At 46.0% G+C, this 243,793-nt stretch overlaps 1 protein-coding gene across 5 annotated transcripts; it reads right to left on the bottom strand.

Annotated features, from left to right (window-relative positions):
- Positions 1 to 930: 930 nt before the first annotated feature.
- LOC140427708 (dual specificity tyrosine-phosphorylation-regulated kinase 1A) lies at positions 931 to 169,751 on the bottom strand. 5 transcript variants are annotated; one of them, XM_072513232.1, is made up of 12 exons: positions 169,698 to 169,751; positions 97,232 to 97,305; positions 56,033 to 56,232; positions 53,264 to 53,383; positions 48,978 to 49,166; positions 34,029 to 34,176; positions 20,475 to 20,761; positions 15,616 to 15,762; positions 14,189 to 14,368; positions 8,138 to 8,444; positions 5,772 to 5,896; positions 931 to 4,865 (listed from the first exon to the last, which is right to left on the bottom strand). In XM_072513232.1, the coding sequence occupies exons 2-12, from the start codon at positions 97,239 to 97,241 to the stop codon at positions 4,254 to 4,256; spliced, it is 2,325 nt and encodes a 774-aa protein (XP_072369333.1). In that variant the 5' UTR covers positions 97,242 to 97,305; positions 169,698 to 169,751; the 3' UTR covers positions 931 to 4,253. The 5 variants fall into 5 exon arrangements, with proteins under 5 accessions (XP_072369333.1, XP_072369336.1, XP_072369332.1 ...); XM_072513235.1 differs by lacking the exon at positions 169,698 to 169,751 and adding an exon at positions 145,537 to 145,853 and having other exon boundaries at positions 14,228 to 14,368; XM_072513231.1 differs by lacking the exon at positions 169,698 to 169,751 and adding an exon at positions 145,537 to 145,852.
- Between the last annotated feature and the right edge of the window lie 74,042 nt (positions 169,752 to 243,793).

Below are 243,793 nucleotides of genomic sequence, written 5' to 3'. Positions count from 1 at the left end.
AAAACTAGCCACTTGAGAACCAAATGAAGACACTCCAAAATGTATTGATCCTCAAGGAAAAGCTCTGCAGTGGTCAGAAAGCTTTAGAAATAAGATTCAACCATACAAGAGTATTAACAACCCATCTTTTTATGGTGGAACAGTGACAAATAAATTAGAGTTGCACTATTTTTAAACAATAACTGAAACATTGTGAATAACTTGCAATTTTGTTGTGATTTTCTGAAGGGGAGCCAGTAAGCCTTTGCTTCTAGTGCTTACTAGTGTGAAATAAACACTTTCTTTGATTTTATTACTTGAGAAAATGAGTGGTGTTTCAGAATTATTTCCAAATTCAAAACATGTGATTGACCACTGGTGAAAATCAACTAATTTGTTTTGCAAATATATTGCTGTTAATCTGTATAATGTATTTGTTATGATGCACCACTTTTACAATAAATGACTTTCTTGTTGGGGATGCGGGGGGGGGGGGGGGGGGGGGGGGGGGGGGGGGGGGGAGGAGAGCAAGTGGGAATGTAAAGCCAGATGCTTCATTATACATTCTCAAAATTTGGGTAATCTGATAGACATAATGGCAATAAGAAGACATATAAACCAGAGGGCTCCATCCATACCACTGTTAACAGCTATCTATTACTTGGGAACAAGAGGAGAAAATGGCTGCTAACCAAAGAAGATAAAGGGAGTAAAATCAAGAAAATATAAGATTTCATGTCACGGATGAATCATTCAAGCATATAGTATTCGGTTTCCGTGAATTTAATGACATATTGTCCCAATATCTTTAATGATCCTTACTATGTTTTGTTTGGTACATTTGTGTTTTTGATAGTGTTTTAATCAAAGAAGTTGAGATGAGACATTTGTTTTGTGGGCTCTTCAGACTTTTGAACACTTAGAAATAAAACACACACAAAAAGGACAGTATGAGGACCAATTGTTCAATTATTTATCATACATAAGACTGCATGACTATAATACAAAGGGCTTGTCTTTTGTCATTTAACATATTACAATATACACAGCAAGTCTTGACTAGGTCTTACAATCTCTGGACACAGGTACTTAACCTTTTTCCATGCTGTTTATGGTTTACAATGCACAGTCAGAAGTCCTGTAACCAAACTGTGTAGTCAAGCAAACAAAACTGGACTGTAAATTGAGGCGAAACAGGAGAGAAAAGGAGAGACGCAAGCAAGAGCACATGCTGAGATGAGAGTGCCTAGAGCAAGGCAGTGCCAAGATACGAATGAAACATACGCAGACACAAGACAAGAGGCACACACACAAGGAAAAAAAGTGTGCACATTAAGTGACTGGTTGTAATACAGATGTTAACTGATAAGATTCAGAAACGAATCTGACTAGTTTTTCATTTAGAAACAGATCTCTCATAATAGCTATTTGTATTTGGCATTTATTAGATTAATAGCTGATGATACTGCATTAAGCACTCCTCCTAACTTAGGTACAGAGTGTGTCAGTATTGATCATTGCTATTTAATATCCAGGATCCTAGCTAAGATCCAACATTGCACCCATGACAGTACACTGTACTTCTCTGGCCTTGAGGTTCAAAATCAGTAGGATTTTGATCTCTGGGGCTTGTGCCGATGGAGATGCAAGCATCTTAACAGGCCAGCAGCAAGTATTAGTCATCAACTCCCTCAAAAAATTAAATAGCAGCCCTATTGAGGGCAGAATTCAATGTCCCTTCACTCTGGACTCCACTTCCCAACATTCAAGGACAGATCTACAACCACAGCAGTGAGTGAATAAGAGCTGTGCTACATCACTTAGATTCTTACTGCTTGCTGCAGTTTTATAATATTTGGAGTAAAATGCTGTACCATTAAAGTTGATTTGAGTGAAATCATACCATATATAATTGTCCAGAAAAACATCTACAGTCAATGATCAACTGACACTGAAGTCAAAGCCACTGACTGGACTCTTCTGAACGATGATCACTGGGCACAGGCCAGGTATTAGTGCTTGGCGATCGGTGAAAATGGATTCAAATTTCATAGCCTACCAACACTAGCGCAGACTGAAAGTGGACTATTTTTTACCCACCTGGTACTGATCCAGTTGAATCAGATAGTATGGCCATTGATCCATTTATTAATTATAGAGATCAATTTCAGATTACAGACCAACAGGAGAATTATCAGCTTATGAGGACCAGTTGCAGAGACCAATAATCAATCTATTAATAAATTCTGATGGCAGGTCTTATAATCACTGCTTATATACATTAAAACAAACCCCAAGTTAGGCTAGCCTTGTTAATAACATTGTGTCTTCAAGTTTTATTAAGAGGTTGCATTTATCACACAGTTGCAGTTACACTGCAATTTCTGTCCACAGATTTATGTGCCCTTTTAAATTAAAAAAATGGCTTATTTTGGCTCAGGTGAGTTTGTACCATCAACACGTTTTTACAGATGAGTCTCTTATTTAGCATGCGCAATACACAGAATGGTCCATTAAAATATATGGGTATTAGCACAAAACTAGATTGATCGTTCTACACCAACTGCATTGTGAAGGGTTGGTCCTTCCCACCTATGTACGTGAACTAGACCTCACCTAATTAGCTGGTCTGTATCGATGGATACTTGAGGTCCCGAGACCTGCCAAACAAACATCTAATAACTGGACTTGCATAAAATCAGAAACTATTCCTCAGGTTTTAAAAGAATCCCTTTTGGGGTGAAAAAGACAGTAAAATGAGATTACAACATATTTAGGTTGTGAAAGTACTGCATAAAGCTATCAGTTCCAGTTTTGTTAAGCAATAGGTATAGCCATAATTATAATTAACATTTAAAAAGGAAAAAATGATCTAAATATACCTTGTCAAAAGTGCAGAACTGCTACATTATTGGTTACAGACATCTATGTGCTATAAAAACAGCTTTGGTACAATAAATTATCAAAAAAGGAAAATAAATTCTTGTAAAATTCACAGCATAATCGTGAGGCGAGAGCAGTCACATAAAATTCTGCATTTTAAAAATGTTCACAATGAACAGGAGTTGTCTTTGCGCAGAAGTAGTTGTCGTGCTGAAGGGAAAGCAATTTTAGGGTGGGGTGGGGGAGGGAGAGAAAAGAGTCCAAGAAAGGACAGTTATAGTTATTCCAGCAAATTGAGATTGCTACTTCTGTGACCTATAACAGAGGAAGTAACTTTTATGACACACATGACCTCTTCAATCCCTGCAACTGGTGGGGGTGGGGAGGGGAAGAAGGGCAAAGAGAGAAAAGGTGGGACAGGGTCAGTTTTATTCTCCAACAAAGGCCTCATTAATTACCCATGCTTGCTTTTTCAAAAATTAAGGACTATCTGAAAGTTCAATGACCTCTGCACAATGGCATGTTAAATGATAAGCCTCTTTTAAAACGATTTTTCAGTCAATGTCCAAAATCGAAAGGCCAAGGATATCTGACTGCCGCTCAGAAAAATGAAAGCAGTAGGTCAAAAATGACCAGATGATTGCCACTCACTGCATCTCAATGACCGGATCAAAATTAACATTCAATCGCTACTCTGAGCCTTCGAATGATTCAACCGATGAGGGCCAAAAAAAAACCTCCAAAGTTCCTGTATGATTAGAACAAGGTTGTTTTACTAACCACCACTCACTCAGCATGCCAGATGTGCTTTTGAAATTTAATTTACAGTGTCCTCTCAGTTCATACACTGCTCTGATGGCAGCAAGCTCCACTTCATCAAGCACTCCTGTTCTGCAGCACATCACAGGACCGTGTTAGGATGTTCTGGTATTTGGGGACTTTTTTTTTTTTTTTAAAGAAAGCTGACACAAAATAGGTCAGGAAAGACTGAAGAGTGTTGATCATTCATAAAAACAATCTGCAGTTCCATTTCTCCTTTTTTCCAGGTGGCTTTAAAACTAATGCTGCTACTTCACCCATGCCGACGTATGCTAACACAAGTGGCAGGATGCTGTGAAAGAGAATTGTAGCGTAAGGTGAGGCTACACTTCAGAGTGACCCATAACATGAAGTGTAAGGTGGTTTCTGGGCATGAATCCAGTCTTAAGCACTTTCACTCCACAGTCCATTAGCAAATTCCTTTTCAATTAAAAAATATAATTAGCTCTGCGCTCTTGACCTGTCCATCCTGTTTCCTTTGTTCCAAAGCAGCACTGTTTTCAATGCACTTTTTTTTGTTAAAACCCCACCTTGAAGACACACAAACAAAAACAAACTCCGTCTCAACGTAGTCATGAGCTTGCGACGGGACTCTGCTGAACGCAAACACCTACCATCGGAGACTCCTCTCTATCCATTCCTTGCCGCGTTGACAAATGCCCTTCTGTCATGTAATGGGGAGGACCTGCTGTTGCTGAGAATTGGTACACTTGCGGGCCGGACACTCCCGTCTCTTGGCGGGGATTGGTGTACGTACCCAAATTAATGTCCACAGTGCCATTCTGAGTAAAGTCCAAAGTATTGGCAACAACAGGCCGGTTGTGATAAGCTTGAGAGCCAGAAACGGATGAAGAAGAGGTGGATGAAGAGGAGTTTGAGGAAGACAAGGACGTCATGGAGTGGTGGCTATGTCCCACTTCCATCGAGTCCTGGGCAGCAGAGCCATTTGTTGGCGAGTTATAAGCTCGTGGCCTGTTCCGGGTGCTCATGGCTTGTCCATGGTGATGGTGGTGATGATGGTGGAGGTGGTGATGGGAGCTGTTAGAGTGATGGTGGTGTAATGCACTCTGCTGTTGGGGAACAATGTGGAACGTTGTCTCTTGAACTGGATGAGTTTCAACTGAGATCTGTGTCGTGGCATCACCAGGTGTCCATCCCAATGCCACAGGATACTGCTGTCGAACCTATTTTGAAAATATATGGTAAAAAGTTAATTATTTCACATTATATCAAAACTTATAAGCTAACTTTGAAACAAAATATCAATTTTACTTTAAAATCATAGTTCAAAAATATCAGAGGAACTAATAGTAGGTACTCGAGCATAAACAAGTTTTAAATAAATTAGCATTTCATTCTGAAAGTAATGCTATTATTAATACCCATGTGATAGTAGTATAATACATACCTGTAAAACCATAAACCACAACATGGTTTGACTAGATCAGATTTTAAAAACAAAGTATTTACCAGCCACAAAAATACAAACAACATGGACAGGTTGCTGTTAATAGCAAAATTGAATAGTGTTTCATGTAGTGATGGATCACAGAATGGCTTAAGAGAACTTTGGGACAAGAATATATAGTTGTTAAAAATAAAATCATGCATGAATGGGCAAAATGTCTTTGAAACAGGAAGGGCAAAATAAAAATCTTAGAATCGCATTCCTTTACACACTAGAAATAATTAAATGAGATTGCAGACAATTTGTCCCAAAGTGTTTCCATCCCTGAACAATGTCACCACACTCCACCCACCTCACTTAAAGTCTGCTTGCTTCTACAAATACTTCTTTGGCTTAGGAATATTGGCTGCAAACTTTTCCATGGCCACTTTTGCTAATGACAATGTGCCAGAAGGCATGTTTACTATGGATGATGCAGATGTTAATTTTATTTCTCATTGAAATACAGAATACAATATGTTGCTAGTCTGGAAAATTCCCATCCAACAACAAAGGACTGATGAATCCAATCACATATGTGGCTGACAGAATTGAGTGTCAGACTTTGTTGAACTCAAACCTGCAACCACAGAGATGTGAAGGGAGCACTGGAGGCTTTTTTTTTTCCAAACACAGAGCTCACCTGTGGGCTGTGTGTCTCGCAGTCCATGGCCTGGACAGCTCCGCTGTAATGCCCACCACTATGTCGATGCTGATGCGTTGGGTCTGACCTTGCCCTTCCACTATTACTTGTCCCAGAAGAGCCACCTGTTAAATATGAGCATTAGTATGTGTTTCATAAAAATTGAACACAAAAACAAAGTATTACTTGTGTGGTGTGTGGGAGGGGGTTGAAGAGCAAGATTGGTGAAGAGGGTGGGGAAGAAGAAGGTGGGGAGAAGGCAGGAAATAAAAGGGAAATCATGACAGTGTTTTGGAATTACGTCAAATCAACTGAAATTGTGTATATCCTTGAAACGTACAGCAACATTTGGCAAAACACTGCAAACTCTCCATTAAAAACTGTTAATATTATTAGCTTTAGAATTGTATCAAAAAGTGTCTAGTACTAGACAAAATACTCTACAGTTAGCAAAGCATTTACTGTTTTAGCATGTCACGTGTTCAGATTAAACACAGGACAATGCACGATTTGCAATGAGTTACAAAGCAGTAACACAGAAAGAGACAGACTTCACGTCATTAACCAAACAAATGATGCTCAGTTTGTTTATTCTCATCTCTGCACCAAAATATGTCACTGGTTTGGAATAAATTCAAAAACGTGCATGTGCACATTTAATATGCAAAACAAGTTTAAAGGAGGATGCAAGTCCATGCGGAAGTTAAACTATTCCAAATATGCTCTCATTTTATATGGAGAGCTTATGGCCCAGTATCCTAGCAGAGTTGGAGACCAGGTCTATAAGATTGCTGGTGATCAGAAAATTGATGTTTACAGAACAAAAATTAGAATTAAAAACTTATCTGTATGCATTTGAATCATACAAAGGAGCATCAAAGGAAGCAGTACCCAGCCTTTCCAGATTTGCATTCTTTTGAGAGTGTTTTTTTGCCTCCTTCCATCTGGGTATGGTAGGATTCAGTAACAGAGATAGAATAAAGTAATAATACTGGAATTCATAGAACCCTACAGTGAAGGAGGATATTTGGCCCATCAAGTCTGCAGCGACCCTCCAAAAGAGCATTCCTGTACTGCGCTGTATCGTTCTATGTTCTATAGTGTAGGTTAGATGGCTTTTGTCTCGGTGCAAAATCGTGGGCCGAAGGGCCTGTACTGCGCTGTATCGTTCTATGTTCTACAAAGGCCCACTCCTCGGCCCTACCCTTGTGCACTGATCACGGCCAATCCACCTAATCTGAATATCTTTGGACTGTGGGGAGGGAAACTGGAGCACCCGGAGGTAACCCATAACTACATTTGGAGAACGTATAAACTCCACACAGTCACCAAGGCCGGAATCAAATCCCGGTCCCTGGTGCTGTGAGGCAGCGGTGCTAACCATTGTGTCACCCCAACTTCCAACTTAATACTGCTAATAAAAATATTTTAGCTTGGACTTCTTGGAATATTCCCATTCGAGGAAGAGGCCCTGTCACTTCAACTTTAAACATACACAAACAACGTCCGAACAGCATGAGCAAATTATATAACTGAGCAAATCTTTCTTTTATACCCAACATGTATATTTTTGCTCTTGGGAAATATAATATGCTCTGCTGAAATTCATATCATGACAGAGCCTGCATGCATCTGAAATTTTCCCTTTTATATTGAAGAAAAAGGTAATTCTGAAATTTGAGAATTCTGCTAATCAGATGAGCTCGACAATTCGCCCTCATTTGTTGAAATGTGGTATTGTATTTACCATGACCTGCATGTGTGGAAATAGAAATTTCATATATGTACTGTAACAATTTACCAATTAGGTTAGAATTAGATTTAATCTTGAATTTCTCAGCTGTGCAGTTGTGTGCATTTGTTCTCATCATCTTTTATAAAATGTTAAATAACCAATACAAACCCCATTTCTAGAGTTAGAAAAATAGTCCACATTCATTTTGGAAACAGGGTACAATTTCCTCTTTCCTTATTAGGATTATCAGGTCAAAACACAAAGGAGGTTTGCGCAAACTGTGCAAACTGTCTCCATCTGGCAAACCAACAATTTCACTCAAACAATGGTTTGGAATTGCGCCTAAGACTTAATCTCAAAAAAAATTACACTGTTTAAAGGTAATATTTTTTAAAGCATCAATTGTCATATGGATGCTCTTCTGAACTGAGCAATCTACATTTTGTATCTGGCTGCTTCCACATTCAACAATGGACCTCCAAAAGTGAGACAAAATATCCATTCTCCAGTGCTAGTAGTCCTCACCTTAAACATTCATCCATGAATGATCATTCTTTCAAGCAATTTAGATTGCCTGCAATGGAAACACTGAAGTATTTTGCAACGTGTAATTTTTTTTGTAGATGCGTACCTGAGCTCGAAGATGTGCTAGAAGAGGTGCCTGTAGACTGTGACTGTTCCATGGCAGGACTTGTAGATACACTATTACTTGTGTTTGTCCCTTCATCTGCTGTCTTTTTGAAAAAGCTGTGTTGCAGTGCATAATAGGGTGCTATCCTTGTCTTAGGATCATAGTCCAGCATCCTCAAAATCAGATCCTTAAACTTCAGATAATCCGCTACAGTGTGGCCTGATTCTCCAGCTCGGCGTCCACCAGGACCACCGGTTTCTACTCCGAGGATATTGTGAAGTTTCCGGCTTCCAGGTGGCTTATATTCCTACAATAAAAGGTATAAATTGAGATAAATACTTCTTCACTAATGAAACATTGCATTCAGACAGATACTTTATACACACACCTGTATAAATCAATGGAAGCTGAATTCTGGAGGGCTTCTGCAAGTCATCAGCACCTCAATCAGGATTAAACTTCATTATGGACCATGCAACAAACTTGATGCTCCAAATTTGGAAGGATGGATTTATAATTGTAACTGTGCATGTGACAAGTTGCAGATTTGTGCCATGTTGTTCGTAGGAAGGCAATAAACATTAAATTATTGCCAAGAGGAAGAATGGTTTCAGGGGAAAAAAAGGTTAAAATCCAAAAAGCTTAGAATCTGCTTGGCACACTGACATCTTGCACTTAACAGCTGACTATGCAGCAGTGCTGGCAGAAACCTAAAAGCAGATCACAAACTAAGATTGCAGCCATTTGGTGTACAGACAATTGACCCAATTTATAAATCAGAATAACGTCAAAAATCCTATCAATTAAAGAACGGTAATAAATTTTCACCTTCTCAAGGGGAATTGGCGATGGGCAATAAATGCTGGCCTAGCCAATGACCAAATTCATCAGTAATGTTCACTTTCCACCTATCCATACATAAATAAAAGCATCTTGAAAACAAACTCAGGGGTTAAAACAACTTGAAGAGGAATCTCTAAATGGAAGGGAAATATAGATGTATACAGCTCAACGAGAATAACAAATGGCAAAGTCAATTCTGGACCAACTGAACTCCACTAAAACATCGGTCTTTACACTGTTGATTTTTTAAAAAATTATTTGTTCACAGGATGTGGGAGTCGCTGGTTAGGCCAGCATTTATTGTCCATCCCTAATTGCACTCGAGAAACAATGACAGTGCATGAACAAAAAGATAGTTCCAGGTCAGGATGGTGTGGGGCTTGGAAGTCAACTTAAAGATGGTGATGCTCCCAGGTGGTCACAGTTATGGCTTTGGAAGGTGTTCTTGAAGAAGCATTGGTGAGTTTTTGCAGTGCACCTTGTAGATGGTACACACTGTTGCCACTGTGCTTTGGTTGTGGAGGGAGTGAATGTTCAAAGTAAGTAGTGGATGGGTTGCCAATCAAGCAGGCTGTTTTTGGCTGGATGGTGTGGCGTCTCGGAGTGTTGTTGGAGCTGCACTCTTTTAGGCAAGTGGGGAGAATCCCTTCACACTCCTGACTTGTAGATGGTGGAAAGACTTTGGGGAATCAGGTGGTGAGTTACTCTCTGCAGAATTTCCTGTTTTTGATGTGGCTGGTCCAGTTCAGTTTTTGGTCAATGGTACCTCTCAGGATGTCAGCTGCGGGGGGGATTCAGCAATGGTAATGTCATTGAATGCCAAGGCACTTGCCTGGCACTTGTGTGGTGCGGATGTTATGTCTGAATATTGTTCAGGTCTTGCTGCATATGGACACGGTGGTGCTGCCTCTAAAATATCAGCGAAGCCATGATAACTACAATGAGTTATTCATCGCTAGACTGCATAAGTAAACACAGTACGTGTTCCTAGTTGTAGTCAATCAGGCAGAATTTCCACTAGACTACCCAGTCAATAAGGTAAAATCTTTAGTAGGCTTACAGCAAGGGATAACCAGATCTTTCCCAATCAGCAATAGTCATTGCTTTAATCATTATTTCCCCCTTTCTCTTAGAAAAAACACATATCGGAACAAAAATTTCTTCCAGTAATGTTCTCTTTGAAGAATTTACAAATCACATCATTAACATTTATGAAAAGTATAAAATGCAGCTGAACTAGAATTACTGTGAAGATCTCGCTGCAACCATAGCTACATTCAGTTGTCAGTTTTACTTACAAGATCACTGGCATTAAGTTGGCCTGCTGCTGATTACAATGAAATTCTTGAGAACTGCCTCATTTTGATATTTTCAGCATGTTGCTTGTAATATTCTTGCCAGCATCCAAGTGCTCACCATAGGATGGCGAACAGCAGAAAATTGCCATTGTCGCTGTACTTCAGTAGCCCCAAAGAATAAAATTTTCAAACTAGAGTTTCAGCTTTTGTTTTCATGCCGTCAGCTGCAAATGCATTCCCTTTTGACACCAATCTCATCATTTACATTTTGTGCATGCATTCCATTCTCTACTATACCATGATCTCCACATCATGGCTACCATCGACACCGCAAACTGCCGGCTCAAAGTGGAGAGGGTCTCCAGGAAGATCACGCATATAGACACTGACATTAAGATTCTACAAAGATACAAGAAAGTAGACAAGATCCCGAAAGGGCTACAGATCACAAACCCACTCAAGTCGACCTACAACACAGACTACGCTGAGAGACTCTGCCGTCGCACCTCTCTCACACTCCTCAACCACCTCGTACGCCAGCTCTACAGCAGACGACGCAACCTGGAAACCAAGATAGAGGCCATATTCTCAACTTGCTCTCAGGACGCAGCAGACCAGCTGCGGAACATCGCCAAACAGATGAGACAACGATACTATGCCACCTATATGCACACCAAGAACAGGAAGCTTGAGAAACTCGGCATCACCACCAGCAGCAACCAAGCCTCCCCGGTACCACAGTAGAAAACAATACAGGGAAATCTATTGTCAACTTGCCGGAACTACACCCTTCAACCGGACGAAATCAAAGTCCTCAGCAGAGGGCTCAATTTCTGCAACACCACCAAAATGGACCCCATCAGTCTCACGGCAGACACGGAGGAATTCATCAGGCAAATGAGGCTCCGGGAATTCTTCCACAGACCCCAAGAGGCCGACAGCGAACCCAAGGAGACGACCAATGAACTGAAACAGCAGACCGAGAGATCTGCGGTGCAGCAACCGAAGAGGAAAGAGTCGAATTGGATCCCTCCGGAAGGCCGCTGCCCTAGACTTGACATGTATGCTCAAGCCATCAGGAGTCGCGTCAATGCCAGATTCATCAGTCGCATTCACAAGATAGCCCCGAACGTCACCCAAGCACAACGCAACACCATCAGTGCTCTCAAGACCAACCGCGACACCGTCATCAAACCAGCAAAGGAGGGGCCACCGTCATACTGAACAGAACAGACTACTGCAAAGAAGCGTACCCACAACTCAACAACCAGGAACACTACAGACAGTTACCCGCAGATCCTACCAAGGAACACATCCGCCAACTCAACAGACTGATCAAGACCTTGGATCCAGACCTTCAGAGCACCCTACGTGCTCTTATCCCATCTCTATCGCCTCCTGAAAATACACAAGGCCAACACACCAGGCCATCCTATCGTTTCAGGCAATGGGACCCTGTGCGAGAACCTCTCATAGCTACATCAAGGGCATCTTGAAACCCATCGTACAAGGTACGGCCAGCTACTGTCGCGACACAACATACTTCCTACAGAAACTCAGCACCCATAGATCAGTTGAACCAGGAACATTCCTTGTCACAATGGACGTCTCGGCACTCTACACCAGCATCCCTCATGACGACGGCATTGCTGCAACAGCCTCAGTACTCAACACCGACAACTGCCAATCTCCAGAGGCAATTCTGCAACTCATCCGCTTCATTCTGGATCACAACGTCTTCACCTTCGACAACAAGTTCTTCATCCAGACGCACAGAACAGCCATGGGGACCAAATACGCACTTCAATATGCCAACATCTTCATGCACAAGTTTCAACAAGACCGCCTCACCGCACAGGACCTTCAAACGACGTTATACACCAGATACATCGATGACATTTATTTCCTTTGGACCTACAGCGAAGAATCACTGAAACGACTACACAATGACATCAATAAGTTCCATCCCACCATCAGACTCACCATGGACTACTCTCCAAAATCAGTTGCATTCTTGGACACACTCATCTCCATCAAGGACGGTCACCTCACCACTTTGCTTTACCGCAAACCCACGGATAACCTCATAATGCTCCACTTCTCTAGCTTCCACCCTAAACACATTAAAGAAGCCATCCCCTATGGACAAGCCCTCCGTATACACAGGATCTTCTCAGACGAGGAGGAGCGTAACAGACACCTACAGATGCCCTCGTACGAACGGGATATGGCGCTCGACTCATCAATCGACAGTTCCAATGCGCCACAGCAAAAAAACGCACAAACCTCCTCAGAAGACAAACACGGGACACAACCGACAGAGTACCCTTCGTCGTCCAGTACTTTCCTGGAGCGGAGAAACTACAACATCTACTTCGCAGCCTTCAACACGTCATCGATGAAGATGAGCATCTTTCCAAGGTCATCCCCACACCCCACTACTTGCCTTCAAACAACCACGCAATCTCAAACAAACCATTGTTTGCAGCAAACTACCCAGCCTTCAGAACAGCGACCACGACACCACACAACCCTGCCATGGCAATTTCTGCAAGACGTGCCAGATCATCGCCCACCTGGTGCGTGGTACATACACGTGCGACTCGGCCAACGTTGTCTACCTCATACTCTGCAGGAAAGGATGTCCCGAAGCGTGGTACGTTGGCAAGACCATGCAGACGCTGCGACAACGAATGAACGGACATCGTGTGACAATCACCAGGCAGGAATGTTCCCTTCCAGTCGCGGAACACTTCAGCAGTCAAGGGCATTCAGCCTCTGATCTCCGGGTAAGCGTTCTCCAAGGTGGCCTTCAGGACGCGCGACAACGCAGAATCGCCCAGCAGAAACTTATAGCCAAGTTCCGCACACGAGTGCGGCCTCAACCGGGACCTGGGATTCATGTCGCATTACATTCATCCCCCACCATGTGGCCTGGGCTTGCGAAATCCTACCAACTGTCCTGGCTTGAGACAATTCACACCTCTTTAACCTGGGGTTACCCCTATATCTGGATCTGTAAACACTTAATTGACTGCAAATGCTTGCATTCTAAGCATTGTCTTGCATCTCTGAATTTGTCTATATATGTGTTTCTGGAACATACCTCTTCATTCACCTGAGGAAGGAGCAGTGCTCCGAAAGCTAGTGTTTGAAACAAACCTGTTGGACTTTAACCTGGTGTTGCAAGACTTCTTACTGTGCTCTATCCAGTCCGATGCCGGCATCTCCACATCAGGCTACTATACCAATATTACGAGCATAAGCATTGCTAATGCAATGTGGGCAAAAAATCATGACAATCACTCCACCATTGCCATCCAGTTTTATACTTGGGTGGACAACTCACATGGGCGGTTATAAAATCGGCAGGCACCAGTGGTACAAGTCCCCATCATACTGCTATCTCTACAGCAGTGCAAACGTGACAAAAATACGACATGCAAATAGACCTCTAAACTTTCTCAAAAAACGTGAATTTTAATCTACTGCCAGAAAAATACCTCATCTTTCATATGTATTTGAACATCTAAGTTTTTAAAAAATCTGTGCTTGTGGCGGAGGCTAGGCGTTAGTTAATAAGCGTCAAGCATTATCTAAAATATCTTTGTTGCAAATCTTGGATCTGCAAATCGGCAGACTTACTGGGATACAAGAATATTCATTTTGCTGAAATATATTTAGAAACCATAAGTAATGAAATTAAATACAAATATTCACATAACTGGCACTATAAATTTTTGGACTGTTGTTAAACCAGTTCTGGAAACATCATTACTGGTGATCAACAATTCTGATCACTGTACCCTCCTAGCAAAAGGATGCAGATATCGTAGAGCAAAATTTTAAAACTCTAGTAAACTATTGCATATGACAATAAATTATATTTCAAATAAATTCAAGTCCTTACTGTGTTTCCAATTTTTTTTATGTTACTCTTGATATTCACCCTCTTGCCATCTTTGGTCTTCTTCACTGTCCATGAGGCATCAGGCAACTTTTCAAAGAATTTCCTTGCTTTGGGAGCCTGATCTAAAATGTGAGATGGGGGGATTCCCAGAACTTCTACAATTTTATTCATCTGGTCCACCTAAAGAACAATTTAGAGAATAGGGATGGTAAAATCAAGAAACATACACCATGTCATACATGGACAAGCTACAGAGATCTTCTTGTAACAAATGCCTAGATTTTCTTCAACCTATCTTCACTTGACCAGAGAAGATAAATTATGATCCTCGGTGGAAAGTGCATAATGAATGTTCTGTGAACACGCCACTACTAACGCCAAATTAATCTCTGGAACGTTGTCTTTGTTTACAAATATTCAGCTGAAGTGGAATTACAGAGTTACTGATCAGCATTAACTTATATCCAGTCAACATTTTACAAAAGCAACTTAAATACAAATTTATAGTGAGCCCAACAGTGAGCATATATATATTGACAAACTTTTAACCAGATACCGAGCTTTCTCACAAAAAATTAATTGAGAATAAATATGTAAGCAAACATTTCAATGTGATGTGAAAAAACAGAAATGAACAGAAAAAGGTCCAATTTGCATACTGACAAAAATAATCAGGTATACCTGCAATTTCAACCCCATCCAAAATCCAATTCTCTAGCATTTTAACAATTATAATTAACAAAATTAAATAATTTAAAAGTCCCATTACAAAGTACAGGCAATTTCTTGACAGTTCACAATATTTTCATTTGTGTTTGATAAATAAATTGATTTTTTTTTGTCCTTCTAGTTACAATTACTGTAGAACCGATAATGAAAAGTCAGGTTTCCAAAACACATCAAGACTGACAGTGATTACCTAATATTTCAGCATCCCAAGTCAAGGGTTTTGGCTTTCAAGTACCTATGAAATACCCAAGATGAAAAGTACTCTTAAGTAGATCTTTTAGCAATTATGATTGAAACAGGTGAATGATTTCAAAAGGAAACTGGATGGGCACTTGAGGGAAATAAACTTGCAAAGCTTCAAAGGATAGAGCAGAGGAATGGGACTGACTGGACTGTTCTACTAAAAGCCTGCGTGAACTTGATGAGCCAACATCCTATTATGCCGTTTTGACTTCATGGGTCTTATCAATTCTGCTCATCATATCTAAGGATTCATGTAGGTTTAAGATAGACTGTAAAGTCTATACTTTCAAGTAAAATCCACAGTATTTTACAGATTATAATCGATTCAAAAGCAAACAGTGATATTGGATCTTCTGAACATTTCACACTACAGAACACACCCAGTATTTGCCTTTTCAGCAGAAGTATCTGTTCCAGTTAACACATTTCAAATTTGTTAGAAAACATTCACCTACCTCATTAGCTCCACTGAAGAGTGGCTCTCCGGTGTGCATCTCCACCAGAATACAACCTAGTGACCACATGTCAATAGCTAGGTCATAGGGCATTCCCAGCAGCACCTCTGGTGAACGGTAAAAACGACTCTGAATATACTGGTATATCTATAATATAAAAGTACCAGTTAATACCAGAGCTACTGAAAGTCATTACAATTCATTACTTGTTACCTGTCGAAACTGTATACAGAGCCTTGTTCAAAACTGAGCACCATTTAAAATCAAGTAATCTTTTTCCATTTATCATAAGATTAGTTCTTCACATTTACTCAACAAGTAAATGTGAGCAAAATTGGTAGAAAAATAAAGGGTTTAATTTTGCAAAAGTTAAAAACAGGATGGAAAATTGATAATTTAGTGTTAATATTTGTCAGTGATTTGTGACACATCCACATTTAGAACTGAACCTAAAGCAAAATAAGTTTTATTTTATGCAATAAAATTCACATAGTAGAAGGTTCTTAGAAACATTTAGACTGACAACGTGGGGGGGAGGGGGTAGATTTTCTTCTGGTCTCACCGCTGTCAATAATGTGATTCCCCATGGAATCCATGGTGGGGGTTCGCCATCAGTGGGACTGAAAGATTCCGCTGATGAGAATAGCCGGAAAATCCCACCTCTCCCAACATTTCAACCTTTTTCTCTGCACAAAATGTTTCCAATGTCTTTCTACATGTACTAATGTAAAACGCGTCAACAATGTTTGCTCTAATATTTCTAAACAATATTTAAGACAACAACTTTAACTATCCCAATTGGGATTCAAACAATTTAAGGGGCTCTGAGGGAGAAAAACTCATGCAGTGGGTCCAGGATTTTTTTCCAACCAATTAGTGACCTACCCAACGAGAGGAGATGCAATTCTAGATCTCGTCTTGGGGAATGAAGACGGTCAAGTGGGTGAAGTGACAGTTGGCGGCCATATCGGGGATAGTGATCACAATTCAGTATTACCATGGAAAAGGACAGATAAAGCAGGACTAAAAGTTTTGAACTGAGGGAAGGCAAATTTTGCAATATTGAGAAGGGACTTGGCTGAGGTGGACTGGACAGCTATGCTAGAGGATAAATCAGTCGAAAACCAGTGGGAAGCATTAAAAGCAGGATCCTAAATCTACAAACTAGACATGCCCCTCCAAAATAAGAGTGGTACTGCCTAATCTAGACCCCTGCTGGTTGTCCAGAGGAATACAGGAGATGATCAAACAGAAAAGGAAAGAGTACGATAGGCACAAAGAACTAAGTACTGTAGATAGCCTAGACGAGTATAGGAAACGCAGGCAGGAACGAAGTAAAAAGGGAAATCAAAGAGAGGGCATGAAAAATGATTAGCAAGTTAAAGAAAACCCAAAGGTGTTTTACCAATATATGAATGGTAAAAGATTAGTTAGATATTATTATTAGTTCAGGAAAAAGTGAGACCCATCAGAGATGAAGAAGGGAGCTTGTGTGCAGATGCAGAGGCTGTGGGAAGGATTTTAAATTAAAATGTTGCCTCCGTGTTTACAGAGGAAAGGGATGATGCAGGTATAGTAATCCAGGAGGAACACCGATATTGGTGGGATAATCATAAAGCAATAGGAAGTACTCAAAGGGCTGGAATCCTTGAAAGTTGCTAAATCACCAGGGATAGATGGATTGTTTCCGAGGTGTAGAGGAGGTTCGGGAGGAGATAGCAGATGATCAGAGGATGATTTTCCAATCCTCACTAAATACAGGGAAGGTGCCAGAGGACTGGAGAAATGCAAAGGTAGTTCTATTGTTTAAAAAGCCATTAAAGGGAATGCCTTACAGGCCAGTCACCTGGGTGTTCTCGGACTGGCATGGACAAGATGGACCAAATGGACTCCTTCTGTGCTGTAATTTTTCTATGGTTCTAATGCTGTAGCAGCAGGGTCGCTAGGAATAAGTATTTTCTCGGACTAGAAGATTTTTATCATAGGAAATGTCTAATACTGATTGAAATACAAATACCATTTACAATTATTTGTCCTGATCCAAGGCACAACAATTTAGCCTAAAAATACCAACACCACGGCTTTCCCCTCCAGTGTACCTGCAATCATTATGTAATAACCCCCCTGGTTGGCCACAACAGTCCCTGCCTGAAAACGAACCCTTTTGCTGACCAGAATTACCCCCCGCCATGATCAAACCCAGAGTGGCTCACCCAGACCTTCTGCACTCTGGTCTGGTCAGTCACCCGCAGGTGAGTTTATTGTAGGAACACCACATCGGCCCCCCCAACCCCTTTAAATGGGAAAAAGCTCTTGCACTCTTCACAGGGCCCCCAAGGCCCACACATTCCAGGTGACTAACCTTGTCGGGGTCTCTTACTCCCCCTCCTCCTGGAGTCAGCCATCACCACCATGGTGCAATACTCCTCCACAAACACCTGGGTCCCAAGCCCAGCTAAGATGGCTTCCAGCCCCATCTCTAGGGTGAGACAAACAAATTCCCCTGGTCACTGTTAGCTCTCCCTTCCCCCACCCATTGTCCTCTCCCTCCCCCTCCAGGTTTACAGACACCCAGACACCACAACGAACACCATCCCCCCCACCAAACAAGCAAAACAAAACAAAACACATTATTCCCCACCCAACCTGGCCTGAGTCGCAGCCTCTTCTCCACCCCCACCCCCACTCCCACTCCATTGCCGTTAGCTAGCCATCCCTTCTCCTTCCCGCTCTAACTGCACCTGTTACAATGACAAACATATCATATGACTCGAACCATGACTTTCTGTCTCTTCAAATCCTCCATGATCTTTGATTACATTCAACAATTGACCACTCAAACCTCTTTTAATTTTGATCCTCTATAGCCTATGCCCAGGGCACTACTCATTTTCTCCTGGTTCCATGTACAACTGAATCAAAGCAGGTGCTCTATTTTTAGACCAATGGATTCTCTTCTGATAATGCTGTCAATCACTGGTCCATCCCTGGCCCCCATCCTTTTGACTGTCTACATGCTTTTCCTATGGCAATGTTACCTGGAGTTTTCTACATTTATGAGGGCCACATAGAATTCAATTTTTTCTCCCTCCCACACATTGATCCAAATTGTCTCACTGCCATCAAGACCTTAATCATCCAGAATTTCCTCCAGCTGAAAGACAGAAATTGTGAAACCATGTTCTCTGGTCCAGAGATGCTGAGGTACTGACATGAGCCATCAACTACCCCAGCTGCCATCTCTAACAGTTATGATGCACAGTACTATGACATCCAGAAGAAAGTTTAGCTTCCTCCCCTACACTTATACTATTATCAAAATAATTTTCACCGCCACAAAATTATTCTCCTCTGCCCCATCTCTCCTACTTTATCATTAAAATCAGTCTCACCAAGGCTCAGCTTCAATGTCCTTCGACTTCAACAAGCTTTATAATTTTCACCTCCACAATAATTACCATATCCACAATAGTTATCATATCCATCCTTTCCAAGTTAATTAATAGACTCCCTTTCAACAATTCACCTTCTTTTTTCAAACTATTCTTGGCTTTTGCTTCTTTCTTTCTTGATCATTCACCTTGCCTTTATAGACTTGTGCACTCTTCAATCTTCTATCAGACTTATCTCACTTCCTCATCTCCATAAATGGCTGTTAGCATGTTCCTGCCCTCTGTCACTTCCAAAAACTTCTTCAAAATTCTGCACTTTGACCGTAGCCTTAGTTTCTAATCATAAGGCTCTATCCCTATGTTGATGACAACTCTGTCCTTTTCCTGCTACTCCTAAGGGGCTTGAGACTTCATGCATGATGCGCACCCTACAAGATTTTGAAGATTGTAAAAACAACACTTATTTTTGTATCTAATATTTCAAATAAAATGAAATCATGTCTTTGGACCAGACCTTGGACACAAACTATGTAAAAGCACAAATAGGAGTGACAACTCTTACAGATATGCAATTACTTATAAAAAAGCAAATTCTTCCCTGCTGTATTTTCCAAGCTTTTTTTGAAAATAAAAGCAGTATCACCTGAAGACCAAATCTTGATTAGGTCCAAACAAATCAGGGGCGAAATTCTCCCCCAACGGCGGGATGCCCGCCGACTGGCGCCAAAGCCGGCGCAAATCAGACGGGCATCGCGCCGGCAAAAAGGCGGCCTAGCCCCAACATTGAGGGGCTAGGCCGACGCCGGAGGGATTTCCGCCCCGCCAGCTGGCGGAAATGGCGTTTGTTGCCCCGCCAGCTGGCGCGGAAATGCGGCGCATGCGCGGGAGCGTCAGCGGCCGCTGTCAGTTTCCCAGCACATGCGCGGGAGCGTCAGCGGCCGCTGTCAGTTTCCCGCGCATGCGCAGTGGGGAGAGTCACTTCCGCCTCCGCCATGGTGGAGACCGTGGCGGAAGGGAAAGAGTGCCCCCACGGCACAGGCCTGCCCGCGGATCGGTGGGCCCCGATCGCGGGCCAGATCGCCCCGCGCCCCCCCCCTAGGACCCCGCCCACACCGCCTGGTCCCGCCGGTAAATACCAGGTTTGATTTACGCCGGCGGGACAGGCAATTCCTGGGCGGGACTTCGGCCGGAGAATCCAGCGGGGGGTCCCGCCAACCGGCGCGGCCGGATTCCCGCCCCCGCCCAATCTCCGGGAGCGGAGACTTCGGCGGGGGCGGGGGCGGGATTCACGGCGGCCAACGGCCATTCTCCGACCCGGCGGGGGGTCGGAGAATGACGCCCTAGTTTCCTCAGGGTACTATGGCTTTTTTATATTTACCTTTCAAATTTCAACATTGTTCATTTCTATAAAACACAAGTTTACTAAAATTCAAAGTCTGTACAAAACTCAATAGTAATAATACATACCCTCTGTCCAAGTTGGCAGGAGCTGCCAAAGTCAACTATTTTGATAGCACTCCTTTTGGGATTACACAGCAATATATTTTCAGGTTTCAGGTCACAATGGATAATGCTGAGCTCTGGTGTAGCAAGGAAGAGCAGAGCAGTGCACATCTGCTGTGCAAATTTCCGTGTAAGGTTCAAGGAAACGCCACGAAAGTTGGTGTTGCGGAGCAAATCATACAGGTTGTAGGACAGCATTTCAAAGACAAGGCAGAGGTGGTTTCGAAACATAAAGTGTCGTTTCAGATGAACTGCAGAGAAGGGAATAAAGCGTATATTTATGCATATTGCTCATGCAACCATTCCAGAACAAAATAACATATTAGCCAAGTATTGACCATCAGTAGCTATTACATGCATGGCTCATACACTTGTGCATTTAGGAGAATTTATACAAGATAGGGAGGTATGTGGCACAAGTGGTTAGCACTGTCCCTCAATGTCAGGGACCCGGGTTTGGTTCCGACCTCATAATATTTTGTTGAGTCTGCATGTTCTCCCCCGCGTCTGCGTGGGTTTCCTCTGGTTTCCTCCCAGTCCAACGACCTGCAGGTTAGGCGGATTGGCCAAGCTAAATTACCCATAGATGGGATTTCGGGGATAGGGTGGGGGGATTGTGCCAATGTAGCCTGCTCTTTCAGAGGGCTGGTGCAAACTAGATGGCCCGAATGGCCTCCTTCTGCACTGTGTGGATTCTATGATTTTCTTTATTGAAGTTAACAAATAAACTACTTATTCTAATGAAAGGTCATTGACCTGAAATATGAACTGTACCCCTCCCTGTCTCAACAAATGCTGAGCATTTCCAACTCATTATCACAGAAACTCTCCCACGTTTAGAATGAAGACAGTTCCCCACTCAGACTAATGCAGTGGTTACTGTGTAGATCAAATGTACTTTCTATATGACAAATGTTCAACGTTTTATTTTCCCTCTTGCCCCTATATTCAGAAATAATCCAGACAATGTAAATTATAAAGTTATACGCAACAATAAAGTTAGAAAAAGCAGTCATAAAATATTTCCTAGGAGCATACATGTCAACCCAGGCAGCTTTGAAAAATTCCAAATGCAGTGTGGATTGAAATTTTTTTTACATATCACTAAAACTAAAAAGAAACATGTTACTAAAATATCCAGGTTCAAAGCACTAGTCAGAACAATTGTGTACAAGTTCAATGAAACCCAGCATCTGTCAGCCTTCAAAAGTACACTATGCAGAGATCAGGTTTGAAAAGCTACTTCAAAAATTGATATCTATAACCCACAGGGAAAAGGCTTCTCGCACATTCAGATCAAAAATGTGCTCTTTGCAATATACTGTATTACATTGTACTTTACTTCCATATCAGCATGGAGATGTGATTTGGCTTTAGCAAAGACTGCCCAGCATGCCTTTTTTCAACATGATGTCACAGTCTAATGAGACACGGTCAACAATTAAATTTGATAGAAAACTTAACTTATTTCTGAAAAGTTTGAGAAGTTGTTTTCCTGACAGTATGTCAAGACAGTATGGCCACGGGTGGTGTCATGACCTGTACAGGCTTGGAGGGTCGAAGGGCCTTTTCCTGGGATGAATTGTTCTTTGTGCCACACATCAAAAAGGTATCTCAGTATAAATTCAATTTCAGTCCTACACAGTGGCACAAGTCCACCATTTAAAAAAAAATTCTCACACTGCAACACTGAAGTAAATAATATTGTAATAAAATTAATTAAATACAATGTTGCTATAAACTCAAAACAAAACATTTCCCTTCGCCCGATTATTCCTTTAACGCGTCATTTTTCTTTCGTAGCTGATCTCAATTACTTTAACTTCACTTTTATCTTACTGAATAGAACATAGAACATACAGGGCAGAAGGAGGCCATTCGTCCCATCGAGTCTGCATGGACCCACTTCCACCCTAACCCGGAACCCAATAACCCCTCCGAACCTTTTTGGACACCAAGGGCAATTTAGCACGGCCAATTCGCCTAACCTGCACGTCTTTGGACTGGGGGAGGAAACCAGAGCACCCGGAGGAAACCCACAAGAAACGGGGAGAACGTGCAGACTCCGCACAGTGACCCAGCGGGGAATCAAACCTGGGACCCTGGCGCTGTGAAGCCACAGTGCTAGCCACTTGTGCTACCGTGCTACCCAATCTAACTAAATCTACCAAATTCTGCCAAAATGAGCACATTTGGTTATCTCCTCTGGCTGCTACACACGTTAGGTGGAAGCAACTTCCAAAAACTTGTTTCTGATTGGCTGCTGTCTTTGAAGCTGTTTCCAGTCAGCCACATGCCAAAAGTGAAAAGATGGTCACAATGTAAAGAATGGCTGCAAAAGCAACTCAGAATCTAAAAGGATTGCCTAAGGGTCTTCCTGTTTATTTCCTTATTTCCCCTTTCTTTCATTTTACCGTTATCATTTTTAATCCATGGGTGATTAAGGGACACATATCTTTAAGTCAAGCAGCAGAGAGAATGAGGAACTCAGAATTTGCAGGAGAGAAAACTGCTAACCTCTGCTAGTTTGAACAGGATCTTCAGACTTTTCGGCACCAGAGATGGAGTGAGACTCGGTTTGATTGATTGGCTGGTAGCCGATCAATTGGCCAAAAGGCTGTACTCTGCCCAGTAACAGGTGGAGATTAGATCCTATCCCAGTGGGGGGTTCTCAGAGACCTCAGGGGGCAGTTGAGTCCGAGACACAGAAAAACAAGGAACTGCTTTTCTCTCCCTCTTCAGAAAGGCTATGAGTGCTGTATTCGTGAAGATGCGGAGAACCTGAATGAATCTACAGGAAAACCAGGCTGCAAGCAAAGATCAGAACTCACTCTCTCTGGAAAGCCTGTGACTGCTGTATTTCTGAAACTACTGAGGCCTGAACGAATCTACAGTAAAAACCTCGAACTGAAGGCAAAGTCCGAAAGGAGTAGGGTGCTGGAAACATCCATGTGAAAGAAAGACTCTTTTTCTCTTACTTATTTTTTTAACCTCCCGTCTTGTCTGTATTTGTCGGTCTTGTGACGTTGGGGACGCAAGTTAAAGTGAGGAATTAGATAACAGTTAACCAGTTGCTTTGCTGCATATTCCATTATAGTTCCTGTTATAAATAAACAGTAATTGTGTTTAAACTTACAAACGCGGTGACTGTAATTATTGGGCAGCCAATGACCAAAGACTTTGGATACTTTCTAAGAATTATTGGTTAATTCACTTGTGTTGTGACTCTTGGTCAAGTGGAGCAGGAATTGACTGTGCACTAGTGCAGGGTGTCAGAATAATTGTCATTTTAGAGGAACATTCAAAAGGGTAGCTATTACATTGCATTTGTTAAATGGAGCAAATTGTTCAAAGTTGCCTTTGGAATTTGAATTTCGATTGGAATCTGCAGATGATACAAAGATCTACAGAGGGGCAGGTAGTATTGAGGAAGCAGGCGGGCTGCAGAAGGACTTGGACAGGCTAGGAGAGTGGACAAAGCGGCAGATGCCTGCGTGGACCAGCTGGCAGAGGTATTCGCATCTTTAACCTGTCCCATTCCACTCCGAGGTCCCCACCTGCTTCAAGAAGACCACCATCATAAGAAGAACCAGGCAACGTGCCTCAATGACTACCGACCAGTGGCCCTGACTTCAGTCGTAATGAAGTGCTTCGAGAGGTTGATCATGAAGCACATCACCTCCATATTCCCACTGCAATTCGCATACCGCTGCAACCGGTCCACATCCGACACCATTTCCCTGGCTCTACACTCAGACCTAGAGCATCTCGAAAACATGGACTCCTACATTAGACTCCTATTTATTGACTACAGCTCCGCCTTCAACACCATAATCCCAGCCAAGCTCATATCAAAGCTCCAAAACCTAGGACTTGGCTCCCCACTCTGCAACTGGATCCTCGATTTTCTGACAACAGACCACAATCAGTAAGAATGAACAACAACAACTCCTCCACAATAGTCTTCAACATCGGCGCCCCGCAAGGCTGCGTACTTAGCCCCCTACTCTACTCCCTGTACACACAAGGCTGCGTGGCAAAACTTGGTTCCAACTCCATCTACAAGGTTGCTGACGATACGACCATAGTGGGCCGGATCTCGAATAACGACGAGTCCGAATACAGGAGGGAGATAGAGAAGCTAGTGAAGTGGTGTAGCGACAACAATCTCTCCCTCAATGCCAGCAAAACTAAAGAGCTGGTCATTGCCTTCAGAAAGCAAAGTACTGTACACACCCCTGTCAGCATCAACGGGGCTGAGGTGGAGATGGTTAGCAGTTTCAAATTCCTAGGGGTGCACATCTCCAAAAATCTGTCCTGATCCACCCACGTCGACGCTACCACCAAGAAAGCACAACAGCGCTTATACTTCCTCAGGAAACTAAGGAAATTCGGCATGTCCACATTAACCCTTACCAACTTTTACAGATGCGCCATAGAAAGCATCCTATCGGGCTGCATCACAGCCTGGTATGGCAACTGCTCGGCCCAGGACCGCAAGAAACTTCAGAGAGTCGTGAACACTGCAGAGTCCATCACACGAACCTGCCTCCCATCCATTGACTTCATCTACACCTCCCGCTGCCTGGGGAAAACGGGCAGCATAATCAAAGATCCCTCCCACCCGGCTTACTCACTCTTCCAACTTCTTCCATCGGGCAGGAGATGCAGAAGTCTGAGAACACGCATGAACAGGCTCAAAAACAGCTTCTTCCCCACTGTCACCAGCCTCCTAAATGACCCTCTTATGGACTGACCTCATTAACACTACACCCTGTATGCTTCATCCGATGGCAGTGCTTATGTAGTTACATTTTATATGTTGTGTTGCCCTATTATGTATTTTCTTTGATTCCCTTTTCTTCTCATGTACTTAATGATCTGTTGAGCTGCTCGCAGAAAAATACTTTTCACTGTACCTCGGTACACGTGACAATAAACAAATCCAATCCAATCCAGATGGCAGAAGTGTGAGGTTATGCACTTTGGAAGGAGAAAGGGAGGCATAGACTATTTTCTAAATGGGAAGATGCTTAGGAAATTAGAAGCACAAAGAGACGTGGGAGTCCTTGTTTACGATTCTCTTAAGGTTAACGTGCAGGTTCAGTCGGCGGTTACGAAGGCAAATGCAATGTTAGCATTCATGTCGAGAGGGCTAGAATACAATTCGAGGGATGTACTTCTATAGACAAGAGAACATTACAGCGCAGTACAGGCCCTTCAGCCCTCGATGTTGCACCGCCCTGTGAAACCAATCTAAAGCCCATCTACACTATTCCATTATCATCCATATGTTTATCCAATGACCATTTAAATACCCTTAATGTTGGCGAGTCCACTACTGTTGCAGGCAGGGCATTCCAGTCCCCTACTACTCTCTGAGTAAAGAACCTACCTCTAACATCTGTCCTACATCTATCTCCCCTCAATTTAAAGCTATGTCCACTCGTGCTAGCCATCCCCATCCCCATCCGAGGAAAAAGACTCTCACTGTCCACCCTATCTAATCCTCTGATCATTTTGAATGCCTCTATTAAGTCACCTCTTAACCTTCTTCTCTCTAATGAAAACAGCCTCAAGTTCCTCAGCCTTTCCTCATAAGATCTTCCCTCCATACCAGGCAACATCCTGGTAAATTTCCTCTGCACCCTTTCCAATGCTTCCATATCCTTCCTATAATGCGGCGACCAGAACTGCACGCAATACTCCAAATGCGGCCGGACCAGAGTTTTGTACAGCTGCAACATGACCTCATGGCTCCGAAACTCATTCCCTCTACCAATAAAAGCTAACACGCCGTACGCCTTCTTAACAACCCTCTCAACCTGGGTGGCAACTTTCAGGGATCTATGTATATGGACACAGAGATCTCTCTGCTCATCCACACTACCAAGAATCTTACCATTAGCCCAGTACTCTGTATTCCTGTTACTCATTCCAAAATGAATCTCACACTTTTCTGCATTAAATTGCATTTGCCACTTCTCAGCCCAGCTCTGCAGCTTATCTATATCCATCTGTAACCTGCAACATCCTTCCGCATTGTCCACAACTCCACCGACTTTAGTGTCATCCGCAAATTTACTCACCCATCCTTCTACGCCCTCCTCCAGGTCATTTATAAAAATAACAAACAGCAATGGCCCCAAAACAGATCCTTGTGGTACACCACTAGTAACTGGACTCCAGTCTGAACATTTCCCATCAACCACCACCCTTTGTCTTCTTCCAGCTAGCCAATTTCTGATCCAAACTGCTAAATCACCCTGAATCCCAAGCCTCCGTATTTTCTGCAGTAGCCTACCATGGGGAACATTATCAAATGCTTTACTGAAATCCATATGCACCACATCAACTGCTTTACCCTCATCGACCTGTTTGGTCACCTTCTCAAAGAACTCAATAAGGTTTGTGAGGCACGACCTACCCTTCACCAAACCGTGTTGACTATCCCTAATCAAATTATTCCTTTCTAGATGATTATAAATCCTATCTCTTATAATCCTTTCCAAGACTTTGCTCACAACAGAAGTAAGGCTCACTGGTCTACAGTTACCGGGGTTGTCTCTACTCCCCTTCTTGAACAAGGGGACAACATTTGCTATCCTCCAGTCTTCTGGCACTATTCCTGTAGACAATGACGACATAAAGATCAAAGCCAAAGGCTCTGCAATCTCCTCCCTAGCTTCCCAGAGAATCCTAGGATAAATCCTATCCAGCCCAGGGGACTTATCTATTTTCACACTTTCCAGAATTGCTAACACCTCCTCCTTATGAACCTCAATCCCGTCTAGTCTAGTAGCCTGTATCTCAGTATTCTCCTCGAAAACATGGTCTTCTTCCTGTGTGAATACTGACGAAAAATATTCATTTACATTCATTCTGAGGCTGTATAAAGCTCTGGTCAGACCCCATTTGGAGTATTGTGAGCAGTTTTGGGCCCCCTATCTAAGGAAGTATATGCTGGCCTTGGAAAGGATCCAGAGGAGGTTCACAAGAATGATCCCTGGAATTAAGAGCTTGTCATATGAGGAACGGTTGAGGACTCTGGGTCTGTACTCGTTGGGGATTAGAAGGATAAGGGGGGATCTTACTGAAACTTACAGGATACTGCGTGGCCTGGATAGAGTGGACGTGGAGAGGATGTTTCCACTTGTCGGAAAAACTAGAACCAGAGGACAAAATCTCAGACTGAAAGGACGATCCTTTAAAACAGAGATGGACTTTCTTCAGCCAAAGGGTGGTGAATGTGTGGAACTCTTTGCAGCAGAAGGCTGTGGAGGCCAAATCACTGAGTATCTTTAAGACAGAGATAGATGACTTCCGGGTGCGGCGATGACCAGCTAAGTCGCACGTTTCGGCAGCTCCCGGTGGAACGGACTTTTGGGCTCTTAATAGGAGCCCCAACGGCAATTTTAACGGCTAAAAACACTGTGCGGTAAACCAGAAGGGAATTCCCCCTGGACACAGATGGAAAAAGGAGAGGAAAGTGGCCGGATTGCGGAGGATCCTCTAGAGCAGCGGCAAGGAAAGCAAGAACAAAGCAAGATGGCATCGGAAGGTGGCCGTCTAGTATGGGGCCCTGAACAACAAGAGTTCCTGCGGCGCTGTGTGGAAGAACTTAAAAAGATGAAGAAGGAGCTGCTGGCCCCAATATTACAGGCGATTGAAGGGCTAAAGGAGGAACAAAAGACCCAGGAGCAGGAGCTTCGGGTCGTGAAGGCAAAGGCCGCTGAAAATGAAGACGAAATACAGGGCCTGGTGGTGAAGACAGAGATGCACGAGGCACAACACAAAAGGTGTGTGGAAAGGCTGGAGGTGTTGGGAGAATAATGCGAGGAGGAAGAATTTAAGGATTCTTGGTCTTCCCGAAGGTGCGGAGGGGGCGGACGTCGGGGCATATGTGAGCACGATGCTTCACTCGTTAATGGGATCGGAGGCCCCGACGGGCCCATTGGAGGTGGAGGGAGCTTATCGAGTTATGATGCGAAGACAGAGGGCTGGAGAAGTACCTCGAGCCATAGTGGTGAGATTTCTCCGACATAATGACAGAGAGATGGTCCTCAGATGGGCAAAGAAAACTCGGAACAGTAGGTGGGAGAACGCGGTGATCCGCGTATATCAAGATTGGAGTGCGGAGGTGGCGAGAAGGAGGGCGAGTTTTAATCGGGCCAAGGCGGTGCTTCACAAAAGGAAGGTCAAATTTGGAATGCTGCAACCGGCAAGACTGTGGGTCACACACCAAGGGAAGCACCACTACTTTGAGACGGCAGAAGAGGCGTGGACATTTATTGTGGAGGAGCAGCTGGAATAGGCGGGCCAGAAAAAGAACGTTTGGGACAAAGTAGTGGTGTGATTACGTGGGGTGAAGGGGGGGGGAAAAGGGGGAAGGGATGATCTCTCAAGTTGTTAATCTTGCGACCCTGTAACTTTTCTCTCTTCCCCATGTCGTGGGGGAGGGGGGGGGTGAGGGATTGTGGGCGCCGGCCATTAGGGGTGGGGCCAAGTGGGAAACGCGGGCTTTGTTCCCGCGCTATGGTAATCATGGCGGGAACAGGGAAGCAGGGGGCCTCGCACAGTGGGGGCCGAGGTCATGGGGGGAAGCCGAGGTCAGCCAGAGTTTGCTGACTTCTGGGAGCAACATGGGGGGGTGCAATTACGCTCGAAAAGGATCTAGCGGCGGGGGGGGGGGGGTTAACTGGGTTGCTGCTGCTGGGGAGAAGGGGGAGCTGGTACGGGGTGGGGTGGTCGAGGCGGGAGGGCGCCGTCGGGGGGAGATGCGGCTACGTGGGAACCGGGTGAGGAGCTGGATTAAAAAAGGGGATGGCTAGTCGACAAGGGGGGGGGGGGGGTAAAGAGCCCCCCAACCCGGCTGATCACGTGGAACGTGAGAGGGCTGAACGGGCCGATTAAAAGGGCACGGGTACTCGCACACCTAAAGAAATTAAAGGCAGATGTGGTTATGTTGCAGGAGACGCATTTGAAACTGATAGACCAGGTCAGACTACGCAAAGGATGGGTGGGGCAGGTGTTTCATTCGGGGTTAGATGCAAAGAACAAGCGGGTGGCTATATTAGTGGGGAAACGGGTACTGTTTGAGGCAAAGACCATAGTGGCGGATAGCGGGGGTAGATACGCGATGGTGAGTGGCAGGTTGCATGGGGAGGCGGTGGTTCTAGTGAACGTATATGCCCCGAACTGGGATGATGCCAATTTTATGAGGCGAATGTTGGGACGTATCCCGGACCTAGAGGCGGGAAAGTTGGTAATGGGGGGAGACTTTAATACGGTGCTGGACCCAGGGCTGGGCAGATCGAGGTCCAGGACCGGGAGGAGGCCGGCTGCAGCTAGGGTGCTCAAGGACTTTATGGAGCAGATGGGAGGAGTAGACCCCTGGAGATTTAGCAGGCCTAGGAGTAAGGAGTTCTCGTTTTTCTCCTATGTCCATAAAGTATATTCACGGAGAGACTTTTTTGTTTTGAGAAGGGGGCTGATCCCGAAGGTGACAGGGACGGAGTACACGGCTATAGCTATCTCGGACCACGCTCCACATTGGGTGGACCTGGAGATAGGGGAGGAAAAAGAACAGCACCCGCCCTGGAGAATGGACATGGGACTATTGGCAGATGAGGGGGTATGTCTAAGGGTGAGGGGGTGTATTGAAAGGTACTTGGAGCTTAATGACAATGGGGAGGTTCAGGTGGGAGTGGTCTGGGAGGCGTTGAAGGCAGTGGTTAGAGGGGAGCTGATATCTATTAGGGCACATAAAGGAAAGCAGGAGGGTAGGGAAAGGGAGCGGTTGCTGAAAGAACTTTTAAGGGTGGACAGACAATATGCGGAGGCACCGGAGGAGGGACTGTACAGGGAAAGGCAAAGGCTACATGTAGAATTTGACTAGTTGACTACGGGTAATGCAGAGGCACAATGGAGGAAGGCACAAGGTGTACAGTATGAATATGGGGAGAAGGCGAGCCGGTTGCTGGCCCACCAACTGAGGAAGAGGGGAGCAGCGAGGGAGATAGGGGGGGGTGAGAGACGAGGAGGGAGAGGTGGAGCGGGGAGCGGAAAGAGTGAATGGGGTGTTCAAGGTATTCTACGAAAGATTATATAAAGCTCAGCCCCAGGAAGGGAAGGAGAGAATGATGTGCTTTCTGGATCAGCTGGAATGCCCTAAGGTGGAGGAGCAGAAAAGGGCGGGACTGGGAGCACAGATTGAGATGGAGGAGGTAGTGAAAGGGATTGGGAGCATGCAGGCGGGGAAGGCCCCGGGAACAGACGGATTCCCGGTGGAATTTTATAGGAAGTATATGGACTTGCTGGCCCCGGTTCTGACGAGAACCTTTAATGTGGCTAGGGAAAGGGGGCAGTTGCCCCCGACTATGTCAGAGGCAAAGATATCGCTCCTCCTGAAGAAGGAAAAAGACGCGCTGCAATGCGGGTCCTATAGGCCCATTTCTCTTTTAAATGTGGATGCTAAGATTCTGGCCAAGGTAATGGCGACGAGATAGAGGACTGTGTCCCGGGGGTGGTTCATGAGGACCAAACTGGGTTTGTGAAGGGGAGACAGCTGAACACAAACATACGGAGGTTGCTAGGGGTAATGATGATGCCCCCGCCAGAGGGGGAAGCGGAGATAGTGGTGGCGATGGATGCCGAGAAAGCATTTGATAGAGTGGAGTGGGATTTTCTGTGGGAGGTGCTGAGGAAATTTGGTGTCGGAGATGGATATATCGGATGGGTACAGTTGCTGTATAGGGCACCGATGGCGAGTGTGGTTACGAATGGACGGGGGTCTGATTATTTCCGGCTTTACAGAGGGACGAGGCAGGGGTGTCCCCTGTCTCCCTTATTGTTTGCACTGGCGATTGAGCCCCTGGCCATGGCATTGAGGGGTTCCAGGAAGTGGAGGGGAGTGGTTAGGGGAGGAGAAGAACACCGGGTATCTCTGTATGCGGATGATTTATTGTTGTACGTGGCAGACCCGGTGGAGGGGATGCCAGAGATAATGCGGATACTTGGGGAATTTGGGGATTTTTCGGGGTATAAATTGAACATGGGGAAAAGTGAGTTGTTTGTGGTGCATCCGGGGGAGCAGAGCAGGGAAATAGAGGATTTACCGCTGAGGAAGGTAACAAGAGACCTCCGATACTTGGGGATTCAGATAGCCAAGAATTGGGGAACCTTGCACTGGCTTAATTTAACACGATTGGTGGAACAGATGGAGGAGGACTTCAAGAGATGGGACATGGTGTCCCTGTCACTGGCGGGTAGGGTGCAGACGGTTAAAATGGTGGTTCTCCCGAGATTCCTCTTTGTGTTTCAGTGCCTCCCGGTGATGGTCACGAAGGCTTTTTTTAAGAGAATTGAGAAAAGCATTATGAGTTTTGTGCGGGCAGGGAAGACCCCGAGAGTGAGGAGGGGGTTCTTGCAGCGTAGTAGGGATGGGGGGGGGTTGGCACTACCGATTATTACTGGGCCGCCAATATTTCAATGGTGTGTAAATGGATGGGAGAAGGGGAGGGAGCGGCGTGGAAGAGATTGGAGAGGGCGTCCTGCAAGGGGACCAGCTTACAAGCAATGGCACCGTTGCCGTTCTCACCAAAGAAATACACTACATGCCCGGTGGTGGTGGCAACATTAAAAATTTGGGGGCAGTGGAGACGGCATGGGGAAGGACGGGAGCCTCGGTGCGGTCCCCGATAAGAAATAACCATAGGTTTGTTCCGGGGAGAATGGATGGGGGATTTGGAGCATGGCAAAGAGCTGGGGTAGTACAATTGAGAGATCTGTTCGTAGATGGGACGTTTGCGAGTCTGGGAGCGATGACGGAAAAATATGGGTTGCCCCAAGGGAATGCGTTTCGGTATATGCAACTGAGGGCTTTTGCGAGGCAACAGGTGAGGGAATTCCCGCAGCTCCCGACGCAGGAGGTGCAGGATAGAGTGATCTCAGAGACATGGGTGGGGGATGGTAGCGTGTCGGATATATACAGGGAAATGAAGGACGAGGGGGAGATCATGGTAGATGAGCTGAAAGGGAAATGGGAAGAAAAGCTGGGGGAGGAGATTGAGGAGGGGCTGTGGGCTGATGCCCTACGTAGGGTAAACTAGTCGTCCTCGTGTGCCAGGCTATGCCTGATACAATTCAAGGTTCTACACAGGGCGCATATGACTGGAACACGGCTCAGTAAATTTTTCGGGGTAGAGGATAGGTGTGGGAGATGATCGAGAAGCCCAGCGAATCACACCCACATGTTCTGGTCATGTCCGGCATTACAAGGGTTCTGGGTGGGGGTGGCGAAGGTGCTTTCGAAGGTGGTGGGGGTCCGGGTCGAGCCAAGCTGGGGGTTGGCTATATTCGGGGTTGCAGAGGAGCCGGGAGTGCAGGAGGCGAGAGAGGCTGGTGTTTTGGCCTTTGCGTCCCTAGTAGCCCGGCGCAGGATATTGCTTGTGTGGAAGGAAGCCAAACCTCCAGGCGTGGAGGCCTGGATAAACGACATGGCAGGGTTTATAAAGGTAGAACGGATCAAGTTCGTATTAAGGGGTTCGGCTCAAGGGTTCACCAGGCGGTGGCAACCGTTCGTCGACTACCTCACAGAACGATAGAGGGAATGAAAAAGAAAGACAACAGCAGCAACCCAGGGGGGGGGGGGGGGGGGGGGGGGGGGGGGAGGATCCAGGCGGGCTCTTAGGGATGTCAATGTATATGTATAGACATTTGTTATAGGTAATGTATATTGGACTGTTGGATTGTATCTTTGGAGAATAACTATTTTTGACAAGGCAGTTGCCATTTAGTTTTGTTTTTGTTTCTGTTTATATATTATTTATTTACTAGTTTAAAACTGGCCACTGTTATCTATATTGCTTTATCGTTGTTTAAAAGAAAAACTATGTACTGTTATGTTTGGCCAAAAAATCTTGAAAAAAAAAAATTTTTTTTTTTAAAAAGACAGAGATAGATAAGTTTTTGATCAATAAGGGGATCGATCAGCAGTTATGGGGAGAAGGCAGGAAAATGGGGATGAGAAAAATATCATGATTGAATGACGGAGCAGACCCGATGGGTCGAGTGGCCTAATTGTGCCCCTGTGTGTTATGGTCTTATGATTTGGCCTTTGACTCTGCGTAGTTGGGAGGAAGAGAGATCTCCAGACAAGCGTCCAGAAAGCTACATGACTGAAGTCTAAATCTGAAATTTGGAGAATTAAGCTAGGAATTTATTGGAAATCACTACATGGGCCATTTTAAGCTGTATTTGATAAATCAGTGCTTACTATTCTCATTCTAGTGAATGCAAGATTTCGTCACATTAATTGGAAAGTAAATTAAGGTGAACTAAGTAAAAAGGCAGAATTTTAAAAGTGACTATTAAATGGAATACAGATCAAAAAATAAACATGCTGTGGTAACACAAACAGAGGGAACTAATATTTTGAATTGCAGTTATCCATGCAGTGTGCAATATGCATAACAGAATAGCTGCCAATAAACTTAAATCAAAACAGTCAGTCAATACCTATGTAGTACTTCATCTCAGTATCATGTTTGTTCATCAGCTCAAGCAGTCGAACCTCAATCTGTGCCTGATTTAGGAACGCCTTCTTGTTTTTTATGATCTTTATTGCTACCCACTCCTGTTCCACACGGTCATATGCTTTGACAACCTGTGAGCAAGAGAGAAGGGTTAACAAACTTTCTAGGTCTATTTAGAGATAATATTGTACTTCACATTATTGAACAAAGCAGAAGGCAATTCAAAATGAAACATTACTCAATCTAATAGGAGATTCATTGACAAGCCTCAGTCTTGCACATGCCATTCGTACATGTAGACTGAATAATGATGGTTTGCAGTGGAGTATTTCGTAAACGTGCTTTCCCTCCCACAACTTTTGCTTACCATAAAGAATAATCTTTTCTTCTTCAAACAGAACACACAAGGAAAGGAAGTATTAAATTGGGAGATACCAAATACCTACTATCTAAAGAATATTAAAATGGGTATTATCGGCTTGCCAGTTCACAAACATATATTTGCCACATCAAACGTATCTGTTTAAATAAGAGCCTGCAGTTTCATCAGTTATGTTGTGCAAAAGAGAGCTCCACTAATTTGACAAAATATGTAATCACAACTTCTGAATTTATAACTCAAATCATAAAGTAACTTAAATATGCAACATAATCTTTTTAAAGAGCTAAGAGTCTCATTCTGAAGTGAAACAGAGAATAGAGTTGATATGGTGAACATGCAAAACCTACAGAACTCCTCAGCAACAATTTTGTCCGAAGAAATTTGTCCTAATTCTCTTTCTATTTCTTTTTGTTAATTATTTGAAATCTGCAAATGACCCAATTATCATCAAAAACAGTTTCTCCCCATTTGCACTATTAAAATTCTGCATAATTTTGAATAGGTTAATTAGATTTCCCTCAACTTTCCATGTTCCAAGAACATATCCAGCCAGCTTTCCCCATTTCACTCCATACAGAATTCCTAGCACAAACCTGATAAAACAAAACATCCTCTGTACCCTCTCCAGGCCTTGACATCCTTCTTAAAATGTTGCGCCCACATACAATCCCAGATCAGACTCGACAGTGGCTAGAATACTCGACCAAAACCCCAATATTTTACTCTATTTGTAAGAATGATTTGCTCCAGGAATGATTGTATGAAAAAATATGACTTTGGTATTATTATAACTACAATATTAAACTTTTTAATTTCAGACCCAAAAAGAACAGCTTACAATTACACCTAAAACACTACCACTCAATTTCCCAATAAACAAGAAGAAACATACAGCTCTCAATTTATCTAACTGCTGAGAGAATTGTGGATTCAGCATCCGGCAGATCAGAATTCAACTCCCTCTCCAAAATGTCTCCATAAAACTAACTAATGCTTTCAAAATTCTCTCTGCCTTCCTTGGCTCCACCCAACAATGACCTCATCAGGGCAGCACGGTGGCTCAGTGGTTAACACTGCAGTCTCACGATGCCAAGGCCCACGTTCAATCCCGGCTCTCGGTCACTGTCCCATGTGGAGTTTGCACATTCTCCCCATGTTTGCGTGGGTTTCGCCCCCACAACACAAAGATGTGCAGGGTAGGTGGATTGAACACACTAAATTGCCCCTTAATTGGAAAAAAATGAATTGGGTACTCTAACTTTAAAAAAAAGCAATGACCTCATCTCCCCAAGCTGAAAACCAAATTATCTCTGCAGTCAAACCAGTCCTTCAGCACAGACTGAAAAGCATATTCCTTTGTCAATTTCACCTTCTGGCTGCTAAAAGCACCCAAGCCCAGCAAAACATAATTATTTTGTTTCAAAAACATGACCACTGCAGTCAAACACAATCTAACCCCTGGCTTTTAACCCTTAAATACTTAAGAGTCCAATATTGTTGAAGTTTTCCAGTTGTCACACCTCCAGCCCATTAAAAAACTGAACCAGCTATGTAAACAGATGGCTTCATTTTTCTAAAACCCTTTTAACGTTCAACATTTTTAAAGATTACATACAATTTATACTCTATATATTATTTTACAAACAAGCAAACTTCAACATATGGTCCATTTTAGTCTTCTCACGTGTGAGAACAATAGTCGTGATAAAGCATCAGCAATCACATTTTCTCTTACTGCCACAAGTAGAATTCATAAAAAACACAGTTGTAATAATAAGATGAAAACAATACTGCCGATGCTGAATCTGAAACAAAAACAAAATGCTGGACAATCTCAGATCTGACAGCATCTATGGAGAAAGGGAGCTACCGTTTCCATTCTGGATGACTCGTTGTCAAAGCTTATTACAAAGGTTGTAATAATAAACTCCATCTGAATAGTCCTGTGTTTTACATTTGTCCAAAAATGATTATGGTCTGGATATACTATTATGTCAGATAAATTATTACCAACATAAATGTTAAAATGTTGTAATCCCAATACCAAACTTAATGTCTCCCTTCCGATGGTCGAATATTTATTTTGGTGAATGTTGAGTTTCTTAGAAAAATATGATTGATCTTCCAGTTCCTTTATTGACTTCCTACAGCAGCACCAACACCCACATCACTTGCATTAATTGCCACCTAAAATGGCTTAGTATAATTAGGCAATATGAAACATTGATGCGGTGGTTAACAGTCTTCAGATTATCGAATGCCTCTTGACATTCTGCTGTTCATTGAAATTTTGTAGGTTTATTGTTTTTAAAGAGGTTCAGTCAGTGGAGCAACCACGCTGCTGAAATTTGGCATGAATTTCTGGTACAAACCACTCAAGCTCAGAATTCTCAGAACTTCTCTCCAGTAGATGATATTGGAAACTCTGCAATAGTTTCGTCTTGACATTCCGTGGAGCAATCTGACCATGACCAATGGTATGGCTAAGAAGGCGACTTGAGCTTTTGTAAATTCACTCAAGTCAAAAGTACCACCAAACCAGCTTCCTTTAATTGATCGAATAATTTTTTTTAAATATTCCAAATGCTCCTCCCATGTTTCACTCCCTAATGGTCAATATATACTCCATAATTGTTCAGACCAGATGACCTTGTTGGTTAATCTTTGGAATGTTGCTGACGCTTTCTTCATTCCAAACAGTACGACCTTAAATTGATTCAGGACATTTGGTGTCACAAAAGCCGAAACTTCCTCCGCCCTTCTGATAAAGTTTCTTGCTAATATCCTTTAAGTATGTCAAGTTTGATAATAATAGCACTGCAGCCTCACGGCACCAAGGTCCCGGCTCTGGGTCACTGTCCGTGTGGAGTTTGCACATTCTCCCCGTGTTTGCGTGGGTTTTGCCCCCACAACCCAAAGATGTGCAGGGTAGGTGGATTGGCCACGCTAAATTGCACCTTAATTGGAAAAAATGAATTGGGTACTTTAATTTTTTTTTTAAGTTTGATAATAAAATTGGCTTGTCCAACCTTTTCAATACAGTCTTCCAAATGAGGCACAGGGTAAGAATATGACTTTGGAACTGCAGTGACCTTTCTGTCGCCCAGTGTTTTTCAAACTTTTCCTGGGACCCACTTTTACCAAACAGTTGACCTTCGGGACCCATGCCAATCTTCATGAGCCAAGCCAGCTGACCTTCACGACCATTATACTTACCTTTAACGCGACAGGTGAGCCTGCTTGGTCCTCTTGATCTCATTTGCTTTATCGATCAATGTTACATTTCTGCTAAGGCCTTCAGCTGACCATTTAAGTTGTCGTAGCATCCTTTGAAAAAAATCAAAAGGTTTGTCCTCGAACTTGTCATGTGCCTTCAAATGCCTTTGAGGTTTTTAAAACTTTCTTTTGCCAGTCCTTCCCTGTATATAACACACATGGGCTTTGCATCCTGATTTGCATTGGCAAAATTAACAATGCCATACCTCAAGAAATCATGTTTCTCCTACTTTGTTCCCAATTTCAATTTCTTAATTGTTTACTCACCAGAGGCCCTGGAGCTCTGGATACAACCCACACCAGCACTGCTTGGTTCTGCCTTGGACTCTCCTGGGAAGTCTCTCCAGCAAATTTAATTGCGAGATCGTGGCCTGGGATCGAGATCGTGTTTGTGTACCTGGCCCTCTCTTCTTTTATTCCAAAATGATCAGTCTTCAGTTCTTCACAAAATCTTGTTGCTTGCTGACTGGCAGCGACAAAATAGAGGAATCTCTGCTCCATAATTTCGTGCCCAGAGCACGTGATGTCAGCATACGGGCGCATGACCTGCTGTCTGCTGCCTATGGGGTGAAGACTCCCATTGATCTTTTTAAAAAATCTGGTCTTGAGACAGCCCGCTGACATCAGGAGGCGGCGGTCTGCCTCGCTGGGCTCCAGGTCTGCACACTGCTAAATCCAGCTGAGGGGGGGACGCATGCATGCTACTGCTGGCAGTTTTTGAAAGCTGATCACAGCTGGCATTTCTAAAAGTCAGCCGTGGGCTTTCGACCAATCACTCCGTGACCCACCCCAGCACTTCACGAGTCAGAGTTCGAAAATGATTGCCATAGCCCACAGACAATCGTTGTGTTCTATCCGGTTTTGATACCATGACAATCGGTGGGCTCCAATTGCTGCAACTCACTTCGGTATCATCCTTTAGCATGTTGTCGATTTCCTTTTGTACCTGTGCTAACTTTAGTGAATTGAGCCTGTATGGATGTTGTTTAATGGGAATAGCATTTCATATATCTATATCATACCTAATTACTTTCGTACTTCCCAATTTATTCCTACCTACAGTCCTATGTGACTATAATATGGGTGGCATGGTAGCACAGTGGTTAGCACTGTTGCTTCACAGCGCCAGGGACCCGGGTTTAATTCCTGACTTGGGTCACAGTCTATGCGGAGTCTGCATGTTCTCAGTGTCTGCATGGGTTTCCTCCGGGTGTTTTTCCTTCCACAAGTCCGAATAGACGACCTTGTTAGGTAAATTGGACATTTTGAATTCTCCTTCAGTGTACCCTAAGCACTGAAGTGTGGCGACCAGGGGATTTTCACAGTAACTTCATTGCAGTGTTAAGTCTATTTGTGACAGTAATAAAGATTTTTTTTAAAGATTAATAACTTCTAGGGCATTTTGATTTTCTTCCAGAGGTTACTCAATTCATCCCAATTTTTGAATACCTCCTCATTATTCAATTTAATTTGAGGAACGGCAAATTCAGAATATCTGGATTTATCGTCTCTCCCCGAGTTACGAGTAACACATTTCTTCTCTACAAAATACGTTTTGAGCATATTAACGTGACACACTGTTTTCCTTCTGTCTGGCGTTCTTATCAAATAATTCACCTCACTCAATTGCCTTACAATTTGATGAGCTCAACTAAATTTTGCTTTTAATGATTCACCTATCATTGGTAACAATGCTAGCACTTTCTCCCCACACATTTTTGATTTCTTACCCACCTCTTTTTTCATCACGTTGTGACAATTTTAAATGTTTCCTAGCCAACTCAACCGGCCCTAGTTAATCTCTCCCTAAAGTTGACACATTGTCCAACATAGTCTCCGACTGCAGACTCACCAACTTCTCTTTGAACAATTTAAGTGGTCCTCTCATCTCATGACCAAAAATTATTTTGAATGGACTAAATTTAGTTTATTCATTAGGTGCATCCCGAATTGCAGCCCAGCCCAGAGACGGCAGCCACATGGGGTGTCACAGAAACGGGAAGGACGTACCCCACGTAGCTCCTAGCGCAGATCCGGGCGCTGATGGACAATCATACGTGTTTCATCACCTCCGAGCTCCAAAGTCACAGTGACGAGCTGAGAAGAGACCTAACAGCAGGCTTCGAGACAGCAGTTGAAGTTGCTGCTGCCCCAATTAGGGAAGCAATGCCAAGATGGAGCGGAGGCTTGAGGCTCAGGAGACAACGGCAAGAGACCTCGAGAAGGCCGCCGCAGACCAAGGAGACGGGATCGCAGCACTTGAAGCCAAGGTGGTGAGGCTGAACAGGACCCAGAAGGGGCTAAGAGACAAATTCGATGACCAAGGGAGCAGATCGAGTCACAACCTAAGAATCGTGCGGCTGACAGAAGGAATGGAGGGGAAGAACCCCACAGAGTATATAGCGGTCATGTTCGGGAAAATGGTCGGCAAGAAGGGTTTCACCAAACCCCTGGAGGTAGACCGCACCCACAGGTCGCTTCAGCAGCGGCCCAAAGGGGGAGAACCACCACGGCGATAATTGTGAGGTTCCACAAGTATCAGGACAAACAGCAGATCCTGAGGTGGGCGAAACACATTGGGGCAGATCTGGCCAAGCATCAGGCTGAATTCAACACTGCCAAATCCGCCCTGTACAAATACAAAGTGCGGTCTGGCAAGCTCTACCCTGCAAGCTATGGGGTTATGCACCAGGGGAAGGAATACTATTTCGTTGCCCCGGAGGAAGACAACAGGTGTATCCAAAAGAACGGTCTAGGTAACCAAGGATAGAACTCAATGGCCGGAGCGGGGAGCTGCGAAAGTTTAGAGGGACAGGGACGAATACAGGCAAAGGTGCAGAGAAAGCGGGGGAGGGAAGAGGCAAGATGGGGAACCCAAGAGGCAAGATGGGGAACCCGATCAATAGGGGAGCTGCGAAACGAACGAATAAGCTAAGTTGCTGCATGGGAGTACAGTGAAGGAGGAGGTCATGGCCCGCCTCCCGGGAGGGAGTGCCTGGTAGAAGGGAAGGGAAAGACAGAAGTTCAAGGACAACAAAGGGCAAAAGGGGGGGAGCCGGGGTTGCAGAGAAGGGGGTAAAACCAAGGGAGAAGGATGGGGACTGGGAGGGAGAGCACAAGGATAGGGGTGTACAGAGAGAGAAACAAAGGGGAGAGCGCTGGTTGCAACAATAACATGTGCAGATGGCAAAAAAGAGGAAGCAGTAATTTTGAAGAGGTCATTTTGAACAGCCCGTGTGCGAGGGCAGGCCTGATCAGACAGGGCCGAGCCCACAAGATAAGTATGGTTGACCCCACAGAAGCAGCGTGGGTAGGGAAGGGACACGCCCAACACCCCCCCCCCCCCCACACCGCCCCCAATTGAGGCTGGAGGCAGCTCTCCTCGCTAATAAGGAATTCTTGACTAAAATATTCCACGCCATTGACCATTATGTATTCTGCAACCAGAAAGGGGAGGTCTCAACTCCACATTTTGGGAGGCACTGAAGCCAGTGATCAGGGGCAAAATCATAGCCTATAGGACCCATAAGGACAGAAGGAAAGGGCTTTGCACGGCCCAAACCGTGGAACTGCTGGAGTAAAAGAGAGAGCTGCAGATGGAATTTGATCTGCTCTCCACACGGAAGGCAGACAACCAGCTCCGCCAGGCACAGTGGGCCTTTTATGAACATGGAGACAAGGCCAGCTGCATGCTGGCTCACCAGTTGAGAATAGGCCGCTGTGAAAGAGATAGCTCAAGTTAGGGACAGAAACATTAGGATGGTAGCAGACCCAAACAAGGTCAACAAGACTTTATGAACTTTTACCGGGGGCTCAGAGATGAAACTACCAGTGGTGGTGGGGTGGGACTGGAAACGACAGCTGGAAGAAATTATGGAGTGCATCAAGTCCATGCAGTCAGGGAAAGCACCGGGACCAGACGAGTTCCCGGAAGATTTTCACAAAAAACTCTCAGCATCGCTGACCCTGCATCTGCAGGAAATGTTCAACGACTCAGTTGACTCAGCCGCCCATGCTGGCCTAGGCCTTGATTGCATTGATTCCCAAAAAGGACAAGAACCAACATAGTATGGATCATAACATAGAACTGTACAGCACAGTACAGGCCCTTCGGCCCACGATGTTGTGCCGAACTAGTTTGAAACTAAGATCAAATCAACCTACTCCCAATCATTCTAGTGCACTCCATATGCCTATCCAATAACCGCTTGAAAGTTCCTAAAGCGTCCGACTCCACTACCATAGCTGGGAGTGCGTTCCACGCCCCAACCACTCTCTGAGTAAAGAACCTACCTCTGACATCCCTCCTATATCTTCCACCATGAACCTTATAGTTATGCTCCCTTGTAGCAGCTACACCCACCCGAGGAAAAAGTCGCTGAACGTCCACTTTATCTATCCCTCTCATCATCTTCTACACCTCAATTAAGTCACCTCTCATCCTCCTTCGCTCCAATTAGAAAAGCCCTAGCTCCCTCAACCTTTCCTCATGAGACCTATCCTCCAATCCAGGCAGCATCCTGGTAAATCTCCTTTGCACCCTTTCCAATGCTTCCACATCCTTCCTATAATGAAGTGACCAGAACTGCACGCAATACTCCAAATGTGGTCTAACCAAGGTTTTGTACAGTTGCAGCATAACCTCACGGCTCTTAAACGTAATCTCCCGTTAATAAATGCTAACACACTATATTCTTCACGGCTCCATCCACTTGGGTGGCAACTTTCAGAGATCTATGGACATGAACTCCGAGATCGGACCCCATTCGCTCTTAAATACTGATGCGAAAGTCCGAGTGAAAGAACTGCCTGCCGTAAATGATCGCATAGGATCAGACCGGATTTGTTAAGTCAACTAACACTTGTGGAACATAACAATGGCCCCATCCAGGGAGAGGACACCAGAGGTATTTGAACGGTTTGGGTTCGAAGCAGGGTTCATGAAGTTAGTGAAGCTCCCTTACAGCGCTCCCATGGCGAGTATATGGATGAATGTCACCAACTCCAAATACTTCCGGTTGCACACGGGAACGGGGAAGGGGTGCCTGCTATCCCCGCTCCTGTTCGCACTGGCAATTGAACCTCTGCCGATATCACTTAGATCGGCAGATTGGTGGACGGGCATTCGGAGAGGGGGCAGAAGCATAGAGTCTCACTCGATGCAGATGACCTGCTCCTCTATGCGACAGATCCCCTAGCCAGCAAGGGAAAGATAACCGGACTCCGTAAGGAGTTCGGCACCTTCTCAGGTTACAAACTCAACCTGGGAAAGAGCAAAATCCTCCCAGCAAATCGCAGAGAGGAAGGAGCGGAGCTGGAAGAACTGGAGGAACTTCCGTTTAAAGTAAATCAGACCAAGTTCAGGTACCTAGGGATCCAAGTGGCCCACACCTGGAAGAGGCTCCATAAATGGAACCTGTCCGGCTTGGTGGAAGAGGTGAAGAGGGACCTGCAAGATGGGACTCGCTACCTCTTTCAATGGCCGGAAAGGTACAGATGGTCAAAATGAACATGCTGCTTAGGTTCCTCTTAGTGTTCAGATCACTCCTGATCTTCATCCCCTAATTCTTCTTCACCAGCGTCAACAAACTAATCATGTGTGAAGAGTTCCTAGTCTATTTTACAGCGAGGGCGGCACGTGAGGGGCCTGGCCCTACCGAACCTTCTATTTTACCACTGGCCGGCAAATGCGGAGAGGGTGAGGGGGTGGCTAAGGTAGCTGGAGGCAGACTGGGTCTAAATGGAGGAGGCATCCTGCAGGGGACGTCTCTCCGAGCTCCAGCTGCCACACCACTCCTGGCCTCCCACACACACACACTTCAGAAGCCCATTGATAGTAGCCACCTAAGGACATGGAAACAGTTTAGGCGTCACTTTGAACTTGGCAAGATGTCCATCTGCAACAATCAAGTTCGTACCGGCGAGGATTGCCGCCACATTTGGGACGGAGGGACACTGATGTGGACGACAGACTGACAACCCTGGGGAAACTGAGAGAGGCTCCAACTCCCGAAAGGGAACAAGCTTAGGCACCTGCAACTGCGTGATTTTCTCCGCAAGGAGACAAAAACATTCCTCCAGGACGCAAACAAATTTCTGGACACAATAAGGCTGGACTGGTTAGGAAACGGCAAGTGTGGCGACATCTACGGACGGCTTATAGAAAAGATCAGGACCCCAATGGACCGGGAGGAAATGGGCATGGAGATAGGGGGAGAACTCTGGAACGAGGCACTGCAAAGTCAATTCCACCTTCTACTGTGCCAGGCTATGCCTGAAGCAACTCAAGGTAGTGCACAGAGCGCACCTTACCAAGATGCATATGAGAAGGTTCTTCCTGGAGGTGGAGGATAACTGCAAGCAGTGTCAGGTGGGCCAACCACACCCACAGATTCTGGTCCTACCCCAGACTCGGAGGCTTCTTCGAGGCTATATCCAGGGTGTTGCGGGCCGAGATGGAGCGGTCTGTGGTGGTCTTTGGGATGCCAGAGCACACGGATCTTTGAACAGGGAAGGGGGTGTTCGCCATGGCCTTCATCACACTGATTTCCAGGCGGAGACTTCTGCTCGGTTGGAAGTCGGCAGTGCCACCCAGGTCCTCGGAATGGCTCTCAGATCTGACCAATTCCTGAGCCTGAAGAAAATAAAATTTAAGCTAAGAGGGTCTGAGGAGAGATTCCATGACACGTGGAATAAATTAACGAGCCTCTTCACAGACATGTTCGCAACCACCAGCCAACCGTGAAGAACAGAAAAGGAGCGGGGAGGAGGGTCTTCCACACAGGCTGAACCAGGGAAACAAACCGACCCACCCTCCCTCGAAAACTCAAGGGGGAATGGGATTCCTTCCCCCCGCCCTGTCCACCAGTGAAACGAAGACAACAGGCAAGGAGGGGAAGGATCCCAGCAATATTCGTATAAATGTGGGTAAAGCTGGGTGCAACTCCTATTGCCAAGCGGTGCTTGTCCAAAGATGGGCATGTTAGGTCGATTGGCTATGCTAAATTGCCCCTAGGTGGGGTTACGGGGACAGGGTGGGGGATTGGGCCTAGGTAGGGTGCTCTTTCAGAGGGTCAGTGCAGACTCATGAGCCGAATGGAAAAACACTCCAGGCTCAGATTAAGTATGCCCCATTTCTTTGTGGTTCATGACCCACATTTGAAATAGTATTTGCCAAACGTTTTGAAAATCCAGACAAGTAAAAGCAAATAAAGGTCACAGAAGAGTAACTGAATCCACACTAATAATGAGTTGGAATCGAAGAAGTTAAAAGGTAATGATATGAAAGCACGTTACATTTACCATACTGAGGGGGGAAATCACAATCAGAATTTTAAACTGGGACCCAGACTTAAAAGACCACAGACCATCGACATAGGAAGCCTTCTGTAGAGGGTTAAAGATGGTTATTATTTTCCTGCCTTATTTTCAGTTACTTACTTTCCAATCTTTTCAATCCAGAGGATGTTGCAGCAGCCTGATGCAATGAAATAGATATTGCAAGTAGAAATTGTGTACGGTCATTACCATTTCAAATAAGCTTCCTACTACAAAAAGGTCTATCCTCGAATATATATTGTGAACAGAGGAGAAAAACGAATACTTCCGCTCCCTCGGGTGCAAGAACCTCCACGGTCCACCCCTCCCATTTCCCTCATAAGCCCAGTCAGCGCCTTTGTCACATCTGACTGAGCGAGCGAGCGTGGCTGTGACCTGTCCAACCGTGGCTCTTGCACCAATCCCCTCCCACTCTTAGCTTGTGCGAATCCAAGTCTGGAATGGCCCCAAACATCTTCCTCACATACTTTGCATCATCCCAGTTAGGGCCATACACACTTGTCAATGTCACTGACCTCCACTCCAATGCCCCTGTTACTATCACATATCTACCCCCCTGGTCCACCACCACCTCCTCCATCTGGAACCTCACTCTCTTACCAACCTAAACCGCTACCCCCCACTCCCTGCTGTCGAACTCCGAATGAAATACTTGGCTTACCGAGCCCTTCTTGAGCCTCACCTGATCTTTCACCCTCAGATGAGTCTCCTGCAGCATAATAACATCAGCTTTTTTAGGTGCGCAAACACCCTCAACTTCTTCACTGGCCCCCAAACCCCTCACGTTCCTCGTAACTAACTATCCAGACTGGGAGTCTCCTCCTCCTCCTATATCCCCCTCCCCACTACCACTACCACTCCCATTCACTAGCCGCCAGCTTGAGCTTGCCAGTGCGGAGGCCCCTGCCCAGGCCCCACTCCCCATCAATCCCCTCCCTCCACCCATTCCCAGGAAACCAAATAAATCCCCTACAAACAAACAAACCCAATGCAAACACACAAACCCAAGAAAATTGTCATTACAAAAAATCCCACCTCCTACTTTAATCAAATAGGTAACTTCACCCCATTTAGCACATATGACAATATAAAATAAAAAATACAACTATATACAATCTTCTAACCCCCCCTACCCTCGATCCAGGTCCAATCATCAGTCCCATTTCTCCCTTCTGCCCCAGTCCTTCTCCCTTCAACAAATGCCTCCGCCGCTTCCACTCTCAAAATAAGTCTCAAGTTGTAGGTCACCCTCAACTTAGCTGGGTACACTACGATGAACCGCACATCGCTGTTATACTGTGCCATCTTAACTCGGCCGAAGGCCGCCCATCTCCTCGCCAATTCCACAGTTAAGCCCTGGTAAATACATATACCAGGTCCAGCCCACTGCACCTCCCGCTTCTGCTTCGCCGAACTCAGGAACGTCTCCTTCACGCGGTTCCTGTGGAAACAAATAATCACCACTCTTGGCGACTCATTCGCCTTTGGTTTGGGCCTCAATGGCCGATGAGCCCGATCCAGTTCGTACCGGGAGGGATCTTCCCCCTCACCCAACAGCTCCGCTAACATCTTGGCAAAGTACTCAGTCGGCCTCAGGCCCTCCATCCCTTCGGGCAGGCCCATGGTCCTCAGATTCTGCCGACTAGATCTGTTTTCCAGGTCCTCCACCTTGGCTCGCAGACCTTTGCTGGCCTCAACTACCCTCTGTAGTTCCTCACTCATTGAAGTGAGCCGATTGCTGTGCTGCATCAAGGCCTCCTCTACTCCTTTCAGTTTCTCACCCTGCTCCCGCACCTCGACTGATTTCTTCAACAGTCGCCTTCACCGGGGCAATCGCCTCCTCCACCAGCACCTTCAATGCCGTCATCGTCTCCTTCCTCATCACCTCCATATACTTTACAAACTGTTTCTCGTATTTCAAAGCCATCATTTCGGTCATCTTTTCTGCCGTGAGCAGTGCGGCCCCACCCAGCGGCCCAGCTTCGGCCATCTTTCCAGTTGCCAAGCTGGCCCTTTCGCTCGATGGCGATCCTTCACTTGCCCCCATCTGCATGGCGGCTTTCTTCTGGTTTTTAGACATCGCCACTCCTTTCTTATGTCTTCCTGCACTTATATGATGAAAAATTGCCCCTTGAAATTGTGGGAAAAAAAACAATCGAGCCTCAAGCAGGAGCCACCCAACATGCGATTTCCTCCTACATGCCATCACTGAAGTCCCCAGGGAGTTCAGACATAACCTAATCACCATTCTGACTTAAATCAGAGACCAAGGTGAAATAGAAAATTATTCCTACTTGCTTTTTTGATAAAGATCAGCACAAAAACATGCAATCATCAGGAACAGGAAGATTAGTTGTGTGAAGTCAACCTATGCCGCGTGGAAACAATTTATAATAAGACCATAAGACATAGGAGCAGAAATTAGGCCTCTCAAACCATCGAGTCTGCTCCACCATTCAATCATGGCTGATATTTTTCTCATCCCCATTCTCCTGCCATCTCCCGAAAACCCCTGATCCCCTTATTAATCAAGAACCTGATCCCCTTATTAATCAAGAACCTATCTATATCTGTCTTAAAGACATTCAGTGATTTGGCCTCCACAGTCTTCGGTGGCAAAGAGTTCCACAGATTACCAGCCTCTGGCTGAAGAAATTCCTCCTCATCGCAGTTTTAAAGGATCCTCCCTTTAGTCGGAGATTGTGTCCTCTGCTTCTAGTTTTCCCTCCAAGTGGAAACACCCTCTCCACGTTCACTCTATCCAGGCCTTGCAGTACGTTCTGATTGGTTGAACAAACATTTGACAGAGCGTGGCATCAAGAATCTCTGGCGAAATTGAAGTCAATGGGAATTGGGGACGGGGAATTCTCCACTTGCTGGAGTCATAGCGAGCACAGAGGAAAGATGGTCATGGTTGTTGAAAGACAAGCATCTGGGATAATGCACAAGGCTTATTCAACTGTTTCATCAGTGACCCTACTGCCACCATAAGGTTTGAAGTTAGGTATTCATAGGTTATTGCAAAATGTTCAGCACCATTCATGATTCCTCAGATACTGAGGGAGTTCCGGTCCAAATGCAGCAAGACCTGGATAATATTCAGGCCTGGGCTGCTAAATGCAAAGTAACATTCGTGCTACGCTAGAACCAGGCAACGACCATTCCCAATAAGAGAGAATCTAAGCATTGCCCCACTGACATTCAATGGCATTTCCATCGCTGAATTCCCCACCATCAACATCCTGGTGGGGTTACCATTGATCAGAAACTGAGCTGGACCTGCCATATAAATACTGGCTACAAGAGTAGGTCAGAGGCTGGAAATTCTGCGGAGCATAACTCACCAACTGATTCCCTAAAGCCTGTCCATCTACAAGGCACAAGTCAGGAGTGTGATGGAATATTCTCCACTTACCTGGATTAGTGCAGTTCCAATAAAACTCAAGAATCTTGATACCATCCAGAAAAAAGCAGCCTACTTGATTGGCACCTCACCCACCACCACCACCACGGTCACACAGTGGTAGCAGTGCTTACCATCTACAAGATGCACTGTAGCAATTCACCAAGGCTCCTATGACATCACCTGCCCAACCTGCAAACTCTCCCACTTAAAAGAATAAGGGCAGTGGATACAGGAGAATACCACCACCTGCACGTTTCCATGAAAGGCACACACCATCCTGTCTTGGAACTACACCGTCGTTACACTTCACTGTCACTGGGTCACAATTCTGGAACCCCCTTCCTAACAGCACTGTGGATGTTCCTATAACACATGGACTGCAGCAGGTCAAGGCGACTGCATACAACCGTCTCTCAAGGGCAATTAGGGATGAGCAATAAATGCCAGTGATGCACATGAAATTATTTTCTTGCTGCGGAAACTCAATTTGAATGGCAAATAGTTCACTGAAAAAAAAAATCAATGTTTACCTGTCCAAAGGATCCTTTTCCAATTAAAGAGTCAATTTCATAACGGTCCATCCACTTCTCCCCATTTTTTACAATGTAGTCATAGTTGTCATCATCATAACCATCATTATACACTTTTCTTTCCTTCTTATGACTTGAATCATCTCCTTGACCTTGTTGGTGCCGCCTTTTCTTTTTTGCATAGTACACCTGAAATACACAAAATAAAAATCACTTGATAGAATAGCATTTAGACTGTTGGTACCCAAGTCTGAATCATTGGTTTGTTGGAGAGAAACATCTAACTATAACCAAACCAAGCTGGGTAGATGTTGCTAACACATTTGATACACTAGCCAATTATTTTATGAAGAAGCTGTCAGTAACATAAATTGTGTCAGTCACTGAGCAAACAAATCGTGGGAGTGATTTCAGAATATTGATTTTAAAGTGTTCAGGTGAAATTATAAACTGATGATGCCATCTGAATCTTCAGATATTCATCATGCGACAGAAATGGGGATCTGTACAATTTCCAATTGTAAAATATTTGTTATGCTTTTACAGTTTAAATTCTTCGAAGGTGGTCAGGGATTTTTAAAATGTAAATTATGCCTGGCATTTTTGTTTTTAGGTTCTGACCACTCTGAAGATGTTAAGTGTTGACAAATTTAAGCTAATGTCTGTATATGCTTTCTGAAGGATTGTCTCCTAGTTTTGTGTATGCATGAATAAATATGCAGACACTGTCTGTGGCATGGATCAAAGTTACAAAGGATAGATAAATTCTGCCGGTATCAAGGACAAAATGCTGACACACCCAGATTAAGACAAAATTAGCCTGCTTCCTCAGACAATGAATGCAAGCTTGCAGTCTGAGATGGGAACAAGGCATTTTCTGTAAGGCAGTTGTGATATTCCATTGTTTCAAATAGATCAAATATGAACAGCAGTTCCTTTGTGCATTTCTACAAGGTACTACATAAAAGAAAAGAGGTAATCATAATGTGGGTAATGTATTCGGATTGGCTAATTAACAGGATTGGCTAATTAACAGGAAGCAAAATTGGGATAAATGGGTCATTTTCAGGTTAGCAAACAGGATGTCAAAGGGATTAATGCTGGGGTGTCAACTACTCACAATTGATATCAATGACTTAGATGAAGGGACCGAGTGCATTGGTTGCCACATTTGTTGACGATATAAAGATAGATAGGAAAGCACATTGTGAGAAAGATAGAAAGAGTCTGCAGAGGATTATAGATGCGTGAAGTGAGTGAGCAGAAAATTGACATGTTGAGTATGATATGGGAAAACGTGAACTTGTTCACTTCAACAGGAAGAATAGAAAAGCAGCATAATGGAGAGAGATTGCAGAACACGGAGGTACGGAGGTAACTAGGTGTCCTCCTGCATGAATTACAAAATGTTCGCATGCAGTAATATTGGTCTTTATTGAATGGAGGATGGAGTACAAAAGTAGAGTCTTGATACAATTGTACAGGGGATTAGTGAGCCCCCACCTACAGGACTGTGTAGTTTTGGTCCCCTTATTTGAAAATGGATACACATGCATTGGAGACAGTTCAGAGAACGTTCACGAGGTTGATTCCTGGGATGAACTGCTTGTCTTGAAAGGTTGAGCAGGTTGGGCCTGTACTCATTGGAGTTTAGAAGAACAATCCCTGGAATGAAGAATTTATCATATAAGGAGCGGTTGAGGACTATGAGTCTGTACCCATTGGAGCTCAGAAGAATATGGGGGGATCTTATTGAAACTTACAGGATACTGCGAGGCCTGGATAGAGTGGACGTGGTTGAGGATATTTCCACTTGTAGGGAAAACTAGAAGCAGAGAACATATCTCAGACTAAAGGGACGATCCTTTAAAAAAGAGATGAGGAATTTATACAGCCAGAGGGTGGTGAATCTGTGGAACACTTTGCCGTAGAAGGCTGTGGCGGCCGAATCACTTGAGCGTGTTTAAGACGTAGATAGATAGGTTCTTAATTAATGAGGGGATCAGGGGTTATGGGGAGAAGTCAGGAGAATGGGAATGAGAAAAATATCAGCCATGATTAAATGGCAGCGCAGACTCTATGGGCCGAAGGCCTATTTCTATTCCAATGTCTTGTGGTCTAAGAGGTCACTTATTGAAACATATGAAATTTCATGGGGACTTGACAGGGTAGATGCTGAAAAATATTTCCCCAATGGGGGAGCCTGGGAATTAGGGGGGCACAGATTCAGAAAAAGGAGCGTCCAATTTAAGATGGAGATGAGGTTCTTAGCTCAGAGGATTGTTAAGGTTTGGAATTCTCTAACCTGGAGAACAGTAGGAGCTGGGTCATTGAATACATTCAAAGCCGAGTTGGACAGATAAGGAGTCAGGGGTTATGGGGAATAAGCAGAAAGGGAAGGGGGTAGTGTTTGGAGTTGGGTACATGTTCAGATCAACCACAATCTTATGGCACAGTGATATAAGCACTGCCGCCTCATAACATGAGGGACCCGCGTTCAATTCCAGCCTTGGGTCACTGTCTGTGTGGAGTTTGTACATTCTTCTGCATCTGCGCGTGTTTCCTCCAGGTGCTGTGCTTTCCTCCCACAGTCCGAAGACATGCGTATTAGGTGGATTGTCCATGATAAATTGCCCCTTAATGTCCAGGGATGTACAGGCTAAATTATGGGATTACGGGGATAGGGCGGGGTGGATGGGTGAATGGACATCAGAGAATGCTCTTTCGAAGTGTCGGTGCAGACGTGATGGGCTGAATGGCCTCCTTCAGAAGTGTAGGGATTCGATAATCTATAAACAGCAGAGCAGGCTCCAGAGACTCAATGGATGCTCCTGCCCCTATTTCTTATGTTACTAATAATCCCAACTCCCAATTGTCATGATTGACATTATTCATTTTTTAAGCAATTCCAACATAAAATAACAATTTACTTCCTAATGAGGGCAGCACGGTAGTACAGTGGTTAGCACAGTTGCTTCACAGCTCCAGGGTCCCAGGTTCGATTCCCGGCTTGGGTCACTGTCTGTGCGGAGTCTGCACGTTCTCCCAGTGTCTGCGTGGATTTCCTCCGGGTGCTCCGGTTTCCTCCCACAATCCAAAAATGTGCGGGTTAGGTGGATTGGCTATGCTAAATTGCCCTTGGTGTCCAAAAAACGTTAGGTGGGGTTACGGGGATAGGGTGGAGGTGTGGGCTTAGGTAGGATGCTCTTTCCAAGGGCCGGTGCAGACACAATGGGCCTAATGGCCTCCTTCAGCACTGTAAATTCTATGATTCTATTCTATGATTCTAATAAACTGAAAACACATGCTTATAACCTTTTTATGTTAGACCAAACAAATTTTCATGTAACTGTGCGACCATTCTAACTTTCAAAGGTTTTTTTACTTTCTTAAATCAATCTGTATTTCTTTCAAGACCTTGTGTCCTCCTCACAACCTTTTTCCCACCTATCCTTATATCAGCAGCAAATTTGGCTACAATACACCACTGTTCCTTGATCCAATTAATATGGATTGTAAATAGTTGAGGCCCTAGCACTTATCATTGTGACAGTCCACTAGTTAGTTTGCTAATGTTGTCACTTGTGCAATCAACTTCATTCTTTAAAAATGTGATTAAATATTATATTTTTCTGAGCCAAAAGTGAACTACTTCTCCTGTCCACTGAGGAATGATCAAAGCTACACAATAAATGTGGCCGTGCAGCACTAAAGATCAAATAAAAAGGCACAAAGGTTTACTACTGAAGCAAAAACTTAACTTTCTGATGCTTGATAGAATACAACACTGCTTAGTGACCAGATTACAGGACATAGAAATCAATCTTTTCCAAATAATTAGGTCATGCATAAACCAGCATCATTTTGTCCATTTGAAAGAAAAGGTTCCAGTGTTCAAATCATCAACTTAATGTTGAATCATAGTATACATAGAATCATAGAATTTACAGTGCAGAAGGAGGCCATTTGGCCCATCGAGTCTGCACCGGCCCTTACAAGAGATACATCGGAACAAAAGTTATCCATTTAGCCCCCTTCCAGCCTGTTCTGTCATTCAATAGCTAATTTGTGGCCTAATTCCAGTCACCTCCCTTTGCACATCCCTCAATATCTTTAGATTAAAAACAAAACCTAACAATATTAGATTTAAAATAACAATTGACTAACTTCAAAAAAGACAAGAGAATTCCAAAGTTGTACAATCTTCTGCGCATTGAAGCATTTTCTAACTTGCAATTGCACAACATTGATTAATATAGTTCAAAAGTAGAACTCATTAAAATTACCTCATTAATGTGTTTGTACGTTTTGATCAAATCTACAGAGAGTTTCCTCAGCGGAGCAGTGACAGGGTCGCGGAACGTTTGGGGCATCCGTCGCTGCAACATGACAACATCAGGCATTACCTGAAATAAATAGGGCAATTTTATTTCAAGGAACGTTTGTTCATAAATCACTGTGCCTACTGATAAACCTGGTTAGAAAACATGTATTATAATCATGAAAAGAAATTTACCACACTTGACATATTAATAAATCAGCATTTCTGTCATCATAGCATCTTGCATCACAGGAGGAGGCTATTTTGTTCACAATATTCTTGGAAGCGTTATCCAATTAGTGCCACTGTCTCCTTTTCCCATTGCCCGTGATATTTTCCTTCTCAAGTGTATACCTTTTTGAAAGTTTTGAATCTGCTTCCACCAACCTTTTAGGGGGGTATTCAAGAGGATATCCAAGAACCAGTATTTTTCCAGGATGAAATTCTCACTAAATTTTATTAGCTGACCCCTATATAGAATGGAAAACTATTGTACTGTCTCTACTTTCAAAAGGTGCACCATTATTGCTGACGGTCTTATGAAAAATCAGGGAGGAAAATAAAAACTCATCCTCTTGAAAATATTTTAATCGTTTCCACAAATACAGTGGTGCAAATTGAAAAACACACTGTACACCCAAATTGTGAAGATAGAAAAGAATTTTTAAAATACGTTGTGCATTCTTCCACTTTATGGGAAAGTCAATCAGATGCTGCCTCTCCTCAAAGCCACTTACAACATTGCACTCATACATGTGAATATGAAAGCAATTGTTGTTATGGTCATTTTCCAGGAAGCCAGCATTATGATCTTAATAGGCTAATTCTGCTCAGACTGTTAATAAATCCTTAATTACACCAATGGGGGTTCCCTTAAGTATATTTCATGGTTGTAATTTATAATGCGTCTGAGCTATGTACACATTTGAACAATAAAATAAAATAAAAAACTCCAAACCATTTTATGAACAGAAATATATGTTTAAAGTTTTGACTGAAAAAGTGCACCAATAGCAATGAAGTATTCAGTGAATTGAATACTTATCACAGCCAGAACCAACTGCAAGTATTCCTGGATCTGAGATGACAAACGCAGAGTGCAAAAGGATGCATGAACAGTCTGTTGGTCTTCGTTAATTGAAGCATATCTGACGTACTGCAGGAATAAACCTGATTATCATAGCCAAGACCAAGCTGGAAGACAGGGGGCACCTTTGGCTTACATTAGTTTAGCTTTTACTAAGAATAGTCACCACTCTGAAGCAGAAGAAAGATGGCCAGAAAATAAAATGTTTTGATTGGAGCTTCTAACATGGATGATATTCTCATGTAAAGAATGAATATCATGCCTAGCATGTTTTTTTTTCTTGTTCTATATATCCTCCAAATACCACAGGTTCAAGAAATGGAATGATTTCTTGTTGGAAGTAATAACTTAGTTCTCGACAGATCAATTACATTCCAAGACACTAACTCGAAATTAGCTTCTTCACAAATGCACCAGGCTAAAACCTCTTCCCAGTTTGACCCAACCAGCTGAAGAACTGGTGCAGAATATAAAACGGCGAAGAATGCATCCTGAAGTCCATTGAGCTATTATGGTTTAACTGACCTTCAGGGCCCAGGTCACAGTCTAAGAATAACTCCAATTCTTAGAAAAGAATTTGGTATACATGCAAAATTTAAAATAAGAATCATTAATTCCTGTTTGAAATGGAACTTTGGTACCACGAAAAATTAGTGCAAAGCATCTGACAAACACACACAATGGTTTGACAACCAGTGCCTACAAAGCACTGATAATGTGTGGCTGAAATGCAAAAATTAGTATCAAAAATCTGAGATTCCATGAACGGAGAAGAATGGGTTGACTTAGAAACATTCTTTCTAAATTTTAAGTAAAAGGGTATGCCCGTCAAGCATGTTCAATCAGATCATAATTTTTTAAATATTAATTCAGAACTGATCTTTCAAAATATTTATGGAACAAAGACAAACAGTATCTCATTTTCATAACATAATTACTTGTTGGTACACACTGCAATCTTTAAATTTTCTAATTTCCTTCCTCCTTACTGCTTAAGTGCTTCTTTTCCTCGCTCGTTGGTTAGGTTTCTTTTCTCGTTCAGCATTATTCTGTTTTCTCTTTCTTCACTGATCAGCAACAAAATGACAAACTAACCAACCTCCACATCATATTCCACCGAACTTCAGTACAACCCCACTCTTCAACAATCACCTACCCCATTATACTCCAATGAAATAACAGATATAGAAGTTAGACTAATACACTCAGCCACTGTGCATGTCCCTTAAACATTTTCTAATCTACAATCAAATATAACCAACTCATCCTCCAATTATATGACAGACCTCCCTGAGATTTTATAATCAACTTCAAATAACCATTTTTGCTGCAATAATATGCATGCGCTATTCACCCAATACTCAAAACTGCAAATTTGAGATCAATTTTTAGACTTTAACAAACATTTCTAAAGGACATTGCAACCCTACACAAGCAACTTTGATAGCCTATGGAAAATTGATGGTTCTAACTTAACTAACCATAAAACAGGTAGGAGAACCATTTGGTACACTCTTTTTTTCTGCCTGATGTTTAATGTACTCAAAAATATTAGTTCTATCGGTAAATCGCAAGGATTCTGAAACCAGCAAGTGCAATACTGCTGAAACAGATCTGTCGTGCATGGTCTCAAATTGGGATCCATACCTGATTAGTTACAGTTGGCTGAAGCTGGTCAGTGTAGGATAATGCGGGCACCTGCTGGTCATTTATAGTTTGTTGGTGACGGTCACTGTATTGCTGGTGAGAATGAGGCACCTGCGTAGCCATTTGAAGGCCAGCAGCATGAAATGAAAATGAAGGTGCAAGCCGAACGGTCGAAGGTTTGCATGCTGAGGTCTCTCCGCCTGAGGAAGAAAAGAAATGAAAACCCGTAAGATTATTAATCAGAAACTTGTTCAGTTTCTTGGTTACTAGTCTTAGTTTCAATAGCCAAGTTTTCTTTCCCATAGTTCATATTGGCTCATTCCGGAATATAGTTGTACAGGACCACCACAGCACCTCACTCAGGCTCGTCCCTCGCTCCTCTTTCTTCCTTCCTTCTCTCCACGCCCCCTCCCCCTCCCAAAGTTTGGGTCCAGACAGGAGGTATCCAACTTTGGCAGCCATAACAACGGAGCCCAGTGCAATTGTCATCCAACCATCTGCACAAATTGCATTCCAACAAGAATCACAACCATAATTGATTTCCTCCTACTCTCTCCCTAGTCCAGAAATGCCAAGGCTATTTATTGAACTCCAGTTCCTGATACCATCCAACTAATACAATAGAGAACAGAAACCTTCTGACCTGTACAGCTATAGGGTAGTCCTTTACATACTAAGTAAACTGTGAAAAAAACAGTGACCGCACTTTTTAAAAGCTTCTCTGGAATTAAAAAAAAAAGAAATCCGCAACATTTAAAAGTAATTTTCATGAATGAGCTTATAAAAATATTTAATGACTGTGAAGATACTGGTGAAAAATGTTGCCCTTGATTCATGATGCATTCTTTTGAGCATCGCATGTAGATCTGTTTCACTCAAAAACACAAAAAGGACATGTACATTAATCTCCATGCTGCAACCCATTTAAAACAGAATCCAAGTGAGTTTCTTTGTGCAATACATTTTTTGGTAACGAGTTGATTTTTTTTCAAAATAAAAAAAATAATGAAAATTAGAAAGTCATCTGGAGGCACGATTTACAGTTATCAACCACCAATGAGCCAACATTAAGAACTGCCTTTTCCACACTTCAAGGGTTATCATGGCTTTTGTGATTTTGTGTTCATTGGAAATGATCAATGGGGTTTTGGCATCACAGAATTAACAGATTTTGTACTTGCTTTGAGCACCGATATCATTTCAGCAAATACCGATAGTTACAATTATTCCCATTTTTTTTTTGCTCAAATCCAGAGAACAAAATTAATAAGTGGTGGGAGATTTCTATACATGTCCTGGTCTAAGAGATTAATTCTGTGAAGCAAATACTCAATGTCTGACTTCTACAAAAACCGTGAAACATTTTATTATTAAATACTGCTCCATCAATTTGTACAGTGTTTTGAGTGGCACTTCAGGCAAACTTACCTGACTTAACTAGCTAATGCAACACGAGTAGCAATTATCAAGTAATGAATCCGTTGTTCCATGCATTCATTTCAGAGGAGTGTTGCTACAGAATTGACTAACTGTTTTAGTTAACTAAAAGTGAAGCATTGAATATACCAGTATTGTCAAAGACTTACTGAATACATTGATGCTAATAGGTGGGGTTGCTGGGTTATGGGGATAGGGTGGGGGCTTAAGTGGGGTGCTCTTTCCCAAGGGCCGGTGCAGACTCGATGGGCCAAATGACCTCCTTCTGCACTGTAAATTCTATGATTCTATAATACGGTGGCACAATGGTTAGCACTGCTGCCACACAGCTCCAGGAATCCAGGTTCAATAAAGGCCTTGGGTGACTGTCTATGGAGTTTGCACTTTTGCAGTGTCTGCGTGGGTTTCCTCCGGGTGCTCCGGTTTCCTCCCACAGTCCAAAAAAGTACAGGTTAGGTGGATTGGCCATGCTAAATTGCCCCTTAGTGTCCAAAAGGTTAGGCAGGGTTACTGGGTTCCGGGAGGGATAAGGTGGAGGTGTGGGCTCAAGTAGGGAGCTCTTTCCGAGGCCAGGTGCAGACTCGATAGGCTGAATGGCCTCCTTTTGCACTGTAAATTCTAATGATTCTAGGATACATTATGTAACGGTAATGAACCCATTATGCTGTCTGTGATACTCCTTTCGTAAACCCCATAAAACACAGCTATCACCATGATTGATAGACCTTGACCATCTGTACCTTCACCCTGCTACAGAGCTCAAAATGCTCTGTCCAGGCTTTTGTAAGAATAAAATCTGTACCTATACTGCTGGATGTACGTAGTTCAAGTGGACACAGTACAAAAATTGTGCAAGATCATCATTATACTTCACTGGGATTCCAGTGACAATACTTCAAAACCAATTAATCTACAAGAGGTTGGTTGTATTTTGCATTTCCATGCACTACCTGATACATTGTTTCTTTGCCATTAACAAGATGCCCGAGGAAATACTCGGGAGCAACTTGGTCACATACCATTTCATAAAGTTAGAAAGTTAGAAATCATCCTTGAAATCACCCTCGTTTTTTTGTATTCGAGATCGTATGCGCCTCCCACACCCTTCAGTTATTCCACTCTGGCCACTTGTACATCCTATTCTCCCTTCATTTCAGCACTGGTATCAAGGATTCAGCCACCCCACTTTTATTCCCGGCAGTCCCTTCACTCTGCTTCCCTCACATTGTTTTCCAACTTCTCAAAACCAATCTATTCATTCAAAATTTCAAACATCTTTCTCTCAGGTTATGGGGAGAAGGCAGGAGAATGGAGTTGAGAAAAATATTAGCCATGATTGAATGGCGGAGCAGTCTCGATGGGCCGAGTAGCCTAATTCTGCTCACATGACTTATGGGCAGGTTGGTCCAGATTGACCGCCTTGAGATGAGACGTTTACAGGTGGTGGGTGGATGACGTCGTCCACATGTGGCAGATCCAGATTTTTGTGTATTCTTTCTAGAAATCGTGCTGTGCCACACAACGAATTTGTGGTGATGCAATGTTTCAGAGCACGGCTAGCTAATTTGTGTTTGCTAACCAGATTACTCCCGAGATATTCCTAATTTCCACTGAAGGTGCAGATCAGAAGTGCCACAGCACCTGGCACTTGAATTTTCTCGACAAAATACTGAAGTCAGTATCAAGGTACAGTGAAACCTGGAAACCATGAGCACCTGAGGGATTGAAAACTGCCCATTTTTCTTGGCAGCTATCCTCATTTTAAACTGGCCACAACGTATTAGATAAAAATTTCCAACAATATTCAACAACCTGCTGAAATTATCAGTATCTAAATAGTTGCAACAATGTAAAGAATCACCCGCCCACAGGCCAATGTTAAATTCTGTTCACTTAATTTTGTAGCCTAAATTCCCATTTCATTTTAAATCATTCTCACTTTAACCATTGTATAACTTTCATAATGAACTGGTCCTACTTGGAGCAGTCACAGCATGTTGAAGGATCCAAGGACAAATCATGGAATGGGATTGAGAACAATTGGGAGATAAACATTGTATGCCAATGAAACTGCAGTTTTCTAGGTGAAGCTCTCCCTCCACAGCCTTGACCGTCTCTACCTCTGGTCTTACAAGGCTCCCAGATAATAATGATAATCTTTTATTGTCACAAGTATGAAGTTACTGTGAAAATCCCCTCGTTGCCATATTCCGACGCCAGTTCAGGTAAGCCGGTACAGGAATTGAACCCGCGCTGCTGGCCTTGTTCTGCATTACAAACCAGCTGTCTATCCCACTGAGCTAAACCGGCCTGGTCTGATAAACCTTGGACATAGATAATTGATGCTCGTCTAATTCTGGCACCTGGCACATCCGTGATTCCAAAAACTCTCTTTCCTTCTCCAAGTTGAAGTCCCGTTCCAGTTGCCAGAGTATAAAACCAAGGCTGACACATCAGTGCAACACTGTCTTTCAGATAAAACGTTACACCAAGTCCCCATCAGCGAGTTCAGGTGGATGTAAGAGATCACATGACATTATCTCGAAGAGCAGGGAGTTCTCTCTCTCTCCTCCCCCCCCCCCCCCCCCCCCCCCACTGCCTAGCCAATACTTATACCCCGCCAACATCCCTAAAATAAATTATCTGGTCATTATTTCATTGTTGTTTGAGGGAGTTTGCGGAGCACAAATCGGCTGCTGCATTTCCACATTACAACAGTGACTGTGTTTCAAACATTACTTTCAAGTGCTTTTAAGTGCAAGCCATGTGGCTCAGTGTCAAATGTTCCTCTTAAACACTTTGGGGCATTTTAGCACCATTATATAATGCAAGTTGTTGGTGGTGTTGCTTATAACTGGGACTCAAAGACCAGTTCATCACTATAGGATATAGGAAGTTGAACAGCCATCTACCTGCACATTTCAAAAGACAAAGCTCCTTAACGAAGCAGATACATAATCAAGTCTAGCAAAAGGTGATGGCAAAATTAGAGCGGTTTACTTCAATTGCTGGACAGCTGGTTTGAGATGCAGTGCAAGGCCGACAACGCAGGTTCAATTTCCGTACCGGCTGAGGTGATTCATGAAGGCCTTCCTTCTCAACCTTGCCTCTCAGGTGATCGACACATCAAATCACCACCAGTTAGCTCTCCCCCTCAAAGGGGGAAAGCAGCCGATGGTCATCTGGGGCTATGGCGACTTTACTTCACCAGAACCTCCTAGGCCCCTCTGCATCTCAGAGCTCTGCAATCTATCATTATTCAGATAATACGCTTCTTTTTCTTGCCTAAATAGATAATCTCATACCATCCCACATCATGTTCCATTTGTCAGGTCCTTGCCCACTCAATTAACCTGTCTATTTCCCCTCGTGGCCTTCTTGTGCCCTCTTCACATCTTGCTGTCCTACCAATCCTTGCATAATCACCAAATTTAGCAACCATACCAATGCCATAACTATGATGCAGCAGTCACCCTTCTATTCATTTAACCATAGAATTATAGATGGCTTTCAGCGGTGTAAAAAGTTCACTAATTAAGTAATTTGCTACAAATTATGTTAGGTGATTTGGGTTTCACTGACCTTTTGATGGAACAGAAGAAAGCCACAGCAAATCTTGGAATTAAAAACTATGGGATTAAAAGTAAATTCAACACATGTTGGCTGTGTTTCTTCAGTTAGCAAGGCAAATCTGAAAATCAATTCATGCTTCATTCAAGGCCAATTGCTTCTTGCACTCAACACAGAACATACAGTGCAGAAGGAGGCCATTCAGCCCTTCGAGTCTGCACCAACCCACTTAAGCCCTCACTTCTACCCTATCCCCATAACCCAATAACCCCTCCTAACTATTTTGGACACTAAGGGCAATTTAGCATGGCCAATCCACCTAACCTGCACATCTCTGGACTGTGGGAGGAAACCGGAGCACCTGGAGGAAACCCACGCAGACACAGGGAGAACGTGCAGACTGCACACAGTGACCGAGTGTGGAATCGAATCTGGGACCCTGGCGCTGTGAAGCCACAGTGCTAGCCTCTTGTGCTACCGTGCTGCTCACTAAGAATGAATACTTTTTAAAAGTACAATTAAGGTGACTTCCGATCATTTAAGAGCAAGACGCACAAAAAGTGGCATCTGACTGGGTCTTTGCTTTTGATCCCTTTTACCCATTTTTCCAGGGGAGTTTGATGACCTGTGTGCCTGTTGTGGACTTAGGAAACTGTTACTGGACAGAGTCATGCCGAAACCGTCGACAAAGAAGCCCAAATCGGTGAAGGCTCAGGAAGGTAGCCCACTGAAGGAAGGTGAAGGAGGGAAGATGGCCACCGCTTCCATTACATTAGACATGTTGGCTGAAGTAATGGCGCAGGAGCTGGAGAAATTTGGCGAGCAAATGGATCGGCAATTTGAACGGCAGGGCAAGGGAGATAAGAGAATCTTTCAAAGCCACTATCTAGGAGGCACTGGGTCCAATTCAGATGGTGAAGACCTCGAATGAGGTTAAAGCGCAGGGTGAGACTTTGAAGAGTGTGGAGGAAGCCCTGTCATGACATGAGGATCGGCTTGCCTCGTTGGAGGCTGAGATTGCAATAGTGTCAGATAGCAACAAAGGCCGGAGGCTGAAGATGGAAGATCAGGAGAATAGGTCAAAACAGTTAAACCTCGGGTTGGTGGGGCTGCCGGAGGGATTGGAGGGCTCGGAGCCGACTCAGTACTTTGCGGAGATGCTTTCTTGGTTGGTGAACGGGGAAGAGATGCTTTACCCTCTGGAATTGGACAGAGTTAACCGGGCGCTCAGGCAAAAACCAAGGCCGAATGAGCCGCCGCAAGCGGTGATTATCTGCTTCCATAATTATCAACGGAAGGAGCTGTTGGTGGACATTCCGGAGCTGGACACATGCCAGCTTATTTTTGGGGGGGGGGGGGAAAGAGAGATTTTTAACTGTTTTTTATTTAGATCCAAAAGTGGTCCGCTCCAGGTCAAGGTCGCTATCTCTTTCAACAATGCAGAAGGTGATAACGGCATTCATAGATGAGGCAGGAGGGGTGGATCCTTGGCTGATTGTGAACCCAGGGGGTAAAGAGTTTTCATTTTTCCCCCCGGTGCTTAAGGTGTACACAAGGATTGATTTCATCACGATGAGTAAGACTTCACTCCCTGTGTGAAGGTGCAAAGTATTCGGCGGTGGTCATTTCAGACCATGCACCGTATCGGGTGGATTTTAAGCTGGAGGCTGGTTGGGCGCAGAGTATGGGGTGGCAGTTGGATCCATAATTTTTGTTACAAGTTGGCTTACATTAACACTGCAGTGAAGTTACTGTGAAAAGCCCTCAGTCGCCAGACTACGGCGCCTGTTCAGGTAAACAGAGGGAAAATTCAGAATGCCCAAATTATCAAACAGCATGTCTTTCGGGACTTGTGGGAGCAACCCGGAGGAAACCAACGCAGACACAGGGAGAAGATGCAGACTCCACATAGACAGTGACCCAAGCTGGGAATCGAACCTGGGACCCTGGAGCTGTGAAGCAACAGTGCTACACACTGTGCTGCCCTATGTGGGTTTGCTGGCTGTCCTTGGGTTCTGTGTTAAGATTTCTCGGTCCACAAGGGCCTGCATGACATGGAATGAAAACAGGGAGGTTTCACCCTCTACGGTGTGTCCGGGATGGGGTGGGTAGGAGGTGGAGAGAGATAGAAAGAGAGGTAGAGAGAGAAATAGAGGGAGGGATGGCTAGTTAGAGAACAAAAGGGAAAGAGAAAGAGAGCGAGAGAGAAAGAGAGTGTTATTTCGTACAAGGCCACGTGCATATGGAGGCAAGGCAGGAGTGCCAGGTTTTGCGGAATGAGATCTTGACGATGGACAAGGAGTTTGCAAATAATCCTATGCCAGGGCTTTGGATGCACAAGGTGAATCTGCAAATGCAGTTTGACCTGTTCTCTAAGAGCCGGGTGGCGCATCAGCTGCGGCAGATAAAGGAGGTGGTTTACGAGCACAGGTAGGGGAAGGCCAGTCACCTGTTTGCTCATCAGTTAATGCGGCAAGATGCAGCTAGGGAGATAGTGCAAGTGCAGGTGCGGGAGCCTGGGGGGTGGGGATTAGTGTCCATCCCAGAAAAGATCAATGGGCTGTTCTGGGCCTTCAAAAAGAGGCTTTTGAAGTCAGATCTTCGAAGGTCGAGCAGGAGTTGTTGGGTTCTTAGAGGGGTTGGTGTTTCCTCAGGTGGCAGAGGAGTTGCATGAAAAATCGGAGGCGCCATTGGGGCTGGAGGAGGTGCACATGGCTTTGGGCAAGATGCAGTCTGGGAAGGCATTGGGGCCAGATGCATTCCTGGTAGAATTTTATAAGAAGTTTATGAATCAGTTGGCCTCATTGATGCTAGGATGTACAATGATTCACTGTCACGGGGTACCCTTCTGGAGACGCTGGGGCTGGCTTCTATCTCCCTCCTTCTAAAGAAGAAGGAGAAGGATCCCAGAGTGTGGGTTATATTAGCCAATTTCTCTGCTTAACGTGGATGCAAAACCTCTAGCTAAGGTTGGCGCCGTGCCTCCTCGGAGGTTGTGGATGAGGACCAGACAGGCTTTGTAAAGGGCAGTAAGCTGTCGTCTAATGTGAGGCCGTGTGAGGGAGATCCGGTCGTAGAGCACAGGGTGTCTTTGTATGCTGGTGATCTTTTACTGTATGTAAGGGACCGGGGACAGTGATGGGTGATATTATAGGGATAATTTTTGGCATATAAGTTGAACTGTGAGTTTTTATGAGGTTGGCTCTGTGATGGGGGAAGCTGAGGTGACAGGGCTGCCCTTTCGGTGTGCTGGGACTAGCTATCACTATTTGTCAGTTCAGATGACACGGGACTGGGCGCAGTTTCGCAAGTTGAACTTTACTAGTTTGGCGAGTAGGGTTGAGGGCGGATTTGCAGAGATGGGACAGCGTTCCATTGTCTTTGGCAGCCCAGGTACAGGCAATTAAGACGGATGTCATGCCAAGATTCGTGTTTTGTTTCAATGCCTTCTGGTATTTTTGCCGAAAGCGTTTCATTGGGGGTCTGGAGCAGCTCATAATGGGGTTTATGTGGGCTGGGTGGTCACCTCGGATTCGGAGTGGGTTTTTGCGGAGGTGGGGGTGGGGCTGGCCCATCAAATTTGTTGTTTTACTCTTGGGCAGCCCGGTGGGAAGAGGACAGCACGTCCGGAATATATGGACGGATCATGGGAGAAGAGCAGGTATCGATGGAGGTGGTGAAGGCTAGGTGCGAGGAGGTGAAGGCTAGGTGCGAGGAGGTGAAGGCTAGGTGCGAGGAGGAGCTGGGTCCTATTTTGGAGGAGTAGTTATGGAGTGAGGCTCTCTGTAGGGTGCTCATCCTACGCAAGGTATTAAGTTTGATACAACTTAAGATGGTGTTTAGAGCGCATCTCACAAAGGCCTGTTTGTATTGCTTTTTTGAGCGGGTTGAGATGGTGTCTGTTTATATTGCATTTTCTCAGGCTTTTCACAGTAACTTCATTGCAGTGTTAATGTAAGCCTACTTGTGGCAATAAAGATTATTTTTAAAAATAATAATTTTAAGGGTCTGGTCACTGTTAGCTGCTAGGTGTGGTTCTATTGGGGAGGGGGGCTGTAAGGGTTGAGGGTGTTGATACATGGTTTCTTGCATCGATTTATATTTTGTATAAAATGTTAAAAACTTTAAAAAGTATTTTCAAAAAGTACAATTAACTTGAAAACGGCTCTATCATATCTCTTTGTGCCCCACCCCCAATTGGTACTTCATAGGCTGAATGCAAATTTGCTGGTCCGACGTTTGTCATCAATAAATAAGTTAGCCTGATTGAAAACTTGAATCATTGCTGAAATCTACGATTATGTTATAATCTGTGGAGTACACATTACTGGAAAAACTAGTTTCTGCCACCAGACAATGTTGAGATCAAGATGACTTTGTAGAACAACAATAATGATTTATATAACCCCTTTAACTAAAAGAAACGTTGCAAGGCATTTCACAAGAGAATTATGCCAAGCCACTTAACAAGATATTAGGCAAGATGTTCAAAAGCTTGATCAGCGATTGGTTTTAATTGTCTCAGAGAAAAGCAAGGTAAAGGATCAGAGTTGTTCAAATTCTATTAATTAAAAAATACAATGTACTTAGTTGAAAGACTTGAAAAAAAATTAAGCTTTCAGCACAATCCTCCGTGCTGTCAGGAAATACCAAGCCTAATTTAAGCCAAAATGTGTATACTAACTCAATTGTTAGTATTGTTTTGGTAAACAAAAATATTAATTTAAGACAGTAATGCATCATTAACAAAATGGTAGGTTCTATTGCAACCGTGATCGAAGTTTTGTTGGCAATAACGCATCCATGTTCACCATGTCAGTCAACAGGCTTCAGTCATAAGAACATAAGAAATAGGACGAGTAGATCATATGGCTCTGCTATTCAATAGGACCATGACTAATCTTCAGTATCAACTTCACTTTCTTGCCATCTCCCATATCCTGCAATTTCCTGACAGACCAAAGGTTTGACTCTCTTAGCCTGAAATGTACTTAACAATAAAGCATTCGAAACCCTCTTCGGGCATAGAATTCCAAAGATTCCTCTGAATTAAGATCTTTGTCCACATCACAGTCCTAAACGATCAGCCTAGTTATCCTGACACTGTACCTCTATGTTTCATTTTCCTCAGCTAGGGGAAACAGCCTGTGTTCACCCTGTCAGCGAACTTAGCAGTTAATGTGATTGTGTGGTTTGTACTGAGTGTTCTGGCCATTAAAGCGTTGGTTCAAATCCAAATAACAGTGAACAAAAAAGTAACTTAAGGTATCTTGAGAAGCCACACGTTGCCTTTCCTCACTATCTGTTAAGTTGCCTTGTATTTTGACAGGTGCAGAGCACGCATCTGTAATCCGGCGATTTGAGGCCGAGGCTATCGGATTTTTTGAGATCAGGCGCTCTGGGCTGCTGCGGACTATGCCCATCAGGTGTCCTCACTAAACTGGGCATCGATATGGTGCCCCTAGAGGAATCTGGGATTACCAGGTTGTGTAAAGAGGTGTCCACCCTGTCAAGCCTCTTCAGAATCTTCTATGTTTCAACAGCATCATTTTATTTTTCTTCCAAACTTCAGAATGTATAGTAATTTGATTCTCATCTCTAATGCTCTGAACTATAATTATTACCCAATGCCAAAATCTGTCAATTTGTGAACAAATTCCTCCTGCGAATTATATTTTACATTTTTGATGGAAAAATTCAGATTGTAAGGGTCCACCGGTTTAAACTATGTTTGCTTCCTGTTTCCTCTTTTATTTGCTATTACAATTCTGACCTATGGGTGATTTATGGACATGTGTCTTGAAACCAACTTGTATCTTTATCTCAAGCAGAACAGTGACCTATGACTTTAGGAAGGCAGTCTGCATGAAGCTGCATTTAATTCAAACAAGCATATTCCAGAACGATTTGACTGACATCAGTAATGACCCAAATTGATGGACTTGGCTAGTGGCCAATGAACTAGCTCAAAATGCTTTTCATTTCCGATAAGAGTGTGGTAATTGGTTCTGATTTCTCAGGAATGTCTCTCTCCCCAGTAAGGTTGGGTTGTTTTAGTTTCGCTGTTCAAAAAACTGCAAGAAGCCTCTGATTTTTTTCTCCGAAAGATCTGATGAATTCTCTCATTTAAAAGAAAATCCAGTGTTAGAACTCCTTGGATTCCATTTTAGTGAAACTGCAACGGATTGAGATTAAAACTTGGGCTGGAAGCTGGATTTGATGCAGACCAAGAGTCAGTGGACCTTTGATTTGAAGGCCCAGTTTAATAAAGGCTAAGTGTCTCTCCAGAAGACATTCTACTGCCTGCGAATACTGAGTGAATTTTTCTGCCAGAAGACCGTCACCAACTATACACCAGTGACTTTGGTCAATCAGCGTGCTGGGAAGACAGCCCACTGCAAAGAATTCAACATTGAAAGCAAGATCCCAACCATTTTTCCCTTGATCTTTTATTTTTTACCCCCTTCCATCCCTCTGTTTATTTGCCATGTGTATGGGTAGAGGGTGGGACAATTAAAGGGGGCAGTAGTAGGTTAGCTTGCTATTATTCGGTTGTAATTACTGTATATTTCATTTTTATTTGTTAGAAATAAACAGTAATTGTGTTTCAACATACAAACCTGGTGACTGTAAATTGATCAACCAAGGGGCAAAGAGTTTGGGAATTTTATACAAATTATTGGTTAATTCATTGGTTAATTAACTCCGAGGCCTGTGAGGCTAAAACCGACCAGCGTGTCATAACACAGAAATAATCTCATTGTTAACAGTTTCAAATTGGAAGTCAAAACTGGGTCAAGAACAAAACTAATGTGCTGAGTAATTTGGTTTAGAAGCCAGCAAGTTTTGACAACAATCAGACTAGCATCTTCCTTAAAAGATACTGCCCAACACAATTCTACAGGCACTTTCTTCATGACTACTTCACAACTTGTTCGGGGTGTGGAACAAGGAAAAAAAGGCAGTACATAATAAAGGAACTTTGGGCTGCCTCAGAGGCACATTAGAGGTTAGATGTGATTGATGCAGATATGGTGAAGAACTGTTAGGCCAATTGGATGTCACTTACTTGCATTCCTCAGACTAAAAGGAAAACAACAGGAGGAGAGACAGCTAGTACTTCTGTAGTATCAGAAGCATTCTGAGGCAAAGCAATTACAGGCCAACAGCACCAAAAGTGAGAACCACAGGATTAGGGATCACAGAATCGTTACAGGCAGTCATTTGGACCATTGTGTCTGCACCGGCTCTCCAAGCATGCATTATGTCTTAATGCCATTCTCCCACCGTTTCTTCATGCCCTCACACATTGGTTCTATTGTTTCTATTCAATTTTCTATTCAAGGGCAGTACAGTGGTTATCACGGCTGCCTCACAGCACCGTGGTTAGCACAGCTGCTTCACAGCACCAGGGATCTAGATTCAATATTGGCTTTGGGTGACTGTGTGGTGTTTGCACGTACTCCCAGAGTCTGTGTGGGTTTCCTCTGGGTGCTCCAGCTTCCTCCCGCAGACCAAAGATGTGCAGGTTCGGCGGGGTTACGGGGTCAGGGCAGCGGAGTGGACATCAGTTGGGTGCTCTTTCAGAGGGTGGGTGCAGACTCGATGTGTTGAATGGCCTCCTTCTGAACTGTAGGGATTCTACGGATTTGAATGCCCTCCTGAATGCCTCAATTAAACCTGCCTTTACCACAGTGCACTGCAGACCCAAACCACTCGTTGTGTGAAAAGGTTTTTCACATGTCACATTTGCTTCTTTTGCAAATCACTTTAAGTCTGCACCCTCTCGTTCTTGATCCGTTTACAAGCGGGAACAGTTTCTCCCTATCTACTCAGTCCAGCCGCCTCATGATCTTGAGCATTCCCATCAAATCTCCTATTAGCCTTCTTCTCTCCAAGGAAGAGAGTCCGGACATCTCGGGTCTGAGGATAACTGAAGTTTCTCATGCCTGGACCATTCTTGTAAACCTCTTCTGCACTCCAATACATTAGAAGTTGCAAATTGGAGGATGAATGTGTGAAGAGGCTGCAGATTTCCTTCTTCATGGGAAAACGGGTGATGGTTGCGGAGTTGAATGATGATAGAGATATGAATGGAAAAGAGGCAAGCAAGTGGTGGTGAGAAAAATTGGATGTGCAGAAGGTTTTAGTTTAGACAGGCATGATCGGCGCAGGCTTAGAGGGCCGAACAGCCTGTACTTGCTGTACTGTTCTTTGTTCTTGAGAGAGAAATCGGTTGGAGTCAATTTACTTCAGTGAATAAATTAATCAACAATGGGACCGTACAAAGGACAACAAGTTAATGATTTGGGTGGCATGGTGGCTCAGTGTTTAGCACTGCTGCCTCACGGTGCCATGGATCCAGGTTTGATCCCAGCCCCGGGTCACTGTCCGTGTGCAGTTTGCACATTTCCCCGTGTCTGCGTGGGTCTCACCCCACAACCCAAAGATGTGCAGGGTAGGTGGAGAGGGTTTTACTTTGTTACAACAACCTGGGGTCTTAAAATTCTCTCGTAAAACATTTTCGTCAGTAACAAATTTGTTACACAAAAACCGTAGATGGCTCAACAGGTCTCCTACTGGCAGTGGATAACGCAAGTCAACAAAGGCATGAATTCAATCCCCAATTTGTGATATTAGCTCATCTTGGATACCAAAATTGGCATTTGGCATTCAGCCCAAGGGCAGGAGAGGGGTTTGAAATCGCTCCCACTTGGATTCATGAAAACTCATCATGTTTTAAACGTTGACAAATCCACAAGTACAATTTCTATTTGTTCAATATGAAGTGCACAATGCTTCAGTAGGGGTTCACCCAGCTTAAGTTGAGCATGCTTCAGTGCAGGTGGGAAAAGTCAAAGTTTGAGACCCTCCAGGTTAGGAGAATTTAATCAGATAAGACCATGTTACTTATGGCAGTGGATATCAGGAATGGAGGTTGGATTTCTAGTTTCCTTTCTTTTTACTTGGTACATCAGGACTCTGGAATACCTTGAGCTTTTCCTTGCTATTGTATCACACTAGTAGATCTGCCATAGTAGTTCCACTGTACATTGGGCATCTTGAATTCAAATTGATCACACTGCTTATTTCCTTGCCATTACCAAAGCCTCCAGATTATTGGATTTGTTTTATCAGGTGTACGGAGGTACAGTAAAAAGTATTGTTCTGTAAACAGTCCTGACAGATCAACATTAAAAAAACATGGGACATATATAAATACACTTTAAATACATAGATACAGGCATCAGATGAAGCATACGGAGTGTAGTACTATTCAATAGAGACGGTGTGTGAAGAGGTCAGATCAGAGAGTCATTCAGGAGTCTGGTAACAGTGGAAAGAAGATGTTTTTGAACCTGCTAGTGAGTGTTCTCAGACTTTTGCATCTCCTGCCTGATGGAAGAAGTTGGAAGAGGGAATCGGGAAATAGGGAATAGGTGGAAGGGGTCATTGATTATGCTGCCTGTTTCTTCTTTGTCACCGGTACGATGGTGGTCTTCTTAAAGCAGATGGGAGCCTCGGAATGGAGTAGGGAGAGGTTGAAGATGGCCGCGAACACATCCGCCTGTTGGTCTGCGCCAGATCTGAATGCACGACTAGGGACCGTGTCAGGACCTGTCACTTTCCGAGGCTTATCTGACTTTGGAAGCTGTGACGGTAAGCATGGGTGTGTCCGAGGCTGCTGGGGCAGTTTACAATGGTTTCCTGCTCGAACTGAGCATAGAATGCATTGAGTTCATCGGGGAGGGATGCGCTGCTGCACTTATGTTGTTTAAGCCTTGCTACAACCGACAAGAGTGGCCTTAGTCTGTGACTCTAGCTTAGTTTGGCATTGTTTCTTACCATCCCTGATGGCTTTGCAGAGGTCGTACCTGGATTTCTTGCATAGGTCAGGGTCACCCGTCTTGAAGGCCTCAGACCTGGCCTTCAGTAGGGAGTGAATCTTCCTATTAAACCATGGTTTCTGGTTGGGGAGTTTTTAGTTTTTGCACTGAGTGCTGAATTTGGTGCATTTGAGTGCGATAGTGAGAGTTTGGTGACCGAGGGAGTGCTGAATTTGGTGCATTTGAGTGCGATAGTGAGAGTTTGGTGACCGAGGGAGTTAGGTGAGGAGGGAGTAAGGCGCTCCTTTCATTTTGTTTCCGACATTTCCGCAAAGAGTGCGAAGAGAGCCAGGAGTTTACAGAAAGTGTAGCTGACTGGGAGCAGGGTCGGAGGGCGGAGATCTATTTAGTCCACAGGGCAGCTATATTCTGTCAGGTAAGAGGGGATGGAGGCTAGGCCAGTTACATGCTCCTCCTGTAGGATGTGGGTGGTGAGGGATACCACCGGTGTCCCCACTGACTATACCTGCGGGAAGTGCACCCAACTTCAGCTCCTCAAAGACCGTGTTAGGGAACTGGAGCTGAAGCTGGATGAACTTCGGATCATCCAGGAGGCAGAGGGGGTGATTGAGAAGAGTTACAAGGAGGTAACCACACCCAGGGTACAGGACAAGAATAGCTGGGTTACAGTCAGGGGGAAAAAAACAAACAGGCAGAAAGTGCAGGGATCCCTCGTGGCCGTTCCCCTTCAAAACAAGTATACCGTTTTGGATGCTGTTGGGGGGGGGCGATGACCTACCGGGGGAAGGCCCTAGCGGCCAGGTCTCTGGCACGGAGTCTGGCTCTCAGAAGGGAAGGGGGGAGAATAGAAAAGCAATAGTTGTAGGAGATTCAATGGTTAGGGGAATAGATAGGAGATTCTGTGGTCGCGAGCGAGACTCCCGGAAGGTATGTTGCCTCCCGGGTGCCAGGGCCAGGGATGTCTCGGATCGTGTCTTCAGGATCCTTAAGGGGGAGGGGGAGCAGCCAGAAGTCATGGTGCACATTGGTACCAACGACATAGGTAGGAAAAGGGGTGTGGAGGTAATGAACAAGTTTAGGGAGTTAGGCTGGAAGTTAAAAGCCAGGACAGACAGAGTTGTCATCTCTGGTTTGTTGCCGGTGCCACGTGATAGCGAGGCTAGGAATAGGGAGAGAGTGCAGTTGAACACGTGGCTGCAGGAATGGTGTAGGAGGGAGGGCTTCAGGTATTTGGATAATTGGAGCGCATTCTGGGGAAGGTGGGACCTGTACAAGCAGGACGGGTTACATCTGAACCAGAGGGGCACCAATACCCTGGGAGGGAGGTTTTCTAGTACTCTTCGGGAGGGTTTAAACTAATTTGGCAGGGGAATGGGAACCGGATTTGTAGTCCAGCAACTAAGGTAGCCGATATTCAGGACGCCAAAGCTTGTAATGAGGCAGTGGGGAAGGGAACACTGACAAAGGAGAGTACTTGCAGGCACGGAGAGGGGTTGAAGTGTGTATACTTCAACGCAAGAAGCATCAGGAATAAGGTGGGTGAACTTAAGGCATGGATCGGTACTTGGGACTACGGTGTGGTGGCCATCACAGAAACTTGGATAGAAGAGGGGCAGAAATGGTTGTTGGAGGTCCCTGGTTATAGATGTTTCAATAAGGTTAGGGAGGGTGGTAAAAGAGGTGGGGGGATGGCATTGTTAATTAGAGATAGTATAACAGCTGCAGAAAGGCAGTTCGAGGAGTATCACCCTATTGAGGTAGTATGGGTTGAAGTCAGAAATAGGAAAGGAGCAGTCACCTTGTTAGGAGTTTTCTATAGGCCCCCCAATAGTAGCAGAGATGTGGAGGAACAGATTGGGAAACAGATTTTGGAAAGGTGCAGAAGTCATAGGGTAGTAGTCATGGGCGACTTTAACTTCCCAAATATTGAGTGGAAACTCTTTAGATCAAATAGTTTGGATGGGGTGGTGTTTGTGCAGTGTGTCCAGGAAGCTTTTCTAACGCAGTATGTAGATTGTCCGACCAGAGGAGGGGCAATATTGGATTTAGTACTGGGTAATGAGCCAGGGCAAGTGATAGATTTGTTAGTGGGGGAGCATTTTGGAGATAGTGACCACAATTCTGTGAGTTTCACTTTAGTTGTGGAGAGGGATAGGTACGTGCAACAGGGCAAGGTTTACAATTGGGGGAAGGGTAAATACGATGTTGTCAGACAAGAATTGAAGTGCATAAGTTGGGAACATAGGCTGGCAGGGAAGGACACAAGTGAAATGTGGAACTTGTTCAAGGAACAGGTGCTACGTGTCCTTGATATGTATGTCCCTGTCAGGCAGGGAAGAGATGGTCGAGTGAGGGAACCATGGTTGACAAGAGAGGTTGAATGTCTTGTTCAGAGGAAAAAGGTGACTTATGTAAGGCTGAGGAAACAAGGTTCAGACAGGGCATTGGAGGGATACAAGATAGCCAGGAGGGAACTGAAGAAAGGGATTAGGAGAGCTAAGAGAGGGCATGAACAATCTTTGGCGGGTAGGATCAAGGAAAACCCCAAGGCCTTTTACACATATGTGAGAAATATGAGAATGACTAGAGCGAGGGTAGGTCCGATCAAGGACAGTAGCGGGAGATTGTGTATTGAGTCTGAAGAGATAGGAGAGGTCTTGAACGAGTACTTTTCTTCTGTATTTACAAATAAGAGGGGCGATATTGTTGGAGAGGACAGTGTGAAACAGATTGGTAAGCTCGAGGAAATACTTGTTAGGAAGGAAGATGTGTTGGGCATTTTGAAAAACTTGAGGATAGACAAGTCCCCCGGGCCTGACGGGATATATCCAAGGATTCTATGGGAAGCAAGAGATGAAATTGCAGAGCCGTTGGCAATTATCTTTTCGTCCTCACTGTCAACAGGGGTGGTACCAGGGGATTGGAGAGTGGCGAATGTCGTGCCCCTGTTCAAAAAAGGGACTAGGGATAACCCTGGGAATTACAGGCCAGTTAGTCTTACTTCGGTGGTAGGCAAAGTAATGGAAAGGGTACTGAAGGATAGGATTTCTGAGCATCTGGAAAGACACTGCTTGATTAGGGATAGTCAGCACGGATTTGTGAGGGGTAGGTCTTGCCTTACAAATCTTATTGAATTCTTTGAGGAGGTGACCAAGCATGTGGATGAAGGTAAAGCAGTGGATGTAGTGTACATGGATTTAATAAGGCATTTGATAAAGTTCCCCATGGTAGGCTTATGCAGAAAGTAAGGAGGCATGGGATAGTGGGAAATTTGGCCAGTTGGATAACGAACTGGCTAACCGATAGAAGTCAGAGAGTGGTGGTGGATGGCAAATATTCAGCCTGGATCCCAGTTACCAGTGGCGTACCGCAGGGATCAGTTCTGGGTCCTCTGCTGTTTGTGATTTTCATTAATGACTTGGATGAGGGAGTTGAAGGGTGGGTCAGTAAATTTGCAGACGATACGAAGATTGGTGGAGTTGTGGATAGTAAGGAGGGCTGTTGTCGGCTGCAAAGAGACATAGATAGGATGCAGAGCTGGGCTGAGAAGTGGCAGATGGAGTTTAACCCTGAAAAGTGTGAGGTTGTCCATTTTGGAAGGACAAATATGAATGCGGAATACAGGGTTAACGGTAGAGTTCTTGGCAATGTGGAGGAGCAGAGAGATCTTGGGGTCTATGTTCATACATCTTTGAAAGGTGCCACTCAAGTGGATAGAGCTGTGAAGAAGGCCTTTGGTGTGCTCGCGTTCATTAACAGAGGGATTGAATTTAAGAGCCGTGAGGTGATGATGCAGCTGTACAAAACTTTGGTAAGGCCACATTTGGAGTACTGTGTACAGTTCTGGTCGCCTCATTTTAGGAAGGATGTGGAAGCTTTGGAAAAGGTGCAAAGATGATTTACCAGGATGTTGCCTGGAATGGAGAGTAGGTCTTACGAGGAAAGGTTGAGGGTGCTAGGCCTTTTCTCATTAGAACGGAGAAGGATGAGGGGCGACTTGATAGAGGTTTATAAGATGATCAGGGGAATAGATAGAGTAGACAGTCAGAGACTTTTTCCCCGGGTGGAACAAACCATTACAAGGGAACATAAATTTAAGGTGAAAGGTGGAAGATATAGGAGGGATATCAGAGGAAGGTTCTTTACCCAGAGAGTAGTGGGGGCATGGAATGCACTGCCTGTGGAAGTAGTTGAGTCGGAAACATTAGGGACCTTCAAGCAGCTATTGGATAGGTACATGGATTACGGTTAAATGATATAGTGTAGATTTATTTGTTCTCAAGGGCAGCACGGTAGCATTGTGGATAGCACAATTGCTTCACAGCTTCAGGGTCCCAGGTTCGATTCCGGCTTGGGTCACTGACTGTGCGGAGTCTGCACGTCCTCCCAGTGTCTGCGTGGGTTTCCTCCGGGTGCTCCGGTTTCCTCCCACAATCCAAAGATGTGCGGGTTAGGTGAATTGGCCAATGATAAATTGCCCTTAATGTCCAAATTGCCCTTGGTGTTGGGTGAAGGTGTTGAGTTTGGGTAGGGTGCTCTTTCCAAGAGCCGGTGCAGACTCAAAGGGCCGAATGGCCTCCTTCTGCACTGTAAATTCAATGATAATCTATGATTAATCTAGGACAAAGGTTCGGCACAACTTCGTGGGCCGAAGGGCCTGTTCTGTGCTGTATTTTCTATGTTCTATGTTCTTCCACACACTTGCTAATGAAGTCTGTGACGGTGGTTGCACACTCATTTAGGTTGGTCGCTGAGTTCTTGAACATGGGCCAGCCAACTGTCTCCAAGCAGTCATGTAGGAGCTGTTCTGTTGCCTCGGACCAGCACTGCATGACCTTCTTAACCGGATTCTCCCGCCTAGGTTTCTGCTTGTATGCCAGAAGAATGAGCACCGTCTTATGGTCCGATTTTTTGAAGTGCGGTCAGGGGATGGATCGGAAGTCGCCCTTGATGTTTTGTGTAGCAGTGCTCAAGAATGTTGGCACCCCTGGTAGGACAGATGCGTTGGTGGAATTGTGGCAGTACACTCTTCAGGTTTGCCTGGTTGAAGTCCCCGGCCACGATGAACAAGGCCTCCGGGTATTCTGTTTCACTCTCATTTATAGCGGTGTACAATACGTGAAGCGCCTTCCTCACTTCCACCTGTGGTGGGATGTAGGCCACCGTGATAATGGCTGATGTGAACTCCCATGGAAGGTAGTACGAGCAGCACTTCAGTCAGATATTCCAGGTCCGGAGGGCAGTAGTCTGAGCACCAGGAGTTGATCAGGGGACAAACCCCCCCCTCCCCTTCTCTTTGCCCGATGATGCCATCCGGTGTATTGAGAAGCCGTCAGGTTGTATAGCGCAGTCCATTGAGGTAGGGGTGAGCCACGTCTCCGTGAACAGAGCACACAGCAGTCTCTTACTTTCCTCTGAGGAGTTAAGTCTAGCGTTAAGCTCGTCCTGCTTGTTTTCGATCGCTTGGACGTTTGACTTATTGAGGAAGCCCTCCTAAAACATTTGAATATGATGATGTGGAGATGCCGGCGTTGGACTGGGGTGAGCACAGTAAAAAGTCTTACAACACCAGGTTAAAGTCCAACAGGTTGGTTTCGATGTCACTAGCTTTCGGAGCGCTGCTCCTTCCTCAGGTGAATGAAGAGGTCTGTTCCAGAAACACATATATAGACAATTTCAAAGATGCCAAACAATGCTAGGAATGCGAGCATTAGCAGGTGATTAAATCCTTACAGATCCAGAGATGGGGTAACCCCAGGTTAAAGAGGTGTGAATTGTATCAAGCCAGGACAGTTGGTAGGATTTCGCAGGCCAGATGGTGGGGGATGAATGTAATGCGACATGAATCCCAGGTCCCGGTTGAGGCCGCACTCATGTGTGCGGAACTTGGCTATAAGTTTCTGCTCGGCGATTCTGCGTTGTCGCGGGTCCTGAAGGCCGCCTTGGAGAACGCTTACCCGGAGATCAGAGGCTGAATGCCCTTGACTGCTGAAGTGTTCCCCGACTGGAAGGGAACATTCCTGCCTGGTGATTATTGCGCGATGTCCGTTCATTCGTTGTCGCAGCGTCTGCATGGTCTCGCCAATGTACCACGCTTCGGGACATCCTTTCCTGCAGCGTATGAGGTAGACAACGTTGGCCGAGTCGCACGAGTATGTACCGCGTACCTGGTGGGTGGTGTTCTCACGTGTAATAGTGGTATCCATGTCGATGATCTGGCACGTCTTGCAGAGATTGCCATGACAGGGATGTGTGGTGCCGTGGTCACTGTTCTGAAGACTGGGTAGTTTGCTGCAAACAATGGTTCGTTTGAGGTTGCGCGGTTGTTTGAAGGCAAGTAGTGGGGGCGTGGGGATGACCTTGGCAAGATGTTCATCGTCATCAATGACGTGTTGAAGGCTGTGAAGAAGATGACGTAGTTTCTCTGCTCCGGGGAAGTACTGGACGACGAAGGGTATTCTGTCGGTTGTGTCCCATGTTTGTCTTCTGAGGAGGTCGGTGCGGTTTTTCGCTGTGGCGCGTTGGAACTGTCGCTCGATGAGTCGAGTGCCATATCCTGTTCGTACGAGGGCATCTTTCAACGTCTGTAGATGTCTGTTACGCTCCTCCTCGTCTGAGCAGATCCTGTGTATACGGAGCGCTTGTCCATAGGGGATGGCTTCTTTAATGTGTTTAGGGTGGAAGCTGGAGAAGTGGAGCATCATGAGGTTATCTGTGGGTTTGCGGTAAAGCAAAGTGCTGAGGTGACCGTCCTTGATGGAGATGAGTGTGTCCAAGAATGCGACCGATTTGGGAGAGTAGTCCATAGTGAGTCTGATGGTTGGATGGAACTTATTAATGTCATCGTGTAGTTGTTTCAGTGATTCTTCGCCGTGGGTCCAAAGAAAAAAAATGTCATCGATGTATCTGGTGTATAACGTCGGTTGAAGGTCCTGTGCGGTGAGTAGGTCCTGTTCAAACTTGTGCATGAAGATGTTGGCGTATTGGGGTGCGAATTTGGTCCCCATGGCTGTTCCGTGCGTCTGGATGAAGAACTTGTTGTCGAAGGTGAAGACGTTGTGATCCAGAATGAAGCGGATGAGTTGCAGAATTGCGTCTGGAGATCGGCAGTTGTCGGTGTTGAGTACTGAGGCTGTTGCAGCAATGCCGTCGTCATGGGGGATGCTGGTGTAGAGTGCCGAGACGTCCATTGTGACGAGGAATGTTCCTGGTTCAACTTGTCCATGGGTGCTGAGTTTCTGTAGGAAGTCCGTCGTGTCGTGACAGAAGCTGGGTGTACCTTGTACGATGGGTTTCAAGATGCCCTCGATGTAGCCAGAGAGGTTCTCACACAGGGTCCCATTGCCTGAAACGATAGGGCGGCCTGGTGTGTTGGCCTTATGTATTTTCGGGAGGCAGTAGAGATCTCCAATGCGGGGAGTACGTGGGATGAGAGCACGTAGGGTGCTCTGAAGATCTGGATCCAAGGTCTTGATCAGTCTGTTAAGTTGGCGGATGTGCTCCTTGGTCGGATCTGCGGGTAACTGTCTGTAGTGTTCTTGGTTGTTCAGTTGTCGGTATACTTCTTTGCAGTAGTCCGTTCTGTTCAGTACGACAGTGGACCCCACTTTGTCTGCTGGTTTGATGACGATGCTGCGGTTGGTCTTGAGAGCGCGGATGGCATTGCGTTGTGCTTGGGTGACGTTCGGGGCTGTCTTGTGAATACGACTGATGAATCTGGCATTGACGCGACTCCTGACGGCTTGAGCATACATGTCGAGTCTAGGGCAGCGGCCTTCCGGAGGGGTCCAATTCGACTCTTTCCTCTTCGGTTGCCGCACCGCAGATCTCTCGGTCTGCTGTTCCGGTTCATTGGTAGTCTGCTTGGGTTCGCTGTTGGCCTCTTGGGGTCTGTGGAAGAATTCCCGGAGCCTCATTCGCCTGATGAATTCCTCCGTGTCTGCCGCGAGACTGATGGGGTCCATTTTGGTGGTGGTGCAGAAATTGAGCCCTCTGCTGAGGACTTTGATTTCGTCTGGTTGAAGGGTGTAGTCTGACAAGTTGACAATAGATTTCCCTGTATTGTTTTCTACTGTGGCACCGGGGGATGAATTCCAGATTCATCGTTATTTGAATATGATGTTAGGTGAGCATATATTGAAATGTAACTGAAGAGCCTACAGGAACATAATGGGAAAACCTCTATATGATGAATGGTCACTTGGTGTATGAAGCTGTTAACACCCATGAGATTCATTACGTGACGATGAGGTGGGGTAGGTGATTGGTAAAGCAACAAAACTTCAACGATGCAGAGATCAGGTCATCCAGATGCAAACACAGAGTGGCTTTACTTCTCAGCTTTTCCTTTTAGAATTATTTGCAAGTGCTATTTAGAACATTTTTCTGAAGCGAAGAGTCAAATGATGCGTTCAAATAACTTTGGAAACATATTGAGACACAAGAGCAGCTAAAAAAAGTCAGATCAGTCATCCAATTTAACATGCCATATTTCAAGGGAAAACAAATCTTTTATTTTACAAACAAACCAACTTGAACAAAATTGAAAAAAATACCCACCTTCCCACCCACCAAGACTGGGAAATCTTCCCATAAATCTTTGGTTGCAGTTTGCAACTCAATTCTACCTTATTTTGATAATTTGGTCTTTGTTGCTTTCCTTTTCTTACCAGTTCTTTATCCAAGCCAAATATTAATTTATCCTTTCATATCTCGAACCCCATATTTCATAATTTTTAGTATTTATTATTTTTCTTCCTGCATCGTTATTGAGATAGTTGGTAACATATACCAGAAGAGGAAAAAAAAAATAACCCACGTGTTTTTAATTATTCCTGCTACTGCTAATTATTTAAGGCAAAAATTTGAAATACTTCTGAGCCAAACTGGCAAGAGTTTTTGGGAGGTCAAGTAAAGTGACTGCAGGGCCAGATATACTTTGGTTTTGTGTGGATATAATACACAGGATCAGCACTGAAGTTACTAAATGGACTATAATATATTTATAACATTAGCTGTAAACTAAAGTTGTTACCAATTATTGTTCTATGGTTGAGATTTAATTCAACGGTGTTTAGTTTTTCCAAACAAAAGTGACTGTGCTCTATTGTGAAATTTACACGCCTCTAATACCCACTCTGTTGTATTTTAAAGTCTTCATTATGGATCAAAGTTATATACAAAGTGAACAAGAAATCTTGCAAACAAGCAAGCGTTTCCTAAAATTATTCTGCTAAGTGGTCAGATTATTCATTGAAAATACACGTGCATTATTTCCCAAAATATACTGTTACAAGCAGTACCCTTAATTTTAAATTTTACAAGCACTTAGGAGTTAGGAGTTTCATATAATTTTCAGTTGCTGAGCAGTTGAACACCACACAACATCTACATATTAGAGCGCAGGCTATGTTAACAGTTGCTCGCTAATTTAGGAATTAAAGAATAAAGCTTTTGTAGTTACATTGTATATGTTGTGTTGCCCTATTATGTATTTTCTTTTATTCCCTTTTCTTCTCATGTACTTAATGATCTGTTGAGCTGCTCGCAGAAAAATACTTTTCACTGTACCTCGGTACACGTGACAATAAACAAATCCAATCCAATCCAATATGAGAGACACAAACGGTGAACCCAATCCAATAATTTAAAAGTGAGAAATTATATTGTCCTTTTAAAATGAAAATAATTCAACAGCTTGTGTATTTTCTTCAATACATCAGATATAAAACTTTCTATTGTTTAGTTGAAAGATTTCTAGAATCACTGTGATTGATTTCAATAAAGATTCGACAACATTGATGAGACAGAAATATTTCTATTCAAACACTTCCCTCCAAACTCCAAGGCATCCATTTGATTCATTGGGCTACTGGTCAATAGTTATCTTTTTTCTTTACTGTCAATATGATAAACAGTTTTTAGGTAATCCCAGAAAAGCACGAAAGTGGATTTCCACTCTGGATGGAGCTTTGCGATAAGCAAGTAACTCAACAACAGCTCCTTTTCAGAGGCATGTATAACTGATTCTGTCAATGGGGCTGACATCATCTATTGACAATGCTGTCCAGTTGTCAGTACTGTTACAGAACAGTTTAGTGAAGGATAAAACTTGGGTTCAATTCATAAGAAGCGGTGGTGTATTCATGCTCTGATCAAGCCTGATTAACAGCAGTTTAAAATCAGAGAATATATTTAGGATTCGTACAGGTAGTGACAATTAAATCCCTTAAGGCACAAGGGATGTTCGAAAAATGTGTATCAAGAACTATCTAAAATTGTGCTCAAGGACATTGCTAAACTCAAAACATCCTTTATATTACAAGGAGAGAATATATGTTAATAGCAGTTAATGCAAAATTAATGGCCTGTTTCTAACCGCATAACTGAAAAGTGTGAAACAGCTATCCACCGCCAGTTTATTTTGAAAAAGTCACCAGTCCTCTCCATATACTCTATTGCTTAGTAGATTAGTTATACGGTAATTTCAGACAGAAAGATTTATCAGTGCACATTCAGAAAATATCAGAAAGTGGGCCAAAATGGAACAGAAAATTAATTCAATTTCCAAATAGGAGATAACCATTAAAGCATTGAGAAGTGAACTGTATATAAAAATCATTTTTCAGCTATCAAAACCAAAGCTTGGCGGAAACAAAAATCACTGCAAAACACACTAACCACTCATTTTACTTGCATTACATCATCTCATTTTCATCTGTGAAAAAACATCTGGCAACACACAAATATTGAATAAAATCATTAGAATCCACCAATCCAGAACAAATTACTGACCCCTACTGCCAAACACAATTTCATCTCAAATTATTACAAGGTTTTTGCCTCCACCACACTGCACAGCAATACACTTCAAATATTTATCCTATTTGCATGGAAGATCTTCTTGATATCAATCTGAAGTTTTCCTTTCACCACTTGGAACTTTTGGTCTTTTCTCCTGCTATCAACAGTTTATCTTGACATCATATGCTGATTTAACTTTCTTGTACTCTTATAGTCAGGTCCTTTAAAGTTTTAAGTGTACAAACTTCTTGACTACTGCTTCAAAACTTAACTCTCCAAAATTAGAAATTCAGTTGTGCAGCTCTTTTCAGCAGAGCCTCCAGAGCTAAATGTTCCCATGTATTCATGGGGAGAAAAAAGGACAAAACACTCAAGGCAAGGTTTCAAAATAGCACTGTAAAGTTTCTGCATAGAATCATACAATAGTTCCAGCACAAGAGGCAACTATTTGGTCCATGCAAGCTCTTTGAAGGAACAATTTACTAAGCGCCACTCCCGTGCCTTTTTCCTGCATATATTTCACTTTCACATGGCAATCCAATTCCCTTTTGAATATACCAATTGAACCTGTCTCCACCACACGCTCAAAACAGAGCCTAACCATTCGCTGTTGAAATAACCTTTTCCTCAAGTCACCATTGCCTCTTTTGCCAAGTACCTTCAACCTGCACCCCCGTTAGTTCTCAATCCATCCACAATTGGAATTTATAATATAAAAAATAGCATATTATCCTCTAACATTTTGTGTGGAAACAGACTATAAATTGTGTCTCTTACAATTCTCTGTATTATGTTGTTTACTGAGTAAAACACCATGGAAATGTAGAGCCTGTACATTTAATCAGACTTATGTGGTTATGTGGGAGAGGTCACTTAGGTGTAGTTGGCCGAAAGATGGCATAAGGTATTGGTGCAGCCGGGGGGGGGGGGGCCTCAAGAGTGAGTCAACTGTTTTAGGAAGAACAAGAGAGTTTCAAACACCTTTAATTTATCATCTGGTTAAAAATTAGTCTTGTTCAAATCTCAGACTCTGCTTGGTTTACACTGAACAATTTGGAAAGTGTGTTCAGACACATTGCCCAGTTTGTTTATTAAAGCAATGAAGGTTCAGAAACAGGGAACCAATTTTTTTTCCTTTTTTTTTCTCTATTGTACTGATTCAGCAGCAGAACTGAGCATTACACACACTTTATTGATCATTGCTCCTCAAGTCTACTACACTCTTCAATGTCACCATACCACATCGAACACTGGAAAGAATGTGATCCATTATTTCTTCCAACCTGCAGTATCTTACACTCTTTCATATTCAGCTACCACTCATCCATCTGTTTAACACCTTATCTGGTTTAAAGATACACTTTCCCTCATCCCAAGCCTAAATAAATACCTATCGTGTTTTCAACTGATTTCTATTGCCTCTCTGGGTTTTATCATCACTCTAAGTGCATATAGAACCTGGCTGCAAAACCAAATAATTTTGGAACTCTGGTGGCTTCACATTCATATTCATATATATATTGTATGATGATAATAAAAGTAAAAGCCTATACGATCCAGGGGGATGCAGCAGGCTGGATACAAAATTGACTCAATGGCAGGAAACCAAAGAGTAATTGTTGATGAATATTTTTGCGACTGGAAAGCTGGTTCCAGTGGAGTTTAGCAGGGATCAGGGTGAGAACTCCTGCTTTTTGTGGTATTCGTTAACGAGTTGGACTTAAATATGGGGTGCATTGTCAAAAGGTTTGCAGACAACACAAAAATTGGCCATGTGGTTGATCGAGGGGGGGGGAAGTGAGGGAACCTGCAGACTGCAACAAGATATCAGGTCAGCTAAGCAGGGCAGCACAGTGGCGCAGTGGGTTAGCTTTGCTACCTCACGGCACCGAGGTCCCAGGTTCGATCCCGGCTCTGGGTCACTGTCTGTGTGGAGTTTGCACATTCTCCCCGTGTTTGCATGGGTTTCGCCCCCACAACCCAAAGATGTGCAGGGTAGGTGAATTGGCCACGCTAAATTGCCACTTAATTGGGGAAAATGAATTGGGTACTCTAAATTTTTTTTTAAAAAGGTCAGCTAAGCAAAGTGACAAATGGAATTCAACCCAGAAAAGCACACGTTCAAGCAAGTTTAAGAAATGCACAATAAATGGGAGGACACAGAGGTGTAGAGGAAGAGAAAAACCATAGAGTGAAGTCAATAAAATGGTTAAGACGGCTTTATCAGCCGAGACATGGTCTATTAAAGCAGGACAGTTATGCTGAAGCTATCACTTCATTACAGAAATGATCCACCAGAGAGGATACAAAAGAGATTTTAGAGGATGTTGCCTTGTCTGGATAATTGCAGCTATGAGAAAAGATTAGATAGGCTGGGGTTTTTCTCCTTGGAACAGAGGAGGCTGAGAGGAGATATGTTTGAAGCTTACAAGGTTGTGAGGAGCCTGGAAAGAGTGGTTAGGAAGGGCCTACTTCCCTTAGCAGAGAGGTCAATGGCAAGGGGGCATAGAATTAAAATAATTGGTCAAAGGATTAGAGGAGTTGAGGAAAAAAATGTTTCCACCCAGGGAGAGATAAGGGTCAACAACTCACTGCCTAAAAGGATAGTAGAGGCAGAAACCCTCAACTCATTTAATAATAATAATCTTTATTAGTGTTACAGGTAGGCTGACATTAACGCCTAACCTGCACATCTTTTGGGTTGTGGGGGTGAAACCCACGCAACCATGCAGAGAATACATTAAAGTTTCAATAAAATTACCGTGTAAGTCCATTAGTCGCCACACTCCGGCACCTGTTCAAGTACACTGAAGGAGAATTCAGAATGTCCAATTCACCTAACAAGCACGTCTTTTGGGACTTGTGGGAGGAAACCGGTGTTTAACGTGCACCTGAAGTGTTGTAACCTCCGCGGCTACGAACCAAGTGCTGGGAAATGGGATTAGGCTAGGAAGGTTCGTCTTTCAGCCAGTATACACATGAACGAGAGGACTTCTTTTGTGCTGTATATTTTCTAATTTTTTTAAATATCTGAAAAGGAAGACAGTGCAGCAATGAGAGGAGAGGGTGGGGGTTTACATCAGGATGTTAATTGCTTCTTAGAAGAGCCAGCACGGACACAATGAGATGAATGGTCACCGTCCGTGCTGTAACAAGAGCATTACAAAACAAAAGGTGACATCAAGTCTCAAAAGAAGATACATCAGATGACCAAAAGCTTTAAGAACTGTCTTGGAGGAAAGCAAGGTAGAGAAGTGAATAAAGTAGTGAGGGAATTCCAAAGCAAGACCAGCAATGGTGAAGTGATTAAAACTGAGGGTGCTTAAGAGGCCAGATATCTGAGTGTTGTGGGGTTGGAGCAGAATGCAGAGATCAGGGGTAACAAGGTCGTGGTGGGATTTGAACATGGGGATGAGAAGTGTAAAGTAGATGAGAAACAAGAGGAGCCAAAGTTAGGTCAATGGGAAGCACCATGAAAACAGTGTGGCAGCAGGAAGAGAAGCCATTCCAAATGATTCAATGGCTACAATTAAATAGTTAAGAATGGAACAAGATGAGAGAAGTCCTACACAGCTGCACAACAGTGGAGGTGCATTGGAGGGGGAAGATATGGTCAACCGCGCCAAAGGTTGCAGACAGGTCAAGAAGGATGAGGGGGAAAGTTTACCTTTGTCACTATTGTTCAGGAGATCTATTTTATGCGGTGTGCGGTCAGCTTAATGCACTGTATGGCCCTTTTAAGACCGACAGGAGCTGCGTATGCAGGTAACTTAAAAAGGAGGGTTGCTTGTGTCCAACATGACAGCGCACCGCACAGCTCAGAGGGAATATTGGGTCACTACATTTAAAAAGAACTTTAATGCCTGTGAAAGTACTTTGGGTACCCTGAACTTATGAAAGGTGATATAGAAATGAAAGTTCACTTTCTTTTCAACTCAAAATGTGTGCAAGCATGCTTGAGGCACCACAATCCTTCCAGCTCGGAACACAGCATTAACATTAACACAGTTAAAAGACGTGCGGGTTAGGTGGATTGGCCATAATAAATTGACCTTGGTGACCATAAAAGGTTAGGAGGGGTTACTGGGTTACAGGGATAGGGTGGAAGTGAGGGCTTAAGTGGGTCGGTGCAGACTCGATGGGCCTAATGGCCTCCTTCTGCACTGTATGTTCTATGTAAAAAATAAGCACATAAAGACTAAGGAGGAATAAAGTTTGCAGCAGAAATTCAAAATCCACAATAGTGATCACTTAAATAAATCATGAACATATTTTCATCAGAAAGCACTTCATGGTTCTGAAAAATATTTTTTAAATGAGGTGTAAGCTTGGCTGAAGCAAACACAAACTTACTGTTTGTTAAATTTAGCCTTTAAAAAATAAACTTCAATATGCTTTCACTCTCCTCCCTGATACAGAAATAAATGTTTGCTTAAACTTTCAATACTGTTATTCGGAAGCTTGGCCGTGGTCTATAAACATAGCTTCTAAAAACATTTGCCCTGCAGTTGGATCTTCACAATCCTACTTTTTAAATCTCCGCCTGCTTGCAGAAAGCAGGAACGTTGCAGATTATTAACTACTCATTTATCAACGTCTCTGCCAGGCAACACAATGCAGCAGAACTGCACAAAGTAGCCACCCTGATCCCAGCAACAGCATCTAATTAGCATAGCCTACCACAGCAATCGCACCAGATGATTGGCTGCCTTTCAAACTTGTTGGTCAAATCACAGAGAGATATGTTAATAACATACTTCTGTTGCTAGGGTACAGCCGCCTACTTGTGCCCAATAGGAAAACAAGAGGTAAACAAGTGAAAATTATGCTTTGTCATAATTCCAAGCTGCTTTTAACCCCTGAAATAACCAGTATGGAGCCAGCAAAAATACAAAAGGAGAATATTCACAATTTTTACCAGAATAAACTATATATACTATGCACATACATAGAACCCCAATTACAGACTGCAAACCACCAGTAAAACATTAAATTCACTGCAAAATTGTGCCGTGAAAATAGACATACGAATCAAAATTTATATGTTTGGAGTCATGATTCTCACACCTTTCTCAGCAAGCTGTAAAAAAGCTTGATGAGCATTTGTATATGTTTTCCTGGCTAGGGTTACACAACCACATCATGGTGGCATTTTCATTTCAGTTATTTCAAAATTTATTGTATGTGGCACTTTGTTCTCTGTCCAAGGGAAAGCACACCATTAAAAAAATGTTTACTGATGCCATACAAATAGTACTCATTAATCCAGTACAGAATTAACAAAAATGATCCAATATTGTAACATGCAGTGATAGAATACATTGGTATCACAATGCTCGTATATAAGTATGGAAACTGCAAAATGGTGCTGGAATAGCTGAACTATCATTGCAGGCTTACAGTGGTAGTATCATATTCTAAGGCAGAACAGACAATTGAGTTTACATTTGGCATAAAATAGTGTAGCATCTTTGAAAATCATTATAAACCTGGCAGAAGTAGTACGCCTTTAACCTAATCTTTTAACAAATACAGTATCTTAAAAATGTTAAGTACACCCCTACAAGTTCTTCTTTGTCGGCAGATTGCAGTAATGTATCCCCACAGAAGAGCACTCTGAAAATGTCAAAGCTACGCATGGAAAAGAAACCGAGGGACTCACTTGAGGCGGCACGGTAGCCCAGCGGTTCGCACTGTCGCCTCACAGCTCCAGGGCCCAAGTCGATTCCCAACTTGGGTCACTGTCTGTGCGGAGTCTGCACATTCTCCCCGTGTCTGCGGGTTTCCTCTGGGTGCTCCAGTTTCATCCCACAGTCCAAAGACGTGCAGGTTAGGTGGATTGGCCATGCTAAATTGCCCTTAGTGTCCAATGGGGTTGGAAGGGGATGCTGGGTTACGGGTATGGGGTGGAGGTGTGAGCTTAAATGGGGTGTTCTTTCCAAGGACCAGTGCAGACTCGATGGGCTGAATGGCCTCCTTCTGCACTGTAAGTTCTATGTCTATGACAATATCTTGCTCCACTAACAATAACATGCTGGTTAATGTTAAGACCCCCTCATCACAATCAAAATGGTCACAAAAGATTTCCAATGGCATTGCTCAAGAAGATGGCTAGATTTTGTTCAACAACACCATGAAAAAAACAGACTTTTGGCTACTCAATCCCCACATTGTTTTTGGGTTGCAGGTCCAAATTGTGCTGGTTTAGCACACAGCTCAATCGCTGGCTTTGAAAGCAGACCAAGACAAGCCAGCAGCACAGTTCAATTCCCGTACCAGCCTCACCGAACAGGCGCCGGAATGTGGCGACTAGGGGCTTTTCACAGTAACTTCATTGAAGCCTACTTTGTGACAATAAGCGATTTTCATTTCATTTCATTTCATTTTTGTGACACTAACTTCACATGAAAAACATTTGTTTGATGGGACATCTTCGTCAAGGACATGGAGAATTTCCTGAACTTCAAATATTGCCAGAGGATCTTTTACTCCTTCCTGAGAAGGTATCTCAGGTTAGCATTTGATCTGAAAGTTAGCACGTTCAATGATACAGCACGTCGTCATTACTGCACTGCACTGCACCCTAGATTATCTGCTCAAGTCTCTGAAGTAGGGCCCACTTGATTTTGATTCATACATTGGGAACCAAAGCTGGTACCCAAAATCTTGAGGGTAACGTGACACATAAATTCATCTTCACAATATTGCTTAAATCTATGTCCCCGACATCACAGCAGTAACACCCTGCAGTTCTCTGTGGACGGCACAGTAGCACAGTGGTTAGCACTGTTGCTTCAAAGCACCAGGGACCCGGGTTCGATTCCCGGTTTGGGTCACTGTCTGCACGTTCTCCCCGTGTCTGCGTCGGTTTTCTCCAGGTGCTCCAGTTTCCTCCCACAAGTCCCGAAAGACGTGCTTAAGTGAATTGGACATTCTGAATTCTCCCTCAGTGTACCCGAATAGGTGCCGGAGTGTGCAGACTAGGGGATTTTCACAGTAACATCATTGCAATGTTAATGTAAGCCTACTTGTGACACTAATAAAGATTCTTATGCAATCCACATTATAGGAGGGATGTGACAGCACAGGAAAGGATATACACCAGGATGTTGCCTGGGCTGGAGACTTTTAGTAATGAAGAGAGATTGGATAGAACAAACAAAGAACAAAGAAACGTACAGCACAGGAACAGGCCCTTCGGCCCTCCAAGCCCGTGCCGACCATACTGCCCGACTAAACTACAATCTTCTACACTTCCTGGGTCCGTATCCTTCTATTCCCATCCTATTCATATATTTGTCAAGACGCCCCTTGAATGTCCCTATCGTCCCTGCTTCCACTACCTCCTCCGGCAGCGAGTTCCAGGCACCCACTACCCTCTGCGTAAAAAACTTGCCTCGTACATCTACACTAAACCTTGCCCCTCTCACCTTAAACCTGTGCCCCCTAGTAATTGACCCCTCTACCCTGGGGAAAAGCCTCTGACTATCCACTCTGTCTATGCCCCTCATAATTTTGTATACCTCTATCAGGTCTCCCCTCAACCTCCTTCGTTCCAGTGAGAACAAACCGAGTTTATTCAACCGCTCCTCATAGCTAATGCCCTCCATACCAGGCAACATTCTGGTAAATCTCTTCTGCACCCTCTCTAAAGCCTCCACATCCTTCTGGTAGTGTGGCGACCAGAATTGAACACTATACTCCAAGTGTGGCCTAACTAAGGTTCTATACAGCTGCAACATGACTTGCCAATTCTTATACTCAATGCCCCGGCCAATGAAGGCAAGCATGCCGTATGCCTTCTTGACTACCTTCTCCACCTGTGTTGCCCCTTTCAGTGACCTGTGGACCTGTACACCTAGATCTCTTTGACTTTCAATACTCTTGAGAGTTCTACCATTCACTGTATATTCCCTACCTGCATTAGACCTTCCAAAATGCATTACCTCACATTTGTCCGGATTAAACTCCATCTGCCATCTCTCCGCCCAAGTCTCCAGACAATCTAAATCCTGCTGTATCCTCCGACAGTCCTCATCGCTATCCGCAATTCCACCAACCTTTGTGTCGTCTGCAAACTTACTAATCAGACCGGTTACATTTTCCTCCAAATCATTTATATATACTACAAAGAGCAAAGGTCCCAGCACTGATCCCTGTGGAACACCACTGGTCACAGCCCTCCAATTAGAAAAGCATCCCTCCATTGCTACTCTCTGCCTTCTATGGCCTAGCCAGTTCTGTATCCACCTTGCCAGTTCACCCCTGAACCCGTGTAACTTCACCTTTTGTAATAGTCTACCATGAGGGACCTTGTCAAAGGCCTTACTGAAGTCCATATAGACAACATCTACTGCCCTACCTGCATCAATCATCTTAGTGACCTCCTCGAAAAACTCTATCAAGTTAGTGAGACATGACCTCCCCTTCACAAAACCATGCTGCCTCTCACTAATACGTCCATTTGCTTCCAAATGGGAGTAGATCCTGTCTCGAAGAATTCTCTCCAGTAATTTCCCTACCACTGAAGTAAGGCTCACCGGCCTGTAGTTCCCGGGATTATCCTTGCTACCCTTCTTAAACAGAGGAACAACATTGGCTATTCTCCAGTCCTCCGGGACATCCCCTGAAGACAGCGAGGATCCAAAGATTTCTGTCAAGGCCTCAGCAATTTCCTCTCCAGCCTCCTTCAGTATTCTGGGGTAGATCCCATCAGGCCCTGCGGACTTATCTACCTTAATATTTTTTAAGACACCCAACACCTCGTCTTTTTGGATCACAATGTGACCCAGGCTATCTACACACCCTTCTCCAGACTCAACATCTACCAATTCCTTCTCTTTGGTGAATACTGAGGCAAAGTATTCATTTAGTACCTCGCCCATTTCCTCTGGCTCCACACATAGATTCCCTTGCCTATCCTTCAGTGGGCCAATCCTTTCCCTGGCTACCCTCTTGCTTTTTATGTACGTGTAAAAAGCCTTGGGATTTTCCTTAACCCTATTTGCCAATGACTTTTCGTGACCCCTTCTAGCCCTCCTGACTCCTTGCTTAAGTTCCTTCCTACTTTCCTTATATTCCACGCAGGCTTCGTCTGTTCCCAGCCTTTTAGCCCTGACAAATGCCTCCTTTTTCTTTTTGACGAGGCCTACAATATCACTCGTCATCCAAGGTTCCCGAAAATTGCCGTATTTATCTTTCTTCCTCACAGGAACATGCCGGTCCTGTATTCCTTTCAACTGCCACTTGAAAACCTCCCACATGTCAGATGTTGATTTGCCCTCAAACACCCGCCCCCAATCTATGTTCTTCAGTTCCCGCCTAATATTGTTATAATTAGCCTTCCCCCAATTTTGCACATTCATCCTCACCCCCACTCTTATCCTTGTCCACCAGTACTTTAAAACTTACTGAATTGTGGTCACTGTTACCGAAATGCTCCCCTACTGAAACATCTACCACCTGGCCGGGCTCATTCCCCAATACCAGGTCCAGTACCGCCCCTTCCCTAGTTGGACTGTCTACATACTGTGTTAAGAAGCCCTCCTGGATGCTCCTTACAAACTCCGCCCCGTCTAAGCCCCTGGCATTAAGTGAGTCCCAGTCAATATTGGGGAAGTTGAAGTCTCCCATCACCACAACCCTGTTGTTGTTACTCTTTTCCAAAATCTGTCTACCTATTTGCTCCTCTATCTCCCGCTGGCTGTTGGGAGGCCTGTAGTATACCCCCAACATTGTGACTGCACCCTTCTTATTCCTGATCTCTACCCATATAGCCTCACTGCCCTCTGAGGTGTCCTCTCGCAGTACAGCTGTGATATTCTCCCGAACAAGTAGCGCAACTCCACCTCCCCTTTTACATCCCCCTCTATCCCGCCTGAAACATCTAAATCCTGGAACGTTTAGCTGCCAATCCTGCCCTTCCCTCAACCAGGTCTCTGTAATGGCAACAACATCATAGTTCCAAGTACTAATCCAAGCTCTAAGTTCATCTGCCTTACCCGTAATGCTCCTTGCATTAAAACGTATGCACTTCAGGCCACCAGACCCGCTGTGTTCAGCAACTTCTCCCTGTCTGCTCTGCCTCAGAGCCACACTATCCCTATTCCCTAGTTCTCCCTCAATGCTCTCACCTTCTGACCTATTGCTCCCGTGCCCACCCCCCTGCCATACTAGTTTAAACCCTCCCGTAGCAAACCTCGCGGCCAGGATATTTATGCCTCTCCGGTTTAGATGCAACCCGTCCTTCTTATACAGGTCACACCTGCCCCGGACTGGGGTTGTTTTCCTTGGAGCTGAGGAGGGACATGATTGAGATGTATAAAATTATGAGGGCACAGAGAGAGTACACAGAAAGAAACTTCTTCCCTTGGTAGAGGGATCAACAACCAGGGGTTATAGATTTAAGGGAAGGGACAGGAGGTTTAGAGGGGTGTGAGGAAAACTCTTTTCACCAGAGGGTGGTGAGAGCTTGGAACTCTCTGCCTGAAAGGGTGGTGGAGGCACAGACCCTCATAACATTTAAGAACTATTTTGATGTGCACTTGCGATGCCAAGGCATGCAAAGTTATGGGTTCAAGTACTGAAAAATGGGATAAGAATAGTTAGGTGGTTGTTTTTGAGCGGAGCAGTCGGGATTGGCCGGAGGGTTTTTTCTGTGCTTTAGACCTCTATGACAGCTCACTGTCTTGTACTCATCGGAGAGGCCATGGAAGACAGAGCTAGTCTCTGATCTACAGACTCACTAGCATTGAACAAACAATAAAAATCCTTCAACATTTCTTCACTTGTGCCCAAAAGTTTAAGTCATGAAAAGATATCACCACTCATGCAACCAATGCTGCCTTCACCAGAAAAACACAAAGGGAAATTTAGTGAAGAAATATACTTAAAATGGAGCAACAAATCACTGAAAATCAGCAATTTGTTCAGGAAGCTCGTGGCATAAGAATTCAACAAGATCAACTTTAACTTTCAACATGATTAAACAAGGCAGTACTTCCATCTTCCAATGGGAAAAATCAACTTACTGGATATTAATGTAAATAATGAACGTAGAAAATAAATACACATTTACTTTAAAATATCCACACAAATTTTCTGTCTTCTGTTGAAGTACACTTGTGCAAGCATTAGAACGTTCCATTGGCTTTTCCTCATATTTGAGCCATATATACGTTTTCATGACAAACCTGCAATCTTGCATGGGAGTTTGCATTTCCCATTTGTTCCAGTATTAAAATAATCAATTCACAAAAATGTATTTAAAATTGATTCTTTATCTAGCAGATTGTACCATGATGGATACGGTTAACCCAAATGTCTTTATCAATAGTTATAAGTTAAACTACTTGTGTAGTGAATTTATATTACAAGGTACATGGCAGGTATCCGACTGACTTGTATCCACAAATGTTACTAGTAGTGAGTGATGCAGAGATCAAGACTTGCTCTCAACATTAAATGCACTAGCAAATCATACTTAAGTATTAGAAATTAGTCACTTGCAGAAAAATGAGAAAATAACAATCGCCTTTAGAGTTTGCTGATGTAATGTTTCAACACCGCACAAAACACTCATTAGCAGAGGAGGGACAACAGTGAGATTATACTTATTCTTCTACAGTTATTGTGCCGTCTTTATAGGTATAAAATCAAAGCCCACTCTTCAACTGGACATTCTCCAAAGTGATGATGGATGAGTTCAATCACAGTAAAAGTAAATAGTTCACATGACAAATTCTGGCTGTATTGAGATTTTGCAACTTTTGTATTCGGGGCCACTCATTTTAAGTCACCAATAAATTCCCAGCTTAACCTGGAATTCTATTTCCAGACACAACCTCTCCAATAATGGAGCAGTCCATGCCAGCCGACAGCAGGACGAATAACATGAATAACAGATAACATATTGGCTGGGTAATGGCAATTTTGATTAGAAAGCACAGCCATCTCAGGGACCTTCCAGTAACTTCATTGAAGCCTACTTGTGACAATAAGTGATTATTATTATTCAACATTGAGGGTCACCAATGACCAGAAGCTTAACTAGATCAGACATACAAATTCTGACTGCAAGGGTAGGAGGTTGGATTCACGGCTATGTCCTGAACTCTCAAACCCCATCTTCATCAACCAGGTTTAAGGTTGAAGGTGGGGTGTTACCAGTCCCCTAGATGGATGTACAACACTCAAAAACGTTTGACACCATTAGTGGGCTCAATATCCAACACCTCCACAACCAGAGTACAATGGCTGCAGTTGTTTGATATACTGGATATAGTGCAACAAATGTGGCTCCAACAGCGATGGCTTCCCATGCAGTCTCTACCATCACAAGTAGCAATGTTGTAATAACACCATGATCTTTATACTTCATTCCAAGTCACACATCATCATTCCTAGACATACATCATCATTCTTTATTTCAGAATAAATAGGGAATTCTAAAAGAATATGGAGTACCATTGTGGGAGCACAATCACCAACACCTTTCCCAATGGCAGGCAGAGATGAACAACAAATGTAGCTAAGTCAGCAACATCTATGCCCCAATAACTAAAAGAGTAACACAAGCTTTCAAAAACAAAATCCAGATTTGCCATAGAGGGAGTGCAACCAAGGTTCACCAGACTTGTTCTGGGGATGGCGGGGTTGTCTTTATCTGAAGAGAGATTGGGTACACTGGGCCTGTATTCTCTAGAGTGTCGAAGAATGAGAGATGATCTCATTGAAACCTACAAAATACTTTTAGATGAATAGACAGGGTAGATGCAGGCATAATGTTGCCCTTGGTTGGGGAGTCTAGAACCAGGGGGCACAATTTCAAAATAAGGGGCACTTGGGACCAAAATTAGGAGGAATTTCTGTAAACAGAGGGTTGTGAATGTTTGGAATTTTCTACCCCAGAAGGCTGTGGAAGCTCAGTCATTGAATGCTTTTAAGGTACAGATTGATAAATTTCTGATTAACAATAACATAAAGAGTTATGAGGGATAGTGTAGGTAAAAGGCATTGAAGTGTTTGATCAGCCATGATTGTATTGAATGGTGGAGTAAATTCGATAGGCTGAATGGCCTACTCCTGTGAACATGCAACAACCATAATAAATATATAGCTACATATAGCTAACAAGAGGTGGGGTATTTTCGAACAGCATAAATATTAGCACTTGGTGCATTACAAAACTTTTTACAATATACAGCAGTAATTTGTACTGAATAAACAGGTAATGAGCTCATTATTAAATAAACAAGTGACAAGAACCAGAGGACACTGGTTTTTTTTAAGGAGAATGACAAAAAGATGACAACGAGGGGATAAAATGATTTTACACAAGAAGTGGATAGGATCTGGAACGCACTGCCTGAGAGAGTGTGGAGGAGGCAGATTCAATCACGGCTTTCAAAAGAGAATTCAATTAGCATCTGAAGGAAAACAATTGTAGGGCTAGGGGGAAAACACAGCAGAGTGGAATGGTTGCGTCCTGTGCTGTAACCATTCTTAACTAAAATCTCGAGTTATTTTTGACTTTACTTGAAGGTTTTTATACTTGGAATGTCTAAGAAAGAATCTTAAAACTTCAGAAACATTGAGGAGATATTTAATGATCAACATGGAGGAAATAAATATATAGTGCATACCATTTGAAAACTCACAACCCTTGCAAAGCTTTAGGGAAAACCCTTGAGATTACACAGTAGGGTTCCATGAACACGATCAGTATTCAATTGGTATGTTATGTAAACATACCAGAATAAATTGGTTTAACAACAAAAAAAAACTTGGATATGGTTCTAAACTGTTTTGAACAGATGCATAATAATATGGTTGGGGAAAGGCAGATGGCACCATTTGTGGGGTTTTCCCTTTATAAAATTGCCATTTCCCTCTGCTTTTACCAGTCAAAATTATTGCATTTAATGCATTCAGAAATAAGCAGCTGTTGTATTTGCTTTTAGAAATTGAATCTTTTTGATGATGTATTCTTACTGCTGGTTACATCTGTACATTGAATCCAGTTCTTTACTCAAAAAACAGCAATTGTGTTTCGTTGCATTTGAGGCAATTTTTATTGGTCTACAAAATGGTTCAGGAAGTATGTAATTGTTAGACAAAACATTCTTAGATTCCTCTGCAGCAGGTAAAATAAGTCCCATTGCTTAAGAGTGCTACTAATTGGTTTGGGTCAGTGATACCAATAATCCTATTAACATCTTTGTCAGGATAATTTATAATAAAGCATTCAAAAGGTGCAGTGAGGGAAACAATTAGTAACATATTGCATACCACAAACCATTTTCTCTTCATCCCTTCAGGCCAGACCTTTGTTTTAATTGTCCATCCACCAAATGAAGAGGCCTGCAGCCATATCCTTCCAAAATATGTTCAATGTTCGAAAAAATCTAAAACCTCCAAACAAATTTCAAAAAATCAAAGCAACCATGTCCTTTGCAGGCAATCCTTTTCGCCAACATCTTCCATGCTTCAGGTACCTCCTGAATAAAATAGTTTTGTGCAACTGCATTGGCATTCTCCTCACTGCAACATGTTTCTTCAAACAGCCTGGGTCTCTGACAGCAATGGCTCCATTAGATGTCTGGCAGGATCAGTAACTTGCATTAGACCAGACACCTAAAACTACCTAGTCTCTTAATGCTCCAGTTCCCCAATAGAAACTCAGTCTGCAATTTCACTAACCCAGCTGCACCAACAAGTAACATTGTGCTGCACTTGGATTTTAACACAAAAGTACCACCAAGCAGTAGATCAATGTTATATTCCTAATTGCAACCAGCAGAGACAATTCATATTACTTGACTAAGGGGTTAAGCTCAGTTGCAGCTTTGAATTCAGACAATATTGTAGTATATTATGCTTCAGCTTATTTTGCTTGAAACTGTTTTAGGGTTACCAAATTAGTTAAGAAAAGAACAGAACCCCAATTAAGCTTTGATTTGTTCCACAATATATGGTAAAAATGACAAGAAATGACTGACTCAGGCAGCCAACACCATCCTGAGCTAAGAATGAATTATTGAATCATACAGCACAGAAGCACCCATTAAGCCTCGTGTGCCTGTGTCAAGTCTTTGAAAGAGTTATCCAATAGCTACTCTCGCCTCCACTCTCACCACTTTAAAGTTACTATTCGATCTGCTTCTGTCACTCTCCCAGGCAGTGCATTTTAGATCATTAATCAGAACACAGAAATATCCTCATGTCTGCCGTTGGCTATTTTGCCAACCAACTTAAATCTGTGTCTACTGGTTACCTATCCACCACCATCTCTAGCCAAATCCTTGATAATTTGCAACGCTATTAAATTTCCCCTTAACCCATAAATCAAATCAAAATTTTTCCATCAGTGCAAAATTAAGAATTAGTTGGTAGATGAACTCTGATTTGACTGGGCACTAGTCCATTTGATGTTAAGAATGAAATTTAGTGAGCGGAGAAACAAGAGGTTTTGCAGATTCAAGTTGCTTCCTGGTAGTTGTCTTGGCATCAAAACCCCAGAATAACATGAAGGTGAAAATACCTGTGTGCATTGTCTTCTTCTGTCGAGTCTCATATCATTCTTTGTGGAGGTTCTAGCTGCAAAACCACAGCGCTCTACAAAAACAAAAACATTAATGAGGGGGAATGTAGAAATTATTTTAAAATGTTGGAATCAGACATAAATATTGACTAGATGCTAATTGGTTATTATCGTACATCAAGCTGACATTAAAAAGGACAAGGCCTCAGTGAACTGCAATTTTATAAAGTGTCTCATCAAGCTCTGAGGTTTGAAGGAGGGAAATGGATGTCCACAATTTTACAACTTGTACCCATTCATATAGGACTGCCTGGAGCACACCAGAATGTTTTACGCTACTAATCAACATTCAAAAATAAGAACAATAAGTAGTGTTGTTCTGATAGTTTTGTGATTGAAAAAAATCTGGAAAGTCTGCATGTTTAGCAATGAAGAACGCAAATATAACTCAATTCAAAGACTGTTGTTACATTCATTCCAATGTGAATGCACTCACTTGATTATTTTGTTCTGTTTTCCTAATTTTAACATTTTCACATCCCTGCACTCAAACAAGTTAATGCAAATATTATGCTGTATTATCATTAAATTTACAATACAGAAGGAGGCCATTCGGCCCATCGAGTTTGTACTGGCCCTTGGAAAGAGCACCCCACTTAAGCCTACACTTCCAACCTATCCCCGTTACCCAGTAACCCCACCTAACCTTTTTGGACACTAATGGGCAATTTAGCAGAGCCAATCCACCTAACCTGCACATCTTTGGACTGTGGGAGGAAACCGGACCTCCCGGAGAAAACCGACGCAGACATGGGAAGAACGTGCAGACTCCGCACAGACAGTGACCCAAGCCGGGAATTAAACCTCCCTGGAGCTGTGGAGCAACTGTGCTAACTACTATGTTGCCTGTGAGTATTAAGCTTATTCATTTCTAATCTATTTGTGAAATTATCAATGATTATTGGGGATAGGCGAAATGTGGTGTTGAGGCCACAATCAGGTCAACCATGATCTTATTGAATGATGGTGATGGCTCAAGGGACCGAATGGCCTCCTCCTGCTCCAAATTCATATGTTCCTAATTTCATGATAGATCAGGGATCAATCCATTCAACGATGCTAGAAATGAAACTGTTTGAAACAGTAAAAGCATCATAATGTCCGAAATAAGGACTGTACTACCACACACTGCAATCTTCTACTACATTCTTTTAATCAACTGCCTTTATGGCATGCATTGGCCAAGTCATAGAAACAGAAGTCCTCCATTCGGCCCATCGAGTCTGCTCCACCATTTAATGTGATCCTGACTGGTCTGATATAATAATAATTTTTATTGTCACAAGGAGACTTACATTAACACTGCAATGGTTACTGTGAAAAGCCCCTAGTCACCACATTCCGGCACCTGTTCGAGTACACTAAGAATTCAGAATATCCAATTCACCTAACAGCACGTCTTTCAGGACTTCTTTTTTTTTAATTTAGAGTACCCAATTCAATTTTATCAATTAAGGGGCAATTTAGTGTGGCCAATCCACCTAGCCTGCACATCTTTTGGGTTGCGGGGACAAAACCCACGCAAACACAGGGAGAATGTGCAAACTCCACACGGACAGTGACCCAGAGCAGGGATCGAACCTGGGACCTCGGCGCCGTGAGACTGCAGGGCTAACCCACTGCGCAACCATGCTGTCCGTCTTTCAGGATTTCGGGGACGAAACCGGAGCGCCCGGCGGAAGCCCACGGAGACACGGGGAGAAGGTGCAGACTCTGCACAGACAGTGATCCAAGCCGGGAATGATATGATAATCCCCACCTCCACTTTCCCACCTTATCCCTATAACATTTGATTCAGTGACTAATTTTTTTAAAAATCTGGAATTTTTAGTTTTAAGATGGGTGCTATTTGTACACAAGTAATCAAAACAACAGTTATCATGATCCTCAACATTAATCTGATTGCAGCAAACCTCAAAATATACTTGAATCTGTGCTAGTACAGTAGGGATCCACCATCAGAGGAAACCACAAAATAACTGGCAGATATGTGATTGCAAGTTGGTCAGGGAACCTGTGCATAGTTCAGTACTGGTTTTTCCCTCCATGTCCAATATCATAAAGGGAATAAAATTATACTCACTCTGGGAGCCCACAAGAATAAACACAAATGCTGATTTTGAGGGGCAACTGCCAATATCGACAAAACAGAAAAAATCCCAAACTGTTCACCGAGTCATTCGGCAAAAGGCACAAATTAATGCACATTTAAATTGTGTTTAAAGTGGCCCACAAAACTGGTCCGAGGAAATAGTTAGACACCCTTGTTCAGATCTCAGAAAATTAATATGACTGGAAAAGGCTTTTTTCTGCTCCTTGATCAATTTTCCCACAACTCCAAATTAATATCCGAGCTACCGATTCCATCCCTCTCACATGATGTGGAGATTCCTGCGCTGGGTTGGGTGGGCACAGTAAGAAGCCTCACAACACCAGGTTAAAGTCCAACAGGTTTATTTGAAATCACAAGCTTTTGGAGCGCTGCTCCTTCTTCAGGTGACAACAGGTCTCACAGACAACAATCCAAGACTAAACTAATTATGCTCTCAAGCTTGGTGTCATACAGGATCCTAAGTTGAGCTTCAGACCACACATTCGCACCATCAGCCTGACCACCTATTTAAACTTGCGTAACTTTAACCTGGCTTCACCGACCTCAGCCCATCTGTTGCAGAAATCCTCATCCATGTCTTTATTACCTCTGGATTCAACTATTCCAACATACTGCTAGCTGGTCTTCCCCATTCTATTCTCCAGAAACTTGAAGTCAACCAAACTCCTGCTACTCATTCTTCTTTTTAAAATAAATTTAGAGTACCCAATTCATTTTTTTTTCTAATTAAGGGGCAATTTAGCGTGGCCAATCCACCTAGCCTGCACACTTTGAGTTGTGGGGGCGAAACCCACGCAAACACGGGGAGAATATGTAAACTCCACACGGACAGTGACCCAGAGCCGGGATCGAACCTAAGGCCTTGGCTCCGTGAGGCAGCAGTGCTACTCACTGCGCCACCATGCTGCCCCCTGCTACTACTTCTTAACCAAGTCCCATTTATCTATTCCTCATATTCAAGGACTTACAATGGCTGCTGGTCAAGCACCATTGCTATTTTAAAATTCATACGCCTCCACGACCTTGCCCCTCATTATCTCCCTAATTTCCTTCCACCCCTCAATTCCCAAGGATATCCACGATAAAAGTATGGCAAATTCTGTGGAAGACGACAGATATGCCAGTAGATTGGGCAGACAAACGGATCTAGTTCAATGTAGAGAAATATGAAGTAGCACATATTTGCAAAAACAATGAAAATAAATGGTATTACTCTTAACAGAGAGAAACAAGAAAAATCAAAAGGACAAATACATTGATTTCGAAAGGCAGAAATGTGTTTTATATAAATGATTTGAATATAAAACAAAGAAATTATACTGAATTTGCACAAGGTAGTCTGGTCACAATTCAAGCAGTGTGATTCCTGTCATTCATTTCCTGCAATTTAGCAAAGTGAAGATGCAGTGTGAAGATTCTTGAAAATGATATCGTAAAGAAAAGTTAGAGATGTGAACAGACTTGAAATTCATGCCCCCCCCCCCCCCCCTCCCAAAAGCAGATAAACAAAGAAAATAATGTTTTTCCAGAGAAAATGCTGGAAAATGTCAGCAGGTCTGGCAACATCTGTCGGGGGAGAAAATAGCTTTGACAAAGGGGCATCTGGACTCGAAACGTTAGCTCTTTTCTCTCCCTACAGATGCTGCTAGACCTGCTGAGATTTTCCAGCATTTTCTCTTTGGTATAAAAATCTCTGGGGCAACACCACGGTGGTTAGCACTGCTGCCTCACGGTGCCGAGGACCCGGGTTCGATCCAAGCCCCGGGTCACAGTCCATGTGAAGTTTGCAAATTCTCTCCATGTCTGCATGGGTCTCACCCCCACAACCCCAAGATATGCAGGGTAGGTGGATTGGCCACGCTAAATTCTCTCTTAATTGGGAAAAAAAGAATTGGGTACTCTAAATTTTAAACAATATCGCAGGAATCTTTCATCCACCAAATCTTTTAACATGATTCAATGATTCCCTACAGCCACCACATAATTCACCCCTTCTACCTCATTCCATGTACAGTCTATTACTTTATTATTCTATTTTGTTGCCTATTTAGCTTGTGTTTGTTGGAAATCTTCGCAAAATTTCAAGATAAATATGAGAAGTGACCATCCCCAGTGCTTTCACGACTTCACAATTTGGATGCTGTCCTCGTGAGTAAATGTCAAAGTAAATCACACCGAGCAGGTAACGTAACATACGGCATACATAATTACTTCCTGACAACATTTTCTGATACCAGAATTTACAGTGCAGAAGGACGCCATTCGGCCCATCGAGTCTGCACCAGCTCTTGGAAAGAGCACCCTACTTAGAGCCCACACCTCCACTCTATCCCCGTAACCCAGTAAGCCCACCTCACCTTTTTGGACACTAAGGGCAATTTAGCATGGCCAATCCACCTAACCTGCACATCTTTGGACTGTGGGAGGAAATTGGCGCACGCGGAGGAAACCTACGCATACACAGGGAGAACATGCAGACTCCGCACAGACAGTGACCCAAGTCGGGAATCAAACCTGGGACCCTGGAGCTGTTAAGCAACTGTGCTAACCACTATGCTGCCGTGCTGCCCAGTAGTTTAACTTGATTAATTGAACCATTCATCATCAAATACATCTTGTCTGTGCATATGCTTGTATACTTGGTCATCATTTGTGAAATGGTTTCTATGCAGGTATAGTTGTAGTTCCTAACCCACACCATCTAAGGCCGAGTGCCACATATGGAAACCAGTCATTTTTCTTAGCCTGCCCAAAATATCTGAACTTTATTGTTAACCTTATCACACCTGCTTGTTAATTTGTGCCAAAGTATTTTGTTTTGCATGTTCTTTTCTTGATCCAACATAGTCTGCTTCAATTTTTTCTGACAATTGAAATCTTCCCACTTTCAACTCACCCGTCTTTTTTCATCATTCTCCACAGAAATTATATCCTTTCAAATTGCATCTTCATATAGGGGAAACCATGCATTTGGGATTGCCATCATAATTTTTTACCGCAAGATAAACTTCTTACTCAAAACATATTTATTCCAAATGCTTGTATTGTATTGTGGCAAGATTGCCTTTTTCACTTGAATCTTCGTAGTTTTTATTTTCAAACATGTGGGATTTTGTACATTTTTTTAAAAAAATTTAGAGTACCCAATTATATATGTTCTTTCCAATTAAGGGGCAATTTAGTGTGACCAATCCACCTACCAGCACATCTTTGGGTTGTGGGGCTGAAACCCACGCAGACACGGGGAGAATGTGTAAACTCAACATGGAAAGTGACCCAGGGCCGGGATTCAAACCCGGGTCCTCAGCGCCGTAGTCCCAGTGCTAACCACTGTGCCACCCTGGGATATTGTATTTTTTGACAAAATTCAACAGTGCTTTGAAAATTTAGAATTTTCAAATTGAAGCATTCTCTACACCATTCATTATCTTGCTTACCATATATTTAAAATAAATAAGTAAATCTGGCTCTCAATCTTTAATGTGTAAAATGATCCTGGATTCATATCAATGTGAATCATAACTCCGGGGGGGGGGGATTTGGATCAAGCAACAACATAGTTCCAAGTTGGGTACTTGGTGGGGAACTTGCAGGTAGTGGTGTTCCCATGCATCTCGTGCCTTTGTTTGTTCTTCTAGGTAGTATTGGCCGCAGTTTTGCAAAGTACTATCGAAGGAGGCTTCATGAGTTGCCGTACTGCAACGATACAAAAATCTGCACCTGTGCCACTGGTGGAACAAGTGCATGTTTAAGATCATACACTAAGCATCAAGAAAGGTTTGCCCAGGTTGGTGTTTAACATCTTCAGTGTTGTTGGCCTTGCACTCACCCCAACAAGTGGAGAATATCCCAGCACATTCCTCACATGTGCCCATTTTGGGAAGCCAGGAAGTGAGTTACTTGCTACGGCGCCTCAACTGCTATTGTAGTTCACTCAACATATGGCTAGTCCACTTTTGTGTCTAGTCAATGGTAACACCACACACTTCTGCCACTTACCAGTCCAAGCCCCACTGTTGTCCAGATCTTGCTGCGCATGGTCATTGATGAAGCAGCTGAAGCTGGTTGAGCTATCTTTCTTTGTGCAAACTGTGACTCAAACCAGTGGAGCGCTTTACCCCAATTGCCACCGATTCAAATTTTGCTAGGGGTCCCTGATGGCAAACTTAGTCAAATGCTGCCTTAATGTCAAGATCAGACACTTTCATCTCACCTCTCGAATTCAGCCTTTTTATCCACGTTTGGACTAAGGCTATAATGAGATCTACAACGGAGTAGTCCTGGCAGAATCCAAACTTCGCGTTGCTGAGCAGGTTGTTGCCAAGTATGTCACTTGATAGCACTTTTGGTGACACCTTCCATTACTGTGCTGATAATTGAGAGTAGACTCATGGTGTATGAATTGGCAGGATTGGATTTGTCCTGTTTTTGTGGACAATACATAGGTCAATAATTTTCCACATTGTTGGGAAGATTCCAGTGTTGGAGCTGCAGTAACTCCAGAACACACTACGACAAACTGAACACCAAATAAGCTTGGTAATCTGTGGGGTATAACTCCACTGCAGTAAGAAACCAGGTTCAATAATGCTCAGGCTGTTCACTGAACCTTCAAGGTAATTTATACAATATCCGACACTTCCAAGTGCAGTCTACCAACATTAAAAGAAAAATCTGTGCATTAATTTTGCTAGCTGAGCTAGCTCTCCATTGTTGGAAACTCTCAAGATGGTAGAAAGGCAGCCGAAGAGTGAAGCCATTATGGTAAAGGCTTAACAATGAAGTCAGCTTTTCAATGCCAACTTCACAAAGAGCCATGGCCACTAATTTTAATCCTCTCAAATTTCAAGGGTAAACTTATTTTACAGTGGAACTATGGCAGATTATAGTTTTCATCTGGATCTATTTAAGTTATTGTTCTAACAGCCAAAACAGTTAGCACTGGAATTTAAGCTTTTGTTAGAAACGCATGTATCATTGCAAACATAAAAAGATACTCAAGAGAAAATGGTGGAAAATCTCAGCAGGTCTGGCAGCATCTGCAGGGAGAGAAAAGAGCTAATGTTTCGAGTCCGATGACTCTTTGTCAAAGCTAACAGACGGAGTAAGTGGGAAATATTTATACTGTGGAGTGAGAATGAAAGATGAGTCATAGCCACAGAAACCCAGGGAAACCGGGTGCTAATGGCCACAGAAACCAAGGGGAAGAGTGCTAATGGCAGTCCCCAGAGAGGACAAAAGATGTGAAAGGTCAAACAGCAGGGAAACTAACATCAGAGGGTGAACTGTAGATGTAGGGGGAGGGGAAGGGGGGAAGCAAAGAGGAGAAAGGTGAAGGAAAGGTGGATAAGATTGGGGGGGGGGGGGAAATTAAACATATATTAAGAAAGAAAGAAATGGTCAAAGACAGTTAAAAAGAAATGAAAACACTTCCGGTTGCGGCTATGCGGAGCTAAGTCGCACGAGTCGGCAGCTCCCGCGAAGACGGACTTTCAGGCTCGATAGAAGAACCCCAACGGAGCTTTTCACACAGCCAACCCGTGGGGAAGAGAGGAGAGAGGTCCCCCACTAACCTGTATGGACCGGACCCGCAGCGAAACGGCCAAAAAAACGGCACTGGAGCAGCGGGAGAAGAAGGGTAAAACAAACAAAATGGCGGCGGCCGGGGACAAAGAGATGCAAGAATTCATCAAGCGCTGCTTCGAGGAGCTGCGCAAGGAGATGGTGACGCCTATGCTGGCAATAATTGAAGGACTTGGGGCAACCCAGAAAGCCCACGAGGTGAAGATCCAGGAGATCCAGGACAAAGTGAGTGAGAATGAGGACGAGCTCTTGGGCCTGGCGGTGAGAATGGAGCGGCACGAGGCGCTACACAAGACGTGGGCGGGAAGACTCGAAGACCTGGAGAACAGGTCGAGGAGAAACAATCTGAGGATCCTGGGTCTCCCAGAAGGAGTGGAGGGGGCCGACGCCGCGGCATATGCGGGCACAATGATCGGGGCGCTGATGGGCGCGGAGGTCCTCCCGGGGTTGCTGGAGCTGGAAGGGGCGCACCGGGTGCTGGCGAGGAAGCCCAAGGCAAACGAGCCGCCAAGGGCGATGGTGGTGAGATTTCACCGGTTCACAGACAGAGGGTCCTGAAATGGGCCAAGAAGGAGCGGAAGCAGCAAGTGGGACAATGCTGGGATTAGAATATACCCGGACTGGAGCACGGAGGTCGCTAAGCGGAGAGCGGGTTTCAACCGGGCCAAAGCAGTGCTGCATTGGAAATGGAGTAAAATTTGGAATGTTGCAGCCAGCACGACTGTGGGTCACATATAAAGGCCAACACCACTACTTCGAAATGCCCGAAGAGGCGTGGACCTTTATACTAACTGAAAAGTTGGACTCTAATTGAGGGTTTGAGAGGGTGGGGGGTGTTGGAGGGTTGAAGTATGATGGCGGTTGTATATAGGGGGGCAAGCACGCGCAGGGAATGTTATATGGGCTGGGGACGAGAGACAAGGCCGCAACAGAAGCTGCGTCAGGAGGGGCGGGGCAGGCTCTGGAAAGCGCGGGGTTTTTCTCCCGCGCGCGGGAAGAAAGGTGGGAGGGGGAACGTAGGAACGTCTACTGATGGGGAGATTCCCACACGGGGGGGGTCAAAGGATGGTGGGGGAAGCCGGGGTCAGCAGGCGTCAGCTGACTTACGGGAGTGATATGGGGGGAGCAAAACAGCTAGACAGGGATCTAGCGGGGGGGGGGGGGGGGGGGAGAGGGAGAGGAGGAGGAGCAGGGTTGATGCTGCACTGGCCGAAAGGGAATGGGACACAGAAGAGGTGGCCGGGACGGGGGTCCCCCGATTGGGGGCCTGGAGGGTGAGGGAGACGCGGACGTGGGACTGGCCCAGAAAAGGAGATGGCTAGTCGGCGGGCGGGGGGGGGGGGGGGGCTCCAATCCGGCCTGATAACGTGGAACGTGAGGGGCCTGAACGGACCGGTGAAGAGGGCTCGAGTGTTCGCGCACTTCGAGGGGCTGAAGGTAGACGTGGCTATGCTCCAGGAGACACACCTGAAGGTGGCGGACCAGGTTAGGTTAAGAAGGGGATGGGTAGGACAGGTATTTCACTCGGGACTGGACGCGGAAAACAGAGGGGTGGCAATTATGGTGGGAAAACATGTGTCATTTGAGGCCAAGACTATCGTAGTGGATAACGGAGGGAGATACGTGATGGTGAGTGGTAGGTTGCAAGGGACGTGGGTGGTGTTGGTAAATGTATACGCCCCGAACTGGGATGATGCTGGATTTATGAAGCGCATGTTGGGGCGCATCCCGGACCTGGAGGTAGGAGGACTGATAATGGGAAGGGACTTTAACACAGTGCTGGATCCAGCACTAGACCGCTCCAGATCAAGGACGGGAAAGAGGCCGGCGGCGGCCAAGGTGCTCAGGGGGTTTATGGACCAGATGGGGGGAGTGGGACCCATGGAGGTTTGGAAGGCCACAGGCCAGGGAATTTTTCTTTCTTCTCCCACGTGGACAAGGCATACTCCCGGATAAGACTGCTTTGTGCTGGGCAGGGCGCTCATCCCGAGGGTGGAGGGGACGGAGTATTCAGCCATAGCCGTTTCGGACCATGCCCCGCACTGGGTGGAAGTGAGGCTGGGAGAGGAGAGGGACCAACGCCCGCTGTGGCAGTTGGATGTGGGACTGTTGGCAGATGAGGTGGTGTGTGGTAAGGTAAGGGGGTGCATTGAAAGGTACTTGGAGGCCAACGACAACGGGGAGGTGCGAATGGGGGTGGTATGGGAGGCGTTGAAGGCGGTGATCAGGGGAGAGCTAATTTCCATCAAGGCTCATAAGGAGAAGACAGAGGGCAGGGAAAGGGAGAGGTTAGTGGGGGAGATTTGCGAGTGGACAGGAGATACGCAGAGGCCCCGGAGGAAAGATTACTTGGGGAAAGGCGACGGCTCCAGACGGAGTTTGACCTGTTGACCACGGGAAGGCGGAGGCACAGGGGAGGAAGGGGCAGGGGGCGACCTACGAGTACGGGGAAAAGGCCAGTCGGATGCTGGCACACCAGCTCCGTAAGAGGGCGGCAGCGAGGGAAATAGGGGGAGTGAAAGATGGTGGGGGAGCCATGGCCCAGAGTGCAACGGAAATAAATTCAAGGCCTTCTATGAAGAGCTGTACAGATCCCAGCCCCGGGAGGGGGGGGGGGGGGGGGGGGGGGGGGGGGGGGGGGGGGGGGGGGTGTGGAGAAAGAGGGGATGGGAAGATTCCTGGACCAGCTGCGGTTCCCGAGGGTGGAGGAGCAAGAGGTGGCTGGTTTGGGGGCACCAATCGGGTTGGAGGAGCTGAGTCAGGGTTTGGGAAGCATGCAGGCGGGGAAGGCCCCGGGGCCGGACGGGTTCCCGGTGGAGTTCTATAGAAAGTATGCGGACCGGTTGGCCCCACTACTAGTGAGGACCTTTAACGAGGCAAGAGAGGAGGGGACCCTGCCCCCGACAATGTCGGAGGCGACAATTTCCTTGATTCTGAAGCGACACAAGGACCCACTGCAATGTGGATCGTACAGGCCGATTTCGCTCCTTAATGTGGACGCTACGCTATTGGCAAAAGTGCTGGCCACGAGGATTGAGGACTGTGTCCCGGGAGTGATACATGAGGACCAGAATGGATTTGTAAAGGGCAGGCAATTAAATATGAATGTGCGGCGGCTCTTAAACGTGATAATGATGCCATCGGAGGAGGGAGAGGCGGAGATAGTGGCAGCCATGGACGTGGAAAAGGCCTTTGACCGAGTAGAGTGGGAATACCTCTGGGAGGTGTTGCGTAGGTTTGGGTTCGGAGGAGGGTTTATTAGCTGGGTTAAGCTCCTTTACAGCGCCCCGGTGGCAAGTGTGGTGACGAACCGGCGGAGGTCGGAGTACTTTCGGCTGTACCGAGGAACGAGGCAGGGGTGCCCTCTGTCCCCCCCCGCCCTGTTGTTTGCATTGACGATCAAACCCTTGGCCATATCACTGAGGGAGTCTAATAAATGGAGGGGGGTGGTCCGCGGGGGAGAAGAGCATCGGGTGTCGCTATACGCGGACGACCTGCTGCTGTACGTGGCGGACCCAATGGAGGGGATGGTGGAGGTCATGCAGACTCTAAGGGAGTTTGGGGAGTTCTCGGGCTATAAGCGCAATGTAGGGAAGAGCGAGCTTCTTGTACTACAGGCAGGGGACCAAGAAAGAGGGATAGGGGGACCTACCGCTGAGGAGGGCGGAGGGGAGTTTTCGGTATCTAGGGATCCAGATAGCCAGGAGCTGGAAGGCTCTACACAAACTGAATCTGACGAGGTTGGTGGACCAAATGGAGGTGGACTTCAAAAGATGGGACATGTTGCCGCTCTCGTTGGCGGGTAGAGTGCAGTCGGTAAAAATGGTGGTCCTTCCGAGGTTTTTGTTTGTGTTCCAGTGCCTCAGCATCGTGATCACCAAAGGCGTTTTCAAGAGAGTAGGTAGGAGTATTATAGGGTTTACGTGGGCGAACAAAACCCCGAGGGTAAGGAGAGGGTTCCTGGAACGCAGTAGGGATCAAGGAGGGCTGGCGCTGTCAAACCTAGGGAGCTACTACTGGGCAGCAAACGTGGCGATGATCCGTAAGTGGGTTATGGAGGGAGAGGGGGCGGCATGGAAGAGGATGGAGATGGCGTGCTGCAAAGGAACGAGCTTGGGGGGGCTGGTGACGGCACCGCTGCCGCTCTCGCCATCAAAGTACACCACGAGCCCGGTGGTGGCGGCAACGTTAAGGATCTGGGGCCAGTGGAGACGGCATAGGGGTGCAGTGGGAGCCTCGGTGTGGTCCCCGATCAGGGGTAAACACCGGTTTGTCCCGGGGAAGATGGATGGGGGGGTTCCAGGGCTGGCACCGGGCGGGGATTAGAAGAATGGGGGACCTGTTCATCGATGGGACATTTGCGAGCCTAGGGGCACTGGAGGAGAAGTTTGAGCTACCCCCGGGAAATGCATTCACATATATGCAGGTGAGGGCTTTCGTGAGGCGACAGGTCAGGGAATTCCCGCTGCTCCCGACACAGGAAATTCAAGACAGGGTGATCTCGGGTGTATGAGTCGGGGAGGGCAAGGTTTCGGCAATACACCAAGAGATGAAAGAAGAGGGGGAAGCGCTAGCAGAAGAGTTGAAGGGTAAATGGGAGGAGGAGCTGGGGGAGGAGATCGAGGAAGGTTTGTGGGATGACGCCCTGGGTCGGGTTAATTCCTCCTCCTCGTGTGCCAGGCTCAGCCTGATACAATTTAAGGTGGTTCACAGAGTGCACCTGACGGGGGCGAGGTTGAGTAGGTTCTTTGGGGTAGAGGACAGATGCGGAAGATGTTCAGGGAGCGCGGCGAACCATGTCCACATGTTCTGGACATGTCCGGCATTGGAGGGGTTCTGGAGAGGAGTGGCGGGAGCAATATCTCAGGTGATGAAAGTCCGGGTCAAGCCAAGCTGGGGGCTAGCAATATTTGGGGTAGTCGACGAGCCGGGAGTGCAGGAGGCGAAAGAGGCCTTTGCGTCCCTGGTAGCCCGGCGAAGGATCTTGCTAATGTGGAAGGAGGCGAAGCCCCCTAGCGTGGAGGCCTGGACAAACGACATGGCTGGGTTCATAAAGTTGGAGAGGATTAAGTTTGCCTTAAGGGGGTCTGCACAGGGGTTCTACAGGCGGTGGCAACCGTTCCTAGACTACCTCGCGGAGCGTTAGAGGAAGGTTGGTCAGCAGCAGCAGCAACCCGGGGGGGGGGGGAAGAGATTGCTTGAGGGGACGGATGAGCGGGGGTTAACATGGAGGGTGGGGGAAACTGGCATGAATGGGCGAGAGCCAGTGTATAAAGCTATGTAAATATATCATCTTACCATGTATATATCTTGCTCAGGGCGATTTTGTGTTATTTTGTTATGGGGGGGGGGGGTTAATTGTTTGTAAGGGGAAAAAATTGTTTTGTTTTGTTAAAAAACTTTAATAAATATATATATTTTTTTTTAAATGAAAACAAATAGGTCGAGGTGGGGTAGAGCAGATCGTCTGAAGTTGTTGAATTCGATGTTCAGGCCTGAAGGCTGTAGCGTGCCTAACTGGAAGATGAGATGTTGTTCCTCCAATTTGTGTTGAGCTTCATTGGAACATTGCAGCAGGCCAAGAACAGACATGTGGGCATGGGAGCAGGGTCTTTTTTTTAAATGACAGGCAACAGGAAGATCAGTGTCCTGAATGCACACAGACCGAAGATGCTCAGCAAAGCGATCACCCAGTCTGCATTTGGTCTCTCTGATATAGAGGAGACCACATTGGGAGCAGCGAATGCAGTAGACCAAACTGGAAGAGATGCAAGTGAAACGCTGCTTAACCTGGAATGAGTGTTTTGGGCCTGGGATGTTAAGCATGGAAGATGTAAAGGGGCAGGTGTTACACCTTCTGTGATTGCATGGGAAGGTGCCATGGGTGATGGGAGAGGTACTGGGTTTGGTGGAGGAATCGACTAGATTGTCTCGGAGGGAATGGTCTCTGCGGAATGCTGACAGAGGGAGTGACGGGAAGATGTGTTTGGTGGTGGCATCAGGCTGGAGTTGGCAAAAATGGCGGAGGATTATGTTTGCATACAGAGGCTGGTGGAATGAAATGTGAGAATGAGGGGGACACTATCCTTGTTCTGGGAGGGACTGGAGGGGGCGAGGGTAGTGGCGCGGGAGATGGACCACACACTGTTGAGGGTCCTGTCCACAACTGAAGGTGGGAAAACACGGTTGAGGAAGAAGGAACACATTTTCGAAGCACCATTTTGGAAAGTGGCATCACCGGAACAAATGCGACGGAGGCGAAGGAGTTGAGAGAAAGGGATGGGGTCCTTACAGGGTGTAGGGTGCGAAGAGCTGTAGTCCAGATAGCTGTGGGAGTTGGTGGGCTTGTAGTGGATATTAGTGGATAGTCTATTGCCAGAAATGGTGACAGAAAGATCAAGGAAGGGAAAGGAAGTGTCTGAGATGGACCAGGTGAAAGTGATGGAGGGGCGGAAACTGGAAGCGAAGTTGATGAATCTTTCCAGGTTCGGGCGAGAGCATGCGCGGCACCAAAATAGTCATCAATGTATTGGTAAAGGAGTTGTGGAAGGGGGCCCGGATAGGCCTGGAACAAGGAATGTTCCACATACCCCATAAAAAGGCAAGTGTAGCTAGGACCCATGCGGGTACCCATTGCTACACCTTTGATTTGGAGAAAGTAAATGAGTTAAAGGAGAGGTTGTTGAGAGATAGAACGAGTTCAGCCAGGCAGAGGAGAGTGGTGGGTGGATGGGAATTGTCCAGGCCTCTTTTCGAGAAAGAAGCGAAGAGATCTCAGGCTATCCTGGTGTGGGATGGAGGTGTAGAGGGATTGCACATCCATGGTGAATAGAATGCGGTTAGGGCCCGCAAACTGGAAGCTGTCAATATGACGCAGTTCATCAGAGGAATCCCGGATGTAGGTGGGGAGGGAATGGAGCAGAGAGAGGATGGAGTCAAGATAAGAGGAAATACGTTCGGTGGGGCAAGAGCATGCTGACACAATAGGCCTGCCGGGTCCATTTACAGATACCCAACCACCTGTCAGCGACTAAATTCCACTTTGTTTACTAACCAAAGCAAAAATCCAAAAAAGACTAAAAACACAAGGACCATCAGCAAATATATGAAGGTAGTACAAATTAAAAATGATTCTCAATTTTGTTCCAAATTTCTAGCATATTGCATTGCTCATTTTATTTTCCAAATCAAGTTGCTCATCCACACAACTTCTACTTGTCACCACATTCCTCTCCCAAAAAGCCATAAAACTTCTTAGAAGCTTCCAGGTTTTATATCCAATTTGATATTGTGATCAGCTTACTAAACCTTTCAAATCAACATTAGATTTTATGGAGAAAAAAATAAAGCAATCATAGAATCTCTCGAGTGCAGCAGGTGACCATTCGGCCCATCAAGTCTGTACCAACCCTCCGAAAGAACATCCTACCCAGGCACATTCCTCGTAACCCCCACCTAACCGTTGGACACTAAGAGGCAATTTAGCATGGCCAATCCACCTAACCTGTACATTTTTGGACTGAGGGGGGAAACCGGAGCACCCAGAAGAAACCCACGCAGACATTGCGAGAATGTGCAAACTCCACACAGTGTCACCCGAGCTACCCACTGTGCCACCATATTGCTAAAAATAATCTATATTAAGATATTTCAGCCGAAAGCTCATGTTGGTCAATTAGAATTTTTTTAAATAGCTAAAATCTTAAGTCAGAAAATGTTCTTGTCCCGATATGAAATTTGATTCAGGTACTGAAAAAGCTCATACTGCAAAGCTGAATATAAATTGCAATCTTCAAAATTCAAGATTTGAGAAATATCCAGCAAGGATCTCACATTTCAGCACTTTGGAGCATTCACGAGACGAAGACAAGTTACACTTTCTGCGCCGTCTACTCAAAACTAAACATTGATGCAAAAGTTGTAATTTCGTACACGTAGCACACAAGATCTTACATCTGTCATGTAGCAGCATGGTCTATTGTCTTAAATGGTTGCCACCAGTGTCTGCAAACAACATACAGGAATATCCCAAGTGAGTAACAAATTATGTAGACAAAACCATTCCATGAGTGAGCCAAAAGCATAGTCAGGGAAGCATTTCAGAAAGATGAAGAAAGTGAAGAACTGAAGGAGAGGAGGATAGTGGGGTAAAGGAAGTTGTGATGCAAATTAAGACCAGGGCTATAAAAATTGAAATTTTAAATTCACATAATATGAATTGAAGATAGATAAGCATACTAAGGAAAAGAGAAAAAGGCGGCTTTGATGATAAGTTAAATAGGCAAGAGGAGGTTCCACTGGAGCATAACCACTGACATGAACTAGTTGGGATGAATAGCCTGTTTCTGTGCTGTATTTCTATATAATTCTCTTATTTTTAAAAAAAATATATTTATTCAAACTTTTCAACAAATTTTCAGCAAAACTCCCCCCCCCAACAAGAAAAAAGAAACAAAAACACAACAATCAGAAATTATACATTGGATTTCCCCCATATACAATAACACCCCCATATGACATTTAAAAGCAAATAGGGAAAAAAAAACACCTTCACCCAAACGCCACCCGAAAAGAAACCCCCCCTCCCTCCCCCCGCCCCTGGGCTGCTGCTGACCTCCTCCTAACGCTCCGCGTGATCGTCTAGGAACGGTTGCCATGGCCTGGAGAACCCTTGCACAAACCCTCGCAAGGCAAACTTTATCCTCTCCAGCTTGATGAACCCTGCCATGTCACTGATCCAAGCTTCCACACTAGGGGGCTTCGCATCTTTCCATAACAACAAAATCCTCCGCCGCGCTACCAGGGACGCAAAGGCCAGAATACCGGCCTCGTTCGCCTCCTGCATTCCCGGCTCGTCCGATACCCCAAATAATGCTAATCCCCAGCTCGGCTTGACCCGGGCGTTCACCACCTTGGACATAGTCCTCGTAAAACTCCTCCAAAACCCATCCAGCGCCGGGCACGACCAGAACATATGGACGTGATTTGCCGGGCTCCCCGAGCACCTCCCACATCTGCCCTCCACCCCAAAGAACCTACTCAACCTCGCCCCTGTCATATGCGCTCTGTGAGTAACTTTGAACTGTATTAGGCTGAGCCTGGCGCAAGAGGAGGAAGAATTAACCCTACTCAGGGCATCAGCCCACAGACCCTCATCCATCTCCTCCCCAAGCTCCTCCTCCCACTTGCCCTTTAACTCCCCCACCGAGGCCTCCTCCTCTTCCTTCAGCTCCTGGTAAATCGCCGAAACCTTGCCTTCTCCAACCCATACACCCAAAATCACCCTGTCCTGAATCCCACGTGCCGGAAGCAGCAGGAATTCCCTCACCTGCCGCCTCACAAACGCCCTCACTTGTATGTACCTGAAAGCCTTTCCCGGGGCTAGCACAAACTTCTCCTCCAGCGCCCCTAGGCTTGCAAACGTCCCATCGATGGACAGGTCCCCCATTCTTCTAATCCCTGCCCGATGCAAGCTCCGAAACCCCCCCATCTATCCTTCCCGGGACGAACCGATGATTCTCCCGAATCGGTGACCAAACCGAGGCTCCCACCTCGCCCCCGTGTCGCCCCACTGCCCCCAGATCTTCAGCGTCGCCGCCACCACCGGACCCGTGGTGTACCTTGTCGCCGAGAGCGGCAACGGTGCCGTCACCAGTGCCCTCAGGCTCGTGCCCACACAGGACGCCATCTCTAGCCTCTTCCACGCTGCCCCTTCTCCCTCCATTACCCACTTACGGATCATCGCCACATTGGCAGCCCACTAATAGCCACCCAAATTGGCAGCGCCAGCCGCCCCCCGTCCCTGCTACGCTCCAGGAACACTCTCTTCACCCTCGGGGTCTTATTCGCTCACACAAATCCCATGATGCTCCAGCTTACCCGTTTGAAAAGGGCCCAAGGGGATCAGAATGGGAAGGCACTGGAACACAGAGAGAAACCTCGGGAGGACCGTCATTTTGACCGACTGCACCCTATCCGCTAGTGAGAGTGGCAGCATATCCCATCTTTTAAAATCCTCCTCCATCTGTGTCAAATTGAGCTTGTGCAGGGTCCCCCAACTCCTAGTTACTTGGATCCCTGGGTACCGAAAGCTCCTTTCCGCCCTCTTCAGCGGTAGCTCGTCTATCCCCCTTCCCTGGTCCCCTGAATGCACCACAAAGAACTCACTCTTCCCTACGTTGAGTTTTTACCCCGAAAAGTCCCCAAACTTCCTAAGGATCCGCATGACCTCCGCCATCCCCTCCACTGGATCCGCAGCATACAACAGGTCATCGGCATACAACGACACCCGGTGTTCCTCTCCCCCCCCGGACCAATCCCCTCCATTTCCTTGACTCCCTCAGTGCCATGGCCAGTGACTCAATTGCCAGTGCAAACAACAAGGGGGGTAAGGGGCACCCCTGCCTCGTCCCCTGGTACAGCCGAAAGTACTCTGACCTCCGCCGGTTCGTGGCCACATTCGACACCGGGGCTCTATCTAGCAGCCTGACCCAACTGATGAACCCCTCCCCGAACCCAAACCTCCGCAACACTTCCCAAAGATACTCCCACTCCACCCGATCAAAGGCCTTCTCCGTGTCCATAGCTGCCACTACCTCCGCTTCCCCCTCCACTGAGGGCATCATAATCACATTGAGGAGCCTCCGCACATTTGTATTTAGCTGCCTATCCTTCACCAATCCCGTCTTGTCCTCATGAATCACCCCCGGGACACAGTCCTCGAATCTCGTAGCCAGCACCTTCGCCAGCAACTTAGCGTCAACATTGAGGAGCGAGATCGGTCTATACGACCGACATTGCAATGGATCCTTGTCCCGCTTCAAGATCAAAGAAATCAGCGCCCTGGACATTGTCGGGGGCAAGGTCCCCCCCTCCCTCACCTTATTAAAAGTCCTCACTAGCAACGAGCCCAGCAGGTCCACGTATTTCCTGTTAAATTCAACCGGGAACCCATCCGGCCCTGGGGCCTTCCCCGCCTGCATGCTCCCCAGTCCTTTAACCAGCTGTTCCAGCCCAATCGGCGCCCCCAAACCAGCCACCTCCTCCTCCTCCACCCTCGGGGGCTCAGATCCAGGAATCGTCGCATCCCCTCCTCCCCGCTGGGGGCTCAGACCTGTACAGATCCCCATAGAAGTCCGTAAATACCTTGTTTATTCTCACCGCACTCCGCACCGTATTCCCCCCCCTCTATCCTTGACTCCACCAATCTCCCTCGCTGCCTCCCTCTTACGAAGCTGATGTGCCAGCATCCGACTCGCCTTCTCCCCATATTGATATGCCGCCCCCCCGCTTTCCTCCACTGTGCCTCTGCTTTCCCCGTGGTCAACAGGTCGAATTCCATCTGGAGGTTCCGTCGCTCCCTAAGTAGCCCCTCCTCGGGGCCCTCTGCATACCTCCTGTCCACCCTTAAAATCTCCCCCACCAACCTCGCCCTCCCCTCTCTCTTCGCCCTGTGGGCCCTAATGGAGATTAGCTCTCCCTTGACCACCGCCTTCAACCCCTCCCAGACTACCCCCACCTGCACCTCCCAGTGTTGTTCACCAGTACCACCCGCACCCCCGGCAACCTACCACTCACCATCACATATCGACCTCCATTATCCACGACAATATTCAGTGCCTTGCACGACACCCACTTCCCCACCAGTATTGCAACCCCTCTGTTCTTCGCATCCAGCCCTGAATGAAAGATCTGCCCTACCCATCCCTTTCTTAGCCTAACCTGATATGCCACCTTCAGATGTGTCTCCTGGAGCATAACCACATCTGCATTCAGTCACTTTAAGTGCGCGAACACCCGGGCCCTCTTGACAAGCCCGTTCAGGCCCCTCACATTCCAAGTTATCAGCCGGATCGGGGAGCTACTGCCCCCCCCCCCCCCCCCCCCCCGCCACCGGCTAGCCATCTCCTTTTCTAGGTCAGCCACGTGCCCTCGCCTCCCGCACCCGCCAGTCCCCCAGGCGGTGAGTCCGCCCCGACTACCTCTCCTACTTCCAGCTCCCCTTTGGCCAATGCAGCGGCAACCCAATTTCCGCGCCACCCCCCTCCCGCTAGATCCTCATCGAGCCATTTTGCTCCCCCCCATAACACTCCCGTAAGTCAGCTGACTCCTGCTGACCCCGGCCTCTCCGCCATTCCATCGACCCCACAGTGTGAGAATCCCCCCACCCCTTGGCAGTCAGGGTGCGCTCCTCTCCAGCACCGCCCTCCCCCCGGCTCCGCCCCCATCCTTCCCTAACGCGGGAAAAAAGCCCGCCCTTTCCTGAACCGGCTCTGCCCCCTCTGGCGCAGCTCCTTTTTGCGGCCTTACCCCAACTCCCCATCCCCGGGCCTCCACCCCCCCTCTTCCTCCACGGGGCCCTGCCCCTCCAACCCCGACGCCCACACTCTCCCACAGCCCCCACATCAAATCCATTCACCCATCCCCACCCAGCACCAAAACAAAAAGAACATTCCCCAAACGCAGTAAACATCCCCCCACGACAAACCCTCAGTTTGAGTCCAACTTTTCAGTCTGGATAAAGTTCCATACCTCATCAGGCATTTCAAAATAGTGGTGCCGATCTTGGAACGTGACCCACAATCGCGCTGGCTGCAGCATCCCGAACTTCGTCCCCTTCCGATGAAGCACCGCCTTAGCCCGGTTAAAACCAGCCCTCTTTTTAGCCACCACCGCACTCCAGTCCTGGTAAATTCAGATCTCCGTGTTCCCCCACCTGTTGCTCTGCTCTTTTTTGGCCCATCTCAGGACACCTCTCTGTCCATAAAGCGGTGGAACCTCACCACTACAACCCTTGGCGGCTCGTTGGCTTTGGGTTTCCTTGCCAGGACCCGATGAGCCCCATCCAGCTCCAGGGGCCTTGGGAAAGCTCCCGCGCCCATCAGCGAGTTGAGCATCATGCTCATGTATGCCCCGGCGTCGGGCCACTCCACTCCTTCAGGGAGACCCAGAATCAGAAGATTCTTCCTCCTCGACCCATTCTCCAGGTCCTCAAATTTTTCCACCCACCTCTTGTGCAGCGCCTCGTGCGCCTCCACCTTCACCGCCAGGCCCAAGATCTCGTCCTCGTTCTCCGAGGCTTTTTGCCGCACCTCCCGGATCGCCACCCCGTGGGCCTTCTGGGTCTCCAGCTTCTCAATCGCCGTCTTCATTGGCGCTAGCATTTCTGTCCTCAGCTCCTCAAAGCAGCGTTTAAGAAACTATTGCTGCTCCTGCGACCACTGCGCCCACGCTGCTTGGTCTCCACCCGCCGCCATCTTGCTTTTCCTCCCTCGCACTTTCCGCTGCACCAGGATCACTTTTTTAACCGCTCCACTCCTGGTCCAATCCATATACTGTCGGGGGACCTTGTTGTCACCTCCCCACATTGGAAGCAGTCGAACAATTGCCGTTGGGGCCCCTCTGAAGAGCCCAAAAGTCTGTTCCCGGCGGGAGCTACCGAACATGCGACCTACCTAGGCATAGCCACAACCGGAAGTTTCTTTATAATCCTATATAAAACATTCAGGACGACGGAATACAAGACTGGTAGGGATTGCAGAAATAGGGTGGAGCAAACCCATTTAGAAATACTCAAAAGACTAAATAGGATTTAATGCTTATGGGGAAGGGGAGCTAGTGAGGTCAGCGAGGGCAAGGGTGAAGGACAAGCTGTACTTTGTGCAGGACAAAAATACATACAGCTGGAATTTATGGATGACTGAAGGTCAAGCAAGAACATCACTGGAGTAGTTGAGTCTGAAGGTGACAAAAGCATACAAAGGCCGTTTCAGTAGTGGAAGTTCAGTTTGGGACAGAAGCAGGCAATGTTGCAGTGAAAGTAGGTTTACGCAGTGGTAGAAATGAAAGGATGTTCAAAGTTCAGCTGAGGGTACAGTAAACCACGCTTACCAGCCATCAGTTTTAGCATGAGAGTGCCCAAAGAGTAGAATGGCAGCAATGCCTATATAACAAATAGCTCTTCAATCTGCATTTCGTGGGTCCTAGGAAGAGAGCAATAGCTGCTTTTATATCCTGCTAACTAGTGTGTTAAAGGCTGCCAACTTCCATTACATGATTCTCACACAGCTGTCAGCAACTCCAGAGCATATCTGCCAGATTCTCTTAGGGTTGCTGCCATCGAGGCCTGGTAAAACCTGTGCATCAGAAGCCAATCGCCTAAGCACCCAAATGAATGCAGTGCAAAAATGCATAGTATTAAACAACATTTATCTAGTGAGTATAAATGAATGTGTTTCCTCAAAGGTTTATTTATTCAGTCAACTGCTACTGTCAGAGGCCGAATTAAGGCAAGTGTTTACAATCAGTTCAAGGAAAATACAAAAATAATAGAAAGAGAATAGCCAAACAACGTATTAAACCGATGAGCACTGAACCAAGCAGGTTCATCAACCACTTTTTAACCAGAGCTAACTCCAACCCCGATCACCTTCTTAACCAACATATTCACCAGGGATTACTGGACAGCAATTAGCAATGAAAATTCTCATTGTATTTCTCACCTTCATGCACGTTAAGATCAAGCTAGGAACAAGTGGGGTTGGTTTAGCACAAGGTTAAATCGCTGGCTTTGAAAGCAGACCAAGGCAGGCCAGCAGCACGGTTCAATTCCCGCACCAGCCTCCCTGAACACGGTTCAATTCCCGTACCAGCCTCCCTGAACATGTGGCGACTAGGGGCTTTTCACAGTAACTTCATTTGAAGCCTACTTGTGACAATAAGCGATTTTCATTTCATTTCATTTTCAAATGACCAATATGTCATCCAGAAGTGGGTGGTAATTTTTATATTAGCAACAAGAAAATATATCCATTTGGAGTATGGCATCATACAGTCATAATTCTTAAAAAGGTTTGATTTTTTTTAAATTTAAAGTACCCAATTCCCCCCCCCCCCCCCCCCCCCAATTAAGGGCCAATTTAGCATGGCCAATCCATCTACCCTGCACATCTTTGGGCTGTGGGGGTGAGCCCCATGCAGACACGGGGAGAATGTGCAAACTCCACACGGACAGTGACCCGGGGCCAGGATCGAACCCGGGTCCTCGGTGCCGTGAAGCCGCAGTGCTAACCACTGAGCCACCGTGCTGCCCTGCTCGCCAGGTTTTAATTGGTCCACCATTGACAGCTGCCATGGCCCTAAGCTCTGGAATTCCCTTCCTAAACCTCTTTCTTTTAAGACACTGCTCAAACCTGGGTCCCCTGCGCCATGAGATTTTTGTAATCTACAATGCTACCATTCCTAAAATGGATAGTAAATTGAGTAGGGTTCAGTCCCCAAAAATCCAACTTAAAAGTGAATTTGAAATTAATGTAAATACAACTGGAACAATTAGAAATAGCGCCATGAACCCTGATTAAACATTAGCTGCTTCTGTTCTTGGCTAATATGAGAAAATAAAAAAATTAACATTGTTTTTAATCAATCTAAGGTTCAGTGTGGAAACTCAGCATCAGCAATAAATAGTTCTTTACTTTAACAAATGAAAGACATCTGAATTTGTTTGAATCTTTACATAAAATCAAAATGACTGACAATGCTTAAGACAACCAAGGGACTACACTACACTCCCTCAAACTCACTCAGTATCAGCCACTTCCCTACACAACATTATCAACACTTAAGTGGAAAATAAATGCATGATTATTTATTTTAAAGAATTCAAAGAATTTATCATACTGAAGACGACATTCTTACAAGCAACATTTTTAAAAATGGACAACTCAGTGCCGGATGACTTCACATTTGAAAAGCAATGCATATTTCCTATTTGAAAAACTGATAATGGATACAAATGAGATAACAAACCTCAAACCAAGGATATGTTTAGGTCAAACAATCCAGCCAGGCAGGCGGAGTAATTTACATATTACATCATAGTAAAATATTCTAATTAAGACTCCAGTCATGCAAGGGGCGCGATCCAGTGGCCGCGTTGCGCTCAAGCGAGAGCACAGCATAGCCGTTAGATCCTGGGTGTAGCCTCCCGTGGGCCACCTGGCAGCCTTCACGCCTCGCGGGATATGCCCCAGCCCTGCGAGGAATCGGAACTCCTCCCAAAAGGAGCGGGACGAAACGCCGCTCGCTAAAGTAGGTCTTAAACCTACTTAAAGTACACCTACCCTGGATCTACTGGCCTCTCTCGATCTACTGACCTCCCCAGGGAGGCTGCAGTAGGGCGCCGATCAGTACTGGTTCATAAGAACGTGGACCAGGTGGAACTGCATCAGGGGGGGGGGGGGTGGTCTCCTGGCTACTGGAGGTCCCTGGGTGGTCAGGGGTAGCGCAGGATGGCCTCCTGGGCCTTCCCCTGGATCGTGGGCTCCTTGGCACTGTCCAGCTGGCACATTGGCACTGCCGATGTGCCCAGGTGGCAGTTCAAGGATGCCTGGGAGGCACCTCCAAGGGTCAGGGCCAGAGTGGGGCCAGGCCTGTGAAAGGAGGGTGGAGGGGGTTTTAAAGGGTGGGGAAGTGCAGGGCAGATAAATAGGGGCCTCTGGGAGGTTGGGGGGTGATGGCTGGGAGCCCTGGAAGGGGGGGGGGGGGGGGGTAGAAAGAGATGTGGGGTAGTGCCCACCTATATGGGGGAGGGTGACATGGGTGGGGGGTGTCCACAGCTCACTTAGAGATCAGGCACCGTTTCAAAATGGCAGTCCAATTGGGCGGCACGGTAGCAGTGGGTAGCACTGTTGCTTCACAGCTTCAGAGTCCCAGGTTCGATTCCCGGCTTGGGTCACTGTTTGTGTGGAGTCTGCATGTTCTCCCTGTGTCTGCGTGGGTTTCCTCCAGGTGCTCCGGTTTCCTCCCACAAGTCCCAAAAGCCGTGCTTTAGGTAATTTGGACATTCTGAATTCTCCCTGTGTACCCGAACAGGCGCCAGCATGCGGTAACTTGGGGCTTTTCACAGTAACCTTACTGCAGTGTTAATGTAAGCCTACTTGTGACAATAAAGATTATCTCTGCGTTCAGCTCCCCAGTGCTGGAAAAAAATTCTAAGTGTGGGCTAAACCGGTGAGAAACACCCCAGGGCCCAAAAAAATGACTACGTGTCATCGGAGAGCGATGGGAACTCGCTGGCAGAGCCTACAAGAAACTCCCTGAAAAGCCCGCCACAAATGAACAGAAATTTTTCCATTGAATTCCACCCATGGTCTGGTGCCCCACAAAAGGGATACACCGAAACAACTCAAGTCGTCTCTAGCATATTTGTTTTTTTAAATAAAGATCAAATACAGGTCCCTATTTGTTAATATAATTTCAGACCTAATCTAATATAATACCAGACAGCCTAAAGCAATATTTAAACTTTTAGTGTGGATAGTCCTGCTGCAAGTACCAATGACATGGACCAGAGAACACCAGAAATCAAGATTTACAATTAAAAGATGCTATTATATTTAGGATTCTGAATTAAATATTTCTAAATTTAAAAAAATTACAAAGTTTAAAGCCAAGTGTAAAAAGCACAATTGGAACTTTTAATGATGTACAAGCATGCAGAATCATCTCAGAATTTAAAGCGACTCTTGTTGGCTAGGTGCATTGAACGTGCAAGTGTATTTGGAGCTCAGCTTCATTACTGCAGCATGTACTTTAAGCATGATTTACTTAAATGCACTTTAAATCATCCTTCTGAATCCAAGCTGGTGGCTGCCTCGCTGGAAAAAGCATCATGTAGTACCATGCTAAAATCTCTCTGAAATATTGCTCCTGAAAGAAAGAGCTGATCAAGTGCTGAAATCAAACATTTGGTACAATTCTCAATCATTCCAATTTCCTACTCTTATCTCTTTGCTGGAAAGAAGTGGTTTTCTTAATTTATGTGCCTTCACTCCAGTTGGAAATCCTTCAGTTCGCTGTAATATTAACTTTGCTGCTTGAGCGTTGTACAAAAATCACGTAACTATATCGAAATAGGGGATATTTCAAGAATCAGTTCCAATAATCTACGACTTTAAAATTATACACTACTTTAAATCAGCTTAGCTCAGTTGGTAGCACTCTTGCATTAGTCAAGTCATTAATTTAAGCCCCTTTATGAACACTGATAACATTCTCACTTAATTAGGAAGATAACCCTTGGCTTTGTTGGGGTTTTTATACTTATTTTGTCTTCTTGTAGCCTGATTGGACCATGTGATCATTCTTGTATTAGTGATGGCAAATAAATAAATTAAATTAACCTGTGAGGAACCCAGTGTCATGCTTATTCATCCATCAAAAGAGACCTACACAAGGGCTCTGGTTAAAGATGTCATGGGCGTGTCACTAAGAATGAGACAATCTGATCAGCTGCCTCTGCTTTTTCCTTCCCTTCCATTAACGCCAAACTTCCCTCACAAGATGTCTTCCCCCACCCACCCCAAGCCTGAATTTACATATTTCTCTAGTATCTCTCTGATCTCACTTTGTCCCCTCAGATGGCAACTTGGTTTTGAGACATGCCTCTTGCACCTTCAGTACTATTCCCAATAAACTGTCAACCATCTAACTTAACCATTGGCTTCTTTGTTCGCTATCATTAATTGCTCACCCTCTTTAGGCACTGCTCCCCACCCCCTTCTATAATCTGCTGTCATCACTCTTCTCTTCAATACACAACAAACCTTCACCCCTCCATCCTTGTAAATTGCTGACCCATTTCCAACCATCTGTCCTCTCCCAAGTTGCTCAAATGGGTTAAATCCCAAAGCTTTCCCAGAATACCACGTTTGAATCACACCAATCAAATTTCCAATGCAGCCACCATATCAAAACCGCTCTCAAAGTCATAAACATCTTGTTACTGTTCTTTCCTCGTTCTTTGCGACTAGTCAGTGACCTTTGGCAAGGTTGACCTCCAACCTCTCCTCACTGTTGTTCACCTGGATGGATTGCATTCAGCTGATCCCATTTATCTATCCAAACATAGCCTGAAAATCAGCTGCAATGGATTTTCTTGTCTACACACGTCATCTCTGGTCCATTCCAAGGAGCATTGCTATTTTTCACCATGCTGCCCTGAGCAACATCATCTGAAAACTCAATTACACCAATATCTAGCTCTACCTTACTGTTTCTTGTGACCCCTCTGCTGCTTCTAAATTGTCAGACTGTTACCTGAAACCCAGTTCTAGATAAGCAGCAATTCCCTCCAAGTAAATATTAGGAAGACCAAAGCCATGTCTTCTCTGCCACAAAATTCATTCCCCAGACAACGACTTCATCATTCTCCCTGGCAACGAGAGGAGATTGATACAGACAATTTGCAACCAGGGTGGCATATCTGGCCCCCAAGATGAATTTTCCTCCATATATCCATGTGATCACTAAAATCATCTATTTCCCCTTCATTACCTTACTCCTGAAACCCTTATCCATGTCTCTGCTACCTCTAAAACTTGAATACGCAAACCCAATCCTGGCCAGTCTCCCACATTATACTTGCCAGAAACTTGAGGCCATCCAAATCTCTGCTGCCGGTCTCCTACTTCATATCTAGTCCTATTCATCAAAATATACTGGATCCTAATTAATCCACCTCTCGATTTTAAAACCCAGAGATTTCAAATGTCTCCATAGTTTAACCTCCTCCCTATCTGCTCCAGCCCTCCAGTATTCCTCTCACGCTGATCCCATTCAGCACCTCAGATTTTAGTCACTCCACAACTGACAGATGCCCATGCTCTGGAATTGTTTCCCTAAATCTCACCAACTCTCTTTCCTTCTTTAAGATGTTTCTTCAAAACTTTCTCCTTGACCAAGCTTTTGGTCAGCTGCACAATTTTGCTGGATATCAACCCTGTGAACATTTTACTGTTTTAAAGGCATTATATAAATAATAGGAACATTTTACTGTTTTAAAGGCATTATATAAATAAATACAGGTAGGTGTAATCCATAGACCCATAGAATTCCTACAGTGGAGGAGGAGGTCACTCGACCTGCATAAACACTCTGAAAGAGCACCCTACCGAGGCCCACTCCCCCGCCCTACCCCTTTAAACCTCTCATAATCCCACCTAACCTGCACATCTGTGGACACTAAAGGGCAATTGAGCATGGCCAATCCACCTAACCTGCACATCTGTGGACTGTGGGAGGAAACTCATGCAGATACGGGGAGAGAAAGTGCAAACTCCCCACAGATAGTCACTCAAGGCCGGAATTGAATCCGGATCCTGGTGCTGAGGCAGTAGTGCTAACTATTGTGCTACCTCACCCCCACGCCCCTTCAGTGGAGTACTGAAGGAATGGTGCAGTATCAAAGCTGCTATTTTTCAGACAAGATATTCAATGGCGGCACCTGTCGAGATAAATGCAAAATAAATCCTTGATACTACCTGAGGGGCGTCACAAGTCTCCAGATATTCCAGCCAATGTTCCTCTCATCAACAGCACCACTTAATGGATAATTTAACTCATTTGTGCTGAGGGCCTCATACTGTGATTATATTACTGCAAATCAAGCTTTGGAGATTTTACTACAATTGGACAAACTGAAGCTTTTGTTTACCCATTTACATTATAAAACCAAGGATTAGTCCCTTTCACTTTGAAAGACTTCCATACATTGCTACCCATACTGATTTCAGTAGTCTCATGCCAGGAACCAGCTTTTCACAACAATGCAAACATGGAAATATTTTATTACTAATGTTGCTATCACATGAATATGAAGTAATTCCCAGAGTTTCCATGTTGATCTTGGGGATTCAAACCAAAGTGGATACCTATCAAGTCATAAAATGTAAACAGAGCATTCATAGTCTCGTTATTTCCTTTGGATGGGGATAACAACAGAAACAGCAAATCAGCACACACAACTCAAGTACAGGGTGATCCCGACTTTCAACTGTGATAGGTCAGAATTAGGCTTTAAATCTACCTTGGTTCACACATTCTTGCAAAACATCTTTAAAACATTGGGCAACCCACACCAGCAGGGTGAGGAAACAGGACAAATATGACAAGAATGAGGGGAAAGGACATAGATAAGTTGAATAACGCTAGTCATAATTAGCTCTTCCTGTTTGGGGGTGTATTTACTCGCACCCTAACAGGTCCACACACTTTAATTTGTTTATAAAAGGGCTCTTAGTGAAATGAAGTTCACAGCTGTCTCAGAAACCAATTAAAATAAATTAGTAGTTATTCGGGCTCATGCACAAGCATGATGGTCAACACACCATCACATAAATTTTATTACATGCCATTTGGCCTGCCTCTTTCTGCAGTTAAGATAATTAAATAACAAATGCTTTATTATTACAGTACTCAATAGTGAAATGCAAGTCAAATAGAGTGATCAATACTAAAATAAGGGTCAAAGAGAATGATTCTGATAACACGGGTCACAAGATTCACTTCTCTTTTTATTTGGCAAACGGTGTTGCTGAAACAACGTGCTAAAGTAAACATAGATTTATGAAGCTTCTCCATATAAATAAGCATACACCTGACAATGGAGCATGTATCTCACTCACTATTCTCTTTTTGGCCAATACCTGACTCAGCATTGCATCAAATATTTCACACCAGTTATTTCTGTTGCTACTTTCATCTGAAATATTCTCAGTCATTTAAGGTGGTGTTTTCAGCAACTAGTTTCCATTACACAATTATGCACATTTGTGCCACACAAGTGTCAGGCAATGGCCATCTCCTACAAGAGGGCATCGAACCATCGCCCCTTGACATTCAATAGAATTACCATCGCTGAATCCCCCACAATCAACACCCTGGGGTTACCATTGATCATAAACTGAACTGGACTAGCCACAATAATAATGTGGCTACCAGGGCAGGTCAACGGCTAGTAATCATACAAGTAACTCACCTCCCCAAAGCCTGTCCACCATCTACAAGGCACAAGTCAGGAGTGCAATGGAAGACTCTCCACTTGCCTGGATGAGTGCAGCTCCAACAAAGCAGCCCGCTTCACTGCTCCTCCTTCCACACATTCAAACCCATTGATCATAAACTGAACTGGACTAGCCACAATAATAATGTGGCTACCAGGGCAGGTCAACGGCTAGTAATCATACAAGTAACTCACCTCCCCAAAGCCTGTCCACCATCTACAAGGCACAAGTCAGGAGTGCAATGGAAGACTCTCCACTTGCCTGGATGAGTGCAGCTCCAACAAAGCAGCCCGCTTCACTGCTCCTCCTTCCACACATTCAAACCCTCCACCATCGATGAACAGTAGCAGCCGTGTGTATCATCTACAAGATGCACTGCAGTAACTCACCGAGGTTCCTTAGACAGCACCTTCCAAACCCATGACCACTACCATCTCGAAGGACAAGAGCCAGCAGATACCTGGGAACCCCACCACCTGGAGGTTCCCCTCCAAGTCACTCACCACCCTGACTTGGAAATATATCGCCGTTCCCTCGCTGGGACAAAATCCTGGAACTCCATCCCTAACAGCACCGTGGGTGCACCTACACCCGAAAGACTGCAGCGGTTCAAGATGGCAAGTCACCACCACCTTTTGAAGGGCAACTAGGGATGTGCAATACTGGCCCAACCAGTGACGCCCACATCCCATAAATAAATGTTTTTAAAACTTCCTGTGGCCACGAAACAAAACTCAAGGTTTGGAGTCCAGGAGCATGGAATGCATATTTTCTATCGCTTGCCCTAGATGTTACTGGTCTAACAAGAGCTAATAAATAGAATGCAGGTTTCATTGGTGGTCATTAAGTAATCAGGTGCAGAAGATATCTATAATCTGCATGCAGACATTAATTATGCCAATTTTCTGCATGTGTACACTTGCCAAAACATCATTACACAATTGATGGCAAAGGCTTACTGCAAAAGTTAGCAGAGTAATTTTCTTAACCTCTTAAGAACTGAAAAAGACATTTTTGTCTCCATGCCACGGAAAGAACAATCAGTAGGAAATATTGATGGGTTTTTCTTGGTCTACGAAAACCTATTTGGTATAATGAACCATTTATTAAAATTCTTTGAAATACAGCAGTCCAAAGAAAACCCTTTTCATTCATTTCACCCGTTTTTAAAAAATGAATCAAAGTGCACAAGCTATATTTCAAGGCAAACCCATTAACAATGCCAAACCCACAATGGCTTCCTCAAATAAATATTTATCATTATGTGTAACTAAACTAAAATGATGCTGAGCAAGGTGATTTTTCTTTGCTTCATTTCTACAACTTGGAAGGGATAAATACTGGGATACATTGGAGAGATCATTTCAGAAGTTAACCATAGGTTTCATGCAAAAACAGATCAAAGCGCCCTTCAGTATCAATTAGGTCATCGCATTATTAAGTCACATATTTCAATGTGAAATTTAAGATCCTGTATAGGAAAGCTATGGGAAGGCATCGTCTACCATTAATACAGCCAACATTTTACAGCTGGTACTATGTGACAAAGGGGCTAAAACAAACACATGAACATAAAATCTCAAGCTAAAATTTCCAATTTCTGACACCGAGCCATACAGACCAAAAAGTCTGAAGTTTAATCCTTAAACGCGTGTGGACATGACAGATAAGGCAGGATCAGACTCAACTATGATGGCCCCAACAGTTGCTAATGTTTACAATAAGGCATCATTGAAACATCCTGACTTACACAAGTCATCCTATGTGCCCATAGCCCAGTACCTCAAAAAGAAGTAATCACTTTCTGGAGAAAAGCTGATAAAAGGAACAAAAAATTGGGAGAGGAAATAAATCCCCCTTTTGCATATATTTAGGTAAATGGAACATCTGTATTGACTCCTCAAGCCCAAGAATAATTTATAAACACATCATTAGAGCCAAGCCAATGCCAGCCACATTAAACTCTAATCACCATAGACAAACACAATATTAAACTGGAATTGCTATGACAACTGCATAAGGAAACAATTAACATTTGTTCCATACATTGATTCGCCACTTAACAATATATTAAAAAAATTAGGATTAACTGTTCATTTACATATTCCCTATTTTTTTTTTAAGGCTACTCATGTTTGGATTGGATTAAACTCAATTCATAAAAGCACATCCATTGAAACCATTTGGCTTTTCCTACCCTGCCAATAACCTTACACCCCTTAACCTGTGATCTGCAAGATTTTTTTCTCTTTAAATCACCAATGGTTGAAACCTAGAACTTACTGCCTTAATGGGTAGTTGAGGCGGGAACCCTCACATTTAAATATTTAGATGCACATTTGAAATACCGTGGCAAGCAAGGCTACAGGCCAAGGGAAATGGGATTGGAGTATATGGGTGCCTGATGGGCAGTGAGGACATGATGGGCCCCTTTCCATGCTGTAAAAAACTCATGACTAGCGACTGAAACTTATTCATGGCGCAAGGTTACTTAATATGCTGAAATTATCTACATCTCAACTAGCTTCAAAAAAATGCAAAGTGACAAGCTTGAATATTGCACACCAACGCATCTCACAATTAAACTAAACCTTACAATAACCAAAGCAGATTTTAAAATTTGAGAAAATATAGGATAAAGTGTACTTCAGAATTTCACTGTTGCCTATGCCCAATTAGATGCAAATAAATTTAATGATATCCATTTGTTTCTACAATGGGAGAAAGATAACAAAAAGACATATACAGTGCCTTTCATGACTACAGACATCCCAAAGCACTTTGAAGCACTTTCGAAGTGTAGTCATTGTTAGAACGTAATAAATAACGTAGGATACATCAGAAGCCAACAGATAAATAGTCAGCAACCATTCTACTGATAATTGAGAAAAGCATGCTTATCGACAATGTCATTCTACTCGAAATATTACTGATAAGGAATGCAATATTGTAATTTTGCATGATTGTTCTTCATAATAGTCTGTACCTGCATTCAGGAAAGGCAACAGCCGTGTCTCTACACAGCCATCATATGTCCAAGGGAAATAAAAACAGCACAGGTCAAAGGCAAAGTTCAGTGCTCGTCCGGGGCATTCAGTGCTCATCCGGGGCTCTGACACTTTTTTTCAAAATTGGCATATCAAATTGATAGCTGAGGAGTACAAGCAATTCTAAGCAGAGAAGTACAAACAATTCTAAGCAAAGTGTGTTCACAAATTTTCTACTATTGGAATCCAAATGCATTTCATTACAAATTTAAATTATGGAAAATGGAATGAATTACACATAAATTAATACAAGTTACAACTAACTCCAAGTGATGAGACAGATTATTCCATTTGTACCAGAAAACAAGAGCTTGCCATTAAATTTCAATTGGAAGGTATTCAGTCCATATATGAAACTTGATGAAAAGTATTATTTCTGCCAATTCTAATTGGCCGACTAGAAAATGAATTATATGCAGATTCATTTTGAGTTATTGTTAGATTCCTTTCTAAACAAAGGAATACCCTTGTTCTGAATGCAACGATATATGGTTGTTATAACAAATATTGCAACGGTTAATTAGTGCATTGCATGTTAAAATCAATTTTAAGCAAGTGCTTCTACCATTAAATCAATATAAGCAGAGGAGGAGCAACTGATATCAAGATACGAGTCAACTATCAAGCAACAGCAAGCAATAAATTGGAAAATGAAGACAGGGAAACAAGAGACATTGCAATCTTATGAACTTTATATAAACATGGCTACTATTGATCCAAATCAAAGATTTGAATTTTTGTTTTAATGCATCCTCCAACATCCTGTAGCAAACTCAATAAAATTTAACTAGGTTGCACTGACAAAGTCTGTATCAGCTCAGTGCAACATTAAGCTGGATTGACACAATTAAAGCAAACTCTTCATCTGACTGTCTCTCTCTTCTTGCTGCACACAACCACAGTGATATTTTAAAACCCTTCTTCTGGACCCAACACATGTCCTCTTTTGTTTTTATTTCATACATCCCCTTTTATCACACAAACCCCCACGAGAATAAATTATGGGGGGGGGGGGGGGGGGGGGGGGGGAAACTTCTAGTCCCAGCAGCTTGATTTAGTTCTGGCAGGAGCTAATCAACACATACTTAGAAAAAGCTGTTAGACTGTTGGTCGGCCCTTTGCCACACAAAAAATACCTTAATCCAAAAGGTCAGCAAGTTTGAGCTTAAGTTTCAGGACCACAGTATTCCTATCTGCCCAAATACAAAATCAGCCTATGAAAAATATACCCTTTATGACGAGAAAAAAAAATTGTATGGCCGTTTAAGGATTTTTTGCTTTTCTATTATGACATGCAACAACCTGTTGACTTTAACCTGGTGTTGTAAATCTTCTTACTGTGCCCACCCCAGTCCAACACCGGCATCTCCACATCATAGATTACAAAAGCAGGGAGGTCATGTTGGAGTTGTATAGACCTTTGCTGAGGCCACAGCTGGTTTACTGTGTGCAATTCTGGTCGCCACATTATAGGAAGGATGTGATTGCACTGGAGGGGGTGCAGAGGCGATTCACCAGGATGTTGCCTGAGGTGGAACATTTAAATTGTGAAGAGAGATTAGATAGGCTTGGGTTGTTTTCGCTGCAGCAGAGAAGACTGAGGGGCGACCTGATTGAGGTGTACAAAATTATGAGGGACAGGGTGGATAGGTCGCAGCTGTTCCTCTTATGTGAAGGATCAGTTAGGAGGGGACACAAGTTTAACGTCGGGGCAGGAGGTTTATGGGGGATTTGAGGAAAAATCTTGTTACCCAGAAGGTGGAGATGGTCTGGTATGCATTGCCTGGGAGGGTTTAGAAGCAGGTTGTCTCACATCCTTTTAAAAGTACCTGTATGAGGTATTTGGCACATCGTAACATTCAAGGCTATGGGCCAAATGCTGGCAAATGGGATTAGGTAGGCAGGTCAGGTGTTTTTCGTGTGAAGGTGTAGACTCGATTGGCCAAAGGGACTCTTCTGTTCTATATTATTCCGTGATTCTGACTTTCCTCCTGCCCATTTCATCTGCTGCTGAACCCCTCAACCAGGCCTTTGGTGCCTCCAGGCTTGACAATTCCAAAGTAATCCGGCATTCTCCCTTCCATAAACATTTAGTACTCCAAAACTCTGCTGCCAGTGTCTTAAAGGTGCAAAGTCCTGTTATCCTTCTGCCCGTGTGTTCATTAAGCTAGACCAATTCTAAAATTCTCATCCTGGTTTGCAAATCCCTCCAGGGCCATACTCCTTGCTATCTCTGTAATCTCCAGCCCCACAACCCTCAGGATATCTGCATTCCCCTAATTCTGGCCCCTTGAGCATCATTTTTTTAATGAGTCCACCATTGGTGGCCATGCTCTTAGTTGCGTAACCCTAACATCTGGAATTTCTCTCTAAACCTTTCCACCTCCCTCAGTTTCCTCTTTTTTTTGACGCTCATCAAACTCTACCTCTTTGACCCAGGTTTTGATCAACTGACCTAATATTTCCTTATATGCTTCTTGTCAGGTTTTATTTTATAATGCAGCTTGGGACATTTAATCACATTGAAGGAAACCGCAAAAATAAGTTGTTAAAATTCCAAATGTAATCTCATTAGCAGTTGTGTCCAAATCTTCTTTCCTTGCACTTCCTCTGCCAGGTGGGCTTGGATCTAACTAAACTGACAGCCAAAGTCCAAATAGATCAATCATAATTCCAGCATGGAGGGCAGGGCATTTCTCATTACTGTTGATTGATTTTCTACATTCAAAATATCTGACACACCCTGTATAATCTGAATGACTATACTTAAAAAGAAATTACTGGATATTATCAGAGGAATTAATAAGAGTCAAATCCTTATATGTGACCGAGAAAGAAAGTAACAGACCTAATCTCATCTTGCCTGGTGTGTAATGTTGATCTGAGACGTTCTGGACAAGGATCTAACATACACAAGCAAGGTGCTTAATGGCCTTTTTCATTTTTAAAAATGAATGAAATTAAGGGCAAGAGCACTTAATAAAACAATCCATTGCTGTCTTAAAAACATACCTAAATTAGCATCAAATATTAGCCTAAGAAAGCTTATTTTCCCACCAAGACTTAGTACAATTTGTCTATTTAAAAAAAATATTGTGGGATTTGACATGACATTAAGTAAGGAAATCCAACTTTTAAAGAGAACCACAAGCAAAGTTATAAGCAAACATTGGATTGGATTGAATTTTCAGTTGATTATTGGAACAAGGCACAATGGTGATATTGCACTATTTCACAATAATGATCTTAATTAATGTCACAAGTAGGCTTACATTAACACTGAAATGAAGTTCCTGTGAAAATCCCCTAGTCGCCACACCAAGGCGCTTGTTCGGGTATACTGATGGAGAATTCAGAATGTCCAATTCACCTAACAAGCACGTCTTTCCGGACTTGTGGGAGGAACGTCCGGCACCCGGAGGAAACTCACACAGACAAGGGGAGAACAGGCAGACTCCACACTGATAGTGACCCAAGTCGGGAATCGAACCCAGGTCCCTGGCGCTATGAAGCAACAGTGCTAACCATTGTGCTATCAGCCCAATCACATACTACCCGGTATTAATCTACTATGAGTTTTAAAATAACCTTTAAACATGATGTGCATTTTAAAGGAGTGAAAATAATATATTTTTGGATTTTGTGTGAGCCTGAGCGTAAATCAGGGAATGTCCAAATGTTCTTAAAATATAAGATAACATTAATAATCTTGGAGATGGGTACATAATTCTCATAAATTTCAATGTAGCCAACTGTGAGGTAGTCCATACTCCTTTAAAGGTTGGGCAGAATGAGCAAAGAGCTCTAGGGGTGCAGAAACACAAATCAGTACAAGGGATAGTGAAAGCAAAGCACTGGTCCACTGTGGAGGGATAGAATTGAAAATAAACATGTGAAATTTGCAAAGAACTCAGGTTAGACCATAGAGTACAGAACAGTTTTGGGCACCATATTATAAAAAAAGGATATAGAGGCATTGGAGAAGATGTCAAAACAAATTGGGGATCATCCAAGAACTTAGGAAAATTGAAAGGAACAATATTTCTTGAAAAGAGAACGCTAAGGAGTGACCTGAAAGAAATCCTTGAAGATTCTAAATGTGCTTAATAGGTAGGCACAAAGATGATATGTGTATGGTGGGCATAAAAATATAAGATTGTCACTTCCCAACAGGGAATTCAGGAGAAAGTTATTTAGCCAGAGAATGATTAGACTGTGGAATTTGCTACATTAGGAACACTCAAGGTAAATTGCAGATGTGTTTAAGGGTTAGCTGGATGAGCACAGGACAGAGGAAAGAATAGAAGAGGGGTGGGAGCAGGTATGTATGGAACAGAAACACCAGACGAGTTGGGCTAAATGGTCTGTTCGTGTCCTGTGCATTCTATGCAATTTTCTGTAAAATTGGGACAATCTCTGTCATCTCAAACCAGCGGCTTTCAAAATGGTCAACTCAGCAATATAAAAAAGGGGTTACAAATAATGTTTGCAATCTCTGTAATAATGCTAGCAAGCTCTGTGTCATAATGTTACACTAAATATCATTAGCTAATTTAGGGTTCACATTTTAGCAAAATCAATCATCAAAAGATCAAACTAAATGAGTGTTTAGTACCGTATTAAGTCCGCAACTAGCTGTTTGATTTCAAATCAGTGAGCAAACCAGTTAATATTAAACTCACATAAACATCTCACAGAAATAACATTACCATTCTAAAGTATAACAGTTGATGATACCAACAGAATTAAATCACTGGACTATCCAATTTTATATAACTAAAAAAGGATAGAACAGGATATTTTCTAAGAAGCTAAAAGGCACAGACAATGGAGGCCCAAAGAGATTTGGGGGTCCAGGTACATAGATCATTAATATGTCACGGACAAAACAAAATGTAATCAGAAAGATTTGTTGTTTTTTTTTTAATATTTTTTATTCTCCTTTTTCACATTTTCTCCCAAATTTACACCCACCAACAATAAACAATAATCAGTAACAAATATGTCAATCCCAAATCAATAACGATCCCATCCTCCCACCAAACCCCAAACATTAGCCCGCATGTTCACACAAACAAATGACAAAAAGGAATTAGGGATCACCCATAGTCGCCATGAACACACACAGACCCCCTCCCCCCAACCCTCCCACCCACCCATCCCAACTAATGTTCAATGTTATCCAGTTCTTGAAAGTGCATAATGAATAATGCCCATGAATTGTAGAAACCCTCCATCCTTCCCCTCAGTTCAAACTTAACCTTCTCAAGAGTCAAGAATTCCAACAGGTCCCCCCGCCACGCCAGGGCAGAGAGGTTGCTCTCCAACCCATCAGGATTCACCTTCGGGTGAAGGCTACTACATCTGCCTCCGCATCTGTTTCCAACCCTGGCTGGTCCGACACCCCGAATATGGCCCCCCCGGGGGCCCAGGTCCAGTTTCACATGCACCACTTTAGAAATGACCCTAAAAACCTCCTTCCAGTAATCCTCTAGCTTTGGACAGGACCAAAACACATGAACGTGATTAGCGCACCCCCCCCCCCCCCCCCCCCCCCCGGAACATTCACATACATCTTCTACTCCTTCAAAGAATCGGCTCATCCTCGCCCTCGTGAGGTGTGCTCTGTATACCACCTTCAGCTGTATCAGCCCCAACCTCGCACACGAGGTGGAGGCATTCACTCTCCAGAGCACCTCACACCAGAACCCCTCCTCCATATCCTCTCCCAACTCTTCCTCCCACTTTGCTTTGATCCCTTCCAATAGTGCCTTCTCCTCTTCCAAAATTGCTCCGTAAACCGCCGACACTACCCCTTTCTAATATAATCAGAAATATTAATGGAGTACTGATCTTTTCTCCACAAGACTAGAATACCAGGGTGGAGAAGTCATGTTTCAGCAATAAGGCCTTGTTTAGACTATACCTAAAGTACTACAGTTCTAGACATCATACCTTAGAAAGGATATACAGGTAAAATATTTTTTATCCAAAACCTCAGAACTGATTGCACTTTGGATTTCAGATAATTTTGGTTTTCAGATATTGCAGATAAACTTGCATTACAATAACTGATGCCTAGACTGGCTGTAGTCTAAAGTAAATAAAATATCCAGAAAAGTAAGATGTATCACCGAATAACAGAAACATAGAGTCAGCCATTCGGCCCTTCGTGGAGCCTGCTCTACCATTCATTATGATCATGGCTGATCATCCAACTCAGTAATATGTTCCCACTTTCACCTTCCCCCCCATAGCCTTTGATCCTTTTACCCTCAAGAATTATATCTAACTCCTAATAAATGCAGGGTATCACTTATCACTATAAACCTAATTTATTCCCTCTTACTTTGACCACCTGATCCCTTATTATTCCTTACTCTAGTGCTATCGCTCCAAATTCTTTGTACACCTTGTTGCTTTTTCCAATATTACATCCTGCTAGTTTGTTTAGACCCTCCAACACTTCCACACACAGTGATACAAGTTTGGAACTCTCTTCTGCAAATGCGAGATCAATTCTTAACCACAAATCTGAGATTGAAAGACACTTATTCAAAAGTGTTAAGGGATAGATCAGCCAATTTCTCCAAAGAGGAATTCTCTTTTTTCCCTCCAAAATACAGGGCTGTGTGCACTATCATGTTCTATCAAGTGTACAGTAAACAGCTAAAGCCATTACAAAATCTTGTCAACCTTACTCCTCATACAAGTCCTAATGCCAGGACCAAATTGGCATCAGCAATGTTAATATGTGCATGGCAAGAAGTTAATGTTCAGAGTACTCTGGCTTATCCCAATCGGGCTGCACATGCTTAACTTGAGGATGGATATTCGCCCTGCAAGATTCAGACTAAGCTGCAAGGGCATTAAATGTAACATGTCAGATTTAAATCTGGCATTGCAATTTCAATGATTCAAATGCCACCTCATTAAATACTGGATTGTAGACACATCTGAAAATGAGGTGAAACGCTGGACATGGAAATATTACTGTGGAAAAGTTTTGCACATTATCAGAGTACAATGCAAACCTCAGGTACTTCAGATCATAGAATAAAATGAGATAATGGCGAGACTTTTAAGAAAGTCAAAACACAGCATGTTGAATGAACTCTTGAAAATCTCCTGGCATCTTAAGGAAGATTATATTTAGAAAGTGCCTATAACATAATGAAATATGCTTCACACTGGCATTATGAAACAAATATGGCGAGCCACACAAGAGAGCAGAAAGTTGCAATCATCAGTCTCCTACATTTAATACAACTGATACAACCCATCAACCATTACCTGCTCTTCAAAATGCAAGTCTCTTTATAGTAGTACCAGGATTCTATACTTTTGCATAGATCTAACAAGTCAATAAAGGCTGTGATAACGCTGTGCCTAATTGGAAGATTAGAATGACAATTTTTAAACTGTTAAGCTTTAGGATACAGATCTTATGCCGTACAAACAATATGCATACCAACTGATAAATGATTTCTTTCCTCATTTACAGATGTGAATTTTATAGTATTGTTGTGAATATAGTTGGTGGAACTCTTCCAACTCTGATGGTTGAGGATTCAAACACACACAGACATACACACACCTACTCTAGAGATTTGCACAAAAATTTAAAACTGACACTGAAGCATTGTTGAGTTTGCTGCACTGCTGGAGGTACTGCATTTCAGAAGAAACTGCCCTCAGGTGGATACAAATATTTCTTTTTTTTTTTTTAAACTGATTATTTATCTGATTTGCTGTTTACATGACCTTGTGTGCAAATTAGTTGTGCTTGTCTGCATAGCAGTATCCACTTCAAAAATAATTCACTGATTACAAAATACTTTGGAAAATCCTAGACATAAAGGTCCCACATAATTTTAATTTAATATCCCTTTTTTCTTGGGTGATTGTGTTGTGGGGGAGGGGAGAACAAACTAAATTTGCACGGCACTGCAGTTGTGCAATATACTTTATACAATAATTCAAAGTTCTCTGACAACATTGACAAACCTATAATCAGCATACCTAAACCCAGTATTACACAGTTCAAAATTCTCTATCTGGATAAAAATAATTCTGGAATATCAAAATCCATCATTGCAATCCTGCAGGTTTCCCACAAATAAAAATTGTTCATCATTAAACTTTAGTGACATCCTACTTCAACAATCCTTACATAGAATATATAGAGCAGTACGGCACAGAACAGGCCCTTCGGCCCTCGATGTTGTGCCGAGCCTTATCCGAAACCAAGATCAAGCTATCCCACTCCCTGTCATTCTGGTGTGCTCCATGTGTCTGTCCAATAACCGCTTGAAAGTTCCTAACGTGTCCAACTCCACTATCACAGCAGGCAGTCCATTCCACACTCTAACCACTCTCTGAGTAAAGAACCTACCTCGCATATCCCTCCTATATCTCCCACCCTGAACCTTATAGTTATGCCCCCTTGTAACTGCTACATTCACCCAAGGAAATAGTCTCTGAACATCCACTCTATAGGAGACCATTTGGCCCGCAGAGTCTGCACATCAAAAGATAAAAGGTTAAAAGATTAATTATTTACCTTGTAGCAAGAAGTTATTTATTGAAGTAACCCAAAAATCCAAATCAGCCTCATTGTTCTGTGCAACAGCTAAATGCCTCACCTCCATTAATCTATAATGTTATTAAATTCTCAAAAACTAAGTCAACCAAAGGTGCATCGTCCCAGATTTAATGCAATAATTTTTTTGATTTACTGGATGTGAATAAATAATACACAAACAGGATTTGCTTCAGCCACAAATATTTTTGACGGGAATAAAGAAATAGGATTAAAAAAATAAACAATAATAGAAATGTTCTTATATCTAGTACGAGTCAAGTTCTCCAAACATTGAGGAATTGGCTAATATTACAGATCAATGTCAATTATTAGTCAGTTGTCACTCTAAAAACATGATGTAGTGAAATCTGACAGATAAGAATTACACAATAAATGGCTTGAGGAATAAATCACAAGGTAGACATGTTATAGAGGGGATTACATCCAATTGTCCACAAAATTCTAAACACTGCTGAACTCACTCAGTTTTGAAGTCCTTGAAATGTTCTGGATGTTTTTTGGCTGCATATGTGACCTAATGAGACAAAGTTGCTGCGCGCAAGTTTGAAGCATTTTTTTTTTTTTTAAAAGTCATTATGCTTCTCCTCGTTGATCAAAAGCACAGGATTACTAATGATGTGATTGGCACAAACAGCATTTAATTATCGTTCCTTAAATTATAAGAGCTTTTTTTTCCCACTTTCAAATGCCTTCTATTTGGCAATAGCTTAAAGAGCATATAATTTACACACATATTAAAAGGAATCTGTGATGTGACCGCAACAAGTTTTCAATGAAATAAATATTTCTTCATTGAAGAAAATCATACATCAAATATACATTAAATGCAGTCAGACGGGTGGTTTCTGATCATCTGTTATGAACACAAAAGCAGGCAATGAAGTAAAACCTACTTTCATGTAGTAAAACATACTTTCATGGATAGACATTTTATGACAACTACAACCACTATTAGGCAGGTATATTTTCGCTAGATTTTTTGCACTTTATCCATAATGTTCAAATTAGGAAAAATCTCCAGATTGCTCATTTACACAGGCATTATAAAATGAATAATCCATGGTACTGCTGCCTCACAATGCCAGGGACCCGGGTCAATTCCGACCTTGGGTGACTGTGTGGAGTTTGCATGTTCTCCCCATTTCTGCGTGGGTTTCCTCTGGGTGCTCCAGTTTCCTCCCACAGTCCAAAGATGTGCAGGTTAGGTGGATTGGCCATGATAAATTGGCCCCAAGTATCCAACGGCTAGGTGGGGTTACAGGATAGGGCGGGGTGCTCTGAAAAGAGTCAGTGCAGAATTAATGGGTTGAGTGGCCTCCTTCTGGCACTGTAGGGATTCTGTGGATTCTACAAGAATGAAGTCTCCCAAAGATGCGATGAATGCAAAAGTTATTATTAAAAATTAGATGCCAACATCAGGTAGCGCCTTACAAAATCAGGGCATTTTGCTTACGAAAGTAAAACACACGCAGTGTTTTACAATTCAAGTGGATGACAACTTGAAGTAGAATTTCCACTATTTTAAATCAATTCTAAAATTCTATATTGGCTTGTTTGCTTATGCTTGGAAAAAAAGCATAAGCTTAACTGAATGTGCACAAGTTTGTTTCATGCTATGCCAGCAGAACTTGTGAAATCCTGACAACCATACTTGCGCCCAAAACCATCCTGAAACTTGTCAATGCTCATTCACCATTACACTTACTGAAACAAAGTGAAAATAAAATCACAACCTTTTGACTGAAAAAAAATGTCTTAGCCTCAATCCCAAATAGCCAGCCCTTTCTTTTGACACACTGGTTCCTAGTTTCAGATTCCCCAGCCAAAAGAAACATACTGAGAGCATCTATCCTATGTCAAGGTCCCTTACACCTCATTCCAGAGTTTATAGATCCAGTGTACTTAATTTCTTCTATCAATCTCATGAAGCTTCCTTGCACTCTCTCCAGGTTAACTGCATCCTTCCTTTGATATGGATGCCAGAGCTATCCACAGACTCAAGGTGTGGCCTCACCAGGCTCTATGCCATTTACTTTTCTAATTGCTTGCTGCACACCTGCACATTAACTTTGAGATTCATGTACAAGGACAACGAGCCTGCTCCGGAATACCAACCTGTCTCAGTCTCGTACCATTTCATGCTTGCTACCAAAGTGGATGATTCCACATTACCCATACTAAATATCCATGCATGCTTTGTGACACAAAATTAAGATAGAAATAATTCCCTGTCGAGAAAAAGCTGGGCTAAATCATCTTCAATGGGATGAGTGAGAAGTTGAATCTTCTAATTTGTAACAGTGTTGATGATGGAGTAAAAATTTACAATTTAACATTACCACATTACTAAATTGGGTTGGTTCCTAGGAAGAAGCAGCAAGAAAATTAGAGAAGTGAAATACTGAGAGGGGAGAAATATTTTCAGAGTTGGCAGGATCTGAAAAGCTCTACCTAAAAAAGGTAATGGAAGCTAAAATCATATAGTTTTAGAAGGGAGTTGGACAAGTACTTGAGGATGAAAAGCTGCAAGAGCTACAGGCAAAGAAGGGATATGAAACTCAGCACAACTGCTCTTTTGAAGGGCCAGTACAGACATGATAAGCCAAATGGCCTCCTGTGCTTTACGTTTCTATGATTCAAAGGTAAAAAAGAACAAAAAATATCTTAAATGTGATCAGGCCTACTGAAATGTCTATACTTTATTCACATCAATACATCAATGTGTCTCATTCATATCCCCCTTGCATGTCATATCTTTGTGACATAATCAGTCCTGCTGACTCACTTAAGGAAAACATGACTATATGAACATGATGGTCCAAAGTATCCAGCAGGCTTAGTACAATTATGTGTACATCATTCTAATGCTGTATCTCATCACTTAATATAATTTTATTGTATATACCAAATTTTTGAACTGAATATTGACTTTGCTCAGAGTGGATTGCCCCAGATGAAAAAGTCAGATTTTTGTTGGAAAGTGAGCATTGAAAGTACTTGTTTTATAGCTGCACCATCTTTTCAGTATAATGTCCAGAGCTACAAGAGAAATTTTACTCCTTGAAGTACAATGAACATTTTTATATTTTGAAAGTGCTTTGGTCAGCTCATAGATATTTGTAATTAAGTTATTCCATTGCAATAGTTTTCACAGAAAAAGTAACAGCAAATCACAGTCCCCTTTACTCTCCATGGATTAAATTACTTTATTTCCTTGGCAAGATCTTAGATCACTAAAAATTTACAAATAGGAAGACATAATTTATTTATCCAGTCCATTTTAATTATTTTTTGAAAAAATATATACAAATTACACAAACTAATATGCTGGCATTGTTGTAAAAACAGTATTACAGTCAATTTTGGTTTTAAAAAGGACTGTTTTATGGAGGCCTGCCAATTAAAAGAATATTTCTCTTGTGAAAGATATATGCACAAGTACTTTTGCAATTTGGCAGCCACACAATTACTTTGAAAATAATATATTCTACACATGGGAGATTCGTTAACAAATCACAACGCAACTACTGTAAAAGAATAAAGTAAACTTCTGAACACAGGCCATTATAAGCATCACCTTTTCAACTAATTATACTGATTCTGCTCTAATCTCCACCAATAGTCCACCATACTGCAGCCGCAGGATTCGCACAACTACTGGAATAAACTGTGCTTTAAATGGCATCACCCAAACGAAAGTAACAGACAGCAAGACATCAGGATGAAGATCAAAGAGGTAGAGGTTTTGAGAATGGAGGTAGAAGTAGAAGGATGAAACAATTGTGTTTGTGGAGCCAAAATAGCTGTAGGTATTGCAAACGTAAAAGATGTGGGGAATACAAGGTCAGAACTGGATGCGTGGAGAACAAAAACTGAATGAGGTCATTGAGTTGGGAAGGAGCACGCTCATGGTGGGACTTGACGAGGGAAACGGTCTTTGAAATGCACGTGTAAATGAAAAGGGATGCAATGAAGTTTGGCGAGTCCACCAATATGGAAGCAGAGCATAGAATACAGACAACCGGGGCTGCTAAAATTCCATTAATTGGGTACATGCTGTAATCTCATCTTCACATCATTCAACATTTGAAATCAGGTGAATCTCACTTGCAGCATCTTTGTTTAATCAGAACCAATCAAACAATGTAAAAAATTTGAATTTTTACTGGTCTATGTTTTTAAGTGCTTGAAAATCAAGTTACATTGTGATCCCAATTAGCAATCCATACTTCAATTTACAGGCTTAAAGACTTGTAGCATAGTTTATTGTGGTGTGCATTTATGGACGGGTCAATAACAGTGCAGGAACATACAGTGCAGAAGGAGGCCATTCGGCCCATCGAGTCTGCACCAACCCACTTAAGCCCTCACTTCCTAGAATGCATTCTTAGAATGCATTAAGCGAAACTTGTGCACAAAAATAAAACTTGTATTCATGTAGCACTTGTCATTAACTCAGGATGTCCCACTTTTTTGAAGGAGTCAGTGTTGAAGAGAAATGCGACAGCCAATTTGCAGAGCAAGATCCCAATCAAAAATGAAATAAATGAAACCATTAAACTCTGCATGATGTTGTTTGATGGATAAATGTTGACCAGGGAGAACTGCTCTTCTTCAAATAGTGCCATAGGATCTTTTACATCCATGGAGAGTAAATGGGACTGTGATGTGATGGCTCATCCGAAAGGTAGCACCTCAACATTGCAATTGCGTTGGGACTGTCAGTCCATATTGATAGAATCATAGAATTTACAGTGCAGAAGGAGGCTATTCGGCCCATCGAGTCTGCACCAGCCCTTGGAAAGAGCACCCTACTTAAGCCCACTGCTCCACCCTATCCCCATAACCCAGTAACCCCAACTAAACTTTTTGGATACCAAGGGCAATTTATCATGGCCAATCCACCTAACTTGCACATTTTTGAAATGTGGGAGGAAACCGGAGCACCCGGAAGAAACCCACGCAGACACGGGGAGAATGTGCAGACTCCGCACAGACAGTGACCCAAGCCGGGGATTCGAACTTGGGACCCTGGAGCTGTGAAGCAACTATGCTAACCACTGTGCTACAGTGCTGCCCCATCCGCTAAGTCTCTGGAGTGGTGCTTGAACCCACAAACTTCTGATTAATGAGTCTGTTACCACTGACTAACGGTGGCACAATCAAATATAAAATTAAACGTCAGATAGCCAAATTCTATTGTATCTGAGCAAAGCACACATAGCCGGGAACAGATTTTTGTTTGACTTATTTTGGTGTTGGATGAAGACTGCAAGAATTCTACCTATAATTCCTTTTTTGCTAACCAGATGTCGTCACAAAGACAACTTTTCCCTACTATTTCAACTCTACAAACTTTAAAATCACGTGACTGACAATCCAATTTCAATCACAACAAACTGATACTTTCACTTCAGCACCATAAACTATCAGTTTGTACAGAATACCTTTTTCACCAGAGGTCTGCGTATAGAAAACAAAGTAATGTTTTGGAAGGACCACTTTATTGAGATCAACTGAAATTAGACTGAGGTTCAGGCCTGAACGTACCGGTACTTCAGGAGGCGAAAACTTAATCCCAAAAAGTAATTATGGGGAGTTTTCATTTGATTTATTGAAGATGACACGGTCAATGCAATCAAATCAAAACTTGCACATTTGCCTGATCAAATAAAAACTAAAGTTAGTCGACATTGAGACACTTTTAAGTAAACATCCGTGCATTAAAACAATTTTAATTTAATGTTTACTGATGTTAGAGTTTGACGTTTGCAGATGTACCAGATCTCAACATGACAGTGCATTAATTTGTAATGTTGAACAATTTGCCAGACGACGTTGCACCTGTGCACATGAAATGAAAATCGCTTATTGTCACAAGTAGGCTTCAAATGAAGTTACTGTGAAAAGCCCCTAGTCGCAACATTCCGGCGCCTGTTCGGGGAGGCTGGTACGGGAATTGAACCGTGCTGCTGGCCTGCCTTGGTCTGCTTTCAAAGCCAGCGATTTAGCCCTGTGCTAAACAGCCCCATCAGGTTAAGTTTAACACCTGTAACCTCTCTGCATATTAGAAAACATTTTTAAAAACCGTTTCAATATATACAAGTATGTTTAATGGCCTTGAGTGAAGACCGTTTTAGTAGGCATCACGACAAATATGATATTTAGAAAGGCACAATCCTCTTTTAAATGGACGGGATCTAAGGCAAAGTAAAAAATTTAAAATTACAATGCACAACTATAGGCTGGGTGTCAATAATGAGCAACTATGCATCAGCTGTATGTACGAAGAGGCCAAATATTCCTCTGAACCACACAAGTCAAATGTCTCGGATTAAAATTTATCCAGATCACTGATAGAACACAACTGTCACACACACATGAAAATAACGTGAATATGTCTAATGCACGTCTGATGGCTGTGCCCTAGGGCTAACACTCGGGTGTGCAACATGCACTGTAACACTTCCAGTACAGTAACACTGTCAGAAAGAGTCCATCTTCTTCCTCTCACGCGCTCTGAGGCTCCACAATATAATACTCGGAAAGAGAATCCAACCAACCCCAAAAGAGAAGCAAATGTCTCAAAAACAGCCATCAGGCCGCTTTGCCAAGAGACGACAAGTAAGGGGGGGGGGGGGGGGGAGAGAGAGAAGAGATGAAACAGAATAAACTGCCCGGGGACTCGGAATGAAAGAGACAAACCTCTCCCCTTTCTCTCAGTCTGTCTGTCGCCCGGGCCGCTATCGTTGCTGAGGAGCCGCTGCCGACTGGGTTTACTGTGCCCTCCTTTCCCGGGGGGGGGGGGGGGGGAGAGAAGAGATGAGAGGAAAGGAAGGGGGAATATGGAGGAAAGGCAGGAGGTGCAGGGAAATAATGAATAAATCTCCAGTGCGGGAATTCAGGATGGTCTGACTGCCACCTCCCCCCCCCCCCCCAGCTGTCTCTCGCCCCTCTCCCCGGGTGCCAGTTCTTTTTTGGATTTAAATGTACCCCCCCCCTGTATTTTCCCCTCTCTCTCTTTTTCATTTCACAAAATGGCGCGCACTACAAACCTGCGCAACAGCAAACACCTCCTCGGCGCCGCCTTTTTTCAAACCCGCTTTACACCTCCTAGCGCTGCTCGCCAGCCCGACTTCTCCGGCCGCTCCGACCATTCAACTTTCTCCTGCCGCTCTCCCGATCCGGCCTCCGGGAAAAAAAAATCACAATGGAGAGGGGGGGGGGGGGGGTGAAAGGTGGAGTTGAAAATTAAAATATTATATTTTTTCTCTCCCCTCCCTCCGCAGAAGATGAAAAAGTATTCCGAGGCGGGAAAGCCCTGAAAAAAAAATTTTCTCTCTCTCTCTCTTCTCTCTCCTCCTAACAACAAAATGGCGGCCGGAGGAGCGCGTTGCTATGGGGACTGTCACTCACAGCGGATGCCCCGGATGAGGCGCTGACGTAGGCAAGGTGGTGGATGGGGGGGAGGAGGCGGGGCCCGGCGGTGGACGTCGGTCGGCCCCGATGCCGCAACTGATTAATAGGGCGGGGCCTGTCGCCAGGGGAAACCGTCAATCAAATCTGGCCCGGGGGGGGGGGGGGGGAAAGCTACAGAAGGCAGGCTTGTTGCAAAGGGAGTGGTCGCCGATGGAAGGTGTCGGGCGGTGATTTTAACACGCTTGCTCTGTGCCAAGGTTACATACAGAACTGTGTGCATTTTTTTCTCTCCACTGTTGCTGCCCTTAAAACAATCGTCTTCTTTGCCTTTTGCAAGAAATCGATGGGAAACTTTTTTTTTAAAAGACTTAAGTCTTTATTCCTACACGATTGACCCAAAAATGAAGCGATTAACATTGCATCCTGCAATTCTATATCCTGTTTTATGGACACTGCTGACCCATATTTGGGGCATTATTCTTTTGGACGTGGGCTGAAATCTTTAAATCTGTGCCAGAGTGAAGTTCGTGTGTCTATGTCCATTTTCGTTTCAATCGCAAATGTAAAAAATTGTTTCGAGTGAGAATGACCTGCAGACATACACTGAAACATAAACGGTGTGACACGGGTTGGGGCTTTGGTTAAACGGTGAATGATTGAGGTTAGACTCTCAAATGCCACTTTTTGTAGCTGGAGGGGAATTGATTAATCTTACAGACCTCTCCCTCTGCCCCCCCCCCCCCCCCCCCAAACTGCAATGAATAATTATATTAGAATGTATTTGTTTTAAAGGTATTATCTATATGGCTATTTTAATTCTGGCAATGATGGCGAAAACGTGCTTTCATTCCTCTAATAGCACTTTTTCAGTTGCAAAAGAACGATTTTTAATGCGTTGTGTAAGAAGGCAAGCGACCGACTCTTAGCTCCATTCTCATTAGCTGGCGTGACATTCACAGTTTTAATGAGTTATGTGTCTGGCACACATTGTGGGGGGCGGGCTCAAGCTGTAGGTGAGCTGGGAATGTGAGGCTCCAGACTGCTGTGTGCATTTTGAATGGTTTCAGTGGCGAGGTGACAAGCGTTCATTGTTAATTTGCTCGTGCCAGCATTGCAATATTCTATCTTAGTCCTGCAATTCTGATTGAGGCATGTCACTCCGTTAAATTATCCGGTAGTGGAGGTGGAAACATGTTTCTAAAAAAAAGGTACTGTAATAAAATCACACAGTGACAGTGCGATGCCGAGTGAATGCTCAGTCCCTTGGTTCAATGCCCAGATTCTGGTGTTGTCCAGGCTAACCCCAGCTCGGGCACCAGTAAAACTGCAATTATTTTCAGCACCCCTACCTGAACATGGAGAAGGGAGAGATTCAGTCTGTACTGCCTGTAGCAAATGGATTACTGCCAACTTGAACAAGGGGAATTTAAAGACCCTCTTAGAAACTCGACATGTCACAGGCAAGCAGCAATCTCAGACCCCACTCCCCAGTTTAATGTCTGTACACGGTGCAACAGATTAATTTATATTTACGTAGATAAGCAGTCCCGCCTCTATCCACCTACAGAGTCGTGATCCTGTAGAATGCCCCCTTTCTGAAGAGATTCTCAGGAGCACTCCTGTGAGTGATCCCCACGTGTGAGGCATTTGTGGCTTGCTGACCTTGCAAGGAACAGCGCGCACGTCATCTGCCTGCAGCACCAGTGCTCCTCAGCTTCAAACCCCGCGTTCTTGTCGGGGATTTCATTGAATTCAAACAAACCACTGGATTGTGCTCCGAATATATAGTGAAACGAATGCATAGGGATGCAGTGCATTATCTGCAATGCCCACACTATGTATGCTAATACAATCTCTTTCAATCACTGGCTGTGCCAAGGCGCAGTGGATTGTATTGCAACTGAGATAAAAAGAACAAGCTGTTCCTTCGCCTGATCAATGATCCAGCTCAGCTCCTATCACACATATACATGTGGACTGCGAAGTCCCGAATGCGTTGACCAGGAGAGGATTTTGCGCATAGCTTTCCTTTTAGCTTGTTGGAGGTGTCTACACAACTTACTGACCAGCCCACCTGGTTTACATGGCAAACGTTACAGCTTTCTGGACTTAATATTGAGTTCAACAACTTCAGATTGTGAACTCTCCTCCACCTTCACGCCATTTATATTTCTATCAATTTATTTTCATTTCTTCCATTGATCTGTTTTTTCCCTCGCCATTGTTCCCCCACCCCACTTGGGCCATTTGTTCCTAGTTGCGCTTTCACGCACTGCTCATCTTTGTTCTGCCACTCACACATTCTAATCTCTTTATGTACCACCATCAGCACCCTTCTTAGCCTCATTTACATTCCTTTTGTCTTCTGTCCTCAACATCTTTGTCCATCTTCACCTATGGCTGGGCTCCTAGCCAGCCCCACAGCTTCCCCACCCCCCTCCCCGCTACAGTAGAAATCTGACCCCATTTCCAGTTCTCTCCAGCTTTGACAAAGAGTCATCCAGACTTGAAAAGGTTAGCCCCCTTCTCTCTCCACAGATGCTGTCAGACCTGTTGAGATTGTGCAGCATTTTCTGTTTTTGTTTTGGTTTAAATGCTGTTCCCAGGTTAGATCTGATGAGGAGGTAACCGTGTTGTTAGAATTTACAATGAAGCTCCCGTAATATTGTTTTCAGGCCTTTCTGTGATACGGAGTACACCCTCCATTGCACTGTGTGGCATTACCACTGTTAAATGGAATAGATTCAGAACAGATGTAGCAGCTCAAAACTGAACGTTCATGGGGAGCTCTGAGACCATCACAGGCAGCAAGATTGTGCTCAACCATAGTCTGGAACCTCGGCCTGGCATATCCCTCACTCTACCATTATCATCAAGTCAGGGGATCAACTCTGCCTCAATTTAGAAGAGTCTGCCCAGGAATAGCACCAGGAGTACCCAAAATGACATGTCAACCTGGCGAAGCTAAACTACAGGATACCATGAATGTTCAACCGTGAAGGCAGAATTATGTGGTCCCAAAACCAATGAATCAAAGTTTTTTTTACCCCTGCTACATTCAGTCATGAATGATGGTGGAAAATATCCAAGATGGCACTGGAGCATGGCGACTCTCTGCAAGCTCTTTCCCCCTGTCCCTTTTCCTTTATCTCCTATCAGCGTTCTGACCTACTCCACACTGTAACCAATCACTGTTGGTCGATGTACCTTTTGTCAATGTTCTCTGTTGATTATTCTTTTGTCTACTATGTACGTACTGTGTACGTTCCCTCGGCCGCAGAAAAATACTTTTCACTGTATTTTGGTACATTTGACAATAAAATCGAATCAATCAAATCGATCAATCAATCAATCAAGTTAAATAATTTACAGGAGAAGAGACATCATGAACATCCCATTCTCGGTGACTGCAAAATACGAGGTTAAGAAGGTTATGCTCATCTTTTTCAAATGGGCGAGTTTCTCCTGGAGGTTGTTACAAGGATGTGCTTTATTTAAAAAGATACAATTTCTGACTAGATTAAACAAAACAATAAACTGCAACACGATTCAGACAATGGAGTGCCAGCCAAGCACAATATACAAACTTACATTAAACTAAATGGGATGAAAAGGAACAGACACTCAAAACCCCTGGAGAGCGGGAAACACCCATCTCCATTCGGCTTTACACTCTCCTGAAACTTTTCAAAGGTTTCTGAGATGAGACATTGAAAACTAATTACCTGTTCTAAAAACAATGATATAATTTTAGCAGACACAAATTAATCAAATTCCTCTGAAATATACAACCTGCGGGACTTTAAAGAATGATTTACTGACCCATAGGAATCCGATCAGAATGCTGTACTAAAAGGTTGCAAAGAAGCTGTATTCTTTCACTTTCTCTCTCGGCTGTATTGTGCCCGGACTTGCAATGTAACCATCCTGAGAAAAGTAACCTACTGAACACCAAGGACTTTTGTGGAACAAACTTGAAAATCTGCCCCATACAATGACACCCAGGAAGATAACTGAACAAAATGGCCACAATGTGAAATCACCACATTGTGACCAGCCAAAGATCAGCTAACTGTATACTGCTTTGTTTTATCTTCCTCATGAACTGTAACAAATGTTTAAGCCTAAACTCTTATTCTACCATCTATACTAATGTGCGCATGTGCCCAGGGATTGTGTATGGCGTACAAATGATAGTTGCAATTTCCCTAGTTTTGTTTCAATTGAGGAAGTAGTTTCAATAAATCTATTCCTTGTTTAAACTCAGAAAAGATGTCTGACTAATTCGTTATAATCTGAAAGCATAATCGTGGAACTCCTGCTATCATCCTGTATTGGCAAAACACATCCTCTCTAAGTTCGCAAAAAGAACCTTTATTCAAAGCCAGGCAGAACACAGAATTCAGAAGATGATGATTATGATGAGTCTGAGGGAATTGTATGAGTCACAAGAAGCCTTAATCCTGTAACGAGTGTATTAGTCGTGGATTCATTTAATTGTGCCACATTGGATAGTGGCTGTACCTCAACAGTGTGTGGAATACATTGGTTAAAATGTTATTTATGTTTACTCAGTAGTAAGCACTGAAGCAAGATCAGGGAGTATGAAAGTTCTACTTGTTTCCGGAATGGGGACGATAACATATTAAGGTACCTTAGAAGAGTGGTGAGTCCATGCAAAATAGCTGGAGTGAGCCACTTTATCAGTGCTGATGTAGTCTCTAGTGAGATACCCTTGCTGCTGAGGCAGCCTTCCATGAAAATGTCCCAAATGAAAATGGTCATTGAACATGGTGAAATAATTGTTTTTGGTAAGTCAGTGGATCTACGGTCTACCCAGTCAGGGCATTATTACATCCCCTGAACAGAACCTAACATTTCTAATCAAAATATTGAATAAATGTCAATGGCATCAGGTGATATGAATTAGAGAGGAAAAAAAGCAAATTGTCTTGAAATTACACAGACACTTTGCCTGCCCTTCTTGTCGCAGATTAAGAATCTTACTAAAGGATGCAGGTTGACGATCAGTATATAAGTTTTGGAGGATGCTTTCATATCCCATTGTCAGTCTTCCATCACCATGGGACTTTAATCAGTGGTTACCTGATCAATTAATTAATTAATTCTTGATCAGTAAGGGGATCAGGGGTTATGGGGAGAAGGCAGGAGACTGGAGATGAGAAACATATCAGCCATCACTGAATGGCGGAGCAGACGCGATGGGCCGAATGGCCTAATTCTGCTCCTATGTCTTATGGTCTAACAGTTGATTTTTTTTCTTTCCTTTTTTAATAAATTTAGAGTACCCAATTCATTTTTTCCAATTAAGGGGCAATTTTAGGGTGTTCAATCCACCTACCTTGCACATCTTTTCGGTTGTGGGGGTGAAACCCACGCAAACATGGGGAGAATGTGCAAACTCCACACGGACAGTGACCCAGAGCCGGGATCGAACCTGGGACCTCGGCGCCGTGAGATAGCAGTGCTACCACTGCGCCACCGTGCTGCCCTGTCTAACAGTTGATTTAAATGTGTGGGACAAAAATGGAAATATTTTTATTTTACACGATGTAGACATGGCAACCAGATTTAGTCTTTCTACAGTTATAGATGGTAAGGGCAAAAAAATGAAGTCATGGAAAAATGAATAGGGACCCGGAATTGGATCACTGGCTAAATTTCTGACAAACATCAATTTGCTCATGCCGAGTTTAGAAATGTGTGAAAATATGAGCATTATGGTCATGAACAATGCAACTGAAAGTCTTTTGAGCAATAGATTCCGTGAAAAAAATCATGCAGTGATCAATGAGATGCTCCGTAAGATCTTAATTAATGAATCAAAATTCAAGTTAATAACTGCCCTGGCATCAGTGGTCCATGTAAAGAATTTGCTGCCCGAATTGGTGGTGGAGGCAGACATTAAACTCTTTTAAAAAGTACTTGGATCTGCACCTAAAGTGTTGTAAGCTGCAGGGCTATGGACCGGGTGCAGGGAGGTGGGATTAGAAAGGGGACTTGGGCTGGCATTGGCATGGACAAGATGGGCTGAATGGCCTCCTTCGGTGCTGTAACCATTCTCTGGTTGTATGGTTGGAGAAGGGGGTCCTCTGGGAGTTCCCTTGCCCCCGAAGGGACTACAATTTACTCAATTTTCTCTGCACACTGGAATGCAGAATGTGCAGGGTGTAGCCACATGGGTTGGCCAACTCCCGATGTAAAATGGAGAACAGCAAAGCCTGCAGGGAAATTCAGCCAACACAGGCAGAAACCAGCAGGTGCAAGTTTACTGTGTATTAAACTCTGCAAAAGCCCAGACAGCATCGTTACAAGCTGCCATCTGCATAATAATGTAGCAGCCATCTACATACTAATGAGCAATCCCCGGGAACAATCGCAACATTTGGGACAAACAAAGCTAAGCCAGACTCCCCGGCGCCAGCAGGAGCCAACACAAAAGTGGTTAACGGCACCTCAAGACCGCCCATCGATCAGGGAACCGCTCCAGTATTGGAGAAATCGAACCAAGCGATTGGAACAAAGTCCAAACACTTGGAACCAGATACAGGGTCATCCCCAAAAGGCGGGAAGCCCCTGGGGACTATAAAGTTAAGCCCCCAAGCTCAAATCGTTCTTCTTGACCGGGTCACCCAGCAACGCGAACCAACCTTGACCGTGACCGGTTCAACTGCCGCCGATATCCAGTAAGTCTTAAGTCAACGCTCGCTACGAGAAAGGCACTCCTAGCTACCAATCCATACCAACTTTGAATCCCGCAGACTCAGAACCCGAACGAAAGGCCATTTGTTCCCCTGACCTGGTGGACCAGTCCGAAGCTAAGTATAGGCCTGTTAGTTGTAGAAGTAGCTTAGATGTAGAATTTGTGCATGAGTAGCGATTACTGTGTACAATAAATGTGCTTTGATTTGAATCTTACTAATCGGTGTATTGAGTTATTGATCATTACTTGGACTTGAATCTCGTGGCGGTATCATAAAGATACCTGGCAACTCAAGAGCAAAGGTTATAAAACAGAGCCAATTGAACCAACCAAAAGTTAGCAACATATTACTGGTGACTCCGCCGATACCCGAACTAGAAGTGGCTTAACCACTCCGGGAAAACCCAAAAATTTGAATTAGAGATCCAATTGGGAACAGAAAACCACAAGTGTTCAAACAGTTCTGATCAATCCTCATAATTCGGAAGTGTGTGTATGCATGCAAAACTAACAGGGCTATAAGGTAATACTGATAGATTTTTTGTTGCGACAAAACTGTCGGGCATTTGTATTTCGGAAATTAGCGAAAGCCGCACCCGTATTTACAGCACCGCCTTAGTTCCCCTGTTCCAAATTTAAAAGAAGCATCCAGACAAGAAAGATAGCAATGCAGGCAATGCAGCGCCTCATGAACCCAGAGGAATTTGTGGTCGCAGCAACCAGCAGCAGTAGAGTAGGACGTACGGGAAGAAGAAATTAGGAAGTACCTTAAAGGGAAAGGCTGGCCCCTTTGGAGCGAATTCTGTAGCAATGAGGAAACAGGTACCGGGAGTATAGGACATACTTGGTGGGAGAACCTGAGCGAGATTCACAAGAGCTTAGGGAAAGCTCGCAAGCCGATGGCAATCGTGTCCTGCTTGGCACAATTGCGAGGCACAGAGGAGGTCGTTAGGATGCTCCGGAAAGAGATAGAAGGCAGGCATCGAGTGAGTAAGGTCGATGTTAGTGAGGTAGAAAGAGAGAATGTAGAGTTAAGGAGGAAGTTGGCAGCAAAAGACGGAGAGGTGGATGATGCCAAGTGGGCATACCAGTCTTGTCTGGCGCACGTAAGCAGCTTCCAGTCCCAGTATGAGAAGGCCTATCAGGACACGCAATGTGCAGTCCTGGCACGAGAAGAGACCGAGAATCAGGTAGAAGCATTGCAGAGGCAGTGTAGTGACCCGAAGGCAGCGTTAAGAGCACTCCATGCTGCCACCACGGAGCAAAGACAAAGCCTACTAGACCACGCAAAGTGCCGGAAACAGATTGCAGAGCTGCAATCTCTGATTTCAGTCCAAAAAGGATTCCAGGAAACCTTTGGAGCAAACTTAGATGAGGAAGACGGCCCTGATTGGGAAGAGTTAAATGAGACAGCGCAGAGATATGTTCAGGGAACATGTGCGCAGGGAAAGCCGCAGAAGAGGAAAGCGCCCCAACCCCCCACAGAGCAGATAGTTCAAGCTTCAATGAACCCAGTCACCACCCACCTCACAGCCACATCGGATGATACAGAATTTCTGTACACCACCCCCTTAACAGTGACCCAATTACGGGACGCGTGCGAGAAAATCACACCGTTCCTCCCCACCTCAGACCCCCACCATTTCTTTGCCAGAGTAAAGCAGCAGGCGACCATGTATGGCCTGGATGAGCGAGAGCATGTAAAGCTCACAGTTTTGAGTTTGGACCCTTCGGTCGTAGCAGCCCTTCCTGACCCACAGAATGTAGGAGGAGGCACCCTTGCAGAAATGCATACCGCGGTCCTAGACGCGATCGGGTATAACCGGGGTGACCCCGTAGATGGCCTCAATAAATGCAGGCAAAAGAAAACCGAGCACCCCACAGCATTTGCTGGACACCTGTGGATCCACTTTGCAGCGGTTTTTGGAGACTTAGACCGTGCCCATTTGTCCCCAGACAACATGGCCAAATGGACCCGCACCCTTATCTCCCATGCCACAGAAACAGGACAAAAAGCTTGTGCGAACTATGATCCCTCAGAGGAGGCTCATAATGAGAAATGGGTCGTAAAAAGATTGTCCCGCGCCTGGGAGCAGTCTGTACAAAACAAACCCGCAGTTAAAAATCCCGAAGAAAAGCAGGCCGGCGCAGACATACAAGCAGTTAAAACACACCAGAACCCCGCATGGGTGAATGAGGGAAAGAACAGCCCCCCACCAAAGTCACAGGAGTGTTCCAACTGTGGACAGTTGGGACAGTTTGCAAGAGAGTGCAATGCCCCACGAAAGCCACAGAGAGCCCAGCAGACGGGCACTCTAAGTAAGAATAAGACAGAGCCCATACATAGTGTGAGCACCCGTTCAGATCAGACGGACCTGAACGGAACGGACTGACAGTGTTCGGACTCCCCCTGTTGGGTCTGTGACACCCTTTGAGATAGGTCCGGACGACCGGTAGTTGCAGCGAAAATACGGGGACAGCCCATCGAGTTTCTCTGGGGCACAGGAGGGTCCCGCACCACAATAAATTCCTCCACCATGTTCCAAAAGGACACATGGCCCACTACAGCCACTATCACCCTCAGCGGCTTTACAGGCCACTCACAGCAGGGACACATCACAGCCCCTGTACCCATTCAAATCGGCAACATCACCACCAAGCACCCTATAGTTTTAGTCCACCTGCCCCACACAGCAGAACACATTTTGGGCATAGACTTTATGAACTCCCACAACCTATCATTTGATCCAGTCAACCAGTGTGTCTGGAAAATGGCAAAATCTGCAAGAGCCCCCGCAATGCTCACAATAGGTTAATACGCCAACAAAATTAGCGCAGTAGGCAAATTGTGGTTTAACCCGACGACACTTAGCACAGACAAGCAGGTTAGGGCAGTTTTACAAAGGAACAGGACAGCATTCGCGACCCACAAGCACGACTGTGGCCGAATGACTGGTTCAGTACAAATCACAGGACCTGACCCTAGACCCCCAAAACAGTATGGATTTCGCCAAGAGGCAGAGGGAGAATTCGCAAAAGTAATCGAAAGCTTATTAGAGCAGGGCGTACTCAGATCAGTAGCCTCCACTAATAATGCCCCGATTTGGCCAGTGAGAAAGCCTGATGGATCATGGCGACTGACCATCGATTACCGGGAACTCAACAAAATCACCCCCGCAGCAGCCCCCACAGTAGCAACAAGTCCCGAGACCATCTCAAGCAGGGACTCAATTCCCGATACTTTACGGTTTTGGACATCAGTAATGGATTCTGGTCCATTCCATTGGCAAAGGCGTGCCAATACAAATTTGCCTTCAACTTTAAAAATCAACAGTACACGTGGACATGCCTTCCACAAGGATTCCACAACTCCCCCTCCATTTTCCACCGACATCTGGCAAATGGTTTAGCCAAATTTTCTCGCCCGAATGTCTGGTCCAGTACGTAGATGACCTATTACTGCAGACAGACACCAAGAAAATGAAAAAAAAATGAAAATCACTTATTGTCACGAGTAGGCCTCAATGAAGTTACTGTGAAAAGCCCCTAGTCGCCACATTCCGGCACCTGTTCGGGGAGGCTGGTACGGGAACAGATCTCTGATCGCATTCTGGCCTGGTGCTGCTGGCCTGCATTGGTCTGCTTTAAAAGCCAGCGATTTAGCCCAGTGTGCTAAACCAGCCCAAAGAAGAGCACATTGAGCTTCTGTCCTGGAACTCCTACAAGCAATTGGATATAAAGTTAACCCCAAAAAGGCCCAGATTTTGGAAGATAAGGTGATATATTTGGGTACAATTATCACACATGGTAAACGCGAGATCGAGCACAAAAGAATTGACTCGATTGCTAAATTGCCCCTTCCCCAGAACGTTTAACCGGTCATTTTTAAGACTGGTTGGCTACTGCCGAAACCACATTGACGGTTTCGCCAGCAAGGCAGCACCCCTCTCAGACCTCCAAAAGAAAGGAGTCTCCTGGGAATGGCTTCCGCAGCATACGGATGCTGTGGATGCATTGAAACAAGCACTCATAGCAGCCCCCGCACTACAAGTTCCAGACCCGCTTTCCCCCTATGCGATAGAGGTAGCAAGCACAGACCGCACCCTTTCGGCCGTGCTCCTTCAGGAACGGCACGAACAGTTAAGGCCCATGGCTTACGCCTCCAGAGTTTTAGATGCTCTGGAGCAGGGATTTTCAGCCTGTGAAAGGCACCTACTCGCAGTATTCTGGGCAGTACAGTATTTTTCGTACATTACCGGACTAAACCCTATCACAATCCTCACAGAACACACCCCCACCCAACTTTTACTGGACGGACGACTCAAGGACGGTACAGTTAGTCAGATAAGAGCAGCCAGATGTACCCTCCTTTTGCAGGGACGGGACATCACTGTTAAAAGGACAAAGACCCACACCCTTTTAGCCGACAACTTACAGTACCCCGGAACGCCCCATGAATGTGAAATTATATCTCCACACCACAACACAGGCCCCTTTATTGCTAAAACACCCCCCAGAAAGATAGGTAGTTCAACCCAGAGCCCCAAGCACACAGACACGTGCGAACCCATTAGGATATATGTGGATGGATCTTCCACAATATTAGAAGGGAAACGCATAACAGGATGCGGTATTTATGTCGAGGACGCGCAGGGACGTGCCCTAGAAGAAATAGCAATAAAACTTCCAGGACACTTAGGCGCGCAGGCGGCAGAACCTCCGGCCATCGCATACATAGTGGAACACCCAGATTCCTTCCCCAGCCCAGCAGTCATATACTCGGACAGCCTCTATGTCTGCAACAGCCTTACGGAATTCATACCCCTGTGGAAAGCAAGAGGATTTGTTTCCGCAGACGGAAAACCCCTCCCTTCAGCCCCACTGCTCCGTCACATTTTAGAGAGAGCACAGAACAGGACTTTTGGGATAGTCAAAGTTCGAAGTCACCATCGTTCCTCCCCCCCCCTGGAAATGTAAAAGCCAACGCACTGGCTAAAGCAGGTTCCAGGCATGGATATTTTTGGTCACCCCCCGAAAGCGCACCAGTGAATGCAGTTCAGGTCTCGCAGACTAATATCGAGAATTTAGTGCAGGCCCAGAAGCAGGACAGCAATCTCAGGGAGATTTCAAAAGCAAACTATCCAGCACCCTATGAGAGGTTTAAAAATGCTCTGACCACACATGACGGTGTGGTGTTAAAAGATACCCTTTATGTGGTTCCTGAACAGGACAGGAATCAACTGATTTGTTTATTCCATGACAGTCATGGACATCAGGGAATCGATCCCACTACAGCCCACCTCAGGCAGCTCTGCTGGTGGCCGAGTTTAAAGGATGATGTAAATCACTACATTGAGAATTGCCTTATCTGTGCCCAGAACAACCCGGACAGATCCGCCAAAAAGGCTCAGCTCAGTCACACCCGACCCGTTAATGGCCCCTGGACTAACCTCCAGATTGATTATATAGGACCATTGCCCCCTTGCAGGAATGGTTATAAATATGTACTCGTGGTGATAGACACGTTTACAAAATGGGTGAAAGCATTCCCATCCAGAACAAACACGGCAAAGACCACAGCCATGATCCTCACGCACCACATCTTTACGAGATGGGGACTCCCCCGCAGCATTGGATCCGACCAAGGTTCCCATTTTACGGGACGTGTCATGAAGAACGTCCTCACGATTTTTGGCATTACCCAAAAATTCCACATTGCATACCACCCACAGTCGAGTGGTATCGTGGAGCGCATGAATTGGACCCTAAAATCCACCCTCAGAAAAATGGTCCAGCAAAACAATACCACTTGGGATTCGGTCCTCCCTTTTGCGCTGATGTTTTTGCGAAATACAGTTTCAACGTCCACAGGTTACACCCCACACACCCTCATGACCGGACGCCCCATGAAAGGCACAGAATTTTTATTGGGATTAGACTTGACCAGCCCGGAAGTGACGGCCCTCACACACGAGAACGCAGTCAAACAATTAGTGGAAAATGTAAAAATGGCTCAGCTAGCAGCCACACTGAAATTGGGCACAAGAAAGAAACAGAGCAAGGCCTGTTTCGATAAGACAGTGCATGCGACTGAGTTCAGTGTAGGACAGCAAGTCATGCTCTCCGTATACACCCCAGCACATTCCTGTCACCAAAGTACTCGGGTCTGTACTCCATTGCGGACAAAGTAAGCCCTTCTGTCTACAAAATAATGTACCCCAACGGTAAGACTGCGTGGTTCCATATCAACCAGCTAAAGGCATATGGAACATAGTCTAACCACGCACACCACGTCATGCTCGACGCAGCAGACCACGCCCCGCCCACAGCCAACGTAACCCTACCCTCCCCCAACACATCCAGCCCAGCCACGGACTCAAACTCGACTCCACCGCCGAAATATACACTCCGCCCCGGAACGCCCACAGACAGCAGCAGCAGCGACAGCGACTGTGACTTGGACAATAGCCACAGCACACCAACCTATTATCCCCATGCAACAGGCCCCATACCCACCGAATCTGACCACGATTCGAGTGATCCCTTCACGATCACTTTCCCAAACAAACTCCACCACCGACCACCGACCTACAATGACGACCCCGACTCCATCCCCACAGAACTAGACACCATCTATTGGCACCGAGATAATTCGTACAGACTCGTCCGGAACGACGAGAGCGAACCCAGGTCACACCATGCAGCCCTATCAGCCCTGATACACTCGAGAGTGTGGCATCCGGGAGAAGATGACGACCTTGAGTCTGACTCCCAAAACGAGAACCCCTTTGCGACCCTGTTCGCAACCATAAGACATAGGAGCGGATGTAAGGCCATTCGGCCCATCGAGTCCACTCCACCATTCAATCATGGCTGATTTCAACTCCATTTACCCGCTCTCTCTCCATAGCCCTTAATTCCTTGAGAAATCAAGAATTTATCAACTTCTGTCTTAAAGACACTCAACGTCCCAGCCTCCACCGCCCTCTGTGGCAATGAATTCCACAGACCCACCACTCTCTGGCTGAAGAAATTTCTCCTCATCTCTGTTCTAAAGTGACTCCCTTTTATTCTAAGGCTGTGCCCCCGGGTCCTAGTCTCCCCTGCTAATGGAAACAACTTTGCTACATCCACCCTATCTAAGCCATTCATTATCTTGTAAATTTCTATTAGATCTCCCCTCAACCTCCTAAACTCCAATGAATATAATCCCAGGATCCTCAGACGCATGTTAGGCCTACCATTCCTGGGATCATCCGTGTGAATCTCCGCTGGACCCGCTCCAGTGCCAGTATGTCCTTCCTGAGGTGTGGGGCCCAAAATTGCTCACAGTATTCTAAATGGGGCCTAACTAATGCTTTATAAAGCTTCAGAAGTACATCCCTGCTTTTATATTCCAAGCCTCTTGAGATAAATGACAACATTGCATTTGCTTTCTTAATTACGGACTCAACCTGCAAGTTTACCTTTAGAGAATCCTGGACTAGGACTCCCAAGTCCCTTTGCACTTCAGCATTATGAATTTTGTCACCGTTTAGAAAATAGTCCACTAGATTACCAGCGTCATTTTGGAGCGGCCCAATGTCTACTTTTGCCTCCCGTTTGTTTTTAATGTATTTAAATAAACTTTTACTATCATTCCTAATGTTACTGGCTAGCCTACCTTCATATTTTATCCTCTCTTTCCTTATTTCTCTCTTTGTTATCCTCTGTTTGTTTTTGTCGCCTTCCCAATCTTCTGACTTCCCACTACTCTTTGCCACATTATAGGCTTTCTCTTTTGCTTTGATGCATTCCCTGACTTCCTTTGTCAGCCATGGCTGCCTAATCCCCCTCTGATAACCTTTCTTTTCTTTGGGATGAACCTCTGTACTGTGTCCTCAATTACTCCCAGAAACTCCTGCCATTGCTATTCTACTGTCTTTCCCACTAGGCTCTGCTCCCAGTCGATTTTCGTCAGTTCCTCCCTCATGCCCCTGTAGTTACCTTTATTTAACTGTAACACCTTTACATCTGATTCTACCTTCTTTCTTTCAAATTGCAGATTGAATTCTCCCAAATTATGATCACTGCCTCCGAAGTGTTCCCTTACTTTAAGATCTTTAATAAAGTCTGGCTCATTACATAACACTAAGTCCAGAATGGCCTGTTCCGTCGTGGGCTCCATCACAAGCTGTTCCAAAAAGCCCTCCTGTAAACATTCAATGAATTCCCTTTCTTTGGGTGCACTGGCAGCATTATTTACCCAGTCCACCTGCATATTGAAGTCCCCCATGATCACTGTGACCTTGCCTTTCTGACATGCACTTTCTATTTTGTGGTGCATTTTGTGCCCCTGGTCCTGACTACTGTTAGGAGGCCTGTACATAACTCCCATTATGGGTTTTTTGCCTTTGTGGTTCCTCAACTCTACCCACACAGACTCCACATCACCTGCGCCTATGTCGTTTAGTGCTATTGATTTAATTTCATTCCTAATTAACAAGGCAACCCCGCCCCCTCTGCCCACCTTTCTGTCTTTTCGATAGGTTGTGAATCCCTGGATGTTTAAATGCCAGTCCTGAACCCCCTGCAACCATGTCTCTGTGATGCCTACCACATCATACCTGCCAGTCACAATTTGGGCCACAAGCTCATCTACCTTGTTCCGAACCCTGCGCGCATTTAAATATAGCACCTTTAATTCTCTGTTGACCATCTCTTTTTGTTTTCTTAGTGTGGTGGACCTTGGTTTACTGAGCCTTTCCATACACTGTCATATTTTGTGAGATGGGGACTATCGTAACCTCTTCTGAGTTCTGTCTTTCTGTGCTTTTTTGTTTTCCTAAGCAGCTACGCGTCCCACTGATTACTTCACCTCTTGGTTCCCTGACTTTCCCTTCCCCCCCAATCTCTAGTTTAAAGTCCTATTGACCACCCTATTTACTCTTGTCGCCAGAACACTGGTCCCAGCTCGGTTCAGGTGGAGACCATCCCAACGGTATAGGTCCCCCCTGTAACTGAGGTCCCACCAATAACTGAGGTGTCCAGATGATGTTTTAAAAGGAACCGCTTGGGAGAAAACGGTGTCCTTTCTGATGGAACCTGCAGCACAGCGTGTCTTATGTTTTTTGTAGTGTTTTGTTAAATGTTGTATGTCAGACCGGAAATTGTTTTTTCCACGGCCCCACGCCTTTTCGGCCGAAACCTCTGAGAATTTGTCCACAAAGACTTGTTAAGGTCCCAGATGCCAGTTCAGAGGAACTCGTCTGTCGACGGAAACACAGACCCCCGTTCGTAACTGCGCTTCTGGTTCGAGGAAGGAACCAATACGGCAACCCCCCACGATGACTACATTTCTTGCCCGTTCTTGTCGGTTGCTCAGGCAGTGGAGAAACGGCATTGGAACCTGCCCTGCCTGGGAACCCCCCTCTGGTCAGCAACGCTCGGGTAGAGCACACATGGCATTGGTTGCCGTCCTACCCGGGGACTCCATCCAAATCGTACCCGTCGCGGCCCATACGCACCTCATTTCGGCAAAGTTTTGTTCAAAAAGTTTTCTTTTGTTTTCAGGTGACCCTTAGGTTGCCAACCTTATGCTATTTACATTCTCAAACATTTGGATGGTAAATCGCACAGTCTGCGAGACGGCTCGCACTGGTTCATTATTGGGAAGTGTGTCTTGTCCTGAAATTCGGTTTTTGAAAAAAAATGAGGGAGTCACACATAGTGACCAATTATAAAGGGAGTAATTGGCACTAAAGGACAGACAGGCTATCGTATGAGATATTAAACCAAGATAGTAACAGACACTATGCTCGTTTCCACAGAACTCCAGAACCTCCAGAAGAAGAGAAGAGAAGGGGAGAGAAGAGAAGAAAAGAAAGAGAGAAGAAGAACCATGAGGACATCCTCCGCATTGCTCATAACTCTAATGGACATTTGGTTGCGCGCGAACGCGAACTCCCTGACCTCAACTCCCCCAGCCGTCAATGATTCACTTCCCCACAGTACCCAGAGCCCAGTCACAAGTGACACCACACCATCTTGGTGCGACAGGTTTATATCCTGGTACTCCCTGTCCTATGTGATAGAATCCCTATTGGAATTGGCGATACTCTGCTGCATCGTGCAGACTGTTCGTCTGAGAAAATGGAGAAGGAGAGCCTACCGAGCTCGCACCCCAGTATACAGGATAAGATCCCCTATTTTCGGATACGACCAGACCCCCGACGCCCGCGATCTATAATAAAGAGCATTTGTTGCGATTTGTTGTAAATAAAGAAATGTTCATGAGCAATTGTACAATCCTGAGCTTGACTGCCAAGCCAGAAAATGTGTATAAAACTGCTATGAATTTGTTTGTATGGTTTAGAAAGTTAGTGTGATGAAATGTTTGAGTGAGTGTAGTATATTAAGGATAGTTAGAGGTTCTCATTTTCTTGTTTTGTAATGCATGTCCCTGAATTCAGCCAACACAGGCAGAAACCAGCAGGTGCAAGTTTACTGTGTATTAAACTCTGCAAAAGCTCAGACAGCATCGATACAAGCAGCCATCTGCATAATAATGTAGCGGCCATCTACATACTAATGAGCAATCCCCGGGAACAATCGCAACATTTGGGACAAACAAAGCTAAGCCAGACTCCCCGGCGCCAGCAGGAGCCAACACAAAAGAGGTTAACGGACACCTCAAGACCGCCCATCGATCAGGGAACCGCTCCAGTATTGGAGAAATTGAACCAAGCGATTGGAACAAAGCCCAATCACTTGGAACCAGGTACAGGGTCCACCCCGAAAGGTGGGAAGCCCCTGGGGACTATAAAGTTAAGCCCCCAAGCTCAAATTGTTCTTCTTGACCAGGTCACCCAGCAATGCGAACCAACCTTGACCGGGACCGGTTCAACTGCCGCCGATATCCAGTAAGTCTTAAGTCAACGCTCGCTATGAGATAGGTGCTCCTAGCTACAAATCCGTACCAACTTCGAATCCCGCAGACTCAGAACCCGAACAAAAGGCCATTTGTTCCCCTGACCTGGTGGGCCAGTCCGAAGCTAAGTATAGGCCTGTTAGAACTAGAAGTAGCTTAGACGTAGAATTTGTGCATGAGTAGCGATTACTGTGTATAATAAATGTGCTTTGATTTGAATCTTACTAATCGGTGTATTGAGTGATTGATCATTACTTGAACTTGAACTTCGTGGCGGTATCATAAAGATACCTGGCGACTCGAGAGCAAAGGTTATAAAACAGAGCCAATTGAACCAACCAAAAGTTAGCAACAAGGGAGAAGAACATTCCTCAGGGCTGAAGCCTTGGAGAAAATTCAGAGATAACTAAGGCATCGTACAAGACTTTCTAAAATAATCTTTAATCCTGGGGTCTAGTATACTATAAAATAGGGGGTCAAAAAGAGTGGAAATGTCCGGCTAAGGTGGTAGGGTGTGATGGTAAGACAGTGGTTCCCCAACATGGCAGTCAAGCTATTAAGTTCCACTCATCGTGGTTAATTGGGATTATTACAAATTTTCAGAGTGAAAGCAGTTAATAGAAGGTGATCGAGCACCCTGTACCTCACATACCTCGTGTTTGACAGTTAAGGGGACGAGAATATGGTAGATTCAAGTGCCAGGTGGTGATGGGCAGAATGATACCGATTCACAGGAAAGGGCTATCATATCCAAATCATAATAATCTTTATTATTATCACAAGTAGGCTTACATTAACACTGCAATGAAGTTACTGTGAAAATCCCCTAGACGCCACACTCCAGCGCCTGTTCGGATACACAGAGGGAGAATTCAGAATGTCTAATTCACCTAACAGCACGTCTTTCGGGACTTGTGGGAGCACCCAGAGGAAACCCCACGCAGACAAGGGGAGAACGTACAGATTACGCACAGACAGCGACCCAAGCAGGAATCGAACTTGGAACCCTGGCGCTGTGAAGCAACAGTGAGAACCGCTGTGCTACCGTGCCGCACAAGGATAACTGCCGACAGTAGGTACTTGGGTGATGTACATACCAGAAGGGTATGGTGAATGGAGGAATGTGACTATTGTCAGGAGAGCAGATAGAGCTACCTGCCGGTTCAAACATTGCTTAAATATCCAAGGTGATGGCCAAGAGGTAAGATATATAGACTGCAGAATGGCGTGAAAGCGCAGAAAGCAGGAAAATGCAGTGCAGGTCCTGGGAGCGAATCTTGCACGAGAAAATGATCACAAATCAGCAACAGAACCTCTGATCGTGGGAGGAAGAGATCCTGCAGTATTCATCCAGAAAGACATAGAATTCCAAACAGAGCCTGTAGCTAACTAGATTGTGCAATAGAACAAGGATTACAGAACAATCAAGAAACACTACTCAAAGTAAAAGCCCTTGTGACGAGGAAGTTTTTTTGTGGTTGCTAATAAATTAAAGCTAAATTAATAAGAAAGGAAAAACAAAAAAAAACATGTAGATAGTTGGAAGCAATTTGAAGTCTTCTCTGAAGTGCCAGACAGGGGACAGCCAACCTTACCACATAGTTGCATATGTATGGATATAGTCATCCCAGACATGATTTAAAAGTCTGAAACCTGAGTGGCTCAGGGTTTCAAAGAACAATTTGGAGATTCAAGATATTTTGCCACGACAGGAAGAAAAATAAGCTTCAAAATTTCTTAGTTTTTTTGGCCACATATTCCTAGAAATAAAAGCAATATCTTTGCAAGGAGAAAAATATCAGAGAGAAGTGCTTTTGAAACTTTAAAGAGGTATGTGATGTAGAAGGGAAACGGTGGAAATTAAACAAATGCAAATATGGATTGAACAATGCATCAGGGGTATGGTATTTCTGTATTAGTTCTGTTTTGCTGAAAGGAGGCTGTACTCAACTGAAAGCAGATCCAGCAAAGTACCACAAAAGGAAACTGTCAGGCATCTTTATGATACAAGTTGATGATTTTCTATGCGGATGTTCTGTGGAATTTGAGCAATATCTTATAATAAGACTAAAGGGGAATTTAAGATTGGAAGTCAAGCTTTGTGGCATTTAAATGTTTAAGCCCAGTCATTAAGCAGAATAGGACTGAAGTAACACTGAATCAACTTTTAACAAAGTGTTACTTGTATCGGAATAAATTATACTGGGTAATATAAAAAAGAAATAGAACAGTTAAGAAGCTTGATTGGACATTTGAATTGACTATGCACTCAAAGAGAAGACCAGATGCTAATTTTGATGTATTGGAACTGAGTACAATGAAGAAACATCTTACAGCCAAGGATGTTCTCAACATTGAAAAATTAATTGCAGAGAAATGTGTATTCAAGTTTCAAGCCTTGGGGGACCTGAAGGACATGAAATTTTAGTGATGCTTCTCATGCCAATTTTCTTGATGGGTATTCAAGCACAGCAGCTTTCAAAATATTCTTGGTGAGTGAAAATGGAAAATGAAAATGCTGTTCCTTGACCTAGGAAGCTAAGAAAATTAGAAGAATGGCTCAAGATACCTCAGCTGCAGAAACACTAGCTCTTGTAGGAGCAATAGATATTGGGTTTTACTTGTCAAATATTTTAGGGTAGGTTCTATACAAGGGGCATTCTGAAAATAGTTTTCCCATTGAATGTTATACAGCTAATAGATATGGGAGTAGTTTAGCTCAGCCGGCTGGATGGCTGGCTCATGATGAGGACCATCGGCAACAGCAAGGGGTTCAATTCCCATACCGATTGCGGTTATTTATGAAGGCCCCACCTTCTCACCCTCACCCTTTGTGGTGACCCTCAGGTTAAATCACCACCGGTCAGCTCTCTCTCAAAAGGGGAGAGGAGCCTCTGGTTCTCGAAGACCATGGTGACTTCCATGTAGATAATTATTCCCTTTGGCTAAAGGTACATTTGACAAAACGTGTGACTGAAAAAGAATAAGGGTTAACCTTGCTAATGTAAAAGAGATGCTAGAAAGAAAAGAAATCTTCAAGATGAAATGGGTTTATGCAAGCCATCAATTGTCTGATTGCTTTACAAACAGGAATGTTTGCACAAATAGGCTATTGGAAGTCCTAAAAAAAAGGAGGTCTTGCATTGTTTTAAAAACAAAACATTTTTTGGAAGTGCCCAATTCATTTTTTTCCCAATTAAGGGGCAATTTATTGGGGCAAATCTCATCTACCATGCACATCTTTGGGTTGCGGGGGTTTGAATATGCAAACTCTACACGGACAGTGACCTGGGGCTGGGAACGAACCCAGGTCCTCGGCTCCGTGAGGCAGCAGTGCTATCCACTGTGCCACTGTGCCGCCCTGAGGTTTTGCATTGTGAAGCGGTGTACATGATATAGAAAATCATTTTTTTTCTCTTCTTTCAATTTGTTTTGAAATAGTTTGTGTGTTTTCAAGCTTTGATTTAAAGAAAAGAGGGGAATCTGTTAATTGTGTTATTAGAGTTAGGCATAAACAGGTGGAGGGCATTGATTGGTTTAAATACTGACAAATTACTTTCTAAAAAGAGACTTCTGTCACGCTGTGTATTGGAAAGGGTAGAGGCAGCCATTTGTAATGTTGCATTCTGTAAATAAATCTATTGTTAAGTAAAAGATTGGCGTCTGGTCTCCTACTTCACCATTTGGCTGTCACAAGTTTTACATGCAGCTTCAATAAACTCAAGAAGCCCAATACTATCCCAGCCAAAGCAGCCCATTTGATCGGCATCCCATTCACCACCTTAAACGTTAACTTCCTTTACCCTGGTTGCACAGTGACTGCAGTGTGTACCATCGGCAAGGCGAACTGAAGCAATTTGCCGTGGTTTCTTTGACACCACTCCCCAAAATCCATGATCTCTACTATCTAGAAGGACAAGGGAAGCTAGAAAACATTCCACATTTAGGTTGCCTTTCAAGTCACACACTATCCTGGCTTGAAAATATATCCTCATTCCTTCATCATCGTTTGGTCAAACTCCTGACACTCTTGATATAACTACACTATGGATGTATCTTCACCACACAAACTGCAGTAGCTTTTTTCTTATTTATTCGTTCATGGGATGTGGACATTGCTGGCTGGTCAACATTTGTTACCCATCCCTAATTGCTCTTGAGAAAGTGGTGGTGAGCCATCTTCACGAACCGCTGCAGTCCATTAGTGTAGGCACACAAACAGTTATGTGGTATGCTGTTATGGAGGGAGTTCCAAGATAATGACCCCGCGACATTGAAGGAACAGCAATATAGTTCCCAATCAGGATGGTGAGTGACTTGGAGGGGAACTTCCAGGTAGTGGTGTTCCCTTGCATCGGCTGCTCTTGTCCTTCTAGATGGCACAGGTTGCAGGCTTGGAGGGTAATGTTGAAGGAAGCTTATGAGTTACTGCAGTGCATCTTGTAGACTGTACACTGTTGACACTCTTTGTTCGTGGGAGGGAGTGAATATTTAAGAAATGAGCAACAAATGTTGGCCTTAATAAAAGCTATTCCCACAAAGCCTTTTTCTGCTTTCACTATGAATTCTGTCTTCTGGAGCTGAGCCAGTACATATTCAATGTAAAGAAGGTGTTTGTACTAATTTTAGTGAAATATCACGCTGCTGTCTTTTTACTCCAACTCATATAAACATGGAATCTACCAACTGCTGGAATGTGATGGCTGTATCTTTATCCTCGAAAGCTATAACCACAAACTGATACAGTCCTCCAGATATTGCAAAAGTGAAACACAATATGGCTTCCTCACTTATTGAACCTGCCAATAAAACTTGGCGAGATATCTTGCATCCTCTGGTTTCGCAAGGATACCCTCTAGGCAGGAAATGAAATATACATCAGCTGCTTAATCTTCTATAACCTACACAGAACTGTGCCATTTTACCCTCCTTTGACATGAGCAGCATTGACACAGTCCACGGGATGCTGTTGAGGGATCAATACTCCTACCTCTCATATTTCTTTTTCTCTTGTGTGTTTCTGCATGCTATGTGGAACTGATACGCATGTTGCTGGATCGGTATCTATTAGCTGCAACCCGTCAGCACCACTTGCTGCTCACGAACAAGGTGATCGAAGAATAGTTTTCCATTCAGGTGACAAGCAAGAATATGCAACTGACATTCCCCACTGGACATTGAACCTGTGCTCTCCATTGCCAAATCAATTAAGTCATTGTCCTTGACATCCCCCAAGGTGGTATAGTCAATGAAAAGTGAAGTACTGGAAGGAATCATCAATAATGTCACACAGCCGCACAATCTAGCAGTGCTCATTTCAGGTTCTGCCAGGGCCATTTAACTTCAACCCCACCATAACCACTGCCTTCTGAGGGCAATGAGAGATGGGCAATAAATGTATATTGTGAGCATCGCTCAGATCTCAAGGACAAGAAAATCCCACTTTTATCAAATATCATAGCATCTCTTGTCTCCCACTGCCACCAGTCAATATAAATTAAAGGTATTTTAATGTGCTGTTCCCTCTTGTTGTTGTCCATCCACAAATCTTACAACCAAACATCACATCCCTTACGAAGTTGTGGTGTTCTGCTGCTGCGAGATCTCATACCCCTCGGGACTCAAATTGCACAACGCTGGATGGCTAGCGCCCATTGCAATTTTATTTCTCTCCAAGTGACTCTGAAATAATTTTGCCGATATACAATACTTAGACTGGGCTTGCACACCAATTTAACTAACCAGATTTATGTGTCGAAATTGAACAAGTAGGATAAACTTATACACAATGACACCAGAAACTCGCTCAAATCTACTGGCCCACTTCGCTAACAGTCAATGCAAACGTTTGCTTCATCAACAATTGGTAACTTGGTCAACATGGCTTTCATCCAGGACCACCATGCTTTATGGTTCATTCTTTCCCTTGTTCCCACTTTGTCTTCACATCAGTCATCTAAATGTCCCATCCATCCTTCAAACTGCCTGGAAAGTATTTCAAGTTCCAGGTCGACACACAAAAACTGGATATTGATGGCTTAAAGATTTCTGAGCCCCATCTCCAGGCTGAACGATCTGGAGGATATTGTTCACACTACCCAGAAAAAGTTTCCCCAATTTAATTAACACAATAATGTTGCATAGAAATTGAAGATGAAAGCTACCTCTGGAAACTGGACATGCCAGGACAAAGTGACCATCTTAAATTTCCTGAGTCTTTGCTTTACAGTTGTATGGAGCATGACGCATCGATGTATATTTGCATGCACAGTTCATTCAGCCTCTGACTATACACTGTCAATACTGTTGAATTTGTCACAAGGCAGATCAGATGACATCACAATCCCAAAGAACAATGCTCAAACGGTTTATCCTGTCTGAACTCAAAGATTAATTATGTTACCTCTAATCAGTCACAAGTATTTTGTTTTTTATCATACATCAACATGTTATACCTACTCATATATCAATGAGATCACACTGATGCCTACTGTATGGCAAGTGAAACTTTCTCAAGTATCATGATCAATGTCAAAAGTCAGGGTAGGTCATTGACTGATATGTGATGACATCCTCACCAAAAGATTAAATGTGTCATAATAATCATTGTATTTAGTCTATAATCGAGTTTTGCAAAATAATACAACTTGAAACTTCTTCATTGTCAATTTTCTCCCCTCCTCTCCTGCACTGGTACAATGGGAGCCCCTCCAGTATCTCACCCAAGAAGTCATTTTTCCTATATGAGCTATGTCAGTGAGTGTCATGAAGACATTCAGCCTCGGCAGCTGTTCCAGCCTGAAGCTATTTCTACCCTTACCCAACATCCATATGTACACTTTCCAGCAAGAGTGACTGAATTACAATTGGGAGTTGAACTGTGGCTGATTTTTTTCAATCCCTCCCTAGCTCAGGGGCACTTCGTCCAATTGTAGCATCTGTACACTTTTCATCTGTAGATTTTGATGGGTTCTACCAAAAGTCACAGCGGCACGGTGGCACAGTGGTTAGCATTGCTGCCTCACAGTGCCAGGGACTTAGGTTCAATTCCAACCTTGGAAGACCGCCTATGTGGAGTTTGTACATTCTCCCCATATCTGCGTGGGTTTCCTCCGGGTGCACGTTCTCCCCGTGTCTGCGTGGGTTTTCTCCGTGTGGTCCGGTTTCCTCCCACAGTCCAAAGATGTACAGGTTAGGTGGACTGGCCATGCTAAATTGCCTTTTAGTGTCCAACAGTTAGGTGGCGTTACTGGGTTACGGGGATATGTTGAGGGCGTGGGCCTAGATAGGGTGCTCTTTCAGAGGGTTGGTGCAGATGCGATGCGTCAAATGGCCTCCTTCTGCACTCCAGTGATTCTATGAAAGTAACTTGCAGAGTCAGGAAACTAGCAGCTAAACCTCTGATCATCAATATAAACTAATCACCAAAATATCAAAGAGTTATTTTAGAAGAAACATGTTTACTCAGAGAGTGAAGAGAATGTGGAACTCACTAGGATAGCGAACAGTAGAAGTGGACAGTATAGATGTATTTAAGGAGGTAGGCAATCATAAGATGGAGAAGAGAATAGAGGTTTATGCTGTGCCTTGACCCTGCCTCTACACATTCCCAGTGAAGTATTTCAATGCGTTCAGTGCCTTCAGGAATGAGACCTCTCCATTTCAGTTGATCACAAACCAAATCTCTCATGAATCAACAGGAATTTTGAACTCTTCAGAAATGCTCTCAGGACATCCCTACAGTGCACTGTCCTGGGAGTCACCTGCATTCAGAGTAGAGTAATTGCTTCAGGAGTCTCGTGTCAGGCTTAGGAACGGCATGCCCAAAGGAACTGGTTTTGATTGATTCATGTATCGACTCCGGGTGTGTTGGTTTGGGAGAGGACGCTGCAGTTGGACCTCCTTTCTTGCCACTGGACTTGGAGGATCTTACGAAGACGCCAGTGGGAGTACTTCTTAAGTGCTTTCAGGTACCTGCTGTAGGTTGTCCAAGCCTCCAAAGCATATACGAACACAGGGATCACTGCTGTCACACAAACCATGACTTTAGTCTCGAGTTTGAGATCCTGGCCCTCCAATGATCTGTTCCTCAGTTGGTCGAAGGCTGAGTTGGCTCATTGGAGGCAATGATGAATTTCATCATCTATGTCTGCCTTCGTTGAGAGGAGAGGAGGCTCCCAAGATATGGAAAATGGTTCACATTTTCCACAATATCGCCATTGATCTCAATAGACAGGGGGGAGGTGTTTAAAGAGGACCTTCGTTTTCTTGGTGTTTCATGAAAGACCCATTTTCTCATATGCTTCAGAGAAGAAGTCAACAAAGGCCTGGAGTTACAAGTGTCACCAGGTTGAAATGGGTTTGGATTGGAGGTTTCCCATCTGTTCTGGATATTATTCCCACACTTGTGAATAATTTGCTGAGGTGTGCTATAGTGTTGCAGTGAGGAAAATGAATAAGAGATGATTAACTACTCTTCATGGTCTTTCAAAAGCATTTGGCTCTATCAACCGTGAAGGCTCATGGAGTATCCTTCTAAAATTTGGCTGCTCCCAGAAATTTGTTGCCATCCTTCACCTGCTCCCCGATGAGATTCAAGCCGTGATCCTCACCAATGGAACCACCACAATCCCTGTCTCAGTGAAAGCTTGGGCCAAACAAGGCTTAATAGCAAACTGACCGCTGAAAAGATGTCATAAATTGGTGCAGTGGTTAGCACTGCTGCCTCATGGAGCCGAGGGCCCGGGTTCGATCGCGGCCCCAGGTCACTGTCTGTATGGAGTTGATTTTTGATTTGATTTGATTTTGATTTGATTTATTGTCACATGTACTGAAGTACAGTGAAAAGTATTTTTCTGCGGCCGAGAGAATGTAAACAGTACGTACATAGTAGACAAAGAAAACAATCAACAGAGAAAATTGACAAATGGTACACCGACAAACAGTGATTGGTTACAGTGCGGAACAAGGGGCCAAACAAAGCAAATACATGAGTAAGAGCAGCATAGGGCATCGTGAATAGTGTTCTTACAGGGAACAGATCAGTCCGAGGGGGAGTCATTGAGGAGTCTTTTAGTTGTGGGGAAGAAGCTGTTCCTATGTTTAGATGTGAGGGTCTTCAGACTTCTGTACCTTCTGCCTGATGGAAGGGTCTGGAAGAGGGCAAAGCCTGGATGGGAGGGGTCTCTGATAATGCTGTCTGCCTTCCTGAGGCAGCGGGATTCAATATGAGGGTGGCAAGTTGTGTGATGGGTTGGGCTGAGTTCACCACATTCTGCAGTTGCTTGCGATCTTGGACCGAGCAGTTGCCATACCAGGCTGTGAAACAGCCGGATAGGATCCTCTCTACTCCACATCTGTTGAAGTTTGTGAGAGTCGATGCAGACATGCCAAATTTCTTTAGCTTCCGTAGGAAGTAGAAACATTGTTGGGTTTTCTTGACTGTTGCATCAACCTGAGTGGACTAGGGCAGACTGTTGGTGATGGTGAGCCCCAGGAACTTAAAGCTATCAACCATCTCCACTTCAAAGCCATTGATGCAGATGGGAGTGGGTGTCATGCTACGATAGATAGATAGTTTTTTTGGAGAATAAAGGAATAAAGGGTTATAGTGTTCAGGCCGGAAAGTGGAGCTGAGTCCACAAAAGATCAGCCAAGATCTCATTGAATGGCGGAGCGGGCTCAAAGGGCCAGATGGCCTACTGCTACCCCTAGTTCTTATGTTATTATGTTCTTATGTATACTTCCTGAAGTTGATGACCAGCTCCTTGGTCTTTCCGACATTTAGAGAGAGGTTGTTTTCGGTACACCATGCAACCAAGTGATTTATCTCCCTCCTGTAGTCTGATTCGTCATTGTTTGAGATACAGCCCACCAGAGTCATATCATCCGCAAATTTATAGATTGAGTTGGAGTTATAGACATGTATATAGGGAGTACAGTAGAGGACTGAGCACACATCCTTTCGGGGCCCCGGTGTTGAGGACTATTGTGAAGGAGGTGCTGTTGCCTATCCTGACAGATTGCGGTCTGTTGGTGAAGAAGTCAAGGATCCAGCTGCACAGGGAGGGGTCAAGTCCAAGATTGCAGAGTTTGGTTATTAGTCTTGTCGGGATAATGGTGTTGAAGGCGAAGCTGTAGTCGTTGAACAGCAGTCTTACATAGGTGTCCTTGTTGTCGAGGTGTTCGAGTGTTGATTGTAGAGCCAGGGAGATAGCATCTGCTGTGGACTGGTTGCGGTGATAGGCAAACTGCTGTGGATCGAGACCGTCTGGGAGGCTGGCAGTGATCCATCTCATGACGCGCCGCTCGAAGCATTCCATGATAACAAACGTCAAGGCCACCGGTCGGTAGTCGTTGAGGCAGGCTACCTTGATCTTCTTTGGTACTGGTATTATGGTGGTCTTCTTGAAGGAGGTGGGGATCTCAGAATGGAGGAGTGAGGTGTTGAAGATATCTGCGAATTTGTACATTCTCCTCATGTCTGCATGGGTTTCACCCCAACAACCCCAAAAAATGAAAAGGGTAGATGAATTGGCCACACTAAATTGCCCCTTAATTGGAAAGAAAAGAATTGGGTGCTCTAAATTTATTTAAAAACAAATTTAAAAAAAGAAAATATGTCATGAAAAGGAGAAGTTTAAACGCATGTAGTTTCTGTGTTTCTTAATTATTTTGCTAATTAAGTAGCTGCATGCAACACAGCCCTGAAAGCAGAGGTGAGGGGTTGCAGGATGTGGGGGTGTATTAATAGTGACACAAGAACCTCATGATAATTTGGGCAAAATTAGTGGTGTTTGGAATGGATCGTAAGTAGAGATAAGACAGAAGTAACAATGGCCGTTTATAGAAAGGCAGTATATATGAGAGTGAACACAATATCAAGATGACCATTCTATGTGATTATCAAAACCTGCAATCTGTTGGCCCATCATGCCTGAAGTACGGCAATTGATAGGTAAGTTCTCAGGTATCCAAGAAGGTGTTTGGATACTCAAATTCAGCACTAAACGCTGAAGCATAACATTGTACTGTTGGGCAACCAGTTAGGTCTTACTGACATAATTGATGTTCTTGTCAGTGTTTATTCCAAATAAAATAAATTCTAAAAACGCCACTCCCAACATCAGCTCCAATAACCAGTTAAATGGAGCTTACTGCAACCAGTGGCGTACTGCAGCTAAAAAGGTTAATTCCACGCACCATTCAGAATTCATCTAAGAAGAATCAACATGAGTGGAGATCATCCTTTCATCAGGATGAGGGCACATATTAATTCAGAACAGAATTCATTTCCTCCAGCTGGCACACGTTGATGTTAGGTTTCAATTTGCCTTATCGCTTCAATTCGGTGTCATCGAAAGATATGCAGCATAGTCTGCTGAAGATTTGTTGAATTAACGTATGTGAGTTTCTGTTTCGTGCAAACACAGCCCTTTACAGGGAGAGGGAGATGTGATGCTGCTGTCTGAAAACAGTTATTATCTCTACTAAAGTACATATTGCTAAGAACTTGCAGTTCTTCAAGCCTGTTTGTTATACAGATCCTCCAGACAGGCCCAGATGTCTGTAAGGAATTTTAACAACTTCTTCAGGTGCTTCAATAAGACTGAAAGATATGAGCAGAAAGCCCAATTTTATTTCTCCTTCATGAGACTACTGAGTTGCAAACACTTGAGGGATGTTTCAGTCCAGTACCATTGTCACCTGTTAGCCAGTTGTGCCTCAAAGGATTGGAGTCAAGCCAACTGAAGAATGTTGCAGGAACATTTGCGGGATCCCAGGGATTGAACATACGTCAATAAACGGATTGTCAGATGCGATATTAAATAATATGTTCAATTGGTTCATTTTTAAAATTCTTTCACAGGGTGTGGGTATTGCTGGCTAGGTGTTATACAATCTGTTGCTCAAAAGGTACGGTAGCACAGTGGTTAGCACCATTGCTTCATAGTGCCAGGGTCCCGGTCTGTGCGGAGTCTGCACGTTCTCCCCCTGTCTGCGTGGATTTCCCCCAGGCGCTCCAGTTTCCTTCCACAAGTCCAGAAAGAATTGGACATTCTAAATTCTTCCTCAGTGTACCCGAACAGGTGCTGGAGTGTGGCAACTAGGGGATTTTCGCAGTAACTGCATTGCACCATATATTTTTATAGAATGTATACAGAGAAATGTTCCTTGCGATCTCCAGAATTTGAAGGCCGGGACGTTCCGCTCCCATTCGTAGTGGATGTCATTGCGGGCAGGAGCAGCAAATATTGTGAGAAGGCCAAAACTCGGTTTTACAGCGTCATAAAACCAGGTCACATTTGTGTGCTCCAGCCACCGATGACGGGCTGTGTTTCCCGTTGTGCACATCAGTAACATCATTTCAACAGGTCAATAGGACTTTCAACTAGAGATTGGGGGGGAAGGGAAAGTCAGGGAACCAAGAGGTGAAGTAATCAGTGGGAAGCACAGCTGCTTAGGAATACAAAAAAGCATGAAAAGACAGAACTCAGGAGAGGTTACGATAGTCCCCATCTCACAAAATATGACACAGTGTATGGAAAGGCTCAGTAAACCAAGGTCCACCACACTAAGAAAACAAAAAGGGATGGTCAATAGAGAATTAAAGGTGCTATATTTAAATGCGCGCAGTGTACGGAACAAGGTAGATGAGCTTGTGGCCCAGATTGTGACTGGCAGGTATGATGTGGTAGGCATCACAGAGACGTGGTTGCAGGGGGTTCAGGACTGGCATTTAGACATCCAGGGATTCACAACCTATCGAAAAGACAGGGAGGTGGCCAGAGGGGGCGGGGTTGCCTTGTTAATTAGGAATGAAATTAAATCAATAGCACTAAACGACATAGGGTCAGATGATGTGGAGTCTGTGTGGGTAGAGTTGAGGAACCACAAAGGCAAAAAAAACCATAATGGGAGTTATGTACAGGCCTCCTAACAGAGGTCAGGACCAGGGACACAAAATGCATCACAAAATTGAAAGTGCATGTCAGAAAGGCAAGGTCACAGTGATCATGGGGGACTTCAATATGCAGGTGGACTGGGTAAATAATGTTGCCAGTGGACCCAAGGAAAGGGAATTCATTGAATGTTTACAGGAGGGCTTTTTGGAACAGCTTGTGATGGAGCCCACGAGGGAACACGCCATTCTGGACTTAGTGTTATGTAATGAGCCAGACTTGATAAAAGATCTTAAAGTAAGGGAACACTTCGGAGGCAGTGATCATAATATGGTAGAATTCAGTCTGCAATTTGAAAGAAAGAAGGTAGAATCAGATGTAAAGGTGTTACAGTTAAATAAAGGTAACTACAGGGGCATGAGGGAGGAACTGACGAAAATCGACTGGGAGCAGAGCCTAGTGGGAAAGACAGTAGAACATCAATGGCAGGAGTTTCTGGGAGTAATTGAGGACACAGTACAGAGGTTCATCCCAAAGAAAAGAAAGGTAATCAGAGGGGGGATTAGGCAGCCATGGCTGACAAAGGAAGTCAGGGAATGCATCAAAGCAAAAGAGAAAGCCTACAATGAGGCAAAGAGTAGTGGGAAGTCAGAAGATTGGGAAGGCTACAGAAACAAGCAGAGGATAACAAAGAGAGAAATAAGGAAGGAGAGGATCAAATATGAAGATAGGCTAGCCAGTAACATTAGGAATGATAGTAAAAGTTTCTTTAAATACATTAAAAACAAACGGGAGGCAAAAGTAGACATTGGGCTGCTCCAAAATGACGCTGGTAATCTAGTGATGGGAGACAAGGAAATAGCTGAGGAACTAAATAAGTACTTTGCGCCAGTCTTCACAGTGGAAGACATGAGTAATATCCCAACAACTCAGGAGAGTCAGGGGGCAGAGTTGAATATGGTAGCCATCACAAAGGAGAAAGTCCTAGAGAAACTAAGAGGTCTAAAAATTGATAAATCTCCGGGCCCAGATGGGCTACATCCTAGAGTTCTAAAGGAGATAGCTGAAGAAATAGTGGAGGCATTAGTTATAATCTTTCAAAAGTCACTGGAGTCAGGGAAAGTCCAGAGGATTGGAAAATCGCTGTTGTAACCCACCTGTTCAAGAAGGGAACAAGAAAAAAGATGGAAAATTATAGGCCAATTAGCCTAACCTCGGTTGTTGGCAAGATTCTAGAATCCATTGTTAAGGATGAGATTTCTAAATTCTTGGAAGTGCAGGGTCGGATTAGGACAAGTCAGCATGGATTTAGTAAGGGGAGGTTGTGCCTGACAAACCTGTTAGAGTTCTTTGAAGAGATAACAAATAGGTTAGACCAAGGAGAGCCAATGGATGTTATCTATCTTGACTTCCAAAAGGCTTTTGATAAGGTGCCTCACAGGAGACTGCTGAGTAAAATAAGGGCCCATGGTATTCGAGGCAAGGTACTAACATGGATTGATGATTGGCTGTCAGGCAGAAGGCAGAGAGTTGGGATAAAAGGTTCTTTTTCAGAATGGCAACCGGTGACGAGTGGTGTCCCACAGGGTTCAGTGTTGGGGCCACAGCTGTTCTATTTATATATTAGATGACGGGACTGGGGGCATTCTGGCTAAGTTTGCCGATGATACAAAGATAGGTGGAGGGACAGGTAGTATTGAGGAGGTGGGGAGGCTGCAGAAAGATTTAGACAGTTTAGGAGAGTGGTCCAAGAAATGGCTGATGAAATTCAACGTGGGCAAGTGCGAGGTCTTGAACTTTGGAAAAAAGAATAGAGGCATGGACTATTTTCTAAACGGTGACAAAATTCATAATGCTGAAGTGCAAAGGGACTTGGGAGTTCTAGTCCAGGATTCTCTAAAGGTAACTTGCAGGTTGAGTCCGTAATTAAGAAAGCAAATGCAATGTTGTCATTTATCTCAAGATGCTTGGAATATAAAAGCAGGGATGTACTTCTGAAGCTTTATAAAGCACTAGTTAGGCCCCATTTAGAATACTGTGAGCAATTTTGGGCCCCACACCTCAGGAAGGACATACTGGCACTGGAGCGGGTCCAGCAGAGATTCACATGGATGATCCCAGGAATGGTAGGCCTAACATACGATGAACATCTGAGGATCCTGGGATTATATTCATTGGAGTTTAGGAGGTTGAGGGGAGATCTAATAGAAACTTACAAGATAATGAATGGCTTAGATAGGGTGGACGTAGGGAAGTTGTTTCCATTAGCAGGGGAGACTAGGGCCCAGGGGCACAGACTTAGAATAAAAGGGAGTCACTTTAGAACAGAGATGAGGAGAAATTTCTTCAGCCAGAGAATGGTGTGTCTGTGGAATTCATTGCCACAGAGAGCGGTGGAGGCCGGGACGTTGAGTGTCTTTAAGACAGAAGTTGATAAATTCTTGATTTCTCGAGGAATTAAGGGCTATGGAGAGAGAGCGGGTAAATGGAGTTGAAATCAGCCATGATTGAATGGTGGAGTGGACTCGATGGGCCGAATGGCCTTACATCCGCTCCTATGTCTTATGGTCTAACACTGTCAATATTATAAAGACTCCTGGCCGGAATTATCGCACCACACTGGACCACCCGGGAACGTCGACGTACAATTAGAACGCCATGTTTCACAACAGTGCCTAAGCAACGTGCGCCTGGTGACCTGCACTTCGCTCCTCACTTCGAGGTCAGATCGCCTCGCTTGCATCACACAGCATTCACGCGAATCAGCTCCAGGCTTCACAGGCAGCACCGCATTGCTTTCAGGGAGTTGTCACAGGCAGGCTTCCACCCACCAGACCAGCAGTGAGGTGGGGTTGACTTCTCATGAGCTGCAGGGCTAGGCCTGTACTGGGGAGGGAGGGGGGGGGGGGGCGGGGGGGGGGGGGGCAAGTGGCCTCCGGCAGGAGAAAGGGCTGCAGGGCTAGGGCTGCACTGAGGGTACGAGTGGGAAAGGCTGCGCTCAGACACATGACGAGGGGGCGGGATTGGGGAAGGGTGCATGGAGGTATGGTGGTGTATGTTGAATAGTGTAAGTACCACCAAGATGGGGATGGGTGAGGTCCATACGGGACATAGGCACACCCACTTCAAAATGTTCAGCAGCTAGCAAACAGAAATGCCTCAGACGTAGCGGTCAGGTCTCTGGCACGGAGTCTGGCTCTGGGGCTCAGAAGGGAAGGGGGAGAATAGAAAAGCAATAGTTGTAGGAGATTCAATGGTTAGGGGAATAGATAGGAGATTCTGTGGTCGCGAGCGAGACTCCCGGAAGGTATGTTGCCTCCCGGGTGCCAGGGCCAGGGATGTCTCGGATCGTGTCTTCAGGATCCTTAAGGGGGAGGGTGAGCAGCCAGAAGTCGTGGTGCACATTGGTACCAATGACATAGGTAGGAAAAGGGGTGTGGAGGTAATAAACAAGTTTAGGGAGTTAGGCTGGAAGTTGAAAGCCAGGACAGACAGAGTTGTCATCTCTGGTTTGTTGCCGGTGCCACGTGATACCGAGGCTAGGAATAGGGAGAGAGTGCAGTTGAACACGTGGCTGCAGGAATGGTGTAGGAGGGAGGGCTTCAGGTATTTGGATAATTGGAGCGCATTCTGGGGAAGGTGGGACCTGTACAAGCAGGACGGGTTGCATCTGAACCAGAGGGGCACCAATATCCTGGGAGGGAGGTTTGCTAGTATTCTTCGGGAGGGTTTAAACTAATTTGGCAGGGGAATGGGAACCGGATTTGTAGTCCAGCAACTAAGGTAGCCGATATTCAGGACGCCAAAGCATGTAATGAGGCAGTGGGGAAGGGAACACTGACAAAGGAGAGTATTTGCAGGCACAGAGATGGGTTGAAGTGTGTATACTTCAACGCAAGAAGCATCAGGAATAAGGTGGGTGAACTTAAGGCATGGATCGGTACTTGGGACTACGATGTGGTGGCCATCACGGAAACTTGGATAGAAGAGGGGCAGAAATGGTTGTTGGAGGTCCCTGGTTATAGATGTTTCAATAAGATTAGGGAGGGTGGTAAAAGAGGTGGCATTATTAATTAGAGATAGTATAACAGCTGCAGAAAGGCAGTTCGAGGAGTATCACCCTATTGAGGTAGTATGGGTTGAAGTCAGAAATAGGAAAGGAGCAGTCACCTTGTTAGGAGTTTTCTATAGGCCCCCCAATAGTAACAGAGATGTGGAGGAACAGATTGGGAAACAGATTTTGGAAAGGTGCAGAAGTCATAGGGTAGTAGTCATGGGCGACTTTAACTTCCCAAATATTGAGTGGAAACTCTTTAGATCAAATAGTTTGGATGGGGTGGTGTTTGTGCAGTGTGTCCAGGAAGCTTTTCTAACACAGTATGTAGATTGTCCGACCAGAGGAGGGGCAATATTGGATTTAGTACTGGGTAATGAACCAGGGCAAGTGATAGATTTGTTAGTGGGGGAGCATTTTGGAGATAGTGACCACAATTCTGTGACTTTCACTTTAGTAATGGAGAGGGATAGGTTTGTGCAACAGGGCAAGGTTTACAATTGGGGGAAGGGTAAATACGATGTTGTCAGACAAGAATTGAAGTGCATAAGTTGGGAACATAGGCTGGCAGGGAAGGACACAAGTGAAATGTGGAACTTGTTCAAGGAACAGGTGCTACGTGTCCTTGATATGTATGTCCCTGTCAGGCAGGGAAGAGATGGTCGAGTGAGGGAACCATGGTTGACAAGAGAGGTTGAATGTCTTGTTAAAAGGAAAAAGGTGACTTGTGTAAGGCTGAGGAAACAAGGTTCAGACAGGGCATTGGAGGGATACAAGATAGCCAGGAGGGAACTGAAGAAAGGGATTAGGAGAGGTAAGAGAGGGCATGAACAATCTTTGGCGGGTAGGATCAAGGAAAACCCCAAGGCCTTTTACACATATGTGAGAAATATGAGAATGACTAGAGCGAGGGTAGGTCCGATCAAGGACAGTAGCGGGAGATTGTGTATTGAGTCTGAAGAGATAGGAGAGGTCTTGAATGAGTATTTTTCTTCTGTATTTACAAATGAGAGGGGCGATATTGTTGGAGAGGACAGTGTGAAACAGATTGGTAAGCTCGAGGAAATACTTGTCAGGAAGGAAGATGTGTTGGGCATTTTGAAAAACTTGAGGATAGACAAGTCCCCCGGGCCTGACGGGATATATCCAAGGATTCTATGGGAAGCAAGAGATGAAATTGCAGAGCCGTTGGCAATGATCTTTTCGTCCTCACTGTCAACAGGGGTGGTACCAGGGGATTGGAGAGTGGCAAATGTCGTGCCCCTGTTCAAAAAAGGAACTAGGGATAACCCTGGGAATTACAGGCCAGTTAGTCTTACTTCGGTGGTAGGCAAAGTAATGGAAAGGGTACTGAAGGATAGGATTTCTGAGCATCTGGAAAGACACTGCTTGATTAGGGATAGTCAGCACGGATTTGTGAGGGGTAGGTCTTGCCTTACAAATCTTATTGAATTCTTTGAGGAGGTGACCAAGCATGTGGATGAAGGTAAAGCAGTGGATGTAGTGTACATGGATTTTAGTAAGGCATTTGATAAAGTTCCCCATGGTAGGCTTATGCAGAAAGTAAGGAGGCATGGGATAGTGGGAAATTTGGCCAGTTGGATAACGAACTGGCTAACCGATAGAAGTCAGAGAGTGGTGGTGGATGGCAAATATTCAGCCTGGATCCCAGTTACCAGTGGCGTACCGCAGGGATCAGTTCTGGGTCCTCTGCTGTTAGTGATTTTCATTAATGACTTGGATGAGGGAGTTGAAGGGTGGGTCAGTAAATTTGCAGACGATACGAAGATTGGTGGAGTTGTGGATAGTAAGGAGGGCTGTTGTCGGCTGCAAAGAGACATAGATAGGATGCAGAGCTGGGCTGAGAAGTGGCAGATGGAGTTTAACCCTGAAAAGTGTGAGGTTGTCCATTTTGGAAGGACAAATATGAATGCGGAATATAGGGTTAACGGTAGAGTTCTTGGCAATGTGGAGGAGCAGAGAGATCTTGGGGTCTATGTTCATACATCTTTGAAAGTTGCCACTCAAGTGGATAGAGCTGTGAAGAAGGCCTATGGTGTGCTCGCGTTCATTAACAGAGGGATTGAATTTAAGAGCCGTGAGGTGATGATGCAGCTGTACAAAACTTTGGTAAGGCCACATTTGGAGTACTGTGTACAGTTCTGGTCGCCTCATTTTAGGAAGGATGTGGAAGCTCTGGAAAAGGTGCTAAGAAGATTTACCAGGATGTTGCCTGGAATGGAGAGTAGGTCTTACGAGGAAAGGTTGAGGGTGCTAGGCCTTTTCTCATTAGAGCGGAGAAGGTGAGGGGCGACTTGATAGAGGTTTATAAGATGATCAGGGGAATAGATAGAGTAGACAGTCAGAGACTTTTTCCCCGGGTGGAACACACCATTACAAGGGGACATAAATTTAAGGTGAAAGGTGGAAGATATAGGAGGGATATCAGAGGTAGGTTCTTTACCCAGAGAGTAGTGGGGGCATGGAATGCACTGCCTGTGGAAGTAGTTGAGTCGGAAACATTAGGGACCTTCAAGCAGCTATTGGATAGGTACATGGATGACGGTAAAATGATATAGTGTAGATTTATTTGTTCTTAAGGGCAGCACGGTAGCATTGTGGATAGCGCAATTGCTTCACAGCTCCATGGTCCCAGGTTCGATTCCGGCTTGGGTCATTGTCTGTGCGGAGTCTGCACGTCCTCCCCGTGTCTGCGTGGGTTTCCTCCGGGTGCTCCGGTTTCCTCCCACAGTCCAAAGATGTGCGGGTTAGGTGAATTGGCCAATGATAAATTGCCCTTAATGTCCAAATTGCCCTTGGTGTTGGGTGGAGGTGTTGAGTTTGGGTATGGTGCTCTTTCCAAGAGCCGGTGCAGACTCAGGGGGCCGAATGGCCTCCTTCTGCACTGTAAATTCAATGATAATCTATGATTAATCTAGGACAAAGGTTCGGCACAACATCGTGGGCCGAAGGGCCTGTTCTGTGCTGTATTTTCTATGTTCTATGTTCTATGTACAACAGGATCAAGGAAAATGGGAGGTGGATTAAGAGGTGTGTGAGGGAGGGAAATATGAACATTAAACTATTCCAAAGCCATGGGAGAAGTTTCCTTATTCACACAGGGAGGGTCGAAGTTGGGCAGTCAGTGACAGCTCAGCACCATCACGTTCCAAACGATGGTGTAGTGCAAAATTAAAATGTGGGAAGGCTCTGCTGTTGGGGGCTTTGCAGGCAGATTGGCAGGCTGGTACATGCACTGGGAAGTGGGTGGTAATGATTAAAGACGCACCCAACTGAATTGTACATTCCCCAATTCCTCTTTTAACTTTCCTAACCCCATCGCTACATCTCAGTGCTTCCTCAACATCCACAGCAGAGGTGGAGGTAGCCTGCTGGCTGTTATGCTCTCTGGGCTGTGGTGATTTTGGTTGGCATCATCTAGGGGGCTAAGAGCTGGAGGGTGCTTTGAGTGTCCTTCTGTTGGGCAGGTGCACCCTCCTCAGCCTGTGGAGCTGGAGAATGATGGGATCACAGGAAGAGGGGTTTTGGTTTGGCTGGAGAACCCAAGAGTCACCTGTGTGGATGACCCCAGGCTGTCCAGCTGCTTGTCCTTCTCCCTTTGGTGCCCGAGGGACCCTGATGACTCCTTAAGGAGCTACAAGTGCCCTGCCCTCCTCTCGGGTAACCACTGATATATTCTGTGGCGGTTACATTTCAAAGAAAGGCTAAGAACAATGGCCTAGTGGGTAAAATGGACAAGGCAAGACTCAGGCAGGCTCCGAGCCTGAAATGTATATTTGCAAGCAGGAAATCCAGACGGTATCGAAACTCCGACCAATTAGCATTTTTATGGGGCCGATTAGTATTTGATGGCCCATCTTCACCAAAACAAAGGACTGGTGCTCGAGCGACCGGTACAGTCCCAGACATTTTGGCGCCACTCCCTATTCAGGGGAAGCATCAACAACGGGGTCAGTGACCGCTTGGGACTCGCCCAGCCATCCAGATCCCCGCCCACTTATTGGTTAGGAATCGAACAGAGTGATCAGGGATCACCCAATTAGTGGGGCCCAAACTGAAGGACCGCCCAAAGGAGCGCGAAAACCCCCAAGTATAAGAAGAAGGGTTCGCCATATGTTCGTCCTCTCTTGGACCTGGCGCCCCGGCCACGACCATCTCCAATTGCAGCAACACCAGAAGCAAGTCCAAGTTCAACACTCGCTACCAGACGGATGAGCCTAGCTGAGCAGCAGTTACTTCTCCAGACTCGATAGATCCAGAATCGAACAGCGGCCACTTTTTCCTGACCTAAGCCGGGTGCCTGAAGTGAGGTACAGGTTGTCTTAGTCGATAGGTGTAGTTAACTAGTAGTGTGTATATTGCATGACTAATTGTGTGTGAATAAAGTACCCTTGACCTTGAACTAACAAACTGGTATTTGGCTCTTTGATCGATAGCTGGTTGATCCTTGTGGTGGTATCATTCGATACCTGGCGATTCTGAGCATTAGAACATAGATACCAAAGAAAGGAGGGCAAACTCACTGATTGCCATAATTGGAACAGAGCCATAGGAAAAGACAGAGGAAAACAAACGCGCAACAGTTATTGGCTACATCTGGCGAGGCTCGACCCAGAAGTGACTGTGTCACTCCGAGAGAACCCATAAAAGTGTTTGAATTAGAAATCCAAATTTGGCAAAGTAAAAGAAACCATAAGCGAAACCAGTATCAATCAAATCTCCAGAATTCGGAAGTGTGTAATTTGCATGCGTACTAACAAAGGGATATAAGGTAAACTCGATAGATTTTGTTGCGTGAAACTTTCGGGAGTTGCGTAAACCGGAAAATAGCTTGAGCTGTACCCATGTTTGCACCACCGCTTTATTCCCCCTTGTTCCAAATTTCCGGTAGACGGAAGTAATTGTAGGGATGGCCTTGAAGGCAATGGAACGCCTTATGCATCCACAAGAGCACGAGGTCGCAGCGACTAATAGATCAGAACAGTGTCCCATTTGAGAAGAAGAGCTTAGGAGATACCTAAAGGGGAAAGGGTGGCCCCTAGGGGTGGAATATTGCGCAAATGAAGAAACAGGTCTTGGCAGCATCGGACAGACTTAGTGGGACAGCCTGACCGAGATCCACAAGAAAAGTTTAAGCAAGGTTCGTAAGCCGATGGCAATCGTGTCCTGTCTGGCACAATTGCAAGGCACAGAGGAGGTTGTGAGGATGCTCCGTAAGCAACTTGAGGAGAAGGAGAGAAGTAGAGAGGGAGATATTAGTGAAAGAGAGAGATTAAAAGTGCAGCTCTGGGAGCAGTTAGCGGCAAAGGACAAGGAAATGGATGATGTCAAGAGGGCACATCAATCTTGTCTCGCCCACCTTAGCAGCTTCCAAATTTAGTATGATAAGGCCTACCAGGGCACGCAACGTGCTGTAATGGTAAGAGAAGAAACAGAGAACCAGGTAGACCAGTTGAGGAAACAGTGCGATGATTTGAAGGCAGCCCTCCGAGCACGCCACAGTTCCACCACGGAACAGAGGCAGAGTTCGGTGGATCATGCCAAGTGCAGGCAACAAATTGCAAGGTTGCAATCCCTGCTATCTATCAAAATGGGTTCAAAGACACCTTTGGCCCACAGCTAGACCAGGAAGACGGCCCTGATTGGCAGGAACTCAGTGAAACGGCCCAACGGTACGTGAGTGAGACCGAGAATCAGAATAGAGCCCCCCAAGGCCCTGAAAAGAAAAGCACCCGCACCACCGACTGCACAGGCAGCACCCAACCCAATGAACCCCATCACTACGAAGCGCAGGGTCACCACAGAAGAGCAACCCGATTTTGTGTAAACAACCCCATTAACTATCACCCAGTTAAGGGATGCCCGTGATAAGACTGAGACTTTCCACCCCACATCAGACCCACACCACTTTTTCGAGCTAGTAAAGCAACAGGCCCTCATGTACGGTTTAGACGAAAAGGAAGAGGTAAAGCTCATAATAATGAGCCTTGACCCATCAGTTAGTTCAGCCCTTCCCGACCCACAAAATGTAGGAGGAGGTAGCTTCCAAGAGATGAAAACAGCCATTTAAGACGCCATTGGCTACATCCGGTAGAAGGACTCAACCGGTGCAGGCAGAAAAAGGGAGAGCATCCAACAGCGTTCGCTGGACTCCTTTGGATCCATTTTACTGCGGTATTTGGTGAGTTAGCCCACGCCCGTTTTTCAGCAGACGATACCACCCCCCCAGAAACAATGTCAGACCCATCCACAGTGTTAGCGCCCGACCAGCTAATTCGGCCATGAATGGCACCGATTGACTGTGTTTGGGCTCCCCAACTTGGGTCTGCGATACCCTTTGGATAAGCCTGGAAGACCAGTAGTTGCAGGCACAGTCTGAGGACACTCAGTAGAGTTCCTTTGGGAAACCGGAGGGTCCCGAACCACGTTAACCTCCTCCACCATGTATCAGAGAGAGATATGGCCCATTAAGGACACCATTACCCTCAGTCGCTTTACAGGTCACACCAGCAGGGACACATCACAGCCCCTGTGGACGTGCAGCTTGGCAATATTAAAACAAAACACTTGGTCATTTTAGTAGATTTACCCCAGGCAGCAAAACATATCCTAAGCATAGATTTCATGAGTGCACACAACCTTTCGTTCGACCCAGTTAACAGATGTATATAGAAAATGGCTAGAGCAGCACGAGCCCCCGCCACGCTCACAGTAGGAGATTATGCCCATAGAATCATCTCAGTAGGAGAGTACTGGTTTGATACACAAACCATTACCACAGACAAAGTGGTTAGAGAGGTCTGGAAAAGACATAAAGCAGCGTTTGCCCAGCACAAGCACGACTGCGGCAAAATCCCAGGAGTGGTTAACATTATAGGTCCCGATTGTAAGCCCCAGAAACAGTATGGCTTCCCCCAGCAAGCCGAGGGAGAGATAGCCAAGGCAATTCAAAGTTTATTAAATCAAGGTGTGATTCGACCCATGGCATCGACGAATAATGCCCCGATTTGGCCAGTAAGGAAACCAGATGGTTCATGGTTTCAGACCATCTACTACAGGGAATTGAACAAAATGACTCCCCTAGCAGCCCCCACCGTTGCCACGAGTGCCGAGACCATGTTAAGACAGGGACTCCAATCGAAATTTTTCACAGTACTGGATATCAGCAATGGCTTTTGGTCCATACCACTGGACAAAGCATGCCAGTATAAATTTGCGTTCACTTTCCAGGGATGGCAGTATACGTGGACATGCCTTCCACAAGGCTTCCACAACTCCCCTCCATCTTTCACAGACAATTGGCAAACGGCTTATCTAAATTTTCCCGCCCTGAATGCCTTGTTCAGCATGTGGACGACTTGCTCCTACAGGCTGATACCAAGGAAGAGCACATTTCGCTTCTTTTCGAATTATTAAAACTGCTCACAACAATTGGATGCAAAATTAACCCCAAGAAAGCCCAAATCCTCCAGGAAAAAGTCACATATTTAGGTACTGTCATTTTGCCCCCTTCCGGCGACCCTTCGGTTGCTATCCCCCACCTACTATTTACATGTCAGAATCACTTGGTTGGAAACATGAGTTTGCAGAGGACGGAGAAATTGTCCGCCCACTCAGCCCATCGAGAGTGCTCACACTGTGACCCAGAACTTTTCCGGATGTCTTGTCTCCAAAATGATTGTTTAAAAAGAAAAATGAGGGAGTCACATATGGTGACGATTCTAATGGGAAATTGATGTTAAGGAGAAACAGACAGACAAACGAGATATTAAGCAACAAGATAATAACAAATATTATGCTTGTTCCCCTGGGAAGATACAAAGATACGTACATACGGAGAAAAGCCTGAACAAGATGAAGACGACCCTGATGATCTACGTCATGATCGTCGCTGGAACAATACAGTTGCGCGCGTTACCTACCTCCACCTCCCTCACCACACAGGCCCCGAACATGACTACCCAACACAACATCCCAGCCTGGACACTACACCCCACACACACCCAGCCATCGATACCCCCACATGGTGTGAGAATCTCGTTAAATGGGACTCATATTGTGCAGTGTCATCCAAACAAACAGATTGCGGAAATAGAGAAGGAGAGCCTCCCGCCCTCCAATATACACCTTTAGAGCCCCTTTCCTCGGACTCCAGCAAATCCCACACTCTTTCTGAACCTTTCTCTTTAATAAATTCCATGCTTGTTGTTTCGTTAATAAAGCTATTTTTTCTGTGTATGAATGTTAGTGATAAAAAGAAATGTGACGCTGCTATTGGATTTTTGTAAGATAAGTTCTCTGATTGTTAAATAGCAGCATGAGTGTAGTCTAGTTAGAGGTTTCCTTTTTATTATTTATAGGGAGAATGGAATACAGGATTGAATGTTAAATGGCCCCTTAGGAACTTTTAGATATGTGTTGTATTAGGGAAATTTAGGTAAATGTTTTTGACCCATAGGACAGAGTAGGGTAGAACCTGTCCTTGATTGAGGGTACCTGGCATTTCAGAGAACAGGAGAAGACCCAGTATTGTGATCCTTCACACTTCGCGTTGAGGATGAAGAGGATGGAGTGTAGCCATCTGGGATGGCCACTTACAACTAGGGACAGAGGAACTCGCAAAGCCTAGTGGGTAAAATGGACAAGGCAAGACCCAAGCAGGCTCAGAGCCTTAAATTATATTTGCAAGCAAGAAGTCCAGACGGTATCGAAACTCCGACCAATTAGCATTTTGATGGGGCCAATTAGCATTTGATAGCCCATCTTCACCAAAACAAAGGACTGGTACTCGAGCGACCGGTACAGTCCCAGACATTTCGGTGCCACACCCTGTTCAGGGGTGAAGTTAAAAATTCACCTTTATTCTTAGAATACCCCCATACGAAAAAGGGTTGATATTCTAAATGGTAAACAGGGATTCTCACTCCCCGACTCCGATGCAGGCTTCGGTGGGTGCTATTCAGGTCAAACTATATTTTCAAGTTATTCCCCGGTATAACCCATACCTTCACCGAAGAATTTTACCTACTTACCCCCTAGTAGCATTGATATCCTGGGTCCTGCGTTGCTGAGTAAGTAAAGTAGGCTAATAACCACTGTTTCAGGTTAAAACTTTTTTAAAAAATATATATTTTATTCAAAATTTTTGGCCAACCATAACAGTACATTGTGTATCTTTTACACAGTAATATAACAATATAAATAACAATGGCCAGTTTTTTAAACAAGAAATAAATAATATATAAACAACATCAAAATTTAAAAAACAGAACTAAATGGCAACTGCCTTGTCCCAAATAAATACTCTCCAAAAATACAATTCAGCAGTCCAGTATACAATTACCTATAACAACAACCTATACATATTATACTTATACGCTAACATCCCTGAGAGTCCTTCTGGTTCCTCCCCTCCCCCCGCCCCCCCCCCCCCCTGGGTTGCTGCTGCTGTCTTCTTCTTTTCCATTCCCTCTATCTTTCTGTGAGGTATTCGACGAACGGTTGCCACCGCCTGGTGAACCCTTGAGCCGATCCCCTTAGGACGAACTTAATCCGTTCCAGCTTTATAAACCCTGCCATGTCATTTATCCAGGTCTCCACACCTGGGGGCTTGGTTTCCTTCCACATCAACAGTATCCTGCGCCAGGCTACTAGGGACGCAAAGGCCAAAACATCAGCCTCTTTCGCCCCCTGCACTCTCGGCTCTTCTGCAACCCCGAATATAGCCAACCCCCAGCTTGGTTCGACCTGGTCCCCCACCACCTTCGAAAGCACCTTTGTCACCCCCACCCAAAACCCCTGTAGTGCCGGACATGACCAGAACATGTGGGTGTGATTCGCTGGGCTTCTCGAGCATCTCGCACACCTATCCTCTACTCCAAAAAATTTACTGAGCCGTGCTCCAGTCATATACGCCCTGTGTAACACCTTAAATTGTATCAGGCTTAGCCTGGCACACGAGGACGATGAGTTTACCCTACTTAGGGCATCAGCCCACAGCCCCTCCTCAATCTCCTCCCCCAGCTCTTCTTCCCATTTCCCTTTCAACTCATCTACCATAATCTCCCCCTCGTCCCTCATTTCCCTATATATGTCTGATACCTTACCGTCCCCCACCCATGTCTTTGAGATCACTCTGTCCTGCACCTCCTGCGTCGGGAGCTGCGGGAATTCCCTCACCTGTTGCCTCGCAAAAGCCCTCAGTTGCATATACCGGAATGCATTCCCTTGGGGCAACCCATATTTTTCGGTCAGCGCTCCCAGACTTGCAAACGTCCCATCTACAAACAGATCTCTCAATTGTGTTACTCCTGCTCTTTGCCATGTTCCAAATCCCCCATCCATTCTCCCTGGAGCAAACCGATGGATATTTCTTATCGGGGACCACACCGAGGCTCCCATCTTTCCCCTATGCCGTCTCCACTGCCCCCAAATTTTCAATGTAGCCACCACCACCGGGCTTGTGGTGTATTTCTTCGGTGAGAACGGCAATGGCGCCGTCACCATAGCTTGTAGGCTAGTCCCCCTGCAGGACGCCCTCTCCAATCTCTTCCACGCTGCTCCCTCGTCTTCTCCCATCCACTTACATACCATTGAGATATTGGCGGCCCAGTAGCACTCACTTAGGCTCGGTCGTGCCAGCCCCCCCCTATCCCTACTACACTGCAAAAATCCCTTCCTCACTCTCGGGGTCTTCCCGGCCCACACAAAACTCATGATACTCTTCTCAATCCTTTTGAAAAAAGCCTTCGTGATCACCACCGGGAGGCACTGAAACACAAAGAGGAATCTCGGGAGGACCACCATTTCAACCGCCTGCACTCTCCCTGCCAGTGACAGGGATACCATGTCCCATCTCTTGAAGTCCTCCTCCATCTGTTCCACCAACCGCGTTAAATTTAACCTATGCAATGTACCCCAATTCTTGGCTATCTGGATCCCCAAGTAGCGAAAGTCCCTTGTTACCTTCCTCAGCGGTAAGTCCTCTATTTCTCTGCTCTGCTCCCCTGGGTGCACCACAAACAACTCACTTTTCCCCATGTTCAGTTTATATCCTGAAAATTCTCCAAACTCCCCAAGTATCCGCATTATCTCTGGCATCCCCTCCGCCGGGTCTGCCACATACAACAACAAATCGTCCGCATACAGAGATACCCGGTGTTCTTCTCCTCCCCTGAGTACTCCCCTCCACTTCCTGGAACCCCTCAATGCTATTGCCAGGGGCTCAATCGCCAGTGCAAACAATAATGGGGACAGAGGACATCCCTGCCTCGTCCCTCTATGGAGCCAAAAATACGCAGACCCCCGTCCATTCGTGACCACGCTCGCCATCGGGGCCCTATACAGCAGCTGTACCCATCTGATATACCCATCTCCAAAGCCAAATCTCCTCAACACCTCCCACAAATAATCCCACTCCACTCTATCAAATGCTTTCTCGGCATCCATCGCCACCACTATCTCCGCTTCCCCCTCTGGCGGGGGCATCATCATTACCCCTAGCAGCCTCCGTATATTCGTATTCAGCTGTCTCCCCTTCACAAACCCAGTTTGGTCCTCATGGACCACCCCCGGGACACAATCCTCTATCCTCATTGCCATTACCTTGGCCAGAATCTTAGTGTCTACGTTCAGGAGGGAAATAGGCCCAATGCGGGTCCTTTTCCTTCTTTAGGAGAAGTGATATCGTTGCCTCTGACATAGTCGGGGGCAGCTGTCCCCTTTCCCTCGCCTCATGAAAGGTTCTCATCAGTAGCGGGGCGAGCAAGTCCACATATTTCCTGTAAAATTCAACTGGGAATCCATCCGGTCCCGGGGCCTCCCCCGCCTGCATGCTCCTAATTCCTTTCACTACTTCCTCCATTTCGATCTGTGCTCCCAGTCCCACCCTCTCCTGCTCCTCCACCTTAGGAAATTCCAGCTGGTCCAGAAAACACATCATTCTCTCCTTCCCATCCGGGGCCTGAGCTTCATATAATCTTTCATAGAATGCCTTGAACACTCCATTCACTCTCTCCGCTCCCCGCTCCATCTCTCCCTCCTCATCCCTCACTCCCCCTATTTCCCTCGCTGCTCCCCTTTTCCTCAATTGGTGGGCCAGCAACCTGCTCGCCTTCTCCCCGTATTCGTACTGTACACCCTGTGCCTTCCTCCACTGTGCCTCTGCAGTACCCGTTGTCAGCAAATCAAATTCTAAGTGTAGCCTTTGCCTTTCCCTGTACAGTCCCTCCTCCGGTGACTCCGCATATTGCCTGTCCACCCTCAGAAGTTCTTGCAGCAACCGCTCCCGTTCCCTACTCTCCTGCTTTCCTTTATGCGCCCTGATTGATATCAGCTCCCCTCTAACCACTGCCTTCAGCGCCTCCCAGACCACTCCCACCTGGACCTCCCCATTATCATTGAGTTGCAAGTACTTTTCAATACACCCCCTCACCCTTAGACACACCCCCTCATCCGCCATTAGTCCCATGTCCATTCTCCAGGGTGGACGCCGTTCTTTTTCCTCCCCTATCTCCAAGTCCATCCAGTGTGGAGCGTGATCCGAAATAGCTATAGCCGTATACTCCGTCCCCCTCACCTTCGGGATCAACGCCCTTCCCAAAACAAAAAAGTCTATTCGCGAATAAACTTTGTGGACATAGGAGAAAAACGAAAACTCCTTACTCCTAGGTCTGCTAAATCTCCATGGGTCTACTCCTCCCATCTGCTCCATAAAGTCTTTAAGCACCTTGGCTGCTGCCGGCCTCCTTCCAGTCCTGGACCTCGATCTGTCCAGCCCTGATTCCAGCACCGTGTTAAAATCTCCACCCATTACCAACTTCCCCACCTCTAGGTCCGGGATACGTACTAACATGCGCCTCATAAAGTTGGCATCATCCCAGTTCGGGGCATATACGTTCACTAAGAACACCGCCTCCCCCTGTAATTTGCCACTCACCATCACGTATCTGCCCCCACTATCCGCCACTATGGTCTTTGCCTCAAACATTACCCGCTTCCCCACTAGTATAGCCACCCCCCTGTTTTTCGCATCTAGCCCCAAATGAAACACCTGCCCCACCCATCCTTTGCGTAGTCTAACCTGGTCTATCAGTTTCAAATGTGTCTCCTGTAACATAACCACATCTGCCTTAAGTTTCTTAAGGTGTGCGAGTACCCGTGCCCTCTTTATCAGCCCATTCAGCCCTCTCACATTCCACGTGATCAGCCGGGTTGGGGGGCTCTTTACACCCCCCCCCCCTTGTCGATTAGCCATCCCCTTTAATCCAGCTCCTCACCCGGTTCCCACGCAGCTGTGTCCCCCCCAGGCGATGCCCTCCCGCCCCGCCCACCCCACCCCATACCAGCTCCCCCTTCTCCCCAGCAGCAGCAACCCAGTAAATCCCCCCTCCCCCCCCCCCCCCCCCCGCTAGATCCCCCACTAGCGTAGTTACACCCCCCATGTTGCTCCCAGAAGTCAGCAAACTCTGGCCGACCTCGGCTTCCCCCCGTGACCTCGGCTCGCACCGTGCGACGCCCCCTCCTTCCTGCTTCCCTATTCCCGCCATAATTATCTTAGCGCGGGAACAAAGCCCGCGATTCCCTTTTGGCCCCGCCCCCAATGGCCAACGCCCCCAGCTCCTCCACCTCCCTTCCTCCCTCCCCCACAACCTGTGGAAGAGAGAAAAGTTACCGGGTCGCAGGATTAACAACATAAAAATCATCTCTCCCCCCTTTTTCCCCCCTCTTCGCCCCCCATATTCGCCCCACCACTTTGTCTCAAACGTTCTTTTTTAATAACCCGCTTATTCCAATTTCTCTTCAACAATAAATGTCCACGCCTCATCCGCCGTTTCAAAGTAGTGGTGCTTCCCTTGATATGTGACCCACAGTCTTGCCGGCTGCAGCATTCCAAATTTAATCTTCTTTTTATGAAGCACCGCCTTGGCCCGATTAAAGCTCGCCCTCCTTCTCGCCACCTCCGCACTCCAGTCTTGATGTACGCGGATCACCGCGTTCTCCCACTTACTGCTCCGAGTTTTCTTTGCCCATCTAAGGACCATCTCTCTGTCCTTAAAACGGAGGAATCTCACCACTATGGCTCTGGGAATTTCTCCTGCTCTCGGTCCTCACGCCATCACTCGGTATGCTCCCTCCACCTCCAACGGACCCGTCGGGGCCTCCGCTCCCATTAACGAGTGCAGCATCGTGCTCACATATGCCCTGACGTCCGCCCCTTCTGCACCTTCAGGAAGACCAAGAATCCTTAAATTCTTCCTCCTCGCATCATTCCCCAGCGCCTCCAGCCTTTCCACACATCGTTTATGGTGTGCCTCGTGCATCTCCGTCTTCACCACCAGGCCCTGTATATCGTCCCCGTTCTCGGCAGCCTTTGCCTTCACGACCCGAAGCTCCTGCTCCTGGGTCTTTTGCTCATCTTTTAGCCCTTCAATTGCCTGTAATATCGGGGCCAACAGCTCCTTCTTCATCTCCTTTTTAAGCTCTTCCACGCAGCGTTTCAAAAACTCGTGTCGTTCAGGGCCCCATATTAAACTGCCACCTTCCGACACCATCTTGGTTTTTGCTTGCCTTCCTTGCCGCTGCTCTAAAGGATCCACCGCAATCCGGCCACTTTCCTCTCCTTTTTCCATCTGTATCCAGGGGGGATTCCCTTCTGGTTTACCGCACAGTACTTTTAGCCGTTAAAATTGCCGTTGGGGCTCTTATTAAGAGCCCAAAAGTCCATTCCACCGGGAGCTGCCGAAACATGCGACTTAGCTGGTCATCGCCGCACCCGGAACTCCAGGTTAAAACTTTTAAGTTATTTTATATTATATATTTTTTTCTTTTTAAAAGATGCAATCACTGTCTTTACAGAAAAGTAAAAAGATCTTGCTTCTGGGTCCTTCTGGTTGATTGAAGGGACCTTCAGGCCCAACTTGACAATCAATCTTCTTTTTAAAATCTGGTCTTCTTTAGATGTATTCGCTGGTGAGCTCGGTTGCTGTGTCCTATCTTTCCCATGTACCGAGCTGTGAGAGCTGGCTCTGCTGGCTGTCCCCTTTCTTCGGGTTTATATATTTTTCTGACAGCTATTTAAGTTTTTATGACTTTATTGTAAAGTAATTCTTATTTCCCTTGGATTGTAAAAGGTACCTTTAATCTGAATTTTTCTAACACGACTAAGTATTAATTTTGGCCATGGCCTCAGCCCTCAGATCTGATTACATTGTCCTTTGTGATGTTCAAAGTTCCTTTGTGATATTCAAAAATGCTTTGGTTTCAAGAGGTGTGAATTTTGGTTTGGTTCCTGTCATTTCTATAGTTTTATTTTCCAATTGTGTCCTCAGCTCATAATTTTGACTTTGATTTTGGCTCTAAATGATTTTTCTCGTAGACTGATAGCCTCCAATTTTCTTTTAATTTACCTGGTGTTAGCAGAATTTCACACCTAGAATTGTCACCAAATTCAACTGAACCTCATCCTTTCCTTTCCAGCTGCTAACCAAGATAGTTAATTTCAATGAAGGTGTGAGCCATTGTTTTTAGCTAAGCCTGTTTCACCAAGGCTATCTGCATTTTACAATCCTCTCCTGGCAGCTGCTGTTAACCCTTTGTGGAATCTTGCCCTGTATTCACTCATGTTTCTCTCAGACCAGATATTGCCAGACCTCCATGTTTCAAATGACACATCTTTCCATATTATCAATTACAGGGGAAGCGTCAACAACGGGGTCAGTGACCGCTTGGAACAAGCCCAGCCATCCAAATCCCCGCCCACTTATTGGTTAGGAATCGAACAGAGTGATCAGGGATCACCCAATTAGTGGGGCCCAAACTGAAGGACCGCCCAAAAGAGTGCGAAAACCCCCAAGCATAAGAAGAAAGGTTCGCCATATGTTCGTCCTCTCTTGGACCTGGCGCCCCGGCCACGACCATCTCCAATTGCAGCAACACCAGAAGCAAGTCCAAGTTCAACACTCGCTGCCAGATGGATGAGCCCAGCTGAGCAGCAGTTACTCCTACAGACTCGATAGATCCAGAATCGAACAGCGGCCACTGTTTCTGTGACCTAAGCCGGGTGCCCGAAGTTAAGTACAGGTTGTCTTAGTCGATAGGTGTAGTTAACTAGTAGTGTTTATGTTGCATGACTAATTGTGTGTAAATAAAGTACCCTTGACCTTGAACTAACTAACTGGTGTTTGGCTCTTTGATCGATAGCCGGTTGAACCTTGTGGTGGTATCATTCGATACCTGGCGACTCTGAGCATTAGAACGTAGATATCAAAGAAAGGAGGGCAAACTAACTGATTGCCATAATTGGAACAGAGCCATAGGAAAAGACAGAGGAAAACGAACGCGCGCAACAGTAGTCAAAATACAAAAAAAAAAAGAATTTTGATAATTTTGCTAAGCTTCCCTTTGGGATTTGGTTTGCATGGCAATCAATATCTGCTGGAGCATAACACACTCGAGTGCTGCACTGATGAAGTTTTCGTTTGAGATGTTAGTCTGAGGTTCTGTCTGCCCCCGCAGATGATTGTAAGATCCCATGGCCCTATTTTGAAGAAGAGCAGTGGAGTTATTCCCAATATCCTGCCAATATTTATCCCTCACTCAACATCACAAAAACTAAATACAGATTACCTGGCCATTACCACATTGCTGTACACAAACTGATTTTTGCATTTTCTGGGCCCAAAACCCTACCCTGAGGAACTCCTGCAGTGATGTCTTGGGACTGAGCTAATTGGTATGTGTCAACATAGCCATCTTTCTGCTAGTTGTGACTCCAACCAGTGAAGAATTATCCCCTGATGACCATTGACTCCAGTTTTGGTAGAGCTCCTTGACGCCACACTTAGCGAAATGCTGCATTCGGTCACCTCGCCTCTGGAGTTCAGCTCTTTTGTCCACGTTTTGATGACAGCTATGGTGAGGATCGAGCTGGTGGCCCACCATGTGGCCAGCCAATGCCTGTCCCAGCCGCTACGTCTTGATATTTCCTTGAAGGCCTTGGTTGAGTATCCTGGGGGTCCAAATTGTTTACTTGGAAAAAATTAGATAAAGGGGGACCAGTAGATGTAGTATACCTGGATTTCCAAAAGGGATTCGATAAGGTGCCGCACAAAAGGTTAAAGGGCAAGATGAGGGCTCATGAACTTGGGGTAATATATTAGCATGGATAGAGGATCAGTTAATGGATAGAAAACAGAGAATGGGCGTAAACTGGACTTTTTCAAACAGGCAGGCGGTGAACAGTGGAATGCCGCAAGGATCAGTGCTGATGTCTCAGCTATTTACAATCTATGTTAATGATTCAGATGAAGAGAAAGGGAGAGGTGTGTCTAGGTTTGCAGATGATACAAAACTAGGTGGAAAGGTAATCTATGCAACACGGAGAGGCTGCAAAGAGATAAAAGCAGGTTAAGTGAGTGGGCAACAAGATGGAGCATAATGTAGGGAAGTATGAAGTTATTGACTTTGGTTGTAAGAACAGAAAAGCAGAATATCTTTCCAAGGGTGTAAAATTTCTAATGTTGATGTTCAGAGGGACTTGGGTGTGCTTGCACGAGGAACACAGAAATTTAGCACACAGGTGCAGCAAGCAATGAAGAAAGCAAATAACATGTTGTCATTTAGTGCAAGGGGATTGGAGTACAAGAATAAAGAGGTCTTGCTACAATTGTACACGGTTTTGGTAAGACCACACTTGGTATAGGCTGTGCAGAATACTATGGACATTGGGATGAGGGGGTTGTTGTCTGGTGAGAGGCTGTGTAAATTGGGCTTTATTCTCCTGGGGTTTAGGACAATGAGAGACCATTGAAACCTCTAAGATTCTGAGCGGGTTTGATAGGGTAGAAGCTGAGAGATTGTTTCCGCTGGTTGGGGAATCTAAAACATGGGGACAGAGTCTCAAGATGAGGAGCCAATCATTCATGACTTGAGATGCTGTAGAAATTATTCACTCAAAGGGTTGCGAATCTTAGCAATTCTTTATCCCAATGGGTTGCAGATGCTCCATCATTGAGTATATTTAAAAGTTGAGGCCTGTGACACTATGGGAAATGTTCAGAATACAAAGGGTTAATGTCATATTATAATTAACCACCAGATGGAGCTAGATGCAGAACTATATAAAGCCAAACCACCTAACTTGCACATCTTTGGGTTGTGGGGTGAAACCCACGCAGACACGGGGAGAATGTGCAAACTCCACATGGACAGTGACCCAGGGCCAGGATTCGAACCCGGGTCCTCAGCACCGTAGGCAGCAATGCTAACCACTGTGCCACTGTGCTGCCCCTCACGTATAGATTATTAGTGTACACTACAAACAGCAAGGGACCCAGCACAATCCCTGCTGAACACCACTGGACACAGGCTTCCAGTCACAAAAACATCTTGGACCATCACCTTCTGCCCCTGAGACAATTTTAGATCTACTTTGTCAAACTACCCTAGATCCCATGGGCTCTTACCTTCTTGGTCAGTCTCCCATGCAGAACCTTGTCAAAAACCTTACTGAAGTCCATGTAGACTACATCAACTGCACTGCCCTCATCTAGTCACCTCCTCAAAAAATTTTGGCACATTTCTTAGGCAGTGGGGACATTACATCTGACCTCAACAGTCCTGGGTTGGGAAGAAGTACTGTCAACTGTTCCTTATTCTGATTGCTGCCCGGTTTCTCCTGCTACCGCATGGATATTGGATGATTACAAGAAAGCCTTGAAGTTCTCCAGTTAAAGAAGAATCTCTCCAAAACTCAGCAGCACACTCAAGCACCCACTGCCCCCAACCTTTTAAAAGTTAACATTTTCAGGAGGAAATTAGGGAAATTGAACAGGAAAGCAAAACAATTGTTTAACTGATTAGGAACAAATAACATCCTCTTAAAGAATGTGCAAGTAATTCAACTGAAATAGTTGTACAATATTTGAAAATAATGTACAAATAATATAGAGGAAGAGACGTTGTACAATGGATCTTCTGAAATCATTGTTAGTAAAATGATACCAAATTATTTAAAGTATATAGACAGAATTAAAGTTGATAGTGTGAGACTATTTATTGGAAGATGAATTGGGAGCCAACATAGTTGGGAAACTCATGGCGACACTACACTGTCCTTTCCTTCACAAATCTGTTCTTTGTTGGTACTCATTGAGCATCACCCACCCACCGCATCACGCCCGAACAGGAGCCTGACTCAGCCGGTGAGGAGACCAACGGCCGGTAACATTATGTTCGGGTGTCTGGGGTTCAGGGTGTGGGGTCAGTTGACCAGGGTGCAGCCAGGGGGTGCACGGGCTGGGCGGATGGCAGTGGTTGTGAGGGGGTGAGGGAGGGGGAGAGCAATGGGGGGGATGGAGAGTTCTGGGGTGGAAGACACCGCTGGTTGTCAGTCACACCTTCTCCTATTCCTTACAGATATTATGTGGGGATGGATAATATCTTGGATCCCGTGGAAGCTGCCCTCGCAGTACTGCTGGAAGGCCAGGCAGCCAGACGCTGAAGAAGGCAGCAGCAACAGCATCAACAGAGGCTCGAGGCGGCGGCACATGTGCAGGACCCCACCCCATACTGTGAGGACCCAGCCGCTCATCAGGACATGTGCCGCAGGAAGCTCCGCCACAACAAGGGAATGGTGCGGCACCTATGCCTTCTACCTGTGGATGTGGCACCGTGTGCAGGAGGAGGATACCCGCTCTCAGTGGCTGTCAAGGTCACCACAGCCCTGAACTTCTACGCCTCAGAACCATTCCATGGCTCAAGCAAGGTCTTGGGTGCCATCTCACAATCTACAGCCACAAGTGCTTCTGTGAGGTCAGGGATGCCCTGTTTGCCCGTGCTACGGACTATATCAACTATGACATGGACCAGGCCCAACAAGATGTCCGGGCGACAGGATTCTCCGCCATCGCCAGGATGCCCCAGGTCCAGGGGGTAATAAATGGCCAAATGTAGCCTTGCGTTCACTAGGCCATCTGGGAGTGCCCTACATCAATGGGAAGGGGTTCCACTCCCTGAGTGCAACCACCATATGAAGATCATGCACCAGTGTGCACACTTCTCAGGGGGTGTGCACGATAGCTACATCCTGGGACTGTTGGACATCCCCGGCCTCTTCGAGGACCACCCCAGGACGGCCAATTGGCTCTTGGGGGGGATAAGGGGTATCCGCTGAGGACCTGACTAATGACACCGGTGCGGAGGCTGGTGACTGATGCGGAGACCCGGGCCAACAAGGCCCATGAGGCCACCCGGGCTGTCATTGAGCGGTGCATTGGTCTCCTCAAAATGCGGTTCCAATGCCTCGACCGCTCTGGTGGTGCACTGCAGTAGACCTCTCAGAGGGTCGGCGGCTTTGTGGTGGTCTGCTGTGACAGGTTGTGGAGGGCCGGCGTGCTGGAGCTGGAGGAATATGTGGTCGCCTCTGAGCAGGAGGACAAGGAGGCACTGGACGAGGAGGGGCTAGAGGACGAGCCCAGGGCAGACCTGCCGGAGAACGGAGGACAGGCGGCACCGGCGAGGGTTTGGCAAGTCTGGAGGGCGAGGGAGGCCTTCAACCTTGCCTGCTTCACATAGGATGTGACCTCGTCTGTCATCCCCTCCCCTCTGCTCCCCCTCCCTTCTTCCCCCTTCCTCCCCCTCCCTCCCCCTTCCCCCCACTCCCCTCTCCCCTCCCTCCCTTTCCCTCCCCTCCCATTCCCTCAGCCTGGATTGGGCCCGGCTGCCGCTGCGTAATCTGGCTCTGCCAGCCCTGGCGGCTCCCCAATGTGTGCAGCACAGCGTCAATGCCCTTGGCGATGATCTGCAGTGACTGGGACATGCTCCGGAGCACCCTGACAATGCCCACTTGCGACTGGGCCATGTCCCCCAGTGACCAGGACATGCTCTGGAGGTCCTAGAAAATGCCCACCTGAGACTGAGACATGTCCCCCAGCGACTGGACGTGCCCTGGGGGTCTTATACAATGCCCACCTGAGACTGAGACATGCTCTGCAGTGCCTCATCAAGGTCCCCCAGCGACTGGGACGTGCTGTCGAGGTGCTCTGCCATGGGTGTCACTGACTGTCCCACGCCTTGAACACCACAACTCATATTACTGATGTCAAGCATTGCAGTCGCCACCTGAGCAGTGTTGGCCTCGGTGCCACGCATTGCTGCCACTATCTCCTGTACTTGTAGCCTCTGGGACTCCCCCAATCGGCTACGGATCTGCTGGAGTGGCGCTGACATCACCCTCTGAATATCACGGCCACACCTGATTCGCTGCATTAGCCCCGGGAAAACCTGGTGCAGAGGCTCAGCATCTGACTGGGTCCCAGCTGGTAATCCAGCAGAACTCCGACTGCTGTCTCACCTGGGAGTTCCTGCCTCCACCTGCTGTGCATCAGCCTCTATGAGGTACTCATCAGAGTGTGCCTCAGGTGCCTGACCACTACTGTCATCCATCAAGGCGTGTGTCTCTGCCCTGGGGGAGATGGGGATGACGGCTGTGCTGCGACTGTCGTCTCCTAGGAGCTACCCTCCAAGTTTTTCTCATGGGAGGTGGGAGGGGGACCACCACGGATTGGCAGGCACTGTCAGATGGAGATCCTGCGGGAAAATGGATATGTGGTGATTGGGAGGAATAGGTCATTCTGTATGGTATTAACAACTCACGTGTGACAGGTCATCTGGGTGGGGGCTGGTGGAACCTTACCTCTATACCGTACGTCAGCTCTACGTTGGTGATATATCTGCCCTCGGCCTCCCCCACGACCTCCAGGAGCCGTTGCTTTTAGGGGGTGAGGAGTCTGATGTCCGCGCCCCGCTGCCCGTCAGGCCCTCTCCCGTCTGTTGTGGGCCAACCTTCCTCCAGGGTCTAAGACGGGGCATCATGCTCAGCGCGGGAGTGGGGTTGCCGGGGGGGGGGACGGGGGGGGGGGGGCGGATGGCGTGTATGGGGGGATGTGGAGAATGGGAGAATTGTCGAGTACGGAGGGATATAGGGGGTGGCATGGGCTGCATTGCTGGACATGGGTGGGCATCTCGTCTGATCTTGATCGTGTCCAACAATCTAGCCAGGTCGGCATCCCCGAATCGTAGGGCTGGTCTCCTTGGTGGCCTGGCTGTGAGCTGTGTGGGGTTTGTTCTGCATGATCGGTTTAAGTGCTGCTCCCTCTAAAGCACGGTCCTGGCTAATCAGCCGGCAGGATCATGATTTGCACCCTGAACCCCGTGGGGGTCTCGTTAAGTGGTCCAATTAACGATTGATACCAGTGACGGCCTCGCTGGGCCAAGTGTCGGGAAGCTTGCTGCAGTTCCTACTCGCTACCACACATGGAAACGTTTCCATTAAATCCCGCCACAAGTGTGGGCCTGACCAAGAAGAAACCCCCCAAGGCTCAAAGGTGTGATTAGAAAGTGGTGGGGACACTGACTGACAGAACCACCGGGAAACCCCCAGCAAAACCCACCAGAAATGTCACTTAGAAATGTATCCGTTAGATTGCCCTTAGTGTCCAAAATTGCCCTTAGTGTTGTGTGGAGGTGTTGACCTTGGGTAGGGTGCTCTTTCCAAGAGCCGGTGCGGACTCAATGGGCCGAGTGGCTTCCTTCTGCACTGTAGATTCTATGATAATCTATGATTAATCTAGGACAAAGGTTCGGCACAACATTGTGGGCCGAAGGGCCTGTTCTGTGCTGTATTTTTCTATGTTCTATGTACTATTGCGCCTATTGTCGCTAAAGAGCTCTGTGGTTTTCCTACTTACTTTGTCACATTGCATTGTTCATTTCATTTGACACTTTGGACCCCGCCCGCAGCAAGAACGCCACAGGCGAGCTGCGTACAATGGAGAACTCCACGACATCGGGCGGGAGTCTCCGATCACCGGGCGGGCGCGGCCGGAGAATCCCGCCCTTTGTGTTTCCTCAGTTCTGTAGCTTTGCAAATGTGTGCATTCTCTGTTCATCCCTGTCCCAGCCTCATTCAGACTGAATTTCTCCCTGATTCCTGTTTCCCTTATTAAAAAAGGGAAACATCACATATGAAGTTTTTTTACAAAGTTGTCATGGATAAATATCAAAGCTTACACAGAAATGACTGTCCTCCATGTTGTACAGAAACTCTGAAAGCCAAGCTCTCAACCAAGTGCTACCATATCCTTTTCTGCACAAAACCTCAACAATTATGCTATTTGTACGCAAGTCCAAACCTCGGTCCCCTTGTTCTCTCGAACAAAAGTTTATAACTGTTATGGAAGTTCAAGAGTACAGTCATTTCACAACTGTAACATTGAAGGCGGCAGGGGGAGGGGGGATGGGGGGCGGCAGATCAGGAATATCCAAGGTCAATGCCTCGACAGTGAACTTGCAAATCCCTGTCACACCTTTTAAAAGGAGAAAAGTGCCCATGCCTAAAACTTTTCTTATCTACACTTTTATTATGTTTGACACCCCGGTTTCTGGTTTCCTTCACCCTTTCCTTCTGTTACGTCACTTCTTTTACCTCCGATGCCTCTTGCTTATTTCTGTCCTTGCAGCAGTTTGCAGAACACACACCATAGCAACCGTCCCTGGTCAGCGGAAGGTGCTGAAATACTCCAGCTCTGCAGCTTTTCCCTGACCGGCAAGCAGTGATTCACAAGCTGCAAAGTACACATTCATAAAACCTGTGCAGTGTTTATCATTTTGCCAAAGATCTAAAGTTGCAGAATGTTGACACCCTGAAGAACTATTTGTTCTTCGGACTGAGATACCTATTTCCATTTTTAAGATAGTATCTTCTCCTCTCCATCTTTGGAAATATTCAACTCCTTTCACTTCACCGAAGACCAGGACAAGACAAAGTTTCAGACCATCCTGGACAAGTTTGTCAACATTGACAAAAGCGGCCATTTTGCACGCTGGACAGGATTGTCATTCCACTCAGTCTCCAGAGCTTGGTGCTGCGTCAGATTCATGAGGGACACCTGGGCGTCAAGAAGTGCAGACGCAGAGCCCGGTAAGCTGTCTACTGGCCCAGTGCCGTGATGGCATTTCTGTTGTAATCCATGAGCTTGCAGGCAGCTGGAAGGACCTTGGGGGTATGAAGTCTGCCTGTGAGAGGAGGTTGGCAGAGGCACCTGTATCCAGCTTGAACTGGATGGGGGAAGTGGTTGACCTTCATCACTGCTCGCCACTCGTCTACGGAATCCACAGCTAGGATTGACTGGACTTGCGATGAGTCTGGTGTGGCATATTCACACGTTGTAATAATGCCCACACGGTAGGCGTTGTCCAGGCATTCATCATCTGGATCCGTTGCACTGCCGGGATCAGAATCCTGTCGGTGTTGTTGCACACTCCGGATGCACCGACGTCGGAATTGGGAGCGCTGGCACCTGACTGGTGGTGCAGATCTGCACAGGGCTGCATATTGGCCTGGCTTCACGCAGTTTAAACAGCGTCTGCCTCTTGCAGGGCAGTGTTTCTTTAAATGGGTGGTGCCACAGTTTGAATACGTCATGACGTTGGTGTCCTGACGCTCCGTGCGTCTTTGCACATGCGCAGTGCGGTTCTCAAACATCTGCACCTGCGCAGTGCGGGTTTTGGCCGCTTCATTATCCCGTTCGCATCGCGCATGCGTCGGGCCCCAGGAAGAGCGCGCAAAATGGCCGCTTTCGTCAATGTTGAGGCACTGCATACGGGAGATGGCCTGCACACTCTCCGCCTCGTGGGAGGCTAGTTTATCATTTTCTGCCGTTTTGTACTGGGAATAGCGATTTCTGGCGTGCTCATGCACAGTGCATGTTTCAATTGCAACTGGCAGGGTCATATGCTTGATCTTCAGTAACTGCTCTCTCAGAGGATCAGAGTGAACTCCAAAAACGATTTGGTCTCTGATCATGGAGTCAGTGATATCACCGAAGTTGCAGGATTGCGCTAGCCGTCTACGGTTAGTTAAATATGAGTTGAAGGATTCAGCTTTACCTTGCAATTGCTGCTTGAATATGTAGCGCTCAAAGATTTTGTTGGTATCCACCTCACAGTGGCTGTCAAACTTGTCCAGGATGGTCTGAAACTTTGTCTTGTCCTGGTCTTCTGTGAAGTAAAAGGAGTTGAATATTTCCAAAGCGTGATCACCCGCTGTGGTGAGGAAAAGAGCTATCTTCCGTGCATCAGACGCACCATTGAGGTCTGATGCTTCGACGTAAAGCTGAAATATCTGCTTGAATGTCCGCCAGTTGGCACCGAGATTGCCGGAGGTCCTGAGCTGGTGAGGAGCCGGAATCTTTTCCATTGTGCCGGTATACATTCGCTGGTCGTCACGGATCTTGCTGAGTTGAACTAACTAGATTGAACGGACTCCTGGTATCATGTTGAGTGATGTAATTTGAAATAACACAAGCTGCCACTTGATGCAGTTTTGAGTGAAAGATGCTCCAGACTTTGAAGTGAGTTCAATGTGTTTTATTGAACTATTAGCACTGTTCTCAATGAGTTCGACTCTCTGCTAATCTCAATGTAGTAACTCAGACCAACTGAACCAGCCTTGTTCTAAGCCACGTGCTGGGTGTGATGCTGAGGATACACCCTGTCTCACTTTGTAGATGTTGGTCTGTGGAAAGAGGTGGGGTGTGAGTGCCTCATCCCTTTTATAGTGAGATACCACCCCTGAGTGTCCTGACTGCTCATTGGTCGTGTCCTATTCTATGTGTTCATTAGCTGCATGTTTGCAAATCATGACAACTAGAAAATACTTTTTTCTCTGGGATTTGAAGGAGGAAACCTTTTCAACTATGACTGAGACTAAATTGTCCAAAGCAACAAGGGGCGGAGAGTTTTTGCATTGGACTGTTTGTCAAGTGGAAAGGGTGAGAAAATTAGGACGCCAGCCCATTCAGATAAACATCGCATTTAAAATATGGTCCCCCAAAACACACCTGAAATAGTGAAGAAGTAGAGGTCCCATTTAACATCTGAGGTACCCGATGTCTCGATGCTTAAAGTTTCAAGCTTAACCTGATGAAGGAGCTGTGTTCCGAGAGCTAGTGATTCCAAACAAACCGGTTGGACTTTAACCTGGTGTTGTAAGACTTCTTACTGAATCCACTGATACATTGCACTGCTCCTCACACAATTATCTAACTTAATTACTTGAATGTGAATATATAGTTGTTGTTCAATTTCTTCTTCGGTCATAACCAGACAGAAAGTTGCCTGCTAATTGGTCATTTGGTTGGATGTTGGCCCAAGGTAGTCCTGCGTAATTTAAATAGCCTGCGCAGGTAATAATAATATTAATAATCTTTATTAGTGTCTCAAGTACGCTTACATTAACACTGCAATGAAGTGGGTTCCAAAAGTGGATTGACCCATAAGTTCTGCTTGGAAATGTACAATTCAAATGTAGATCAAGCAGACAATTTTATTCTGATAAAAAAAACTCTTCACACACAAGCTATTTTTCTGTTTGGCGAAACAAACTGATTATGCACAGCAAATTGCAAGTGAGGAGGAATAACCAATGTCAATCATCATAGAATCATAGAATCTATAGTGCAGAAGGAGGCCATTCGGCCCATCGAGTCTGCACCGGCCTACCTAAACACAGACCTCTACCCTATCCCTGAAACCAAGTAACCCTACCTAACCTTTTTGGACACTAAGGGCAATTTAGCGTGGTCAATCCACCTAACCTGCATGGGCGAATTCTCTGACTCCCGCCGGGTTGGAGAATCCCCAGGAGCGGCGCGAATCCTGCCGCGACACTGGCTGCCGAATACTCCAGCGCCGGTTTTCGGGCGGGGGCAGGGATCATGCCACGCTGGTCGGAGGCTGTTGGCAGCGGCCCCCCGGCAATTCTCCGGGCCCCGATGGGCCGACTGGCCGTCGGTTTCACGCCAGTCCTGCCGGCGTGGATTAGGCATGGTCCCACATGGCGGGACCTGGCAGGTAAGTCAGCTGGGGCGGTACTCGGGGGGGGGGGGGGGCGTGGGGGGATCCGACCCCGGGGGAGCCCCACAGTGGCCTGGCCCGCAATCGGGGCCCACGGATCTGCGATCGGGCCTGTGCTGTGGGGGCACTCCTTCCTTCCGCACCAGCCCCTGACGGGCTCCACCATGGCCGGCGCGGAGAAGCCAACCCCCTGCGCATGCGCCAGAATACGCCAGCCGGTCTGCGCATGTGCGGAACCACGCCGGCGGTTCTGCGCATGCGTGAGATCACGCCGGGCCTTCGGCGCAAGCACTAACTCGCGCAGTCCCTTTGGCGCCGGCTGGCGCGGCGCCAACCCCTCCAGCGTCCACCTGACCCCCGGAGGTGCGGAGAATTCCGTACTTTCGGGGGCTGATGACGCCGGAGTGGTTCGCACCGGTTTTTCCGCCGGCTTGGGGACTTGGTCCCTGCACAGGAAAATCCCGCCTCACATCTTTGGACTGTGTGAGAAAACCGGAGCACTGGAGCACCCGGAGAAAGCCCACGCTGTTACGGGGAGGAAGTGCAAACTCCACACAGATACTGACCCCAGTCAGGAATCGAACTTGGGATCCTGTGAAGCAACTGTGCTAACCACCGTGCTACCATGCCGCCCAAGAACAGTTCAGAGGAAAAATAATTGTTTGTCCTGATACACAATAAGAGTACACTCTACAACCTGTATTCAGCTACAATTGTGCCACCCTGATCTTTCATTCTAACATAAATTCCTAGCGACTCCTCCATGTACAATTCCCATTGGGGTTTTTTAAGCTTCTCGAGAAATGGGCAATGCGGAAGCTTCTATTTTCCATTCTTGGTTCTCTGAAAGGGTGGTGGTAGGAATTTTACTTGAACTATTGTGCCTGTAGTGATGTTACCACAGTGGTATTCCGGAGAACAGTCCAGAATGTTGACCCAGCCTCAATGAGGCAATGCCCAATCAGCATGGTATGTGGCTTAGGCAGGAATTTAAATAACATTTATTTTTATTAAGGTTTTAACATTCCATTGCAAACTTTACATAACAAAGCAAGACCAACACACATATTTACAAACCTTTACAGCCACTGTAGTCCAGGCAGTAATTTACAAGCAAACTGTCCCTTACCAGTTTCTTCTCCTCTACCTGTTCTGTGTTTTTCTTGGGTACTTTCATCCCCGTCCCCCATCCACTGTGTTCTTCTCCCCTTCCTTTCTCTTCCTTATTTTGTGACTTGTCCTGGGTCCTCCCTACTTTATTGGTTGCTGATTACGAACAGGCCTTGGAACAAGTTGGTGAACAGCCTCCACATCCTGCGGAAGCCTTTCTCTGATCCTTGCATGGCGTACTTTATTTTCTCCAGCCTGATAAATTCTGCCAGGTCGGACAGCCAGTGGGTGGTGCTGCTGTTCGCCAGCCGAGCACGAGCTTCCAGCGGGCAATCAGAGAGGCAAAAGGCTCGGGTGTCAGCCCCCCCCCCCCCCCCCCCCCACTCCTCGTGAAGAGCTCTGGCTATTCTAATACCCTGAAGATCGCCTCCATGTGGGCACGGCACCACCCTCACTCCCACAGCCCTGGACATGGCCTCCAAGAAGGACGTTCACTACCCAACAAGTCTGGGGCAGGATCAGAACATGTGGGTGTGGTTGGCCGGGCCTCCATGGCACCGTTTACACTTGTCCTCTACGTCTGGGAAGAACCGGCTCATTTGTGTTGTGGTTAGGTGCGTCCTGTACACCACTTTTAGCTGTGTTAAGCTCAGCCCTGCGCAGTAGGAGGTGAAGTTTGCCTGTGCAGTACTTCGATCCAGAATCCTTCTCCTATTTCCCTGCTGAGCTCTTCATCCCATTTCTTTCATATCTTGCCCAGGGATGAGTGGTCCTCTGTTATGGGCCAGGGTTTAGAGAACTCCAAAGTATATCATGGAGATCACCTGACCCATGGCTTCTACTAGATTGTGATATGTGGAGCACACGGCCCACTCTACAGGTGTGGTGCAGCAGAAATCTAAAAGTATTTTTTAAAGCAAAACAATGTTTATTCTATGAACTCAGTTAACCTTTTTAAAACATACAGTGAACATCTTAGCAACCATCAATTCAAATACAACACCCAAAGAATACAACACTCTAAGTAATCCTTAAACTTTCCTTTTAACATCCATAAGACAAAAAAAAACTTTTAAACAGGTTTAAATTCTCTACTGAGAGCAGTTATCACTCTGAATTCACCAAATGATCTAGAGATAGTCTTTAGATGGCAGGGAGATCAAAATTGCACCTTCTTTGGCTGGCTGCAGCTCCAACACTGAAACAAAACCAAAAAACACAGCCACACCCAAGCTTTTCCTCAAAGCGAAACTAAAAAGCAGAGCCAGAGCTCAGCTCCACCCACACTCTGACATCACTGCAGCCACTTGAGCAGACAAACATTTCTTAAAGTGACATTCCCATGACACCTCTCATAGCCGTCCGTACATGTCCCACAGTTCCCCTCTTCTAGTTTATCTGTGTTCAGTAGTCCTAGTAATGAGTGTTCTGGTATCTGGAGATACACTGTTGTTGACTTGTGGAGGACGTTTTTGATCTGTATATATCTTAGGTCATTCCCTCTCAGGAGTTGGAACTTGTACGTGAGTTCCCCCAGGGTCACTACTCTACCGTCCGTGTACATGTCCCTAATCATGGTTCAAGTGAGGATGGAATTGACCATGCACTAGCCCAGGGGGTCGTAACAATGGGCATACTCTCTATGGTTCGTGACAGTGTTCTTCTATATTTCTTATATCTATCACATCTATCGCTAATCTGTTCTCTAAGTTTGGTGTGTTCTTCATCCCTTATACCTGCACCCTGGAGCAAAATGTTTAGGACGGGATTCTCCGAAATGGAGGCAGAGTGTCCGTGCCATCGTGAACGCCGTCGCGCTTCACGATGGTGCGAAACGGGCGCGGGCACTACCGATTGGGGGGCTAGCATGGCGCTGAAGTGGTTCACGCCGCTCCAGCCTCCCTTCCCGGCGCCAACTGGGCGCCACGCCAACCTGCGCATGCACAGTGGCACCGCGCCAACCCGCGCATGCGCAGGGGACTTCCTCAACGTGCCGGCCCCGACACAACATGGCGCGGGAATTCAGGGGCCGGCCGCATAACAAAATAGGGCCGGGCTGGAGAGGCCGGCCCGCAGATCGGTGGGCCCCGATCGCGGGCCAGACCCCATCGGAAGCCCCCTCCCCCGGTGAAGGAGCCCCTTTCCGACCCTCCCCACAGGCCGCCCCCCCGACCCTGCGCGCAGAGTTCCCGTTGGCTGCGAGCAGGTGTGGACGGCGCTGGCGGGACTCTGCCGTTTCCGTGTGGCCGCTCGGCCCATCAAGGCCTGAGAAAGGCGGACAGTAGCCCACGACCGGCACTGCGCCAAATGCACTGGCGCAAATGGCACCAATTCTCTGCTCCTCGGAGAATCGCGTGCCGTCGTCGGGGCAGCGTGGCACGGTTGCGGCGATTCTCCGGCCCAGCGCGGGGCTCGGAGAATCCCGCCCTTAATCTTTGGGAAGACGAACGGGAAATTGCTGATGCAATTTTAACACAATCAACTTTTTGGCGGATGCTAACGATACTTCCTTAATTTCTTTACAAGAAAAATTAGGATTCATTAACGGGATACAATAGTATCCAGATTGTAAGACCACAATTTTTCCTAATATGATGGCCTTGTCATTTTCCATGTCAAGGTTCATACGTGCTTTCTTTATCGATGGTCACTCCTCCGACATAACACAACTGTTTCCTAACATATTGATACAAGGGATTCGCAATGGTAATGCCTTTGAATGACAAAGGGAGATGGTTAGATTCATTTTTGTTGGGAATGGTCATTCACTTGCACTTGTGTAGCCTGAATGATACTTGTTACTTGTCAGCCCAAGTCAGAATGTGTCCAGGTCTTGCTGCATCTGACCATGGACTGCTTCAGTACCTGAGAAGTTGTGAATGGTATGAAGGTTGGGAGGATATTCTTTTCCCAGAGCATAACGATCCTCTGGAACACATGGAATACTGTGTTCAGTTCTGGTCACCCTATTATAGGAAGGATATTGTTAAACTAGAAAGAGTTCAGAAGAGATTTACGAGGATGCTACCAGGACTTGATAGTCTGAGTTTTAAGGAGAGGCTGGATAGACTGGGACTTTTTTCCCTGGAGCGTAGGAGGCTTGGGGGTGAACTTATAGAGGACTATAAAATAATGAGGGGCATAGATAAGGGAGATAGTTGACAAGTTTGCAGACGACACTAAGATGAGTGGTAAAGCAAAAAGTGCAGAGGATACCGGAAGTCTGCAGAAGGATTTGGATAGGTTAGGTGAATGGGCTAGGGTCTGGCAGATGGAATTCAATGTTGCCAAGTGTGAGGCTATCCATTTTGGGAGGAATAACAGCAGAATGGATTATTATTTAAACGGTAAGATGTTAAAACATGCTGCTGTGCAGAGGGACCTGGGTGTGCTGGTGCACGAGTCGCAAAATGTTGGTGTGCAGGTGCAACAGGTGATTAAGAAGGCTAATCGAGTTTTGTCTTTCATTGCTAGAGGGATGGAGTTCAAGACTAGGGAGGTTATGCTGTAATTGTATACGGTGTTGGTGAGGCCACATCTGGAGTATTGTGTTCAGTTTTGGTCTCCTTACCTGAGAAAGGACATATTGGCACTGGAGGGAGTGCAGAGGGGATTCACTAGGTTGATCCCAGAGTTGAGGGGATTAGATTATGACGAGAGGTTGAGTAGACTGGGACTGTACTCATTGGAGTTTAGAAGGATTCGGGGGGGATCTTATTGAAACATATAAAATTATGAAGGGAATAGATAGGAAAGATGTGGGCAGGTTGTTTCCACTGGTTGGGGAAAGCAAAACTAGGGGGCATAGCCTCAAAATAAGGGGAAGTAGATTTAGGACCGAGTTTAGGAGGAACTTCTTCACCCAAAGGGTTGTGAATCTCTGGAGTTCCTTGCCCAGTGAAGCAGTTGAGGTTCCTTCTTTAAACGTTTTTAAGAAAAAGATAGATACCTTTCTAAAGAATAAAGGCATTCGGGGATATGGTTTACAGGCCGGAGAGTGGAGCTGGGTCCGCAAAGATCAGCCATGATCTAATTGAATGGCGGAGCAGGCTCGAGGGGCCAGATGGCCTACTCCTGTTCCTAGTTCTTATGTTCTTATGTTCTTTTCCCAAAGGTCGAGGAGTCTAGAACTAGAGGGCATAGGTTTAAGGTGAGAAGGGAGGGACACAAAAGAGACCAGAGGGACAATTTCTTCGCACAGAGGGTGGTGAGCATCTGGAACGGGCTGCCAGAGGCAGTGATAGAGACGGGAACAATTTTGTCCTTTAAAAAGCAGTTAGACAGTTACATGGGCAGGGTGGGTATCGAGGGATATGGGCCAAATGCGGGCAAGTGGGACTAGCTTAGTGATAGAAACTGGGCGGCAGCTGGGCCGAAGGGCCTGTTTCCATACTGTAAACATCTATGACTCTGGTGTGGTAGGAACTGACTCTCTTTATGCCTTCAAGAGGGCGCCAGATCAATTCTTGCTTGGAACAGAGATCATATCTAATCGCCTTTACAGGCAACATTTGGCCGATGTGATATCCTGGACTAGTTTCCATTTTCTGAGGGGGTAGATGAGGAATGTTCTAAGCGTATTCTTTTCCTTAATGTTCTTCTCTCTTTTTCTACCACTCTGAGGAGATTGCATGGTTGTGATGGTGGAATTATTTCATCACGATGATCTAGTCATTATAATGAGTGACGGATTTGATGGACCTGCACCATGGCCTTTTCCCGTCTGTCAATTTTATAGGTTCATGGGATGCTGTGGTTTTGTAAGTACAGGCAAGTGCCCATGTTCAGGAACCAGGTTGAATAGTATCAAATCTGAAGCTGTTCGTGGTTGGCCAGTTCGCTAGTTCATTGCATAAATTGACTGGCGGGATTCTCCGTCAGCTGATACCGGAATCGGGAAATGCGATTGGGTGGAGAATCGGTTTTGGTGCCGAAATCGTGCCAGGTGCTAATTTCACGCCAAATCTCAATTCTCCAGTCTCTCACCAGCAGCGTCAGTGCATTCCAGAACACACATACAGTAACCACCGTTGACATATCATTAGTGGGTCTGACCCGGTATTCTCCGGGGCCTCAGCAACGCTGAGGCGAATTCCCGACGGCGAGATTCACTTGTGCTTTTAACAATTGCGAAAGAGGCGCAGTGGCTGCTGAGGAGAGAGCGGGGATACAGAAAGTGTCCAACATCGCGATAGTTTGCTGACAGTCGTCGCACCGGCGGGGCGGGGCGGGGGGGGGCATCTGCCAGGGCTGGGGGAGTAGTAGAGGGTGGCCAGGTGGTGGGCTGTGGGGTCAGGGTGGATGGGCATGGAACACCATTGCTGCAGCAGGCAAGGCAGCCATGCAGCTGCACACGCCGCTGACTGTCCACTATGAACTTAATAATAATAATCACTTATTGTCACAAGTAGGCTTCAATGAAGTTACGGTGAAAAGCCCCTAGTCGCCGCATTCCGGCGCCTGTTCGGGGAAGGCCGATACGGGAATTGAACCCGTGCTGCTGCCTTGTTCTGCTTTACAAGCCAGCTGTTTAGCCCAGTGTAGCGCACAAAGACTCCGAGAGACGAATAGAGTGAAGTCGATGAGGCTTTATTAAGCGTGACTGTTCCCCCGCAGTTCAGTAGTAGACTGCCTGTGGAGGAGGACTCCTGGTACTTATACTCCGCCTTCAGGGCGGAGCTAGAGGTCAACGTCCAACCAGGACCCGGGATCTGTCAGCCAATGACATCACGGCTTCACAGTCCCACATGACCCCTAATGCATACTACCACATTCACCCCTTGTTAAAAATGAACCCGGCGGGGTGATGCTTCGCATGCTGGTAAGGGTTTACAAGGCTGGTCCTGGGAGGAAAACTTTTGCATGTTATTACAGTATGTACAAGGTTTTTTTTTTTGTTTCGAACTATTTACAGTAATTGTCAGGAAAAAAAAAGACAAAATGTTCTCGTTAAAAGTCCACATATTGTAGTGTTAGATCGACGCCATGAGTCGGTCGGGCGGTCTGGTTGTCCGTGTCGATCGCCTCGGCCCCGGTGGTGGTGGTGGTGCTTGTTCCGGTGTTGTCGTCTCCGGGAGCCTTACGGTTTCACTCCTGGTCGGGCCAGGGAGGAGGACCGATCCTCCTGGGAAGGGGACGGTCGCGGGGTGCAGCGGTGGCAGGAAGGGGGTGATTGGTGTCGGGGGTGTGTGTGTGTTGCCGGCGGGCGCCAGATCTCGCAGGGAGACCGTGTCCTGTCGGCCGTCGGGGTACTCCACGTAAGCGTACTGCGGGTTCGCGTGAAGGAGGTGAACCCTTTCGACCAACGGGTCCGACTTGTGCGCCCGCACATGTTTTCGGAGCAAGATGGGTCCTGGGGCCGCCAGCCAGGTCGGCAGCGACGTTCCAGAGGAGGACTTCCTGGGGAAGACAAGGAGGCGCTCATGAGGCGTTTGGTTAGTGCTAGTACAGAGTAGTGACCGGATGGAGTGGAGGGCGTCCGGGAGGACCTCCTGCCACCGTGAAACTGGGAGGTCCCTGGACCGTAGGGCCAGTAGGACGGTCTTCCAGACCGTGCCGTTCTCCCTCTCTACTTGCCCGTTCCCCCGGGGGTTGTAGCTGGTTGTCCTGCTCGAGGCTATACCGTTGCTGAGCAGGAACTGGCGCAGCTCGTCGCTCATGAAGGAGGATCCCCTGTCGCTATGGATATATGCGGGGCAACCGAACAGTGTGAATATAGTGCTCAGGGCTTTAATAACTGTGGCCGCTGTCATGTCGGGGCAGGGGATGGCGAAAGGGAAACGGGAGTACTCGTCCACCACGTTCAGGAAGTATGTGTTTCAGTCGGTGGAGGGGAGGGGCCCTTTGAAATCCAGACTGAGGCGTTCAAAGGGGCGGGAAGCCTTGATCAGGTGCGCTCTATCCGGCCTGAAAAAGTGCGGTTTGCACTCTGCGCAGATGTGGCAGTTCCTGGTGACAGTACGGACCTCCTCCACAGAGTAGGGGAGGTTGCGGGACTTTATAAAATGGTAGAACCGAGTGACCCCCGGGTGGCAGAGGTCCTCATGGAGGGTTTGGAGACGGTTTATTTGTGCGTTGGCACACGTGCCACGGGACAGGGCATCGGACGGCTCGTTCAGCTTTCCGGGACGGTACAAGATCTCGTAGTTGAAGGTGGAGAGCTCGATCCTCCACCTTAAGATCTTGTCGTTTTTGATTTTGCCCCGCTGTGCATTATCGAACATGAAGGGTACCGACCGTTGGTCCGTGAGGAGAGTGAATCTCCTGCCGGCCAGGTAATGCCTCCAATGTCGCACCGCTTCCACTATGGCTTGGGCTTCCTTTTCCACTGAGGAGTGGCGGATTTCTGAAGCGTGGAGGGTTCGGGAGAAAAAGGCCACGGGTCTGCCCGCTTGGTTAAGGGTGGCCGCTAGAGCTACATCGGAGGCGTCGCTCTCGACCTGGAAGGGGAGGGACTCGTCGATGGCGCGCATCGTGGCCTTTGCGATATCCGCTTTGATGCGGCTGAAGGCCTGGCAAGCCTCTGTCGACAGAGGGAAGGTCGTGGTCTGTATTAGGGGGCGGGCCTTGTCTGCGTACTGGGGGACCCACTGGGCGTAGTATGAAAAGAACCCCAGGCAGCGTTTTAGGGCTTTTTGAGCAGTGCGGGAGGGGAAATTCCACGAGGGCGCGCATACGTTCGGGGTCGGGGCCTATTATCCCATTGCGCACTACGTAGCCCAGGATGGCTAGCTGGTTTGTGCTAAAAACGCACTTGTCCTCGTTGTACGTGAGGTTCAAGGCTTTAGCGGTCTGGAGGAATTTTTGGAGGTTGGCGTCGTGGTCCTGCTGATCGTGGCCGCAGATGGTTACATTGTCGAGATACGGGAACGTGGCCCGTAACCCGTGTTGATCAACCATTCGGTCCATCTCTCGTTGGAAGACCGAGACCCCGTTTGTGACGCCAAATGGGACCCTTAGGAAATGGTATAATCGCCCGTCTGCCTCGAAGGCTGTGTACTTGCGGTCACTTGGGCGGATGGGGAGCTGATGGTAGGCGGACTTGAGGTCCACGGTGGAGAAGACCTTATATTGGGCAATCCGATTGACCATGTCGGATATGCGGGGGAGAGGGTACGCGTCTAGTTGTGTGTACCTGTTGATGGTCTGGCTATAGTCTATGACCATCCTGTGCTTCTCCCCTGTCTTTACTACTACCACCTGTGCTCTCCAGGGACTATTGCTGGCCTGGATTATGCCTTCCTTTAGTAGCCGCTGGACTTCGGACCGAATGAAGGTCCGGTCCTGGGCGCTGTACCGTCTGCTCCTAGTGGCGACGGGTTTGCAATCCGGGGTGAGGTTTGCAAACAAGGATGGGGGTTGCACCTTGAGGGTTGCAAGGCCGCAGATAGTGAGTGGGGGTATTGGGCCGCCGAATTTGAAGGTTAGGCTCTGTAGATTGCACTGGAAGTCTAATCCCAGTAATGTGGGGGCGCAGAGTTGGGGAAGGACGTAGAGCCTGTAGTTTTTGAACTCCCTCCCTTGCACCGTTAGGGTAACTATGCAGAAGCCTTTGATCTGTACGGAGTGGGATCCTGCAGCTAGGGAAATCTTTTGTGCGCTGGGATGGATGGTCAAAGAACAGCGTCTTACCGTGTCGGGGTGGATAAAGCTCTCCGTGCTCCCGGAGTCGACCAGGCATGGTGTCTCGTGCCCGTTTATCAGCACCGTTGTCGTCGTCGTCTGGAGCGTCCGGGGCCGTGCTTGGTCCAGCGTCATTGAAGCCAGACGTGGTTGTAATGGTTGAGCGTCTTCTTCGAACCCCGTGGAGCCGTCGACACTGGGGTCCGTTGTTGCCGTCCAAGATGGCGTCGGGGGTGAACAAGATGGCTGCCCCCATACATCGCACATGGCTGGGGGGTCACAAGATGGCGGCGGGGGTGGACAAAATGGCCACCCCCATGCGTCGCACAGGTCTGGGGTGGTCCAAGATGGCGGCGCCCTTCTTCCCCTCCTGGTGGCCGGGACCCAAAATGGCGGCGCCTGCGGGTCGCACATGGGGCACTGGGGGAGTTGGGAGCGTTAGGAACGTGCGGGGCTCCCTCTTCTCCGGGGAGAGCGGTGGTCGGGACCCAGGGTGGTAGCGCCGGCGGGTCATACATGGGGCGCTGGGGGGGGGGTTGGGGAGCGTAAACGGCGTGCAGGGCTCCCTGTTCTCCCGGGACAGCGGCGACCTCGCGGGACCGGCACACAGCCGCGAAATGTCCCTTTTTCCCGCAGCTCTTACATATCGTTGCGCGGGCCTGGCAGCGCTGCCGGGGTGTTTCGCTTGGCCGCAGAAATAGCAGCGGGCTCCCCCGGAGCGGCTTGGCGTTTGAACCGCGCAAGCCTGTGGGGTGTCCGGGGGGGGGGGTGGGTTTGTCGCGACGGGTGCGTACGGAGCCCAATGGGCTGCTGCGCGGTCAGGGCAGTAGGCGCGGGTATTTTGCGCGGCCACGTCTAGGGAGGCTGCTAGGGCCCGTGCCTCTGAGAGTCCTAGTGACTCTTTTTCTAGAAGTCTTTGGCGGATTTGGGAGGAGTTCATACCTGCCACAAAAGCATCGCGCATTAACATGTCCGTGTGTTCGTTTGCGTTCACCAGCGGGCAGCTGCAGGCCCGTCCCAAAATTAGTAGCGCGGCGTAGAATTCATCTATCGATTCTCCGGGACTTTGCCATCTCGTTGCGAGTTGATAGCGAGCGTAGATCTGGTTTACTGGGCGAACATAGAGACTTTTTAGTGCTGCGAACGCCGTCTGGAAATCCTCTGCGTCTTCGATGAGGGAGAAAATCTCCGTACTTAACCTCGAGTGCAGGACCTGTAGTTTTTGGTCTTCTGTGACCCGGCCGGTGGCTGTTCTGAGGTAGGCCTCGAAACAAGTCTGCCAGTGCTTGAAAGCTGCTGCTGCGTTCACTGCGTGGGGGCTGATCCTCAGGCATTCCGGGATGATCCTGAGCTCCATAGTCCTTTAGTCATGCTTAATAAATTATAGCGCACAAAGACTCCGAGAGACGAATAGAGTGAAGTCGATGAGGCTTTATTCAGCGTGACTGTTCCCCCGCAGTTCAGTAGTAGACTGCCTGCGGAGGAGGACTCCTGGTACTTATACTCCGCCTTCAGGGCGGAGCTAGAGGTCAACGTCCAACCAGGACCCGGGATCTGTCAGCCAATGACATCATGGCTTCACAGTCCCACATGACCCCTAATGCATACTACCACACCCAGTGTGCTAAACCAGCCCCTCGGGCCACAGGACGTATGGGTGCCCCCCCAGGGCAACCCCCCTAGGTGACCTCTAACCCCAGCTGACCCACCAAAGGGATGGCCACACTCTAGTGCAACCAGTGCCATCGTGTTGGCTGGGATGAGTACGTGTGGGGTGTGTAATGTATATATGCGGCTGCAGCAAGTCAGCCTCCTGAGTGTCAATCACGGACCCGGCGAATCCTGCACTGTTTCTCATTGGAATAGGTTGTGCTCCACATGGCGCCGGTGCTCGCCCCTCATGGTCGCTGTATCGGTCCAGGTGCGGTGCCAGTTTTGCTGCCGTAGAAGTCCATGAATCCTGCCTGGCGTCAACACTTAATCTCTGCCCACTGTCTTTGCTCCATGCAGGCTTGCAATGGGTTTCTATCAACAAAATCATGGATTTATGCAGCAGACTTGATAGAACTAAATGCTAACAGAGTGGAAAAAGTATTATTTCACAATATTAAAGGGCATGGGGTGTCAAAAGGTCAGCCTGTACGCTGCCAAGAATACTCTGCAACCTGGAAGGTTGTTTGACTTTCACAGGTTAAGCGTTAAGCCTTTGGGAAAGCTACGGTTAATTCAAACTCCAGACAATAGGACATTGTGCTCCCTTTAAGTAGATAAAAGCAGTGGCATGCAGCCCAGGAATTAGTCTAGAAGCACTTCCTCGTCGAAAGTGAACCTCACATAAGATCTTGGCACAGAGTGGTCCAGAAGGCTGAGAAAGAGAGACACTTTAACCGTAGGCTGGTGGTGTAACAAAAATTACAAATCCAAATCAAACTAATTATTGTCTATTTGCATGTTCTTGAATCTTGTGATCTGCTGTTGCTTGAGGGATCTCCTGTTCTGGCCCACTTGCCCAAAGGAATCAGTCCCATGTCACAGGAGTGCCTGGAAGTTGTTTAAGTCTTGTTCCCAGGATACCTACTTAATAAAATGAAACCACCCTCTATATAGAGTGGTGAGAGACTACTTTCCCACAATTTCTTTCTTACAGGCGCCCCCATTTGCAGTAACCATTGATAGCAAATGGCAATGACCGCCACGGCTCCAATTTGGCCTTTTGATCATGTCGTTTCATTAATTGTGACTTCTTGGAAGTCTAGCTTTTGTGCAAGACTTGCAAAAATCAGAGGCCGAGCGTGACCCCGAGCATTGACTTTCTTTCATTGATTCAGCAGCCAGAGGGCAGGGGAAAAAACCCCACAACCATGGCTTTACTACTGGCAGGCAACTCAACATGAAATTATTGGGAACAACTAAGTTCCTTTGAATGAAAACAGTCTGCTTCTTTTAATGAGCATGTATCACGTCTGTCGTGTTGGGTGTTCCGCTATACAAACGAACCAACACGGTTGTAGATGGTACAACTCTGTTTTATTATTCTTGATAACATCTACTGTATACTTCTGGCTGTGGTTCGTACTTCACCAGCTAACCTGTGGACCCAGCCCTTGCACTATCTTAGAGAGGAACTCAGCACATGGTGTATGTCTGAGTGGCGCGCTGTGAGCTCTGTGCTCTGAGCTATCTCCTGGTAGAATGAGCGGGAACTGTGGTGTTCCCTGTTTTATAGTGCGTGTGCTCTCACTGGTGATTGGCTGTGATGTTGCGTGTGTGTTGATTGGTCCGTTGATCTGTCCATCAGTGTGTGTGTGTGTATGCACCATGATATGTTTATATGAATATCATGACAACGTCGACAGAGAAGCTTTAGATTAAAACATGCAATGAACACCACTGCACAATCTCAGGGAAATGAGGGATCGAAGGGGCTGATCAGCCTTCCATAAGATCACCGATACTACCATCCACCTGTAGGTGAATACGAAGATACAAACTGGCTGATTTTGAAAGTGTCTGAGATATGACAGTCGTATGGGACGAAAAGGTGATGCACAGATAGACTTGCATTAATATGATCTCGCCTTGTGTATCTGAAACATTCTGAAGTTTTTCCACATACAATTAATTACTTTTCTAAGTGCAGTGACTAATATCATTTTGACAAATTATGACAAATGAAAAATACTCTCCAGGCACAAGACAAATATTCTCTTTCTCATCATGAAGTCGTTCAGGGACAGCTGAGCCATTGAAAAGAGAGAGACCGAGAAAGAAGTAATTTCTGTTGAGACCTATTTCATTATGAACAGAAACAGAACATTAAAACACACGAAAACAAGTCACTCAAGCTAGCTGCTGCAACATCACATGCACAAGTTTCCCGCCACTCACTCAGCCAGATTTTGTTCGGGGAAAATGCCGGCATAATTTGTTCCTGGATCCTAAGAATAATCAAACAAAACTCCAGAATATTTACTATCTCAATAATTCCAGCATCGAAATTGCATTTTATTTGCTTGTGGAGCCTTACATTCTAAAAGTATGAATCTATCCTCATGGCCTTCATTCCCTTTCTTTAATATTTACTGAGCGAATTCTTCTTTCTCGTATTTCCCACCCCACCCCCACCAATGAATCAAGTTGTTGCCCTCAAACTACTTACAGTGACTACCATGAATATGACTTATAAGTTTAGCATCTGATTTAGGTGTGAGATATGATGTGAATCACTCCAATAAGCAACCTGAGAATCTTACTGTGGTGGTATGTATTAGGGGTAATACGGTACACCATGAATGCCGAGGAGCTATTGGAGGACTGATGATGGGTCCCGGTTGGATCTGCCACCTACTGGGCTCCACCCAGATAGGCGGGGTATAAGAACCTGGGTTAATCCCCGCAGCTGCATTCTGTGACTGAGCTGCTGGGGAACAGGTCTGAACAAGTCTGCTCAATAAAGCCTCAATTGAAGTTCTTTACATCTCGCCTCGTGTGTGATCGATGATGCTACAATTTATTGAGCAGACTTAAAAAGGAATATGGAGCTCCGGATTGCCCCGGAGTGCCTGCGAATCGGCCCCCAAGCAGCTAACGCAACATTGCCGTTTAAGCATTGGCTGGCGCGCTTTGAGGGATAGCTCCGAATGGCCCCCGGCAGACCAACAGAAGACCAGAAGATGCAAGTCCTGCATTCCAGGGTGAGTCCCGAAATCTACTCACTCATCGAGGGCGCGGAAGAATTCCCAGCGGCGATCAACTTGCTGAAGGAGATCTACATTAGGCCCGTCAACCAGGTCTACGCACGCTACCAGCTCGTGACGAGACGACAAATCCCCGGGGAATCGCTAGACGAATTCTTCAGTGCTCTAACGATCCTGGGACGAAACTGCAACTGCCCAGCGGTTACGGCGAACGAACATACGGACCTCCTGATCAGAGACGCTTACGTAGCAGGTTTGGCATCGTCGCAAATTCGCCAGAGACTTTTAGAGAAAGACTCTCTCGGACTCACAGAGGTATGGGCCCTTGCAGCCTCCCTCGACGTGGCCTCCCAAAACGCCCACGCCTATGCCCCCGACCGCGCTGCAGCCCCTTGGGCTCCGTGGACCCCCACCGTGACCCAGACCACTCGGGGGGGCCCGCTGCTATTTTTGCGGGCAGCCAAAACACCCCCGCCAGCGCTGCCTGGCCTGCTAGGCCACCTGCATAAGCTGCGGTAAAAAGGGGCACTACGCAGCGGTGTGCCAGTCCCGCTGGGTCGCCGCTATCTCCGGGGCACAAACGGGACCACGGACTCAACCCCCCCAGCGACCCACGGGCGGCCAACGGGCGCCGCTATTTTGGGCCCCGGACACCACGAGGGGGGGACGGGCGCCACCATCTTACTACCCATGGGCCGCGTGCGATCCACGGGAGTGGCCATTTTGTCCACCCCCCGGCCACGTGCGACCCATGGGAGCAGCCATTCTGTCCACCCCCGACCGCGTGCGATCCATGGACGCCGCCATCTTGGCTGACAGGCAAGGACCCCAGCGTGGACGGCTCCACACTGCCTGAAGACAATGATCTGAAGCACCAACCACGTTTGGCATCGGTGACCCTCGACCAGTCGCGGCCCCGGACGCTCCAGACGACAACGACAAAGGTGCTGGTGAACGGGCACAAAACGCCGTGTTTGATCGACTCGGGGAGCACGGAGAGTTTTATTCACCCGGACACGGTAAGACGCTGTTCCCTTGTAATTCGGCCAAGCACCCAAAAAGTTTTCCTGCCGGCGGTGTCCCACTCCGTTGCAATCAAAGGGTTCTGCATCGCAAACCTAACGGTGCAGGGGAGGGAGTTCAAAAATTACCGGCTGTACGTCCTTCCCCACCTCTGCGCTCCCACCCTCCTGGGGTTGGACTTCCAATGCAACCTCCAGAGCTTAACATTCAAATTTGGCGGCCCTATACCCCCACTGACTATCTGCGGCCTCGCGACACTCAAGGTCGAACTGCCTTCCCTGTTTTCGAACCTCACCCCGGATTGCAAACCCGTCGCCACTAGGAGCAGACGGTACAGCACCCTGGACCGGACGTTTATCAGGTCTGAAGTCCAGCGGCTGCTGAAGGAAGGCATAATCCAGGCCAGCAATAGTCTCTGGAGAGCTCAGGTGGTAGTAGTGAAGACCGGGGAGAAGCAAAGGATGGTCGTAGACTACAGTCAGACCATCAACAGGTACACACAGCTAGATGCGTACCCTCTTCCCCGCATATCCGACATGGTCAATCGGATTGCACAGTACAAGGTCTTCTCCACCGTGGACCTTAAGTCCGTCTACCACCAGCTCCCCATTCGCCCCGGTGACACGCAAGTACACTGCCTTCGAAGCAGACGGGCGGCTTTACCACTTCTTAAGGGTTCCATTCGGCGTCACGAACGGAGTCTCGGTCTTCAAACGGGAGATGGACCGAATGGTCGACCAGCACGGTTTACGGGCCACGTTCCCGTACCTTGACAACGTCACCATCTGCGGCCACGACCAGCAGGACCACGACGCCAACCTCCGCAAATTCCTCCAGACCGCTAACGCCCTCAACCTCACCGACAACGAGGAAAAATGCGTGTTTAGCACCAACCGTCTAGCCATCCTTGGCTACGTAGTGCGTAATGGAGTGATAGGCCCCGACCCCGAACGCATGCGCCCCCTCATGGAGTTCCCTCTCCCCCACTGTGCCAAAGCCCTGAAACGCTGCCTGGGCTTCTTTTCTTATTACGCCCAGTGGGTTCCTCAATACGCAGAGAAGGCCCGCCCACTAATCCAGTCCACTACATTTCACCTGTCGACAGAGGCCCGCCAGGCCTTCAGCCGCATCAAAGCGGATATCGCAAAGGCCATGATGTGCGCCATCGACGAGTCCCTCCACTTCCAAGTCGAGAGCGACGCGTCCGATGTAGCTCTGGCGGCCACGCTCAACCAAGCGGGCAGACCCGTGGCCTTTTTCTCCCGGACCCTCCACGCTTCAGAAATTCGCCACTTCTCAGTAGAAAAGGAGGCCCAAGCCATAGTGGAAGCTGTGCGACATTGGAGGCATTACCTGGCCGGTAGGAGATTCACTCTCCTCACTGACCAACGGTCGGTAGCCTTCATGTTCGATAATGCACAGCGGGGCAAGATAAAAAACGACAAGATCCTGCGGTGGAGGATCGAACTCTCCACCTACAATTATGAGATCTTGTATCGTCCCAGAAAGCTGAAGGAGCCGTCCAATGCCCTATCTCGCGGCACTTGTGCCAACGCACAAGTGGGCCGTCTCCAACCCCTCCACAAGGACCCCTGCCACCCTGGGGTCACTCGTTTCTACCACTTCATAAAGGCCCGCAACCTCCCGTACTCCGTCGAGGAGGTCCAAACAGTCACCAGGAACTGCCAAATCTGCGCAGAATGCAAACCGCATTTTTTCAGGCCAGATAGAGCGCACCTGATAAAGGCTTCCCGTCCCTTTGAACGCCTCAGTTTGGACTTCAAAGGCCCCCTCCCCTCCACCGATCGCAACACGTACTTTCTTAACGTCGTTGACGAATACTCCCGTTTCCCCTTCGCCATCCCCTGCCCCGACATGACCGCGGCCGCGGTCATTAAAGCCCTCGGCACCATCTTTACCTGTTCGGTTTCCCCGCCTACATCCATAGCGATAGGGGGTCCTCCTTCATGAGTGACCAGCTGCGTCAATTCCTGCTCAGTAAGAGCATAGCCTCGAGCAGGACGACCAGCTACAACCCACGGGGGAACGAGCAGGTAGAGAGGGAGAATGGAACGGTCTGGAAGACCGTCCTACTGGCCCTACGGTCTAGGAGTCTCCCAACTTCCCGCTGGCAGGAAGTCCTCCCGGATGCCCTTCATTCTATCCGGTCCCTGCTATGCACCACCACGAACCAAACGCCGCACGAGCGCCTCCTTGTCTTCCCTAGGAGGTCCGCTTCTGGAACGTCACTTCCGACCTGGCTGGCAGCCCCAGGACCCATTCTGCTCCGGAAACATGTGCGGGAGCACAAATCAGACCCACTGGTGGAGAAGGTACATCTACTCCACGCAAACCCGCAGTACGCCTACGTGGCGTACCCAGACGGCCGACAGGACACGGTCTCTCTGCGGGACCTGGCGCCCGCCGGAGCTTCCCACACCCCCCCAACACCAATCACCTCCCCCGCACTCCCGTCGGTGCACCCCACAGCCACCCCCTTCCCGGGGGGATCGGTTCTCCTCCCAGGCCCGTCCAGGAGTAAGGAAACAGAAGGGGACAGCGCGATGCTCCCAGAGTTGACCGGCCCCGAGCCAGCACCACGACCACCACCCGGGCTGAGACGATCGGAAAGGGCGACCAGAGCACCATCTCGACTCATCGAATCGACTTAAGATGTATATAATTCAGTGGCCCAGTAAAGCGGCATTGTTGTAAATAGTTAACGCTGCAAATCGGGTAAAATGTGAATAATTTGGTGGCCCAGTAAAAGCGGCATGGTTGTATATAGTTCAATGGTTAAGGTACCGACCCTGTAAACCCCTACCACCATACCACCCACCACCCCGCCGGGTTCTTTTTTAACAAGGGGAGAATGTGGTGGTATGTATTAAGGGTAATACGGTACACCATGAATGCCGAGGAGCTATTGGAGGACAGATGCTGGGTCCCGATTGGATCTGCCGCCTACTGGGCTCCACCCAGATAGGCGGGGTATAAGAACCCGGGTTATTTTCCGCAGCTGCATTCTGTGACTGAGCTGCTGGGGAACGAGTCTGAACAAGTCTGCTCAATAAAGCCTCGATTGAAGTTCTTTACGTCTCGCCTCGTGTGTGATCGATGGTGCTACACTTACTTTCAGGGCTTTTTCAATATCGTACTACAGGAAGTAACAATAGTGATGTGATGTGAACAGAATATTCATGTCAGTTGCGCATCCCTTCTCCAAACCCACCCTTTGCAACTTTCAGTTTTAAAACACTGAATGATTTATCAGATTTTGCTGGAGCTAGCTGACAGTCTGGGCATGATTTAATGGGAGAAGTTCTAAATGCCGTAGCGGGCGTGACGTCCCGGGTGCTTCCAGACGGCTGAGCTGGTGAGACCGCAATCCTCCACGAGCTTCATATGGCTGTCCCGCCAGCTGATTCACCTGGACCATGCTGGTAGCTCCCTGTTAACAAGGGACTGCTTATAAATGCTCCCTCCGAACACACTCCAGTCAGCGTACAGCCATGCCACCAACTAGACCTGCTCCACGCTTCAGGGATGTCCACCTGGCCAGGCTGCTAGTTGCCATGGAGGCGAGACGGGACACCCTGGGCGGGATTCTCCCATTCGGTGGCGTGAACGGGCCGCTGGGAGTACCGATTCTGGCCCCCACGGCGCTGGAGCGGTTCACGCCGCTCCAACCTCCCATTCCGGCGCGAACTGTGCGCCGCAGGATCCGCGTATGCGCAGTGGCACCGGCGTCAACGAGGACATGCGCAGTGACGTTGCCATCCCGCGCATGCGCAGTGGCCTCCCTCAACGTGCCGGCCCCGACGCAACATGCTGCGGGAGCTCAGGGGCCGGTGCATAAGAAAATAGGCCCGGGGAGCGAGAGGCCGACCCCGATCGCGTTGGCCCCGATCGCGGGCCAGGCCCCATTGGAGGCCCCACCCTGGAGTTGGAGCCCCACTCCCCCACAGGCCGCCCCCGACCCTGTGTGCAGAGTTCCTGCCGGCTGCGACCAGGTGTGGACGGCGCCGGTGGGACTCTGCCTTTTTAGAGTGGCCGGAGAATCGGCGGCCCGGCACGTAGAGCGGCTCACGACCGGCGCTGCACCAAATGCTCCGGCGCCAATGGCGCCGCTCCGCAGAGATTCCCGTGCCGGCGTCGGGACGGCGTGGCACTGTTGCGGGGATTCTCTGGCCTGGCGCGGGGCTGGGAGAATCCCCGCTGAGGGGGTCGGAGGACTTGCCAGAAGGCCGCCAAAGCCGCCTTTGAGGCAGTGGCAGCAGCAATCAGTGCGGCCAACGTGACCAGAAGGTCTGCCATCCAGTGCAGGAAAAAGACCAACGACCGCCACTGGGCCACACTGGTAAATTGACACCAGCCCCCTGGCATTGGTCCCACCACACTGACATCCACTCCCCCCCCCCGACCTCTCCACCCAACAAGGAGGCGGCTGGCACCTTGTGCCACCCCCATATTAACGTTCCTATGCCCCAGCACTTCCTGCCACCCACCAGCACAACCCCCCCATACCAAGGATCGGTGCCCCACACGTGACACTTGCCATAGACTCCCCCCGGAGCATCAATCATGCAGCTCACAATGCCCTCTCTTTGTCCCCGCAGGAGAAGTTAGCCCAGAATAGGTGGGAAAGGGCCCAGACAGACGGCAGGGTTCCGGACATCAGAATCCTAATCGCCTATGAGGAACGCGCTCTGGCGATCACGGGGTTGGCCGAGGATAGAGCAGTCACCGACAGCGAGGTGAGGATCCATTGCCAGATGACCTGTCTCAAGCGAGTTGTTCATGTCGGATGAAATTGCAGAATCTTCGGCTGACAGGGCCAGGCCATCTGGGGTCGACAGTGGCGGGGCACTCCAGAGCGTGGTCCATTCACTGAGGAGCAACACTGAGGACGTCAACATCATGGCGCAGACAATGGAGACATGCCAGGGCTGGTAGGGCCAAATGATGCAGAGGCCTCTGGAGCTCACTCCATCTGCCTCTGTCCCATGGAAATTCCTAGGCCCCACAGGCACCGATGGGAGGAGGGGTGGTCTCCACCTCACCCGAAGCTCCTCCTCCGGACAGCAGTGTAACTCAAGGTCAACGGGAAGAACAGGGTAGCGTGGCAATGGCAGTGACACTGGTAAGTCGGCCAGGTACCTCCAACTCCAGGCCCTCCAGAGGATGACCGCTAGGGGCACCAAAGGCCAGAAGGCACACAAAGCAGCAGGCTTCCCCCTATTCCGATGGGCATCCTTGGGTCACACTGAGATGTAGAAGCAGAGCGTGGCTGTACAAGAAGATTGAGGAACACTGAGTTGGCATTTGGGGCGTGAGGGGAGGGGGGGCCATCTGTAGCTGGGGAGAATGAGGGTTACGAATATTCATATTAAACCATGTTACACCTGGTACATGCAAAGCCTCTGTCACATTTTCCTCACAGCGGGCTGGCCTGTAACTCCACCCATTGTTTCCCTCTGCTCCCCAACCCCTACCCAAGAGGCAGAGCAGTTCGCGATCAGGAACCTCCGATGCAGACCACATGCAGGTGATGGGTGTGAGTCTGTTGTTAGCAGAAAGACAGAAGTCAGACTATGGCATAGACCGAGGAGCAGCTGAGCTTACCTCACAGTGGGTTATCATCACCGTCCTGCCAAAACAGGCCCATCACCCTGGGGTGATGTTATACAGACCCTCGGAGGGTAGTCGGGGAGTGGCGTGTGTGTGAGGATCAGGGAATGCGGGGGTGGGAGGGGGGAAATGGGTGGGAGTTTTCAAGGGGGGAGGGGTGATCGGGGGAGTTGGGGAGAGGGGGAAAGGAGGGAGGTGGGTGAGCTGATGAATAAAGCCTTGTCCAATGAGAATCAGTCTCCCTGGCCCTTCAGGCACGTGGGACCCTTGCCTCCACCTGTCCTCCATCCATTGCTCCCGTGGGTCCTCCCTGGGCTGGTCCACAAACCCCTCCTTGTCCAGCTCCTCCTCAGATGAAGACGTATGCCCCTCTTCTTCCTGCTCCAGGGCATCACCCTGCTGCTGTGCCAGATTTTGGAGGGCACAATACACCTCCACAAAGTAGGAGACCCTCTGGGGAGTGTACTGCAGTGCATCACCAGAGCGGTCCAGGCATCGGAACTCCATTTTGAGCAGTCCAATGCACCGCTCAATGGCAGCACGGGTGGCAGCATCAGCCTCGTTATATCGGGTCTCTACATCGGTCACCGGCCTCCACACTGGCGTTGTTAGCCCCTTATCCCCCAAGAGCCAACCCGTCAACCTGGGGTAGTCCACTGTCTGTGTGTGGTTTACATATTCTCCCCATGTCTGCATGGGTTTCACCCCCACAGACCAAAGATGTGCAGGTTAGGGGGATTGGCCACGATAAATTGCCCTTTAATTGGAAAGTCCCAATTCAGCTCTGGAATGAAGCGGTGGCTTGAAGGTTGAGGATTGCCCTGATCTTCATGCCACTGAGAGCCAGTTTCCTCCTCCTCCACAGGGTGCCAAGTCCACAAGGACATGGCAAGGTGCCGCACCATCTCCTTGTTGAGATGGAGCTTCCTGCGGCACATGCTGTCCGTCATCTCCTCGAATGACCAGCGACGCCTGTACACCTTGGGCCATTGCTGGTGTCCCCACCCGGGTCTATTTCTGGCCTGTTGGGTGGCCGGGTCTGCTGGATGTGAGGGGGCCCCCTGCACATGGGGAGCCACGTCGAGGCTGCCTCGACTCTGCTGTAGTCTTCTCCAGCGTCTGGCCACCTGGACTGTCACCAGAACCGCGAGGGTTGATGTGGGGTCAACAACACCATCCATTTGTTTTATCTGTAAGGAATTGGAGAAGGTGAAAGATCAACAATCAGTTAGGGCCTCCACCCTGTGACTCTCGAAACCTCAAGCCTCCCCACCCTCACGTTTTTCGCCTGCTCTCAGAGTGCCATCCTCCGAGCCAGTTGTACTGGGGAACCCAGCTCAGGTACCCTCCCCTGATCCACAAACTCACCCTCTGGTTACAGGGATATCCCCAGTGCTGAGGCCCAGACCTTGGGTGTTTGATTGTTGGCTGCTGCCCCCAGGGTTCAGGCAAAGTGGCTCGGCCTAATAATTTGATTGGAATGCGATGCAATAAAACGTATCTGAGAGATGACATATGCACCCAAGAGAATGCACTTGAGAGCTGTGCAGTGCTCACATAAGTAACAATGCCAATTCCTTTTTACAATAGCCTTCAGCTGTGCAGCTAGAGGCTTCTCACAGTCAATGGGAATTAAAGTGACCTTCACCATATAACCACGAACAGGGCTCTATCCTGGAAGTGTTTTGGTGTGGCAGACAGGCAGATACTGTAGTTATCCCGTTATGAGCATTCACAATTTGGGGGATGGCCTGCGGGACCCATAGGCGCTGAGCCCCTCACCCTCCCAGCCCAGGGGCGACACCTGACCGATGGCACCCCCCCCCCCCCCATCCCGAGCAATGGGGCAGCAGGTCCAGTAACCCTGGGCTGCACGCTTAAAAACGAAGGTGGCTACTCACCTCCTCCAGCAGCCATCGCGTTAGGTTCCCATTTTTAAATAGGAGTGCTAAACAGTGCCCGCGTAAGCTCTCATTAATTCCCAGGAGACCCTTAGATAGGGCGTCCATCTCATTACATAGATGGAGATTGTCTTAATTGCTGACAATTGATATCTCGCCACGTCTGAATGGGATCCAGAACCCGTCGATGCAAGCTGGCTTCTTAGATCGTGAACCAATCGGTGGACCCGATTTCGGCCTCTCCCACGATTTAACTGGCCGCACGGGTCCAGGCCGGGTACAACGCGGCCATTAAATTGTGCCCTCCGTGTCTCCGTCTCTGGCTTTTCAAATTCATTCATGGAGAGTCAGCTGGCAAGGCCAGTGTTTATTGCTCATCTTTTTGCACTTGAGAAAGTGGCAATGAGCTGCTTTCTTGAATCACTGAGGTCCACATGATGTAAGTGAATCAACTGCACTACTCGGGAGGGATTTCCAAGATTTTGATCCAGTGACAGTGAAGGAACACCAATATATTTCCAAATCAGGAAGGAGTGTGACTTGGAGGAGACTTATAGGTGGTGTTCCCATGAATCTGTTGCCCTTAGCTTCTAGGTGGTACAGGTTGTAGATTTGGAAGGTGCTATCTCACGAGCCTTGGTGAGTTGCTGCAGTGCGTTTTGTATACAGTACACTCTGCAGCCACTGTACACTGGTGATGGAAGGACAAAATGTCCAAGGTGATGGATGGGGCGCTTTGTTCTGGCTGGTGCTGAGCTTCTTGAGTATTGTGGACAGGCTTTTGATCAGTAGGTGAGACACTCGCCACAGAATTCCCAGTTTCTGACCGGCTCTTTCAGTAACAATATTTATATAGCTGGTCCAATTAGGTTTCTGGTTAATGGTAACCCCCAGAAAGTTGGTGGTGGTGGATTTAGTGATGGTAATACCCTAGAACATCACAAGATGATGGTTAGAGATTGTTTCTTGTTGAAGATGGTCGTTACCTGGCACTTGTGTGGCATGAGTGTTACTTGCCAATTTTCAGCCTGACCCTGAATGCTCTCCAGTTGTTTCTGCCTATGGGCACAGACTGCTGAGGAATCTCTTGAGTTGGGAAGGTACTGAACACTGTGCAATATTCAGCCAACCTTCCCATTTCTGACAGTATGATGAACAGAGTGCCATTAAAAGCAACTGGAAATGCCTGAGCCTAGTACTGAGGAAGTCTGCAGTGATGTCCTGGAACTGAGCTGGTTGACATCCAACAACCACAACGATCATTGTTTGTGCCTCGTATGGTTAGTAGGCCACAAACGAATCCAAACCGAGTTGGTCAAAGAAAACTTGGTTTATTGCAAAGCAATTTTATTTACAATATACATCAGATCTCAGCCGGATCTGCTCTGTCAGTTCCATACCTGACCGACTTTGTACAGATCTCAATCATAAATGTCCTTGGGCTCCCTGCCCCCTTAGCAGGGGAGTCCGTATTCGTCGAGACTCATGGGAGACTGATTGCTCCAGCCCCGTTGGTCTTGTGTGGGTTATAACTGTACGCCTCCAGCCAGTGGTGAGCTTTCCTCTGATTCTCACTTCTCATCAATTCTCATCATGTTCCTTGATCCATTTGGCCACATGCTGTCTTAACATCAAGAGCAATCAATCTCATCTCTGCAATTCAATTCTGTTGTCCATATTTGGACCAAAGCTGTAATAACATCTGAACCCAAGTGAACCTGGCGTTTCCCAAACAGACATGGGTGAGATGGTTATTATTAGATAAATGACACCTTCCATCACTTTGCTGATGATTGAGAGCAGACCCTTGGGATGCTAATTTGCTGTATTTCATTTGTCCTTTTTGTGAACAGGACATACCTGGGCAATGTTACACATTGTTGGGTAGATGCCAGTGTGGTCGCAATACTTGGCTAGGGCTGCAGCTAGCCCTCGTGCACAAATCTTCAGCTGGGATGTTGTCAGGGCCCACAGCCTATGCTGTAACCAATGTTTTACCCGTTTCTTGATATCACATGGAGCAAATTAATTTGGCTAAAGATTGGCACGTGTGATGTTGGGGCACGGTAGCATTGTGGATAACACAATTGCTTCACAGCTCCAGGGTCCCAGGTTCGATTTCGGCTTGGATCACTGTCTGTGCGGAGTCTGCACAGTGTGTGAGTGGGTTTCCTCTGGGTGCTCCGGTTTCCTCCCACTGTCCACAAATGTGCAGGTCAGGTGGATTGGCCATGATAAATTGCCCTTAGTGTCCAAAATTGCCCTTAGTGTTGGATGGGGTTACTGGGTTATGGGGATAGGGTGGAGGTGTTGACCTTGGGTAGGGTGCTGTTTTCAAGAGCCAGTGCAGACTCAATGGGCCGAATGGCCTCCTTCTGCACTGTAAATTCTCTGATGATCTATGATGAGGAGGCTGAGATGGATCATTGGCTTCTGACTGGAGACCCTGGTAAATGCTTCAAACTTTTCTTTTGCACTGAGGGGCTGGATGTTTCCATCATTGAGGATGTATATGTTTGTGGATCCTCCTCTTGCAATTAGCTGTTTTATCGACTACCACTCATGACTGGATATGGCAGGACTGCGGAGCTTAGATCTGATCGATCGGTTGTGGGACCACTTAGCTGTAACTATAGGGAGAAAGATGTGCATTGATATAGCACTTTTCATGAACACCAGACATCCCAAAATGCCTTACAACCAATGAAGTGCTTTAGAAGTGTTGACATTGTTGTAATGTAGGAACACACAACAGTTAATTTGTGCACAGGAAACCCTGACAAACAGCAATATTATAATGATCTGTTTTTTAATTGTAAGGATTGTTGTGGCTGCAACATAGACATGATCAGGTGAATATCTGATTCATTTTTGTACAACAAAAGGGCTCTCTGTTGATAAGTAAACTCACCAACAGTCCATGAAAACTGAGAATGACTGGAGCCAGAAGGGGTACATTTTGTCATTTAAAAAAAAAGTATATAAAGGCATCAACCTCTCATAAGAGATTGAGGAAACAGTTTGTGGGTTCATTTATTTGAACTCGGCACATAAGAACATCTGCACATGGGTAGAAAGCTTGAAGACATTAGCAGCAGAGCTGTGTGTGCTGTGTCCCAGCAAGGGAAGGTGGTGGCGTAGTGCTATTGTCACTGGACTAGTAAACCAGAGACCCAGAGTAATGCCCTGAGAATCCAGGTTCAAATCCCACCACTGCAGATGGTATTTGAATGAAATTTTAGAAGAAAATCTGGAATTAAAAGTCTAATGAAACCATTGCCGATTGTCGTAAAAACCCATCTGGTTCACCAATGTCCTTCAGGGAACGAAATCTGCCGTCCTTACCTGTTCTGGCCTACATGTGACTCCAGACCCACAGCAATGTGGTCGACTCTTAACTGCCCCCTCGAAGGCAATGAGGAATGGCCAATAAATGCTTGACCAGCCTGCGATACCCACGTCCCATGAAGGAATAACAAAAAAGTGAGACTGGATCACGTGACATCCTTTACTTCTAGTGATGGCATGCTGCTGTCCCTTAAAGGGTTATTACAACGTGACCCTTTCTTTTTAAAGATACTACCTCCCTTCCAAAGAAGTATAACAATAATACAAGTTCATGTTTTGTTAACATTACATAAATATATAGAACTGAGTAATCTATTAGTCTCTAAAGTGTAGAGGTAATCTGTTGCTACGCCCAGATCTTATAGTGATAACCTTGTCTGGAGTTGTCTTTAATTGCTCACGGTGATGTGGGGGTTTTCATTCTGGGATGTTGTTCCTGGATTACATTTCGGATCTTGTCCTGGATGTAATAGGACTGTACAGTGTTTGAGAAGCTAGAATGGATCTGATTTATCCTCAGTTACACCGAATGCTTGTCACCTTGGCTGCTGTCTTGTCAGCCTGTTCCCAGTACTACACTATGCACACCAAATAAACTGAAAATAGCACTTAAGAGTGTATGTGACTGCTGTGCTTGACATATTGTGCAATTGTCGAATAACAGGGTACTCGGATAAAGTAGTTGACGACGATAATGAAGTCAGTGTTATGGACACAAAAGAAGTTGATGCGATTTTGGACCAAGGATGGGTAGGAACTTAGGGTGTGATTCTCTCAGCCCGGGGCTGGGCCAGAGAATCCCCGTGACCGGGCCACGCTGCCCCGACGCCAGCACGGAATTCTCCACAGAGAGGCGAATCGGCGCCATTGGTGCCGGCGTGTTTGGCGTGCCGCTGGTCGCAGGCCGCGCTACGTGGCTGGTCCGCCGATTCTCGGCCAGGGATGGGCTGAGCGGCCGCAGTTAAAACGCTGAATCCCGTCAGCGCCGTCCACACCTGCTCGCAGCCGGCGGGAACTCTGCGTGCAAGGGTCGGGTGGCGGCCTGTGGGGGGGGAGGGGGGCTCTGACCCCGGGGGCGGGGGGGGGTCTCTGATGTGGCCTGGCCCGCGATCGGGGCCCACCGATCAGCGGGCCGGCCTCTCTGACCCTTGGACTCTTTTCCTATGCGCCGGCCCCTGTAGATCTGCGCCATGTTGCGTCGGGGCCGGCACATAGGAAAAGAGTCCAAGGGACAGAGAGGCCGGCCCGCTGATCGGTGGGCCCCGATCGAGGGCCAGGCCACATCTGTAGGGGCCAGAATTACTCCTGGCAGCGGCCCGTTCACGCCGTCATAAAATGCGACGGCGTTTACGACGGTGTGGACACTCTGCCGCGGGATGGGAGACTCCTGCCCTTAATGTGAAATCAGCAGTGCTTTATGCTGACTTGGCAGATGCTCGTGACGTGCCTCAAATTAAATGTTCATTCAATGATCCCAGTGTCATGATATCCACATCAGCATATCATGGTCCAATCACACACACACTGATGGACAGGCAATTGGACCAACCAGCACACACATAACATCGCAGCCAATCACCAGTGAGAGCACACGTACTATAAAACAGGGAACACCACAGTTCCCGCACATTCTATCAGAAGATAGCTCAGAGCACAGAGCTCACAGCGTGCCACTCAGACATAGACCATGTGCTGAGTGCCTCACTAAGATAGTGATAGGGCTGGGTCCACAGGTTAGCTGGTGAAGCACGTACCCAAGCCAGCAGTTAGTTGTTACCGTTGTTTAGACAATAAAACAGAGTTGTACCATCTACAGCTGTGTTGGATCATTTGTGCATCGGAACACCCAACACGACACCCAGTATGATGATTGGTCTGCTATTAAAAACAACCGTCCCTCGCAGGAGATGCCTAACTTATCCCAGTGAAGCTAAAATGGTCTCATGTGTTTGTGGACATTCTGGATTGAATCAAAACCTTGCACCATTTCTTTTTGTAGCTGCCGACATTTGCTTTGCACAAAATGTAACCGATCAATTTGGAGAACACCTTCAAACTCACTGTCAATTAAATCAACTTGTAGATTCCAAGATATATCTTCTGTTTTTGCTGGGTTAGACAACCTGCAAAGTGTGTCTGATGTGCCTATCAAGTTACCTGGCTGTATCTAATTTCGGTCGTAAACTTGAATCTTGATCAAGAGATGTTGCAATCGTGATGTTGCACTGGTCAATGCTTTTCACCAAATCATTTCCAGCATCTTGTGGTTGATCTCTACCACAAATCTTTTGCCAAATACATGGTATGATTCTAAGCACTAAAACTATGGTTTCCTGCTCGACATTGGAGTACTTGGATTGCATTAAGGGCAGAGATTCTGAAACAAATGCAACCGGTTTGACTTTTTTGCATGTTCCCGAACCTTTCTGTGAGACTTCTATCACCAGGGTAATTGGACTATTGTAAAATTGCAATCTCAATTCTTCAGATAATGACTGTTTCAGTGCATCAAAGAGATACTGATGGTCGTTGTGCACAAGACACATCCTCTCTCAATGATTCCCTTTGCGATGAAGACTTTTGAGAGAAATTGGGAATATATGGAGACAAAACATTAAAGCAACCTAGACATTTTCAAAGAGTTAGCATGGCTTTTACATCCTCTATTTTGTTTGGTTCGGGATGTATGCCAGCAATGGAATAAATAGAACTGAAGAAAATGATCTGCTGTATGTTGATGGCACATTTCAGACTGTTAAACACCAATCCTTTGTTGCATGCTGCTATTATGGGCCAGGGCTTAAAAGTGTTTTCTGAAGCTCACCTGACCTATAACCTTTATGTGGAATTTGGCTAGGATGGTCACAAGAACCTTCACTTCAGGTGTGATTTATCAAAACAAAGTATTTTCTAAGAATGTAGTTAACATCTACAAAACAGTTAGCAAGAAGTTGTTCTCAGACTTCCGGGTGCGGCGATGACCAGCTGAGTCGCACGTTTCGGCAGCTCCCGGTGAAACGGACTTTTGGGCTCTTGATAGGAGCCCCAACGGCAATTTTGACGGCTAAAAACACTGTGCGGTAAACCAGAAGGGAATCCCCCCTGGATACGGATGAAAAAAGGAGGAGAAAGTGGCCGGATTGCAGTGGATCCTTTAGAACAGCGGCAAGGAAGGCAAGCAAAAACCAAGATGGCGTCGGAAGGTGGCAGTTTAACATGGGGCCCTGAACAACAAGAGTTCTTGAAATGCTGTGTGGAAGAGCTCAAAAAGGAAATGAAGAAAGAGCTGTTGGCCCCGATACTACAGGCGATCGAAGGGCTAAAGGAGGAACAAAAGACCCAGGAGCGGGAGCTTCGGGTCGTGAAGGCAAAGGCAGCCGAGAATGAGGACGACATACAGGGCCTGGTGGTGAAGACGGAGACGCATGAGGCACATCAGAAACGATGTGTGGAAAGGTTGGAGGCACTGGAGAACAACGCAAGGAGGAACAACCTGAGGATTCTTGGTCTTCCTGAAGGTGTGGAGGAAGCGGACGTCGGGGCATATGTGAGCACGATGCTGCACTCGTTAATGGGAGCGGAGGCCCCGGCGGGTCCGTTGGAGGTGGAGGGAGCATACCGAGTGATGGCGCGAGGGCCGAGAGCAGGAGAAATTCCCAGAGCCATAGTGGTGAGATTCCTCCGTTTTAAGGATAGAGAAATGGTCCTTAGATGGGCAAAGAAAACTCGGAGTAGTAAATGGGAGAACGCGGTGATCCGCATTTATCAAGTCTGGAGTGCGGAGGTGGCGAGAAGGAGGGCGAGCTTTAATCGGGCCAAGGTGGTGCTTCATAAAAAGAAGATAAAATTTGGAATGCTGCAACCGGCAAGACTGTGGGTCACATATCGAGGGAGGCACCACTACTTTGAGACGGCGGATGAAGCGTGGACTTTTATTGTAGAAGAAAAACTGGAATGAGCGGGTTATTAAAAAGAACGTTTGAACAAAGTGGTGGGGCGAATGTGGGGGGCAAAGAGGGGGGTTAAAAAGGGGGGAAAGAGGAGTTTTATGTACTAATCCTGCGATGTGGTAACTTTTCTCTCTTCCACAGGTGGTGATGGGGGGAGGAGGGGAGGTGGAGGAGATGGGGCGTTGGCCATTGGGGGCGGGGCCAAGGGAGAAGCGCGGGCTTGGTTCCCGCGCTATGATAATCATGGCGGGAATAGAGACGCAGGAAGGAGGGGGCGTCGCACGGTGCGAGCCGAGGTCACGGGGGGAAGCCGAGGTCGGCCAGAGTTTGCTGACTTCTGGGAGCAACATGGGGGGAGTAATTACGCTAGTGGGGGATCTAGCCGGGGGGGGGGGGGTGGGAGGGGGAAATTACTGGGTTGCTGCTGCTGGGGAGAGGGGGGAGCTGGTATGGGAGGGGATGGGCGGGGGGGCACCGCCTGGGGGAGATACAGCTGCGTGGGAACCGGGTGAGGAGCTGGAAAAAGGTGAAGGCTAATCGACAAGGGGGGTGGGGGGGTAGGAAGCCACCCAAACCGGCTGATCACGTGGAACGTGAGAGGGCTGAACGGGCCGATAAAGAGGGCACGGGTACTCGCACACCTTAAGAAACTTAAGGCAGATGTGATTATGTTACAGGAAACGCACCTGAAACTGATAGACCAGGTTAGGCTACGCAAAGGATGGTTGGGGCAGGTGTTCCATTCGGGGCTAGATGCGAAAAACAGGGGGGGTGGCTATATTAGTGGGGAAGCGGGTAATGTTCGAGGCAAAGACTATAGTGGCGGATAACGGGGGCAGATACGTGATGGTGAGTGGCAAACTACAGGGGGAGACAGTGGTTTTGGTAAACGTATATGCCCCGAACTGGGATGATGCCAATTTTATGAGGCGGATGCTAGGACGCATTCCGGACCTAGAGATGGGAAAGCTGATAATGGGGGGAGATTTTAATACGGTGTTGGAACCAGGGCTGGATAGGTCGAAGTCCAGGACTGGAAGGAGGCCGGCAGCAGCCAAGGTGCTTAAAGATTTTATGGAGCAGATGGGAGGTGTAGACCCGTGGAGATTTAGCAGACCTAGGAGTAAGGAGTTCTTGTTTTTCTCCTATGTCCATAAAGTCTACTCGCGAATAGACTTTTTTGTGCTGGGAAGGGCGTTGATCCCGAAGGTGAGGGGAACGGAGTATACGGCTATAGCCATTTCGGATCACGCTCCACACTGGGTAGACTTGGAGATAGGGGAGGAAACAGGAGGGCGCCCACCCTGGAGAATGGACATGGGACTAATGGCAGATGAGGGGGTGTGTCTAAGGGTGAGGGGGTGCATTGAAAAGTACTTGGAACACAATGATAATGGGGAGGTCCAGGTGGGAGTGGTCTGGGAGGCGTTGCAGGCGGTGGTTAGAGGGGAGCTGATATCAATAAGGGCACATGAAGGGAAGCAGGAGAGTAAGGAACGGGAGCGGTTGCTGCAAGAACTATTGAGGACCCGCTACAATGCGGGTCCTATAGACCTATTTCCCTCCTAAATGTAGATGCCAAGATCCTGGCCAAGGTAATGGCAATGAGAATAGAGGAATGTGTCCCGGGGGTGGTCCACGAGGACCAAACTGGGTTTGTGAAGGGGAGACAGCTGAACACGAATATACGGAGGCTGTTAGGGGTAATGATGATGGCCCCACCAGAGGGGAAAACGGAGATAGTAGTGGCGATGGATGCCAAGAAAGCATTTGATAGAGTGGAGTGGGATTATTTGTGGGAGGTGTTGAGGAGATTTGGTTTTGGAGAGGGGCATGTTAGATGGGTGCAGCTGTTGTATAGGGCCCCGATGGCGAGCGTGGTCACGAATGGACGGGGATCTGCATATTTTCGGCTCCATAGAGGGACAAGGCAGGGATGCCCTCTGTCCCCATTATTGTTTGCACTGGCGATTGAGCCCCTGGCGATAGCGTTGAGGGGTTCCAAGAAGTGGAGGGGAGTACTTAGAGGAGGAGAAGAACACCGGGTATCTTTGTATGCGGACGATTTGCTACTATATGTGGCAGACCCGGCGGAGGGGATGCCAGAAATAATGCGGATACTTGGGGAGTTTGGGGATTTTTCAGGGTATAAATTGAACATGGGGAAAAGTGAGTTGTTTGTGGTGCATCCATGGGAGCAGAGTAGAGAAATAGAGGACCTACCGTTGAGGAAAGTAACAGGGGACTTTCGTTACCTGGGGATCCAGATAGCCAAGAATTGGGGCACATTGCATTGGTTAAATTTAACGCGGTTGGTGGAACAAATGGAGGAGGATTTTAAGAGATGGGATATGGTATCCCTGTCACTGGCAGGGAGGGTGCAGGCGGTTAAGATGGTGGTCCTCCCGAGATTCCTCTTTGTGTTTCAGTGCCTCCCGGTGGTGATCACGAAGGCTTTTTTAAAAAGGATTGAAAAGAGCATCATGGATTTTGTGTGGGCCGGGAAGACCCCGAGAGTGAGGAAGGGATTCTTACAGCGTAGCAGGGATAGGGGGGGGCTGGCACTACCGAGCCTAAGTGAGTATTATTGGGCTGCTAATATTTCAATGGTGAGTAAGTGGATGGGAGAGGAGGAGGGAGCGGCGTGGAAGAGATTAGAGAGGGCGTCCTGTAGGGGGACTAGCCGACAGGCTATGGTGACAGCCCCATTGCCGTTCTCACCGAGGAACTACACCACAAGCCCGGTGGTGGTGGCTACACTGAAGATTTGGGGACAGTGGAGACGGCATAGGGGAAAGACTGGAGCCTTGGGGGGGTCCCCGATAAGAAACAACCATAGGTTTGCCCCGGGGGGAATGGATGGGGGATATGGAATGTGGCAAAGAGCAGGAATAACGCAACTGAAAGATCTGTTTGTGGATGGGAAGTTCGCGAGTCTGGGAGCGCTGACCGAGAAATATGGGTTGCCCCAAGGGAATGCATTCAGGTATATGCAACTGAGGGCTTTTGCGAGGCAACAGGTGAGGGAATTCCCGCAGCTCCCGACACAAGAGGTGCAGGACAGAGTGATCTCAAAGACATGGGTGGGGGATGGTATGGTGTCAGATATATATAGGGAAATGAGGGACGAAGGGGAGACTATGGTAGATGAACGAAAAGGGAAATGGGAAGAAGAGCTGCGGGAGGAGATCGAGGAGGGGCTGTGGGCAGATGCCCTAAGCAGGGTAAACTCGTCGTCCTCGTGTGCCAGGCTAAGCCTGGTTCAGTTTAAGGTATTACACAGGGCGCATATGACTGGAGCACGGCTCAGAAATTTTTTTGGGGTGGAGGATAGGTGTGCGAGGTGCTCGAGAAGCCCAGCAAATCATACCCATATGTTTTGGTCATGCCCGGCACTACAGGGGTTTTGGATGGGGGTGACAAAGGTGCTTTCAAAAGTAGTGGGGGTCCGGGTCGAACCAAGCTGGGGGTTGGCTATATTTGGGGTTGCACAAGAGCCGGGAGTGCAGGAGGCGAGAGGGGCCGATGTTTTGGCCTTTGCGTCCCTAGTAGCCCGGCGCAGGATATTGTTAATGTGGAAAGAAGCCAAGCCCCCGGGGGTGGAGACCTGGATAAATGACATGGCAGGGTTTATAAAGCTAGAGCGGATTAAGTTCGTTCTAAGGGGGTCGGCTCAAGGGTTCACCAGGCGGTGGCAACCGTTCGTCGAATACCTCGCAGAAAGATAGGTGGAATGGAAAAAAGAAGGCAGCAGCAGCAGCCCAGGATCGGGGGGGGGGGGGGGGGGGGGGGAGGAGGAACCAGAAGGACTCTCAGGGTTGTTAATATATACTGTATAATATGTATAGGTCGTTGCGACAGATAATTATATATTGGACTGTTAAATTATATTTTTGGAGAGTGTTACTTGTGATAAGGCAGTTGCCAATTAGGGTTAGTTTTCATTTTTGTTGTTTATTATTTATTCATTTTTTGTTTATAAAATAGTTCATTGTTATTTGTGTTGTTATAATATTGTGTAAAGGATGCACAATGTACTGTGTTGGTTGACCAAACATTTTCAATAAAATATTTATAAAAAAAAAAGTTGTTCTCAATTACAAACATGAAACACACAACAGCTACAGTAATATATGTATGTAACTCTTAATGAATCCCCCGTAGCTCTTCCAATTCAATACAAAATCCTATAAAACCAAAACCCCTTTAAGAGCGTGGCCCAGCACACTGTAATCTCACTTGAATGGGACAGGTCCTTTCCCTAAGATTCTGGTCCAGCCTCCAACCAGCAGATTCAAAACTGCTTCTGGTAAGCAACTCTATCTTTAAAGTTATCAAGGCAGCTTGCCACGCCCAATGTGCTGTCAGTTCACTGGGACAGCGCTAAAATAAAGCTGAGAAAACACTGCTTCTCTTCTGCAGTCCAAACCAACAAACCGAAAATGAAACCAAAACACTGAACCCCCTCTCACCCGACAGCCACACCCGAGCTCCACCCACAAATTACATCACTGAAGCCGAGCTACAAGCGATGTGGTCATACAAAACCTTTCTTAAAGGGACACTCACATGACACTGCTTTCATCAATAATTGCAGATTATGGTCATGTTTTTGCTTTGCTCTTTCCACAACAGCAATGTCATTAATGATACAAATGCATACTGGCACAGCGGATGTAATGCAGTCCATGTGCACTTGAAAGAGATCCTGGCAAACAGTTGCGTCTGAACTGGGTATGAAATGTCATAGATGTGATTGATTAATGATCTTGTGGTGAAGACACCCCGAGGTAACAGCGACCATAATATGGTTGGATTTTACATTCAGTTTGAGGGAGAGAGGAACGTTGTAGCGAGTTTTTAAAAAAGTCGAAGGGACTGACAAACTATCTGTGATTAACAAGAAAAGTTAAAGATAATATCAAACTTAAAGAAAAAGCATATAATTGGCAAAGACAGGTGGCAGGTCAGAAGATTGCACAGAGTTTAAAGAACAGCAAAAGATGTTGAGAAGATTAATAAGGAAAGAAACATCAGAGTATGAGAGAAAGCTAGCCAGTAATATAAAAACAGACAGTATTAGTTTTTAGAAATACTTAAAAAGAAATGAGTGAGCAAAGTAAGCTTTGGTCCTGCAGGAAACGCACCTGGAGAATTGAAAACACGGAAATGGCAAATGAATTGAACAGATATTTTTGATCAGTCTGCACTATGGAGGACAGAAGTAACTTCCTAGAAACATGTATAAATCAGAAAATGGAAGGGAGGGAGTTTACGTTAATGATGGAAAGGGATAGTTTACGTTAATGATGAAAAGGGCTAAGTATACACCGCAGGGCAAGAGTTATAGCTGGGGGAAAGGCAATTATGATGCCATTAGACGTGACTTGGGGGGGATAAGGTGGAGAAGTAGGCTGCAAGTGTTGGGCACACTGGATAAGTGGGGCTTGTTCAAGGATCAGCTACTGCGTGTTCTTGATAAGTATGTACCGGTCAGGCAGGGAGGAAGGCGTCGAGCGAGGGAACCGTGGTTTACCAAGGAAGTGGAATCTCTTGTTAAGAGGAAGAAGGAGGCCTATGTGAAGATGAGGTGTGAAGTTTCGGTTGGGGCGATGGATAGTTACAAGGTAGCGAGGAAGGATCTAAAGAGAGAGCTAAGACGAGCAAGGAGGGGACATGAGAAGTATTTGGCAGGAAGGATCAAGGAAAGCCTAAAAGCTTTCTATAGGTATGTCAGGAATAAGCGAATGACTAGGGAAAGAGTAGGACCAGTCAAGGACAGGGATGGGAAATTGTGTGTGGAGTCTGAAGAGATAGGCGAGATACTAAATGAATATTTTTCGTCAGTATTCACTCAGGAAAAAGATAATGTTGTGGAGGTGAATGCTAGCCCCAGGCTAATAGAATAGATGGCATTGAGGTACGTAGGGAAGAGGTGTTGGCAATTCTGGACAGGCTTAAAATAGATAAGTCCCCGGGACCTGATGGGATTTATCCTAGGATTCTCTGGGAGGCCAGGGAAGAGATTGCTGGACCTTTGGCTTTGATTTTTATGTCATCATTGGCTACAGGAATAGTGCCAGAG

This window comes from Scyliorhinus torazame, chromosome 8 (assembly GCF_047496885.1).
Source record: "Scyliorhinus torazame isolate Kashiwa2021f chromosome 8, sScyTor2.1, whole genome shotgun sequence".
NCBI classification, from domain to species: Eukaryota; Metazoa; Chordata; class Chondrichthyes; order Carcharhiniformes; family Scyliorhinidae; genus Scyliorhinus; species Scyliorhinus torazame.
This window is presented reverse-complemented; position numbering and strand designations above follow the sequence as displayed.

Coding starts and splice junctions, on each gene's coding strand:
- LOC140427708 (XM_072513232.1), bottom strand. Junction 53,384..56,032: donor AGCCAACTGTAACTAATCAG/GTATGGATCCCA, acceptor TATTTATTTCAG/GTAATGCCTGATGTTGTCAT. Junction 34,177..48,977: donor GAAAAGGATCCTTTGGACAG/GTAAACATTGAT, acceptor TCTTGCTCACAG/GTTGTCAAAGCATATGACCG.